The 288,358-nt window shown below is 29.7% G+C and overlaps 1 protein-coding gene and 1 long non-coding RNA gene across 3 annotated transcripts; both read left to right on the top strand.

Annotated features, from left to right (window-relative positions):
- The first annotated feature begins 17,672 nt into the window (after positions 1–17,672).
- Positions 17,673–19,342, top strand: LOC147064589 (uncharacterized). Its single transcript, XR_015071898.1, has 3 exons — positions 17,673–17,737; positions 18,130–18,321; positions 18,737–19,342. It is a non-coding gene; the product is annotated as an uncharacterized LOC147064589 (long non-coding RNA).
- A 33,447-nt stretch (positions 19,343–52,789) lies between these two features.
- LOC147064588 (uncharacterized) lies at positions 52,790–287,032 on the top strand. 2 transcript variants are annotated; one of them, XM_085958286.1, is made up of 9 exons: positions 52,790–53,011; positions 76,441–76,627; positions 231,412–231,857; positions 233,266–233,488; positions 241,063–241,199; positions 247,181–247,333; positions 270,903–271,083; positions 281,894–282,033; positions 285,816–287,032. In XM_085958286.1, the coding sequence occupies exons 3-9, from the start codon at positions 231,512–231,514 to the stop codon at positions 286,109–286,111; spliced, it is 1,476 nt and encodes a 491-aa protein (XP_085814412.1). In that variant the 5' UTR covers positions 52,790–53,011; positions 76,441–76,627; positions 231,412–231,511; the 3' UTR covers positions 286,112–287,032. The 2 variants fall into 2 exon arrangements, with proteins under 2 accessions (XP_085814412.1, XP_085814410.1); XM_085958284.1 differs by lacking the exons at positions 52,790–53,011; positions 76,441–76,627 and adding an exon at positions 175,598–175,714.
- The last annotated feature ends 1,326 nt before the right edge of the window (positions 287,033–288,358 follow it).

Raw genomic sequence — 288,358 nt, 5'->3', positions numbered from 1 at the left:
AATATCTCAGAAAGAAAATATCAAGTAAAGCGTCAATTACATTGAGCTTTTTTACGAGCTGCTTATTGGCGAATTTAAAAGCGGGCGGTTCAGCTACTGCGATTTCATGATTACACACAAAACTTTCCATTCGCTGATAAGCCACAAGCCAGCGAGCGATTTTGACGGAACGTAGTTCGTTTTTTTACCGGGAGGTCGCTACGCTCCATAACAATGTTTCCATTAAACGTCAAAAATGTAAATTTCAAAATGAGTAGTTCGTTTTTCCACCACCATCGCTCTACTGCGCAGACGCAGTAAGCCCACACGCCGGCGTGTAGTGTGAAAAGTTGACCGGCTTTCAACTTTTCTAGGTGGAGTGTTTACAACCTGCTTATTAGCTTATTCGATGATTACACTGGGCGAATTTACAGGCAGATTATAAATTTGCCAATAATCAGCTCATAAAAAAGCTCAATGTAATTGACGCTTAAACAATAGCAAATTTATCAGTAGACAAAATGTGTTCTTTCCGTTACTTTTCCATTATTTTTTTTATTTTCACTGATGAAGAGTTAGGTAGTTGTTCTTGTGAAATATGATTTGACCTTTGATTTGGACTTAGATCCAACTGCGCTGCCCTTATAAAATAATGTTGTCAGTATAGTGTCGTTGGGAGGTTATTATTAATTTGCTTTCGATAATAATTTTAAAATGCTGAAACTATTACTGCTTATTTAAAAATAAAATTGAACGTACCCTGTCCCGATCATTATAAAGTATACAAATAAAGTACTACGATTTTCAAGGTGTGGTTGTATGGATGTACCCTCAAAATTCCTTGGACTGACATTGAAGTTAAGTGCCCTCCACGGGGAAAACAAAACTCGCCCCGCACCACACTTGGTCTTAATCGAGCATATCGCGGGACCCTACAATTGGTGATGTGAAGCATCTGACACAATTGTCCCGGGAGAAAATGCCCAAGACTTAGGTTGCTATGCTCAAAGTGAGCTCTGACTGAGTTTAATGAGTTTACTTTGATGCAAAGTGCCAGGGTGAGAAAAGTACAAGGAAATTAGGAATAGAAAATGAAGTTACGTTGTGTATATAGCAAAGAAAATGAAGCTAATCATACGGACAGCAAACATTATGTGAATAGATCTTCACGCCCACAGTAAGCCGCCGCAATTTTTTTAAAAGCAAGATAATTGGCATTAGTAGCAACCAAGTCGGACGGGCCGATGGGCTCAACAGCTGGTTGGACCGATTTGAGCATTTCCTCCCGTTCGGAGCACATACTCAGACATTCCTAGTGGATGTGGTTGGAATCCTGTATTTCCCCTCCGCATGGACATGTCGGACGGCTTACAAGTCCAAGCTTAAAGAGCCTGCAAGCGAAACCACCGTATCCAGTCACAAATATTGGGGTTTATATTTATTATAAACTTTAGTTTAGTTATTATAACATTACAAAAGTACAGCATATCCCAACTCATTATTAAAGAATAAATCAAAGCAGCTGAGAAAAACGACGCATTTTGTGGTATAGCAAGCTCCGTGATTAGGAGGAAGGATCTGAACAGTTCTGAACTGCAATATAGCAATAATACCTTTCTGATGGTGACCGATAGGGGCAGGGGCGAGAAAAAAAGATTACATAGTATCTGTTCATTTGTTTTCTAGCTATTTATAATATCATTTTATTAACGTATATTATATTTGCGTAAATGTGACTTATTTTATATTAATATCTTTAGAGCTATTTATGTCCCGATCACCTTAACATGAGGGTTATATGAAAGTAACGACTGTAAAAAATATACGTTACAAGTAATATATTATATAGGTCGATAACTAGGATATTAATTAAGTGTATTTAATAATTCACAATTACAATATGTACTTAGAGCTATATTATTATGCTATAATATCTTAAATATTATATTATATGGTTGAGGTGATTTTTATTAAATAGGAAATTTACCGATATATCTTAGCACTGTGGTAATTACTAGTGGGTATACGCTTATCAAAATTAATTAACAGTATCGGGTGACAATGTTCTTCCTAGTTTATGACAAGTTAATAAAAGATCTGCTGCGATACTAATTTCCTTGATAATGCTTACGGTCAAAGTCACTATGGCCTCCGGATTATGTGGTCAAAGTGTTTCGCCCGAGAGCGACTCGCCCCGAATACGTAATAATATTATTATTTCATTTCAGGCTTCAACGGAGGTCTCTGATTAAATAAGCAGATTAGAGGATTATACAAAATAACAAACGATAAAAAGTAACCATAACACGAGAATTTCGATAAAACCACGTAAAAGTAAAATGAATCGTAAAAAATTAAAATAATAATTTTGAAGAATAATCAACAGCTAAAATCGTGTAAATAAATGATGAATAAATTAAGGTTTTCTGGGGAAAAGCTGAATAAAAATAAATTAAATAATGTTTTTAAAAAAATACTGTCATTGTATTTTACCTCGATGAACACAAAAAATACAAATATGAATATTTTGAATGCAGGTAGCTTTTTTATAATCATATCTTTCTAATTAATCCAGGATTTTTTTAAATCCCTACTATTCTTGTTTTATTATATTTTAACAGACACGTCGGAATCTTTTTTATAATGTAAAGCAATGGTGCAGAACCATACGGCACACCATGTCACATATTATTATGTTTCGCCTAAATATAGGAAAAAAATCTTAGCATACCTAGCACACCCATCCTAATAACTACCAAGCACTAGTTTTTCCTTGGAATATGGTTAAATGTTTTTTTTCATTCATTGTAACTCTTTGAGTATATTATTTTGTAATATAATATACCATTGACGTACACTATAGAGTTGAATTGTGCATGTAACGATAAATGTGCGCAAAAAATAAATAAAAACTATTTTTATTAATAATAATTTATGTACACCTACTCGTGAGAGTAAAATATATTTACGATGATAAGTCATAAGGCCATTTTGACGTAATTTAGTTATTTATGATATTAGACCGTTTAAAATATGATTTCCAACATCCCAAAAGTAGGAAAATATAAGTTAGTAAGTAACAAAGTTACAGATAATATTTATATATTATAAATGACGTTATAATTATTATATTTTGTTTGTTTAAATATTACTCTTTTGTAGAGTTGAAAAGTTTCACTAACGCCATTTTGACTTAGCAACACTTTACAGTTTACATACTCTGTTCTATCCTGATATAATTAAAAATGAATAAATAATTACCCTTACTGATAAAAAGGTTGAGCATAGCTGCTGTGAAGCATTCATTTGGAAGTGATTATGCAAAATGATATTTTCTACATGACGCTATGGATGTTTTTAGAACTGCTGGCTACTACACATATTTATTTAAAGTGGTATCCTTGAAGTAACATGAAGCATTCTAAACATAATTAGTAAAATAAAGAGATACAGATAATGTAGCACGATAAAACTACTAATATTGTAGTGTCGTGTATAAAGATTATTATAGACTATATTATAATATGCAGAAGAAACCACATCAAATGAAAAGTTTTTAATTAAGAAGGTACCAAAAAATATTAAAGTTTGAAAGGAGTTAACATTTTTCAAGTGAAATTTGTCTATGCAAACTTTGAGATGAATAATTTTAAAGATAATAAATTTAATCAAATACAAAATACTTTGCAATCTTTTAAAAACCGTCGTAGCATCTAAAGCTTCTCGAATACGAAAACGGTCTTGAATATTTTAAATAACCTGTGAAGTAATAAGAAAATTTGAATATTTTAACCAGGAGACACAATAACGCTCCAAAATTAATTAATTTCTTTTGAAAGCGATAAATCAAACTAATTAAATAAACAAACACAGTATGCTATCAAGCTATCATAAACGCTCAGTAGAATCCTTCAAGGAATAATATTTCACTTTTGTAAAATGTATTATTAATGATATTTTAATATTGGTGATTTAAGAATCATAAGCCATTGAAAATGAATTCTATGAAAATACCAGTGTTTTATTATAGTCGAAATTAGATTCAAGGCTTAACGGAGTTAGATTCAAAGAGTATTAAATAATGTTTTTTTTTATTTCAGAAATTTTAAATTTTTATTGTTAAAATCTGAGAGTTTGAGTCGTGCTCAGTGTTAGATTTGTGTCAACACAATATTGCTAAGTATATTTTCCATTACTAGATAAAATATATATAAAATTTCATTGGATTTTTTATTAATTATTAATTAAATTGTCAAAATCTTAGCCTAAGTAAATTTTAGACGGTATTGTAGTGAAAGGTTCAGTCGGTGATGGAATTAGATTCTGAGTCGGGTTGGTTTTAGAAACATTTTGTAAACGACCTCACAACCTTGGAAAATACATAAAAAATGTAAATGTAGATAAAAAGATCAATTTAAAAACGAGCAATATGAAAACATATTGTGTTAATATAGAATATAACATATTTTTTACGAATATGAATTACCTCATTTATTTGATTGCTTTAGTTCACAATTTTAAGAATGAATAGGTTTTTAAGGTGTTGCACTATTATCGTAACAATTATATTTTTAATTATGACAACAATTAAATTTATCTTCTTTTGTTTATTATTCTAATGTAGACTTGAATATAATATTGGGTACCTGCGTCATTAAATTTGGTCACTTACACAAAAAGTATGACGAGTTTAAATTAAATAATTACTAGTTAAAAAAAACTTTTTATATACAACGTTTTAAAATTTTCTGATGAATTATTATGCTCAATATGCTCAAACTTGTACTTGATATGAAGTAAATAAAAAACAAACAAATATAGAATACTGAAATGTCATTTTGACATTTCATTTTGATTTCCATAGTAACGCACGTATATATTAATAATTTAGTTGCTAAGACCACCCCCTTAGCAACCAATAATAGTCTTTTACTTTTTACGGATTTTTCTGAAATAACTTTCCATACAAAACAGAATTAACTGAAAATAAATTCAATTCTGCTTAAAGATGGCTAAAAGTATTAAAATAATGCATTGGCATAGTGTTCTGATATATTCTAAAAGTTTAAAATGTCTAGCTAGCCGGGAAGTTAGTTAAAAATTGATTGCAAGATTCATACTGGACAAACAATCAACGGACAAACAAGAATACGAGCTAATAAAAACGTTGTAAAATATAATCTCGTGGATTCTGTCCCAAGGGGTTCGTATTTTTCCTGCACTCCGTTTATGATACTATATCTTCCTTTGCCCAGTCCAGACGAAAATACATTAATTATTATGCTGTACACTATATCACGTGTAAGAGAATTTAGCATTTATTTTTCGTTGCATCTCGGATGAAAAATATGTGCATAAGTAGTGCGACCACTTTTGGGGGACATTTTTAAGTTTTTCAGAGAAAGTAACGATGTGTAATCTCATGTAATATTTTTTTGATTAAAATGAGTAAATTTGTATGATGCAGAAGTTCCAGACTAAATTTAAGTAGACATTGATGTTTGCAGTTGTAGATATAAGTTGATTTTTTTTAAAATTTTCAAACAAGATAATATTGTGCATGGACGTTTGCGTTGAGACAGATGTTTACAGACTTTTTATAATTTGTTCACGGACAAATGTATATGCATCTAGACTAAGAACTTGAACGGAAAATATTTTCTGTGGTCATATTATGATTTTTTTTTTTTATATTTATAAAATCTTAGCAAGCTAACAGCGTTTATTAAGAGCGTTAATTTAAAGCATTTAAGTGTGTATAGAATTAAAAGTGGGATAACTTGGTGTGACAAAGTATACCTAATAATTATGTAAGTTAATCGTACATTTAGCGCACAGCCTAAGGAGTAATGTTTGAAAACTTAAGCCCCCAAGGAATCTGCCAAGTGTTGAGAATAATTTTAACCAGATAACGTACAAGTATTAAAGTCCAGTGTTGGTACGAAAAATAAAAATTGTGACAAAGCCTATTTCTATATATGAATGTAAAGATAATGGAAAATAATATGTTATGAAGCGCTAAAGAAGTTTGTAAATTGTAAATTTTATATTTTATTATTATATTAAAATACGAGTATATTAACATAGTTTTCGATATATTTTTAGTTAAAGCATGTATATTTATTTAAATAATGAAAATATGCCGTAAGTTAATTTAAAAAAAGAAAAGAAATAAATCCAAAGACTAATTTAGTATGATTAGATTAGATTAGTAATCCTATAGATAATTTAATATTTTCCGTATTGGCAACTCATTACTATTTAAAAAACGTAGAAAACAATCTACATTAAAAATAATGAAAGAAACATCATACTCAATATTACACAGTAAAGCTTCATATCAAACGTATTCACATGTTTTTATTATTTAAAAAAAATCAGCAAAAGAGAAAACTAATTATAACGTACTTTGTATTGAGATATGCAAGACTTTATTTATTAATTTTTAATTTCACAAACTCGTTAATAAATGTCTGTAAGCCAATGTCGAATTTTAATGCACGCCTCCACGTAGTTAGACTTCCAGACGTGCTTTCTGTTTACTATCATGCGAAATGCTGGACTTGTACATACAAAGAAGCTCAGTCGAAACTTTATTCATAAAAGCTCCCTCTAGATGGATTTAAATGTACGAGAGTTGACCAGACACATATTTTAATACGACTTACTGTAGCAACAACTTAACTTATGTATCTTGTTAGCAATTCAAACTCTGTATTCAATTGAAGAGAGGCCTTAATTAGGTAACACTTTAATTGGCACTTTATATTTGACTTTAGAGATATTTTTTTATTTACTTGCTTTTCATTTTTAAGGTTGCTCACTGCGGGAATGAAAGAATTTAGGCAATCGTTATGATGTTCATATAGGTATTTACTATTGGTATATAATATCTTAACTAATCGTACGTTGTAATGATGATTTAATTTTTATGTGCAAGTATAGGGCTTTACAATAATGTTTTTGAAATTGATCGTGTTGAAATTTTGGCGGACTTAGACAAGGGGGAAAATTGCAGTGAAATTTCAATTTATAATGTCTCAGCGATTTCATTTTAGATGGATATAAAAATAAAAAGAATGTTAAAAAGTGTGATAACCGATTTAACTTCTTCAATATTTCAAAGCAAACTATTTATATTTCGTTTGACATAGTTTTTTAAAAACCTTTTAATATTTGGTAGGCAACTAAAAATATTCGACGTCTATGTACAGAAATATATATAATTATATTTCGTTACAACTGTACTGGCCAATTATCGTAACTCTCACTTTTTACCGAAGTGACATTTTGATAGCAATGGACTTTTTGCATTGCCGTTACACGAACTGGCCAAGTATCATAAATCCCAAAAAAAATATTTCAAATCAAAATAAGTCAAAACTATTTTTAAGCCATTTGTAAATTGACAACAAATATTTCAGCCAAATGCTGTAACCCTCTAAACAAGTGTTTCCCAACCTTATTTCTTCCAAACCCCATTTCAACGCTTCAAAAATCTCCATGCCCTATCAAAATTTTATAGTTACCTTACTAATTCAGAAAAGAAATGTATTGCTTCAAATAAAAATTGCACATAGGAACTATTTTTAATTTAACTTTCGTAAGTATGTATATTACGTTACATGTACAACTCGGAAGAAAATTAGTGCGATCCTTGTGCTATGCTTAATCTTCAAATGATTTTCAAGATTACCATTTTGCCCCCCAAAACATTCAAATAGCCACGTTGGGAATCACTGCTCTAAATGCAAGCCATCGGTGTGTCAATACAAGATAGTTCTCAATTTGTTATAAAATAATATAAATAAATAGTATATAAAATAATAAGTGAATCCAATGCCAACAGCTTTTTCCACTTCATGAACAATTATTTGATATTTGAGGGTTACGACAATTGGCTTGGGCAGTGACGATTTGTTTAATTCCTTACACGTGCCCTATGCAAAAGTATTCCAAAACTCTTTGAGTTTTGCGTTTCGCTTAAATCAGGCGGAAATATATGTAATAACTTTACAAAACACTTCAGACCACGAAGAAGCCGTAGTCTTTCATCTAACAATGAAATGTAGTATAATGGTTGTTTTGTGATCATTTTCACTAATGAAAATATCTTTAAAAAAATTAATTAGTATAGAAAATAGGTATAAGTATTTCTACACAGTTTTTTTCCCATAAAATTGGAAAAAATATTGTTCTAAATAAGGTCCACTGAATATGTAGCATATATATGATAACTTATATATATATATATTGGTATATTAGCCTTGGGAATACTGTACCTCTTTTTGCACAGTCCACTTACTACAGTCTAAGTATTTCGACCCTTCTTCTATCATATTGTATTTTTGAAAGTTGTTTTGTGTGTGGTAAGGTATCTTCCATTCTTTAGTCATGGCATTCCCATTTTCACGTGTTAAACACAGGGGAAAATTATACATCGCGCATCATATTTGTCGCATATTAGGATTAAAGTCCTTTCTGAATAATATTCCTTTCAATTGCTATATCCAGCATCATCTCAATTTTTTTAATGCTTAGTTTTCGAATTTATAGGTTAATATGGGTCTGATAAGTATTTTGTAGAGCTGTGTTTTGCGAGTCAGATTTGATTTATAGTATAATTCGTCTACTTTCTTCTTAGCTGATGTCGTTTTGAGGACTGAGGAATGAACATTCTCTTAATATACTAATTATGTGTGAAATGTAAAATTTTAACTTTATAATTTCACAGTGAATATTTTACTGAGTGTTTTGTTTACTCACGCGGTACGTGATTAAGTAACTAAAAAGTTACTCCAGTCTAATACATTCATTACAATCATACGATATTATATGCGTATCAGTACTAGTTTATTCTACTTTAGCTACTAGCATTTAAAATTTACTTTGTCGCGCCTGTTTCCACTGTTTGGTTTTCCGACCATTCCCTATCAAATAATTTAGTAACGCGAAACTTTGCATACATGGGATAGGCCTCTCATTATACTACTTCTAGAACTCTGGTGACAGTTTAAAATTAATTCTACCTAATTAATAACGATCAACTAAATATTATCGATTTAGAATTTATTTGTGATGATATTACAATGAACCAAATGTAAAGGACTGTAAATACATAAGTTGACAATATCATAAAATCAGCAAGTCGGCTGAATTGCTAATAAAATCTAAAAATGTAATGAAAACAAGTTGTTGATATTTCAACCAATACCTTAACAAAAACTAACCACAGGTGCGAGTGAGAAATCAATTAGCACTCTAGTCTCCACAATATGCATTAGACTATTAGAGTAGGATATAAGATGTCATATTATGAATTATTGACTAAGTTAAGGTATAAGTGAAGTCGGTAAATATCGGTTTGACTTATGTACTTAGGGAAAAACCGAAAGTACGCGTTACTGAAATATATGTATATAGTGTTTTTGTGTGAAATGTAATGTTAATGGTTTGTACGTAGGCGTAGTCAGTTTAGTAGAGAATATGGTTAACTGTGTTGTGTTAAATTTGGATAATTATGTTAAAAATATACATGTACAATAAATATAAGTGGTCCCCAAAGGGGTTTGAAATTTAATTTAGTCCCAGTGAAAGTAATGGTTTATTCATCACTGCTCTAGAGTCTAGACTGGATAATACTGATATTTCATGGCTGATTTTTTCCAAAATGATCATAGTTTAGGTATATATATATTTTTTTAAATGAATGCATTTTCTTTAAACTGTGGTAATATAGTATTAATTTTTTCAAGTATTGATTATATTATATTTATATAAGTATTAAAATATATTATAAACGAAATATTAAGTCGATTATACACGCTCATCTTATACTTGTGAAAAAAAATAAATAAAGAAGTACACGGCGTGTGTAGGTAGCATTATACATCAATTATGATACAATAAATACATTAAAAACAATAATACGAACTGTGTGTTTGCCAGAAAAGTGTAACCAAATAATGAAAATGACTGGATTGTTGTGGTCCTTTGAAAAGAGGGTTGGGAAAAAAGTTTTTGGAGCTACGCATAAAAGGGGAGCCTGAGAAATCAGATATAATGAAGACCTGTACAACATGTATAAATGCACCGAGACTCCACACAACCATACATATAAAACTTTTGAGGCTCAGGTGAGCAGGAGATGTATGTACATCATTTACCAAACACACAAGTTTCAAAAATAATCCTCAGCGAACACCCAGGTGGGAATAGCACGGTTTCATGGAAGTGAGGGGTGACGAATTGAACACTGGGAGGGTCGCACACAAAAAAATGGTTTAAGGAGTGGTCTGTTTCGAAAAAAAAATACGTATGTAATTTAATAATTTATTATTTTTATCTTAACGCATACGATGGTCGAGCGGGTGACGTATCGGCTTATAATATTGTGGGTCCCGAGTTCAATTCCCGGGCCTGACAAAAAAATCACAAGTTGTTTTTCAGTGTGTGTATGTGTGCTCATATTCGAGCTTGTGCGATTTGTCGCTATTAAAAAAACCGGAAAATGGTTAAAGGGGTGGTCATTAACCAGAAAATGATTTTAAATTGTTTGTTAATATACATTATATACTCTATTGTACGGTATAAAGTAGTGATGTCCAACCATTTCGGTATAAATAATATAAAAATTGTATCATTCAATTCAAATTCAATTCAATATCAATGAAGATTGAAAAAATTGCGCCGCAGATGACATTTTAGGTATGAGCAGTTAACTTTTCACGAGTCTTGATGAAGAAAAAGGGCTAGTATTGTCTTCAAGAAAATAATATTTAGTGATTTTTGAGGGGGGGGGTCCAGCCTAAGGATACCCTATACCCTTTGTGTGCGCGCCTGAGTGGCCGGATGGAAAGATTTCTTTCTATAGTTTCAAATTATTATTCTGTCCATATATCGTCCGCGCAGTTCATTCTGTCCTCAATTTTTCATGCATTTTAATATTTTTTAGACGTGAAATTTCATGTTTAATAAATTGTCTAACCAATAATTTTTGTTTGATTTCATCTATCAAATTTTCCACACGTATGTAGTTATCTGAAATCGTTAGTTTTTAGTCCGCGCTATTTTCCCATATAAAAAACATACGGTGGTTTTATCGAATATCAAGGAAATTATACTACACTCAAGCCGTCTTAAGACGGGCTTGAGCACTGAATTGTTAGTTACAATGGTAGTGTTAATTATTATTGAATATTTTCGAATGCAATGAAATAATCGGCGGCGCTCGTGGTGCAGTGTGTAAAGTGCTGCCCTTCCACCCGAGAGTTCTGGGTTCGATTTCCGGTGAGGACACAATATTAATGTGTTTTTCTCAAAGCCTGGGTGTTTGTTATTGTTCAAAATTACTAACAACAACCTTGTACGAAAAAGTAAGGACATGGTTATTAATAATAATTCTAAAAAAAATATGAAATAATCATTTTGTATCAACAATTTACCAAATTGCACTCGAAGTATGAGTAATAACTACTACCTATTACGATTATACTTTACAGATTCGTGTCACGGCCTGACTATAGTCGGCCGTGATCAAATATTAAACGGAGAAAAAGTTTGAAATGATAGTATCGCAGCGCTGGAAGGAAGGCGAGTGCTTTTGGAAACTTACTGGCATGATGGTGGGCGGGTTTCACCTGGTGCGCCGTGCGTGATAAATGATAAAGGTAAGTGAGGTCAGAGTCCGGTCACGAAGTGCACCCTGCAATACATCGTTGCAAATTCTTGCTTGACATGAAATATGCAGGAAAGCTGAAGTTACGGTTGACAATTACTTCAGCTTGCAAAGAATTCCTTGACAAGGTATGGATATACTTGTAATATTTCATATGTCCGTTGTCAAAAACAATTAATGTATGTTTAGTGCTTACCATAATTTTTGTGTTTAAATTTATACGTACAGAGTTAGTCTGAGACTCCTTTACTTGAGGTTGTATGGATACTATCCGTGGCTTTATCCAACTGACTTTCTCTTAGGCACGCTTACGTACTGCAGTCTGCGATTTAAAAGAAATCTTTATTTAGCTACGTATTTTTTTCGACTTATACGAGGTATAAATGAGAACTCTGCAATTCTGGGCGGTGTTGACCTGTGTGTCCCTGATAACTATCTTAGAAATAGAGACCATCAGTTGTTTATTCTCTCAAGGTGCAGAACCAACCTGCCACTGGTAATGCCAATTGGGAGGGCGATAACTATGTTCAACGAAATTGCTTCGGGTGTTGATATATTCCACCTACGTGAGAATGAGTTTAGGTGTACGTTGTTTTATAAATTCTTAAAATAGGGTCTGCTTAACTCATCCGGTGTACTTCCTTGTACCTGTCTAATTTATATACCCACCTATCTCTTTTTTTATGTAATACTGTTATATTTATATATTTTTGTTTCTAAATGTCGTGTTGTGAACGTCTTAAACTTATAATTTGTAATGTCCACATTATGTTAAAAAATAAATAAATTGAATTGAAATTGAATTGAATACCACAGTTCACCGGAAGATGTTGTATCGAACATAGATGACCGTATAGTATTGAGATGAAATTCATGTCTAAATAAAACACATAAATACGTAATAAAAATCACCAGAATACAAGGAAAAGATATAAGAAAATAGGCATGTTAGTAAATTGGAAATACAATCATACTGAATATTATATTTATATAAAATTCTGCTATGTGCTCGTAAGTATTATGCCAGCATTATTATCAGATATTTAATAGCAATTAAAATCAAATTAATGTTCTCATTGAGTCTAATAAAATTGGAATATTACTGCCTGCAATGCTCCACGAACAACGCGGAATTTTTTGATCTTAATAAATATACGATCATCTATTTTCGATAAAACGGTTCACGATGAACTGTTGTGCTATGGCGAAATGCAATACGTAAAATTTACATGTAACGATTTAACAATTATTGGAATACTGTAAAAATGCGTTAATATAAACAAAATTAGAGAATAATAGATTATTTTTATTGAAAATACATAACTATCAGATAAACTGTATCTTTCATTCAACGAATAATTCACAAGATTTTAAGAATGTACCATTCGAATTATTGAACATACATAATTTTGAAAACACTCTGAGAAAATATTTTATAACCAATAGAAAAAAAAAATTGAGATAAAATTAAGACACCCGGCAGGAATTGAACATGCGTCTCTTGGGTTTTGCGCCCTGTGCATTACCACTATGCTACGATTGTCATGCTTAATTGTGACAAATTTTAACTATTGGCCTTTTTAATACCTGCTCACAAGTGCTCTCCAATGTATGTTCATTAATTAGAATGGTACATTTTTAAAATCTTGTGAATTATTCGTTGAATAAAATAAATAGTTAAATAAAATTATTAGCACGTTCAACTAAGTTACAACAAAAAAAAAATATTGGAGTGATCTGTGACGACGGTTTGTAATTAAATTAATAAATACTTTAATTTAGAACACAAAAACTAATTTATACTATTAGAAATTTCTAGAAAAAATGTTCAAAATCAATTCAACTATAGATCCGTCTATGACACATATGAATTGTTGATAACAGCTGAGCTGTGTGACCTGTTCTGTCAAGGAAATGTAAAGGACTCTGTAATTTAAATCATGGCAATTGTTTTATTCAAAAAAATAATAAATACATACCTATGTACATTTAAGAGGTTATCAAAATAACGTATTGTCAATAAAAAGAATCTTAAAACATAATCCACAATAGTAATATTCAGAATATTAATAAACTAGTTTGAATCGTATTTTGTCCAACTGTTTTTTAATGATTTTTTCTGCGTTTTTTAAAGTTATGTATTTTATATAAAAATAGCTAGGTGTATCTTATTAAATTTTAAAAATGTTATTTTTAAAAATTCCACAGTAGCCTTATTCTGGAAGTAATTAATCTTCCGGCAGAAAAAATAACATTACCCTTATCAACGGAAAAAAACTCATAAAAATCATTTGAAAAAATCTTGTTTATAATATTTGAAAGCTTCAAAATTGCGGATTTTTTTTTTAATAATTCAAATTGCTTTATACCACAGGATCTAAGAATAATTAAGTTATACCTGTCTAATAGGTAGGTATCTAACGATTTGATAATAATTATGTCTCTATTGGCAAGTATTCATTTTCATTTTTTTTACTAACGTCACATCATAGTAATAATATAAAGAGAGTGGGTAATATTAAAAAAAATGAAGCCATGTTTCTTGGGTATAACGCATAGTAGAACCTTAATTTTATTATTATACGGTACTACACGTTACAATACATATTTTCTACTAAGTTAACTAAAATAATTACCACTAACTTTATATTTAACACAAAAACAATAAATTTCAGCAACACGTGCTCGCAGTTTTTAAATGAACGTAGTCATTCAAATCAATATTTACCGGCGACGCGTACAAAAAATAGTTAATTCAGCCGTAGAAATTCTATCTTACTCTAACGCATATTATACCTTTCTTACTCGCACTTATGGTTCGTTTTTGTTCAGACCTTGAATTATACCATTGAATTATTAAATAGCACCGAATGATGTAGTTTTCTTTGAAATTATTCGATTTTTCGAAAGTATTAAATATTTTAAGTTTGTGATTCATTGTAGTGTGTATTTTTTTTACTATATTGCTCATCAATCTGTATGTTATCTATTTTCGGTAATCTGCATAATAAATAAAGGCAAATATTTTTTGTGTTCATATTAAATTATGAAATATTTTTATGATTTATATTTTCGTTAATAAATGCTGTAAATATATGTTTTTTATTATAGTAATATAGCAAGTGACTCATTGGCTAAAAATGGTAATGCAACATAATTAAACCATTATTGTCTCAAAATATATACTTGTGTATAAATCCGTCGAAAATACCCAAAAAAACGGAAGGTTAAATACCAACAAACGTAAGCTAAAATTCACTGTTAGAAACTGTTTCATTTACAGGATTAACTGACATAGTACCGTGCTCTATATACAGATATTCAGATGATACTTATTAATAGATATATACCTAATATTAATCTATACTTCAAAGAAAAGGATTTAAAGAACAAAGTGTAAATAAAAATATCAATTAATCTAGGAAGAAAAATAAATGGCCAATAACGAAATGTTTAAATATGTTGGAGCGCAACTTACAATAAAATTACTTTCCGAGGACTAAAACAAGGAAGTTATACTATTCCGAATACATAGAAAGGGTAATCCCCCCTTGCGTGAAAACTACTATGGGATACTCTTAAATTAATATAGAAGAGCGCAGGAGAGAGTATAATTGAGAAGTCTGCTTGAGGCGACCAACGTCCGATTTCATTAAAAAAAGAGAACTCAATATAATATAAGATAATCAAATAATGTTAAGTAGGTACATCGAAAAAAAAATCACCCTGCACTATACCCAAATTAATCGAGCATAACAGTTGGATATAAAGTATATTTTTATGAATAAGAATGACTCAAGAGGAGTTACCTAAGACTGCACTCAAATATGATTTTTACATGAATTCAGGTTTCAGTACGTACAACATATAATATAACCTAGGAACCGCTGTCATTGACTTGGAAGATGTAGGTACGCTACAGAAAAAAGTATCCTGGGTTAAAACTCTCTGTCTAGTAATTTCACATGTTGTTTTTTCAATATGTATGTGGATAAGACCATGAACCTAATGTGAGAAGAAAATGACTAACAACAATTTACCATAAAAAAACACTTTGAGTGATCCACACCACAATATAGAGGCAATAAAAATAGGTATTATTGGACTCTAATCGACATATTATAATTCTTATAAATAAATTTATTACTATTGATTAGAAAAGATTTACCAAAACCCATAAAGAATAAATTGTAATATCTCATAAACTGCCGAACGGAAGACATAAAACTATTAATGTCGCATGGTGGTAGTAAAATTGTATTCGTGATTTATGAAAATTGCCAGCCCCTAATACTCGTATCAATTACTGACTAAAGGTCAACTGGGGGAATAAAATAATATTTTGCGATGTATTTAGATCATTTATTTTCATTTTGCATTATTTATTGCCTGATTACAATACACAAAGGAGTATTAAATTTAATATCCCTATCTAAAAATGTATGTATCGAGACTGTTAAGTCAAAAAGGCGTAAGTATGCCAATAATTTGCATTTTTACAGAAATTTTTGATATCAGAATTCTATTGATTTGTCATATTATAAATTTTTAACAAATTATAAATTGGCGTAAATTCATCAAGGAATTGTTGACGAGGACACCCTCAATAATCTAACCCAATAAAACTCATTTTAGCCGAATTGTTTTTAACAAATTTTGGCGTAGCAGCCTCGATATTTTTTTAAATCAATATGCCGTGAATCGTGGCGTATTTTTAATAATTATTGGAAATGAATTAAACGTAAATAATTTAAAAGTAACGTTTTCAATTCCAACAGTTTTATGAATTCTCTTGTCGCCATAAAGCCAATACATTTTATTTTCAGCAATTTTACTGTTTTTTTTATTCACGATTTTTTTTAAAATTTATTTCGGGAAATTTTCCAAAACTTTTTACCTCTATATTTATAAAAAGAAGTTCGGTTTTTATGACGTTGACGAATGTAATAAATTTAAAACGTTTTATATTGCAATGTAACTATAAATAGATATTTAAATATTATTTTAAACATTTTATAATGCTTGTTTCGCATTTTTTTATACTAGCAGTACCACCTGCCAACATTCTTGTCGATGTGCTCAATAATATAATTTATTTAACAATAATACTATTTGTATAATACAAGCAAATCAATAAAGCATAACAATATTCAACAAAGCACGCGTCGATTTGAATAATAATGCATGTAAGCGAAATGCAAAATATACGTGACTAAGCAATTAAGTGCAGCTGCGTATGAAAGAGATACAACTCTCGGTGTTCTATTTATGCAATCGCGCAACAAAGACGCAAATTCGTGAAAATTTACTTGTGTCAGATAGACGCAGCTTATGCATTACATACATAGGTAATGTTAGTGGAGTTTTGTAATATAGATAATAGAAACCATATTCGTTGTATTGAGTGGGGCATGAACCCACATCCATACAATTCCGGGCCATTTGGTTTAGGAATTATTTAGTACTAATTTTCTCAAAATTTCCCAACAACTAATTACCCGATAGCTTAAATCTCAAATACATTAAATAATATTTTGTGATTTTAAATCAAGGTATAGACTTTAATTTTCGTTTAAGGGCACACATGCTTACCTAGAGTTTCTGTTTTTTCATTTAAAGTTGAACTATGACATTGAATACTAGGTATGATTTTTAAAGTGAAAGTGATATTATGTTACATCTCTTTTACGCATGCTAATATGATTAAAAAGTTATTCTTTCTCTTTCTGTCACATTCGAATTTGATTACCGAAGTTTAAACATTTACTATGCGTATTAGCTGACGTGCTTCGTCGTTTACAAATTATAACATAAATTTAAAAAATATATGTATTTATAATATTAAATATATTTTATAATGTACACAGATTTTTTTAACAACTATATTATATATACTTTTATTTATTTGTCGCATATTTAAAATGTTCTTGCTATATTAAAATCTTTTTTTTAGCCGGCCAAATAAATCCGTATTTTTGGCCATAGACTAATATAAAAATCTCTGCTGTCAAATATTATGTTTGCAAATTGCAAGGTACCTAAAACAATTGTGTTTTATATCAGGAATAAGAAACACTATCTGTAAGTACAATATTATGTTATTTATTACTATCGTAGTATTCTGTGTGTTTTGCATATATTATTCAAGTGTTTATTTATTGTTTTCTTAGTCTATACATACTTTCAATGCTTCATAATTCCGACGTAATACAATCCTTTTTTTGAGGTTAGTTACATTCATTCCAGAATTATATAAAACCTGTGATTTCATATATATTTGTTTGATATAATCTAAGGCGTTCTAGTTGTTATTAAACATGTTACCTACCTGATTACTTTATTTTAGTTAATCAATCTTTTTTGATGCTTTGTATTATCACTAATCCGTTTTAATTACCACTCTTCAAACAGTCGCCAACTATAAAAGATTAAAAATCACACTATTAACAGTTCCTATGTTATGTTTTTTGCAGATGGAGAAAATGTCTACCGAGATCTTTGCTTGTCGACGGTTTCATATGAATAAGATGGAATGAAATAAATCTTTTAATTAATAATGAAATAAATCCAACTTTCGGCGTACGATTCGAACATGGCGTGATTTATGACGTCGACCATCAAGCATATACACCCATTTTATAGATTTAATAGTACAATTACACAAGGTAAATATAAAGTGACTAATGTTTAAAAAATAAAACAATTTTATAAAAACATTTTTGCACTAAATTTATTATCGATAATGATATAAAAGTTGCTATTTTGATTCGTAATATAAAATATAATATAATTATGCATATCAGTTACTTGTATCATATTAGGTATGTCATTTGGTAGAGCTTACTCTCCAAGTCTTGTCTTTTTCAGCCTCAATATCACTTTGATATTAGAAAAATTGTCTTTCCAACACCAATGAAAGGTGCATGTATCTATACACACACATTTCAAAGGCTTTAAGTTTTCTAGATGCTGTATATTACTTCTTCTCTTCGGCTATATCCGCATCTTAGTTGCAGCATATGGATACAATGCGGCGCCTCCAAGAATCTCTGTCACTTTAGTTTTTTTGCATCGTTCCAGGTCATACTAGCAGCCCGTAACTCTGCCAGATATGCTATATAGATAGTGTTTAGCGGCCATCCAGAACGCCGGAATCCGGTTGGCTTGAAGAACAGGCAAACCAGATTGGGATTCTCTTCAGGCACCCGCAGCACGTGGCCGGGCCAGGTACAAAGTTGCGTATTCACTCTCAGCGTGATGGGAGGCTATTTGGTGCGTTCTTTTATCTCCCGTTACTTCTAAAATTACCGCACACCCAGTATCCGTCGTAAACATCTGTTCTCGAAGCTCAGTATACGGTTGCTCGGAGCCTTTGTAAGGTGCCATGACATAAAAACTAGTAAGATATTCAAAATAACTGCTAGAATGAATACATTGTTGAAAGGAAATGAAAACTGATAATATGATATATCAATTAATTTGTCCATCTGAAGTTGTAGATAACAGTTAATAATTATGTGTTATACCAGTAATTAAATGCTGACTTCAAATGAAAATTGACAATTAAATATTGAAATAATATATTACCAGTTTTGATTTTTTTAAGTACTATACTATATCCATGGTTCATATTACAATGTCATAGTAAAACTTAGAAGAATAAAATATGTCGCAAGACGAAATCAATCTTGGGGTTTTAATATAAGTTAAATAAATAGTACACAGCTAATTTGTTATTACTTTGAATACATGCCATGTCTTTACATCAATAAAAAACAGAAAAACAATTTAATAATGTATAAATATTTATATAAGACTTAACAACGGCTGACATCTACTTAGACACGATAAGCTCCATTTAATTTCCTCTTATTTTAAAATTCACCAAGATATATCCTAATAAGTAGGTAAGTATATTACATTTGTACATATAATAAGTAAATCAAGTACTTAACATAAATAATTATACTGTAAAATTAAATTACAATTGAAGAAGTATATATGGACCCCACAGAGTAATTAACAATATAATAATTTATATAATTATATCGGGTATATACTATATTGACACATTTTAATGAAGTCTATTTTTCTTGGTACCTACGTTCAATGATAAATGTTGTTTTATATTGTAACATAAACAATGGTAATATGCATTGATCTTTCTGATTTTTAAACTGTGATATCTATTTTATATATCTATTGATTTCTATGTGTATAATTGATACATTATTTATTTCAAATACAATACAATACAATTTAAAAACTAACAGTAAATAATATAGAAAGCGTCATGTTGTTCAGTTGGAATTTCTACTAGGAAATTCTATCCAATCCAAATCCAATTTTTACTAGGTGGGTACTTGTAGGTCAGCTATTTTTGGAATAAAATGAATCCCTTAAAAAACATGAAATAAGAATAGAATGATATATATTTGTGAAAATTTACCAAATCAACATGTTTAACGTGAATATTTTCACACTAAAATGATAAATATTGTTAAGAAAATATACACAAACAGTTCATTCAGAAGTTATGACGTTTAAAAGATCCCGCGAGTTAACTCGTGCGTGGCACTGATCAGTTATGAGGTGATATCAGTTATAATCATTTATGAGGAATGGTTATAAGCCATTGGCACAACCAATTTGGTTTTTGACCTTGAGAACAAAATGTACTTTTTACACGGGACCAAACTCCACGGCTGCAGAGACGAATGCTTATACAAAATATGGCACAGTGGAATCGCCAGCAAGATCTGTAGGTATCATTATGTAGATGTAAGTATACATATTATTTTGAATTTCATAAAATTACACTTGTTCTGGGTGTCTCGCAACAGTAAACTATATTAGTAAATTAGATATATCTTGATGAACTATAAAATAGTGATGTAATAAAGACTTGTTGAAAATATATTAAGTATAATAAAATTTAGAAATTTAGCCTTTCTGGTTCTCTAATATTCATAGATCTACTGGTTCTGGGATCTACTATTTCTGGCAGTAGACAATTCATATAAAAGTGATATATCTTTTTTTCAATCTTTTCAATCCAAAATCTATTTTGCCACAATAATTTCTAATTAAATGGTTTTTACATTCAACTTTCTCGACAGTTACATTCGGATAAGGGTGACAATCAAGAATTTTTTTTTATGTGCTGGAATCTCCATCAGCAATCAATTTTGAATAAATCAATCCATGTGTATTAATAGATTCTTTAAAGCCTTCTAATATTGCTGTAGATTCCATTCCAGCTGACGGACCGGTGTAATTTAAGAAGCATTTATGTTGTTGAGCAGGGATATTTTTAGCTTTAGCGCACAAATCGCAATATTTATTTTTCACTTACATGTACAAAATCTTCCCGGTTCTTTGACCAATGATCGTGGCAGCACCAGATGCTGCGGAATAATTGCATCTGTATGAACGTTTTGACCAACAGCCGTCTGCAACAACTGATATCATGGGAATACCAGAAGAATCGACGTCACCATTTTCGATTGCAAGTTGTCGCTCTTCTTTCGCAGCGTTTTCCATACTCTTATTTTTGGTTTCTTCAAACCACTCGTACACCTTCTGTTGACTCTTTCTGTATGTTCTTGCTGTAATCGATGGTACATCAATTGCAGAACACATTTCTTCCAGATTTGAAAATCCACTGCCGATACTGATTATACTGGATACAAATGCGTCACAGAGATTCATTTTGTTTTCGTTCATTTCAGTGGTATATAATTTTAATTTTTTACCACAAAGTTTACATTGGATAAAAAATGTACTACTAAAGTTTTCCCGATTTTCCCCAAAAATTTCTAAATGTGATAAATTACAATTAAATGGAGAATCATGGTGGCTAATTAATTGAAGTTGTTGGAAAAAATATGAAAAGTCTATAATTCTACGGCCTTCTACACGGAATTTAGGGCTTGAATCTTCAATTTTATTTTCTATAATAAATTCTTCGTGTTCGTGTTCAAATGTGGGATGAAATTCTGGTTCAGGTAGTATGCTTTGAGGATTTCCATGCTCAGGCATAGTCTTCGGCAATATATCAATACTATAATACATTCAAAAATATTAGTTTAGTAGATAGTTAGATAGTTAACAGAAAACAAAATGTATAGCTGGTATTAATTATTGTACCAGATTATAATTTTTGTCACAGACACACTAATGTCGAATAAGACATGGCACAAACATAATATAAAAAAAATATAAGTACAAATGATCATTATACTTAATTGTGTGTATTAATAAGTAATACGCAAAACTTCCTTTTGCAAGATAAAAAAATATTGTGAACCAAAATTTTCTGTGAAATGTGGTTTTTTCAACTATGTATGATTATGTCAAATTATAAAATAATAATTTCAAACCTTTGTGATTTTAATGTATTAGTATTTCCATCTTTTCTCCTACGTCTTTTTTTGGAACTTCCAGCCATCGGATAGTGAGTTCGTGGCATTTTTTGTAAGTACAATCGATATAAATAATTGTGATAATACTGTTAGGTACCTATGTCAAAAACCGAGGATGAAAATTTCGCATTCCCGCTGAAATAAATGACGTTCATAGTATTGCCAGGCTAAAGTTTCGAAATTAAAGTTATTTTAAAAAAAAAAAATTACATTGGAAAATATTATGTAAGTACAGGCATCCATTATTATGTTATTTGATGAAAGTATTCTTTAAAATCATCTGTATTATTATAATCTCGCAAATTCATAATTTAGTAAAAGTTAAATTTTCTGTAATATAAATAAATATCAGTAGGTACCTAACCCAGGTTGATTCATAATTTTGGCTAAGTAAAAAATATAGATATTTTTACTTCGCGATGTGTTTGGGGTGTTCTAAATTATGTAAGTATGTTTAATAACAAATGTGAAATTCGTAAAACCTCATGTGTATTATTTATTAAATAAAAAATAGTAAAACTAATAGTACTGGTGAAAAACTTCATTCTCTTATTTACTAAAATATCAATCCAATAATATTTTAGTAGATATGGCAATACTGGACGATCCGCTATATTTCACTGAAATAAAATCTATCACATTTTAAAAAATACATACTTCATCATAATAATTATTTTGAATATAGAGGGAGATAGTTATAGAAAGGGACAGAAAACTAATTGCTATGTTGCAATATTAGGCACAAATGGTTGCAACAGTGTTAAAAATTACGATGTATGATTTAGTATGACATTACGTAGAATTTACGAAAGTACAAATTTCTTCAGATGTTTTTTTGTTTTGTCCTCAAATGTCAAAATATGTTTTCCTTTTGATTAATTTGTTCGAATTTATGTTTGTTTTACCTATTTTTGTGCTCAATTTGTAGCATTCACTTTTATAAACATATTTTTGTACAATACTCGTAGGTTGGCGTATTTTATTGGTCATATAAACTGAAAATAATACCAGCTACAAATTCCATACATCTTTCGCCAAATTGCTGGCGGATCTAACATACCTTCAAGTTGGTCAAATATTTCGTGAAATGGTTGTTTTTAAAAGGTATTTATTTAGTATTATAAATTTATAATTTACAAGATATTTCATCATTTCTTCAATGATTAATGATAACCCTTCTGATACGTAGCTTTAGATTATTTGGAATGTATATAATTATCGCATATTTTAATAACAAAATATCCAGTCGATTCCGTTAGATTTAGAGCCAACAGAAACTGCAAATATTATAATTACACTGAATATATTTTACTGCATTATGTTTGATAACATTAAAACTATCTATAATAAACGGTTTGACATAATATTTAGTGGAAAAAACGGTTATCAACACAGTCCATTAATGTCACAAAAATATGGCTTCGTTCTCCATTATTACATTTCAAGGTTCCAAAGAATATTATTTTACGTCATAAAAATACTTTATGCAGTTATCAAATGTTTAACATAAATATTTGCCGATGAATAAGCTTCATAATTATATAAATAGTTTTTCTATAAATCTTTCGTAAGATTCAGGCTTAACCTCCGAAAATACCATAAAATAGCTGACATGGAACACCTTCCCCCTTAAGAAATAAACCACGTTGTGAACACATATAATTTAGAATGTGCACTTCACGTAAAGTAAATAACTTGAAATTGAAATAAAACAATATATTTCAGAATGAGATTAATGAGAATGTGACGTAGATATATTTTGAAATACTCATGTAATACTCGACGAATTGCTGAGTTTCGAAAACAGATATTTGCGGTGCGTATCGGGTGTGGGTGGGTGGTTTGACTTTGTTACACACACTAAAACAGCTTTGTGTAGGATTTGGTCACATACGATGTCCTACAATAGCTAATGTAGCTAGATTTGGTTTACTAATTGCCTACCAGTTACTTACCCATCTATTTTAGCGTAATAACACTTTTTATGAATAGGTATATAATATTTATTTCATTATAGAATATCGCCATAGATTCATATGTAGTGTTTGGATATTGTATACCAACCTGTACACTATACATCGATTTTGTGTTTGGTTTTCTATCGGCGTTTTCTCTCACATAGCCTAAGATATCGCGTTTCGAGGTGCAGGAATTTAGCCATATTACTTTAAATTGAGTGTATATACTGTCCTAAGAAACGTAACACCGCCATTGCCTGGCGATCTTTCGCGAAAGTTAGAGATTTTTTTGGCTGTCTCTTGGATGACATTTCAATATTTTTAGAAGATTATCTATTCATATTGGTAAACGTTATTCAAACTATTATAACTGTTGCTTGTATTTTATTTAAATATACTCCTAATGTATATTACTTATACCTATACTACTATACATCTCGATTTTACTGTGATTGTTTTGGTTTGACGATGGTTCCCGAAGTATCGGCTGGTTTGTCATTTTGTTCTGGTTTATAATGTTATATTACCTATATTTCTTCTGATTCACATGCAAGAGATCAAAAACGAAAAAAAAAACATATAAAGTACACGCCTTTAGCCAAGATAATTTACCTTTTAAGATGTCGTCACTTTATTTTACATGAATTGTGTGTAATCTGGATATTGCTTGTCAACCAGGGTGCCAAAAATAAATTTATCAATTTCTGTTGTTTGTTCTGGATTTGAAATATTATTTATTTTTAGACAGGTACCTATCTAGTTTTCAATAATTAGACCCAAAAAATGGCAAAAATTGTAGATTTACTAACTCTTTAAAAATAACAAGCCGTTTTTAAAAATATTTAACGCAATAAATATAGTTAATATGGATAGTTAAAAACAAATGATTAGTGTCTGTTACCTATTTAATATTATAATAATTCTTATTTCGAAAAAAAAATATTAAGTAGGATTTATAGGCAAATAAATTAAAGTTGTTTTTTCTATAATTTATTCTACCAACATGCATGCGTACAAAGGATAATAATATTAAAGTATATCGACTGTATATCATAATATTATATTATATTAGATTATTAAAAATACTACTTCATGTTGTTTATTCACGAGTAGATATAACACAAAACTGTGTAACTTAGCATAAATACTAAAACAATTTCCTTACCTTGTTTACTAAGAAACATAGCTAATTTTCAGCTCCACTTCACAAAAGTCATTATTTTAAGTGACAATCTATTCTGATATGTAAATTTTTAATGTTGTACCATGTCACACGTTGTAATGTACGGTACAAAATTTATTCCCTGTTGTATATTTTTCATCGCTATTATCAAGAAACACGTTCTGTGAGAAAACACGACTACACGTTTGCCAACAATATCACATAGATGCAATGATAATATTATTATATTGTAAATACTACACTTGAGATATTCTCTGATATTAAGAAAACAATTAATTATAGTTATAATATAAATCATGAATTCGTAGCTTGTCATGCGGCCCTCGTTGTCGAGTGTGTAAGGCGCTGGTCTTTCATTGATGGTGCTCTGGGTTTGATTCCGGTGAGGTCATAATATATTCATATAATTTTCTTAAAGCATGTGTGATTGTGATTGTTTCACTTATTTTACTACACTAATGTTTCATTACACTGTGAGACCTTATGGCTAGTTGTAGTGGTTAAAAGAACAAATACATAGTATATACCTGTGACGTACATTTAATTAGAATTATACTGGAACTGGCTTCTGACAGTCTTAGAATTTAGAATTTAATACAGTTTAGATAAGATTATTAATATTATATATTTTTGTATATATAATATTGGCTTAACGAGTTGAAAAATGTAGGTGACTATATGAATGTAATATTCTACCAGTGAGCCGTTTCTTAGTAGAGCACATAGCACTTCCACCACAATGGATTTAGGTAAAGAAGAAAGTCATCGATGAGCGAGAAGGGATGATGAAAAGTTATCGTCACTTGCCGCTCATCGAAGATCATAAATGAGTAGGAGTCAAATCCAGCCTCTCAGGCTCAGGAGTAACGCTAACGCTTGCCTGCTTAAATATTCTACATGAATATTGTAACTATTTTATATTTTGTAGGTCATGGGTTCATAACTGGCATACTTATAATAATTTTATTAGCCCGGTGCAAGATTTGAACAGGCGATTCATAACAGATTTTACGGGCGGTCTGGCACTATGCTATCGCAGGTCAAATATACGGTTATTTTGATTTAATTAGTTTCATTTGAATTGTTATGATGTTTATATACCTAGAGATATTACATTATAAGGTTTTTAATAAAGACTAGACGAGATTATTTACCCTTGCCGCAGAGAATGGCGTAATGTAATAAGTGGCATTAATTTTCGAGACAATTTTGACTGTATATTATGAACGTCTAACTTCAAAGAAATCATATCGCTGAATATAAGGCGAGTGATAAAAGTCCATTAAAACCTCAAATTGGTTGAAATCTCGTAAAATATGAGCTGCAACTTCAAAGGATTTCCGTTACCAATTCATCACTGCGTAAAGAGACCTTAAGGAAATCACCACTCATTCGCTTTTCCTTCAATCCTTTTACAATTACTTAGCGCCTGATTAATTATACCTATGTAATATTGTACGCTAGAGGGTGTAAATAAACTAGGTAAGTATTGAATGAATTGTTATTAATATGTTTTTATATGTAAACAATTATATTGATTGCAAATTATTGGGTTTGGGTCGAAATCCCGAAGGCCGGAATCCCGAAGGCCGAAATCCCGAAAGCCGAAATCTCGAAGGCCGAAATCCCGAATACCAAAATCCCGAACGCTGAAATCCCGAATGGCCGAAATCCCGAATGGCCGGAATCCCGAAGGTTGAAATCCCGAAAAAAAAAATACAAACGGTAATAATTGCGCAATTTTAACACTTACCTTGAATTGCGCAAATTTCGGGATTTCGGCCTTTGGGATGTCGTCCGGGACCCCAAATTATTATACTAGACCTTATAAAGTTCCAATATCAGAACATAGAGCGACCATAAAGTCTGCAATTTCCCGATGTCGTGTAAAATCCTTGCAGTATGAAGACGGGTTCACTACATATATGACGATGGCAGCTGGAGTAATTATCCAAGCCACGTAAAATTTTTATGTGTCATGTCTTCTGTCAGTAACGTCTAATAAGGCTACAAACTCAAACCGTTTGTGACACGGTTGTTCCAATGTAATCTGAATATTTGGCGAAATCCATGTTTCACAACCATACAGAAGCACATATAGAACGGATACATTCACTCATTACGTACGTCTAACGCAACTATTGCGTTGCCCATTAGATATAATTAGCATGTTATTTAAATGTGGTAATTAATTAGTAATTAACAGGTTTGCAGTGAATGAGATAAACAATCGGTATTTGATCCTAATGCTGAGTTTCCAAATTCTGTTGAATGTTGAAAAATAGATTGATAGGAATGTTCCCACATATTAGTTTACATTGAATATTTATGGTCGTTATCAAGATAGCGTCAAGTAAATTTCTTAGTTTGTTTAGGTTCATCATTCTGTTCAATTTTTTTATTGAGTGAAGACGTCATTCTCAATTCAGTAACTATAACAAACTCAAACAAAGGTACCTCCTACTCTATGATTTACGGCAGTCAATTAATAATATTTAAATCAAAATAATTGGTTTCCGCGCGCCGATGTTGTTTTCCGAATTTAAATGTTGACATTTTGAACCGACTAAAAGTAGAAAAGAGTCATGTTTAATTTAATTGAACTCACAAGTTGATAAACTTTCTTTGAAATGTGGTCCCTACTTTTCAGATAGTTGAATGATACAAATCAAAAGAAAGCGATAACCTCCTTGCGAATCTGTTGCTTGAACGTAGACTCCACCCTGATCATACCAATAAAAAAATAATTTGAAGCCCTGAAATCGAATTATTTAAATTTGGTAGTTTAAGCTACTAATTAATCTAAAAAAATGAAGGGAGGCTGAGAGTGCCTAATTGGAGAGATATAATTCAGGTCAGAGATTCCTGGAGGACATTTGTGCAGTCAAGCTCAGACCTCAATGAGAAAGAAAAAAAATATTACACTATGAATACGGCACGGCTATGATTACTATGTACGTTTATACCGGGGTCGATTCACTGCTGTATAAAGGTTTCTTCTGGCTTCTTCCAATTGCCAGTTTGTCGATTCAGCGAATTTTATGGTGATTGTTTAGTGCCCTTTGAGTACTAGTATAAATGAATCTGTCCAGTAGTTGCCCACCTTTTTAAGACCACCGGCGACGCCCCAGCAAGTTACTTGCAATGCATATATCGAATATTACTGGTATAAGGGATTGACTGAAGAAAAAACATTTTTTTCGTCATTCGTTTATATTAAAGAATGGTTTATTTAAGAACTTTTAAATACTTTCATCAATCACATACTTTTCTATGTTCTGTCTAAGATTCCAGAATTTCCCATCTGTATGTATGCGGTCGATGACACGAAATGGATGTACTCTACTTTAACATGTTATTCAAATGACGGTGTGTTGTACATTGTTTCAATGCTTCAGGTATTTTCTTGACAGGTGTAGTATATATATTATGTATATATACAATTAAGATTTAAAGTTATGTATTTGTTGTAAACGTAATATTTGTAGTGTATCAATCCCCCCAAAAAATGGCGATTAATTCGTTTTTTCAAGATAATAAATAATGTATGTCTAAAAGAAGTATTTCAATTGCAGCCCGCCGTTCATTTTATATTCTTAATGTGGTCCTTTATCCAAAACATTTGCTCAGACCTAGTTTAACAACTTATGAATGCTTATGATTTTCGATAAGAATATCTGGGAAGAATATATCGGACTAAAGATAGTATAGTAATATTAGGAATTTTATAAAAACCAAAATATATACAACAATTAACAAAGTAAGTCAAATTGTTCAAATAATGATAGTCTGATTCGGTGCCATTGCACATTTTCAACAAGTGTAAAATAAACATACATGTTAGCGTGTTGTCCCATATTTTATGCGAACCCTGCTTGTTGCTTTAAGGTCCTGCTACTTGTGGAATTGCGAATTTTCCCGCGCTTGACGGCGCATGCGTACGCGGAGGCGTCGGAAAACACAAAGGAAATGCTGCGCGCCGGCGCCGACGCCACGCTTCGACGTCGGGGTGAGGGCCGAGTGGATAACTTGGCGAGGACGCCCGCAAAAAATGAATACTCCACTTCGATATGTAGGTGTGTTATATAAGTTCAAGGCAAAGGCTTTTTACTATAAAATTTTCAGCGTCGTAAGTGAGAGTTGTATTTTCATTGACAGCGGAAAGTTACACAAACTGATTTAATTGTAATTTATTTATAAGAATGATGTTATTATTTATACTTATACGAAAAATATTTACTTGAATGATTTAAATACTAAAAATATCTTAATATAACGATTTTATGTCGTTTTTATATTCATACAATAGAATTATTATTATTTATGTATATATTACTGTTAACTGTTACATAATTTAACTCAAACTAAACGTAACCAAACTGTTACATAATTTAATCGTAAAGATCTTTTATCGAACCGAGTAATAACACTTTATCATTTTATAATAAGTTTGTTGTTAATATAAATTTATAACAACGTATAAACGCTGGTATAAATAAATACTATTAAAAGCTACATTATTGAGATTTTTATACTAAAAGTGACAATTTACAACCTTACAGTGGGATTATGATAAAGATTTGCGTATATTTTTAAATAAGTAATTACTTTCCAATAAAATTGTTACGGAATATTGATAACGCATTTTTAGAATGCTGAATATAATAATCTAAGTAATTTAACCTCATAAATAATGACTTTGTCAATATGTCCATTTCAGCCTTAGATTTTGTACTCTCCTTATATAAAAATAAAACAATTTTACCTAATATTATGTCGTGAAAAAAAAACATATATTTTTATATATTATGTAATAAAATATGAAATAATTGGTTAATTTAGTTACGCTAGAATAAAACCTGATTTACGTTTTAACTAACAACTCACTACTAACATACAAAAACAAAAATAATTTCTTGAAACTCTATATACTGAATGTTGATAAATGGTACAATGTACTAGTATTTATAATACGAGGTGAAAACGAGAAGTATTTAAAAATGATATGTAACACAATCAAAATGTTTTATAAATTTATCTTTATTGTGTAATCATTAAGGTTACTTTAACGGTAAACTACATAAATGACTTTCTATATAATATGTAGTCATATCTAGATGTTAATAATCTATCTTTTGAAACTGTTATAATTTTGTTTATTAGCAACTCATTGCGTATTCATTTGCTTTACCAAATGTGCATAATAATAAAAATATTAAACTTAAAAATTTAAATACATGTTCCTATAAAGTTTGCAATTAGACGTCATTGTAGCGGTTCAGCTCACAATAAAAATGGTTGAAAGTCGGAAGTAAGGTGTGAACTCTGTCACATCCATTAGCCTACTGACATATTGTTCCAACTAAAGTATGGTATCGTTTTCTTATTAATAATATGTGTTTGACGTAATTATATTTTACCGTTAGGATAAAACAAAATAATATTATGTTATTTGCTACACGTTTTTGTGAATATTTATGAATAGTTTTTTGGGCGAGAAAAAGATAGTTTAACTAAAAATATATCTATTTAACATTTTTAAAGCCTGCCATTTCATAGTATAATTATTGAATCATTCGGTTTACCGATTATGAATTATTTGACCTTAATGTTGTTCATTTATTTTATTTATTTAGAGGTACAATAATTATCATTACCTAAAATTATTAGATTCATAATTATATTAAATTACCAACACCTAGTTACATTATTTACAAGATTTTAATGCGTTTTCTGAATATATTAATACGTATTTACGTAATGTATCTATTAAGGTTTTCACAACATTAGTTTTTATATTTGCTTCTTAACTTAGTAATAAAATTTTCATGGTCATTTTATTGTAGTAATTTGTTATATAAACAAAAATTAACTGTATTCTGTGTCAGTGTGCAATTACCATCGGTGAGTGCGCATAGGGGAGGATCGTAGTATTAAAAACAATTTATATACGTACCATGTAATAAACTCTCTTTTTTGATTGCATAATACACAATATTTGAAAATGTAATACTGTCGATTAAATAAAATATACTTTAAAAATTTTTAAAATACACCAGAAACATTTAAATTTGAACCCACAACCAGCGGTATAAATAAAGCGATGGTTATGAGTTGAAGCCCCATTCAGGAAATATATTTTTCTATTATTTGTTTATGAAATTATGTAATATATTTTGTAAAGAAAACAATATATTTTTTTCAATATAATGAAAATATAGTTATATGAAGAAAAAATAATATGTATATATTTATTTCACAAAATTTCATTTAGAATGTAAATACTTACATATATATGCGAGTAAAAATTTGTAAGCGCGATGGAAATAACAAAAAAATATTTTTACCGCTCGAAACATTTTCTACCGTATTTCTTTCATCGGAAAAACTTTTTTCATTATTGACCAACTACTTGTAGAAAAGTAGTACGCCTTTAGTCCAATTTCAAGTACAATGCGTGATTTATTATTCATTTGTAACATTTCAACGCTATTAAGACATTATTGTAATATTCACCTATACATGAGTTGCCTAGAGTCATAACTCACATATTTCAAAAATCGAGTTTTGAAATAATCGCAAAAAACCACAAGAGCACTGTTTTTTTGTAATTAGAAGAAAAGTATTGGACTCCCTTGAATATTAACGTGACAGTTAGTTGGTTTAAATTATTTAAAAAATATAATATATAATACTTCCAAGGCTGCAGAAACACAGCACAATATGAGAAATAGAGCTCCCTGATTGGTTAAAAAGGTCTTGATGATAGAGCTCACATTGAAAAATTTGACTTATGACACCAACAGTCAACTTTGTCAACGATTTTCACATGGTTTAAAGTGAATTTTGATACCCAACTATTTTTCTTTATAATATATATATTAATGCCTTTAGAATCACTTGCTATATTTAACTCAAAAATGACAAAATGACAAAATGCAAAATGTGAGTTATGACTCTAAGCGACTTACATATATTAGACTTATTTCGGTATTTGTATGTTATTATTACTGCGGTGACGTATAATGATAAAAATAAAGTTAGCATTGAACATAGCAAATAAGCTGCTATGTTCAATACTTTAGTATTTTATAAGTGAAAGGTCTAATAATATTACTTGTAAGATCTACAACTTACACTTAGACCTTTTTTAGGCTGTCCTTTTCATGAAAGGTAGTACAAACTTAACGATCATCATTTCGTGTAAACGGATTGATTAAATGCCTCAATTGCGGTTTCCAGTGTAAAAATGTTTTCCAATAAATGTACCGAAAATGTCGTAGACTATATATATATATATATATATTTATATAATTTTATTATTTTTTATATTGTCAAACTTTGAGAATATTTTTTTTAATTAAATTTTATTTTTCAGTATAATTTGATTATTTCAGAATTAGATCTATACCTACATAATAGTTAGTATGCTTTTGTTCGATTTTGCCGAAAATTAATTTAATGCAGATATTCAATTCATACTATAAGGATATCCATAACAAAAACCTAACATTCGTAAAAAATAAATCCATGGATACACTGATTCTCAGAAATAAAAATAATGATGAATTTAACAACAATTTTTTGTTGCGGTCCAGATTTAGCATTGCATATAATAATGTATTCCGATATTCGTATGACGAATTAAAATACAGTAAAGTTTAGTTAAGATAAACCTTAACTATATAAATTCGTAAAGAATTCTTTTATTCTCTTTTGCTTCATTAATGATGATGGTATTCACTAAAATTAGAGGCGTTCCAACAATCTCCTTCCATCTAGAACGATCCTGCGCTGATTGTATTGCTTCAGTCTTTTACTGGATGATGTCATTCTATCTGAAAAGTGCATGCTATCACAACCTTCTTTTTTTGAATGCCACCAGGGATTGCTTTACTGTCCAGGTTACTGTAATACTGACGAAAATAGTGATAATTAGAAAAGTTAGTTTCCCCATACAAGTTAAAAGCGGGGTAATATTGTTTGAAACTATGTTATCAAAATAACTAAATTATCAGCGACATATTCTTACATATTTTTCTCACAAGTAGTTTGATTGAATACCATGATGTAATAAACATTATATCAGGGAGTCTACTTAAACTATTCCAATCTCACATTGGCTTGTGTACACAAGACGCTATGTATTTGCGAAACTTGATAACCCAATTATGATCAAACCAAAAGACTACATAATTTAAAAACACTCTATTTCCTATAGGTTAAATCACAATTTTGGGTGCTGTGAGAATTATCAAATGTGTTTTTTTGTCTACCTATGATAAATTTTTATTTTTTCCCCTGAGCTTAGTTAAATATAAAAAAATATCACCTATCTAACAAAATTACATGTTGAATGAGTAAAGTATTAGTGATTCAGCAGAATAACTTGGACGCCCTCAGAATTTTTCAAATGTATTTTCTGTAACTTATAATACATTTTTATTCAGTTTTTTGGCTTCTTCATTTCAATTTTCATTTAATAACAATGCGAGGGAAATAGGCAAGCTAAACATTATTAACCTATTTATTAATTATTTTTCGACAGATTAACTCCACTTTTATGTAATATTAAGACCAAAATTGAAATTTTCATTGAGTATACCGATTTTATTTAGCTTTACACATTTGCTCTCGTAGGAAGTTGTTACTGGAAGCTAGTACAAATTTATTTAGATACGGTACATGTTAGCAAAGAACAAGTAACTGGGATGAATTGAAAGGACATAATAATATGAGGCCTTCATTCAGAAGTGGATCGACCCCCGCTGATGTTGATTATGATAAAAAGAATTTATGTGTATAATATTTATTAATATATAATATCGATGGTTTAGTGTAAAGATATTGTATTTCCAGTTTTTGTCGAAATTGAGTTAACATACACAAAATGTTCATCTGTATCATATCTTTATGCTGTAAAAATATTGTATTTCCAAATAGGATATTTTAGAAGATACTGTATCATTCAAATACCTACACAACTTATGTCCATTTCTCATGCATCTAAAATTTATAACTTCGATTTTCTCAAAGCATACTAAACTGGACATTCAATATCTGCGCACTAAACCATCGATATGTACCTTACAGCTAATATTATTTAAAATTATTTATGTCGCTTTAAATAAGTCGTCATATATTTTAATAATTAAGCAATCCAAAAAAATATAAGCCAACAGAATAAAATATTTATGTTATAATAGATTATACAAGTTATTACAAAAATAAAAATACCATAATTTTAAAGAGTCAATTTTCGCTGTCTCAGGTGTGTTCTCTGAAGGATGAAAAATAAGTGGTATTGATTTTACTGTCGGAGGTGAAAAGGGTGATGCGTTAGATGCTTGATTGAACAGGGTAGGTTAGAGACAATCAGCCCTAAAGCAATATCGGAGAAGGGGGTGATCTCGTAAGTATACCAAGCTGTTGTAGCAGATGCCTTTGCAGCGACAGCATCTTTTAAGTTATGTCAATAGAAACGTCAGAGTGTATTGTAGTCGCAGCGTCTGACGGAAAAGAAAAATTAAGATTCTGTCGTAAACACACGGAGAAAAAAAATGTGTTGAATGTGTTCACACAATAAACTGTTACCGTTTTACTGAAGAGTAAAACAAAATACACATGTTGTATTGCATTTTATTCCGATAACAGACCATGTACAGAGGGAAAGTATTGTTAGAGAAAAATGCTTATTTTAAATCTTAACTAACACCTTGGACATTATCAAAAGAATTTACTTCTACCTACGCATCTGCTAGACACTATCTTTTCCTAAATTTTGAACTGTAATATTCATATTCGCATTGGCGAATAATATGGTAAAAGTAGACAATAATGGACGTGTAGTAACGGCCTAAAATGTCATGTGCCCCGTGTTCGATTCCCGCGTCTGGCACAAAAAGTCACGTGGTGTTTTTCAATGTATGTGTGGACTCAAGGTATGGACTAATAACTAGGCTAACAACTTTTTCTTGTACAAAGAAAAATCCGTTAATACAACCTCCACTCTGTGGAGTTTCATATTATGATCTTCTTAAGAACGGTAAAAAAATAATATGCTTTATGCACTTGATGGTGTACGCTGATACAAATACATCAAAGCTTCCAGTTTTATGAAAGTCCATTCCTTATACGTACAGGCTTCGACTCCGTAGACCAACCAGTATGGATATAATTATTTGTTTTATTTAATTAATTCGTGATCTCATAGTGTCGGGTCCAGTCTTTTTGTAAACTTGAACTAAAGTATTTATCACTCATAGAAAAAGATAGAGGATAATGTCCATCTATATGAAGGTGTTTCTTTGCGTATCACTCGTATTAGATTAGTATTATTTGATAATTTTATTATTATTAATACTTTGGACGCGGAAGACGCACACGGCGCGTAATGATCAGGCGGCCGATCGATGTAATTAACGTGCATTTTAAAGGGGGCAATTAAAATCTCATTATATAGTCAGCAGCGAATGCGTTAACTTACCTATGATCTTGATTCTCTATAATATAGCTATCACATTTAAATATAATTAGCACTGATAACCATATTTTTTACTAAGATACTTAAAGTTATTTACCATCAGTGGTGCATTTAGTGACATACAGGCCTGATGCACTGACTAATTTTAAGGCCCCTTACGATAAATAAATTAACATTGTATGAGATACGTATATTAAAAAAATGTATACTTATAATTTAATAACTTTATGACTGGTTTTAATTCATCAGCCTTTCGAAGGTCCCCTATTAAATTTTATGATGAATAGTTTGCGTCAACAAAACGCGCCCATGTTTATCACCAACTTTATATTTTTCACAAAAACTATATAGATATTTCAACAATACGTTCTCGCTCAGCGTCAGCTCAGCTCAAACTAATATTTATCGATTTCATATTTTAAAACTTAATTAATTTATTCAAATATCTTCTAACTTACTCTAACGCATATTGCTGTGATTATACGCATGCTGAATGCTTTTTCACTAGTACTTATGGTTATTTTTTGTTCAGGCCTTTTTGGTTTCACACGATTATACAATTTCCAGCGTCGTATGGGGTGCGAGATAGTCCCGACTCCTCTGTAGACTCATCCATTTCAATTCGTGACACTCAGTATGCAGGTACACAGGGCGTTTAACGTCAGCGGACAGCAGAGCCAGTCCAAAAACAAAAGAAAATATTTCTTAACTTTCTTCTTTAAGCACTACGGTGCATGATTGCAGCATCAGTCACGCGCGGCTCCGTCTCGGGACAAAATGAGCACTTAAAATCACTTCTTTCAGACACGTTTAAAGCGTCATGGAAAGTGGTCGTGCATATCCACGGCTGTGCACATATGACGGGTGGTCGTGGGAACTTTAACGTACCATCAATGTACAGGCGGGCATGGAAATTTGTTTATCGACGATAATAATTGATATGAACATCATCCTATTCCCTAATTAAACTGATCATTTTTACGACCAACTTCCCTTTCATTGTCATATTTAGATTTAAGGCATAGAGTATATTTATTTTATTTAGTAAATAAATAATAATTTTGCTTCACTGATCTCAAATGACATATTTTTAATAGTGTATAATCATAATAATAATTATTCAATTTTGTATTTCAATCTTGATGTATAAGTATAGGCTAAAAAATAACCGGTAGAAGTTAATAAAATTTATATTATCATTATGTAAAACAGAATTGTAAATACTTAAACTTTAAGTGTACCTTTATTTGCTTTTTTATAAATTTAGGACACCAAAATAATAATAACAATTCAAACTAGTTATGTAGGTACTTACTTGAAGTAAGTAAGTTATCCTATGACCTGAAACTTGTCAAAAACTTAAATTTCAAAAAGTAAAAATTGTATTCGGGAAGAAATCAATCTTCATTGTTAAAAAGTTTTGACGATATTACGCATATTTAGATATTTTATATTTGAAAAGAAGAGAAAACATTTTGAGTGGAAACTTTTTTGTTGGAAACAAATCCGATTTGTTTTTCATTATCAACAGAATTCTACAGATGAAATACGCGTTGAAGAAAGTTCAAAAAAAGCACATAATATTAATATATACATAATATTATTACATCGACCAAAGATGCTAAACAAAAACCTTGTTCAATGCAGACTGAGCTTGTTGTGTAGCTAAAGAAAGGTTATACGGTTAATGATTAAATTAGCTAAAATAATTTTGCATTGCTGAATAAATTATTTGTAGCAAGCTTCATACGTATCCCCTCAGTGATTTATTTGGTAGGACTACACAGAAATAAAACATTTTGCATTTGTATTACAGAATGAAAGGATTTTTTTTTACACAATGGACCATCATTATTTATATAAACAATCGAATGAAAGTAGGTAAATAAGAATCACAAGGAAGACGTAAACAGCAGGGTGGCATTTTATTTTTCATTTATAAGTAATGGATTCAAACCTGTCAGCACAGACAAAAATATTTTTTCTTTGATTACATAACTATTAATTCAACCTTACTAATAAATTTCTGAAATTGGTATGAGGTGTTGCAAAAAACGTAACTATTAGTCTCATGAGTATAGTAGGTAGGTAACCTAACCTAACTAGTTAAATAACTTTAATTTGAATACCATTTACTACAGAGATGGCGAACCTATGACACGCGTGCCACCAGTGGCACGCGTGATGATTTTGCATGGCACGTGAATGTTTCATATTGAAGAGAAAATAAATATTACTACTTATAATATTAAACAATAATGACGACATAGCCATGCGTATTTTTTTTGGTTTTTCATAAAATGTTTAGGTACCACTCGTTGTGCAAACAGAAACGATGAAATTGTTGCTGATGTTGATGCATAAATAATGACAAATCGCATTGTATAAAAAATTACAGGCAAATCATTACATTTAATGTAGCCATATGATTGCAAAGTTTGGTTCTTAGGATCGGGAAATTAAACACAAAAATATACAATCAACAAACCTTATGAAATTTTTTATCGGCAGTCATTGAAATATAATAACTGCTTATTTTACCTCAAACATAATCTCTAAGAATGGAAAACCGCTCAGTGATGGAGAATATAATATAAAGAAGAGTGGTTTAAATGCTTCCAAGATCACTTTGAGTAATTTGTAGCAATAACTCAATTATAATATTATTAAACCTTATTAATAGAATTATTAACTATTTAAAAAAAAAAATTTCCATAAAAAACTGCTTGGCACGTCGGACAGTTGAAAAATATTATTTGGGAAATTTTGGCACGCGTACCTAAAAAGGTTCGGCATCCCTGATCTACTACATCTATTACTCACATTTCCCGCTATTTGCGGGTAGTTTATGCAGTATTGTTTCATTTTAGTATATTTAACTCCCGGTTTTACATTTTTATTTTCCGCAATATACCTCTAAAATATTCAAAATTCAATTAACGTTGTATATTCAAATTCAAAATTGAATTTGTTTTAACACATTTTTTTAAATACTTGATAATTATTGAAATCAATCTCAGACGCACGTGTGGGTTTTTATTAATAAACACATCTGCCATACCCAACACCAAGGCTACATAACGCAATTGGTGGGTGATCGTTTATTTTATCCAATTACTGGTGGTTATTGTTTGCCATGGTCGAATGCTACAATTATTATTTAGTTGCTGACATTTTTAGTTATTATTATTTACATATTTTGTATGCTTTATTTTTTAAAGTTGGAATTTTTTACATTATAGAAGAAGTGCTAGAAATTGTTATAAGTAGATACTTACATACTTTTACATTTTTCACATCGCCAACCATCGTTAACCGAAATTGCACAGAACACGTTATAATTTTTTGTAAATTAGGTCCACTTACCATGTCGCCAATGCCACAAAACTTCAAAAAAATGTTATAAATCACTATAAACCAAACTTTGTGTGTTTATTTATTATAATAGTACGAAATAGTATATACATAAGATTAAAACAACTTTTTTTACTGTCAGAAGTATCATCGTCGTGTACTGTAGTACCTACTGTACGACCAGGGAACTCAGAAATAATTATTTTCTGTGTGTATAACGATATAATATATCTGTTTCATTTGACACATTGAAAATATGTCTCTCTTTCATTTTCGGCAATGAACGAAATGAAGCCTAATGGTGCGGCAAAATATTATGAAGAAAAAAAGGCTTTTAGCTTTCTCTCCGTTTCACATATGAAAAAGAGAGAGAAAGAAATATTTTATATTTCCGTCAAATTCTAAATTAACCCAAGCGCATTGAGACGAGAAGTTGGACGTTGCGTGTGAAGCTTGTGTGTATTGTAACTGCAAACACGTACATAATATACATTAGCGTGCATCTAACGTTGACGCCTTAGCCGATAGGTAATAATAATTCCAGCTGATATTCGCCAGTCTGTCTCGCTAGTAATAATTATAATTGACATTTTATAGATATTTTTGGAGGGTCAATGACCATTTGACTTAAAGGGCCAGCTGCCATTGGTTAAAATAATGTTTCAGAGATATCTTCTAGTGGGCACAAATTAAACAGGTTAATACATATTATTACCGATACTATTTGCGACTATTCTTACGTGGAGCCTATTACGTAATTTTCTATCGCTCGGCTTCGCTTCAAATATGTCATATTGTTTGTCAAAACTATCGAGCTTTAGGCACGTGTGATATGTTTATAGTGTCGTCTTTTCGTTGTGTCGTTATTTCAGTAACTCTCCCTAACATCATTCAGTCAGTCGTATCAGATGTCCAATGCCGTGGATTGGAGATAGCGTAGCAAAATTAAATATCTTTCTACTTATGCTTCTGTTTTACTATTTCCCACATTATGAGTTGGGTTAAAAAATATAAAATAATGAGAAAAAATTTAAATTGAAAGACGTTTTATAGTAGCTAAAAGCTCTTTTATATTATTGGCTTATATTAAATCATTCGCAACGTGACCAGTACAAGAAATTCTAACCGTAATCCGTATATTGCTACCGTATCTCGAAAGAAATTATTTTTTTTATTAAACAAATTAATACTGCTACATTATAATATAATATAAATACCAAGTTTTACGCAGGTAATAGAGAATAGAAACAAATTGGCTCCCCTAATCAAATCCCGATTGTTATCGGAACAAAAGGCTAAATTGAAATCACTTTGGGTCGCCGCGTGAATTTTTAATATTTTACGTAAATATAATCTTCGAGCGGCCTCTCCGCTTTCTACCTGGTAAGTACGGATGAATTTTTATGAATAAATAAACCCCGCAAATGTACTCTAAGGGGTGATAGTAACGAAAGCTCTGCCTATATTATTAGTATAGCGGGCAGTGATATTATCTGAGAAAATTTTACAAAAGAAAAATGTTTTGGACTGCTTATTAAATATGTTTTCGTCCATTAAGGGCAAGATGACATATACATGACTCAAATTAAGAGTTAAGTGTAACTTGGGGACTGTAAAATTCGAAAGAAAATATATTCGTGTAATGTCATTATGATGTTCTGTCTTTTTTCATCATATGAATTAAATAAAACATTCTATCAATATCTACCATAACATACGACTATTATCAACATCGTGATGAGATTAATAAGAACACTAGCATATTAAGAAAAAAAATCCTAACGTAATACATAATAACAAAAGCATCATAAATTATAGTAAATACAAAATGCAAAATGTTTCAATTTATCCAAAATTACAAGGAAATTTCAAACTCCAATCATACTGATTTGACAATAAAATTTAACGTATAATGCACGTGTTGACAATATATTAGCTGCCATTACTACTACTATTATAGTATTTAAAAAATGATGAATTAAAAAAAAGGGTTTCCTTAAGCACATATAATATAATATATTTGACTGAGGTTATCTGTATCGTACGAGAGAAACGTATTAAACGTATATACACAAATTCAAAATTTGAAAAATCATAGTAATCGTTTATTTTAATCGAGTCATGAAAGAATACAAAATGATACTCTAATAATATTTTGATAGATGAAACAGTGCCATAATATCATATCGAGTGATTAGAGTATCGGAAAATTATTATTAAGGGTAATTATAATAGGCATATGGTGTCTTCTCTTCTTTTCTAACCTTAGTAAACATACAAAATAAATCAACAATGGAAACATTAGAGGCAAGAAAGAACCATCAGCTATGCGGTGCCACTTCACAAATGAACGATTTTATTGATGGCTTGCGAGGTAAAGTCAAGAGATTCTACAGACTCTGCAAGAATAAAATATGGTAAAAAATTGTATTGTATTAAATTATTGCTATATAAACAATAATTAACTGTATTCGTTGTCAGTGTGTATTTGCCATTGATGCCAAGTGGACATAGTGCCTGAAGATGCCGAAAGGCGAAGCCTGGGTCGCAAAAATGACTGAAATGGAATAGTACAAAACTCAAATAAATTAGAATCTAAATTCCATCAAGTAGCCTTTATATTATATTATTATTTGTTTATTTATTAAGTACCACAACAGATCGTGCAGCCAAATAATAGTGGTAAAGCTCCCAGGCTTGAGAAATTTACATATTAGATTATGTAAATATATTTTTACTTCACCGGGATCGAACCCAAAACTACGGGATGGCAGGCTAGCGCCTTACGCACAGCACCACTAGAGCCTTGGTCGATAGTATTGTTTTTTTTAATAATCATAATAGCAATCAAATGGTACTATTTTGTTAACACGCCTCTTTAAAAAAAAAGTTTTTCCAATCTACTTACTGTTTATAAAAACCAAATAACACATTGTAAATAATATCATTGTTGTTTTCTGTGTTCACCTGAATCACATAAATTATTAATTTTGGTTGCATGACGTTTCTACCTCAATTGGGTCGTCAGCGCTATTATATTATTTTGATCAAAATTGTCTATGGATGAGGTTGTTTCAGTTAATATACAGCGCCCAAAACACTGTATGACCGTCCAATAAATTTATGATGTAGATAGGTACCTATTTAGTTTGTATTTTCCCTCATTTTCCGTTACACGATGCGTGTTTCATCGTCCTTAAACTATGATCCTTGACCCGCTATGGTGGTTCTCGGATTTTAATGGCATATTTTATGATTTATCGTCACAATTCATTATTATCACCAAAATATTATTGTTAAAAATATAAATAAAAATATGAAGATCTATTATTAATTAAATTAAACACATAGATTAAAGAATGTGGCATATTTCGTAATTGAGTAAATATATAATTTCCTGTCTCGCTCAGTACCTATGCATCATCATCTTTTGTAATTCTCCTTCAATCCAAGATTCCAATGACTAGTGCATTCTGGGTTACGCCATACAACCAACACTAAACTTATCATCCAAAACCTTCCACAGTGATCGATCCGGGTATATTCGTTGATCATGACCAGTCCATTTTAGACGATAAATATAATATGGTGGTTTAGATTATGTTGGATTTTCTAAATTCATCGTAGATTTTGCGGTCTTGACGTGTGTGCCACACCCCACCTTTATTATTTGCTCTAAATATCGTTCTCAGAATCTTTCGTTCGAAAATCAGACCATTTTCAGACGCGTTATTTCAGACAGAATTCAGTATTGTTCCGAGATAGCACTTTCGTTTTAAGTGTTACTTGGTTACTGTTACGTGTTACTATGGCTATCAGTATACGTCTTTTGATTTCGGTAAAAATGGAACCCAGGTATTTGATTTCCGAATGGTTATACATATTTTCATATTTATGGTTTTGAAGGATATAACGTATTTAGTTTTTGAGGAGTGAATTTTAAGGCCAACATTTTATTTTATGTTTCACGCGCCAGCTTCTCAAAGAAGTTTTTAATTTCCGCTTTTGTTTGATATGTCATGTAAATAGTACTATTAGTAGGTATCTACTACAACGGTATGGTCCTCTTGGTACAGTGCGTAATGCACTGGGCTCTCATCCGGGGACTCCGGGTTCGGTTTTGTCACAATATATTATGAGGTTTTCTCAAAGCCTAGAAATAATCTCTCACGTCTACTACTGAACTACGTTTCACTACACTGGTGTCATCGGGCTTCTTGGCCTGTTATAGTGTTTAAAAGAATGTATACAAATATTATATATATATATATTTTGACCATAATGAATATTTTATAATGTTTATTTTTGAGGTACGTGTTCATAACAATGTAAAGGTGGATTCAATTTTTAATTCCGCGAAGTACTCACAATCTATAGTACTAATGTGATTGAGATAAACATATTTAGCTAGAGTAGTCGTTTTTCTCGTCAGTTATAAAAAAATCTAGTTATATAATATTATGGGTATTACGACATTGTATCTAATGGATTATATTAATGACTTCACTATAACTCCAATTAACAGAACGTTTGGCCCAATTAAGTGCTAAACTAATTAATTGATGACATAAGCAATTCAATAAAGGTAATATGGCCAAATTAATATTACATACATAAATGTAGATAGTTTTCACTATACATAGCAATAAATTCAGAAGTGTTATGACATGGAATAAAAAAAGGCTTGGATGTAAATGATATGTGAATAATAAAATGTAAACGAATATTATGTTATAAAGGTCTTTAATTAAAAACTATGATAATTTGTATTTTCTTCTTTAACGTTACCAGTTTTTCATTAAGTATTTATCAACACCGACCTAATTCCGATTAATAATACGATTGTTCGGGAAATTTCTGCATTTATTTATGAATCTGTATATGTCATTTTTGACTATAATTATTGTCGAACAAAATTTATTTTATTTTTATTTATTTATTATTTATATATATATTTATTATTTTCTTATCCACGTGTTAAAACTGTGAACTAATAAGAAGAAGGTGAAGGAGATACGCCCCCAAATTTATTATTTCATTTTATGCTCCCGTGGTGTACGAATCTATCAATTTATGTAATTTGAAGCTTTTAATAATAAAAATATATCTAAAACGATTAGGAGTGATGTTAGAATTATTATTAGTAAAATTTTGTATTGTATAAATCGAATAAAAAAAGGAGTCGCATCTAAAAAGAAAACCAATATAATATTTAGACACACCTCTAGAACGCGTTGCCGCCATGACAGGCATGTCACTGAGAAGTCTTCTACGTGCAACTAAATCGACTTCATGTTATCGCCGATTTCTTGTTGTCGGATATTATATTAAATTATTTATAAACATCACCTCTATATATTCCCTAAATTATTGGTAGTGCCCAATAGCAACAAATAAGAGTGTTTTACTTTTTACGATTTTTTTCCGAAATAACTTTCCATACAAAAGAGAATTAACTGAAAATGAATTTAATTCTGCTTAAAGATGGCTAAAAGTATTAAAATAATGCATTGCCATCGTGTTATGATGTATTTTAAAAGTTTCAAATATCTAGCTAGTCGGAAAGTTAGTTAAATAACAAGATTTATACTGGACACACAAGAAAAAAATTGTACTGGATAAACAAGAATGCAAGCTAATAAAAACGTGGTAAAAATAATATTAATATAAACAGTAATGTTATTTATATCTTATAATTTACCTACCAGAAATATTCATCTATTAACGCCAAGTAAACAATACTTGTTCTATAATATTTAGTCTTACTTGAAAATAAACATAGGTTGAAAAGCTTCTTTACGTATAAATTTAAATTACCTGTATACCTATGTAAGTTCAAACAACTATTAGAAACGATGATAGATTTGCTAAAATATAGTACTATAGACGTTAGTATTTTCTCACGTTTTAATTTAATTACTGATTTATCTACAGATAGAATAATAAATATTTTTTTTATTTCTCGAATATATATTATTTTTACGAGTCAAAGCATTCGTTAAGTATTGAGTCTTTGCCACTGCTATAAAATTTTCTACCGCGATGAATAATAATATATTCATCAAAATGGCACAGTTAAAAGGAAGTAACAAAGTTTACCGACACCCTTGCAATAATAAAAGCGCTATAGGATTCCACTTTGATTGATAACCTCTTGACTATGGCTGTCACTGAACTAACTTGTGAAGAGGTAGGCACTTCCCCCAGTGACGTATATTTCCTAAATGACAAGGCAAAGCTTTGATAGTAATGCTAATAAAAGATTTATTCTGATAAATTGATATTGATAATAATTAATTACATCGAATTGAAAAGCGACCGAGTTTATGACCCGTTAAAATCAGAAAATGTTATATCCGATAAATATAGCTCTTACAAATTATTTAAATATTTAAAGTTCATATTATTACAAAAGTGAAAATGTTGCTGAATTATTCATATATTTATGAATAGATAAATGTGTAATATAATCTGTATTATTTTTTTATACTGCACATACACGAAAATATTTTTTTTAGATACTTATCAATGAAAATACATTATTTAAACTTGTTTTTAGCCGAGTGGGATTCTAACTTATTCGGAGAGTGGTGTTATCTAATCTATTTTATCTGATAAAACTATTCCTGGGTGTTAGTTGTGACTAGGGTATAATGTCAATATAGCTGGTTGTGCGCCACGTATAGCGTGAAGGGGGAAGGGGGGGAGGGGGCGTCTGCGGGCATCTGGTGGTCGTACCTTGCCCAAAATTTATACCTTTGCCACAGAATTTGCTGACTCATATTACTAATATCGCAAAACTATGTGTTTACATAAATTACTTATATTATAATATTAATGTATAAATAGAAAATTATATCTACATAAAACGGTTTTAAAATCGTTGACTGTGAAAATAAAAGAGTTCAGAAAAATTAGTGTCTTTTAAACGGTGCTGTGTTCAATGTGTTGAATTCTTCTGGTTGATAAAATCCATGACAAACCGATCAAAACTATCGACAATAAGTTGAAGATGCATCCTGAAAGCTTTCGAAAAAAAGCTCGTCGTAGACTGAATTATATGGATAAGCTGGTGGAGTTGGGTGGCTTTCTGGGAAAACGAAGTAAAGGAAAAAAGATCGTCGCGGTAGACTGACAAGATAAAAAAAGTTTACTAAGTGTAGTTTTCACTCTACTTTGAGATAACTGTTGGACTATATAAGAAGTGGAAAGCCGCTCAAAGATAACTGAATATCACAATGATCTTGGTCCTCATCACGAAGAATAACTGAGAAGATAAAAGAGTTTGTAATAATATAAAGTAAGCTAAAATTATAAATATACTTACATAATTATAACAATGTTTTTTAAGGATTTCCAAAAAATGAACGACACTGAGTTATTTGAAATTCGCAGTTTAGTCAGGTTGTAAAATACTATAATAATAAATGTCAGGTTGCCTTAAAATGTCGTTCAATTATACCGAAGTAAAATTAATTTCATCTTGTAAATATTTTGCAAGTAAATTAATATGGATCGGATTAAAATAAGGATATTTCAGTAATAATTCTCAATGGCATTTAATTATTATACAGATTTATCCACTAACATTAATTTTATTTTAATAAATTAAATGTATATACATCAAATACAATCCAGATAACAATATAATAAAAATTATTTTTCTACTTAAAACGTAATTAAAAAATATAAAAAAGTAAACACCGTAGGGAGTATTATAAAATTTAAAAAATAGTAATTTTATTACTGTAATTAAAATTAGCACGCGAGATAATAAAAAAATACTCCTACGTAACAAAACTACCTCTCAAGGAATAAAAGTTATTGATTTTTTTGTGAAATACAAATTTAATATTGTAAGATTGTTTATCGAAGGTAAATTTAATGTAACATGTAATGTAGTATGGTGATTGTGTTGTGGATATTATAAAGTTCTACACCGAGTACCAAGCCCTTGTGTGTTATGAAAGCAAAACAAAACAATGCCAATGTATTATTATGTATGCTGTCTTATTGGATCATATCATCTAAAACTGTTATATACATTTACTGTTTATATATTTATTTAGATTACAAAATAATTATATTTTTCTCTTCTTCGATCATGTCCGCTCCTTAGTAGGATCATCCCCCAAGAAACCCTGTTGCTCATACGTCGTCTTCATTTTTCCAGGTCATACTGCATCCCATAGCTCCGCCGTATATATTTGATAGTATTTAACGGCCTTCCAGAATGCCGGAATTTTGTGACATTAAAAAATAGGCAAGCCATGTTGAAATTTTCTTAGGGCATCCGCAGTACGTGTCTGAGCCAAGGCCAACGTCGCCTCATTACTCTCAGCGTGAAGGGATGCTCTCATGCTCTATTATTTTAACCCTTCGCTTCTCTTAGCTGGCTCTCACATCAAATTTCGTATTGCCTGTAACGTGTTGAATAAGTCGATGTGACGTTATCATTATTCACAAAACACACGTTGCCAAATGGAGGTCCGCAGATTGGTCGAATGTAACTTTTTAGTTTGAAAAAAAACATCGACTGTTGCAATCGACGAGTTGTATGCTTTTCAGGCTGCGAATTGAAGACGCCAAGACGTATACGAACACCTATGATTTGGTCATTTTTATACCAGTTCGCCGATTGCTGCATACAAATATCTATACGTTTCGAAGATTACGTGTAACTGTCGCTAGGTAAATGTGTGCGGTCTTTATATACAACACCTGGTCGACGTTATTGGAAGGTTTGATTTATGTCTGTGCAGCAAATGAGGCGAGTTTAGATGTGAGAGTCGGGTTAGAGTTATATCACCGCATACCTAGCATCCACCGCAAGCTCTGAGCCTTCGTAAGGTGTCATGACTCGGTATCGTATAGCAGAAATTCAAGCCTTAAATTAACGGCATTTAGTTTTAACCGAGTACAGTTGTGAAGACCAGAGATTCCGCAACGAGTTTAATATTGCTCCAGTCATTCCAATTCGAAAGTGCCATCTTCCATAATGCGCACTCACAAATTTAATGCAGTAACTGTAATATTGTAGGCACACTAGGTATTTTTGATGAAAACCCGATCACAGTTATTGCATATTTATAACCTCAATCACCGAAGGCTGCTGTGTCTGCTCACGAACTCAGGTGTTTGTAACGCGGTCGTACCAATGTACCCCTAAAATTTGACAGAGACATCGATTCTCAAAGCTCAAAATCCGAGACCTTATCGAGCCGAGATTTCGCGGCGAGCCTGTTCACGGTTACCTCTAACCGTTTGATCGTCGAGTCAAAAACGACTGCGTTATCTGCATACTCCAAATCGCAGTCTTTCTTCGCATAGTTATTCGCATAGTCTTGACCTCCATGCGACTCCAAGTTGGTTGAATTCAGGCCCCGCCATACCCATGCGGATTCCAAGCTCACTAGAAATACCACTATCGTCGGAAACCGTGGCACCCAAGTATTTGAACCTGGATACCAGCTTGACGGGCAGAACGTATACACATGCAATAATTATTATAAAAGTGGATTAGTGTTACTTCAAAAATTGCATTCAATTTCATTTATATGTCTGTAAGTACCATATTCGATTGAATTAGGGTTTTACGATGGGAAGATTAAACTTTTTCAATAAATAATAAGTTATATTGGAAAAGTTGGATGACTTGTTAAAACAAGATAAATTGAGGGTGATTTTTTTTATTGTTTTTCGATTAATGGTGAGCGACCATAAATTTTATTCTCGCTCGGCAAATAAGTACGGCCAGAATAGTTTATCAGCAATCCAAACAGACATAAAAAAATGTTTATTACGACTCAATGAACACTATTTAATCGACGATATTAAATAATGTAATTGCGCGTAATACTGAAATATCGTTCGGATTTCGTAAATAATCGTATTTGCTGATTTTTTAAATATAAATTACAAAATATTCTTTACCCCGACTCTTAATAACATATATTAAATATATTATTTAATAAATTTATTAAATCAATGAGAATAATGGGTGGTAATTTGGTATAATAAGTATAATAAGTAATTTGGACTCTTAATGAGTCTTATAGAATTTTGTAAATAGTTGTTTTCGAATCGAAGGTTTGTACATGTGGTTGTATTGATAAAAAATCATTATCTTATTTCTTCTATTAGCAGCCCAGAAAACAAAATAGCGGATTGCGTTCTTGTTTGAAATATATTGCTTTGTTTATATAATATTTGTACGTGTTTTTCAGCGTTTTATTGATAACTCATTTAAACATATTAATAGTCGAAGTATTGGTTTTGGTTTCGTACATAAAATTAACAAGGGAGTGTCTTAGATATGGTTTATATTCAAATGTCTGTTTTTAAACGGCAATGTATGCAATGAAACTGAAGACGAATTTAAATATACCTACACTATCATCTAATCTTATGAATAAAATTGAAGTATTTTTTTTTCAATTACAAAATTCGTAATGTGTGATTTCATATTGAAAATATTGGAAATTTCATTCTATAATTTAATTATTGCTATGAATATTGATTTATAAAAGTTATTATTAATGTCCGAAGTTCTATTAGGTAACACAATGATTTAGGTTAAATATAAACCATTATCATATCTGACGATTATTTGTTTCGCTATTTCTTGAAATAATGCTAAGCTGGATTTATTGTTTGCAGACCTATTGTTTGGTAATGTAAATACAACTTGAAATTATGTAAACTGATGTTTCCAATCTCGTTTAAGGGGGGACATGCTCGTCGAAGGTCAAAATTGAGTTTTTATTGTATTTTCAAACCATGATCCTGGACACTCCTTAAACGTTGTAGATAATCTATTTATATAATTTTGAAGCCTTATTATCCTTTATAGTTATTTTAAACATTTGATGACTGCATGAAGTATTTTTGTTACATAAAATAGTATTCTTTTAAACCTCTCGCTCTAATGTTTTAGAATATAGTCATATTTCGGTACAAAACTGTGCAGTGGTGTTAAGATTTTTTACATTTATTAATTTTTAAACACATTTATAAAACCATTAGTATAATTTATTACGAGATAATTTTTGTAAAATATTCACGATAAAAAAATATTTTGATAATCTCTGTGATCCCAAATTTGACAAGAATTAGGCATTTTATTATTCAAAAAATCGGCAAGATTAACACATTTGAAGATGATTCTAAAGATATTTATTATAAGCTATGTTTTTGACCATTCAAGTGTGATAAAAATCTTATGAATAATGATTGCTTTATAAGAATTATTGACCTAAGAATAAGGTAGTGTTTTTTTGAAATACGCCATTTCTTTTGTCATTCCCTAGTAGTTAAGCTACAACATACGGCCGTAGCCATAAAACGACAAACTGTAATTAAAGTAAGGAGTAAAATTATGTTAACGCGCGTGTTTGAACATGTACCTAACCGATTTTTTTTTTATTTTTTTTTAAACGGTACATGTTCAAACACGCGCGTCAATATCATTTTACTCCCTACTTCAATTATAGTTTGTCAATTTATGGCTACGGCCGTATGTTGTAGCTTAACCACTAGGGAATGACAAAAGAAATGGCGTATTTCAAAAAAACACTACCTTATTCTTAGGTCAATAATTATTATAAAGCAATCATTATTCATAAGATGTTTATCACACTTGAATGGTCAAAGACATAGCTTATAATAAATATCTTTAGAATCATCTTGAAATGTGTTAATCTTGCCGATTTTTTGAATAATAAAATGCCTAATTCTTGTCAAATTTGGGATCACAGAGATTATCAATATAATTTTTTATCGTGAATGTTTTACAAAAATTATCTCGTAATAAATTATGCTAATGGTTTTATAAATGCGTTTAAAAATTAATAAATGTAAAAAACCTTAATACCACTGCACAGTTATGTACCGAAATATGACTATATTCTAAAACATTAGAGCGAGAGGTTTAAAAGAATACTATTTTATGTAACAAAAATACTTCATGCAGTCATCAAATGTTTAAAATAACTATAAAGGATAATAAGGCTTCAAAATTATATAAATAGATCATCTACAACGTTTAAGGAGTGTCCAGGATCATGGTTTGAATATACAATAAAAACTCAATTTTGACCTTCGACAAGCATGTCCCCCCAATTAATGCTAGCTGTGAATCTGAAACGTGACCGAAGATCAAATTTAAATATACAGAGATTGTTAAAATATTTCTATTAAGATCTATTATATCATTAATATGATTTAAAAAATGAATAATTACACTCTATTGCCAAATTCACACTCAATTGCCAAAGTAGCTTGATTTGGAAGAGCGCTGATGAGTGGGTATCAAAATTGGCCAATAGTTAAAATTTGTTGCAATTAGTATGTCACTGCGTAGCATAGAGGTAATGCGCAGATGGGGCGTAAACCCGGGAGATGCAGGATTCGATTGCCCGCCGGGGTGGGTTATTTTTTCAAAAAAAGATTTTTTATATTGGTTATAATAATATATTCTCTCAGAAAGTGTTTTTCAATATTATGTATGTTCAATTACACTGTAATTGACATACTAGGTAAATATAATTATTCAATATATATTTTTTATGAAAATATTAAATCGAAGTTATGTACTTATATTTTTTTTTGAAATTTGTAAATACAAAACAAATCTTATAAATATTATAAAGGAAGTATGAATATGCACAGCACGTTTCAATCAGTATGAATAAATAAATTTGCTGAAACATTTATAGATATTTTTCAAAAGCTCTTTTTAATTCATAACGTGCAATGGTTATTAATTAAGTATTTTTACAGATGCACGTAATGATGTTTTGACAAGATAAATTAATAAAAATCGAAATAAATTATTTATGGAAACGCAGTTACTATATTGTATTTTTTAAATAAATAATTATAACTTGATTCTAATGGATTAGGAAATTAATAACTCTTAAGGGGGGACATGCTCAGCGTAGGTCAAAATTGAGCTTTTATTCTATTTTCAAAGCACGATCCTGGACATTCCTTAAACGTTGTAGATAATCTATTTATATAATTTTGAAGCCTTATTATCCTTTATATTTATTTTAAACATTTGATGACTGCATAAAGTATTTTTATTACATACAATAGTATTCTTTTAAACCTCTTGCTCTAATGTTTTAGAATATAGTCATATTTTAGTACATAAATGTGCAGTGGTGTTAAGATTTTTTACATTTATTAATTTTTAAACGCATTTATAAAACTATCAGAAAGAATTATAAAATCGTAAAAAACATGATTATTATTAACATTTTGCTAAAATGTACCTATTGTAAAACTAAAAAAACAATTTAGCAATCCTAACTGTTTTTTGACAGAAATGTAAGTTAAGTCTCTTTAATTTATATGTGCAGGATAAATATATAGGTATATTTTAAATTAGGAACATCTTTGGTTAATGTAGATAATATGAATTATAGAAAAAAAGAAGACAAATAAGAATAGCTCAAGACAACGGAGAGATATCGATCTATAAGTACCTAATGTTTGGTCAAAAAAGTGACTATTTTGAGACTTCCTTTGAAAAAAAAGGGTATAAAAATAACCCTTAACGATAAATTGAATTCCGATGCAATCCTGATCCCATATGGCGGATCTTTCGGAATTTTTGGTATGTTCGTAGAGCTTGCGAAATCAGAAAGTCGACTACACGTTTCGTACGTAGTGGCTGTAGGGTGGTTGATCGGGGGTGCACGGAGCGCCCCCTGGCGTCGCGACGGCGAGTCGAGCGAGCGCCGCCGAGTAGGCCGCACGTTAGCAACCGGCGCCCGCGCGCCACACACTAAACGCGGATTTCCACTGCAACGGCTAACTGATTCGAGCCAAATACAGGATTGTGCTAATTTTTAAATTTCAAACAGACCGAACATAAAAAAATTTAGTGAATACGAATTTTGAATTCGGCAAGTTCTGGGTTTCGAGGATAAACGGCCGTGCAGTAAGGTATGGATATTATTTTCTCATATTGATACTAGTTGATATATCATAACTACCTTGTCATCAACTAAGTAGCACTCTACTATAAAATTAATAAAATGACACATACTTTTAATTATGTTAGTGATATTCAAATTAAGATATCTAATTATTTGATGCATGTTTAAAGAAAGTTGTCGATATACGCATATGTATTTTTTCATAAATAAATGAAAATAAACAAAATTTATAAAATAACTTTAATAGTAGGAACAAGTCTTAAATAAACGGTTTAAAACATTAATATTGACTTATATATGTTATATTATTAATAATTCAATGAGGAAAATAATTTTAGTCATTGTCAAATTTAAAGTATTAGATTAGTCATTTTACATTGAAGATATTATTATCTGAATACTTTACTGAAAACAAATATTAATGACTATATTTTCTAGTTTGTGATTTAAATGATTTTTATATGTATTTTTTATGTCATAAATAAAATATTTTTTATAGTTTATTATACACAATATATTAAATGATACAAATTTGATTATTTCGTGATTGAATTAAGCAAATATATAATCATAATAAATAAATAAATACATTTGGAAGCATAAAAAAGTAAAGAATTAAATTAAATCTGAAAAGAGTATTTTATTTTCTTCCGACGGGAACATCTTCGAAGGTTAGGCAATGATTTAAAATTTTTGCCTTAAAAGAGAGCACTGGAATTCATATTTTTATCTGGTTTCTTAACGATATGCTATTATTATTATTACTAAGGTTATTTTGGTATATTAAGGTTTTAAAAAAGTCGTTCATAATGCAATTTTGAGCTGTAAAGTATTTATAAAAACTTTTCTTTCTTTACAAGTATGAAAAACAGCATCCGGTAACTTATTTTATAACCAAATAACTACATATTTAATTAATGTAACCAAGTAGAATACTATTAAATTTCTTTAACGGTTTATCAAGAAATATAACTACGAATAATAAATATATTTTTTAGGTGCGTGTTTTTATTTTGTGTATATCAAAAATTAAAATGTATATATATAAATATATATAAAAATGAAAATTACTGTATACTGCATATAAAATTAATCACATATACCTTTACATGGTTCTTTAAGACATCTTTTGGTGTCCCTCAAGGCTTAAACTTGGAGCCACTGTTGTTTATATTTTTTATAAACGACTTCATCATTAAACAATAGTATATTTGGTATTCGAATGCCGTTTTGGTTCAAAGAGTTTTTTGTGAATCCATATAATTTGTATACTTCTATGTTATTTTAAAATTTTCGCATTTATTTTGAAATAAAACGAAACTTCATAACAATTTTTGAACATTCAGTATTGAATAAAATATTATTTAATTAATACAATATTTATATTGAGATATCTTAGATGGGCACAGATATAATGCAATTAGCTTAAATATTATCAGATATATTTTTTTACAGTTTGCTATAGCCACAAACGTATCGTTGTATTTCCAATATTTGATGGCTGATAGAGTTTTTTTTTCGATAGGCAAATATCTTCTGTATTGCAGTTTACCATTATTTTTGAATTTGCATTTTCAAATTTAGTATCTATAACATATTGTAGATTATTAAATCCTGTAATGTAAAATGTATAAGATATTATATGTATTACATTATATTTTAGACTTGTACTGTGTGCAGATCAATACTATCTCATTCTTGACTGTGTTGTGTGTGAAACCGGGAGCATCCGTGGATTATATTTTGGTCAAGGTATGGAATTAACCTGTCATGGATGATGTCAAATTAGAGAGACATAGTTATATTTAATCTAAGACTATATTATTCAGTCAACCTTTTCATCTATCATTATATTCTATTTGCATGAGGGTGAAATTATGTTAACGTAATTTATATTTAAAACAGGGTCTGTTTAACACACTCCGTAGTTTCGTATATGTTCTTATTTTTGTTAAGAAGAAATTTAAGTATTATATTATGAAAGTATTGAATGCATAAAAATATGTTATATTATTAAAGTATCTAAACTTTAGTTCAAACAGTAAAGAATTTTTTTATTGGCCATCACTTCTTCGTTGGAACCTTATGACTGAGGATCGATACACAGACAATTTGGTATCTGAAAACCTTTTCTCTGTTTTACTTCATCCCCCTCGGCATTCAATGACACATTAATATGCTATATTTATCTAAAAAAAGCTATCCATTGCCCTCTACGACCGTTAATCTAATACAATTATACGAGATTTTCTAAGTTGTAACATCTTTTCTGTTGACTATATGACTAAAAAAAAAAAACAACTTTTCGAATTTGCTGGTTATGGAGTCGTTCATTATAATTGATTGAAATTGTGTTTTATAAACACGAACACCTATAATGTATGAAAATTTCACGTATCGACTGCTTAATCTGCAAACCAGCATATGCATTTTTAAACAAAAATAGGATTTTGATAACATTTTGTTAGAAAGCATGTTTTCTATGCTCCCACAAAATTTCAAACTCCTAAACATTTATAGTTCTTCAAACAAAACAGCCAATTGCATTTGCCAAATTTCCAATATCGTAAATGGAACAACTTCGCGCTAAATATAATTTTTCTTTATAGGTATAAAAGGGAAGCTAAAATAGTCTATTAATTCATAGTGTAGCTTATTTGTAAAAAAAATAAATATCCAAGTGTATTTTTGGAACTGTTAAATTCTGCTCGATAGTTAAATTATTATGTTTTTTCTCCTTCCTGAACAATCTGCCCAAATGGAGTTAGCCGGTTTACGGATTAATTATGTGTGTTATGTTATTATAATGTATATTTTTGTAGTAACGTGTTCTTTCTGCCTCTTTTCTCGACATTTCGGGCTCGTTCCTGAGGCCATTCTCAAGAGATAATATTGAAGTGTATTATTAAAGTCTATGAATTCAAACCCTATGTCTGTTTAGCAATTATCAAACGTAACTTTGAGTAAAACAGTGAGTGATAGTGTAATGCGTCAGTTCTGCCAAAAATTGTTTTTTTTTTTATATAAAAACATTATCAATATTATTATATTAAACATAAATAATTTGAAAACACATCAAATATTATAAACCCAGTAGAAAAAAATGTTTTTGAGCGGAAGTCAAGCCCGCCCTGCGTTCACTGGATTCACGTTAATGCCATTTACCAATTGAACCATGCGAATTGACGAAGTCAACTAGTAGTTTTTACATCTTCAAGCATTTCACAAATTGGTTTAATATTTGGTTGTCGGCTTTTGTGTTTTTTAATCAAAGTATCAATTACCTTAATTACCAACCGGTATCAGAACTCTTAAAATGTTAGTTATAACGTAGATACTAGCACTTGTTAAAATATAATTTAATAAACTATTATATTTTATTGAATGAATAATAAATTCATATTCTCTAATCTTGTGAATTACTCGTTGAATAAAAAAATAGTTTGTTATATAATATTATTTTATAATGTTATTAGGTTTAGTTAGTTAGTTAAAGGTATTATATTATAATGTATTAATTATATACCTATCTGTGTGTACCTTCATTTTTCTTATAAAATCTATATTTTCTGTTTGAAATGTAATGGTAATATTATACTTAGTCAAAGTCAAGTGTAATTAATAATGTAGATAATTATTAGGTTGACTAAATTAACAAAACTTGCATCCCAACTGAATTAAAATGAATTATAACTATTTAACTTTCATGGTGCGACTAACTTTTTGAATTAATGCATTACATTAGTACACCGAATAGCAGCTTTAGAGAAAGTACATTATATTAATTTAGTTGCATACTGCAATTTCATATTTTGTCTCATAAATGCAATTAGCAAAATTAAGCGTTCCGAGTGTCACAGTGATCCTCAAGGGATATGCAATAATTATTCAAACTTTATCCAATTCCCAAGATAGCCGAGAGCCTTATGCGTTGGTGTATAATATTGTCGATCCCAGATTTTAATCCTGGATTTGTAAAATACGCATATAGTTTTTCAATTTTTATTTATATTCAGAATATGAACGTAATAGGTTGAGCAAGTGGCTGAAAATTTATCGTAAAACAAAAATATGTTAATACCAAACCTATGTACTGTGGAGACTCGTATGATCCTAATAAAATCAGACATGGTGAAAAAAAATATCTAATACACTTTAAATGCAGTCACATCATATTAACAGATACAACAGAAATATAAGTAAACTACTCGTAGTGTATATGTAAGCATGACGTAATTCTTATATAATGAATCACGCGTAATTTCAAAGAGTTATATAAAAATATATAAAAAGAATGTGAAAACCTTCTTTTATACAGATGGAGCTTAAATGTATGAAATTGAAGCAAAAAAATACTAGACAAGAAGTTAGTTATACTTAAAATAATATGACAGTTGTGAGGGGTTTGCAGAAAAATAATAAAAATATAAATTTATATGTTTTGAGTATGTATTTAATCGTGTTGACTAGGATAGTAAATGATCAGTAGATATTTAAGAACGTTTATATAATTCTAAACATTTGGCTACAAAGATATTGAGAAAATCGATAAATGTTTTAATTTGTCAGAATTTACGAAATAGTAGAACATATTGTACTGTGAGGGCAATAATTCTTAATTAAGAATTAAATTATAATTCACATTAAACGATATAGGATATCAATAGATATTAACATAAATACAACGCTTTACAGACCTACATACTTATCTGTAGAATGGCCAACAATGGTACTACGAACTACTATAGGACGCCATTTTGAAAATGTCATTCGAATGTCAGATTTTGTCCAGTTACGAGTCTTGATTGGGTAGTTTTCGACAGTGACTCCCTCATCTCATTCTTTAGATAAGTTTGTAGGTATGTACATCGATTCGATATTGAAGTAGTGAAAGTGCTGCAAGATTTAAAAAATTAGAACACGATTCTAATGAAAACAATGGACAATCGAAACCTAAATTATTTTCATGAATTGCATTATTTGGATTTTTTTTTGAATAATGACCACCAACGGTAGCCGCGCGGCTTAAAAGTTGGACTATCACGCCGTGGGTCCCAGGTTCGAGTCCTGGGTCTTGCAAGTACACATATTGTTTTTCAATTTGTGTGTGAGTGCAAAAATCTGTTAATACAAACCTCTACTCTGTGGAGGCCCATATGATCCTATTAGGATCGGACATGGTCGGATAGTGAATTAAATACAATTATTATTCATTTCTAACTAAATAATATATATTTTAAAATATATTATTATCAATGAGATGTTAATTCATAATAATATTTGTATTCATCGTAATCTTCTAAAATGTTCATGTTCGATTTAATCGTAATACAATTTATTGACTTTATTTTTCTTTCTCCTACTTAATATGGAGGTTTAAAATTTCATTCTAAGACTCTATAATTGTTAGGTATTTGAACATTGTAAGCAGTAATGTTTCAAAGATAATGATCAAAGCCATCCTAACCAATGGCACTTAAATCGAGCAGGTCAAAAACTACGTCAACCTCGGACAACAATGTCTATAAACCGCCCTATATAAAAATGATGATTGCTCGCAAAACCAAATTGGCGGGGAGCGTATCCGGGCGCCGGAATATTTTCAAAAGTAATCTCCTACTCTGCCTAAAGTGTAAATTGTTCAAACAAAGTGTGCCACCAGTATTATTGTATACATATTAAATGACGTGTATCCTTAAGAGCATACTTCAGTGAAACGCCAAATAATTTTCAACAATAGGTGGGACGTAATTTCGGAGAGCGATAGTCGACCTGTTAACTTCAGTTAGTCAATTTGTTTAGTGATGGCGTCGGAGGAATTAATTCTTAAATCGTATTAAGATGACTAAAAAATTTTACGCATTTACACAAAAAACAAAAATATCAATGAATATATTATTATTATTACTTAAATAACAATAAACATAACATTAAATGGACGCATGTTGAATTTTTATAACAAATTATGTTTTGTTCGTCACGTGTCGTTTGCATAGTCTGAGCGTCGCGTGGACACGATCGTTTTAGACCGTGCCTCAGCTGAAGTATAGCCTTAATATATAAGAATTCCAAAAATGAATAGTAGTGCAAGATAACATGGTAATTTTCATGTTAGACATAAAGCGCAAAAGTGATGGAAAGGGTGAAAAAAAGGGTGAAAAAAAGGGTGAAAAATAATATATGGGACTAGGGGATGACTTTATCCAATAACGGTTTGTCGGTCCGTATTGATAATGACGTTCTTTTAATACTAAAATAACCTATGACGTGTAATTATGTTAACAAAATACGTCACAAAAACACCCACATTTATTATGGCGTCACCGAAATCCCCGAAAAGAAAGGTTTACGCATTGGGCTGTCTAAAATGATCATACATTAAATTTTAAGTGGCATTTAAATCGCATTTCCTCTTATCTAGATTTTTATGGTTAACCAAATTTCCTTGTTTTAAAACGTTATACGCAAGGCACGTAAGCAGTTATATTACAGGAAAAATGTCATCTTGGGAATGCTTCTATGGTAGAACGTGACTTTTGACGCACGTACGTACTCATTTACTGCCAAGATTTTGTACACAGAGTATATGATAACTGAAATGGTGCTTTTATGCGGATAATAATATTTAAATATACATTGGGCACCTTCTTACGTGGTCGACTAACATGCTAAAACCAGGTTTAGAGGAATATCCATAATAGCATAATATTATGAAAATTTTACGAGCCACGTTCTATACAAAGCAGTTGTAGAATTTCACTTGCGGTGTCACTGAGAGAATTTAGAGTTATGATATAATTATTAGGAAACATTCCCATAAATATATCGTTGAGTCGCAAAATCTGCTCTAGACATTTTTAAAATATTCTTTTATATAAATAAATTACCCATCACCCTCACTGGCCGCGCGGTTTAAGCGTCGACATATAGCGTCGTGGGTCCCAGGCTCAAATTCTGGGTCTGGCAAGTAACATAATATATTGTTTTTTCAATTTGTGTATGAGTCAGAGTATGGACCTGATATGTTGAATAAGTGGCTGACATCCATTTCTCGTAAAAACAAAATCTGTAAATACAAATCTCTTCTCTGTGGAGGCCTATATAATATATGACCTTATTAGGTTCGGACATGATCGGGAATTTACTTGCTAATTTGAGTAATTGTCATCATCGTTATATATCAGTAAATATGAATATTTGAAAAACGAATGAAATTAAAACTATTTTGTGTTATTCTTTCTTAAGAGCTTGTCCAGATTGAGCGATTTGACTCGCGCGTATCAATTCCCGTATTTCCCAGGTGCATGTGACCTTATTGAACTGTTCACATGTACTCGTGCGCAATACGAGAGCGCTCGCCAGACGCTTTTGACGGTGACAAATTTTGCACATAGTGACTACGCGATTCGTCAACGTCTAAAAATGCGTAAGAAATACCGTAGGTATCTGGACGCAGCACACATTTGGTATTTGTGCGTAAAGCGTAGCAAGAGACGCGCCATTTGGATAAATTATAAGTAAAAAAGTCGCCAGAGCTGGTTTTGTGACTCGACGTCTGAAATATTATTATATATACGAATCAATATATTACCAATGTATGTATCTAACAGAGGCGTGCGGTGAGGTTCGTAATGCTGGTCATTTTAATATGTGTTATATATTAAATTTTGTATATTATATAATTAATTAAAGAATTAAATATGATTTAACAAATCAACATAAATAATAGAATAAAATGAATTATTTACGTGACATCACAATAATAAATATTGTAAGCGCATAATTTCTTCCATGTATGCTAGTCGCTCGCACAGCATGCTGCGCGTGCATTTTACAACGTTTTTCTTAGCTCGTATTCTTATTTGTCCGGTGGTTCTTTGTCCGGTACAAATCTTGCAATCGATTTTTAACTAACTTTCTGACTAGCTAGACATTTTAAACTTTTAGAATATATCAGAACACGATGCCAATGCATTTTTAAATACTTTTAGCCATCTTTACGTAGAATTGAATTCATTTTCAGTTAATTCTGTTTTGTATAAAAAGTTATTTCGACACCATTATTGGTTGCTAGGGGTCTGGGGTCCTTGCAACAAAATTATTTATATATACATACGTTACTGTGAAAATATATGACATGTCAAGTACAATTTTTTTTGATCGTTTAAGTTTAACGGAATTTAAAAACGTTGTATATAAAAAGTTCTTTTCATCTTGTATTTTTTTATGGAGTGATTATTGTTATATAAGCTTTAAATGCAACGTGTTTTGTGGCATTAACCTATAATATTAAAGTAAAAATAAAATATCACATTTATTATGTGCATGGATGATATTTAATTTTATTTAAAAAATATATTTTAAGAATCCATTAAGTTTAAAAATATTTCAAATTACGTACTGCTAAGAATTGGAGATGGAAAATTCAATAATTACAAATTGCGTACAAAACGGCTTATATGTTAAAGAACAAGGGAGACAGTGTACAATTTTCTATATAGGTACTATAATTTTTGTTTTATATTCAGTGGATGCGGGTTAGAGTGATGGGCGTCGTATTTTTTGCAAAAAGATTTTTCTAGTGGGTACCTATATCTGTTGTATTTAGAATTAATTATGTATTACCGTTTTATATTTTTTAAACATCCTGTTCTCACCTTGAGAATAAATTACGTTAGCCCAAAGGAACGAGCCACACACTTCTTGAATATTCTTTGTAGGTAGATATATTGATTATACCCACTCGTAAAAAGAAATAATTTATTACAATATAAAAAAAATCTTATATATTCAACATATAATTTGAAGGTACTGTAGTTGAGAATATTTTATCTGCTTCCTTTACGGATACCACAAAATAACTGAAATGTATGTCGCCTCGTAAAGATCCATAGATAATGTTTAATAACTGCTTTATAGAATGGGTCAGCTTTCCACATGTTGCTATAATAATAGCCGTACAAAACATTCTAATAACACATCCGACGTTTTTATATGTTATTAAAATACTACAAAGTATACGCAAGTACGTAAAATATTAAAATAGTTCCAGGAATCGCAACCCCAGAATATTTAAATGGATTTTATATCTGTAGCGCTTACATCAAATACGGCTTTCACGTGAACATACGTTATACTTTAAAAGCAAGAACAAAAATACACGGTAATTATTTATTTACGTAGGCTAAAAAACCTCTCAGTAGTTTTTCGTTGAGACAAAAAATAGTTTAGACATCTTGGTTCTTGGAAATTTTATTCAATGTGAGTTTTTTGGTGATAAAAGTCTGAGGTAGGTAGACACTGAGATAATCAGTCTTTCTTTACAATTAACTTATCAGTTGACGCAGTACAATGTGAAAAATAAAAGAAACCTCGTATAGACAAACCTGCTAAAGGAAACTTGTCTAATTATACAAATTTCATTATTTTAAAAACAAATGAATGTATTTTAAATAATATGGTTTCTACTTATAGTAAAAATTTGTGGTATGTATACTAGTATTGTCCTGTTTTACTAATAAGTATTTATTTGCTTATGTACCACACGAAATATAGATTGTTTATTTTTGTGGTTGAAAAATGAACGTAGAAAAAGCAAATGAAAGGCATCATATTATATGGGAATTGATGAAAATGAAAAAACGGATGATCTGGCAAAAAACTGGCCAATCAGGTAGGCCAAATTAATGGATCGCAGAATGCTTAGTCTGAACTGAGTCAGAGTGCTAAAACATATAATGTATCTTCAATAGTATGTTATGTTAGAAAATAATAAATACTAATACATTACAATCATAAAGTGTTAAAGTTATTGCACTGATCGAAATAAATTAAAATTGATCAATATACATAATATTATATTATAGTTTAGTATTGTGTGGTAGTTTCTTCTCATATTATAACGATTATTATTACCGCAACCTTAAAAATTAATTATAATGTTTTTAAATCTGGAGAACACAAATGCGGTATAATGTTCGGCAAGATGGATTTATGAAAAGCTTTTACAGACTAATGGATTTTTATAACAATCGCTTTCTATACTTTCTTCTTTCATTTATTCTTTTATTACATCAAAGTGGCGCATTTTTTTGGTAACACAAAAGGTGGTGGTTGTGTTTTTAACAGAAGGAAAAATGAATATTTCAGCAGTAGGGTATCTCCTTTGAATAATATTTATAGAATACTGTGTCAACTTTTATCTTATGGAATACTAAGTCGTTCTCCGTTGTCGCTGTTTTTGTATTCCAAATAAGTTTCGAATAAAATATATGAGTAGGGTTGAAGGCATTATGGAATTGAGGCTATATCTGAAAAGGTTTGATATGTTATCGAGACCGATATTGATCTTACCGAGTGGCATATGTGCCTATATATACATAAAATATTTCCAATATCACGTAAAACCAATTTGACTTAAGTATATTTGATTAAACAACTTTAAAATACGTCCGAAATATATTATAAAGTTCTCCAACCAAAAGATTCGGCTTCCGCACGTAATGCATTTTCCTTCTACAATTTTCTGCCCTACAGTCCAAATGAACTCTTTTCTAAAGTTTCTTTTTTGTGAGGATACCGTTAGTGTACATCAGATATTTTCGTTATTTGGCTCGGCATTCAATGGCACGCAGAATCTATGTCACTAAGAAAATATTGATAGTTTTTATTTTATGATATCTGAAGGTTTTGTTTTTGATGACGATGATCTCCTTCATTTTTTAACCGTACACGAGACTTTTAATATCCGTTGCAAGAACCGCAATTTTAAATATAGAGAATCTTTACTTTAATTTGCCTTTACTGCCTAAATATCGCATATTACACTTAAATTAATTAGAAAAACAAAAAAAGTTGTTATAAAAGATTTAGCATGACCTGCTGTCATATTGCCTCTTATTATATAAGTGAGCATCCGTTGTTCAGGCTCTCTTTCTAATTATGTTCCAGAATTTTATAATTATACCAAGCTATTCCACCTTTTCCGATGCTAGGCTAAATTTCAGTTCTATAACATTCTCAAAGACATAATATGTGTTGTTCAAATTTAAAACAATGTGTCGATATATGTATAATATCGTTTGGAACATTACAGTTATCGCAGAACTGCAAAATGTTTTACTCCATAAGAATATAATGTCTTTCATTCATAGTCTGTCATGATCATAGATTCAATATGAACTCATTTCTACTCAGAAACGACTTGAAAAACTATGATGCCAGGCATGGGGGCGGTATATGGGCTTACTCAATTTTTCCTTACCTAGAGATGCCCTGTGGCAAAAATTTATGGGAATTACTTTGGCAATTTTTTATGGACTCCCTTCAGTTAAAGCATTCTGGCGAATTGGTTTCAGTTTTAACATAGGGTTTTCTGGTTTTCTAGTTTCCTTTTAATATCAGCTTCGGATCCATCTTTACTCTAAGTGCTGAATCTGAGATAAGCATATTCTCAGGTCACATCCATGACGTTATAATACGCGTACTTAATGTAATTAGTTTGTTATTTATAAATAAAAATAACTTTTGTTATTTTTTTAAATATAAAAATTAACACCCACTAGACAATGTTTACGATATAACCAGGGGCTCGAACCGTATTGTTTTTTCGTCTCAGTTTTCATTTCGGTTCAAGTAAAAAAATATATATCGGTTCGGTTCCGGTTTTCGTTCCGAAAAAAAAAACAGTTTTTCCTGTTTTCGGTTAGCTCCGAGTGATTAATTTTTCAATGTTTTTATATTAAAAAAAATATTTTCTACCATAATTTAGAACATTTAATGGTACTTATATGATAGCCCGCAGCCACGCTCCAAAACCAATAGTTATGATGCACCATATGACAGTAACCATATATTTTTTAATACTACGACAACTGAACGATAACTGAAGTCGGGAATAAGATCAAATTAACGCGCGTGCTTGAACATGCACCGGACCGAAAAACCGATATTTTTTTTCGGTTCGGTTCCGATTTTCATTCCGACAATAATAACGGTTTTCCGGTATTCGGTTTAGTTTCGGTTGGAAACCCTGGACATAACATAGAAAACAATACGTATGTATATATTTTTAACTATTGATATTGATAAGAAAATAATAAATATAATTATTATATGAAACAATAACCATCTAAACTCATTATATGTATCAGTGATATCAGTGTATTTAATTAATATCGATATTTTTTTCTTTTGTGGTGCTACGGTGAAGGGTGAAACTAAGTAATTTCAATCAAACACCTCACTCAACTCGATCTTCCGACATCCTTTGTAAGTCACTTACCCCTATCACTTGCTGATAAATAATACAACTACGTTTGGTATTAGGTACTTCCTAAAAGTATTTGTGTATATTTGAATGTGAGTGGTTAAGTTCATTGAATCGGAGATAATGATGTTATCCCGTTAAAAATAACACAATCCGCAAACTTTCCCTCTTGATTATTCAAGCTGCAAAGGTCATTCAGTTGAGAGATATAAAGCAAGATAAATACATTTAAAAGATGTTGATCCGACGAATCGAGAAAACGGCATAGAAAATTCTTGACAAATAAAAAGTCAAATAGAATTTCCCAAAAACCCACAATCATTAAATTCACTCGTAACATAATTTAACGTGACATACTCGTATTTTGGAAACCTATTTAATTTTTAGTTTATATATGACTACTGGAAATTAGATTTTATCCGTTAATAATTACCACGATGGCCGAGCGGATAGCGTATTAGACTACAATGTCGTGATTACCGCGTTCGAACCCCGGGTCTGGCAAAAACACTTCAATATGTGTTTGGACCCAGAGTATGGACCTAATAGAATGAGTACGTGGCTAACGTCTATTTTTCGTAAAAACAAAATATCTGTTAATACAGCTTTCACACTGTTCGTCTGATATTTTTAGTATCAGAGATGGTTTAAAAATAAACAATATTAAAAGAAGAAAGATTAATATAATTTAATATTTAAAAAAAGCTAATTCAATTGTTGAAATGAATCAATTGTTCTCCCACTGTTTCATACTATATGTATTATCAGACATCGGCGATGATTTGCACTCAAACCAGTCTCTTTCAGCCAGGATATTATTTTTCCGTCAGAACGTCTTAGTTTAGGAATCCAGCCGAGTAACAGTGCATAATATGAAGATATAATATAGGTATCCGTTTTAGATTCCCAATAAAAGTCTTCATTGCTGTTGGTAGTGTTCTTAGGGGTGGATCAGTATACTAATTCCTATCCTTCTTGACCACACTGCAGTTCCAGCGCCAGAGTTGCATAGCCAATACATTTCCGACTCCATATCGGATTTTATTTAGTTTAGTTAACTCTTATAAAATGTTTGCCGTTTGAATTCTTCAATAATACCTACGTGTGATAATTTTTAATACACAGTTTGGATTGTGATTTGTAAAATGTATTAATGAATGATTATTTGATTTATTTTAGTATGTAATACAGTTAAATTGCTAAGAATAATTTCTCACACTGTGATAAAACCGTAAATCTTTTGAAAAATATGCGTACTTAATACTTTATTTTATTTAAGCATAAAACAATTATTGTAAGACAAATGGTTAATGACATATTACCCAAAAACCGTTTTCTGCTGTCATTTTTCCAAGATGGCGGTTTTGTGTAAGAATACCATAGAGGCAACCGGCACAATCAGTTTAAAAATCTTTGTCACCTGACATTTACAGGTCTGGTTAGACTATTAAGAGCAAATAAATTAATACACCTAAGAATATTTGGATTACACATATTATCCCTTACATTATTAGAAAACTGTTTTCAAAAAGAAAATGACCTCCGAGATTTAAGAAGTTAAAGAAAAACACACTTGAAGATATTTAATGAGAAATAAAATTTGTATTTGAAATAATGTCAAAAGAAAATATTATGGTTAAAAATATATGAAGAATACTAACACGGATATTATAATATATTATTATATTATATACTTATAAACCGTACATAATATTAGAAAAACTCTTAAAATCCTGCCTAAATGCCGGTTCGGATTAACAACTTCACTTTCAAAAATTCACAACAACTTCATTTATAATGGCTATATTAGAAGAATTGGAGGAAGAAATTCTACGACAATTAATGAACTTGACTGAAGATAACGGGTTGTTTAGTATTTAGTGAGCGGTGGTGGGGGTCACTACTTGACTGAAAAATCAGAACAAAATTGATTGACTCGACTAAATGATTTTACTAAATTACCTGACTAAATCTCGATCTTCAATGTGATTTATATTAGATAATATTTGTTGAAATCCGATGGAGGTAGATTCGGACATAAGAATGTTTATGAGGTGTTTTTGAATGACGAGTGTTCAATAAAAACGTTACAGTCTGGAATCTTGTGAATTATTTGTTGAATATAAAAAAATAATAATAAACATATTTGCACGCTGTAAGTTGTCATAAGTATCGTCATTTATTTTCGAAATAACTTTGAAAACGGTTAAGTTACACATAATTACAATTACAATGGGAGTTTTAAATGTGTTTTAAGCTATATAGGCAAATGTGTTGCCATTGTTTTAACCACACCTCACACAATTACTTAAAATACAAGCACCCCTTTTCCTTCTGAAACTACAATAAAGGAGTTACCTCACTAAATTTCCATTTAATTAATTAGGCACTGTGATTAAATTTATGAAATGCGGCATAATTAGTTACCAGAGATATAATTTATATTATTTATAGCTACTTTTATGTTATTTACGTTAGCACGAAATAAATTGAATTATGTAATAAAAAATAAATATATAATTCAAAAGATATTTTTTTATTGTATATTGGTAAATATTTTAAAACGCGCTCACTCTCTTCCATCCCCCCTATATATTTTAATCTTTTTAGAATAATCTCATGGCTAAAAATCGTGATAGAATGTTTTGGCGATCTGTGAAAATTATTGTGTATTTTTGTACTTCATTTTTCTTTGGAATACTATGGTTTTGTCAATTTATAGATAATTATTGGTCATACATAGATTTAAAACACTTGTTTGAGAAAATATATTATAACCAATAGAAAAAATCTTTTTTTGAAAGAGTAAGACACCCCACCCCGCAGGAGTCGAACTCTTAAAACTCTCTGAAGCGCTTTCCAAATTGAGCTACTGTTGGTAATCGGCTTTTGTATTTTACTGGGTGTATTTTTCTATTGGTTATAGTATATTTTCTCAGAAGTGTTTTTAAAATGATGTATATTCAATAATTATACTGTTACATTCTTTAATCTTGTGAATATTCATTGAACAAGTTAATTATAGATAATTATTATTCAGAGCAAATGAAACGTTGAGAGGATGCATCGAATGTTTTTAATAAATCATTTTTTTAATAAAAAATAAAAAAACTGACGATCTCAATTCGGATGGTATATATATATTTTGAAAATGAACTAAAAAAGCTCATGTGTTTGATGTATTTGATTTTAAACGATTTTTTGAAGAGTTAATCTGATTTCCGCTAATTATATCTCGTATTTTGTTTGAAAAAAAAATGCAATTTTCTGTGTTCGGAATTTTTATCTGCAGATTTTTTAGTGTTGAGTTTTTGTGTAGGAAATTTTCATGTGCGGAATAATTACCATAACATAGTGTACATACTGTGAGTGCGAATAAAATTTGAAAGGATACGCTGTTAATCATTTTTGTCTATAATATTTTATTTTATATATTGTATGACGCAAATAAAGCCAAAACGAGTACTCTGTAACAAATACGCTCGATAATAGTTGATCATCTGATTTTTTTACGAGCATCTGTCAGTCTAGATTTATTATAATCTTGGTCTGTATTATATGTAAAATAGTACGTAGTAGAAAAAGATTAGAGACACACTGAACGGATACGCGTGTGTAATCTATATTTTATAAAGAGATACTAGCATGTTAAAATTTTTGGAATCACTGCTCTAACTAAAGATACCATTAATGATGATTAAACAACAATAAAAATATTCACTATTATGAAATGAAGACTCACACTGTTTTATTTGATTGTAAAATGTCAAAATAATTAAATTAAATGCGAGCGTTGAAAGTCTATGTAAATTATTTTCAATAATAAATGAATAGAATATTTTTTTATGAAAATTATAAATATAAAAAACCTGTGGATGATGAAATAAATTAATAAAATATTCACTATTATGAAATAAGTCCCACACTGCTATCCTTTGCCTTATTCGTTTGAAAAATATTTTTTAATTAAATTTATTGTCAGCCTTGAAAGTTGATGGAAAATATTTTTATAAAAATAATTAACAGAAAATTGTAAATAAAATAAAATATTTACTATTGTGAAATGAACCCCACACTTAGGTATTCTGCTTTCTTTGTTTTGAATAGATGTATTAAAGGAAATATTATTTTATAATTAAATTTATCGTTAGCCTTGAAAGTCTATGGAAAACATTTAAATATTTTTTATTCCAATTCTAAATAAATAGAATCTTAAATAATAATATATTTGTGTAGATTTATGCGTACATATTGTTTTTGACTGGTATTTTTATATATTTCGATGACGTATATTTGAATTTGCTTATTATCATGGAAATATATGTGAGGGCATAAAACATGTTTAGATTGATTCGCATTTATAAGCCGAAATCTTACTTTTCTATCTGAATAAGTAAGCTTTGATCTTGGAAAAATGTTGATCATAAAAAACATACAAATTCAAAAAGTATTTTTTATCATGGAAATCTTAAAAAAGCAATATTTTTGGTGGATGAATAGAAAATATTCGTGAATTTTGTGAAGATCATTTAATAAATGGCATCTATATTTAATACTATATTATTATTTAAAAACTACCCCATAATATTTTGATACATATTGTAACAAATGAAAACAACCTCAAATTAATATGTCATTGTACAAAATACTATACCTAAAGTTATTCAGATATTTGAAATAACTTTTTTATTAATATTTTTTAATTGGTTACATAATCGCCATCATTTCATTCAATAATAATTACAAGATAAAAAGAACTTTTTATATACAACGTTTTTAAATTTTCTGTTGAATTATTATGCTCAATATGCTCAAACTTGTACTTGGTATGAAGTAAATAAAAAACCAACAAACAAACAAATATAGAATACTGAAATGCCATTTTGTTTTCCATAGTAACGCACGTATATATTAATAATTTAGTTGCTACGACCACCCACTTAGCAGCCAATAATAGTGGATTATATTACGGATTTCTTCCAAAATAACTTATCATACAAAACAGAATTAACTGAAAATGAATTCAATTCTACTTAAAGATGGCTAAAAGTATTAAAAGAAAGCATTGGCATCGTATTCTGATATATTCTAATAGTTTAAAATGTCTAGCTAGTCGGGAAGTTAGTTAAAATCGATTGAAAGATTTGTACTGGACAAACAACCACAGGACAAACAAGAATACGAGCTAATAAAAAGGTTGTAAAAATGTGCTAGTTGTAACGAAAAATGATTCCAGGTAAACTTGAACATTACTGACATTTCGAAATCTTTTATTTTTGAGGGAAGGTTCCATATCTATAAAAATAATATTTTGATGTCATAACTTTAAGTGAATAATGTGATGAATGCGGTAAAATTGCTCTTAGTAAAGCTATTTTATTTTTTCTGGTTACTTTTGCTGCATGGGGTTTTGTATTGTCATTCTGCAGTTTTCTTGTTAATTTGTCTATATACTCCGATTTCATGAAGGTATCTTTGTACTGTCCACCAAGTAGCAGAGTGTGTTAATGGTATCTTTTAAATTTAGACCACAAGAAATTCACTTTGTTTACTAATAAACCGATGAGTAATAATCATCACAAGAATTTTTTTAAGGCAACGTTGATACTCGAAAACATCACAATTTTATTGTAACTATGGTAGATGATATAACGATTGATATCGACATCATTTATATCATTCAATTGTCTAATAATTTATCTTTCACAATAAGGGTTATGTGATATAAAATATTAGTACTTACACATAATATGTACATTTTTGGTAAGAATTCATTTCAAATCTGCTTTTAGATGAATTAGATAAAAATACAACTTCTTCTGTGAATCTTTATGTGAGTATTATCATTATATGAGTAGGTGATCAGTGTGAAAGCCTGTAAAAGTAAGCATTTCTGCTAGTAAGTTTTACTATCGGGATACAACTGGTTCGTGATAAGAAGAGCCTTAGGTATTTCATATCAAGGCATTCGATAGTTTATTGACTGGTATGGCGTCACAAAATTACACAAGGCAGAAATTTTAATGATAATGCTATTATTTATTTGTTTATATATTATGTTTAAAGAAAACACGTGTACATGATTATTGAATTTAAAAAGGATTATAATCAAGCAAGTTAACAAATATATGTATTAAACACTACCCTCAGAAGAGAGAAGACAAAAATAACAGAAATAGTATTTAATAATAAAATGAAATTTTAAAAACAAAGTAGGCACACAGCACATCACTGAACATTTCTGTCTCTGGGGAATATATTGATAAGTCTCCTATAGTGATACAAATTTATCCATTACCACATACAATATAAGGGTTTATATATTAATTTAAAATATACCCAATGGAATGTATAACATTTTAGAATATGAATTTAATAAACAAGTATTCCCTTATTGATTAAAATTCCCATTTGAATAAAGCCTGATTTTATTGAACTGGAACATTCTGACGTCATTTTAAAAAGGAATCACGAGCAATAATTTCACGTCATTATAATTAGTTGGTTGAGCGCAACGTTGGTTTAGAATGGATGCGAATGGAAAAATAATATTTATTCAGCAGAATGATTATTCAAAAAAAATGTGAAGCCCCTATGTTGGTTTAAGGTATAAATGAACGATTTTTCTTTTCTTATCGCATATAATAGAACATGATAGGCGTTTGTTCAAATACGATTAAGTGCCTGGATTAAGTGCCAGATTATGTATTTAATTCACGAAAATGTATATTACATCTCTGTATAAAATCATTTAAATTTCAATAGATGAAACCGAGATATACGAAAAATAAAAACCTGAACATTTTTTTAAATTTAGCAGCATGTTGATATTATTATAATAATATACAGAAATCATATTATTCTTCTTCTGGTATTAGTTTAGCTCAAGTCGTGTCTTAGCCTTCTTCAATGATTTTCTGCAATCGATGTGATTATTTGTGACCTCTTTTCAGTCATTAAAACTGAAATTTCACTCGTTCCTTCCAGCAAATTTAGAGTTTCTGGACGTTTGTAGCAACAACCAAGTTTTACGATGCATACTTTTTACACCAGTCCCGTGCAGTTTCATTTAGAGACAAAGAAGTGAGACACCAAAATCAAATACTAAAATTGAAACACGAGTAGACAAAGTGAGTGAGTCAACCGGTATATATTTAATCGATTTGAGAAAATTCAAATCAAATCAATCTATTTGTTTATTTTGTATACATATTTGTAAACTTTTTATTTATGTATTTCACGCAAACGACGTTACAGGCCATCGTTCGGTTTTATTTATTTTTTAAAAATAGATTTAAATAGTTTAACACAATGTTAAAATTCTAAAATAACTGAGTTTCCCTGTATCTTATAATTATTGTCAGCATGTATTTTTAGCCTATAATTCAATAAATAATACGATAAGAATTTATTATTTATTTCAATAAGTTTTTTACATAATAGTATAATTTTGCAATTCAGTTAGGTATAATCAAAGAATCCCAAGACTTAAAACGCCATCTGAATTTAAAATCTTTCCCGAAATATCATATTTAATAAGTATGATAAAAGACTATAAATCAGTCGAAATCTACATTGTCAGAATATAATATATCTGAAATGAACGGAGAAGTCATAAACCCAAATCTGGGAGTAAATTACAAGAATTCAGTTAATGCTAGCCTTGGTCGAGCCTATTTCGTGTGTAAACCGAAGCACGTTGTGTAAATCTCCAAACTTAATTATCCTTTCTGAGTTTTAACCCACCGCCATAATTGAAGAAAAGGCACAAGAGAGATGTAGAGAAAACCAAGCAGAAGTAGTCTGGTGTGGGTTAACTGAATTACGCTAGTTGTCATTAAATTCAACGACATAGGCTACTAATATATGCCGAGGAGATCAAAGATTTTTCTTCACGTAAAAATCTAATTAGTTTATAATATTGCAAAAGTAATTTATTTAACTACTCGTATTACATTGTTGAATTATTTATAATAACCTTTTTTATATACTTGATTAGGACTAGAACTAGTCCTAAGGATGCTGCAGAATATTTCAATAATTTATTAATAATTTAAGCTATTGCATTAATTGAAGCTAGTTAAAATATTCATCAGTTAAACAAAACCAAAATAAAGAACAAAGAAAAAAATGTTGTTACTGAGATTTATAAGATTGTGAAAACTTTTATTAGCGTATAATGTAAAGAGCTTTACTAAATCATGGATAAATTACAAAATTTATATAACATTATTAATTTATTATAGGCAGATATGCTTACGTCTGATGTTATGTCATATAAATTAAAAATTCAGGAGGTATTAATAAAATAGTAGCACAAATATAATATATATATATATACATATTTTAAAGGACAATGGCATGGTATTGCATAATGTCTACCATCTCGTATGAAGAAATTATACAAGTTAAAGGATTAAACATTGAAGTTAATGGCCACACCAAACCAAGCCACTCCACCCCGAATTATACCCGGCCTTAATCAAGCGTATCACGGTACACTACAAAACATCATTTTTTAATGACTGGAAGTGGTCTCAAGTGCAGTTCCCCAAGGTTAAGTTCGCCACGCACTCAAGTTTACTTTGACTGATTTTACTGTGATTCATTATAAAAAGTGCTCATACGAGAAGGGAACACGTATAAGTAAAATTAAAAAAACTGTAATAAGTAACAAAACTGCCGATAAATATAAGTGGCAACCGAGTTTGACAGTCAGAGTTCGTACACATTTTAGGACATTAAGAGGATGTGGTTTGCATTGCAAAAGATTGGAAAGTATCAGAGTTGGATAATTGGATCATCTATAAGAATTTATCAGACTAGTAATATAATAATATATATCTTTCAATAAATGAATATAAAGACAAAACGAGTCAAATCTAGTTTAGTACGCTGATAAAAATTCTGATGTAATAAGAATGCTTTGAACTGAAAAAAATTGATAACCCCTTTACGAGATGTATTCTTAATTTTTATTATTTAATTTATTATTTTTGTGTATCAATTTAGTATTACCAATTTCAAAAAATCAGGTTATATCTATTATTTTAAGTACTAACTAACACATGATTTAGTTGGAATAATTCCGAAATCATATGTATTTCAAAAACTAATCGCAACAATAAAATCATTAGCAATATATAAAGTATAAGCATAGAAAAATATGTTAAAAACTTTAAAATCACTCAGTAAACTTTGCCGTCATATTTAATACTCAAAAGTTTTTTTTATGCGATGGTTGGTTTTTGAATTACACACTCCGCTTGATTTATTTCTATACCGCTTATATTTATTATTTAAAAAAAGTACCATTTATGTTCTTCGGACGAATGAAAGAGGCTATGCTTTTTTTATTTATCCGATGAAAGACTATCTCGAAAGACTCCGTGTAGTAGAATGTAGATCATAATCCTTAGCAATTAAGCCCCGTCTCCTTTTCAGATGGATTACTAAGTCGTCTTATACGTTGTTCGACAAGGCATGATTTTCTTTAGTAATTTGGACGTAGCAGAATTTTACGAGCTTTCACAATCTAATTAATTATTTACGATAATTATGTAGATATAAATGAAATACCTACATATGTTACTATTTTATTTATATTACTTAATTAAGTACGAAATAATAATTTTCAAAGCTTACACCGGTATAAAAATAGGTTCAACTGTATTAATTAATAAATATGTATCTGAAAACATTAAAAAGATTTTTTTTTATTCAAAGATAAACTTACAATTGTAAAAAAATATAATAAAACGTTGATATGTGATTGAAATACTGACTAACCATTATATTTTAAATATCTTTACAGTCAGACCTCATATTATCATAGTTTAGGTGGACGTTGTTTTATAAATTCTTAAAGTAGGGTCTGCTTAACTCATCCGGTGTACTTCCTTGTACCTATCTAATTTATCTACTCATCTATCTCTTTTTTTATGTAATACTGTTATATTTATATATCTTTGTTTCTAAATGTCATGTTGTGAACGTCTTAAACTTATAGTTTGTAATGTCCACAATATGTTAAAAAATAAATAAATTGAAAAAAAATTGAAAAATAGATTTTTGGGTTGTAATTGTTTGAGGCCCATTGTATGGGGTATTCTCAAGAAAGAAGTCATTTTCTGAGACTGGTGTCTATAACGAGTCCGATACGTCAAGCAAAGGTGAAGAAAGACGATGTGGTGACAAAAAGAGTGTTACAAATTAAATAAACGGTTTTCTTATTGATATAATAGCATTTTATTTTGTTATTTTGACAACATGTGATTTTATGTAGTAATGCGGTTGGCAACAGCATCTTTTATTTTATAATTTGTACAGTATTTCACATTACATCATTATCAATTAGAATGAAGAAAACTGCACCTTCATCACTTTAGAAGGGTTTTCATTATACTAACAATCTATAGTTGGTGTTATGTCGGGGATGCTAAGGGTTTCAGCATGAATAATTCGTGTACCTTGTAGGAAGTTTATTTGCTTATGTCATTATAATGCACTATATTTCTTAATCGTATACATAAACAATTAAAACGGTGCATGTGCCTACGATACAAAAAAATATACCATAAAATAGTATTTGGTATTTTAAGCGTCTTCATTTCAAAATTCAGTAATTTTCATCTTATAATATCCATGGTTATATACCTATTAAATGATCAATTATTATATAATTAATATTATTATTATTATATTAGTAGCATATAATATAGTCAGTATAATTTCTATTGGAGTTTGCAATTGAATTAGGAATAATTTTGCGATATATATTTGTCAAGATTCCTATATACTCATTTAAAGGGCCCAACGAATAAAAAAGGAGCCACAAATAATTGTGTTTAATGGTCAAATACCAAAATAATATACTTTTTACTATACCATGATCGTGCTTATTAAACAACAATTAAAATATTGTGTGTAATTGAGACATTGTATTAATTGAGTTAGCATTTACTTGGTAGAATTCCATTTCTTGTGAGACATTGTAGTTGATTTAAAATGTTAATAAATCGATCATACTTGTTAAGTTTATTATCTTAGTTTCCTAAAAAAGTCACATGATTGTCACAACTTCACAATGTCACAACAGCACCTAATTATGAGCGTAATCAATATTTAGTATGTAACGAGAAAACTGAACTCGAGCAATTTTGTTTCAGGAAAGCGGGCGAACGAAACATCATCCGGTGTCAGTTGACAGGGAGTCTTGTGGTGCGAGTTTAGAAAGCCGCGCTGTGTGCTAAAGTGTTCAAAGAATATTATACTTCGCAAAGTGCTGGCGCCAAACACTCCCTGCGGCATTGTTAAGAAGGCTTCTGAGGAAGGATGTACCTCTAAAAAACCAGGGTAAGTCGATTTGCATGTAACCCAAATTGCGTTTCACTACGACAATTTGTTACAGTCGTGTTGACATCTTTGTAATTTTTGCGATCGGCTAAATATATATTTATACATAATAACTTTATATACAGGGTGCGTGATCAGGCAAGTAAGATGTCATTGTTAAATTAAAATGTATTTATACATAATATAATATATCGTTTAATATTTTTAACATCGATGTAAATAATACGGATTTTCATGCGTGTAATAATAGCTAATGAAGTTTACTGACGTGTTTACGATTTTCATGCGTAATAATAATTAATGAAGTTTACTTACTGACGTGTTTACGTATACATCATTTTTACAATACGAAGTCTATTCACATCTAAATTATAAATAATAACACTTTGTTATAGTGTCTAATATATTATCAGTTTTATGTTGACTTACGTTGACTATATAGTGAAACACTTTAAGAAAGTGTAAATTTATAATATCGTCACTGTTCTGGCAGAAGACACTAATTCGAAAAAATGACATATTGAGTTAGTTATACCAAAATGTTCCTTATTTCAAACTTTACCGTCTGGAAACCATCTTAATAAATAAACAGTCTTTATTTTAAAGTCATCCTTTTTACGATTACTTAATAAACTCACATGAAAGATCATTTCAAACATTTTAACAACTTCAAGGTCAAATTACTCAAAACTAGTATTCTCCAGTTAGTGTGTTCTGCCAGAACAGAGACGATATGTTGTTGTGATTAGCTTACAAATAATAGAGCTATTACTTTTTTTTTAACATGTTATTCAGTTTCAAAATTAAAGTAAGATTGGCTATGATATATACCAATAATGCAATAAATTAATGTTATTGGTGCAAAATAAACATTACTACATCCATTAATTGAATCACCGTTTACGTGGTAGAACTCCACTATAATGGATTATACGATAATTGAGTCGTTTATAGGATAATTGATATTATGAACTTATTTTCGTGACGTTCTGAAGACAACTTCATAGCCCGAAACAACTGTCAAAATAAATATTTCAATTATTGTAGAGTTAATAAAAAAAAACTTTATTAGTATTACTGTATCTACCGGATTACCATTCAAGGAATATTTTTTTTTAAAAGTGTGATCATTTTTTTGACGAATAAATTGATGGCCCAGTATTGAACGGTAACAAGTCAAATATTCGATATTTCGCGATATTGGTATAAAATATTCGTAAAAATGAGCTCTTGACAGTTTTGTATAGAAACAATTCGAAAAAAATAATTTACATACCTTGAGAGTCAAAAAACCCATATTAAATATTACAAACTTTCAAACAAACCAGTTTTGTACAGATCCATTTCGAATTGTTTCCATTTACCATATGTTTCAATTTTGAATAGACATATTCTGACATATTTCTCTTTAAAATTTCTCAAATCTTGTGTGTTGTAAAATATTCAAATAATAAAACATGACTACATTTTTTGAGTTGTTACTGTTCAACACTAGGCGATCGAAATAGCCCATTGATATATATTAATATTTTATTAATTACCTATAACAAATAATGTAAAAAAATGTAATTAAATTTCTCTAACGTATTCAGTTGGTAGTGTATGTAATATATATTTTAGGTTTTCTATTGGTATACAGAATGAGTCATTTATTTCATAATTATCTCTCATTTGAGAATATAAAATATGTATGAATATTTTGAATGCAAACAAACAGGAACCTATATTGTGTTACGTAATAATACGGCATTATGTAAATATTCCATATCACGATAAAGGCGTATAGTGAAAGGATGCATACATTATATTATGCGTATACATAGTCATGTATAGATCAAGAGAAAAAAATACTTTTGTCAAATCACCCTTAGAGTTCACACGAGTATCGAATTTAGAACAATAGTATTTATACATGTCAGCATAAATATTATTCATTTTCAAATTGTTCGAATTTTGAATAATTTGATTGTACGTAAAAAGATCTAGACATAATTTAGACATTATGTCTAAACAGTCGCCACGCCAAAAGAAAAAATGTTTCATAGGATGTATGACATATCCAAGATACAAGAGCAAAAAAACTTTTTGTCTACCAAGTGCGATACTCCATTATACGAGGGTAGCCGTTTATATTTCAGGAATAACAAACAAAAACGAATTTTTTTACAATAAAAACAGTTTTATTGTTTTTCAAAATATTTTCCACGACAATTTAAACACTTTTCCATGCGTTTGAACCAATCTGGAAAGCATTTTTGCCACTTTGTAGAAGGTAGCTCCAAAACATGGTTTTTGAATGCATGGGGGTTGATCCTCTTCTGGTGTAGAAAATCGTTGACCACGCAATTTATCTTTGGCTGTCGGGAATAAAAAAAATCATTTGGTGCCAACTCGGGTCTGTACGGTGGATGACCCATCAATTTAATGTTTTGAATGCTCAAATAGGCGCTTGTTTGAGCCGATGTGTGAGAGCTCGCATTGTCTTGATAAAGGATGATTTGACGCCGACAGTTGCTTTTCTTCATTTCACCAAAAACTTCTGGAAAACAAATGGTTGTGTTTCGTTCAAAATTGACTGTTCTATGATTCTCTAAAGATACAGTTGCGACATGGCCCGTTTTTCTGAATTAACAAGCGACCATTTGCTTCGAAGTGCTTCGAGCGCGAGAAACTTTTGTTGGTTTAAACTCATTTTGGAAGACAGTCGCGCACGTCAGTTTACGCACAGCATCGATATTTCCTAGAGAAACAACTGATTTTGGACGACCTTTACGCAGCTCGTCTGTGAGTGAAGGACAGCCACGATAAAATTCGCTAAATCAGCGATATACCGTAGTTTTTAATGGTGTTTTATCTCCACATAAAGCATTAAGTTCAACGATGCACTGTGTCTGTGTTAATCTACGTTGAAAGTTGTTAAAAATAATCGCAAGATTTTTTTTTTTAAATAAATTTGATGAGATAAATTTTTCAAATGAATTTAAAAAAAACAAAAAGCGTCCGTTTGTTAAAACGTTCTGAGTACTTTTGCCGTTAAAAATGTCAAACTTTAAAATACAGAAGTAAAATTGCACCTAGCAACACCAGTGTTGCAAATTCCCGAAATATAAACGGCAACCTATGTATTATGTATACATATATTATTTAATGAAAAAAGTTTAAAAAGTCAATTGAAAAGTGACATTTTAACTGATTGTATATTAATAGATAAATTCAATTTATTGTGATTTGGTTGACAATCAAATGGAAAAATACACATATTTATATTACCTAGACAAAAAAAAAATATTAATATCAAAAGCAGCTATTTTATAGAATTAAAATTTAAATTAAAGTTGGTAATTGTTATATGTTTTATAACGTTTTATTTAAATTATTTTTCTACGTCTCGGGCTTCGCCTTTTGGGATCTTCAAATACTATTGACACTCAACAATGCCAAATGTAAAACTGACGCAAAATATACAATATAGTATCTTACTTTATAATATGACGTAGATATTTAATAAAAACATTACACTATTGTGAAAATACATTATTACTACCCAAGTAAAGAATTCCCATGCATTGAAAATTTTGTACGGGAAAATACTTACGATTATAAGTTTTATTAAACTTATAAGAATAAATAAGCATTCTTGTTATTACAGATAAATGCAGAATCTCCTTTATCATTTATCTACGTTATTTAATATTTCCCAAATTGATCAATGTTTTTGCACTCAAGCTGTCAATTAGATATTACTTAATTTCAACTTAAATTAAAACTACCTGTTAAAGTTTGAGGTCATTTGATACCACAACTGAAATAAAATAAACATATTTGTGGTACGAGTGTCTCATTCTTTTCATATAGTGTACACATAATATTATGAGAAAAATTTTCGATTACAGAACACTATTATTTAGATGTTGATTTATTTGAGGTATATACCTATTACTTAATTTTATGTATTATTTGGCTGTAATTTTATATGAAATTTACTATATTGAAACATCATGCTAAGTCACCGATTCTGTGATACTCGTGTATAAGAATTCGGCCACCGTGCGAACGGGTAGTTGTGATTCACGCCGCTCTCGTGTCAGATAAGCATTTCCCGCCATAAAGTACCGGAAACAGTCGACACAATCAAAAGACTTTACTAGTGACGTATTTTTATACATCTCGTAAAATGAAACTTAGGCTAATAATAACAGAAACGCGTATAGCCCCGTTGCGTAGAAGCTTTTGATCGAGGTCAGCGTAAAATCGATAAAGCTCGCTTCCAAACAAACACAAAAAAGCTTTTTTCGCGGCTCAAAAATGACAACTTGTTTAAAACTTTTGGAATAATATAAGGTTGGCCGTAGGCCTAAGTAAATATTGTACAAGTATAATATGAAATGATGAACGGATGTCAATTTCTATTACTTACGTGAAAAATTGTTTTGTTTTTATTTTTATTCTTCTTAAAAAACAGTAAGCACCTATTCAATGTATTAATTTATACAGAATGTTGTTTAAATAATAAAATATGCCTAAACATGCAAGAGTGGAACAGATTTTTTTCGATTTGTTCTTATTCATTTGATCAAATTAATTGTTGAATAAAAAAACCAATTTTTTCGGTTAAAATCAGAAGTATGTGTTTTTTATTGAACTGGAATTCAAACCTCACTCAAAACGTAAAATTCGGTTACTTATATTTAATTTCGGAACTAACTTTTTTGTAACAGTAGCATTGTCAATTGAAATTATTATTTTTAATGTGGTGTTTTAGGAGGGTGGCAAATATTTTTTACATATTTTATTAACACAATCATCATCATCAGGGGCGTGACAACCCGGTGTGGGTCCTGGCCTCCTCCAACAGCTTCCTCCACCTCTCCCTATCCAGTGTGGCCGCTTTCCAATTCGGTACCCCCAGAATACGGCAGTCACTGGTAGCTCCATCCAACCAGCGATTCTTTGGCCTCCCTCTTCTTCTACGTCCTATTGGATTGCTGGACATCACTTTCCTTACCGGTTTATTGTCATTCATACGGTGCACATGACCTAGCCATCGCAGTCTCCCAATCTTAATTGATATAACTGCGCTGCAATCTTCGTACAATTACACAATCAATGCAATAGATGTTAATTAATTTGATGGATTAATTAATAAAAACATTCTACTTATATAAATGATAAAGTCATCACTGGATTAGTGTAAGATATTGTATGTCCAGTTTATACTACAGTATATTATAATATAATACACTGTAGTATAAACTACTATATATTATAATATAGTACTTAAAAAATCTCTACTGCATCATAAATTTATGCTGTAAAAATATTGAACACCCAAATACGTATAATATGAGAAGAAAATAATTAATCATCTCGTTTAAATACACAATAATATTTCGTCCATATTTCTCTTTCGAATCTTATAAATACAAAACTGTATATATAGCAACTGTGCATTAACCCGTCGAGATATTATTATAGGAGAAGTTTCGTTAATATTCACTTAAGCAAAACTGTATACAGACGATTATGGTTCCGTATAAAATAATGGTGTATTAATTGTTAAGTTTGCTTAGCTAGTGACGGTGAGTGAAGAGTCGTAAAAGCATTGTCCCGAGCCTACTTTGAAATGCACAGAGGTTCAAGATGCACTTAAATAACTTTATATAACATGGATAGACGAGTTACTTTAAGTACCTACGTACAGAGCATGTGATCTGAGAATAATTGTTTGAAACATGGAATAAGAGATATTCTAGTAAAACGTCATAAGTCTAAAATGTTTTTTTATATTAAATATGTTTGTATAAGACGTGTCATAATATAAATAAATAATGAACTAGAAACAGTTTTCTCATCACAATAAGACGTAACAAGCATTTTATTCTTAACATCGGATTATATTTCATGGGCCCTTGTGTTGATTAAAAAACATAAAGAATATAAAATATTACATATTTGACTAAAGTGATAATAGGTCAATTGCGACAGAGTGTTAAACGAGTAAAAAACGATTAAAAATTTTAAGTTTTGAGTCAATTTACTTAATTTGGGTATTAATTAATGCATTTGTGTTTATTGAATTTTCACCATTTTAGTTATTAATATATCCTCAAGAATATCATATTTATGTATTGAGGTATTATAATGTTTACAATAAGTTAGTCGTCTAAACTGTCAAGACTGTCTATATCGCTCCGAAAGTTAACACAACCAAGAGAGGTGCTGTAAAAAACATAGCACTTTTCGACAGTTCAGACGGTTAACTTATTGTTACAATTAACCGCCTCAATACATAAATATGATAAACTACCTTCGATAGCAGTCGTATGTATAGAATACATGCGCATATTTCCATTATATTATAACGCTTGCCATTACAAATATAGAATATAAAATTTAATGTATGTAGATTAAATTGTATTAAGTAATTAGTTTCTATACCAATGTATCGAATTTTAAATAGTTATTAATTACAAATACATTTATCGAGTATATTATTCTTTTCTATTATTGAAATATTAAATTTATTGTACTTTCAAATAGTTGTCGAGTGTGTACATAGAAGAAAAAAAAGATTTAAAAAAAAAATAAGGCATTTGTTGCAGCAAAATTGGTTTTCATGTTTCTCATTATTTGAAAAAATACATTATCTTATGAGAATAAATGGCGTGTTATTTATAATGCCGTTCGTAATTAAAGTCGATCAGATAAAATTTAACTCAAGTAATTTTATTAATGAAGTTTTATCATTACAATCAAATTTACGGCCGAAAACCCTGAATTATCTAATGTAAAAACACGGAAAATGACTTATAGCTTAAATGATTACCATAAATTAGTATGATATAATATCTGAAATGAACATAAAATTAGCATGAGCAAGAGTTTATTTTTTTATCACCAAATTCTGGTATTGAAACTTTTTCAATCTTTTTGGTTTAGTTTTTATATTATGTTTAATGTAGAAAAAATATTAACCACGAAAAGTAGTCTGCTTATCAATTAAAAAAAATCAATATTTGAAAATTACAATTTAAGTCCATATAAATACATATTGTTTATGGTAAAAATGTCGAGTTGGTGATATTTAAAATTCATACGAGTCAGTTAATCTAATAAACTTTTTTCTTTTTATGTAAAATTTTGTAGACGTTACGACTTTTCATCATACTAAGAAGGATTGTAACCAAAAAAAAGTTATAAATCGAGCAAACGTATTTATATTCTCAAGATTACGGGATTAGCAACTTTTTTTTACATACCATAAAACTTATTCCCATAATAAAAAGTTGCTTTGGATGATATTTTTTTTTTGTTTAAATTTTTTTACTAAAATATTCACAAAAATACATACTTTTTGGTACAAATATTGTAAATAATATATTGTTTAGGCAGAACTCAATATGTTTTTTTCTAATCCAAATTTTGGCAAACTATTAATAAACATATATAATTTTGAAAACACTTTCTGAGAGAATATATTACAAGCAATAGAAAAAATCTTTTTTGAAAAAAAATAAGCCAACCCGACGGGGTTTTTTCAAAAAAGATTTTTTCTATTGGTTATAATATATTCTCTCAGAAAGTGTTTTTCAAAATTATATATGTTCAATAATCAGAATGATATACTCTTAAATCTTGTGAATTATTCGTTGAATAAAAGAAATAGTTAATTATAAACTATTAATAGTTAATTAATAATTAGAAAATGGTAATCTCGGGATTGAAATTAATGTTACAGGATTACAATATCTACCAAAATCCTCGCATTTCTTGTTTTATAATATAAATCATAGTAAATCGCGTTTAATACTTTATTAAAATTTATAGGACGTATGAAACTTATTCTACTATTTAGTTTACTTCTCATAAATTTATCTTGCTATAGCTCTATTCAAAGTCTACATGCTGCGCAAACATTGTACACATTTGTAAATATTTGATATGATTCCTAAAAATATAGAGCCAATTAGCTAACTTTTTTATACGATAAGTAGAGTAGGTAAATTTATAAACTACAAACGTATTAAAACAAGTATTTTTTGTGCATACGAAATAGAATCGGCATGAATTCAAACATACATTGAATAAAAATATATAATTTTAAATGTGTTTACATTACCTTTGTTTTTGGATTTACGCATTAACATCTTTTGATTCTATATGACACTTGGAAATATACCAGGAATAGAAGACCCGTTTTGAACATGGGACATAATATCGGTATCTAAAGCCGTAGACTACGGGTTTTTACTTCACATTTAACTAATTTGTCTATGTATTTGGATTGAAAGTACAAACAATAATATTATCTGAATGTCGTTAAACCAATTTTCAACATAAAAATCATCACTTAAGACATTTTAGAAAAGCGGCCAATTGTAGAGCCAATTAAACAAAAACTTATATATTACATTTTGTAAAGGTATGTAAAGCAGTTTTATGGTTTGAATAAAATACATTGGATTCCTACTACTTTTTTTGGGTAATGAAAAAGTTTTTGTAATATATGTTATATTACAAAAAACCTTGGGTACATTACGCTGAGCGTAGATAACACAGAATTTTTCAAATGTATTCACTTAAACGTAATGTGCTTAGTGTATACGACAGGCCGCAGTAAAGACTATGGAAAACTCAATAGTATCCATCAACATAATTGAATGAAATACTCACGTGAAATTCATGGTAGATAATACAACGAAGTATTTTGTATGAATAAAAGATTTCGTTTAAATAGCATTATAGATTAAAATAGTCCAAAGCTGAATATTTAAACGTTGGAAATATGCTTAATAGACTCAAAGAATCACAAATTATTTTTCTTTTATTACTTGGCCTAAAATGAAAATAGTATTTTTAAAACCATTTATGCACTATATTAAGCTACATAGTATACATTAACCTATTAAGATTGCTAAGTTTATGATGTAACTAAGTGGTACCTGGAAATTTATATTATTTTGAACTAATGTCATATATAAGTACTGCCTATTATATTTTTTATTCAAAACTGAATAATATTAAATGTAAGAATTTATAAAAGTGAGCGCCTACGACTTTCTCCGTATGAAATATGGGAAGAAAGCGTAGACGAATATTAATCAAGAAATATACTAGTTCAAATAATTAATTATTTGATTTCTATGCGCGCGATTCTCTGCCTTCGCCACATCTCACATTGCTTTAAGTGCATTTTCTTCAACGAGTTTATTTTAGGATGTATAGAATCATGGTACAAGTTAACTAAAATTATACTAAGTTGGGACATATAACAACGACGGATACTCCAGTTTTATTATTAGTGTTTGTATTAATTCCCATATCCATACTTACCTTCTTACCTTCACGGCGGTACAATAATTACTTCGCGTATGGAACACTACCAAGTTAAGTGGAGTAGCACGGTTAGTATTTATATTTATTGTCAATGAAACAGGCGTGTTTAAGGAAGTGTACACCTTTACGATCCACATGATAATATTGTCAACAGGGTAGTTATAAATCAACTGGCACACTGCATAAGAATTGTCAAATTCAATAACAAGGTTACCGTATGAGTTTTCACGTTTCCACTTTTACGTTCCGACATCCATACAGAACACTAACATTTTCAATCAATCAGTATCTGAAATAAAACTCTCAATATTATACGTATTATTAAAAAATACTCTATTACTATACATAGCAGTAGCAAAAGGGTGGAAGTAGGCTATTAAGATCCGCCATAAATAGTGCACATTAAACTTTGTTAATCATACGTATTTGTTTTTATTGATTTAAAACTACTATTTACAAATGGTGTTGGTTAGTTTATAAATCAATTAATACCTGCCTAAAATAAACCATAATGGTTTTGGTATACTTTGGGCGATACGACAAAATTATGCACACTTTTTTATTCATATTCATACATGTGATTGTTAATTTTTAAAAATTAATTAAGCCCTGCCCAACCAAACTACGAGTATAATGGATAAAAAATATTATTATATCTATAAAATATCTAAAATTATGTATGATTTAATTGCATAATTTTAGATATGTTATAGAGAGACGAGTATTTTTAACTATTATCTATTATGGTTTAGTTTTCGCAGGGTTTAATTGAATTTAAAAAAATACCAACACGATATCTAAATAATTGAAGTCTTATTTCAATAAAAACAAATACGTATGACTGACAAAGTTTCGTGTGCACTATTTATAGCGGATCTTAACAGCCTACCTCCACCCTTCGTCACGTATATATAACAAATATCTACAGTAAATAAAAAAATAGAAAAAGTATTATTCCCACATTCTTTTAAATGCACGTTCAATCCTGAAACGGATTTTTCTTGCCAATAATGCATTCAAACTCAAATAACTCCGATGCGCTTTTATTCGAATAAATTCCAGTGCGCTTTATTACAGCCCAATACGTGGCATGTTGAATGCGCACTACGACGAGTCTACGTACGTGATCTTAAGCTTAGTCTATTATTGTCGGTCAAATCTGATGTCTTGCTCGGCTTCTAAGGGAGCGGTGCGATAATAGATCTAATGCCGATAAATAGCGTAGCAGCGTAGACCCTGTCTATTGGCCTCATTGTAATATGAATATTGCCGTAGGCATCTTAACTCAAGAGAATAATAATATGGCGCTTCGAAATATTTACTAGCTGTACGAGACAATTTGTCTAATATATTATGTAACTCGCTAAATATATAGCGATGTATCTATTGTTATATTCTCCATTACTTCACGCTAAAATGAACGGCAAAAACTATACGTTATAATTTAGTTTCGAGGAAGTAGTGCGGTAATTAATACCAGATAAACATTAATTTATTCTCTTATAGTCATATTATACGGAGGAATTTATTTTTTATAAATATTTTTAAATTTGACACAGCACACTTATATTATGTTAGTTGAACACGATTATGAAATTGATTTTAAATTATTGAAAAGTGCTCTAGGTTACAGCACGCGTTGCCTTGCTCAAAAAATATGCCTGGTTAAATTTTATTTTGAATTATATACTTCCTAGTAAGGTAAAATAATCGTTGGACAATATACCGAAACGATCGCTTCGTTTGCTACGAGTATTTTACCGTTTTTGCCTCGTCCATTTCACTGAAGCACTAGGAGCCACAAAAGGTGCGAATTTAATAAAAAAAATCGAACTGTCTATGTGTCGAAGTGTCGATGACTAATATACCAATTATGTTGGTAATATGAGTCATCAACATCAATAACTCAATAACCCGGTAAATAACTTGGCTGTTTACTACAACTTTTTTTACTTATCCTTATCTAAAGTAGTCGCTTTCCAGTTCAATAACCAAAGTATACGTTGCTCATTAGTGGCTTCCATTAACGGACAAATTTTTGGCCTACCTCTTCTTTTGCAGCCTATTAAATTATCTATTCGACATTATTGTGTTAGTCGGTTCACTGTCATTCATAAGTTACGTCTACACTAATTGGTCACTTTCGTCTTCAAGTTCCATTCAACTTGCAATTTTAATTTTTCACACAGCAATTTTGCATATGACTTATATTGAATGTATTGGACGCACTATTTCAACTGTCTACATTTGTACGTCAAATAGTTTTCAATTTTTTAGTGATAAATATAATAACGCAGTTAAGAGCATACTTCAGTGAAACGGCAAATAATTTTCAACTATAAGTGCGACGAAATTTTGGACTCGCTGGCAATCGAAGAGCAAACGTCGAGCTGTGAACACGTCAATTTGTTTCGTGATGGCGACAGGGGTATTCTTAAATAGTGTAAAGATGACTAAAAAAGTTACCCATTTACTTGAAAAAGAAAACATGTCAATGAACATATTATTATTGTTACTAATAGAACAATAAACATAACATTAAATGGACGCATGTTGGATTTATATGACAAATTATATTTCGTTCGGCATGCATAATTTGCACAATCCGCGCATCGCCTAGCCACGACCTTTTTAGACCATGCCTCAACTGAGGTATAGCCTTAAGCTTAAAGATAAAACTCATTGTCTGTATCAAGATTCGGAGTACTAATGCTTAAATATTAACTACAATTTTTCTCGTGGAAAATTATCAATTCTTTACATATTACTTCACATGATTTAATTAATTAAAAATAGATTTACTGTATAAAACAAATTGTTATGAGGTTTTATGTTTAATTAAAAATGTACTACGATACTCAGCATATCAATTAAATTTGTGAAAATTACATGAATGGTGTGTTGGAATTCATATTATATGAATCAGATTTCATTAACTCTTAAAATGAGTGTCATGTTTTAATTGAGTGCTAATATCATTGAATTAATATAGTTTTTGTATTGTAGGTATTCACCAATTTAATTTTTTTAAAGTATTTATGATAATAACGATTTTTTATCAATTTTCTAATCTAATCACCATCAGACATTTCTATTATACTCGTTTACCTGAATGATAGCTTACATTCATTCTTCAGCTAATGTTCTTTTGTATTATATAGTGAAGGGATTCGTGCTTTAGATAATTTACATACCTTTATAATCTTGATTGCCAAGAGTGGATACCTATTTCGTTATTATTAAAAAGTAACTCAATATATTAAAAAAAAACCTTACAACAATATCTATTGTAATCTCTTTATTCTAATTTTGAACCAATGAAAAGAAAAATAAGTAATAGAAAGTTTTGGTTGTGGTAATAATAAATTTGAAATCTCGAGTGTAGAAAAATATGCGAAAACTTAAACATATTATTGTGTTAAAGAATATTATCTATATTATTTTCAATCGTTACATAATATGTGTGCAAAACAGAACATGATTAAACAAGTCGTGATGAAACAGAACATGAAGAAACATAACAGTGATAAAACAGGACAGCCAGTGGAAAAATAGGATAATAATTTTTGACGTATCTATTAATTAATTAAATACTTACAAAACTAAAATTTATAAAAGAAATATAATTATTATAATTATCTCTAAATGTTGGCCATTCGGAGTAAAAACCTCAATTTAATTGCTTGATTTTGATAATCATGCACAACTTCACAGAATTTTTAAACGCATTTTTTCGTTGTACCTAGTCACCCAAGCATTTTGAACATATTAGATTGATTAAGACGAGACATATCTAGTTTGCCGGCAACACCGAGTTGAGTCCCATATAATTGAAGCTTTCCAGCGATTAGGAATGCAGAAATTATATAATGTGATATTTTACGGCGTATTGAAAACCTGTGTTATAAAAAATCTATACAACATATATAGAGATACGACAATTTTAATATTAAATGTTATATTTTTCCTGAAAAGTCATTGTTCTATTAATTTCTATTCTATTACTGTTCTGTTTTGTCACTGTTCTGTTTCTTTATGTTCTGTTTAATCATGTTTTGTTTATTCATGTTCTGTTATATCATGTTTTGTTTATTCATGGAACCGTTAGCACTAAAGTTTCTATTCTAGACGCTTTATATTTCAAGCATTTTATGGCCTAACTATCATTAAGACATAAAAAAATATACGCCTTTTGGTCTAAGATGACTGACTTAGCATTTCTATTTTTAGAACATGGTTTCAATATTAAATTTAGTCACGGAGCCCTTCTATATTTTAGGAAACATGTGTAGCGTTGATAAAAAATATTAATATTTTTGTTTCAATGTAAAAATGTACCTATCTTTAAATAATTGATAGTTATATTTCTCTTTTATAACATTTTACATTGAACTTTTTTGTTTATAAAATAACTGATTGAACTATAAGAACTGATAAAATATCTACCAGGTTTGGGTTTGTGCATACAGCGCGTGTAACCAGGTTATGACAACAATATCTGTTTAATGACCTTACTATAACGTTTTCTTTGTGTAACCCTTGCATTGTAATGTTATGAGATTATATATATTCTAATTAGTTATCGGTTATACACCACCTACTATTATTAGATCTAAATTTATAAGCTCCGTTGATTAATTAATTAATATTGTTATGTAGATGTTGAGGTATTACGTAAAGCACTTAGTACAATTTTTCGGTTATTGATTAAATCTTTTAATTACCCAAACTTGTTTTTAGATACTGATCTGTTGTTTTAAAGAGCTCGAAGTTTTTTATGTCTTAAAAATCGTTTCAAATAAGTACCTACCTGTGAAACATAGTAATAAAAATAGGGTTAGGAAAGCATTTATCTGGATTGATTTATTAGCGTAGATTATAATAAAGATAAATATAATCTTTATTTATTATTCGTATATAAAAATGTATATTTAGACAGTATTAGCAGCTTACTTAAGTATCTATTCCCTTTCAAATGCCCGTATTAAATGTGATTTAACCTTTTGCGAGCGAAAAATCCAATAAAACTGTCTCAGTTCTCCTGGCGAAGCACTTAACGAGCTATAAAAACAGGAATGAAACTAAATTATGCAGGGTTAATCAGTGCCATAATATTGTAATGAAATGTTGTGGTGTTTTATTTATTTTTTTGTTTATATTATCAAAGGTTTGTTTTTAATTTGTATTAAAAAATTATATGTACATACTTTTACTCTTATAATAAAATTTACATAATATTTCCTTTTCTATAATCTAAAAAGTGACACACTAGTCTACCATTTATCGGTAATCCCGGTCTTTTAGATATACACACATGATCTCAATCTCTCGCTTCTATCCTCTACAGTCTACATTATTATATGAAACTACAAAATTGCAGCCGTAACATATTAATTGGTTCAAGAACAATCGACTTAATTATATAAATAGTGGCGGCTCGTCCATATGCACTGCAGAACTGCAGCACCCCCAAGAAAATTGAGAAAAATCGAATATTATAATATACATAAATTTATGTATATTATATGAAAATATCAATATTATTTAAGCGTGAATTAAGCTCGCCCGCGCACCGATATATCCAACAATTATCATACACCGCGGTACTGCAGTACCATTTTCAAACGAATATGCTCGAATTGTCAGAGAAGGGGTGTGGGGAGCAAGGTACGTAGCTGGGACCTTGATTGGTACTGCGGGCCCGACAGTATATATTGCTGTTTCTGCGTTTAGCTTTAATGATTTAATAACATTGTTAAAATTTATTTCTGCAAGCAATTTATGCAAAGTTCTTTATTTTAATTACTTATTAATATAATTAATAATTTATATTTAATTTTGATGTTAATAGTAAAATATAATAAAAAATAAACATTTTTTTATTATTTTTATCAACGAGCCGCCACTGCTTATAAACGACTCTGCTCATACAAAATGTTATTCTTTCGAAAACAGATGACTAAAAATCAACTGTATTGAAAATATCTACACAGTTTTTCAAAACTTAGGCCAAATGGTGGTCGAATTTAAAAATTTTCACTGTCTGGATAACTGATTTATCCACAGAGCTACAGTTGCTATAGCCTTGCAAGTAAAAAGATGCAAGGTTCGACTCGCATGTCTTGACCTAATTTTTTTAAATACGTATACTTACGATGAGAAGAATTAAAGAATCTTTCTTCAACTATAATGTGGATAAACAAATTAAGAACTTACTCCATTTACGTTGCAATAGGAGCAGATATTGAAAAACTTGCGTTCATATCATATGGGCTAATGGCACTGCCGATCATGACTAGTCTTATTAAAATTAAGCTCGTAAAAATCATATATTAAAACAGTAAGTGAAATTTGGAGATGAGCCACTTTTTATCATGATGGATATTCCAATTTACAAATAATAAATTGTTGTACATACATACTGAATACAGAAGACATAATTTGAAAACAAACAAATTTAATGTTGCTAGTGTAGTTACTAATTAAATTATACGTTGCTGGAATAAGCTTATGTGTAAGGTGAACGAGCTATATTTTATTAAATTATTGAAAAACAGTAATGAGTTCAATAATAATTTTTCACTTTTACATTATAATACTAAAATAAAAATTCAAATTTTCACAAACCAAATCCCATGCCACAACATATTTTTTTCTCATAGAAAGTAGAACTGTGAATCTATTCATATTATAATAATGATACCTTTGGTTTGTTTTACCTTAAAATCAAGAAATTATATTGATCTAGTAGCTGGGTTGAATAAATAAATCGATTGTTTATTCATTTTATTGGAATAATTCATTTTCTATGAATATTTAATATTATTTTATATAATGAAATGAGGTAAATTTCATTACTGATAATATTATTAGCGTGACCTTCTATGGAAATTATCGTTACCCTGGGAATTTGCATCGTGTTTAGCGTGGAGCAAGTTATCATGTAGCCCGTGCTTGTGTTTCGGTGCTTACAAGTTACAAGGCAAGAGATAACATTAAATATTCATTAGAGGATTTCATGGGGCCCATTCTAAGGAAAATATTTTACATAAGATGATCCCGTTTTTCTTTCTGCGCTGACTTGTTAGTACGCGTTCAGTAAAAAACGTGTTAATGTAGAAAATGTGACTATGTAAAGGGTAATAGAATTTGTAACATTTCTTAAAATTTAATGTAAAATTATTTAAAAAAAATTAGTTACATACCTGTAAGTAATAACAGTTGATATCATATGGAATAAAATTACATTGAACTTTTTCCACTGTTTGAAAGAGATACACTTAGGTGAGCAGGATATAATTAATATTTATTTGGTGATATTATTACATTACATATCTTATTTTCTTGATTTATCTTTAACGCGCGAGAGAACATATGTGGAAATATGAAGAGGAGAGCAAAACAGAGAGAAGGTAGTTTAGATCGGAAAAAAGTGAGAGAAAACATACATGCAAACGTAAATTCTAAATATGAAAAATAAACTGACATGAAAATAAACATATCACTTATTTTAATCTGGTCGTAAAAGAAAATAAAATATGATAGAATATTCTCATAAAATTTTTGCAACAACAAAAAATGCACAAATAAGATATCGAGTATTACATAAAAAAACTATTAAATGATATTAAAATTAGTCTGTGAAAGATTGACGGCATGGTAAGGCAATGACAAAGTATAAATGTGATTTTAATGAAAATAAATTATGTTGCAAAGTTAAAGCACATCCAAGAATGTGGACAGGCAGCACTGCCACCCAGTTATTTTTTCTTGTATAATATAACCACTTGGCTTTTAAAGTCAGAAAACATATTTAGTGCGGTTTAAAAAAAAGTAGATATACTTGGCTAGAATATTGCATTTATTCAAGTCATCACTATTAAAATAAGAGAACAGATTGATACAAAGAAATTTGAAACCAGTCACTATAGACCAAGAACCTGAAGCAAGATTTGATTTATTCATTTATATATATAATATAAAGCATCCAGAATGTGATCAAATATTACCAATATTGAATGCGCGTTTTGACTACGTGACAAAATTTAATGTATATTGTGTATAATGACTGACGTGACTATCGAAAATAATATACCATTTTTTTATATTATTTTAGTATTTAAGTTTTTCATATATTTCTCCACACTAGGTAAATAAATCCTATTTTACCCCACCCAGAAGGTAACCCTCTTATCATTATATTTATGTACCCTACTTTTTCTTCTTCTTTAGCCATATCTGCCCCTTAACTGTAGCATATGGACACTACGCGGCGCCTCCAAGAATCCCTGTCGCTCGCCAGTCTTCTTGCTTCATTCCAGGTCAAACCAGCATCCTGGAGCTCCGCCGTATACACTCTGTAGATTATATTTAGCGGCCTTCCATGACGCCAGAATCCGGTAGGCTTGAAGAACAGGCAAGCCAGGTTGAAGTTCTTTTCTGGCATAAGCAGCACGTGGCCGAGCCAGGTCCAACGTCGCCTCTTCACTTTCAGCGTGATGAGAGGCTGCTTGGTGCATTCTCTTATATCCTCGTTGCTCCTAAAGTCACACCCACCGCACACCCAGTATTCGTTGCAAACATCTGTTTTCGAAGCCCAGTATACGGTTGCTCTGAGCCTTCGTAAGGTGCCATAATTCGCTACCGTAAAGCAGCACCGTCAGAATGGCAGAAATTCGGCATTTGGTTTTGACCGAGTACAATCGTGAGTCCCAGATATTCCGCATCGAGTTGTATGTTGCTCCAGCCAGTCCTATTCGGATAGCGAGCTCTTTCTGCAAAATGCCATCTCCCGTAATGTGTACCCCCAGGTACTTGAAGCTGTTGGCGCTCTCGATGTTATTACATAAAATTGACTTCAACTACAAATCAAATTACTTTACAACCACATCCAACAATTTAATCTTTTGTAATGTCATTATAACTAATATATTATATCGCTTTTCTTCTCTCTTTGGTTCCAAGTAAAATACTGCCAGGCACTTTAGCATATATTTACGATTTCGTCATTCTAGCTGGACTTATCGTGATTCAGTTCCATTGAGCACCCAATATATAAGCCTGCAGTATTTTATCCAATGATTATTCAAAGATCAAGAAACATGTCCAGTTCATTACCAATTTGTCATATTTTTGACTTTTATTACATGTCTGCGTGACAATGGACGACATAATTTACTGTGAAATTTAACGTTTTATTAATGTGAAAAATATTTAAAAGATCAAATAGTAATAAAAAGTGTTAAATTTTGACGAAGAAGGTAAACATTATTTTTATATGAGAAAAGCCAGGCTTTGTATGCGGAAGGGGAGGGTGGTAACAAAAGTCTTTCCTCGCTAAAGCTGAAAAATCTTTGTACTATTTACAAATGTCGGAAGGCTGACTGTTGTTAATGAGGGGCTGAAGATGACTTGTGAAACATCTTATCGTTTTACTGAAAGGCGATACTCGATATTATATGAAAGTTTTCCGTTTGGTCATTATTTCTTTGAATGATAAATAATGCTAGTTGGAAGTTTAGTGAACGGGAGTGTTTTTACGGAATAATTTATACGATTAAGTATTTTCTTTTTAAAATTGTAATTGGATTTTTGTTATACCACATAATATATTATATAACAGAGTAAATGAAATTGAAATATGAAAAGAAGTAAAGACAATTTATAAAATTGACTATAGAGTAAAATAAAATATTGTTTTCAATGTTAGTCCCAGCGATACATTTTTCAGTTTTACAACTTTTGCTGATGAGATTTTTGGGATGCCAAAACTTATATTCAAAAAACTAAGACAGGGGTTCACAAACTTTTTTGTCAAAGGGACAATTATTTTGAAATCAAAAAAATTTGGCGAACCGCTGTTTTAATTGAAAATATTTTCTGTTTTTAAAAAACATAAGTCAAAAAAATAAAAAAATATTTAATTGAAAACTGATGCTTCATTTTGGTGAAATATTTTGTAAAAACAACATAACTCTAGCATCGGTGTGCCCGTTACTGCAACAGATTTTGAATGCAATTGGAACATTACTGGACTTACAGTGATGATTTGGGGTTATATTTTTTATCAGAAAAGGTAAAATTTGCTAGCTAACAACACAACAACTATGGCAGCGGCGCGCCCGTGACTTCGCCTACGCCAAACCCCTCTCACTTTGCACATCCGCATACGCAAATATCTAAGTGTTGGACCATACTTTATTGCCAGAGGCTTGCGATATGAAGAATAAAAAATAATATAGATTTAACATAAATCTCGCGGGACACATCAAAAAGTCACGCGGGACACACTTTGCAAACCTCTGATCTAAAGCATTTAACTTTATATGGGTCGTATTTATTCCAAAATGTCTTTTAAACCTGTTTGTATTAGCAGGCTAGATATTATTAAAAACATGTTTTTGATTTTTTAAAAACACCGTAATGATAAATGATTTTTTATAGAATTGTAAACTAAACATAACTATCCTTCCCATTGTTGATATATTAATATGAGGTGTAAATTATTATTAGAATACGTGTTGCAAAATCACAAATATTTTCTAGTTTACCATTAGTTTTATTGGTAAAATCATAATCTTTCATATTCATAATGGATTTTATACTTTGATTGAGGAATATTTATAATCAAATTGATTATAGATAAGTATTGATAATATAATATTTTTGAATAATATGAATGATTTTATGTAATTCTGAATTATTTAGGAAAAACTATTATATTGTTAACAGTGTGATGTACTCAGCTTGTTTATGAGGCTCCACTAATATAGGTACATGATAATTATTGTAATGAATTTTAACTTATGTACGACCTCGACAATAATAATTATTCTAAACTAAAACATTAAACTAAAACCAAAACTCCATTAGTCTCGAATAATTAGTAGGTACTATTATAATAATGTAACTTTGTTATTTTGTTAAAATATTATCATGAGATTATTAATGGTCATGCTTTTCTTCCTTATGTGCATTATGTGAAATAATAATAATATATCCTCTAATCTTCTAACTCCAGTCCAGTTTTGCGTGTTATTTTTAGGACGTTTGCCCTTTACTAGGTCCTTGGAATCCCTATAATTTTCTCTTTTGATGTTGTCTATTGGGAGTTTGATTATTACCTAGATAACCAACTTTCCAATAACCAAATTACCGATAAACTAAATTAGCAATAAATTAATTTCAAATCTAATTAAAAACCGTGTTCTATTACATCACTATCAAAATTAAATTTTTACTTTGATGATGGAAGACCATAGATATATATAATATATATATATATACATACACACATAAGTATAGAAATATATATATATATATAGATAAGAACACAAATGTTATGCAAAAAATAAAAAGAGTGTAAGAATCTATATCTAGACACAAATTAATGTAAATACTTATTATTGTCACCATGGTTCAAATTACAAAAGATGGTCGCCAATATTAATGAAACTTGATAAAAACTTTAGTTGCTTAGCTATTAGTTAATTATTTCGTCACAAGTAGATATAGTATAGACGGTTAAATTGGTAAAACACATTAGCCGGAATCAAATGAATACAAATTTGAGTTATACCCGGCGCATATATATATTTTTTTAAATTTTCTGTTATATTATTATGATTGCGTTTTAATGTGTTTTACCACGTTTTTCTTAGCTCGTATTCTTGTTTGTCCGATAGTTGTTTATCCAATACAAATCTTGAAATCGATTTTTAACTAACTTCCCGACTAGCTAGACATTTGAAACTTTTAGAATATATCAGAACACGATGCCAATACGTTTTTTTAATACTTATAGCCATCTTTAAGCAGAATTGAATTCATTTTCAGTTAATTCTGTTTTGTATTGAAAGTTACTTCGGAAGAAATCCGTAATCCAATCCACTATTATTGGTTGCTAAGGAGGTGGTCCTAGCAACTAAATTATTAAAATATACGTGCGTTACTATGGAAATCAATATGACATTTCAGTATTCTATATTTGTTTGTTTGTTTGTTTGTTGCAAAATAGCAAAAAAATGATTTGTTGACAATTGCCTTAATTGTCCTAAATTATCAATACATAGAATTGTCAAGTTTATATGATTTAACAGAAAATTTAAAAACGTGGTATACAAAAAGTTCTTTTTATCTTGTAATTATTACGTATACTTTTATATTAATACTCTGGATCTTGACTGTCAGAAATATGTCCAGAATCCAATCAAATCATTAATGATTACCAGTAAATATACAATTGTATCAAGTACTTAACTACTAAAAATGCACAGAAAACCTATGATACTTTTTATTTAACTAGATTACGTGTTTATTATCTTTTTATTTTTTGTTCGCTTCTAACGTGACTTATAAAAATGAAATAAAGCTGATTGCCACGATGACATTACGTATTTTCAAAGTCATTTTATAAATCAGTTGCGTGATAAATATTATTTACACGTGCTCAGAAAATAATAAATTGATACGAGAAAAAAAAGACATGTTGGCGAGTGTATACCTTATTAACAGGAAAAATGATGAAAATATTATTATTATTCCAAACCGTCGAAAATCAATTTCGCCTAGTACGGGGTAAAAGAAAGTTGAGAGTCTTTATGGCTCACTTGAATACATTTTTGTTTTATATTTTATGATGACAGTAAGTATTTTTGTTTATCCGGCGTATAATATATCTCAAAAGCATCTAATGCGTGAAATTTGATATGCTTGGTGGGTAATGGTCTGAAAAAGTATATAAAAACACATGGGTAAATAAATACGTCTTCACAAGTTTTCTCTCTAGCTGAGATGAAAAATAAATACAAAATATATATTTACATCAATGGAAAGCTCTTTAAATGGAAGTATATCAATATGGCTAATATGCCGTGGTATCGTGTTTACTTTTGCAACGATATAGCCAAACGCAACCCTTTCATATTTTTATGTTTGAAATGAATTGTATATTTCTAATTATACCTACTTCCTATTTGAAAACTGTAGGCATATAACTCATCAATACCATATTTTTTTATATTGGCTTATAATGTCCCAGGTTTGAATCATGGGTCTGGAAAATACACATATTGTTTTTCAATAATTTGTGTTTGAAGTCAGAGTATGGACCTTATAGATTGAGCAAGTGGCTAACATCTATTTTCAGTAAAAATGAGAATCTGTTAATAGTTAATACAAACCTCCCCTCTGTATAGGCCAACCTATATGATTTTAATAGAATCAGGCATTGTCCTTCACTTCTTAGAAAATGCCGCCAAAGATATGGATTACACTTCTTCAAAAATTTTATGACAACAGGCATTTTTACACAACTATGTCTGTATCAAACTGTCAAAAATTCCATATTTCATTTCATGGTGTTGGCTACTGGTCTCTATGGAAACAAATGTTATGTTATGTAGGCCATTTGGCACTGGATTGAATATTGCTAAAACATGAAATATTTTTTTTTATCATATAACAGTATTATGTAATATAACTATTTTATTAATTTAACTTGCATACTATACAGGCAAGTATTGATAGCAAAAATGCTACATTCAAAAAATATATTTTATAGAGTGTAGACAGTGGAGCTACGGGATGTTGGAATGACCTGAAACGATGGGAAAAGACTGACTAGCGACAAGGATTTTTCGAAGTGCCGTTTGGTGTCCATAATACTCCAACTAAAGGGTAATGGTATATTATACAGTTATACAATTCAAATAGTTGACACCTTCAATACTGATTATAGCTGTATATTGTTTCAAATTTAAGTAAGGACTTACTGAAGATGAAGATCTGGATTCAGAAGAAATATAAAAGTATAATATATTCAAAATATACATATAATAAACTCAAAATACGTGAAAAAACAATTGATTAAGAAAGTGTAAAAACATTTAGAAAAATGCAATTCACAGTTTGATAAGTAAAGTACTAATGTTGAAATTTGATTAAAAGAGTTGTCAAGATGTGGACATGTTGTAAAACAATATTAAAACAATGTCAAACGATGGACTATGTAGAGAATGCCAGCCCAAAACAATGAACATGTAGTGTCCACTAATAACTTTTCAGCTCTACCGGATAAAAGCTTTTTCAAGTAATTCCACGTAGGCCTAATGTACTTCCATTATCCAGTACTACGCCTAATTGTCATGGAGCTTAATTTATTTATTAAGAGAGAAAAACAATCACAATTAATTTATTAGGTAGGTATTAGACACAGTTTGTCCATTTTGCGGTAATAGATAATGTAAATGTTAGATAACGAACATAGAATATAATATTTAAATTATTATACATTAACCGATCATACTTAAAAAGATTTTTTGATATTTCAGTTGTTCTTCAGCAATTCACAAAAAAGTCAAAAGGTGGACTTTGGATTTGTACGTGGATTTTGAAATCTAGCGACCCTTGTGTTAGTAGGCGAAGGGTGACTTTTGCAAAGCGATAGGTTGTGGAGATTTTATCAGATGTACCTACGACAAATAAGAAGATATTACGATATTACTACTAATGAATATGTACACACTTATGACAACAACACACTAATTCAATAAAACTTCGAAAACTCACCGATGACATAAAATTGAGCGATAAAATTTAAATTACGTATTTTTACACATTTATAATATATAACATAACATTTATAACATTTATACACATCAAAATTCATTAGATAAATTATTATACATATAAATATTATAGATATTTTTAAAAACAATTTATATTTATTAATATGCGATTAAACGCCATAGAAATTATTTTTTAAATTACCTATCTAATTTTTAATTATTTTGGATAAAGTGCAGTGCAGTCATGACAACAATATTATACGCAAAGGTGTGCGATAGGAACCTACCATATTTCATACAATTCGGTAGACTGACCGAGGTTACGTGACGTAAAGTTCATAAGAAAAATATCAGCATTCTTAATACTACGACAAATAATCCGAAATTTATTTACGTCAAAACGGATGGCACGCTGTGGTATATTATTTTTAAACATTTGCAGATTGTTTTGTAATCTATATAATACATTCTTACATATACGACATCTGTCGTTGGTAAATTAAATTATTTTTATAGAATATAAAATAATCAAGTGATTATAAATATGTTAAGTAATTAAAAAATATTTTTCTTAAGAAGGTAGGCTTTAAATAATCGCCTAGTTGGAGTCTTTGCTACTGGTGCATAATACGAGTATATATGATATTTGTGAACTTATGAACTTGTGCATACTTATGAACAAAGAGAAATTATTATAAAAAGTATATATTGTTAAGCCACACTTTAGAAATTATTAACCCAGGAAGTATATTATACTCTTTTAATGAACATAAATCTTAAAAAATAATCCAAGTTTATGATTCTCGCTTCCTCTATTTATTCCACTTTTAAAAAAATGTTAGTTTTGTAAGTGGATTAAAAATGCCATAATATCATCGTTAAACTTTGCAAAACTTTAGTTTCATCCGTACTCAGAGAAAAAATAAGCAGAGAGAATCTTTTCAGAATATATAATTTTCGTAAATTTTAATATCCTTGAATAAAAACAAGGACGTAAGTAATAAATAACACATTTTTATCTGAGAGGAAAATAGAATAAAAGGTACGTTATATATCAACAAAAGGGATTTAATATATTACATATAATAATTGCACTTCAATAAAAATCTAATGATATACCAATTTAATCACTTGTATTAAAATTAATTTGACAATGTCAAGAGGTGTTGAAAAATCATTCTCACATGCTAAATGGAATCGTTTTTGGGTTACTTACAAAATCAGCTAAAGCAAGACTTGTTAACTAACAATAAAAATTTTAGTTATAGTTATCAGTGATATTTTTCTATATAAGCTCAACCAAGTGGTTATCTATTTATTCACCTATTTTTTTTTTTAAATGTTTTTGGTGCAGCTTGATAATAGGTATTAGGGATAATTTTATTTTTTATGTTAATAACTCAGGTAATGATGTCAGAATATATTATCTTAACACAATCACTGCTGACATGTTAATTATTTTTAAATTACCACCATTTAAATATCATGTTAATTATATCTAATGGCCAACTATGCAAACGCGCCAGTCGCGTTGTCAGCACTAAATGAGTTAAAACTTCCTGGACGATCCAGCACTGGACCTCCAGTTGCTTTGACCGAGTATTCTTAAATATCCTGTGGCACAGTTCAACCATTTCAGTTTTGGCCCTCCTTATATTACATCGAGGGTTTCTTACATAGCCTGCCTTGCTGGTATGTCCTTCGGCATTTTATGCACGTAGTCTCTGCATTTTTATATGCGACGTGATCTTTTCACACCCATAAAGTGTGTACGGCTCCCCCAATACACCTTGATCTCCAAATGTCAGTTTATTAAAATAGCCTCCACTCATGCATATTTTCCTCAATCTGTTTGCTGAATGTTATGATCATCATTAATTATTATACTTTAATACTAGGTGCAGAAGAGTTTTGTATAGTTATTGTTTTATGTTTGAAAGTGCATAAGAAAGAATATCTAGACTCTTCTGTAAATAAAATATATCACCATCAAATTAACTAACAATATTTCATAAAGAATTTATTTAATCGATATCAACGATAAGTATACAACCTCCTAATTAATAAATAATATATCTATGTAAATACACCTGAAATAAACCAGTGTGAATAAAGTCATCAATTCAAAACTTATTATTACAGGTGCGAATGGTTGATGATATGTAGGTAGGTACTATTCGTGTGTAAAATAAAATTTACCTTTAGTCTGCTAGTACGGAGGCGGCTACCATAATGGGAATATTTATCTTCATTCATCCTCCCGGAATGGCGCTTGTTAATTCATCTCACTTTCTTTTGTGAGTTTAATTATGTTTCATTTCATTAAAGCGAATGATTGTACAGAATTTTCTTATAAAAGAGTGTACATCATGAAAAAAATGCAATTTACACATAGATGTCAGAAATATTAATCATACATCCGATATTTAATGAAAATGCTTTTTGTATGATCATAACTTCAAATCGATATATTAGTACATTTGCTAATTATTCAGTATACATGCTAACTTAATAACATTAATACGCGTAATATTTTTTTTATGAAAGTAAAATAATTCTCATTTGTGTGCATTCTTATTTTATTCCTTAAAACAGCATATATTTTTATATTCCAAGCCTTATCGCAAATTGAATATTTAATTTTATTATACAAAAGAGGTGGTTTTTATACATTGTTAAATAGTATCTAACACAAGATACAACAATAATAACGTAAAGAGCTAATAGAAATTGATAGTTTAATAATTTTCTCATTTGATTAAATGTAGCAACGGCTCAAAACGTTTAATATTGTATGAATATAATTGTAATAATATACGAACAAAATATCGAAGAGTTAATAGATTTCTTTTTTCAATAAATTAATTCAGTAGTAATACATTCTAAAGAAACACGCTACAGTAGTTTATCGACACATACAACCTTACAATAATAAAAAATAGTATTTTTATTGAAAACTTTAGGGTAGATAAACCGATCAAGCCGAAAGCTTTTTTAACATCCAATATTTATTTTGGTAACGGTTTCAAAAGACTTTTTGTATAACTAATTTATATCCTTCGATAGTGATCATATTATTGCAGCTTTTACGTGATTTTTTTTACAGAGTACATATATTAGTCTTTACATAGGGTACTGTAATAAATTCGGCATAATAAATAGGCGCTACTTACCCTAGTAAACCTCTCGTTAGGCAGCAACATATAATCAAACTCATATTAGGAAATGGTTAAATTTGATTTAAAGTTTAGAAAGAAAATGTCGACGTTTACATTTAGTGAATATTTACTGTTTTCTAATTGAGCCTTTAACTTTACTTCGAGATATTTCATAAATCTAAAACCACATTTTATTTTATTACATGGATTTAAATTTAAAACAGAGAACGATTGAAATATTCTCATAATCACATCAATATTTCTTTATAAACGAAAGATTCTGTGTTTTTCTTTCATTTATATTGTTATGTATCTAACCTTTTTTATTTTCGTCGACTCATTTTCATCTTATTTTGAGATATGCTTTGAATGAGTCGTGATTTAAGTTCGATTCAAAATATATCTGAGATCGATAGATGTATGACTTGAAAATCTGGTACATTTCGAATCTGTTTTTAATTTGTGGAGAAATTTGACAGTACTTACTGAAAAAAATTACGGCGCATTAAAACTATGATTAAACCAATACCGGTCTTCAATATGAAATAAAACTGGTATTGCACTCTTGAAATACATGTGAAAATTATAATAATATGGAATATATTTTTGAAATTGAGACTAATTCGTATTTGTGATTCGATATGTAGTCCATATTGCTTTCCAAAAAGAGATTGGACAGTATCTTACGAGATATCTTCTATATTTTTCCAAGAGAGATCCTGCTATTCACCTAACTGATCAAAATACTATGAATATATGAACTATATAATATAAGAGATATAGATAAGATTGAATAAAATATTTTTTTCTACAATTTTATTCTTATTGAGTATATTATTAACTTACAAAATTATTATGTATTTTTTTATTTTATGAATAACATGGATATTAAATTTGGGCATCGATGAGGAGGGTTTGGGTGGAAATCCTAAAAGCCGAAATCCCGAATGCTGAAATCCCGAAAAAATAGTGCCCGCCATTCCATCTTTGTCCATAAAATAAATGAGCTCATGATGCAAATAAGTTAGAAACTCTTGGATTAAAAAGTAACTATTACATAGAAATTCTGTTATTTATTTTGGATTTTCCTCTAACATCGTTTGGTATTAAATGCAAATGTTGTTTATAAGTAACTTTTTAAAAATTTGATTCCCCACTAAGTAATAGTAAAGTAGAATTTTTACTTTGGGGTAGGTACCTAGTTGTTGAGAATTATAATTGTTTATATATTTTTTATTTTTCGGGATTTCAGCTTTCGGGATTTCGGGAATTAGGCTTTCGGAATTTCGGCCATTCGGGAGCATTCGGTATTTTGCTCTTCGGGATTTCGGACTTTTGGTTTTCGTCCGGCACCCCGATGAGAGGTAGGCAGGTGAGAGAGTCGATTGAGTCAGCAACGGTGTAGATGTATGTTGATGTTTATTAACTTTATTTAGGATTCAGATAGTGACAACGGTAGGAGTACAGATTAGTGTAGATTAGTTAGAGTGTAGAGTAATTGCGGTGAGCTCATGCTCAGCTAATCTGTATTCCGGTAGTGATGACTATCTACTGATGATCTACTGTTAACGATAATATTGAAAGCCGGTGGTCGAGTGAGAACCAATTAGTGACTGAGTCGAGTCAATGGCTTTGAGTGGAGTGACGAGTTACGGATCGTCCTCGCTGTTTATACACACGAAATTAATACATTACAGGAGTCATTGTTGCAATTAAATTAATAATAATAGATACTGTTGATCTAGGTTATGATTGAGAAAACTGTCGACAATCGTTTCCGTTACAACGATTTGTTTTGAAAACAAAACAAGAATATCGAAGTGTTTCAAACTTGTAATGCTGAGTGATATTATTACTACAGATATACATAATTCCAAACAAATCTAAATTAAATTACAATAAAAATAATATATAGAAAGAAGGTGTCATTTTTAAATTGATATTTATTTTAAAATTTATAAAAAGAAAACGGTGTTTTGTCAACATTTTTACCAACTTTATTACTTTATACTATACTATAATTATGTAATATTAATTTTACTTGGGCATCTTTTTGATAAATTCAGAATCAAATATACATATAATAAATACTAATACAACTATATGTGTATGATGTTACGTCAGCATTAAACTGACCTGATGTATTGAGAGATAAAAAAATAGATTATATTTGACGATGATGTATTTATGATAGGTTGAACGTTACACATTTGGAATGTATCGTAATAATTTCGATGAATCTTTCTTTTGAGATCATTATTATATTTATTGATTGAAGGAGTAAAGACTTTTCTTAGCTTAGAAACTTTTAACATTATAATATATTGCTATGAAATGTGAAAGTAATGTTAAAATTTATTCGAATAAATTAATATTACCAACACATAAAACGTTTTGTGACTAGCTACTTAGTTTTTAATTCGGAAGAATTAATTTTTATTGTGCAATTTGTAATTATTTATTAGAAAATATTCTTATACTTTAATAATCGAGTTATATAGTTGTAAATAAAATCTAAATCTAAAAATAAAAAAAAAATTACCATACCAACCTGCTTCATCATACTTTCATATAACCTGCGCCCCCTAGCTCCAGATGCTGATAATGGTACCTCTGTCACCGATGATAAATAAAAATAATAACGAAGTTTTTTTTACTATTTTGGAGCAATGATTTAGATCCACGACGATTTATTATTTATCTTTTGGATATTATAATTTAAAATTATATTGTCTTACTTATTCAATAACATGAAAACTAAAAATATAAAATTAAGTTTAAAAAACATTAAAATTACTTTTTATTGATTTATAAATAAATAAAAAATGGAGATAAATCTCTTTTGATGCAAGGTATTAAATTTTGAGAAAAAATAATAATTTTTCGCGTCATTTTACTTTTGTTAGTTTTCGTTTAAAAATAAGTAAGTATTAAGGCAGTAAGTAGGTAATATACTTAGTAGTTTCTGAAGTGCACAATGGTTTTTCTTATGGCTACACCTTCAAAGAAAATAATTTTTGATCTAGAAAAAAAACCTTAATAAATCTCTTGAATACTTTCTACTTCATATTACATGCTATTAATCATCTTTCATAGCCACGAATAGACTGACTTGGGTTTGATATTTCAAATGTTACGATGGAAAGTAATACAATGCCTACTATGCGTGCCAACTACTATTAATAAACTTGGAAGCTCAACAGTCAAAGGTTAAAAGAATATTGAGTAACGAAAGTAAGCATTGCGTAACTACTTCACTAAAATGAATATTTACGCTAGAAAATTGCCAGAATGTCATCAATACGACGGGAAAATACAAAAAAAGCTTATTACGTAATACTCGTAATATTATAAAAGCAACAATCAGTAGGTATAAATTAAATAAAGTATCATCACCATTAACTCAGGGTAGATCATGGTCTTCTTATTTAGCAGATTCCATGCTTAATGGTCCTAAATACTGATGCATATAGGATCCGTACTGACATCATCAACCCAATGCCGACTGTGTTTATTCCGCGACGCTGAATTGTAAATTACGTAACTACCACACAATTCTTCGGGTCTAGGATGATTTGGCGCCGGGACAACTGGACGCCACGCAATTCAAAAATAAATATACGTTAGGTATTTATACGTACTTTAAAAAAAATATTTAATATTATTATTAGTATTTAAATTATTATATTATGATTTATTAGTTCGTGAGAATTTAAATATGCACATGTAAATAAAGATTTAATCGTGCATATGTTTAAGTTCCAACGATAAAAGAGTTTTTTATTTTTATATAAAGCTTAAGGCATGATAATTTTTAATCCGCAATAAAAAATACCATTATGTTAAGAGTTAAATAAATTAAAACTACTAAGTAATAGATAGAATCTGATTAAAATTCATCGTCTGCGTTCTGTTTACGTGTCTACAACAGGGCGGCGTCCAATTGTCCTGGCGTCCAGTTATCCCATTCCCCAATTCTTCGGCTATGTCCGCCAATTAGCTGGAGTATATGGACACCAAGATGCCTCTAAGAATCCTTTTAGCTCGCCAGTCTTCTTTCATCATTCTAGGTCATACCAACATGCCGTAGCTTTGCTGTATATACTCTAAATATAGTATATGGTAGAACGGCCTTCCAAGACGCAGGATTCTGGTTGACTTTAAAAATAGGCAAACCAGGTTGAAGTTCCTATCTGGCATCCGAAGCACGTGGCCGAGCCAGGTCCAACGTCTTCTCACAACGTGATGAGAAACTGCATGGTTTGTTGTTTTATATCCTCGTTACCTTTAAAGTTATACCACCGAATACCCAGTATCTGTCGCAAATGTGATAGTACTCATTAGCAATGATTATCTTCCAATGCAATGCGGTAACCTGTTAATATATAACGATTTTAGATTGCATTTTTCGTTCAAATTATGATATTTTTTTCAATATGTAACAATTTCTACAAACAGTTTACCTATGTTGTATTTGAAGTATGGGTAATAACTAGCACTACAATAAAAAATTACAGTTTTAAGCCTAGTATATAATAGACCAACTACATTTGTATATATCTGTACAATAATTATTTAAATCCGCGAGGCAAAACAATATATATATATATATAGTTATTTTTATCAGAATATAAAATGTTCATTGTATCATCAAGTATGTAACATATTTGATACAACTTTCCAAGAGTTTGTATACCGATGAATTTAAGTTTAGACCACGTATACTCGTAAATAAAACACCCACTTATAGCCAACGCCCACGGTGCTTGCTGCGGGTACTTGTTGACATGTGCGGTGGCCCTTAATATATCGCTTACAGTCAGCAATGTGATGTGCTTGCAATGTCTACCAAAATCATCTAATCGAGATACGGTTTGTGATGCTGTCACCAGTCTCATTCTTTGTATGCAATTTAATTCGCTATGATGGCACCTAAGCGCAAGTGTTGATTAGTTAACGTTTTATGTTACCTACTCTACCTTAAGAGTATATGCGTACCTGCTCTGTGTCCACAATACGATGAAGTTAGAGTGATAAAACATTATTTAATTCAAGCAGTTTTATTTAATATAACAGTTAACATTGAATGTTTGGTACAATATTAAACCAAAAATATGCTGTAAAGTAATTAAAGTATAATTATATCGAGTACATTCAATTATATTATTTATCTGACAATATAAAAATTCCTTGGTACCAACTTACCCATGTTATTTTTTGATCGTTTTTTACTTAAATTTATTACATTTTTCTTCTTCTTAAGCTGACGTTACAAACCATTTAAATTTATAGCTGACTGCCCAAACATTTTAAGCCTTCTCTCTCCTATTGGCAGAACTCATGAACGTAACCGGCTACTATCCGTTTTCTCGTCCTCGAGGCATTGACTTTACCAAGGTTAAATTGTTGGCAGATCTTAGCAATCGGATACAGATATCACGTTTGGTTTAGCTAAATCGGTCCAAGTATACTTTGGAGAATTTTGTTTAAGATTACTTAGAGAGCTTTAAGGCTATTGTTTGTCCGTTAGGCTCCAGGCTTACATAGATATTTCTAGGTAGAACAATAAAAAAAAACACATATTATTCTTTGTGAGCTTTATACAAAATACAATCTGAAAATGCGAGAAAGTGTAACATGGGTTATTCAAAAGATTTTTTATAGAAGTATACAAAATAAATCTTTTGAATTGGTTCATAAACTGTAGTATTAATTTCATTAATAAAATCTGTATATTTCACTGAGTTAAATGAGAAAACTGTGTAGTTGGTAATAAATTTAATATCCGTATATTTTAAAATTAATCTGTATTAAATATTAACAATAAATAAAAGTTTATGCATTGATGAACTTATATTTTAAATGAATTGAATTTTCGGAATTCATTTCCATAAATTGATTTTTGAATTTACTAATTACCTACCACTCCATTGCATCGTAATTTAGTTGTTAAATAAAATGGCCCACAAGGTACGCTGCTTGCCAGTGGCGAAGGGTGGAGGTAGGCTGTTAAGATCCGCCATAAACAGTGCACATTAAACTTTTTCAGACATACATATTTGTTTTCATTGAAATAAGACTACAATTTACAGATAGTGTTGGTTAGTTTTCAAAATTCAATTAAATCCTGAGAAACCAAGCCATAATAGATAATAGTCAAAAAATACATGTCTATCTATAAAATATCTAAAATTATGCAATTAAATGATACATAACTTTGAATATTTTATAAATAGAATAATATTTTTTATTTATTATAGTTTGGTTTAGTCAGGGCTAATTAAAAATAATAACCAACAATATGTGTAATATGTATTTTTAATCCAACGAAAACGAATAACTATGAATGAATAAGTGTGCACGATTTTATCGTATTGCCCAAATTAGATCAAAACTATTATGGTTTCGTTTAGGCATATTGATTTTTAAAAACTAACTAACACCATCTGTAAATTGTAGTCTTAGTTCAATAAAAACAAATACATATGATTAAAAAAGTTTCGTGTGCACTATTTATAGTGAATTTTAACAGCCTACCTCCACCCTTCGCCACTGCTGCTTGCCATATCAGGCTTTGTCTATTTTAAAACCTTTTTGTGGGGAAGAGAGAAAATCGCAAGAACAACTTTTACGGTAGATAGATACCGTGCCCCGAAGCTTTTGAAAAAGTTACCACCAACACGAGGCAAAACTGATGGGAGGCATTGATTCGAAATTTTCCTTTGCCTCTTCGAGTGCCGAGACGTTCTGTTAAATCAAATCAAGAGTAAAAGTTCGGCTAACATTTAAATAATTTTGTAGAGTATCGGCAACATGAGAATAGTCTTGTCATTAAATATCCGTTGAGTCTAAGCTATTCAAAATTATTTCTATGTGAATAAGAAATTTGACCTGAAGTCTTTATATCATCAAAGGTTTTATGCGATAACAACTTTACCGGAATTTCATCTTGGCTTACATTCGTTAAATGTACGAACTTGAGTATGAATGTAGCTTATATTATAATAGTAATACTTCATGCTAACATCTAATATTTTCAAACACAAAATTAATACAATTAATACAGTTTCAGACTTTCCTCGCTGTATCATTATGTATAAAAGGAAATGCAGAATCATTCTCAATAGTTATCTTAAAAACAGTGAAAATCAAGTTATCTAGTTGTAGTATTGAGGTGATGATATATAATTTGGAAACACCTTAGTAATATGCCATTTAAAAAAAATATTAAGGTGCCAGGCGGAACTCACACATCCATCAAATTTCGACCAATGTGGTATACCAATTTAACAACCTACACTGTACCTTATTATGATGAAATTAACTATTGATCGTGTAACTGAATCGTTTCTGAAATTTGGTTAATATTGGTGACCGGTTTTCCTGGTTTGAATCAAAATACTAATAATAGATAGTTACCTTTCATAGACAGCGTCTAGAAGTTTAAGTACGCGCTCTTAGAAATAATTGCCGGAATCCGATGGATGCGGATTCGCGACCCTTCTCTAATAAAGAATGTTACATTTTTTAATATTTTGAATATTCGTACATAAGATTCTGATTATTCAATACATTTTAAATTTTTAAATTAGAACTAAAACTCTGTAATGTTCACCTTTCAGTTTGTTTTTTTAGGTTTTTTGCTGCTCTTGATCTTCGTGAATAATGTTTATATAACTCATAACTATTCAAGAGGTCTTGAGTTGTTGCATACAAACAGAAACTTTTGGAAAACTTTTAGACAAAGTCCATCGTGAGCTTTTGCGTGCATGCGGCAACTGTCGTGGTATTAGCTCTAACCCAAAAAAGTTTATTCTTGCGCACACTTTTCCACCAATTCTAAATTAGGTTAATAGTATATTTGTATTTCAATGTATAATATGTATTCATTAAAAATAATTAAGACGTGAATTTGTTTTGAATATTTTTGATGATTAACGATCATAAGTTTCGTATAAAATTATGTTTCATTTAAAAAAATAGTATTGTATTATTCTATTAAATAGAAGAAAAATGGAATACCATTTGGAAAAAATACGTTAATTTATGTATAGAGAATGTGAAAAAAAGAATTTTGTTATACGATATTGGTTTAAACAATTGCTAAAATATGATACTTACCCATTTTTCAAGTTATTTGGTATATATATTCAAGCTATCAATACTAGTCGCAAAAATATTTGTAATGCACAACCGATAAACATATATGAATGTGAGAATTTATATGATTGTAATGATGTTTCAAATAGGAATAAATATAAAATAAACGTGTTATTTAGGTATATGTTACTTATTGTCACTAAAGTGACGAATTTTATATAGATTGCAATAATATTGTTTTGAAATGTTTTATTATTAAAGTTTTTAGTAAAATTAATTAAAAAAATAATAGTACAGACATACGTGTTGCCACTATGGTAGTATTGATTCGACTGCGTAATTACGCAATCATCTACTGAAAGAAAAATATTGCTGTCATGTTTAAATTACATAATAGTATGCAAATGAATAAAAAAACATAAATGAATAGTTATAATAAATTGAGTATAAAAAAAATGATGACTATTTTTATTTCATCAATTTTTGATATTTTGTTTCACATGGTTTAAAAAAAACATGTATTTTTGATAACCGAATGAAAAATTGAGGAAATTATATTTAATTTCTATTTACAAATATATATTATATATTCTCTAATGTATATATTATGTATATCAGGGAACACAGAATTAATAGAAACTGAAATACCTAACGGGTGTAGAGTAACAGGCAACCGATCTCGAGTGTAAAAGAATATGTGATAAACTTAAACACGTGTCAAGGATACGTCATTCTTAGCTTATCCTTCGTTTTGACAACTGCTCTTGGTTTTTGCACTGACGCTCATTTAATATTGGTGTATTTGATGGTTGAAAAAAATACTATTGCATAACAAAACATGACAACAAAGCATGACAAAACAGAACATGACAAACAGAACAACGATACATATAACTATGACCTTTCAGGAAAAATATAAATTTAATATTGAAATTGTCCTATCCCTATTATGTTGATAGATTTTTAATAGCACAGATTTTCAATACGCCATAATAAATCAAATTATATACCTAATTTCTGCATTCCTAATCGCTAGAAAGCCTCAAATAAACGGGACTTTGCCGGCAAGCTTAGGATATCTCATCTTAATCAATATAATATGTTCAACATGATTGGGTGACCAGGTACAACGAAATATTGACCTAACCTACCCTGACCTAAGCTAACCTAACCTAAGCTAACCTAACCTAACCCAACATTACCTAAGCTAACTTCACCTAACCTAAATAGATTCCACAAAAATTAATGTTTCATTTTTCCCCTGGCTGTTCTGTTTTGGCACTATTCTGTTTTGTCATGTTCTGTTTTGACACTGTTCTGTTTTGTCCGGTTACCGTCTATGCTATGCTGAAGTGTCTCGAAAACCTGAAACTTTTTCCGATTCACTGAAGTTTTACATATTTTCTTATTAAAGTCTGTAAAAATAATCGAAAAAATTTAACCACCTGATGATCGTATGTTTGGTAAAATACGAGTAGATACTGTATTATAATATCATGTTTCATTTGAATAAAGTGGAAATTCATATACACTACCAAGAAACAGTATAAAAGGAAACTCAGGAAAACGTAAATGAAATAATAACATTCTCTTTATTTATATTAAATAAGACGGATATATTGGTTTCATTTTTTACGATACGAAACCATTTTATTTTTGACAGGTTATTTAAACATCACTTTACCGTTGACAACCAAAAATGTTTTTATTTTATCTTCACAGTTTTTGATTGTTCTATAGAAATAAAAATATTTGTAAATACTCTTCAAGCCGCACCGTAATAGAAAAGATAATAAATTGAAGTCTTAAAAATATGTTGAAAATAAATAAAAATGTTACACCAAATATTATATTCTGCTATATATATATTTTTATACTTCTTTAAGCGCGTTTGAAAAATCAGATCAGAGTGTATTTTTGGCGTGTGATATGTAACACATAATTTATTTTTTCACACAAAAATAAACGCACTCGATTGGATTGGAACCACCGATTGTTCAGTTACTAGCCAAACGCACTACCATTACGCTACAGTATGATACTTCAATCGTGACGATTACACAGTATAATATTATAGTATAGAATTGTTACGTTGCCTAGGCAGCGAATTTATTATTGTCAGCCATTTGCAATTCCTTACGTAAACAAACTATTAAACGTCATAGTGGCAGTTGTCACTTTAAAAATAAAAACAACGATACATAATTATATAATTAAGTAATATAAGTTAAAGTGTAAATAAATAAAACAAAGGCATTCCAATAAGCGGTCCTTTTTCTTGAGTGTTTAATTTTATAAGATAATTAAGAGCTAGTCGAAGAATCTAAGTTATATCAAGTTTTGTTTTTGTTTTGTTACTCCAAATAAGTATAACTTCTAACGCACGCACATAAGTACACACACCAATTTTTTAAATAATAATTGGATTCTATTTAACATAATTTTATTAATAACAAAGACGTTTTAAACAGACATTGTACGGTTTTGTTAGAAATGATAATACAATAGTTTCTTTACGAGTCCAGTTGAGAATTTTTCAAGTTGGAAAGAGTTCTGAGAGTAACAGGAAAGAATAGCGGAACCTTTGTTGATTTCGATCTAAAACTCGGTCTTTGTGAAAATTTTAAAACTGTTATTCAATGCGAGATGAAGTTATTTTAACTGTCATGGCGTTGAAATGCCTTTTACAAACAATACTATCAGATAATAGTATTTTATTAAACAAGCTACGATTATGTAAACTATATAAAATATTGGCTTAACATTAAAACTATTTTTAGAAGAAAGTTTTTAGAAGAAGAACATTTGGATCTAAAGAAAAGGGCAGTAAAAGTCACGTAAAACAATTATAATATTAAAATATTGAAAATAAATAACTTTATAGCAGCACTTTATACTTAGTAAAGTTAAGTAAGTGAGTATTTTCTGAGGTCATTAAAAATAACTGTAATTTACAGCATAAACAATGTTTTTTTTAACATACACGAATCAATCAAGGTAAACCAAGTATTTAATCATTTATATTCTTTTTATTATATTATTTGCATATATATATATTATAATATAAAAAAATATTCAGTATGAAATATTTTTCTATTTAAAAAATATTGCAACGTTTTTGTCTTGTTTGAAGAGATCGTTTAAAATATTTAAATATTTTTGAATTGAAAATGGTTGAATCATCGTGCTAATTCAAAGCAGACAAATTAATCCTACAAGCTCGGAGTAACCCAAAAGAGTTTTATGAATAAGCTTTGGATAATTCCATCCGTAATTAATGTTTTATAATATATCCACATTTAACGGTAAAAAACTCAAATATTTTAACGGCCCTGCTTGAAATCAGATCCAAAAAGGAAAGGCCTTTGTGCAATTAAATTGAGGTGAAGGTACTTTAGTTTAATATGTATGTAATGGCAATCATTTTATTCCTCATTCACAAACTGATTATATTAAATCGTTTTTTAAAATTTTATAATTTTATTCCATCACTAGATGTAGCCTAAGTATTAGATCCCATCCTTCATTGAACGTGTTCAAAACAGCGCAGCTATGTCAAGTTGTAGAAATTTCATTGACTCAAGAGATACTTTTTACCTGAGCGGGTCCTATTACAAGAGAAGCTTTGTTAGACTTTGCTCCACATCTGTGCTAAAGTTACAACTTTCAGGAAGCTTTTTGTTACACAAAGCAAAGGAAAACTCGCTTCAAATGCCGTTGTTCATTTCACAAATAATTTGTATGGAGAGTTTTATCGCAACTGGTTTGGGAAGTGGCAAACTGCAACGCACGGAAGCTTCTGAATGCAGGTTTCCTATGAAGAGCTTTTTTATGTTTTACTTTCAGTTTTTAAGCGATCTCAAATATTTATATGAATTCAAATAGCCATATTATATCTGAGACGTAGAATAAACTTTTATGCATCTATTCAAGATATTCAGCATTTTTATAGCAATTCATCAAAATAATTTTACAAGTTTTGCGACTAAAATAGTGTTTTTAAAAATACTATAGATTTAATTTTAAGATAGTAATATTATTTTTCTCCTAAAAAGTTAATCAATACTGATCAATATTACCAAGGAATGAAAATTTATGTATCGATATGACCTTGACAATGTAGTCTTTCAATTATAATTAATTAAACTGCCCTGCGATCTTTGTTGATGTCAGGATTCAAATATAATATATTTCTTCAATTGATTCATGGAGAGCTTTTCTAGTAATACATTTTTGACTTGTCATCGTGTCTTACTCAACATTTGGGGTTAGTTACAAATGCTACTCTCAAAAAATAATGTATTGAAGGTGTGTGAATGCGCTCTAAGTGCTCGGCCGTAGTCATTTGGCGGGCGCGGCGTGGCGGCGTCTTGCGAAACTCAAACGTATAACCGTGTGTATTATGCCCCAAAAAGACACTGTCTACGCACATTTTACACACGGTTATACGTTTGAGTTTCGCAAGACGCCGCCGCGCCGTCCCCGCGCGACCACTACGTTCTTGCACTAAATGTTTCGAAATGGGATATGATTAGTTGAGTCCAAACGTTGCTCAGAGTATGCGAGTAAGACTAGTTTTGCAATAAACCCGAAACGTCGTCAAGGAGATAAAGAATACACGCCGACAACTGAAAAATCTATTACAATAACAAACAACCAGGAAAGTCTCAAACAGAGTTTTTCTTTATTTTTGTTATTTAACTTTTTACTAGATTTCGTATATTTTACAACGTTTTTCTTAGGTCGTATCCTTATTTGTCCGGTACGAATCTTGCAATCAATTTTTAACTAATTTCCCGACTAGCTAGACATTTGAAACTTTTAGAATATATGAGAACACGATTTCAATGCATTCTTTTTATATTTTTAGCCATTTTAAGTAGAATTGAATTCATTTTTAGTTAATTATGTTTTGTATGAAAAGTTATTTCGATACCATTATTGGTTGTTAGGGGGTCCTAAAAACTGAAATATTAAATAATATATACGTGCATTACTATGGAAATCAATAAAAAATGACATTCCATTATTCAGTATTTCTATCAAGTACAAATTTTTTTGATCGTTTAAGCTAGTCAAGTCAAGTTTATATGATTCAACAGAAAATTTAAAAATGTTGTATATAAAAAGTTCTTTTTATCTTGTAATTATTTGTAACTGTTTATTATAAGATTGAATTTTGAACAGTATTTAACAAAAAATTATAACAATGCAAATATAATCACGGAGAGAACGACAGAAAAAATAAACACTCACACCCTCTTTATTAAATACTTAATGTATATTAAACATCAAAATATTATGTGACATACACGTTTGAGTCCCAGTGGGACCATACCCTTGTCACGCGACGAAGACAACGCAATACTGTCTAATAAATTTAGGCAAATACAACATGAACGTATTATACAGAGTAAATTGACAAATATTTTTATGGGATTCCGCCACACACATTTTCGTAACAGCTTTACATATTTTCGGCGTGTACATAATTAAACGTTTAAAGCATTAATTTACATTTCACATGTCACCATTTTTTTCACAAACCTTTAAGCCTAGATATTTCCAAGAAAATTATTCAAAATTCAACTATAATAAATCCGCTCACTGTCACAATTTGACGGTAACGTACTATTCATTTCCCTCTGATTCTTATAATTACGATTTTTTTTATAATGTTACGTGAATTTAAGAATTTGATAAACTCTGTTTTTTCTATGTTATCTGATCGCCTATCCTGTAATTTTGAATTTATATAATCAATGCTGCAGTAATCACAATAACATACTATTATACTTATTTATCCACAATATTTACTGATCGCATACCAGTTATATATATTTGATTGTCTATATTTTCACATGAACGTCATATTATATACACAGCTAAGAAATACTCTGTTATTCATAATTGTTCATTTTATAGGCGTGCGCTATTCTACTTGATCTCATATTGTCGCAAATTATTGAAGCAGAATTTGTTAAATTTTTAGGCGCGCAATTCTAATACAAACAATCCACCTACCAGAGGTACCTAGAAGAAAAATACGAATCTTGCATATTGTGACATTTTCTTTTGATACCTTATATTTTAAAGTATTTTAATTAATAAATACGCATCTAAAAACATTAAAAAGTAAAATATTTTTAATTTAAAGTAAAACATATAAGATTCATATTATATTTCTGATAGGCGCCTCTGGTATGTGAAGTATTCGCCTCAACCCGCGCGTCCCTTTATATATTTGGAAGTGTGCTATGTTAGGGAAGTTTCTTTTGAGATATCGGGAATCAAGATAAAAGTTAGTACCATCAATATTGGAGTTGTTACCTAAAAATCAGACTGGCACACCTATTTTATTATTAGTATAGATAGGTGCCTAGATGTGTACGATGGCAGAGCAGATACGTGTCGACTTATAAAATCATGGGTATCGGATTTAAATACGTGGTCTCGTAAATTCTCAAATGTTGATTTTACAATGTTTATTTGAACCCAGAGCATCGTTATGAAACCTTTTTGTGAAGTGGCCCAGATCCATAATCCTGGATTGTAAAGGCAATTAAAAAAATGTATCTGGTCATCATTATATTTTTGAATGAAATTTGATTGCGCACTTAGGTACTTACTTTTAAAGTCTTAAAAAGAAATTGTTTTCGTTGTTAAGTACCTACAAAATTTTGTGGAAAAGTCTTACGAAAATTGACTACCTACCTACTAAAGTTAGTATCTACATTAATTATGCAAATTATTACAGTTGGTTCTGAAAGTGACAGGAAAATACTAAATACAATGTTAATTTACACTGGTTTTATTGTTGAAGTAGTAAATTAAATCTTAGTTAACTAAACAACATTATAATAATGATAATAGTAATTACAGTTATTTATTTTACTATAACGGTGTAGCAATCATACCACTTAGCATTAATAAATGAGTGACATACTTTAATATATATGCTTTGTTGTCAATACAAAACAATAGGGCGATAAAATTCGTCAGCATTTCCTCAATCACAACTAGATCAGTAGAGTCTGTTATCCTCCCCTTTACGGTGCTAATAATTTCCGTCGTTCCGATGACGTCACTTTGGATTACCATATAAGATTGACAATAATATTATGGTAGATAAAAGGGAAATACCGATTTTGACAATATAAATAAATCTAATAAGGTTTTATCGTCATTATTTGTTATTATTTATACTTTAAAATGATCAAAAAGGCATTACATAATCATAAAAGTGTTTCTATACATTTTTCCAACCTACAAGTCATAATACTAACTTGATCTCACCCATTAATTTTGTATCTCTTTTACACAATTGAGTACACACCTTTATTTATCTTTGTCCCATATACTTTTAGATCTATCTTTTTTGTTTATAATGGACTGCGATGCTCTGTTTGCAATGGGCATTTATATTTTATTTGTCACAGATAAATAAAATCTGAAGGATGTCTACCAGTATATATATTTAATGGACAATGTTATCGATTTTGAAAATAATAACAATGTAATTATATGTAATATTGATAATTCTAAGAATACCCGAAATATACAGATGAAGGAGCAAATATTACATGAAATTTATGCAGTTTATTGGGATGCGTAATCTAAGGTGACATTATAGTAATTCACCATGTTTGATCCTTAGAGAATCCTCCACAGAATGGAGGTTGTATTAACAGATTGTATTTACAAGAAATGGATGTTAGGAACTTTCTCAACGTATTAGGTCCATACTCCAACTCTAGATACAAATTCAAAAATAGTATGTGTATTTGCCAGACCCAGACGCCTAACCCGCACGGACACAGTGAGCGTTAACATTATTGTAACTGGGGTGTTAAAATGGTGATAATTTGAACAAAGTAATATGCACTCAAAAATCTTCATTTATCGCAAACACGGCCTAAATAATATAGTCAGCATTAATATATATATACATAAGTACCTATAAATGATTCGAATTAATTCAAATAACCACGCTTTTTGCAGTTTTCAAACGTCAATTGAATAAATTATTTATAACCAAATTCAACCAGTAAGGTAGGATTTTAAAAATCAAATATTGCATAATTTTGTCATGTATAGGTTAAAGATCATTGCGGTGTTATAATAATACCTATATAGAACGGCGGTTAACCTCAAAACCAATCCGAGCGGTTTAAAAGTAACCCAATTATTTTAATAGGACGATGCCAGTCGAAGCATGCAATAATATCGTGCAGAATTTCTAGATAATTCGCTATTGATTTTTATTTACCGCAAAATATTTATATGTAAGCAAGAGTACATAATGGTATACTTCTACATTAAGGCAATTAAAAACATTTTGAAAATTTAATTACTCCTACAAAATAAGCTTGTACTTTCTCGCTGTCATAAAAGAGCAATAAAAATTATTTTGAATGTTTAAAGTTGGTTATTAATTAGAAACGTCCCTGATGTCATAATGAGAAAAGAACGTGAATTAAATACCCGGAAATTTTTATGAATATTTTTGCACTCTAAATTTCTTTTAAAATTGTATAATATAATATACCTAGCTAACAGTGGCGAGGGGGTAGGGGTAGGCTGTTAAGATCCGACATAAATAGTGCGCACTAAACTTTTTCAGTCATCATTATTTGTTTTTATTGAACTAAAAATACAAATTGCAGATTGTATTGGTTTTTTTTTTTTTAAATAAATTAAACCCTGCCTAAACCAAACCATAATAGTTTAGGTATGTTATGGGCGATCCGACTAAAATAGTTCACAGTTTTTCAGTCATACATATTAATTGTTTATATTGAATTAAGAATACATGTTATAAACGTTGTTCGTGCTCGTCGTAGGTCAAAATTGAGTTTTTATTGTATTTTCAAACCATGATTCTGGACACTTCTTAAACGTTGTAGATAATCTATTTATATAATTTTAAAGCCTTATTATCCTTTATAGTTATTTTAAACATTTGATGACTGCATAAAGTTTTTTTGTTACATAAAATAGTATTCTTTTAAACCTCTCGCTCTAATGTTTTAGAATATAGTCATATTTCGGTACATAACTGTGCAGTGGTGTTAAGATTTTTTACGTTTATTAATTTTTAAACGCATTTATGAAACCATTAGTATAATTTATTACGAGATAATTTTTGTAAAATATTCACGATAAAAAATTATATTGATAATCTCTGTGATCCCAAATTTGACAAGAATTAGGCATTTTATTATTCAAAAAATCGGCAAGATTAATACATTTGAAGATGATTCTAAAGATACTTATTATAAGCTATGTTTTTGACCATTCAAGTGTGATAAAGATCTTTGACCTAAGAATAAGGTAGTGTTTTTTTGAAATACGCCATTTCTTTTGTCATTCCCCAGTGGTTAAGCTACAACATACGGCCGTAGCCATAAATTAACAAACTACAATTAAAGTAGGGAGTAAAATGATATTGACGCGCGTGTTTGAACATGAACATGAACGTTTAAGGAGTGTCCAGGATCATGGTTTGAAAATACAATAAAAACTCAATTTTGACCTTCGACGAGCATGTCCCCCCTTAAGCCCTGCCGAAATCAACCCATAATAGATAAAAAATATTCTTCTATCTATATGACATCTAAAATGATGTATGATTTAATGGCATAATTTTAGATATTTTTTGATTAGTGTGGCTTAGAGTTCCCATGGTTTAATTGAATTTTAAAAACTAACCAACACTATCTGCAAATAATTCTGTTCAATGAAAACAACCACGTAGAATTGAGATTTTTTTTTTTTTTAGTAGAATTGACTTTTTCTCTTTTCATTTTGTTAGAAAAAGATTTTTTCTAGTGAGTAATACATGAGTTGTTTTCAAATTATGTATGTTCAGTATATATAATATTACATTCGCAAATCTTGTGAATTATTCGTTGAATAAAAGAAAAAATAGTATATTAATAATAGGTATTATGTTTTAAAAATCTTACACCAAGAAAATTTATTTCAAAATTGGAATTTGGCATCATATAATAATATGTTATAGCGACCTATAGATACATCTGGCAATACCTATTTCTAATATATTATTATATGATACTCGGAAATATTTTCATTATAGTGTGACCGTTTTATTATTATTGCGACATACTACAGTACCGAGTCAAAGAGAAAAATGTCTATGGTCTTCTTTATTTCTAGTTTTCACAAAAGCACGCTTATTTAATGACACCGACAAAGCAGGTCAAACGGGTTGTTTTTACAAAAGAGATATCCACCACTGTGAAAAATTGTTTTCCATGATGAAACTTTGTTTAAAATCTCAATTGAGCGTAAAAAGGATTTTCGGGTAAAAATATATTATAAGTGGAAGTATTTTATTATTATTACGTATCTTTTCATCTTTTAGGAGGTCTTCCATGCTAGTGAAATACTATATGAGGAATCCTAGTTTCTTCCATGCCTTTTAAGTGTACATTTAAGAATTCATTACAAAAGTTTTATAAAAATTTACGGATATGTTTTTTTTTCGTGTAATTTCTGAAGGGTTTGATTATAATACATGTAAGTGTCATTTTTAGGCTCCGTACCATGTTATATTTTGTTTTGGCTATGTTTGTCCTTGCCTCGATCCCATAATATGTCATACTTGGTTTTATGTACGTTTTCTAAATTTCAATTTTACATCCAATTTTTATGTTTTTGTTTTTGAAAACAATATCTTGTAGTCATTCTGAAATGATTGTAGCAATATTTATTTTCCATTTAATTAAGATCTTTATAACCAAAAAGATCTACACCGGTACAGTTCGGCTATGAACATATTTTGAAAATACCCGATATACTGGATTATTTGTTAGTTTGGGTTAGTTTAGGTTAGGGTTGGTTAGGTTAGCCTAACATACAATCCAGCACATTGGCTATTTTTAAAATGAGTTTTCCGCTGTATTCCTCATAACCGAACTGTACCATTGTGATTGTATGGTGTCATATGTAATAACAGTAAATTGCCATTTTTGCTTCCACAATCACTGCGTACTTTTTAATTACCACATTTAAATAACATGCTAATTGCATCTAATGGCCATTTTAACGGAGACACGGCAGCCGTGTCATTCGCGTCGAACTAGCTCGGAGTTAACGGAGTATTCGGGCATTTATAGAATGGAAATAATATAAATAAACATTTTTTTTAAGATAAGTAGTACTTTCCAAAACCGGGATTCAAACCAGCACTTATAGCTTAATAGATGAACAGTATTGCACTAGTTCATCATAAAGTAACGTAAGGTACCTATCTTTTTGTATACACAACATCGAGTTTTTTATATACCGAGTGGAGGAGAAAACAGATTATCAGTTTAATTGAAATATATACAGGTAGATTCTCATCATTTCACCTTCAAAACCAGTTATGTTTATTTTGTTGCAAAACTATACAGCTGGCTTTGAAAGCGTAATGATGACATTGTATATTAAATCATAGATTAACTGCCAAAAGTTGATAAGACAGATTCTTTGTTTACTTTTTAATAATATGATGCGTTTATAGCTGATATATCGTGTTACTGTCAAAAGTTGGTAAGTCTCAAAATCATGTTATGGAGTAATTGTGATTTGAAGTTTGACATGCCCTATAAAATCAGGCATAATGCTAATTTCTTTGTGATTTATGTGGTATATACTATAATTATATCAGAAGATCATGATTTTATTTCTAGCATACATATTTGTATATAATATACACATAAATTATGTGACATAATCCGTTGTTAACTCTAAATACCAAAATTATCGACTTAATAACTTTTGGCAGCGACCCTACTATACATAACCCAGAAGATTTGGTATTATAAAGTCAGTTATAAAGATAAAATAGTTTTAGGTATCGCGTAAGTAATTATATTATAATACAAATATTACATTTATTGTAAATTCTGAAAAGATTTCAATGAAAAAAAGTTTAATAATCCTTAGTAGAAATTTAAGCGACGAGTTGGTATGCAGTCAAAACCAATCAAATTTCCTATGATACCATCGACATTGAAAATAAAATCAATATGGCGCAAGACAAAGTTAGCTCAGCGTGTATTTAGAAATGCGCAGCAACTAACTGAATGATAATTAATATTGGAGCCGAAAGTTCAGCGAAGCGGTTCAAACTCAGGGCAAGACACGTCGCCATGGATACGAGAGGTAAAACTTACCAAGTATATTATCTATGAGTTTTTGTATGGCTGTGGTACGATCCAATGTAGGTACCTACGTAACAAACGAGACTTCGTGCATACTTTTGTGATTGTCTCCCGTGATGTTACAAGCAAACTTTATTATGGTAATGTTATTAATATGCATTATAGTTTTGAAAGTAAAGTTTATATAGTCATCATTTAATTACATAGTTACATTGTTGCATCAGTGGTATAAGTTAAATGCGTTTGAGAAAAAAAATATGAAAGTCAGAGTTAATTGTAATAGATTAATCTTTTTTGCAACGTTACTATTAGTTTAATGGAAAATATTGTGTTATAAATAATAAAAAAATACTTTATTTGGTCCATTATTTCTATATGTGTGTGTGAAAAGGCAGTTTTCATTTGTCATTTTGACCAGTTATACACATTTATATTTTTATAAAAAATCAATGTTTTTTAAAATAAATATAAAAAATATTAAAACTATGAATTATTAGTCAAAAATCTCTTAAGTACAGCATAGAAAACTTAAACTAAATTTTATAAATAAATATGACCATACAATATATGTAATAATAAGTTGGGGTCCTTTGACAAATTCACATTTTAGAACATTTTTTACAATTGTAAGTTTTTTTTTACTTAAAATAAAAAAAATATTTTTCTTTTTAATGTTTTCAGATACTTCAATATTATTTATTAATTAATAGATTTTAAATTGTTAATTATCAAAAAGATGTCTCAAATTGCAAGCTTCGTATTTTTCCGCTAGGTGCCTCTGGTAGGTAAAGACATCGCCTTAATGGTCATTCATCGTGGTCGCAGTTTAGTTTTGTTCATACGATACTTAATATTTGGAAATAAAAAAATGTCCGTGCATCTGTTTACGTCAAGACATCGTAATTTTCTACGTCAAACTTCATATCGTGCTATTGCGTAGGCAATTATGCTATAGTTTTTTTAGCTGTCACGTAATTTTGACTAACTTAATTACTGTAGCAATTAGGCCAGCCCATTGGCTACTGAATGCCTTTTATTCTATGTATTAGGTAGGCTAATAATGAGTTTATACACCAGGGTAAAAAGCAATTCAGTATTAATTTAGAAATATTTTTTTAATATAAAAGAAACCCCCCCTATAGAGTCTAATTAACACCGTCTTAGAATATGATTGATGAAGATTGAACTGAAATTTTCTTTGTTAAAAAAAATTTGAATATATTCAGTAATTATATCGTATGGCTGATTCAATTGTGTCGCAAATCAAAAAATCGCATAATTTTTATAAATTAGTAAGGTAGTTATTCTGATTTATAAAATGATATAGTAAAATTATTATTGTAATAAAGTGATTTCAAAATTAGTAAGTATATAATTTCTAATTGATGTTTCATAGAATTAGGTTAATTGAGCCGAGTTTTATCTTTCGCTATGTTTAACAAATTCCTAGTTTACTTTATGATGATATTATGATGTGTATAAAACTAATATATCGTGGGTTACTGCCAAAAGTTGGTAAGTCTCGAAATCATGTTATGGAGTAATTGCAATTTAGTTTGTCATGCCTTCTAAAATCAGGCATAATGCTAATTTCTCTGTGATTAATGTACATGTTCGATATATTAGATGACCTTGATTTTTTAACATACATATTTATAAATAGTTGTTGACTCTAAACATATAAATTTATAGACTTACTATGCGAGACGAAGATGCCAAAGACTAAGCTTGTATTCTTTTCTCATCAACTAAAATTAATCTCTATTAAGTACCGTCGTTGGATAGTATTACCTAATTTATTAAATATATTATGCATGTATTATCTAACTACCAATTTATTCCTCTTCAATGAAAACTAGACATAATATATAACAAAACTCTTACTGATAATTTAACAGCTTTGACATATCACTCTATTTAGAAGTATATAATCGTAAGTACATATCACTCTATTTAGAAGAAGATACATACTTAATATAGAATAATTAGTGCAATAGGTTAATTGATACAACGCTCGCATTGTATGGGATTTTGACTAGAATAATATATAATGTGTGGCTTGCCATCAAAGTGAACGTTATGTCTAACGAACTGTTTTCGTTTTTCGATCCATAAAATATTGCGAGAATTTAATATTGAAATATTTTATCAATAATAAAATCGAGAAACAAAGTTATTTCAACATACTGCCAATTACTCAAATAAGTACAAAGATAATTACAATATAAAAAGAACTTTTTATATACAACGTTTTTAAATTCTGTTGAACCACATAAACTTGACTTGACTAGCTTAAACGATCAAAAAAAATTGTACTTGACATGTCATATTGATTTTCATAGTAACGCACGTATATATTAATAATTTAGTTACTAGGACCCTAGACCCATAGCAACCAATAGTGGTGTCGAAATAACTTTTCATACAAAACAGAATTAACTGAAAATGAATTCAATTCTACTTAAAGATGACTAAAAGTATTAAAAAATGCATTGGCATCGTGTTCTGATATATTCTAAAAGTTTCAAATATCTAGCTAGTCGGAAAGTTAGTTAAAAATTGATTGCAAGATTTGTACCGGACAAAGAACCACCGGACAAATAAGAATACGAGCTAAGAAAAACTTTGTAAAAAAAAACTATATCGATAATTTAGTGCATTATATCTTTATACTGTACGTTGGAAGATCAGCGCATCTATTATATACACAAGACTGCTATCAACCGCTATTGGCGGTTATCGAGGGTAGTAAATCAAATTTTTCTATTGAGGTTTTATAATTGTTACAATAAGCTAGCCGTCTAAACAGTCGAAAATCTCGCTCTAAGCGATAGCGCAATCAAAAGAGGTGGTGTTAACGATGTGTGCAGGTGTGAAATTGTTGTAACAATTACAACTAACTTATTGTAAAAATTATAATACTTCAATACAAAAATATGAAAAACTTCCCTCAATAGCCACCGATAGCAGTATTGTTTATATATTTAATAGATACGCACTAGCTACAAGTATTTTTCAATAGAAAATTGGCCAATGAATTCACAAGCATTAGGTAATACTTATGTTCCTGTTTTATATTTTTTCATATCAAATATTAGAATTCACCGGTGATTCTCTGATTACAATCTTATTTAAGTTATGGTTTCTTTAAAATTTTCTTTAACCTTTTATTACAAGCTATCTAACTTTTTCCAATAATAAATACAGGTCTGCTCTCAACATGAAGAGATTGAGTGTACATAGTTATTCTTACAGTATTATGACTATTCAGTTTTTTTTAATATGTGTAAGTAAATAATAGTTCTACGCATAGTCATATTTATGTAATGTGTTATATAGCCGATTTTGGGTGCATAATATATATATATTATTATATATATAATATAACGCACAGCGAGTTAAATGAGTGGCTCCGATGTTGAAATAAAACTGACATATGTCAAATAAATACGCTTTGTAAACAAAAATCAAGCTAACGTAAATTATTTTTGTATTGAAAATCATTCAATGGTTTTGGACACATCAAAATTGTTACGACTAACAAGTATATACGCAAAATGAAACTAAAAAGAGAATTGGAATCAAAATTTAAATACATTTACTATTACTATGTAAATTCACACATGGTTACGATGGCCGAATGGCTTAAGCGTCGGCTTGTAATGTCGTGGGTCCTAGGTTTGAATCCTGGGTCTAGAAAATATACATATTGATTTTAAATTTGTGTTTGGAGTCAGAGTATAGATCTAATAGGTTGAGCAAAAGTGGCTCACATCCTTTTTTCGTAAAAACAAAATCTGTTAAGACAACTTCCGCTCTGTGAAGGCTCTTATTATGATCCTCTGAGGATCGAACATGGTGAAGTAGACACACAAAAATTGTGAACAATGAACAAGTTTGATCCTATTTTTATACAAATAATGTTACCAACACACTATGTGCAGTACTTGCGTTTATTCAAATAAACCATTTACGACGCCAAATATTTTAAGTTTATATAAACTATTAATTATTTTTGTTTTGTACTTTTCATTATCTATCAATAATTAAAAAATATATTGAACATTGGAATTTAAAAAATGGCAATATTTTTGATCGCCAACCACGACGTATTGTCCGGCAACTTCATCTTGGCTACGTGGCAAAACTGTGAACTACAATCAGCTAATCGAACTTCCGGTTTCAAAAAAAGAACGCCCCCAAATTATTCATTACATTTTTGACAGTCGTATTGGATGCATCTATCAATTACGTAATTTGAAGCTTTTTATATTCAAAAGATGTCTAAAACAATACGAAGTCATGTTCGAAAAATTATTAGTAAACTTTTGATTTATTGTGAAGAAGAAAAAGAGTCGCATTTAAAAGGCGAGCCTATATAATACCATATCACAGGTTGCTCTCATTGTCAGGTATGTCAAAATTCAGTGTTGTAATACTAGAAATATTTCCCCAAAAACTGGGAATTATGTTTGCATATTATATAGTTGTGTGTATTGTAATCTATTTTATTATTATTTTTGACGTATAATAAATAAGTATAAATGATCATTTAAGTACACTGGCTGTGTAATAATAAATTGGCAAGAAGAATAATTTCAAGAATAAACATTATTGGCATTAAATCAATTATTACGGAGATGTCAAATTTACAAAAATGCTTAAAATTATCTAGATACTTATACGTAGTGTATCATTAATTTACAAGAATATCCCAAGGACAGTTTCTAGAATCATTACAGAAATGACTACAGCGAGTGCCTCCTCTTCAAAAATCGTAACGCCTGGAAAAAATAAGATTGCATTGGACAGTATAGACTTATGTACCATACGTCAAAAAGTGCAGGAGTTTTATACAGTCCACAAACAAGTTCCGACGCTGCAAAACTTACTGGTTTCCTTAGGAGAGTGCATGGATTTTCAAGGAAGTAAAGAATTTTTACGGCAACGGTTACATAAGTTAGGGGTTTAATTTAAAAAAAAGCCTTTCTAAAAGAAATAATTGATAGAAATAAACCACCACCAAAGTATTTATTCGACAAGCTGATTAAAGAAAAAGGCTCAACAGTAGTTCGTCTACCACCATACCCCTGTGATCTTTACCCAATAGAATTTATCTGGTCACTTGTGAAAAGAAGAATTGCAAGTAATAATGTTGATTGCCGAACAGCTGACACGCAGAGGCTAACAGAAGATGCTTTTGGAACGATAACACCGGACGATTGGAAAAAACAATGTGAACACACAATACATTTGGAAGAGGATTATATGGTAAAAGATAGATGTTGTGAGACTATGAGTTTAGTTTTTAGTGTCGATTTTGACAGCAGTAGTGAAAGTAAATTAGTATCGAGTGATGATGAAACCAATATGTCTGGTGTAGAATACCTCACATGATGATTGATTTAATCAATTTTTAATGTCGTGTCCTTGGAAATGTACTTTTAAAAGTTGTGTTGATGACCTTATGACGTTATCAATTATTTTAATCTTATTTGTATTTACGGTTAGTTAATTAATTGTCCTTGTATTTTTACCGATAAGTAGGTACATATTGTTTTAAAATTTATAATGTTAGGTGGATATAATTTAATTTATACTTAGAAAATTATTTTCACAGTAGGTATGTGTTTCGACAACAATTTTACTAAAAATACGTTATAAAAGACATCATTTGTAAATTATAAAAAAATGTGATTGGGTCATCAAAATCATATTGAATATGTTATATCTTTCACTTCTACTTATTTAGTCATAATTTGTGTTCTCCTAATTATTTAATTAATAAATACCTGCAGCAATATTATCAGCTAATGTGGGTTCAATGATATATTTCCTTCCAAATTCAATAATTACGCTGTATTAATTATCCTAATATAATAGTAATAATTAAGAGGTGAAATTATTTAAAATAATTTTTCTATTGATACTTATCGAACAATAATTGGACTCCTAAATTAATTACTTACTGAGAACTTACTGATTGATATAAATTAAAAACCTAATTTCGCGGGATTTGTTTTCTCAAAAAATGACAACACTGAGAAATATTCTATCCGCGACAAGTGCGACTTCCTGTTGTTGCCTAAATAATGTTGTCGTACAGTAGCTATGTTATAGTTATATTGTTTTTTTTAAGTGTTACGCATATGGTTAATGATTATGTGTTTCATTCTGCATAACGTTGCATTCTTTGCATTTAGTCTTTAGATGATAATATATGCTTTGAAGATTAATATTTATCTAAGGGTGCGTAATATTTTTATACTAAAATATATTATATTGTGTAGCTACTAGCTACTACTTTTTTTACACACAAGACTTTTTGATGATTTTGTAATTTAAAATAAATATAACAATCTTTTACGATAATAATGTTACCCAAACTTTGTTATTTGTCTGTAAAATTATATGGGTAGGTATGATTACCGATATTGAAATATATAAAATAATTCTGTTTTTTGATAAGGCTTAGATGGATATTTTACGATTTGTGAAAATAAAGATTTTACAGCATCCATATATTATATTTTATTACATCATCATAAAGCGTAAAGAATGCATTATACATACGCGCATTGAAAGAAATGAAATTATTTATACTTAATAAAAAATGTTGACAGTATAAATTTTTATCCAAATAAATAGAAACTTATTTGATAGCATTTGATTATTAAAAGTATTTTATTTACTTTATTGGAATCAAATTTACACAAATTATCATCGAAGAAATATAATGCATTTACAATGATAACGTACTACATAATGAATTTATTATGAGAAAGTAATTGAAGTTATATATAAATATTTTTTAGTGATATAATAGTTTTCAAGGTGCCTTTATATTTATCTGTGTTATATTATGTATATATATAAATATAAGAGGTTTCTTGTAACGGTTTATCAGAAAATAACAAATTCCATACAGAAACCGAAATTGAGAAAACATTTTTTCCGTATCGATGAAAACCGGGATTGCAATCCCTATGTGGATCCAAAAACATATTGAAAAATAACATGTGAATTTTCCAGAGCCGGGATTTGAATCGGAGACCCAAAACTTTATAAACGGATACGTTACCAATCGTCGATCGCAAGCGATAAGACAATATAAGTCATATTTGGAGTTTCTTTACGCAGAGCTTAACACACCTCAGTTCGCGCGATTGAATGATGTGCTTTAATCGAATTCGTACCTCTGTAGTGTTTCTCTTTTGTTCTATGTGTGTTTAAATCCATTCTATAGATTCTGTATATTCAGCAATTGACTACTAGCTTATGGTGGGTTGGAGAGAGCTTAGTGTGGTAGGGAGGGTAATTGTTCCTGAAGTCTGAGTTATGGTTTATTTGAACTGCACACTCCGCCCATAAAATGTATTTAAAGTTGATTTATTATGTTAAATAAATAAATGATAAAATAGAAGTAAAAAAATATTTCAACAATTAGTATGTATACCTACTATTAACAATTTGTGCGTTTTTACAACTTTCAATTCTATTTGAGGCTAGTTTTAAGGTTACCTCTATATTCTGCTATTTTAACATTATCGTTAAAAAAATATCATGCATATTAGGGCTTTAAAGAAAATATATACTTTTTATAAATGTTCATTAAAAATCATTGAGGCCTTAGTTTTAAGGTTACCTCTATATTCTGCTATTTTAACATTATCGTAAAAAAAATATCATGCATATTAGGGCTTTAAAGAAAATATTTCCTTTTTATAAATGTTCATTAAAAATCATGTTTTAAGTTGATCAAACAAAACATATAGGTAAAAACCATTTTTATGACCAGACTTATGAATACAACTGACTATGAAATCAATCTTCGATTAAATACTAAGTAATATTTTACTGATAAATTGAGCTGGATTTGAAAAGTATTAACAGCATCAAAATCATGAATAATATTAAAAACATAAAAATGGAGGTAGCCGACTATAAAAAATAATTATTATTATCATATTATTGAGATCTTTATCCACCGGTGAAAATCTTTTCAAATTATATTCTTTATTCGTCTCGATTCATTGCTCTTTGCTGTCACGTAATTCTGCGGATGACACGTTATGACAACCATTTGATCGTTTTATATCTCTAATGTACTTGTATATGACAACTAAAAGGTAGGCTCATTTCATTATAATTAGTAATTATACAGAACTTTAACACTATTAGTGTATCTGTCTCCGTTACTATAATTTATCTTATCTTTTTATTATTTATTATTAAGATATCTCCACGTACATAATAATATATATAGTCCATTTGTTCTATTTTAAAGCATAAATTGTGATTTACGTTTCACATTTTCGGGGTATTTGGGATCTGGCGTATACACTGCTTAAAGTCTTTGGCAAATGTGTGTGTTAACTGCGGTGAATTTATATGGAGATTTAAATAAGGTTAAGCAAACCTTTATTCTAGAAAATTATGCATAATAATTTCTCAAAATAATATTTTATGCATCGTTATGATGATTAAAATAAATTTGATATTAAGTTATGTGAATACATTTTATAATCAAGGAGTGAAAAATGAATATTTTAATTTATAATAATTTTATTCTATACATCAATTTAAATAAACATTTTGGAAAATTATGTGAGAATAATATTAATAACAAAATTAAATACCTAAAATTATTTTAATTTGAAGAAAGTTTACGTGGGATGATTGTCTGTGAAAGTATTAGTTTCAATTATAATTATCATAATATAACGAACATTAAAATATATTTGTTAGGTGCTTACTTAGAATATATCCTGGATTTAGTCTAATCAGCGCTTGGATTAATAACAATTATTATTATTTGCTGCTCGTGGCATGTGTGATGATAATTCAACATTGTTTATAGGATAGGATAGTGTTTACATAATATATATAATATACCTACCCACTGAAATAATCTATCATTAAGTATTATTGCGATTGTCAATATAGACAGAGATTATACCACATTTAGCATGAATATGAGGTGATGCAAATAATCATAATTGTTATGATGATTTAATTTAATTTAATTTTAATTTACATTAAAAAATATGTTAAGTGGTGATTTAACTTATGCAATGATCGCATATGTTGATCGCATTGTGAATCATGCAATCAAATCAAATCAATAAAATGAAACATAATGCAATGATCGCATCGCGGTGTGTATTTTCACTTATGCAATCATCACACTTGATTTGAAGGTTTTGAAAAGAAAAAAAATTACATAATTTATATTCTTGTAAAATCTTGGCAAGTCAATGAAAGTGTATAATTTATTTATTATAGTTATATTTTCTAAACAAAGTATTACAAATTATTAAATTTGTTCAATGCAATTGCTTGAATTAAAATAATTGTATACTTACAAATAAAAACATTTTTTACAAAAAACAATGATTCGATGGATACTTGCATTACATTATAATGTACCTGAAGTTAAACCACTTTTATTTAAATGTACACATCGTTTATTTCGTGAAATTAATAATTATGTGAACATTGTGTTGACAATTTTTTGCCAAAATCCATACTAAATCCATAACATATATAACCGAGTAAGATGATCTAATACACAAATAAAATGTCTGCCATTTGAATGCACGTATTAAATTCCATAACGATCATCTCAAAAGTAAAATCATCACTCTATAAAAGGATTTGCCATCTTTATACGATAATTTAGTTATTAAATTTACATGTTTTTTGAGAATATTGTTGTATTTTTCCTGTAATGTTTGGTAGATTAACATATTATGAAAAATTTTCTGTACTTATATAACGCTAAAAGGCTTAAAAAATATCTATGCTATAAGACGGAATATATTTCATTAAAAGACAAACGATATCCATTTTGGATATGTAATGAATTACATGTCAAGTTTCGTGTCTAACTTATTTAATGCCATGTTCACAAAAAAGAAAGTTTTTAGCCATGCCATGTGAGGAAAAGGAAGTTGGCGTGTCAAACAGGAAAAAATGACATTGTAATGCTTAGTGAAAAACTTTAGGGTATCTTTCATATATTATTTTCTAGCCAACATGGGTCTATTATGTTATTAAAAGAGGCAATGTGTTATACTTTCTGAAATAGGTATATGGCTAGTTAGATTTGGAAAATGCTATCGTTTATTAATTTAATACTAGCGATCGCCCATGACTTTGCCCGTGTAAAATAAGAAATGAAATAATAGTCAGCTAAACAAAATGATGAAATAAATTATTGATTTGATCTTTAAAATGCTTGATTTTTGGAGCACGTTTCTCAACCCGCGTTTACTAAAACTCCACTTAATTGGTACCAAAGTCTATAAGCTGTGCAAGTTTCCTCAATATTGGTCAATTGGTTTTTGAGTTATTCTCGTATGTACGCGAACAAACGAAATAATTTAATATTAACTTAGATTTACGAGAACTTTATTATTACCTGACTTTAAATAAGAGGCGGGGAATTATGTATCATCAAATTATTATATAAATTGAAAAGTATTTAAGTATATATATTATTATTAACCTAGTCTAAAAGGCGGGTATTATTTATTTTCAAAACATAAAACGTATGATAGTACCTATATTATAATCAATATATTTTATCATCTATATAATTGTCATAGTTTGTACAAAAAATGTTTAATTTTATAATTGTGTGAAAAAACGTAAAAAAATATAAAATAGTGATTATTGACTAATGTTTCATGTAATTAAATTTAAATTCTTAAAAATATATTGACAATTTTCAGATATTTGTCGAAATTTTGTCAATCTACGATAAAATTTAATTGGCTAGAAAAAATATTTTTAGAAAATAATAAGAAATACTATATATTTTATTGTTGTATTCCCAATGTTTTGTACTTGTAATAGTAAAGTTTTACACCTCCTCTACTGTTTTTGAAAAACGTAGTAATTCATAAATTTCAGTTAGTTTTAATAATACTTGGAAGATATTTTTATTGTGATGGCGAATATATTATGATATCCATTCCCATGAATATTATTTTGCCACTCTTAATAACCATACAATAAGTATGAAATTTCAAAGATTTTTCTTTTATTTTACACGTCGTGTATACGTACGTTTTACTTATTATTGCTATAAACTGTAACTTTTTTATATATAGATTCATAAAGCAGAAATTTATATAAGAATAACATCTAAGGACCTGAGGATGAAAAGAACTAACATGAAAATAATGTAAGTAAGTTCTAAATAGTTTTTTCAACATTATATAACATAGTTGTATTTTTAAATGCTCCATTATTCCAAGAAAAATATTTATATTATGAGCTTTGCTTTATTAGGACTTGATGTTGGAAAAAATACATATTCACGTTATTATGAAATTAATAATATCATATTATAGTAGCACAAGAGTTCATAGAGTACATCCAACGTTGTATATTAAAATGATCAAAACTTTTCAAAAAAGCAGTAGTTACAAATTCAAATTCTATTTCATGTATCCATAAATAGGCAGATATTATGTTTTCATTTGAAAACTGCTCCCAACTCATGTTTTACTTATTTATGTCACCTGTACTTATTTAATTATTCTTTCGTCAATATTGACTCAATATAACGTACCTACCTATTTGTTTAATCATTTAATAGTAGTCTGCGTTAGAAAAAAAAAACTTCTGTTTAAAAATAAACAAAGGCTAAACGTCGTGCAATCCAAAAGCTGTAATGCTAGTGGGAATGTGTGGATTTTTCAATTACAGAGAAATAATAGGTGGCTTCTATGAAAGCACTCGCCTAGTGGGAGGTGAAGCGGATTGGTGCAGGTTTGCCCAGGCATGATGGGTGAATCGGTTGGATAGTTTTCACCACAATGCGAAATTGCCAACGTGTAGAGTAGAAAAAAGATTCCAGTCATCTATAAACTGCAGTAGCATAGTTTCATATGGTGGTATAATACATACAAAATAGTTAACATTAGGAACATGTTTAAATGTAATTTTAATACTTAAATTAAGCATAATATTCAGTTGACCAAAACTTAACTATCATAATATTTTGTAACGAACCACATTGTATGGGGTCCTGGCTTGGTTTAGTTGCTGTTTTTAATGCGATTTATCTTCCACTATCATTTTTACCAACACCACACGACCCGACATTTAATACCAGACAGTTTCCCATCAGAAACTAAGTTTATTCATTGAAAATAAGTAATCCATCTTAGTTTAGGAAATCGTGATGCTTTATTCAATGTTGTATTAAATTTACCGAATTCCTTATAGACTTCATAGTTACGTCGTATGTGTCACATTCAATCTTCATTTTTGCCTCCAAATATCGCCTTTAGAATAAATTTCTTCCAAATATCAGCACACCATTTTCCGTTTCATTGATGACTTGAAATTATGTTTCATGTAATATTATAATAACTGGACTATAGTAATATATTGCATAATACATTATTAAGACTAGATTTTTACGTGTAATGGTATGATAAAATTATACTATTTTTTTTATTGTGTTAACTGTCAATTCATGTTGGAAATGCATTGTATTTTTTTTTAATAAAAATCAAATTTTCTAATTTACGTTTTCACTTTTATTTAATATTTGGACCGTTTTTGTCCGTCTCAGAGGGAAATTATCAACTAAAGAATATTCAACACAATAGATATTTATAATTACAACTTCAAAAAGTGACAAAAACAATCGACCATAACATTGAAGTATCCTATATATTGTCGTCATTAACACTTGGTATTATTTCAAAATACCTCATTAAAAAACACTAAAACCAAACATTCTTAATTATTGACATAAAACAAAAATATAAAACAATATACACTTACAATACTTAAAATATTCACATACATCAATGTTTAAAGATATGATTGTTATGTTGAATATTATTTCGTTGAAAATGTCCCTCTGAGGAAGACGAAACCGCTCCAGATATTAAATAAGAGTGGAATAAGTACGATGAAAAATGCATTTTATTGAATTAAATTAATTATACTATACGTCATATATCCCGAATTGAAAAAGTGGTTTTCAACATTTCTTTATAAAATAATAAATAATAATTATTGCTAACCAATCAGCTCCTGAACTAATTATTACAAGTTATATTCTTAGTATAATATTATATTAACAAAATTTTGAAAATATAAATGATATACATTGACATTAAGATATAAAATCTTCACAAAACGTAGAATCTGAATAGAAAATACGTAATTGCCCAAAAAGCTTTTGAGTGTTAAAATATTCTACGGCTTTCCAAGCAATAAAAACTTGTGAGCCTAAAATAAAAATTTTGAAATGTTTTTGTCATTTCCTAAGAAGTTACATTATTTTACCATGTAATAATGTTAAAAAAAGATAAAAAATATGCTTAATCTCAAATTATAATAATATAATATAATTTAGTTTTAATAAATAAAGAGAAGTATTATTGTAAAGTTTTCAAACGTGTACTCTTATATTATAATATTTTTATATTTTACTTGCTTTTCAAATCATTTTACCTACAATCATCCTCCAAGAGGCTCTACCCTGAGTTCTCACTCCAGTAGATCACACTTAACCTCTCTATATTGTTCTCGATATTATCCGCTCATTTTCTCCGGAGGCGGCCCAGGGGCTGAGTGCTCATAGATGTTCCTTCATAAACTCTATAGAGAGCTCTAGATTCATCGTATCTAGCACCGTGACCGTTATTATTTGTACCCTTGAGACTATATTGGGCATATTGATATATTTATCTATTGGAGGTGATTAATTACTAAACATTAAATAAATAAAAAACAAAATTTTAAACAAAAAAATGATTTTTAAACAATATCTTATATAAAATAACTAACCGATACTTGATATTTAGAAAGTACAGCAGGTATAGATCCACTAGTATAAGTTGTCCGCTGAGTGAGGACGTATCATGCTAACATTTGACATTATCATTGAATACTTTTGTACTGTGATGAGCTTAGTTCTAAATTCAAAAACCTGACGATTTATGAGGGTGTATCTATAGTGATTCAATAGTTGTTTAGTTACATTGAATTCGTGATTTATACCAACGGGTATATATCTGAGAAGAGGCACGTAAATTGGGAGTTAGGTGTGTTTCAAATAGTGTAGATCGTAGGGGGGTGAATGGTGGGTAAGATATATTTTTAGACTACAGCGAGCGTCAATTGACCTGACTGCAAGAGTGAAGGTAAAAGGTTAAATTTTTAAAATATAACTATCACTAATGTATAACTGCATAGATACTTCAACTGTGTTGTGTTTACTTACAGTTTAAGGTGACACGTAAAATAAAGTAAATGGGAATAATAAATTCCTTAAATGCACGATTTCTTACTATGTAATAAAAATATAATATATTCATATACTATGAATAGGTGTGATTACGGGAAAAATAATATTTCATAAATATTCATGGTTTTTTCTTTATACTTTCATCAAAAAACACTTAGTATTATAAAAATGCTGTATTCAATATTTTGTTATGTTGATTTTTTTAACAATTATATTATGATAAAAAAAATCAATCAATCTATCTTATAGAATCCAGTAATATTTTTTTTCTATCAAAATCTAATATTTTTGTGGTTAAAACTGAATTTGAATATAACCGTTAAAAATGAGACTACCAAAATCTGGCTCATACATAAAATAATAAATATCACATCCGGCTTGCGTCGTTGGATTACAAATTCGCTACAGCTTCAACAGCTACAACTAACAATGCCGTCATATTATATCGGCAAAATTGAAATAACGATTCCTTCTTTACCATTGGATATAAAATGTATGGTAAAATCGATTTCTATTTTGCACGGAAACCAAAACTAAAGTTTGTACTATACATAGTACCGTATGCAATTAAGGGTTAAATAAAATGTGGATGTGTTTGATGTCAGGATAGTAGTTATTATAATACATAATGATGTCTATATTTATTGAAAAAGATCATAATTTATTAGACCTGTGGGTCTATTCTATGCTTATCGACCGCTAAAGTGATAAAGTGAAAAATATTATCAAACTTAGGGTAGGTTTGTATCAAAATATTAGCACTTATTGTAACAATTACACGAAGCCGGTTTTTATTGTTGCAATAAGTGCTATATTTTAACAGCACCTATCTTGCTGCTGTTAAAATATCGCACTTATTGCAACAATAAAAACCGGCTTCGTGTAATTGTTACAATAAGTGCTAATATTTTGATACAAACCTACCCTAAGTTTTATACTATTTATCAATTTAGTGTTCGATAAGTATAGAATAGACCCACTGATACTCGAAATAATATCCCAAATTATTTTTTTATTTTGATTCATAGTATATTTATTGATCGTCAAATAAATAAATAGTTAACTTTTAGATTAGATTTAATTTAAAAAAAATAGTGTGATGACATGTGAAAGCTCGCCGCCAAGGGCCAAGAGCTTGAAGCTGGATTTGGTTTATTGCTTTATGACTGTCATGTCACAAAACGCTAGAAATACAAAGCGCGCACTCAAGTTTATAACATCATAAAAACGGCGTCCCCACTCGACTCCTTCATTAAATATCGGAAAAAATAATACTATTAACATTATCTGTTAGAGCGATCACTTACTTATACACATTGTATTAAAACAACACAAACAATAGTAAATATGTTATGATGAAGTTGACAACAGTATTTTTTTTGCGTTTATAAGGATTAAGTCGATTATTTTGAATGGAATGCGGAGACCGGTTGAATATTTCGCTCAAATTAATAAACGTATTACCATATATTTCAATATGAAACAATTAATCAATCAAACAGTTAATCACATTATTTCACTCGAAGTATGAGCAATATACTAGAATTACGATCGAAATTTATTGTTTTGTGTCACAGTTTGACTATTATAGTCATAATAATGGTTGGAATTGAGATTAATAGTATACAAAACATACATAATTCGGATGCTATTTAGGTGAGTGAGTACTGGAGTCCGATGTGTGCGAGTACCAGTCTCATCCTGCACTTTAAGATTTTTTTTATACTATATTTATGTGGTGTTATATCTATGTATTGACGATATTATTTTCATTTCAATACAAAGTCGCTACATAATATATTTTATCGATAGTTTTACATTAATTTTAAAATAAAAATTGGAAAAAAAGACTGTTCCTGAAATAAAATACGCCTGGCTGTATTTTTATAGTATGCTTGTTTGCGAAATCCCCTGCATCTCCATCTTCGTTACAAAACATAAATGACACCCTAGTGACATTGATAAAACAAAAAAAGCAATTTTAGCGAAAAGTTTTTCAGGCAGTTCAGTTTTAACGGTGTTTGCTTTGGACCCCTTTAATGAAATTATTACAAGCTATGGAGTGCTTCTGACTTTTCACCAGGGATAAATGAAAAAGTTTATCTTAAAACGGATTAAAATTCTATAGATTATAAATATGGCATTAACGATTAATTACTGCACTAGTTTACCAATACAGTTAAAAACAAAATACAATATTTAATTCAAAAAAATATTCAGGTGACTGTTTGTTCGATTCAGGTGTTAAATTTTTCGTATTTTCTGGGAACTAATGGAATTGCTCCTCAACCGGAGTTATTTCGGTATAATGTCTTATATATATTTATTTTATGGTGTTAAATATTAAAATATATATATATAGGATATAAAAATAATAAATTGGATCGATTTCATCAACTTCAGAAGAACTAATTGAAAATGTCCTTCTGAGATGGACGAAACTGGTCCAACTATTAATTGCGTTGTATATACATTTTTAATAATTGTATGTGTTTTGAATACCTACGACATACATTCATCGCTGTGCATATATTTTTCCTTTAATTACAGTTTCGAGGTTTTAATACTTTAGATTGCACACAAAGTGTCCAAAATAGGCGATAAAAATAAATATATTTTGACAAGAAATGTATCAGTATCTATTTGGTATAGAATAGCTTTATTTATCACTCATTTAGTCCATGATATCTTTAAATTTGTTCGCAATAAAAACAAATATTATCCACCAATAATAATGCCACGATGATCGAGTGGCTCACGCATCGGCTTATAATGCTGTGGGTCCCTGGTTTGAATCCTGGGTATGGAAAATTCGCATATTGTTTTTTAATTTAACTATGGAGTATGGACTTAATAGATTGAACAAGTGGCTAACATAAATTTTTCGTAAAACAAAAACCTGTTAATACAAACTTACATACTGTGGAGGCCCAAGGGTTAAGATCAAGCCAAGTTGAATATTGTTATGTATTGTGAAGAGAACATACTAGTACATACCGATTTACCATACCTTAGACTTTTGTATCAATTACCCTGCTCACTTTCATTTATAGTATGACGTAAGTTACACTCCTCGCGTAAGATATATTATATAAATATAGAATTAATATAATATGTTATTATGATGAATTAAATTTTACCTTCGCTTACAATATTATATTAGGTATTACATTAGTAAATGTTGTAAAAATAAAATATTTAAAAAATTCCTTCAAAGAATTTTGTAGCTTTAAATAATTATGTAGCTGGCAAAATAATATTTTAGCTCCGAAACGTTGGTATACAATTCGTTTAAGAGAATTTATTAACTTTCCCGGAAATGTTGTGAATTGGTGTTCTGCAAAAGGAAATTGAAATATTTGAAAATATATTATTTCTATTTTGGCGGGAAGTTTTGTTGACTCTCCGAAATGTGTAGATTATTTTATTCATAGAATTCAAGTTAATCCTCTGCCGCAGAGAAATGGTAATAACAACATTTATAATATACGTATACATTTAATATACTCACTCACTGTTTATTAAAGATTATTTATTAACTAACGTTAAATAAATTTGACATGAGCTCTAAATTATGCATAATAATAATAATAATAATATGTATGTAAACGGCCTTTTCACACTTCATGTATCCTTCTTCTTCCTCGATGGCGCTACAGCTCAAGTCGAGCCCTGGCCTCCTCCACCGCCGTCTTCCAGCCGGAACGGTCCTCCGCACGTCTTTTCCAGTTTCTGATTTTTAGCAGCTGGTTGGTATCTTTTGTAAAGTTATCACCCCATCGTGTGCGTGGCTTTTCCACTGGCCTTTCCCCCTTGGGTATTCTTCGAGGATCTTCTTGGGTATCCGTGACTCACGCATGCGCTGGACATGCTCTGCCCAGTTTAGCCTCTAGAGTTTTATGAAGGTGGAGAGTTTTGAATCTTGGTACAAGCGGTATAGTTCCGTGTTGTACCTAATTCTCTACTCCCTACCATCATTCATGGGTCCGTATATCCGCCTCAGGATCTTTCTCTAATAATCTCTCAAATAACTTAATGTATCCAGAGTTTTTAAATTTAGTTAAGTCTTATGCTAATGTGGTAAAAATATATTATATTGAAAAACTCTTCACATAGCCTTTTAATAAAACTTTCTTTCAAAATAACTAACATATTTATTATTGATGCTATCGATTTATAAGCACCAATAGATTCCGCATAATGGTTTTGCAGATAAAAATATACGGAACAATAAGGTTGTAAATCTACTTTACGAGATGGACTTTTCCCTTGTGCACTGCATCAGTATGCATGCAACAATATAAGTTTAGAATTTTTTGAGTCAAATAATAATGCCACAACCTCATACTGAAGCAATAAGCAAATAAACATAGCTGCATAGTGTGTAATGATGACGTGCTTACAAAGAGTTTATTCAAAATATTTTATGACCATTCATTCATTAAAAATTATTTAGTTTAACATCGTTCTGTTTTATTTCTACTTAGTGTTTACTTAATACTACATGTGAAAATAATGCAATCATAAATATAACGAAATTATTGCTTCTTGAACTACCCATTAACGAGAGATTAATAATTCCTGAATTAAGAACATTTTCAAGATCCTTGAAGTGCTCTATAGTACAGGCTTTAGTCTTGACTAGGGAATCCAATCCCGAGCCAAAATTCTGATCCCGGGATTTCGGGATTACAATTTGACAATCCCGGGATCCCGGGACTGGTCCCGGGATTGGCATTTTTTCCATTGTTAATATACAATTTATATATTAAATTTACACAAAACATTAATAACATCGGTCAAAAATAAATCTAGTATAATTTATAATATTTAAGACATTTATTGTTAATATTGTATATCTACGTTCAATCTTGGAAATACATAAGTTTAATGGAGTAAATAATATTAAATATAATATATATATATATATATATATATAAATAATAATATGAATTTAATACGAGATTGCTGTTTCTGATAGTAAAGACTTAACGAATGGATTAGTGAGATTTAAAATAGTAAATCAAATAATCATGGCGTACTTATGGCCTTTCCGCTTCATAAATCTAATTAGTCAGCCAAATATGAAATTTCCGTAAAACGTATGAGATCATGGTGGAATTACTTTATTAAAAGTGCGAAGCATTGTTTTTTTCCAAACTTTCTCATTTTTAATAATTTATGTGAAAAAATAAAATGAATCGACAACTTACACATGGGTATAAATCAAACTTCATTCAAACTCAGTTTATTTCTAATGTAGTTATTTTTTTAATAAAAGTATTTTTTCTGTTATATTTTCGCTATTATTTTATGTTCCATAAAAATTGATGAAAAAATCAATCCCGAAATCCCGGGATTATGTTTATCAATCCCGGGATTCATAGGTATTGAAAATAGCTCGGGATCCCGGGATCCCGGGATTCGGGATCCCGGGATTGGAATCCCTAGTCTTGACCGATCGACGAGGATTAAATAATACAAGTTCGAAATGAAAAAGTGTTAAGGCAAATTGAAGAGAATTATATATGTATACGAAATATTTAGATTTGTGCTGAGATGTAGAAAGTATAAAATTATACAAGGTTGTCTTACAGAGAAAACTTCGTGGAAATAAAAGCCATGAAAATAGTCATACCTACGTAATACTTGGAAAATTTATGTGGGTGGTATATAATATGACCTATGAATTCTTTAGGATAGCCTTAGATAAATGAAGTTATCTATCATAGTAGGGAAACTACTGTAGGGAATGAAACAATATTTTTTTATTTTAAACAAAGTGAACTATTGTAACGCATAAAATATTTTAACATTAAATTTATAAAATATGATAAAAAAAAAATACACCTTTTCATCACGTTTGCAGTTTGATCAATAACACAAAAGTAGTAAGCAATAAATAGCATGTAGCACTCTGTTTTAGCTCTAAAATCTTAGTTGCTCCCTGGAGAGGTTTCTTAATTGAGATTTTGTGAAGGATCGTTATTAAAACATACGCTCTACTCATTCATGGTGTGTAATAAACACACACTGAAAAATATAACGTATAAATTTGATCTAGTTGTGGAGCTTGAAACCTGCGATTTAAATATTAAGAGACAAGTATTTTATTCACTAGACTTCTGTAGCTTTATTGTAATATTACGATAATAATAAACACACAATATTATGTGTTATTAAAATATTAAATACTACCTAACGTTCTAAAACCATCACCCATTAAAACGCTAACATAAATGCCAATTAAATAATATATTAACACATAATAACATAGGAATAAAGTTTGTTACATAATAATTATAGTCTGTTAGGTAGAATATTATATGATGTAATTATATGAAACCAATGGTATGACAATATTGTTATATTATTAGATTTCATTGTAGGTATTACGAGCCTATAATTTTTTTAATGTAAAGTTGTGTAATTACTCTATTCTACTTGGGATTCTTAAACTTTTCTATTGCTGGCACATCAAATGTATACATGCATACATTTTAATGCAAATTTACAAATTTAAAAGAGTTATTAAGTATTAATAAATATTTTTTATGGTGTTCACTGTCAATTCTTGATGGGAATGAAGTATATTAATTAACATTAAACACAATGTATGTAGTACTAGTTCCAATTATTTTTATACTAGTCAGAAACGATTTCATCTGGTTATTTAATAAATACGTTGGTAGGTATATATTAAATATTATTATTAATTTCAACAATAGCACTTTAAAAATTTCATAAAATGAAAATCCGTCAAAAATATTCATTTTACGATTATATATTTTTTATTAATTTATATATCTTATTATTATTATGTATTTTTTATTTCATTCTAAAAACCTAATTTTTTTGAATTTTTTGATAATATTTTTTTTGATATCATTTTATTTATAGGTATCTATCTATACAAGCTTTGATAATATCAGATGACACAAATTAATTTACACGTTTTGTAGCTCCATTGCTATAATATGTCAGACACTATTAGTACTAAACTATCATTTTACCACGTCTCAGATTTCTATAGTAAAATTAATGAGATCCAAGTGTCTATTTTTTTCGTAGCACACCTAAAACCTACCTACGACACACCAGCGCTTCGTGACACACAGGTTGAGAACCAAAAAATTAGATGACAGTGCTTTGAGTAAAATCATAAACAAAAACGTTGACAGCGGTATCGCTAATTCAGTATACTAAGTCAACCCATTTCGTAATCTCACTTTGAAATATTGCCTTATTTCTCGGTAAACTTTGGCGATATAACGCATACTATAGTATGCAGCACAATGTGTTGAAAAAAGCTCATTTTAATAGTGAAGTTATACCATCTAGATAAGCTATAATTATTTGCGCAGACTATTACTTCGCCTTCGGGCAATCGAATTCTCTATTTCTACTCCACCAGAGTAATATTACCAGTGTTATGAATATTAGATACGTTATGGAATTGAAAAATATTGTATACTGACGTAAAGTGAAAAAAATATTAGATACATACCTACATTATATTATTATACAATGAATTGTAAAATTTTGACGTATATTAAATAAAATTTGAATATAATTTATAACTATAATCCATTAAATACAGCTTTAAAATTATAAATAAATACAGATATTGATTTAAATTAAATAATAAAAACCTCATCAACTTTAATAAATTTACATGAAAATACTGATTTATTTATTAAAATTTTTCACATACCTAGTTTGAATTGAATAATTTTGCTAAAAAAATGATTTTTTTAAATATTAATTAAGAAGTATAGTAAAAATTACGTATCGGTTCATTTTGATTATATTATTTGGAAGGTATAGGATGTTTTTAACATATCGTAAATGCGAGCGAACCGACTTTTAAAAAAAGTGATTGGTAGTAATTAATACTTATAAAAATTGATTTTTCTGTTTATTCATTGTATTTATTATTTAATGATCATGATATAATTATTATATTTTCCAGCACTGTAATAATTTATGGGGTTGTTGCCAAAAAATGATAAATTGATATTTAGGTATTTAGAATTAACATCGGATTATGTGTCTATATACATTTGTATGCTAGAAAAAAATCAAGATCGTCCGATATATATAACATGCACATAAATCACAAAGAAATTAGCATAATGCCTAATTTTAGAGAGCATGTCAAACTTCAAATTGCAATTATTAGTCCATAACATGATTTCGAGATCAACTTATAATATTATATTATAAGTAGGTAGATAATTTTATTATAGTATTGCTTGAATGTCACTTCAAATAAAAAATCACCTCGTTCGTTAATGAACCATTATTGATTTTACTTCCCAATATAGCCTGAAAACACTCTTTGTTGAATGTGGTTAAATTAGTAACATACGAAATTTTTGTTGAAGCCAATTATTTTTCTTGTTCACATAGTATGCTTAATTGAAATCGTAAATAAAATTTAATGTTAACATCGCTCCGAATTCTACAATTTTGCGAATGCTATTATGATATTTGGGCAAAATACTAATTGGCATTTCAAAATTTATTTAACGACACACCATTCTATATTCAATTAAAATTATATTTAACAGTGAATATGATATATACCTATATCGTTTATCGTAATAGTTTATGGTACCTATTATTGAAATTCAATTTACATATTACTATTTAATAATTTAAATAAATATTATAGGAAACGTAGTGATAGATAAAGCAAAATAAAAAAAACGTTAAACGTATTGCAATATTGTAAATAAAATGAAACTAAGCATGTAGGTATGTAATGAATGTATTTTCTTATTAAATAAATAACTATTGCGATAATCATCCCACAATAATTTAAATCAAAATAAACTTTAATACTACTTTGGTGATTTCATTGTAGAGGGGCGAGACTGCTGTAGTAGTTTGACCAGGAGTTAAGAGGAGAAGTCGAGATTTGGTGGTTGCTCCGATGGATGGAGGAGCGAGTTTTATTTGCAGCGTAAACAGTCACTACAAGGGTGTGTTACAATAGGCTCGATAAGTGAGACGCTGTGCGGAGCGATATAGAGAAAGACCGGGTTGTTATGCTAGAGTGCCATTCCCAATCAATTGTAATTCGCTATTTATCGACGTACTCATAATCAAAATAATATATTGATAATAATATTTAGGAAGTAACTATTATAATAAATTGAGTCAGCTATTATGTATCGAGTTTGCGCTAATTGGATATGGCTGACTATAATGGGAAACGGATATTACCGAAATTATATTTACAGTTAGCTATTTACTGAGTTTGAAATAATTGAACACTACGGGAAATAGTTATTAAGGAATTCATAATTGCGGTCAGCTATTTATTATCACCGATCAAAATGCTGACACGGCTTGAGTTGTTTACCTCCATACTACCAATTAACACACATATATTTAAATGTAAAAAAAAAACGTACCGATATAGTAATAGACTGAATATTTTTAACAATATTATATTAATAATTTCTAATAATGTAGTTCAATAGGTTTACAACTAAAATGGTTGTATAACTGGAATAATATATAAAGGTTGTTTTAAATATTATTCTGTATTTGAATTTTCAAAATATTCCTCTTTATACAATGTGCGGTTTCTACAATACCATGGATTATTTCAGTTACTTTCCCCATGATGACCTTAATTAGAAGTCTAGAGCTCGATTCATTTTCGATGCTACTACGGTCAACTAACTTAAACAATACCCAAAAAAAATTAACGCTGGTGCAGAGAACCTACTGCAGTTATGATTTTATTCACTGTTAACACTTTTTTTCCATTAAGTGTACGATTCAGATGGCTATCAGATTTAGTATATTTACATATTATAGAGCTCAAGTGAAGTCAATTTACAGTAAATATAAAGTATTATTATAATAGTCACAAACAGTGCTCTAGAAGCTTTTTAAAGCTTCGAGATGTCAAGCATTAAACTTTATTTTAAACAGAGTGGTTTTTACCGTAATATTTAAAATGATTTTCTGACAAAATTTAACAAAAATTGGAACTTTCACCCGGCTAACTTAAATAGATTTCAAGTTGAAGTAAATTGCATTCACGCGTAATTTTCATAAAATATCGCCCAGAATGGTTTTTGTATCATATTCGATGATTCATATACAAACTTAATAAAAATAAATATTCAGCCGACTCGTGTAAAAATTCAACAATAAGTAATAATTACCAAGTGAAACAGTGACAGAATACGTACACAGCACTAACATGCTAGTTGTCATTGTGGTTAGCATTACATATAATTTATTTTTGAATAAAAAATATAATTGTAATCCAACTGCCCTGTATATGTAATTAGATTTTTCAAAATACGTCACGTTTTGCATGAAAACAAAATACCGAAATAAATATCCATTAGCAAATTAAAAACGTATACTTTTAGTAGCAACATGAAGTATTTAGTGTTTTAGTTATCAGCACATGGTAGGTAGGTAGGTGGGGAATATTATTATGAATAATGGGAGTTCTGAAAATTAACATTCCTAATTATATAGTGGTTACAAGGTACTAATATTGTTGTATTTCGTTTTAAATAGTAAATATCAATGTGTAGTTAATAGTTTAGAAACATGATATTCATTAAGCCCATACTTATATATATATATATATTGAAAATACTGAGAAGATTGATCTTTGAGAAAACACTTCTGAGAAAACTTTGTGGGTATGAAATAATATAACCGTTCGAAGTGGAGAGGAATATACTAATGCAAAATTTACACTGAATCGGCCATGTACCTAACTATACTATTTTTTGTAAGCTGGGAAGTTATTGCCTACTGTTTTTTGGGATTAATCAAGGATAATTATTATTTATTATTTGAAAAAAGCAAAAACAGTAATATGTGTTGCAAGACGAGTTGAAGATTGGACCAGGATGCGCCGATTATATCGCTTTAATGGCAAAATGCATGAATGGGAATCGAATTTGCTGGGTTTTCATTCACCATTTTCCCCAGATTCAGACCTCGTTCATTCTAATCACCATAGACATTGACTATCTTGTAGAATTTGACAACTGTTTTTCACTTTACATGAAAAAAAATGTTTGGCTGTAGGCCTAAAAAGAGGTTATGGAAAAAATAAAATGGTTTTGTTCCAAAATAATGTATTTTACATGTTTATGGCGAAAGTTATCAACAAAGTGGACTATGTACGCACATACACGCATACAGATGGGGGGGGGGGGGGGTTTCGGAAAATTGCAATATTCCGCGATTGAAGAGACTATAATCAAGATTTTTGTAGAACTAGGCATGATGATAAATTATACTTCTACACAGTTTAAAATGTTGACATATAGTAATATAATTAAATTAAATATAAAGAAACACAAATAGTTACCAACATTAAAAATATTTATTTTTTGTGTTAAAAATGTTTTCTCAGACTATTTTCGTTTTATTAAAATCTTAAATATTTTATGCCATATTCAAATGAATTATTTCTTAAATTGAATTTGATATTCCCTGTAAAAAAATTCTCGAGTCAATTTTATATTTTATCTACTTAGATGACGCTGTTACTTGTGTATCTGTAAAATGATAAAAAAAATGTATTTTTTTTTCAAAAGACACGTTGTTATGATACATGGTAGACTTAAAACGTATCGAAAGAATTTATTTTTGTGACAAAAACTTTTTTCATGTCACGCAGGCAATTTTCATTGTTGAAAACAATCAACATGGAAAAATTTGCCCTCACAAAGAAAGCATATTTCAATAAAAAAGAGATCAATTATGGTTTATCGTCTGGAATTGATCTAGAATATTTTATTAACATATAAAAGACTTAAATGAGGTTTTGAATACCTACTTGAATCAAGCAATAAGAGGAAAAGTGGAAGTTTTATTGGCTGATTTGAATTTGAATTAATATGCAACAACATAAAAGATAACTTCTTTTTAATGGAAATAATCAATTAAAATGCCATAGAGCAAATGTCAGAAAATGTCGGCTCGTGAGACATACGTCGCTATATGGAACGTGCATGCGGGATTTCAAAAAAACGACATAAGAAAATTAATACTATCAACCGATAGAAGTTTTGTACTGTTCCATTTGGGTCGTTTTTTGCAACCCGGGTTTCACCTTTTGGCATTTTCAGGCACTATGCGCATTCAATTATAGTAAATGCATACTGTCAATAACTACATTGGATTCTCATTTATACAATAAATTAATATAATTAAAGAATGTGTTTAATAAATTTAATAAAATCAACTAATGAGAAATCTTTTAATATATATGTATCTACCTATTGAATACCGTGGCACCAAAATATCAGGCTTTATGAAGGTATATTTATATTGGTTAAGCATACATAATTACGCCTGAAGATGTCAAAAGGCAAAACTCGGGTCACATAAAAATACTCAAATGAAATCTTTTTCTTCTTTGTCCATGTCTGCCCCTTAGCTGGAGCATATGGGGACACCACACAGCACTTCTTATTCAGTATTCTTGCGTCGATTCAAGTCATACCAGCATCCCGCTCTATACAGTCTATAAATAGTATTTTACGGCCTTCCAGGATACAGGAATCCATTTGACTTCAAAAATAGGCGAGCCAGGTTGTGGTTAGGTCCAACATCGCCTCTTCACTCTCAGCATGCTGAGATAATGAAAGAATACACAACTGAAATCAATTAGAACGAAATAAGAAATTGAAACTACCATCTCATATATAACGTTAAAAAGTCGCCGAGAAAAATATGACTCTATTAACGCTTATTATCATTTAATAACAGTTATTTGAAACCCGAAAATTCTTTTCTTGCAAGCTTAATAAAATTCATTAATAATATTAGTTGGCACACCTAGGCCTTTGTTATCCTCTCAACTCTGTCAATCAGAATTTTTCTATTTTTGATATTGAGACAAACGCTATAAAAATGCAACTGATTTACTTAAAGAGGGCAGAATTATAGAGTTTCGAATTAATACGGGTTGGTATTGAATATGAAAATCTGGAGAAAGATGCAATCTGAGTTTGCAACCCAAGTGAGTGCTACATTTAATATTTGATAACAATGTTTTTTTTTGAACAGATATTCAATGAAAATTACTTGTATAATTGATTTATGCACAATTTTCTGGACTAGGTAATATAAAAAATATATAGTGAGTGTCTAAACGGATAGTGAAATGAAAAATATTAATATATATATATATTAGCGAATGCAATGACGTCGCAACTGAAAATTTCGACGCCATAACGAAGTACCTAGATAAATAGATTTTATGAAGCATGGTATATAAAAAAATTCTATTGTTATAACGCTAAGCATAAAAGAATATAGGAAATTCATTTCAGTTGTGATAAATAACTTTATTGGTACACGGTAACTGATGGTTTATTATATCTTCTACATTTCTACACACAACGTTTTAACAACACTCATTGTTATTGACTCATAAAAAAAGAGCGACATAAATGCCGTATTTATTGAATTTTTGTTGCTGCCTGCTACTAAACTTGGACTGGTAATATTATAGCAACACTCTTAGTAAAATGTCGTCTAGGAATTAATAGCACTTTGAATTAGTCAAAATTTACGATAATAAAAATCGTTTCAACTTTTGGAACAAAGTTTTCACATACTTATAAATAATTTCGCAAATTAATATCACCTAAAATAGTGCCAATAATATAACAAAACCCAAACAATAATTCAATTTTTTAAAACACTTGCCTAAGTCTTGACAAGTTATCACACTAGAAATGTATGGTTTTCACAAATCAACGACAACTATTAATTACAAACATCTTTAATTATTGAACAATTAAAAGAACAGTCATTATTTGGCAATAGATTATTATTATAACCTTATGAATAAAAACTACTAACTATTTCAATACAATCGGAAGACATTAAGGAATATTTTATTATCAGAATAGTCGCATGGTAATCGTCTGCCGTTCCGTAGTAAAAAAATGATTTTGACAATCGATGACCTGTATTGATATGAATAATAATTAATAATCATATTGTATTACGTTGTAGACAATCTAATAAATCAGTCAAAACTCATTATTATTAATAATTATATGTATAATACCTAAATAGAGGAAAAAAGTCACGATAAGTAATAAATTTCTAAATACTATTATTTGCCTGTCAAAATATTCTTTGAATTAATTAAACCGTTTGTAAATTTGTTGTGAGTAATTAGTTATAATAATCTATTAATAAAAAACTATTCCTTTTCATGTAAAAAATGCTCATTAATTGATAGCTGCTGTTCTTGATTTGTGAAAACCATCCATTTCAAACGTGATCACTGAATTTTTAATATTGTTAGCGCTTAAGTGCGGACGTGCTCAGCGTGGGTCAAAATGAAGCTTTTATTCTATTTTCAAAGCATGATCCTGGACATTTCTTAAACGTTGTAGATAATCTATTTATATAATTTTGAAGCCTTATTATCCTTTATATTTAGTTTAAGCATTTGATGACTGCATTAAGTATTTTTATTACATAAAATAGTATTCTTGTAAACCTCTCGCTCTAATGTTTTAGAATATAGTCATATTTCAGTACATAAATGTGCAGTGGTGTTAAGATTTTTTATTTATGATATTTACGATAAAAAATTATATTGATAATCTCTGTGATCCCAAATTTGACAAGAATTAGGCATTTTATTATTCAAAAAAATGGGCAAAATTAACACATTTGAAGATAATTCTAAAGATACTAATTATATTCTATGTCTTTGATCATTCAAGTGTGATAAACATTCTACGAATAATGATTGCTTTATAATAATTATTGACCTAAGAATAAGGTAGTGTTTTTTTGAAATACGCCATTTTTTTGGCATTCCCCAGTAGTTAAGCTACAACATACGGCCGTAGCCATAAATTGACAAATTAAAACTGAAATAGGGAGTAATAACATGTTAACGCGCGTGTTTGAACATGTACCGTTTAAAAAAAAAGATTTTTTTTCGGTTAGGTACCTAATTCTTGTCAAATTTGGGATCACAAAGATTATCAATATAATTTTTTATCGTAAATATTTCACTATAATAATTTTGACATAAATTATTCTAATAGTTTTATAAATGCGTTTAAAAATTAATAAATGTAAAAAATCTTAACACCACTGCACATTTATGTACTGAAATATGACTATATTCTAAAATATTAGAGCAAGAGGTTTAAAAGAATACTATTTTATATAATAAAAATACTTAATACAGTCATTAAATGTTTAAAATAAATATAATGGATAATAAGGCTTCAAAGTTATATAAAAAGATTATCTACAACATTTAAGGAATGTCCAGGATCATGCTTTGAAAATAGAATAAAAGCTTCATTTTGACCTACGCTGACCATGTCCCCCCTTAAGAAAATAGTCTATTGAATTGTGTAAATATAATAATATATTCCCCTAAAATAACTATAAAGTGTCGTTGCTAAGTTTACTTTCCCTGTTTTAAATATGCCAGGCAGAGTAAGAAAATTGGAAAGACGGCAGGAAAAAATATTTCCAAAAGATACTTAATAAAATAAATAAGTCATATTAAAAATAAAAGGGCCGGATTGTTGATTTTAAATTAAATCTGATATAATTTATTATACATTTTTTATCAGAAATTGTAAGCTGCTTGCGATGATGAAAAACATCATATATTATTTCACACATTAAAATTTATTTATATTATATTTTTGTTTATATACCCCAGTTCTAAAGAGTATCAACTCAAAATTTCAAAGTTTTGAGTTAATAATGCCATTCGATCTAAAAAGGTATTTTCGTTATAATTGAACAAAAAAATAATTAAAAACATCACACATGTGTTATAAAATCGAATGACCCTTTCGGGGATTATTCATTGATTCAATTACAAACAGAAATCTTTGGGTTGTTTATAATATGTTAAACTGTAAAATTTCATTGTGCATTACTAAGTTCATTTGAACTTAATAAAAAATAAACACACTTACTTCAAACATCAATGCATTAACATTGAAATGAGAATTTGTGCAAAATTATTCTCAAACGCCATTATCTTAGAACAAGGTATTTTGAGTTGTTCCACTATAAAACTAAGGTATTGAAATGAGTATTTTGCAAGCTAGATATATGCCTATTAAAATATACTAAGATCTATTGAGAAAAACGTTGTTGGAAACGATGCAGCGTGAGGCATTAAACCAATCATCGCTGCTGTCACATAATGTGTGTGCCAATAGTAAAGTTTATTCTCTTATGCTGCTATTGGAGGTGTACGTGCCAATTCATTTAGTCTATATACAAACTTCAAAATTTGAACCTTTTTAGAATAAAATAGTATATTTTTTCATGTATTATATTTATTGTATTACATGTATATTATTTATAATATTATATTATTATTATGTATTCATATTTAAACCTGTTTGGCTTGAGGAGTTATACCTAAATACATAATATTTATATTAAACAAATCATGTTTTTACTGTTGTTTTTGATCATTGATGTGCTTATAGGCATTCGAAAAATTTGCTGCATCATATTATGAAGAACGGAATAATTCCGATCCCTCCTTAGATTCATCACTTTCAACTCCTGACTCCTCTGTTTCGGCAAAATTGTAGTACACGGGTACAGAGGATACTTCATGTCATTAAAGATAAATGACGGCAGAGTAAATCAAGATTCTTTTTATTTTCTAAAACACTTTTTTTAAGCACTAAGGTGCATGGTTGCTACATCAGTGCCGTGCTACATCGCTTCGGGACACGGAAGTGTGGCACTGAAATCTTTTCATTCTGACACGTTTATAGCGTGATGGAAGTCGGCCGTGCACAAACCGCGGCTGCATATACACGGCGGGTGGAGATGGAAAACTCAAATTGTTGTTGAAAGTACTTTGAGATAAATTCACAATTATTATATCAGTTCACAAGTTCATATGTGTACGGGTGTCTGTAATGGTTTGTCTTCCTACTATGTGCATCTATGACTAAAACAATTTCCGGCAAAAAGTTCTCATAAAAACCGTGTAATGGCTCAATGGCACAAAAGGAACAGACAACATTTTTAAGTGAATATTAAAAAAAAGTGACGTACAATCAACAAACAGTGTACTCGTACGTAACGTTAATTTTTTCATTATATTTTTTTTAAATTCATAACAGTATGATTTATTAATAATAAAATCAGTAAAATACCATATAGGTAGGTATATATATAATTATTTTCAATGGTATTAATGACATAATGTATAGTACCATTTCCAACCCCATTGTGGCATCTATTATACCCAAAACAGCGGTTGTATTTTCTCATTGTATTTCAATATTAATCCGCTACCCCAGATACTCGCCGAATAGATATCTTCTTATTTTCTGTTTCAGTATTTTACATACATATTTAAAAAGGATACAAGATCTTATTTATTCACTAAATTTACTTATTATGTATTTCAGAAATGATAGAAAAGGGAAGATATTTTGGAAATAATTTTAACGTAATAAAATAATTAAAATGAATTATTTTATAATTGAGAGTTAGAATTGATTTTTAATTCCTTCAAATATTTAAAAACGATACATGTACCTATGTAGTATTAAAATTATAAGTTTAATAACTATCATATATTATAAGATTTTGATTTAAGATGGTATTTTTTTGAATACATAATTATTTAAGTATTAATTTAAAGATATTCTAATATCTCTATATATATAAAAATCTCGTGTCACGATGTTTGTGGTTGAACTCCTCCGAAATGGTTCGACCGATTTTTATGATTTTTTTTTATCTATATTTGTTAGGTATGAGAATAGGTCAACAAGTATATTTCATACCGCTAGGTGATTAGGGTATCTCTATCCAGAAAATTTTTCTTTGATTTTTTTGACAATTTTTTTTTGTATTTTTTTTATTATTTGGCATAAAAAATACCTATAACCCCAAATTTTCACCCTCCTACCCCCACCCTCCCATTTTTAAATCGCGATTTTATTATTTTTGTATGAACAAATTTAACCGTCGTTCGTATTTCAAACAGAACGAAATTATTTATGTTGTTGAATGACAGATGGCGCTACGTCCGAGAAGAATTCAAGAGAAACGTCGCGTCATTTTGACATTTCATTCGGCATATCACAACGCAGTGCGTGCAAAATTTTGTACGATTTATTTTAATTTATCTATTTTTATGTGCGTGTATTACAGTGCACAATGCCAGCAAGACGCAAGGGGGGCCATTTGGGCCGTCGAACAAATAAAGCAACAAACATGCAAAATAGTAGAGCAGAAAGAACAGACGAACAAATCCAACAAGATAACAAAAACGTGCGTGTAAGCATGTCGCAATTGCGTGCATCTCAATCACAAGAGGCATGAGCTGAACGAAATCAACAACGACAATTGGAACGGAGCCAAGCGCGCCGGTTCGTAGTTAACACACGCAGAGCAAATGACCGACAACGCCAACAAGTACATCGAACATTTACATCCGCTTCGTTCCTTCGTCTCGCATTCGAGTACGAGCCAGATATTGAATATTCCGCTCATCCGAAAGTGCTGATTGGTGCTATGGACAAAGAATGTCCCCATTGTCATGCGCTCAAATTCAAACATGAGTCAGCCGGGATGTGTTGCGCATCAGGAAAAGTGCAACTACCAGAAATTGAGATACCACCAGAACCATTGAACGGCTTGCTCATCGGCACGGTTCCAGATTCAAACCTGTTCCTGAAGTCCATTCGCACATTCAATTCATGCTTCCAAATGACTTCGTCCGGAGCAACAGAAATAGTTCACAATACTGCGGCAAATGGTCAACAATTCCATTCTACGTTCAAAATCAAAGGCCAAGTATACCACAAAGTAGGCTCATTGCTGCCAATGCCAAACGAACCACATACATTTTTACAAATCTACTTCATGGGCGCAGCGGCGGTGAGGACATCAATCATGTGGATGCACGTTGCGGCTACAATAGCCTCAATTCGCCTAATGCCAGGCGCATCGTCGGCAAACTGGACGCCCTATTGAATGAGCACAATGATTTATTGAAATTCTTCAAAGCACACATGCATGAATTGCCAAGTGACAATCACGCTATTGTCCTCAATCCTGATAAAACACCAGCTGGAGAGCACGTGCGTCGTTTCAATGCGCCTGTTATTGACGACATTGCTGGAATCATGGTTGGCGACCGCACATCGACGCGAGAAATCGTGATTCGAAGAAGAAAAAATAATCTGGAGTTCATTGCTGACACACACCGTTCATACGACGCTCTCCAATATCCGCTAATTTTCTGGAAGGGACAAGACGGATATTGCATAAACATTAAACAACGAGATCCTGTCACAGGTAATTCATTCATTATGAACATCATTACTCATTTTGAATTGAGAAAATGAAAAGTTGGTGTTTTTTTTTGTTTTTATCGGCGATCATCGTCTACAGCGCTCCATTCCTCTTTCTGTCATAGATCCCATCCTCACACACTTACGATACATTCGTTATTTTTTATTTAACAACCAAAATATTCACTAGAAATAATTTATATGGCAGAACAACGTTTGCCGGGTCAGCTAGTATTATATATATTCCAAGTACGTAAGTACTAAAAACGAATATTTTTATTCACTTGGTTAAAACAATAAGACAGAAAATATCGCTGAAACGTAGATAATTACCTATCTACGTATTACTATAAATACATTGAATAAACTAATAAGTAACATTTATAATTGTTAATAATAGATTAGCGGAACTAATATCATAGTATCATAACAAGCATTGTCAATAATATGATACTCGTACCTAAATTTTAATTAATATAATTATTGTAAACGTCTATTTTGAATACTGAAATTTCTTTTGAACTAAAATCATGCAGATAACGAGACAAAACCAATGTAATTCTATAATATCTACCACATTAAATTAAAGTTAAATAAAATTTATGATACGAAACTTAAAAAAATTAGAATCAGTTTTTCTATATTTTTTAAATTTCTATTAAAATTGTATCTAATGGTTTGATAATAACATATTTTGTTCATAATGCAATGTTGCATAATGTAGCAGACCAATTAAAAACGGGTTGTTTTTATTGGGTACGTTGTGTATGTAAATTATAGACTGTAGCCAGCAAAAATGTGTAAGTTTTCATGTGCGTTGCACGCCATAATCAAGAGGTAAATGGTTCGCCAATGTTATTTTTCAGTGGGTATTTTTCTGTTTTTTTACAGCGCTTTCCTTTTAGTGGTGTTTGTCCAAGCTTGCTCACCCTATTTAGAGCGCTATGTTGCCATACTAGGGTTTTCCTCTCACTTTAAATTGGTTTGCTAAGCGCTGTTTTGAATAAAAGCACGAACATTTAATTTAGTCTTTGACGCAATATATTTTCAAGCTGCTAAGGTTTCTCACCAGCTTTGCGTCACGAATACTGACAGTACAAATTAATATTTAGACTAAATTAATTACTAAGCTTATGTATGACACTTCAAAGGCAACAAATTGATATGAAAACTTCCCTTAATATAATCAATTACAATCTGAAATAGTCGGAGAGTTTCCAGCAAGTTTTTGATGGAATTATGGTTTAATGATTTATATCAAAACCTTCTATAGTCAGACCGTAGGACTAAATAACGTGTTGAGATAGTAGTACTTAGTGGCAAAGGGTGGAGGTAAGCTGTAAGATTTGACATAAATAGAGCATACTATACTTTGTTAGTCATACTTATTTATTTTTATTGAATTAATAATACAAATTGAAGATGAAATTGGTTAGTTTTTAGTGCTAGTTATTATTGATTGTCTTCAAATGCAATGCGTTAACCTGTTTGTAGTAAATGAAGATTTCCGATCGCATATTTCGTTTAGAATGAATAATATTTTATGGCCAAGATGGCCGAGCGGGTAACGTTTTGGCTTATATCGTCGTGTGTTCCAGGTTCAATTCATGGTGTCTGGCAAAATACACATATTTTTCATAATTTCAATGTGTGCTTGGAGTCAGAGTATGGACCAAGTCGGTTAATATCAATTTTTCGTAAAAAAATGTTAATACAAACCTACGCTCCGTGGACGGTCATATGGTCTTTGTAAGATCGAACAGTGTATTTCAATATGAAATAATCTTATTTTTCTATAAATAATTTACTATATATGCATTTGTAGTATAAACAATAACTAGTACCACGATCAAAATTTACTATTATTTTGCGCTTTGTTCTGACTTTAGTGGGGCATTGGTTTATAGCATAATTGTCTGTACCATGAAATATTGACAGTAATGTTTTAGTATTGTTCTTATAATACAATGATGGAATAAACTGACGAATATTTGAATATTTTGATATTTGACCACCAGTGTTGGCAGTGCCATAAATAATATGACATAATAGATATTATATTAAATTGAGTATATTTTTTAAATTTATTTTTAGGTTTTCCATCCATTTTCAATGATTAAATAATGGCTTAATAAAAACTTTTAAAATGCTAAAATTACAACCAAAATGCTTTTGCACGATTATTGATTTCGATCAATGATGAATGACAGCATATCATAAGATGATACAACTGCGAAGGTAAATGTATTGAAATAATTTAGATATAATATGATAGAATAACATAGATCTTGATCAATCGAGGTCCAGTGGAGCGACTTAGACGGTGGAACGTCCAAGGGGGCAGACTGCAATTAACTGTGTGGAGGAAGAAGGAAACATAATGTCTAAAAGCTGGAGAATCATGATAACAAACATTTGCCAGTAGAGAACAGGTCTTGTTGTGAAACCAAATCCCCACCTGGGCAGCGACAATTTAATTTGTCTCAGATGACGTAATCATTTCATTAGAAAAAATTAGCCATCGAAATAAATTAAACCAATCACACAATTTATTATTAAATTACAAATTGAGTATGATATATTACTGAAAGTACAACAAAATCCCTCCAGCTAACATCAAAAGGGCCTATAACATATTATAGTACTAAGCAACAAAAGAAACCCACTAATATTATTATGTATCATCATTGTCATTTTCAGTACTAATTGGGAATATATACATTGATATTTTTATTAGTAACGTTGGTAGTTGGAATTTATGGTTTTTATTTTATTTTTTTATCGTGGAGAATGTAGTATAAATAATATGATTTTCTGTTATATTTATATCGAGAATAGGTTTACAGCCAGTATGATTATATACCTACTTCAACATAGTGTTCATAAGTTTACATAATTATTATAGCTATGTAATTATTTTAATAGATCATTGAAATGGTTAATATGATGTATATATAATTAAATATATAATATAACTGATATTACCTATTTATGAAAATTTATATAACTATGAAAATACGCATCTTTTAAATTTAAATGATACCAATTTGTGTTAATGTGAAAGAGAAAAAAATATATAATATTGTTACCGTTTAAATTGTGTAAAACTGAAGTTTGCTTTAGCGTTTTAAATTAGTTATTTTGGTCATTATCCAGCAAAGCGAATTTAATAATATTATCATTGAAAACTTAATTACGTTATGCAAATAGTATTTTCAAAATACGTTAATTTTATTCGCCGTATTGCTTTTTGTATAATTAAGTGGTTATTATATTCAAATTTTGAATTAATATTCATGTGTTAAAATACTTGTGAACGTAACGAATTAATCAAAATAGCATGATTTTATATTAGCTATTAATAATCTGTACGTCAAAAGCAAATGATCGGGTGTCATAATATACATATTATAATAAATTGTATAGTATACAGGAAAATTAAAAAAACAAACTCATTAGGCACATACTCTGTCTGTAATTTTCTATTTTTCTTATTATTAACATAGTATTATTGTTCTGTTAAAATTTGATATTTTTAATCAGTAATTTTAATAAAACGCATTTTTTTTTCTTAATCCACTTCTAGAAGTTTATATTTAGTGTTCTATTAATAAAATTATGTCTACTGAAAAATTATTAACATTTAATTTATTCATTTCACTCGTATTTACTAAATGTGAGTGACTAATATTGTGTATAGACTACTTTTCTTGAATTCGGTTGTTATAAATGTTAGTTTTATTTTATATCAGTTGAAAATGTCCTTCTGAGGCGTACGAAATCGGTATAATTATTTAATAAAAAAGTTGATTCAGTACAAAAAATTGTGTTTTATTAAAATTATTAAAATAATGCATTTCCATCATGAGTTAACACAATTCAAGTTCCAGTTAACACAATCAAAGATAAAATATTTTTTAAATTTTCATGTATTCGAACTAAATAATTTTGACTTTATGAATTCGACTTTACACTTTGAAATAACTTTGTAATTAGTAATTTTCCATTGTATAGCATCCATTTTTATACTAATGTTATGTAGACAACAAAAAGAAGATTCATTACGTACATAACTTTTTTTTTATAAGATACGGACTCCCAACCATTTAATTCTGATGTACTTACAGAATTATATAAACATAACAATCATAACATTAATAATATACTATCGTTAGTATGAAATATATGTAATTAGAATGTATGCTACTGTATATATGTCGATGTTATTACTATTAGATACCATCTCAATGATATATTGCAAATATTAGTGTGTCTCATAACTTACACTAAATTTGTTAGTGCCTACGTAATAGACTCTTAACTACTGCTATAGTTTCCAAGGCGTTAGACCAGAAGTTGATAACCTTATTTTCACAAAGGGCAGATATATAATATAATATTCTCGGGGCTTCCACGGTTGTTTTTTATCGTAGTAGATTTTTGGGTTTCCACCGTGTGTCCTTCTTCCTTATTTACTCGACGTTTCAGGCTCGTTGCAGAGGCCATTATCAAGAGATGATATATCATCTCTTGATAATGGCCTTTGCAACGAGCCCAAAACGTCGAGTAAAGATGGAAGAAGGACACACGGTGGAAACTCAAAAATCTACTACGATAATATTCTTGGCTTTACAATCAGATGTTTAATATCTTGCACACCGCACTTGCTCAATTCATTAAATTTATGCTCTGTAGAAAAACACAAAACACTAAGAACAATGTGTGAATTTTCCAGACTTGTGATTTGGACCCGCTTCTGACAAATTCATAAACGGATGCTTCACTACTAGACTTGTCCATCATGGATGTATGCTGTATATTCATAAAAAATAATCAGTGAAAACTGAAAATACTATACATTTTCTTTATATGTATAAATACATAAAAAATATGTAACATACCATATATCAAAATATATAATTTTACAGGAACAAATTTATGAGAGCGTGTAGGAAAATATTTATTACTTTTAATCAAAATTTACAAGATTTATAAGGAAGGTCTTCGTTGCCAACCTCTGCTTTAGACAATATATTATGATATTGCTATAGGTATATCCCATATTATTATCGTAAGATATATTGTTTACAACTTTTGAATAATATTAATATGAAAACCATGGTGCCTAATTAGTTATAATGATTATATACAATTCATTGATACTTTTTTTTTTAAATTTATATGAAAAACGTAGGTTTTTTATTTATATAATTATATTGCTGTAGAGTTTACCGATTATTTATGTTAATATTTTGAAAGGCTTCAAATTATTTATAATTATTTATATTGCATATTTTCTTTAGCCCTCACTACTCGCTATATTGATCGATGACATAATGATGTTGATATTATAAATATTTTACGAGAAAAAAACTAATCTCAGTTTTCTATTTTTTTTTTTAATGGCATAATAAACGTGTGAATTTTTCAGTTGAAACAACACGTGGCTTTTAGTAAGGCCAAAGTGGAAATGAAACAGACTTTATGTACTTATTATAAGTAAGAAGTACCCAGGAGACACTCGGAATAGCGAACTAATGGACGCTAATGGTCGGAATATAGGCATTTGGGACCATAGGGGGAAGTTAGAGAGAGCAGGTGGCAAGAATGTTTCACCTTAATCGCTTGATATTAGTCAATTAGTGCCCTAAATTACAATGTATTTGTATAATGGAAGTGTGTACTCGAGTACAATATTGTTTTTGTGAAGAATTATTATACAAATGGCTTAAAATGGAAAGCAATTTTGTGAGGCATAATATTATGAAATATGTATATTAATGAATGTTCTTCTGTAGGGACGGATAAATGTATTTACTTTCTATTCGGAGGTATTTGATGCTAGTCATTTACGTGGGGGGGAAAATATTTATGGGTTTTTTTTAATGATATGGTTTAGCACCATTATGTCCATGGTTGTTATTTTAATATACGGAACTCATTCTAAAATTGCTAATGCCAAAATGCAACTTATTTTTTAGATGGAATATTACACTTAATAATGTACGCTTTTAGTGCCACCCTGACAAAGCCTCCCAAATATTTTCATCCAAACATTGCCACCAAACCAAATCCACCCGTACCTGTGCTCGTCAATACCGCCCGGACAAATCCACATAGAGTATAGACAAAACCGCCCGCGAAAAATACAAAAATGCATAAAAAAATTGCTTTTTCGGTATTTCGAATTGCGTATCGATAGAAATTGACATATTTACGATAATCAGTGTAATTTTAGATTAAATCCGTTGCAGTTATTATATTCAGTAAATTGTAAAATTAAATATTGTTTTTTAAGTTACTAATGTACCTTCTTTTAATAGGCACTCTTTGCCACAGCTTTCTACACATGTAAAAAAGTCGTTGTACGACAGAGAATTTATGGTTAAGTGCCATTAAAATTTTAGTCAATACGATCATAATGAGTACAAAAAAAGGAAAAAAATATCATCATATCTACCATATTATAAAAACCATATATCAGAATGTTGATTTCGTTCAAATCATGTTGACCTACGTAAATTTTAAGCGATTGTCATAATGTTATATTTCAAGTATATCTATTTTTTTGATCTAAGTAATAGTAATTATATAATAAAGGATTATTTCGGCTTTCTTCGGCGGCTTTTGAGCTTTGAGAATCGATGTCTCCGCCAAATCTTAGAGGTACATTGGTACGACCGCATTGCAAACATCTGAGTTCATGAGCAGACACAGCAACCTTCGGTGATTGAAAGTTATCATGAAGAGACGCTTTACGTGGCTGGGGCACGTATTCCGGATGCCGCTAAAGAGTGCGACACTTCGTACCCTTGTGGCACAGCCTCAAGGGTTCCGTCTCCGTGGCCGGCCCTTCCTCATCCTGCAGCGGGGCTACAGGAGCGACCTACGTGCTGCAGGTCTGACATGGCGGGAAGCGCAAGAGTTGGCGATGGACCGAGGGAAGTGTCGCAAACTTGTGCTTGCCCTATGCCCCAACATTGGGTCGTGACAGGGTGAAAGAAGAAGAAGATGAATATAGAAATAACTTCTAAAAACATAATTTTATTTTAAATTAGGAGAATATGGTACATACAGTATAATATTATGTAGATGGATGTTTAAACCAAAGTGAACATCATATTGAAATACTAATCTATAATCTCTAATATTTAGAACAGTAAATAAACTGAAAACATGTTAAAAAAACTCATTACCACTATCGTTGACAAATATGACGTCGTTTCATAAACGTATACTTACGATATATAAATGTTAGATAATGATAGCCTGCGTAGCACATTTTGTGAGTAGGGTTTTTTGGTTTTCGTACAATTTACTAAACAGGAATATCAAGGTGAAAAAAAAATCACGTGTCAATAGTTGTGCGAATGTCTGTCTCTAGAAAGATAACCAACTTTCTAAAATGTCGACCCATACGCATTTACATAATTGAAAGTTTGGGAAGATTTTCTGTGCTTGAGACGTAATGTCAAATTATGTGTTAATTGTCACAAGAATTCATTTCTGTTAACTTATTAATTTGGTGAAAACTATAATAAATTATGTATGAACGGAATTTTACATTTTAAACGTAAAAATTATAAAAATATATTTTTATAATTCGACCAAAATGATTCCTTAGAGTTGATCGTAACGTCTCCGCGAATAAATTTGAAAACTTTACTTTAATAATTTAATAACATATTTAATTGATAATTTTTATTTGTACGTGGTATGTAAAAACATTAAATATATTTTTTATTTTTTAATTACACAATAAATTGACAATTTAGAAAAAGAAATATTAAAAATGTGCAATTTCTGGAATGCAGATTTTTATTAATAAAATGTAATTTGATAAGGACGCATCTAAAATTATAAATATCATCGTTAAGACTCAAAAACCAGTCATACCCATCCAAGAATATGTTATTATTATTTTTGTTCTCTGGTTATACTATTAGTTTTTAAATATGTTACCCATTTTGTTTTGTTATATGCGTTCAGTCAAATTATAAAGCGGGGAAAATAACATAACCGTTTAATTTAAAACGAATCACTTGATAAATTCACTTGGTGTACACAATGTATCCGATTTTAAAGAACGGTGTGTTGACTTATGTAATTTTTTTGTTAAAATAATATTATTTTATGAAAAGTGCGCACATAACCGGTTTAAAAGTGCAATGACAATAATATATTGTTATTAACATGGTTTAGTGATAAATATTAACAATAGAGTAAGAGACAATAATAAAATTATTTATATTATTACAGAATAATATACTGATGTTGTAAGTGTTACCATTCTTCAATTAGTTATTCCATATTATTTTCAAGAATTTAATAATTGACATTGTTAGGAATAGTATTATTCAAAGTGAATAAAAGTAATATAACTACTTATTTATCATATGACGACAGCTCCTTTTATCAAATACTTATACAAATTTATTCACCGAATGTTAATCTCATTACATTAAATTTCAATTAAGATCGAATAATAATAATAATAATTGTTGACGAACTCTGTTACTTCAAATTAGCCGATAGCTTGTCGAAATTTACCTCAGAGATCAGTAACTCGTAACTATCAAAGCCATACCCCGTGGACATTAATTCCATGACTAAATTTCAAGAACATATTTTCTTATATACTTATAAATACCTATTTATATGAAAAAGTTTTTGTAAACAAATAACAAAACTAAAACCATTGTAATAAATTTCTACAGCGTTATCTGTAGTTAAATTATTTATGAATGTGTTCTTTTAAGTTTCAAACACCCTTCATATTCTTATGTGTTGTATTTTTTTTTTTGTTTAGGTAGGTACTATTAATCTCTATATAAAAAAATTTAAATTGACGTTTTTGCTGAGTACATGGGCCTACGTTGAGTAGAGGTTATCTTTACCGACTTTTAACGATGATTGGTTTATTGTTAGTATCCAATATACAAGTCCTAAAAAATCAAATGTGAATATAATAGTGCTGCAATATGATTTGAACTGTGAACTTTATAATATTATGTATTATTCCACTTAAGACATAACCGTTATGAGGACGAACTAATGTGTGACATTAAAAATATATATTCATTGTAAATTGTAGTATATTCAGCTGTTTTATGAATAACTTAGGTATGCCCGCGTGAAATAGGTAGTAAATGAAAAAAAATAGGCAGATTTTTTTTTTTTTAATATTTTAGATATTATAATGCTTAGGTTAAGGCATGCTCCTTGTAATCAAAATAAAATTTGTAAGTTTTTATCAATATTGGTTAAAAATTTTAGTTACAACGGAACAAACAGTCAGACAAAATAAAAAAATAGGTTCTATTTTGGGTGTTAGTGTCATGAAAATAGTCAAAACGCAAATATTTTTAAATCGCAGAAAGATACTTCAAATTTATTAGATTCAATGGAAATTTGATAGATAATTGAAAAACTGTACCTATAATTTAGAATTTTAGTATTGTTGATTTGCACGCGTCAGTGCGTCATCTATACATTATTTATTTGACTTGCATTAAAGTTAAAAGTAAGAATATAAATTATCGTACATCATTTAAATATGTACCTCAAAAAAAATGCTTATTAGAAAAAAATAATATTATGTTACAAAGTGGGATACGAATTTACATTCATCAGATTCAGGCCAATGTTATTATCTCAATAATTTGCACGCTGCACACTATATATAAATTATTATTATAAAATGGATCTATAGGTCATACATTTTTACTGTGTTTAATTTTAAACAGATCATAATTTATGGACCTCCATAGAATGAAGGTTGTATTATCAAATTTTTATTTTTATCATAAATAAAATATGCTTAACATATTATTAAGTCCACATTCATGGTCCAAGTAAATTTTTATGTTTCTTTATGACTGGATTAAATATTATGCATTTTTATATTGTATATTTTTAACTGGTTGCCGAGCACGTATATTAATGATAATTACGAAACCAGTTAGCTGTTAAAATTAATTAGAGAATACCACAGCTAATCGAAAAGATTTCAAACAATATTTGCTATTATAGTATCTGGTGTTATAATGAAATCACTTTAATATTGCCTTGCTTTAATATCACACATCGTTTCATATTTACGTGCAATGTTTGACAGCATAATATTTAAATACTATTTAAACTACTCATATAAAAAATAATTAAAATGCAGGTGAGTGAATAAGTCAATATTAAATTTAATTAACTATACAATATATAAAATATAATATATAATAGTGTATCACATTTAGAAACACATATATTAGTCATGATGTATCTAATAAATCAACTGTAATACCAAAATACTAATGCATAGGTACGTTTATTATAAATTATTTTGTTGAAAAAAATTATATACTTAATATTATATTTATAATTAATTATTTTTCTTCCGTATAATAGATCTAAATATTTCTTTTTTCATACAACTACGCGTAAAAATCACCTACCTACAATCTAATTATTTTTTGTAATTACAAAATTTTAGCCAGGATACCGGTCAAAATTTTACTTCATTCTTTGATTACGTAATAAAAGCTCATAACCTGTAGCCATTTAAAAATAATACAATAAATATCATAATTGAACCTGTTTTATTTATTTTAAATTTTATAATTGGATATACGTTCTTCTCTAATTTAAGATATATAAAACAGTTAGTATAGTCCTACTGAAATAAATAACTAATTTTTGTGCAACGTATTTAACAGTGGATAAAAAATATGAATTCTAAACAATATGTTACAGAAAAAAATAGTTATAGCATTATAAAAATATGTATACAAATAACAGATAATAGCAAATGTGCTATAATCAGTGTGATAAACCTCTGAAGTTTTAACATACCTATATGTAGATGCTCGCGATGGTCGACCAGTTACGTGTCATGCTCATATTGTCGTGGACCCTGGGTTTGAATCCCGAGTCTAGAAAATTTACATATTGTTTAGAGTGTTTAGACCAGGGAACTGAAATACACAACGGGTAAGGCGATAGCAGGTAACCGACTCGAGTAAGGAAGAATCAGGGTTAAACTTACACACGTGTTAAGAATACGTTTTACGTCGAATACTAAAATCTGCTCTCGGTTTATGCATTTACGCTCATTTAATGTTGGTGTATTACACACACTATTGCATGTGCATAATGCGTGCTTCATTTTTGTACGACACTCACACATTCAAAAGCCTGCTTCACCATGCGGCGTATTGAATATTGCCTATCAGTATTCTATTTATTATCTGTTTTGTAGTTTAGACCATAGTATGGACTTAATAGATTGAATAAGTGGTCAAAATTCCTTTCTCGTAAAACCATTTTATTATAATTAAACCTCTACTCCGTGGACCGTGGAGGCCCATATGATCTTCTTAAGATCGGACATGGTTAAAAATAGGTAGTTATTATATATAATGTAACCTACATAATATATAGCATATTACCTAAAATTATTTTAAGAGGAACGATTTCACGACATAAAAAGATGAAGAGGTACTGCTGTAACGGACGGATTGTTGTTAGGAAATTTAAGGACGATTAGTATGCTGAATATTACTATAGTAAAGTAAATTGACAGGAAATCGATAAATACAGGTTCATGTCATGTTAAGTATACATATTTTTTGTTGTAATTAGTATTTCATATTATTACGTTTCATCAATTATGAATGCTACACTCTTAAGTCATTTATATTGTTCATTGAATAAAAATAGTTTAATTGAAAAGATAATTAAACTGTAAAAATATAGCATAGGTCGGTATGTTATATATATATATATATATATATATATATATATATATATTGAATTGTTTTTATTTTCCTGTAAATGTATCTATAATATTAGTGAAGACAAATTACCCGAAATCGATGTTTCCATTAAAAAACTCTTTTTTTTTAATTTAAATTTTGACAGCTGATGATAAGATGTCATTGTTTTTGATAATTTTAACTATTTATATTATTATTATAATGTAATTCAATATCGTTTAATGTGGTCAATTGTCTTCTCAAATTAATTTATTTCAAGATAACATTATTATTTAATTTTATATACGAATACCTACATTATAATACATTAAATGATGTGGATTTGGAAATTCTTAGCTTAAAATTTACGGTGTTGTAAAGAGTAAATTTTCTAATTAAAAAGTACAATAAAAAGTTGATGTTATTAATTGTGTTATTTTCATCATTTCAGTTAATCTCACTCACCGTAATTGTGCTTTTATTCACAATTTTGATTGTTGAAATCAAAGCCAGACCGGCATTTACTGACGACGATGGTTTTGTGGAAATAATCGAAGAAGATTTCAATGGAGACATAGAAGATGGCACTAGTGATAACTGCAAATATAAAAAGTGCAACCATATTATAAAAGAGAAGAGCGATACTTTAAAAAAAGTATCACAATTCAAAAGATCTTCCCGCGTAAACGACGATTACGATTTTGTTTTACCTGATAGTTCATTACTTGTTCGATTGGGATTAAAGGAAAAATACAACCAAGAAGAAAGAGACAGAGGAATTCCACACGTCAAACAAAACAACCACAGAGAAAATGTTCAAAATCCTAATAGAAATGAATATGTATCTCATTCTAGTCATAATATATTACCGGATGATATATCACTAACCGATACACTTGGCGTGTTAGTGAATTTCGATCAAACTTCTGGTTTTCAAAATAAACCTTTGGACTTAGATATTCGTAGCGGTAAGGACTGACATTCATATAGTATTTGAATATGTACCAAGGGACCCGGAGATGTGGAATCGTTACTTTCTGGGACCCTTTTTGGGGGAGTTCGGTTGATAGTTTAGTTTTGGGAATAGGCCTGTAACTTTGTTGGGATCCAAGTGGGATCTGTGTGAAAGTTTACTATGTAGTGGTGACCGTAAAAGGTTGGTATAATTTTCTAAAACAATATAATACAATTCCCACACCCAAAAGTTGACTTGTATAATTATAATACTTAAATATTGTAATATCTACTTGAATTTTATTTTTGACTGATGTTGTGATGCAGTTTTAAAATTATTAATGAAATAAACAAAATGTCATCATCTATCTCTATTTTGGTTTTATTAAATTAATCTAATAATATATCAATACTTGTTGTAAGCACCTATTATAACGAAATCAAATAGTGCATAGATTAAAAACAAAAAAACTTTTATAAAATATGCCATTCAAAGGAATATTTTAAACGATTTTCCCGTTGCATAGAATACATTTATTATTAAACGTAAAATAAATCACATAATTAAATATGAAATAAATAATTTATTTAATATTATTGAATAATGTCAATTATCTTCTGTATTGTTTCATGAAATTAAATATTATAACATAATATTATAATATAACACCGGTATTTCAAAACCGGTATCCCACTATTTTTTAATACCGAAAGACGGTTTTAATAATCAGATAATACCGATAAGTATATTCTTTATTGAAAGTGGAAACAAAATATATTAATTAACATAAAAGGTTTAAGGGGGGGCATGCTCAGCGTACGTCAAAATGGAGCGTTTATGCTATTTTCAAAGCATGATCCTGGACATTCCTTAAATGTTGTAGATAATCTATTCATATAATTTTGATACTTCTTACTAATACTAATACTTCGGTTTTTTCGATAAAATATTTCACGTACGATATGTTGGTTCTCACATTTTTTTTATTATTATTGATAAAGGTACAATAGTATCATAATACACTAAAGAATAGTTATTGTATTGAGCAATAAAATTGGGTATAGTGCCTACGTATTATGATATAGTATAACATAATGGTAAAGTATGTTATGCAAAAAATGTCATTAAATCTTCTGATGAAAAATAAAAGAAAAATCAATAGTAAACGATTTCGTTTTAAAATACATATTTATCTAATATCACTGATGATATAAAATTTATTTTATTTATCTCATATGTAGTAAGATTTTGATTTTTTCATTGACATTCTTAAGAAAAAACAAACGAAACAAAATAATAACATCACAAGGATTGGCAGCATTGCAAATAAAATCAAAAGATTTCCGTATACTCATGCATTGGAGTATAACAATATAAGGCAAAAGAAATCCTACGATTGTTGTTTGTATCAAGACCGGATAACTATCTCATGGAAAACTGGCGATAGCTCATATACAAGGGAAAATGAAAAGAAAATAACACAACAAATGGAGTTAAGTCGAACTATACTAGATACGTAGGTACGAAGAATATTATTTTTAACGAAAAATACGGTTTCTTTTGAAACACGTGCGTAACTGACAATTTACACTACATTGCACAAAATATTAAATAATAGTACAAACAACCAGTTACATATTATATATATATATTATGTTGGTAATTATGTAAAGAATTACTAAATTATATAGATAAATAATACCTAATATTAATAATAATAAAAGAGTAAAACAACGTGACAAAAGCTTTAAATTAAACGATGTAAGTATCTACATAATATTATACTATATAAAGCAATAAAATAATAATTAAAAAACTATTGATATACTAGGTTTCTCCAAGTATTATAAAATAACTTCTCCAGTCCCCTGGATTCCTCAAGAATACATTAAACAGCGACTACATTACTGCTTTGGATTTCTTTGCTTATTCGCTTTCTCAATAATACCTTTTATGTATGTATATCAAAATTAAATTGATTTCTATAATTAATCGTCTTTTATACATAAATATTTAATTATTTATTATCTATTCTCATATACAGCGGCTGCTTCATTTTTGAGGATTGTGGTCTTCTAATTTGTTCACGATTCTTCATTAGTTACAGGTAGATTTCTTTGATGATAATCAAATACATTAAATTTATAATGGTACAAATTTTTACAGAAATTATATAATATTATGTAAAAACAAGAATATTGTCGAAAGTTTATTCAATTTTAATGTATTTGAGAAAATGTAGATATCTAGTTTGGCTGTAGGTGTGATAGTGAGGAGAGTGATGTATGGCTTGTTAAGACTTGTAGTTGCTGATGGAGATGGCGAGTTTATTTGACAAGTTGACAGGTACAGTTTGCATAGGTACATAAGAATAGAATTATCGAGAAATTTTTCCCGTTTCCATCCTGAATCTCGAGAATTGAATTTTTTAACATTTAGGGAAATCCCGGGTGTCAAGAATCTTTTCTCGGGATTCGGGAATTCTTTATTATCAAATATTAATTGGAAAACGATTATCTATATGAAAAAAGTGGACAGAAAACACAAAATGTTCAAGGACTGATCGGGGCATTTAACACAATGAAGTCAACTTGGCTCAAAACGAGCGCAATTTTTCAGGGACATCAGGGAATTTTGTGTGTCAAAAGCGCAAAGCGTGTTTTTTGGAATTCTAGTTTAATAAGTAATGTTTTGAATTATTTTTGTTTTCCTTCTTCTATTCTGTTTGTCTTCTTACATAAATAAAAAAAATCATATTTTTTTTGGAATTTGTCTGTTTTTACATTGATTTTATGATTTTTACAGTTTTTTTTAAATTTCCCAATTTCTCGAGAATTCTCGAGTATTCTTTTCAGGAAATCCCAAATCTCGAGATTGAGATTTTCTCGGGAAATACCCAAATCTAGGTACATACATACAGAAAATGTTACACGTTATAAGATAGCGCGAGGCAGAGTAACAGTTACATGATTAAGATACAATAAGGATTATTTTATTAAACCCATCACGATGGAAAATGCTTACACTGAGTATCTCTAGCTTCGGTGAGAAAATATATATTTTAATATAAGTAACGTTAATAAATGTTGCTGAGGTGAAAATGTAATTACTACGTAGTAATTCGATTGAGTGAAAATTGTATTCAAAGAAAATGCACGTAATAAACAATATTTAAAAAATAATATTAATTTGAGAATGAGTTGTATGTAAAGGATTGTGCTGACACTGCTTGGTTCTCACGGGACTATTGATCGCCACAATAGTATATTACACGCCTCTATTTGCAAGTGTATTGTAGTAGTAATGAACACCCCGTTAAATACTATGTGGAATTAATTAATGATTTAAAATTGAATACATTGAATTAGACATGATTTAAAAGGGTCGCATTTTTGTATGTGTAAGGAAAAACGTGTATTCAATTTTATTTCCAGTCGGTCGTACAAATTTTTTAATAGTATGTTTTTAACGATTTTTACTGTTATGTTTTAAAATTAATTATAGTTGAAATATTTTAAAATCCCCTAATAGACAAGTATTTTCAAAATTTCAAGTGTCTTAGTGCAAAGGTACCTTATGAATTAAAATATTTAAAAAAAATCTATATTTTTAGTTTTATATTTAACATTATTAATTATTTCAGCATTTATTATTTACACTAGCATAAAACAACGAGGTGGTAGTGCCACATGTCAATGCGCTCAATAAGATTAAATATTATCTTAAAATGATACTATTTTTTTATATCATACGCAAAGCAATATATGGAAACAATATTCATAATTAAAGAACGTGTCGATTTAAATATCAATGCATGTAAGTGAAATGCATATACGTGATTAAGCGATTAAGTGCAGTGCGCATCAGAGGGATGCAATGTAGGCGTAATATTTATGCGATCGCGCGAAAAAGTCGCAAACATTTTTGCTTGCAAATTGACGTGCATCAGAGAGAGATAGTTATTGCGTTACAGACAGATAAATAAAATAAAAATCGGTGTGTGTACTTATGTACGAGCGTTAAAAGTTATATTTCTTTGGCATAACAAAACAAAAGCAAAACTTGGGATAAACTAGATTCTTTGACTAGCTTTTAATTATCTTGTTAAATTACACACTCAAGAAAAAGGACCGCTTATTGAAACACCGTTGGCTTATTTATATACAATTTAACTTATATTACTAAATTATATAATGGTTTCTCGTTGTTTTCATTTTCAAAGTACCAACTGTCACTTTGACGTTTAATCGTTTGTTTACGTAATGAATTGCAAATGGCCGACAAAAATAAATTCGATGCCAAGGTAACGGAACAATTCTAAACTATAATATTATACTGTATAATTGTCACGATTGCAGTATCATACTGTGGCGTAATGGTAGTGCGTTCGGCTGATAACCGAACAATCGGTGGTTCGAATCCAATCGAGTGCGTATTTTTTCGTGTGAAAAAATAAATTATGTGTTACATGTAACACGCCAAAAATACACTCTGATCAGATTTCCCAAGCGCGCTAAAAGAAATATTACTTAAAAAATACCTATATTATGATGTTATTATTATTAAATATCCACATAACTGGTAAGAGGTTTCTTTCCAAAAGAGTTGGGTACTAACTCTATGTAATATGTAAACTCATTTGCTTGAAATATTGTTTTTTTTCTGTAGTAACCCTGTATGTTTCAAAGAATAATATATCTTACGCATCTTCAGTTTGGTCTCTTTATTTGATATATTTAAATTGCATCGAATATCCGCGCAATCTCTGTCATAGGGAGTTATCCAGGAATCCCATTGGAGGAGAGACGCCTCATTAAATATTCATCTCGCGACAAAAAAAACGCTAGTTTGCCTTTGTGATTTGACTGACTAACGTGTATACGTTGTTTGGCTCCTGTGAGACCGGAACAGTGCACTGTGAATTGGCAATTTATTTAGTTAGCAGTCCAACGTATTTCAGAGGGTAATGATAAAAGTACATCATCTAAATTGGACAACACTATTTAGTTGTATATTATAAATAAAAATAAATACATACCAGAACGGAAGTTTTTAAACAATAATATTTTGAGTATTTAATGATTATAACAATTATTTATTGTTAAAATACTATAAACATTAGGAAAAATAAAATAAAAGGCACGAAAATTTATACGACTAAATGTGTACCTTTCTATTGTTAATTTGTGATAAAGAAATAAAAAAGCAATCACAATATAGTTAATCGTGAATTAGTTTTGTTAACGTGATTTTAGTGAACTTGTGTTAGTGTCGTTGATTAATTTAATATAATTAACTATTAATATGAGATATACAGTGTTAAAAATGACTTTGTTGGACAGTATAAACAATAATATATCTCTGAAGTTAAGGTAAAAACTGATTCAAAGGATTTACACCACGCTGCATCATTTGAATGGATTTAAAAAAGTAGGTTTGCTTTGTAATATTTTACAAATTCGTATGAAAACGCGGTAAATAAAAAAAAAACATCGAAGTACTTAAGTAATGTTTTGATGTAAACTTTTGTATTTTCATATTTAATATGGATTATAAATCGTTTTCTATATGTTTAATTTGGTAATTATGGGTAAAATATTATTTATTTGGTTGACTGCATTATTTGTAAATAAAATGAAAATTACAATTTATTGTTAATAACCATCGTTTGATTATTAACTTATTTACGTATGTGTTATTTGTAATTTTACGTACTTTGTAAGAATATTGCATGTTTGTATTATATCAGTGCAGTTTTAGAAATTATGTCTGAGATGTTGGAAGTTTATCACAAATAAATCTAAAATGAAAAAAGATAATTTAAGCATTTTCAATAGTAAACAACGTTCTTTCAACATCATTTATCTGCAATAGTATAAAGGTTCCGTCTACATAGAAGAAAGTTTTTTATATTTTGCCTAGCTTAAATTTTATAAACACGTTTTTTGCAATAATATTATATTAAAATAAAATGTTATTTACAATGCATTCCGGTACGTAAGCTAGATAAATACAATACAATACGCATTCCAAATATAGCAATATAATGAGATTTAACAATCACAGTAGTTACCCATCAGTCAGTTGAGACTCTTCCGTTGCTTGAATGGCAAGTAGGGCCGTCGCAAGATTTGGGCACCATTTAAACAATATCGGTATAAAATTATATATAATAAAAGATATTTTAAGAAATTAAAATTAAAGAAAGAGTATGTTCAAGGTTGAACTAGGATAATGCAGGCGCACTTCATAATAATAAAAATAAACAATTTTTTTATTCAATGAATAATTCATAGGATTTCAGAATGTAACATTATTTTTCATGAATATACATAATTGGAAAATATTTTATTTTTTAAAATCCTTGATGGGTGTCGTATTTTTTCAAAAAAGATTTTTTTTATTAGTTATAATATTTTCTCAGTGTTTTCAAATTATGTTTATTCAATATATTGGAAAGACTTTTCAAAAATGTTTTAATAAGTACTTAATTATTATACACAAAACTAAATGTGAATTATATATCAAAATCAATAAGAGATTGTAAGTAAATGGTATAAAATTGCATTTCAAATTTTGTTATATTTACGTTTACTAATTGACGGACATGTGATTGAAAGCAATAATTAAATTAGTGATAAGTCATTTTGCATTGTAGATAACTTATAGCAAATTTCATGTTGCTGGGTACCTACTTGTATCTGACAAAAATGTAAGCACTATCTATTAATAGTAATAAATGTAAGTCAATAAATCATTATTGGATGTGAAGGTATAGCCAAGATTAACACTAAAATTTTAATCTTACAATAAGTAAATTGTGTCGTTTTATAAATTTTGTATTGATTATTTAAATTTTAGAACGGTTTGTAGGTACCAGAACCATAGCATTTATGGAATTGGAATCAACTAAAACTGTTGTAAGGCAAAATAATTATACATGTAATTTTTTTTTAATTTTTCAATATATTATAATCAATGAATTCTCCATGTAATTTGAATGTGAAATTATGTGATGTATTGATTAAGATCTGAAAAACATTATAAAAGGAAAAGTGATGGCTTGACAGACCACTACCAGCAAAAAAATAATAAAGTTTGGTAAATAAAACAAAAAAATGCACTGATAGATATTTGCGAAATACTACATATTTAGTAATAAGTTTTAAAGTCAGTAACTATATCCATATTCTGTCACATTGAGGTAATCAAAAAAACCGTCACACACATTAATTAGGACTGTAAAAAGAATAATTTTATATTGCAAAATATATTAGGTACTGAACAATTAGAAAAACTGAATAGATAAATAAAATGACCGTAAGATTAATAAACTATTTAAAAATGGCAGCTGATATAAACGATTTTGCCATCAACCTCTGGTTTGATTCTATTTAACTAACAAACTGAGCTGTATTTGATATTTTATGAATGACGTCAAAGTATTTACAGAAACAAATAGCTGTTTTAAATATATAACTCTGTCTTTTAAAGACTTTTATTAATAGTATCTTTGTATTTCTTGAATTTTCTTTAAAATGGTTTATTCTGTAGATAAATTTTATCATTCACAATAGATGCTACATAAAGGATTGTATTTTTTTATATTTGTATTGTAATTTATCTCTTTCTATTCCTTCATCAATGTCAGTCAGTTCAGAATCCTTGAGACGGGCCTGGATGTGACAGCGTGACCGCAACTTACAATTGGGAGGAAACGTTCACCGCACAATCGGTCCACTTGTATCCCATTGTTCCACTTGTGTCCTATTGTAATTGGGAGTATCGCGAGATTGGCCCAACTAACTCGCCGCAAGACGGAGAGATTGGGACCGAAGATTGAACAGGGATTTCATTTGATTAGTCGTTTATTCAACCCTGGCCTTTGCTATCTAACCCGCCTCATCGCGGCGACGAACATAACATTATCCACATGTGACATTGGAGTGCCTATTCACGCTATGAAATTTACAGTACCTTGTAAGGTTAACGTCATACGTTTGCGTAGTCCTTTGTCAAAGGCGTATTTCAGAGGCACCGTTACAATATAATCATATACTACAAGCACTCTAACAAAATTAATATAACGCATTAATGAACAAATTTTCCCCGCTAAGCTCGACAACTCCAACCTTCCACAAATACGATAGTTGTAGATCCGGATAACAAAAGAGCCTAAGTACGAAACCATAGTAATTTTTAGAGAAACATATTCTAACATTTTGTGACTGATTGTTATATCACTATTCTAGTTCTCAAACTATTTTTTAGTATAATTTATTTAAAAGATGATTGACAATTTAAAAAATTTACAAATAAGTAGGTATAGTATCTTATTTTTATGTAGAAACTCTATTTTTATTATTTGTGTATTTATATTTAGTTTTGAGTGACGGTTGTAGACCCAAAAATTAAAAAATATTTAAAGATATCACTAGTTTTTCAAAATATAATTTAATTACCCATTTCCGCAAAAATAAATCTGTACCTTAAAGTCAGTATGTCTTACTTAAATCTGATTTTAATGAATAATTTGTTAAGTACAAAAGTTGTATATAAATAAATTACAATATCTTATATTATATTATAACATAATACGTTTGAGCCTGTTCATAACCTAAAATTAATACATATAATCGCAAATCTAATAATATTATTGTGAACCTGAAAAACCTTGAATTGCGTTTTTCCCAAGTATTCTTACGATAAGTCCTTGTAGATACTATATTAACCAAATTTGAGTATTATTTTAAGCTTCAATAAACGTTTAATAGATAATCGATGTCTTTGTCACTGCCAAATAACAATAATAAAATATTATATATTTTTGAAAAACAATAACGTTTACAATGTGAAAGAAAATAATTTTACTATGATCGATCATTTCTTTGTCATTTACATTCAGTTAGCATCATGGTTCTACAGTCAATCGATAGAGACCACTTACAATAATTATTATTTTATTAGTTTTCAAACGTCAGCCTGCTTTTATGTTAATCCACGAATCTTACCATCTTGGGATAAAACGTATTAGTGTCTCAATCCAAATGTACGCTAGTCACATTTCTCTATATTATTATCAAATTGAGATGAAACTCGATAATATTTCTTTTATATTATATTAAATGTATGACACCCACAGTCATGGCAATTTACCATACTAACGGAGTAATGTTCTTTGTTTACAATACAACTCAACATCGTTAGTTTACGTTTGTTGTACTATTACGAAGGTACACAAAGCTGCGCAAACAATGTCACCAGAAGTACATGTAAATTATATGAATAATAAAAGCTACGTAGGTATGTGCTGTTTTTGAAATAGTTTTTTTTTTTTTTTTTTTAACTATTTTGAAGAAACCCTGTAATTTCATAATAAAAATAAAGGGGGGGGGGTTAAAACAGGATTCCAGACACTGACCTTTTATGTACTTGGGTTTTGGGATAAATGATATTGGCAAGTTCAGAATGGATGAAAGACATGACGTTCGCTCAAACCATACCAGATTTAGCGCAACGAAATTTTATAGAATCTAAATTATTATTTCATAAGATAAGAAACAATATTCTTTTCTCTTTTAATTTTATGTTGAATATTGTGTGAGAAAAAAACCTGTCTAACTAATATAATAGACAGGTATGGTCTAGAGATGATATTGGGTTGCTAAATACACTTAAAACTTTTTAAAAGCCGTCAGTAATAGATATCTATACATATAATTGTAGTGTTAAGATCTATTATCATTTAACAAATTATATTCACTACTAAACTCGAATGGGTTATATGCTACATTCAATTCTCATGTGACCTTCATTAAAAGCTTGTACATACGATCTAAAACGCACATATTATTAGAAGGAGCAGTATTCTGAAAGCTTCAAATCACGTTGACTTTCCATGTTGAAAATGGAACAGTAATATAAACTGGATGAAGTTTAGTTGATTAAACTATTGAGTGTCATTTGGGTGAGTATATGGGGTAGCCAATCGGTATATACGAGGGTGGGTCAATAAGTCCTTAGAAAAGCCGACAGGTGGCGCGACTAGTACTGTAAGCGGTTTGTTTTCATGCAGCGGCACTACCGATTCAGTATGCTGCGAAGTTTCAATCAGATTGGTCGGGTTGTTGTTTTTTATTTTCGTACATTTAAAAAAAAAAATTGCTTGTTTACAAAAATGGAGAAAATTGAGTTTAGAGCTGTTATTAAACATTTTAATATAAAAGGGTTAACAGCAAAGGAAATAAAAAATGAGTTGGATTTAGTTCACGGCATATCTGCTCCTTCACTTGCAACTATTTATAACTGGTTAAATGAATTTAAACGTGGTCGTACATCAACAAAGGATGAACCACGCTCAGGACGTCCTGTAGAGGTGACTACACCAGAAATGATCAATAAAATCCACGATATGGTGTTAAGTGACCGAAGATTAAAGTTGAGTGAGATAATTGAGGTTACAGGGATCTCAAAAGGTAGCGTCATTTCTATTTTACATGACAAATTGGGCATGAAAAAAGTTTCTGCAAGATGGGTGCCGCGTTTGCTCACAGTCGACAATAAACGCAATAGGGTGGTGGCCTCTAAAGCCCTGTTGTCGCTCATGCAACGCAATCCGGATGAATTTTTTCGTCGCTTTGTGACTGTAGATGAAACATGGATACACCACTATACTCCCGAGACAAAAGAACAGTCAAAGCAGTGGATTGCGAAAGGCGAACAATGTCCAAAGAAGGCGAAAACCGTAAAATCAGATGGTAAGGTTATGGCTACTGTATTTTGGGATGCACGTGGAATTATTTTCGTTGACTATTTGGAAAAAGGAAAAACAATAACAGGGGATTATTATGCATCTTTATTGGACCAGCTAAAAAACGAAATTGAAGAAAAACGGCCTCATTTAAACAGGAAAAAAATCCTCTTTCATCAGGACAATGCCCGTGTTCACACATGTTTACGATCAATGGCTAAAATTGAAGAATTGAAGTTCGAATTGGTCGACCACCCACCGTATTCGCCAGATTTAGCCCCCAGTGACTTTTTCCTTTTCCCAAACTTAAAAAAATGGCTAAGTGGACAACGTTTTTTTTCAAATGAAGAAGTCATCGATCGGACAAATGCTTATTTTGAGGACCTTCCGAAAACTTATTTTTCTGACGGTTTAAAAAAAATTGAGAAACGTCTAACCAAGTGTATTGAGCTCCAAGGAGATTATGTTGAGAAATAAAAAAAAAATACAAAAATAAAAACTGTTTTAATGCTTTTTTCTAAGGAATTATTGACCCACCCTCGTATATTATGAAATCCAAAAATATGATACAACCACTATTATATGTCTTTATTGTAATTGTGAATGTTATTGTTTCTTATAATTTATTATGTAATGATATGGAGGGGTTATGTCGGGGGTGTGTCTTGACTTAAAAAAAACCATGAATAATTCAGGGCAATTGAATATTAACTATATTTCAATTTTTACATAATATAATATAGGACATAGAGGTAACAAAAATACGTTTGAAAGTTTATTTAATATTTGTCAGCATGTCAAGGCCTTTTGTTCATAGGAACGAAACACAATTTATTTACGTTATGTACTGACTTAAATCAGATTTAATTATTATTTTTAAAATATAATATTTTCAGGTAGGTTTGCGCACTTTGGCGCAAAAAAAGTGGCATATAAGATTCGGATGCGTCTCAGAAGTCAAGGGCTAGTTGCCGACTAACTTATATATGTTTCATCCAGCCACGCGAGGGTAGATGTAACTGTACATTTTTCAAAAATCATGAAATGTTTTGTCTTGTTGTCGTGTACAAATACTAGTATAGTATTCTTTGATCGTTTCGTTTAAAAGTTTCAAATATTATTACGGGTTAAATATTTATTCATATAATTCTGGAAAAAAATCTGGGGATTCTAAAGTACAGGATTTTTGATGGAAAATTAAGATATTTATTACGTTAATTAATTGGTATCAGTACATAATATAAATTTAAAAGGCAAATTAATTTTATACTTATTAATTGGACCATCACCATTGAATGTATTAAAATATACTTTAATGCTAATTTAAATACTAACAGCTTTTATTTATTTTTTCGTTTCGTAACACTTGGAATGATTTTTCAATATTACTTATTTACTGTATGAAAAATTTCTAATATAAAACATAAATGAAGGCCAATACGGTTCTAATTACTTACTATTTTCTATATATGGGTAGACCATTTAATTTTCTCTAATTGCAAAAATGATGATACCGGAAACTAGACATGACACGATCATTAATGAAATCGAAAGCATTCGATACGTGTTCTATATGACGCTTCTAATTTTGACACACAGTCCACATATTAATACTCAGTGCTTCAACTGGTAATATTGTAATATTAGTTAAAATAATAAAAGATACATTCAAAATAGGATAAATTTAAAAAATATTTAGATTGTATTTAGGAGAAGCTTATGTTGTTAATTAATAATACTCTTTTATTGACATTGGTTGTCAATAGCGTAGGTGTTCACGATTTTTAGTTTATCTACTACTAAATAAATAACTCTAGATATGAACCATACTTCTATCTCTTGTATGTGATAACAAATTTACTAAATGCTACGTAATTAATCATTGTGGAAACCACGATGTCGTAATGGTCAATCAACCCAATTGAAGGTCATGCAGAATTCAGTGGCTCTTTCTATTCAAGGTTTTGGACCGACAAAATAATTTAGTTCAAATAGAGCAATACTTTAGAAAGTAATATGGTAGGATATAGAAGGTATATTTATCCAGTAGTAAATCCATCGCGGATGATGATAACTGTAAATTAATTTTAGAATTAACCACGTAGATTAAATTTGGGGCACAATATAAGAAAATTTATCATGAATTATATGAACCTATTTGAATAAGAATTTCATTTAGTAAATATTTTGAATTCTGTGATTATACATTAATTCTATTTAGTTGTTAAAAATATTTAGTAAAATTACTTTGACAATGCATAATATTTATTTTATTGCAAATTAGAAAGAATATTTTAGACTTTAATGTAAAATGCATTAGATAATTACATATATATGTAAATTAACAATGTATATATTATAAGAAATTATATTAAACTCACTTGCTTTTAATGACTATTGATTTTTTTTAAATCTAGATAGTAAAATATTTCAATAAACTGTTGTAAGTTGGGGTGCGGTTATTCCTTATTTGAGTTGCAATACCAAACCAATATTCATATTGTCTATTGAAAGCAACTGGCCTCACTTCCTTTGTAGTCTTTGACATGGGCAGTCAGATATTATATTGTTCCACTATCTTTTATCTGAAATCAAACTGGATTGGTTGATTATTGATACATTTCAAAATGGTATTCAAAAGGGTTGTTAAAATAAAAAACTTTGAGTTATCACACAGAATATAATACTATATTTATTTTTAAAGCAGGCATTAGAAGTTTTAATTAACGTTGCCATAGTATAAAACTTTAATACGAAACCTAATCAAACCCCACAAAAATTTGTAATCTGGTAAAATACCCTGCTTCGTGACAGGCTCAAGCACTGGTTTTACGCTACACTCACAGATCGATAGGACACAAAAAAGAAAATTAGCGGCAATCAATCATTTAGTCCGCCATGTCGGGAAACTAATCGTGTAATTTGAACAGGAAAAAATAGATAAGTACCCGCTTTAACGCATTAACACAGGTGTCATGTTAGAAATATATATATCACTCGACATTGACACATCGTCATCAGTTTTAAATGTCAAATTAAAGTATATTTCTTTGAATTCACGTACATATTATATACAATTTACAAAATACTAATTAACTAAAAACGAATACCGTTGATTGTGTGAAAGAATAATTAATACTTGTGATATCATAATCATGTTTTTTACTCTCAATATACTGCTAAATGAAAACATTTTCTTGCCATCTCCACTTTTTTGTCCTTAGTCTTCCATTGCCACGTACCTATATTTATTAAATCAGTGGGCTTTAGATCACCGTTTATATTTTTTCAATATCTGTCGGGTGATTCACGTACTTTTCACTATAGTCGCTTCACCGCTCCTAATTTATCACGAAAACAATTCACCGTGACAACAATTCATCAAAATATTATATTATAAAAATATTTTTAACTTTTATAATACGACAATCAAAACTTATAAACACGCATTACGTATATGCAAAAATTAATATTTAAAAACAGTTGAATACTTTTCAACCATTCTTAATAAATAAGTCAGAAAATGATTATATAGATAGATACATGTCATTTGATATTTAAAAAGTTAAACATATTAATTATTTTAATGAGTTATCTATACGGTGATTTGGGTATTGAAAATCGACTATTATTTAAAATTGCATGTTTACGATGGCTTATAAAATTGTGGGTTCCGGATTCAAATCCTTTTTTAAATGTATTTTTCGACCAGAGTATGGACAAGTTTGACAAGTAGCTAACATATATAATAAACATAACATATAACAATACAAACCCCAGTCTGTAGAGGCCCATTTATAGTCTTCTTTTAGTGGACATGGTTAAAAAAAATGGCCAAGGAGAATGGTCCGTACACGTTCTTGGGTACAGCTATTTATATATCGATGATCTGTTCTTTATGCAGTGCGTCTTACCATCTCTACTTCAAAGTATTAACAGTTTTAAGTAGTAAGTTTTTGATTTCTGAGAACTATTTATATACAACATGCATCTTATAATTCTATATTATATTACTTACTGCTAAGTTTTGAAACTCTTTTGAAATCAATGTCGATGTTTCAAATCGATACGTCGTTATTTTAATATTGTAAACAGACACCCGAATACATTCTATCTCAGCTTTGATTTCCGGAAAATTTCGTTAGAAATTATTTCATCAATATATTATATTTGCTGTTCGAGGTCTTAAGATTGTGATATGACTGGGAAACGTACATATATATTATTTTTACTACATAAACATATTCTGAATTCACTTCGGCTACATAGTATCTATAGGCAGGTATGTAGATACAAGAATTTATTCACATGCGTACCATTTAACAAACATGAGGTAGCAGCAATATGGTAAACTTACGTTGTTTTATGCATACTTGGAATTCAACTGAATTTTATAAAAAAAAATATGAATGAGTAAAAAGATAGCGAACTGAAAAAATGTTCAAACATTTTGGTGCCTTAGATTTGGGCGTAAAATCCTGATGAAGATTAATTCATCTTTAGTGATATCGAAAAAAATTAACAAAGACTAGATAGATAAGTGTTATTATATGATTTTGTTAAAGTTTATTAGATAAAATTAAACCTTTCTCAATTAAGCTTTTAGGTTTATTATATTAAATTCCATTCAAATCTCAAGTATAAATAAATGTAAGTAATGATGTTATGTTAACATGCCTACGATTAGTATTTTTGAACAGTACCATTGCTAAATTAGTTCAATCCTCAATCATATGCAAAATTATTAAGGTATCTTCACGGACCTCGTCACTGATATGAACGATAGCAAAATATGTCGACAAGAAAACGATTATGAAGATCTAAATAATAACAATATTACTAATGTAACTTTACTGATAACACTAAACATATAAACCTAAAGGTAATTTTATAATAAGATTTTCTAAACTTTGTACGTACATATTATAATAAATTATAACAGTCAATATTTAATAATATATACTTTCACAAATTGATAATGGTGCTACCTATCTGGAAATAGTAATTTTTGACAGTCCAAACTAGCGTACCACTTAATAATTTTTAGAACAAAACCTTGGATATATTTTACGATTATGTTTTCGTTAATTTGCTAACGGATATTTATAACTATTCATATACATGTTGAACACATTCTCTGGGATTGCCCGCTTATGGAATTCGAACAAGCGGAGCTGTTTGCCAGGGTCCATCCTCACACGGGCCCAATTGGTCATGGAGATCTGGTAGCAACTGAGGCCAACTTTGCGGCATTTGAGAAATTTGCAGCGTCGTATGGGGAGCGGGATAGTCCCGACTCTTCTGTAGACTCATCCATTTCAATTCGTGACACTCAGAAAGCGGCCGTGCATATCCACGGTTGTGCATATATGACGGGTGGTGGTGGGCACTTAAACGTATTCATATACATAGAATTTACAGTATAAAAGTGTTAATTTAATGACAATTTGTATTACATTTTGGTATAGCCAGTTGCGCATAAAAGTGTTCTTTAAACAAAGTTAGTTTTTTAAAATTGTACTATCGATCTGAAACCACTCGAACAAACTCGTTGTAAGTTTCCTATTTTTTTTATTCTAATCAAAATTGATAGAACATTAATTTATATTAATATGTTGCAAGTGGATAATAATACAATGCGCAATAAATAGAAATGTTATATAAAGATGACGTTATTAAATTTGTTAGTTAATCATTAGTTTAAATTACCCACAATCATCTGAATTAATGCAATGAGTTGTGGTTATTTTTATATCAATATTTTCCTTTTTTAAAAGATTTGGTCTCACTTTATTCAGAAAATACATTTTTATTGTTTTAGTTAACAGTATAAAATACAAAAGCATTGAAATATTATACCTGGTAGACAAATAATGTATATACTTAACAAAAGAATGCCAAAAATCCAATATTTATAATTTAGTGACAATGTAAGTACCAGAAGAATTCTGAATTATCACCTACCGTTATTATTATAAAACATTTGTTATAAATGATGTAAATATAACATGTATTTTAATTCAATTGGAAAGTCACTCACTTTCAAGAAAATAAACTTTGCATAAAACAAAATAAACGTGCGCACAAAACTACCATTCGGTCAAATTTTTCACGAAGTATGCGTTATTTGGTCTCAATATTATACTGCCAAATATTATCGGTACAAAATCTTACGGTGAAAATGTATTCGGTGAACTGTATACGTACAATTTACTTTTCATCGTTTATAATAATATATGCTCTTTTTAAAGATAAATATGTTAATAGGAATAGTTACAGACAATTATTTTAAATAATTAATATATAATGATAAGACAATACTACATTGTGGTGTTCACAATCTCCGCCTAGAAGAGATAAATAGATAAACAAAAAAAAAAATTTTTTCTGACTACACAACATTTCTTATTTTATTCTGGTTCTTAATTTGCAACGGTATTTCGGTTAGAATTTCATTATCTTTCTCCGTTTTGTTTCCTTCTGCAACCTTTGTTTTCTTTTCTCTAATTAATAACGTATTATCATATTAATGATTTTCTTTATTTAGTATTCAGTGTGTTTATTCTTCTCTGTTCAGAATAGGAATTCGTCTTATGTGTAGATTGTAATATCGATGACATAGTATTAATTTCAATTTATATATTGTTTTACAATATGTTATTTTGTATAAGGTACATCACAACTGGACTACAACTAGTAGATGCTTATAATGATGGAATAAAAACAAAAGTTGTATAAATGATTAATAAACTAAGTAGCAGTAATCATTGACTTATACTGGAGGACCTCTATAATATTTTTTTAATATCTAGAGTCTAGACGAGTCTCGTGCCATGTGTAGAAATTTCCTTTCAACGAACGTCTCGAAGAATTTTAAATTTTGAAGACCTGATAACCACCGAGACAACACAGTGCATACTTGCCCTTTTCTTATTATATGAGGTATATTTTTGAAGTGATTCAAATTACAAACATTATATTCTATAACGAATACTAAATTCTTAAATCTATTGACTTATTCATTGAATAAAAAATAGTTAAATTATAAATACATACGTTTTCATAATTTTCTTCCTGGCACTACAACCTTATATGGGTTTTGATCTCCTCCAGCATCTACCACCATCTAGATTAGTTCTTCAGTTTAGAATGCACAAGATTTTTAAGCCCAAATTGACACTATCCTTCCATTTTGTACGAGTTCGATAAGGTGGTCGCTTGGTGTACTACTTTTTGCCAGCTATCTAAGGCGAGGAGCAGAACTAACCTTCCATTGGTAATGCCAATTGGGAGGGCAATAACTCTGTTCAACCAAATCGCTTCGGATGTTGATATATTCGAACTATGTGAGGATGAGTATAGGTGGACGTTGTTTTATAAATCTTAATCTATAACCCTTAAAATAGGGTCCACGTAGCTCATTCAGTGTGCTTCCATGTTTTATAATTTATATTTTTTATAATTTTTGTATCTTTTACTTTACTTTTCATATTTTTTTTGTGATACTGTGTATATTTATTTCTTCTTTACACTATTTCTTTGTTTTTAAATGTTATGTTGTAAACACCTTAAATTTATAATTTGCAATGTTCACGGTATGTGAAAATAAATAAATTTAAACAAAAATGAAATTTGACCACATGTGATGGACTATGTGATCGATGATGTGGGGACCCTCATAAATAGCGTACATAAGTACATACTACAGCTTGTAATAGTATGAGTTTCTTCGTCTCCACCCCGACCGTCTGTCATTTATGAAAGAAAACACCGCGCAGTACACTCCGCTCAAACGAGTCCAACACTCTTTCTATATTTTTGGTTATGCACTAAGGCTTAGAGCCACTATTGAATCCTTTATACTTCCATTTTGAGTTTGAGACAACTATACGTTATCATTAGACAATTGAAACTCCGTACCATTTAACAATTATAAATAGAAACAAATATAAAATATTAAATAGTTTATGTTGTAATTTTCCTTTTTTTCTGTTAAAAGTATTACCATAGCGTCTTATGGTAGATGTACAACCCCAGTAGTTTACATAGTTTTTATCCGAACATGTTGACAGGAAGCGATGTAAAAAAAATGCTAAAATATTGTTTTCATTTTTTTTGTAGATTTAATCTAACTATACCACTATAATTTTGTGGAACAAAACACACAGCCCCAGATTTTACGCAATATGTATAGAAGTATATTGTATTGTTTTATTTTTACATTATGTAGCCGTTCATACTATTTTCTATATTATTAGCGTGAAGTTATACTTCTAAAACATATTTGTGGCCAAAGAATGTGTGGCAAATAGTAATTAATCAATGTTTACATTTCAACACCACAACCTAATCAAACAACACAGGTAAATAATAAATATGTAATAAGTTGTATTGATTTTACTTAGTCAACAGCCGTCGGCTTAGAAATTAAGGTTTTCATTTTATAATACAACATTTTATGCGACATATTAGTAGGTGGGAGCTAACGACAATTAATATTATGACTGGATTTTTGTGAAACTGATTTTGATTTGTATGAATTCATAATGCGTATTTTAATTGTAGGTCAACTACTAAGAAGAAAACTTATTATTCTATTTATATATTTTAAAATTTAGAAACAGCGGACGAAATGGAAAATTTTACGAACCGGAGCGCTCAATAATTTTCCAAAAATATTACCATATTTGTCTTATAATTTTATGTATATTTTTTATTATGTTATAATTATTGTTACAGGGTCTATCTAACTTAGATGGTCAAAATATATTTTCCACGTGACAGCAATAATTTTGGGGATTTCATGAACCGGAATGGCACTCCGGTATGGTCCTGTCAATTTCAAGCCTTGTTTAGAAACTATTATATAACTCTAAAAAATACCTGCGTTGCGTTCAGTAATACTATTTAGTTAACAGTAACATTATTTTTTATATCATTAATAAGGTAATAATATTCAAAGCTAAAGAACGCGTCCATTTGAATACCAATATAGATAGTTTGATATTGATTTCGATACAGCCGGTATATTTTATGTAAGTTAATTAGTATTGTCAAAAATATATTTTTTATTTATAAAAATAATGAAACTTTAAAATAATACATTGGATGGGTTACAAGAAATAGCGTGTAAGCAAAATAAAACAGATACGTGACTAAGCAATTAAGTGCAGCACGCATGAGAGGGTTGCAACGTGTGTGGTCTATTTATGCGATTGCGCAGCAAAGACGAAAATTATTTCGCATGCTTATCATTTTATATTTTAATGCTACAATAATAAACGAAGCTCAATGACAGTCGTATAGTAGTAGCAGTGAAGCAATCACAGAAATACCCAGGCTTTGAGACAATCCCATGTATATTGTGGCTTAACCGGAAATCGAAAGCGAAACCTCTGGATGAGAAGCCGGTACCTTACATTATAGGCTATAAGTTTCATCGATAATAGAAACGTATTTTTTGGATGAATCTAAAGGTTACAGAATGTATAGTTAGATGAAGTAGTATTAGGCATTTTTCGTAATGTACTATTTATTTATGCTAATAGATTCAACGTCCAAAAACAATACATTGTTAACATTCCTATATTAATTAATTATCATTGTTTATGGTACTCAGCGGAGATCATATCGATTTTATAATTATTATAACAGATACAATTTGAATGATTATTAACACTCCCGTTACTGTAATGTCACCTTAGGTTACACAACTCATTAAATTGAAAATATTTTAGTTAATATGGCACTTCGTCATATTCATATTTCAGCTATTTCTAGAATCATCAATATTACATATAATTAAAATGTTATTATTTTAAAAATCGATAGGATTATCCAGAAAAAACATATAATTAATAGTTATCCTTCAGGTTTTATTTATCTGTCATTAATACTCGTAATTATTATAAACGAACATTGAAAACAGCGCGTGGCATTCCATTACAAAACATAGATAGATTTATAAATATATACGACGAAGAGAGACATAATCAATTGTGAGAAAGAGATATGAAAGAAAGAGGTAAGATTAAGATAGTATTATGGCTTGTAGGCTGTAAAAATATATATAGAAATGCTCGTATGGTTATAATTAAGTTTTGATGCCTATTTGAAAATTTTATTGTTAAAACATATTGCAAATAATGACTATGAAACCTTATTTGACTAAGGATTTCTATTTTACTTACTGTAATATTCTAAATCTCGCATGGTAACCTAAGGTGACTTTACAGAAACGGACGGAATTTATTAGCATCGTAAAGGGAAAGTTAACTATTTGCCATACCCATTAGGTCCTCGTTCTGGATCAAACATAAATTGAAAAATAAGTTGTGACTTTTCTCCAGATGCAGGATATAAACCTGTGATCTAGAGTTTTAAAGTGAACACAATATTACCACGACTCCATCATTCACGCTACCTCAATGCATAATAAAACGTTTGATTCTCAACATTTAACAATCTAAAAAAATATAATGCGAAGTTTACATAGCGCTTAGAGTAATTTAATTTTAACAGTTGGATTGATAAATTGCTTACAATAATTTGAAACCTATTTTTAGAAGAATTTAGGTGGTTACCATAAAAATACACCTCATTTATGTTAACAAGATTGGCTGAAAACAGTTTATTTCCTTAATCAATCACGATAGAGTGATGTTTTTTTTATTTACGAAAACACATGTTTATTATGTGCGTGTACATGTTAAATTACAGCTAAGTTAACATTGTATTTTACTTACAAGTTGTTTCGTTTACTTTAATTCTTTTACGGAATATTGTTTTATAACGTTTTAAATAATAAATGGTTACTAATCAATGTTTAAAATTGAAAAAAAAAATAGCTAAGCATTAATTCAACGTACAACACTGCTGTAAGTGAATAATTATTGTGTTAACCAAAAAGCTTTGACAATATCTAAAATAAACCTCATAGTTTTAAATTTGATAAAGTTTCTAGAACCAGAGTAATTCGATTTAATTGGTAGCTACCTACATACATATATGTTTTATAATAGTACGCATAGACTATAGTTATGTTTGGCAGTTGACGTTTCTATAATATACGTATGATACAGAAATAATTTTGGTTGTTCATCTAAATATTCTAAATAATTAGTGAATTTGCTTGCCTTTGAATTTACAATGATTGATGTTTCACAGGCTATTTATAAAGCCACTACTATGTAGTATATAATATATAACACAGTGGCGAGGGGTGGATATAGATTGTTAAAACCAGACGTAAATAGTGGCCACTAAACTTTGTCAGTCTTACTTATTTGTTTTCACTGAACTAATAATGCAAATTGCAGATGGAACTGGTTATTTTAAAAAAAAAAACCTTACCTAATACAAATGATTATAATAGCGATCTGGATAAAATAGTGCACGCCTTTTCAGTAATACTTATTTGTTTTTGTTGAATTAAGAATGTAGATAACAGATGGTGTTTGTTAGTTTTTTTTAAATTCATTAAGGTCTGCCTATACCAAATCATAATTGATAAAAAATATACTTCTACCTGTAAAATATCTAAAATTATGCATGGTTTAATGGTATAATTTTAGATATTTTATAGATTTGTGACTTCTATCATTAATCTATAATTTAAAAAATGAACTGACAATCTGCAATAATTGCATAATTTATTTATACTCTCAGTTCAATGAAAACAAATATTGGTGACTAACAAAGTTTAGTGTGCACTATTTATATCGAATCTTAACGGCCTTCTTGCACCGTTTGCCACTAATATAGCATAGATATATTTGCACTATAATGTGAAAAATTTGGTAATTCATAGTAATAAGTAGTAATAATTAATAAAACACTGACGGAAAATGCATGTTTCAAGCTTAATTTTATTCTTCTCTACTATTTATCTATTCTATTCTAATCTACTGCATATTCAACAATTTCTGAAAACGAATGGTTGAGTAAATCTAAAATAAATTGTGTGATAATTAATATTTTTTTTGACAGATACGATGATGGTAGTCTGGAGATTGCGTGAAACATAAATAATTCTGCAGTGTTAAATAACTCACAGCTTATACGTCATATTTTTTCAGGTTTAATTTAATGTCTCCATCTAGTAGAGATGGTTTAACGGCCCACATGCTCGTCGTAGGTCAAAATTGAGTTTTTATTGTATTTTCAAACCATGATCCTGGATACTCCTTAAACGTTGTAGATAATCTATTTATATAATTTTGAAGCCTTATTATCCTTCATAAATTATACTAATGGTTTTATAAATGCGATTAAAAATTAATAAACGTAAAAAATCTTAACACCACTGCACATTCATGTACCGAAATATGACTATATTCTAAAACATTAGAGCGAGAGGTTTAAAAGAATACTATTTTATGTAACAAAAATACTTTATGCAGTCATCAAATGTTTAAAATAAATATAAAGGATAATAAGGCTTCAAAATTATATTTATACATTATCTTCAACGTTTAAGGAGTGTCCAGGATCATGGTTTGAAAATACAATAAAAACTCAATTTTGACCTACGACGAGCATGTCCCCCCAAAAAAATATTACTCATTAAATTTGCAATATGCTTCTAGACAATAAGAGTTCAAACTTCTTAATGTTATAGTTTTTTTCGGTTATTTAAAACAATGTAGTAAAATTTATAATATTTTTTTTTGAAAATCTTCTGATTACGAGGTACCTGTATAAGAGTAATATAGGTGTTCATAGATAGTAACATACTAATAATGTAGATTTATTTTGTTTAATCCCGCAAAGCCAAAAAGCCACATAAATGTTTTTGTTAGTGAATCCTATTCAAAATCCAATATAATACATATGCAATCCAAAAATCTCAGGTTCATAAAATACCCCAGAGATTTCAATCCCTCAACTGAGAGGTATCATGTCTAAGAAGAAGAAAAACAAAAACCTTTTAATACAATATAAACATAAAATATGTCTGATCTTATCTGTAAGTACATGAGGTACCTATGTTTGTTTTTAAACATAAAGTATCCGTTTTAGAAAGACACATAAAATATTATGTTAGGTATATCATCAATTATTTATGTATTTACAATATTTCATTAGCCTTTAATAATAATCGTTAAAATCCTATTCTTTTCTTGAAACAATACCTCGAGTTGTAGGTATATACTGTACATTGATTGATCCGACGAAGTAATTTTATATTTTATAACGTACTATCACAATCCTGGATCGGAGTGTAGGTGAAGCAAGAGGTAAGACAATTTTCCTCAGACCAATATAACATTTATATGATCAGTAGCATGTAGATCGTAATTGTAGTATAAATACTCTAGCACTCTTGGGAGGTATTACCAATATATTATATTCCAGCAACACCAAGTGCTTAAAATAATAAATCGTAAAATCCGGTACCTAGTATCACCAAATGAAAACATGAAGCGACAGTACGATTGAAGTTTTAGCGAGTAAAATGATAAAGTTTTGTAACGTGCTTCAACGTTTCTACTGTAGCTTTCTGTTTATCAAATAGCGCATACAGTGATGTGCATTTTACATTCATCACTAATCAAGTGATTGGTAGTCTTTTAATATATATTCTGTTTTATTATAATTAATAATGTAAAAGTTCCGTGGTTTGATTCCAACTACAAAATACGCTGCGGAGATTAATATATTTGTCATAATCTATATTGTTTAATAACCTTTGTATATTTTAGATGACAAGTGCATAAATTCAAAAAGATGGTGCTTGCTTTCTTTCACTTTATAATAATCCATACATTTGAAACGTTTACCAACTGAATTAGCAAAGAGCCATTGCTCTCCTTCCTCACCCGTTCTCTTTCAACGTGGCCAATTTAGAAGGCATCACAAGTTAAATATCATAATGCACGTAAAGATTTTTTTACAAATATAACCAATATAAATAAAATTGTTTTCTCTTCAAAGTTGAAACTAAGCTCCCTATAGTATACAAATATGTTTTAAGGGTATAAGTAGGTATGTACTTAGCATATATCAGTGGACAATTTATACTGGTAAAAATAGGTACAATGAAATTTAGATGTATGTTAGTTTATGACCAACAAAAATAATATAGTTCACCTAAATATAGAATTAGTATTTTAATGAAAGTAGAGTAAGTATACTTTATTTCTATTGGCATTATCAAAAATAAAATCATATAAATATTAACGTATATTGGTTTTTAAAATGTAGAACATCGATAAATAGCAATTATTATCATTTGTCAAAATATTATTTTAGAATAAAATATATCGCTAATAAGATTTAAATAAAATCTTTGCCAGTCGCAAACAATATAATATTATGTGACATCAAATTGGATTGACGTAAACTGAATAAATCATGGTATTTTGGAAATTTTCCCACGCGAGAGCATGTGAAAAAGGAAAGTCTTGTGATTCATATTCTTTTTGTGAAATACCCCGCCCAGGGAATTTTCGCTTTTCGAGAAGGAACAATACTTCATGAAAAAACAGACACTTTAATCTCAACGCATTGTTTGAAAAGGATTACGGCATTTTCCGAAAGCACATATTAAATTCAAACAGAAGAAAAACAAAAAATCAAGTTAGATTTTGTTGAAATGTAAAATATATGAGATTTTTTATAACAAATAAAAGCAAGCAACACGTCCCAAATAATGATTTACGCATTTGATATAACTATGTGGTAACTTATTTTATTATTTGTTGTGTCTGGAGAAAACTGGTCCAGAATATTACATCCTTACCGTCTTTAGTCATGAGGATTATGATAAGGAAGCAAAGAGTATTTTATTTCACTTTAATAAAAATTAATCACATTATTATAAAACGTAAATTAACTGTTATCGCTCCAACGTAGAACGTATTCATAATGAAATTATAATAACATGTTCAAGTAAAACTGTGAAATAATGGGTACTTCTATCTATATATATTTAACAGTATTATATTTATAAGGAAACTAACTACATAAACAAAGATGTATACAATGATATGTGAAAGTGTACCGAGCCCGCAAAATAATACGAGAATTTAAATAATTTATAAAAAATAATTCACCTAAATTCGCCGTTATGCAAGTAGAATATAATGATACCTAACAGTAATAAATAGTCGTAAAGTAGTAAATAATAAGTGATATTAACAATAATAGGTTAGTTTTGCACCTTAAAAGAGCAAACAATATTTATTGATGTTGCCCAAATCTTAGACATGTAGATACAAAAATAAACACTCGCATTATAATGGGTGAGGGAATTTTTAAACGGATTTCTACAAGGTTATTATTATTTCTTTGATCTAAGTTTTTGATATTATACATAAAAATAACATTATTTGTGAATTTGGTTTAACCGCAATATTCAATCCCGATATATAAATGTGTTCTGCTAAATACCTTATTGCAGTTTCGTAGAATAGAATTATTTATTATAAATTATTGTACATACATAATACATACATAATACATACATAATATTATTCGTCTAACCTGTAAACAATAAAAATACCTGCTTGAAATCATGTGGACTTTGGTTCGATATCACAGAAATACAAGAAATAATTACAAGATAAAAAGAACTTTTTATATACAACGTTTTTAAATTTTCAGTTGAATCATGTAAACTTGACTTGACTAGCTTAAACGATCAAATAAAATTGTACTTGATAGAAATACTGAATAATGAAATGTCATTTCATATTGATTTCTATAGTGATGCACGTATATATTATTTATTATAATTATTTAGTTGCTAGGATCCCTAGCAACCAATAATGGTATCGAAATAACTTTTTATACAAAACAGAATTAACTAAAAATGAATTCAATTCTACCTAAAGTTGGCTATAAGTATTAAAAAAATACATTGGCAATGCGTTCTGATAAAGTTTCAACTGTCTAGCTAACCAAGAAGTAGTTAAAAATCGATTGCAAGATTTGTACCGGACAAACAACTACCGGACAAAAAAGAATAGAAATAAGAAGAATAAAAATTCGACCTAAGAAAAACGTTGTAAAAATAGAGAGCGTTATGTGAATAACGCGGTTTTTCAGTCGCGAAATTGATGCATGAATCGATAAGTGCAATTAGAATGTTTTCGTATAACAGTGTTTTTAAATATATTGATATCATCTTTGGCTTGTCATAAAAACCATTCACATTTTACGACTACATAATATAGTTTACCACTAAAATTCAAATTGTAAATATATTTATGACATTATACTATTACGTAGGCACTTATTTTACTCAGCTCCTAAATTTTATCGAGCAATTGTTATAGTTTCTTGCTTTACTAATAAGAATATGAAAATAACAAAAAATACTTAACTACATAGTTTAATTTGATCCTTTAATTTAATTTTAGTATTTTATTATACTAGAACCGCAAAAACATTAAAAATGAACATTAGTATCTCTTTTGGGTAACCAAATACCAAGGACGAAAAATCTAGAAAAATATTTTTATAATCCAAATAAGTGTTTAGAAGCCTGAAAAATTTGCATGATAATTTTGATTGTTTAGTCAAAATATGTGCGTCCTAATGACTCGAAGCAGTCTACGTCCACAAAAATTTAAATTATAACGTGGCTTTGGCCATTGCAAAATGTAACAAAGGCTTTTAATGTTTTGTAAAGCCTCCACGCAAATGAGATGGAGAAAGGGTTTTAAGCTTAGCGAGTGTTTCCATGCTTGGGTATGAGAGGGTTGAGGCGCTCCTGTTTCACAAAAGCTTTATGAAATGCAAACAAGTCTCAATTAACATGTACCCCTCCATGTCAGGCTATCAATTTTACGATTATTATTTAATATTTATTAATATTTTGCTTTGTTGTTCATCGCGCAGAATCGCTTTTATTATATTGTGCTATATATACTATACAATGTAAATAGATGTTTACAGAACAATGGTTTTAAATTAAACAAAAAAAATATAAATACGATACGATATTATAAATATGACACAATAGATATTTTATTTCTATGTATTTAGATACGAAAATGAAAACTAAATGAGAATGCGATATTATGTTTACTATAAAAATAATAAATTTAATTTTATAGGTAGTTCCTGTTTATAAAAATTTTCAATTGTTTTCGACACTGTGAATCAAATTATGATGTCTAATGTATTAAATAATATTAAGTATTTCTAAATAAATAGGTACAACAGTACTATATTGTCATTTTTTGTTAATTCTACTTTAATTCAGTCATTTACGTTGAAAGTTCTGTTTCGGTCCGAAAAGGAAAGTTCAAGTTTCAGTCCGGAAAGTACAGTCCACTAAGTTATCAATATACAAAACAGTATACAGTATACAAATATACAAAATTTTTCAAAACTATTTTAAGGGAGTTCTACCACGTAAACGATAGTTCAATTATTTAATATACTTATATAATATATATGGTATTATTATCATCAGATTTTTCAGAAAAATTCTCCATGTTCAATAATAGAGGTAAATAATCATTTTTAGTCATGAGTTGAGCGCGTACTTTATTAACATGCTTTTTAAAATAAATCGTTTTAAGTTATATTATGTTAAACCATTGAATGATTATTAATACTTTTGACGCTGAAGACGCACCCAGCGCGTAATGACCAGGCGGCCGATCGATGTAATTAACGTGCATTTTAAATGTGGTAATTAAAAAATCATTATCTAGTCAGCAGCGAATAAGATGAATTAACCTGTTTAATACATCAATTTTATTTGGATCAAACAACATTTATTCAAATTCAAATTTTACCAAACGCCTAATTTTAACCCGTATGGCTTGGATAATGGCTATGACTTTTAAATCGGATACTTTAACACTACTTGGTACTTCTAGGATTGTTAGACTTACAATCACATTATAAATAATCAATTTATATATTTATAAAACAGATACATTATTTTCAACGGTATGATACAAGTATTTTAATATATGATCTCTAATATATTACACAAAGACAATTTATGTGGAGCAATCAACATTAGACAATGCAATCGATAATAAAGTGTGAGTTTCGTAGCGAGCTTCAACCTTATCCGATCGCCAAAGCGAAGAGCTTTGTAAAGCTTTGTAGCACATTATCGCACCCTGCTGGCGTAGTTTCATACGTTATATAACATTCTTAGTCCTCATAAGACACAAACCTGATAAATTATTATCCCATCATGCTTTGTTTACCTTTCAAAATTTGATACACACTGCTAGTGGCGTAAATTGAAATCCACACACAAAGCCATTACGGTTTAATCCACCCATCATATTTCATTGAGTAAATCATTTTTCATGTGATGTGATTGATTTGATTTGTCATGGGAATACGATTATTTTGTCAAAATAAACTGGATATGTCGACGGCCCCAGGAAAAACCATGATAAGTCTAAAATCATAAATGTTCAGGAGAGCGAAAAAACTAAAATATTTACGCTATTAAATTCATCATATAAAATGAGTAAGTTTTTTCTTTTCTTATTTAAGTAAATCAGATAGACCATTTTATGGTCTATATTCCTATCAAAATTTAATGGTGATTCATTAATTAACAGCTGAGATAATGTCCAAAAATCGTTTTTATTTGGAATAATATTACGCACTTTATATTTTGACTCGATTCAACATGCTTTTGCGCGGACGAAATAGATTACTGACTCCGCATAACACATTCATATTCTGAGATAGAAACCTTATTTTACGTCGCATTTTTCTTACTCCATACGATTTTATTAATTACAACTATAGTTATAACGCTCTTTTACGGAAAAATTGATATTGCGCAATATTTAACTCGAAATAGTACAGCGTGTCTATAAAATCTTAACAAGGGAAATAGGGACATATTGATATATATATATTTTTATACGGAGTTTTTATAATTTAAATGTATTTAAGTATGACTTTTTATGTTTTTTTGCAAATTATAATTGATATTTTTATAAATAATCAGAATATGTACATTAAGAAATAGTAAACATTCAGGAAAAATGTTTATAATGGAATAATAAAGAAGTTATGAGGAAATTAGTACATAACACTACTTACTACACCATCAATAAAATATCTATTTTTTATACCTGCTTCGTAACAAATTTTTCATTAAAAATATAGAATAGATAGAAAAAAACAATGTAATGTTAATGGTCATGTATATCGCTAGAACAATTTTAATTTAATTAATATTCAGTACAATGTTCGTTAATGGTTTACATAAAGGATATACTGAGTGAATTAAATTAGTAATTATCACTTTAGAACACACATAATTAATATTGTTCAATACAAAAATACAAAAATATTAAATAACTAGTGGAATATAATATTATACATAACAATTTGGCACAAATGTACCTACCAAAGCATCGAAATGTTGGAAAAAATATATTTAAGTAGGTTTATTAGTTTCAAAAATTTTAATACTAATAAACCTAAGGAAAGTGTTATTTATAACCTAATAATTATTATTTAAAGACAGCTGAATTCACTTTCGTTATCAAATGAGATTGCATTATTAAAATGTTCATCAGCAGAAGTTAAACTCATATAAAATTTATACTAGGCTTGTATTACATACACATTCTATAATCACGATAAGGTAATTACCTATCTAAAATAACATTGATACAACATTATGTAGTTCTGCTGTAGCAAGAGTGATAACCTTTTCAGTACCTACCTTCTATTGACTTTTTTCAATTCAATTTTTGCAACATAATATCTTTCTGTAATTGATCTTGTAAAATTGTAATTAAAAGCTTATAAATACTGATACAGTGATCATATTAACTTTCGTTTTGTTTTTCTAATGTTTATTGTTGATATGAGTTTAATTATCGATTAGTAAACATAGTTGAATTATATTTAATTGTCAACATAAATCATGAAACATCAGTATAAGTACGTCTTAATTAAACTCAGTTATGTTAATTAATACGAGGTGTCATGATTGCAATAATTTATTTGGAAAGATAAAATAAATATGTACCTCCCCAACATTGTAATATTTAGTTTAAAATTTAAATGATCGTGGTACGAATCTGCATTTTTCTAAACGGTTGGCTTTTAACTAGTATTTTCTTTAAATGATACATTATATTGTTATCTAATCTAATCAATTACGTAGAGTTTTATTAAATACTTTCTCAAAAAAACATAGTTTAATATCAATTATCATTCATAGCACTTTATTTAACTTACTATTTTGATCGATCTATATAACTCCGACCGATTTAACTTAGATAAAAAATAGTAATTACTATTTATGCTAGTTTTCATATTTTAAAACAATCATATTCAATGAATTAATACGAGGTAAGTATATATGAGAGTAGGTACTAGATTTTTCAAAACCAATTGATATTTTGTTTGATATTATACCTACCGGGGATACCACAATATGTTAATCCCATCTCATACATATTATTTACCTAGATTCTAGACAACAATAAATGATTCATAAACTGACTATTATACACGTTTTTCGGTAAAATTCTATTGAAAATAATAGATAAAAAAAGTTTTCAAAAAACCCGGCTAATCTTTTCTTTTAGGTGACCGACATGTAATAATAATTTATAATCCACAGAGCTCGTTTTCGAGAAACATTCAATGTACAAAGTAATAATAATATATACCCTTTTATATTATTGCAAACATAAAATTAACACGTCGGACGTATTTAAGTTACAATGAGCTTAAGTTGGTCCCAATGTGTACAAATTAATTAGTAAGCCTTTCGGAAATTCTCACCATTTGAAAGAGTAATAAAAATGATTTTTTTCACTTTCTTAAGTCATAAATATTATTCCGTAATTAGTAAGAATTTTACTAAGAGAATAATAAAATAAACTCTCTTGTATTTGCTAGCTAGATAAGTTCTTCCTTTTAAATAATAAAATATTTTGTATTTTAAACATGAAAATACTGCATAGTTGTTATTATCGATGTACAAGACTAATTTAATCAAAATGTGTCATACTGTACCGAAAATAAAATAATTTTTTGAAGTTAAAACATAATATTATAGGTATAAGCATCGGCCTATAACATCGTGGGTTCCGAGTTTGAATCATGGGTCTGAAAAATAGATACAAATTGTTTTTCAATTTGTGGTCGGAGTCAGAGTACGTACCTAATAGGTTGAGCAAGTGGCTGACATCCATTTCTCGTAAAAACAAAACCTGTTCTCCAATCTGTGGGGGGCCTCATTATGATCGGACATGATCGGATATTTTAGGTGGGTACATTTTTAATTGCAAAACAATTTGTTTTCTAGTGATAGGTAAAAATATTTAATTAAAATATGTCGTTTTCTGCTGGGTATTTATTTAAATTAAGTTTATTTATTATTACATACTTTTTTTACACATCTAAATAATTGAAACAGTGAATTATTATAATGATATATCCATATCGTTTTCTATTGGATATTTGTTTAATATCAAATAATATAACAATTTCAAACTTAAACATTACCTACAACATTTTTTTTGGTTATCTAAGTAGAAGAGTAATTAACCGAAAATAGTCGAAGAAAGCTTGTGGAGGTCTTTATTTTGCGGTGGATTGAAATTGGCTGATGAATCAATATAATGAATAATCAATATTTAAACATTATTACTGTGTCCTAGTATAGTAAAAGTACCTACTTATATTAGTACAAAATAATTCTTTTCTATTTTGTTTGTTTTATATTCAATAATATAATATTTTGATAATAAAACACTAGTACTAGTGACTAGTGAGTAGCTTTTTAACTAAAACTGCATTTACCTACTGCAAATTCCAATATTTTCCGAAGATAAACCAATATATTTTTCAAAACTAATGTGATACGTCAATATAAACCATGCCGTATATTAGGATCTCCGTTAAAGACTGTTATTGCAAGTATAACAACCTTCTTACTCGTAAAATAAAACGCAGTACACTTTTTTTATTGATATATGACTATACTCCTCGGATATTTATGTGAACACAAATTTGGTCGATGCGATATGTAGATATAGAGCACCATTGTCGAAAACCTAACTTTGTCAATTTTTATGCTAGAGACCTGAAATTTTTACAGGACATGCACAAAAAATATGATATTATAAAAAGCTAATAAAACTTAAAACGCTATTTTCAGACTTATCATGGTTTTTCTAGGGCACGTCGATGTAAACCTTAATGAAACAATGCTGTTAAGTGTAATATGAATAATATGTATTCATAATACCAATAAAGGTTTAATGTGTTCATAAAATTATTATTTTAATTTATAAAGTTAAAATTGTTTCTTTACGACACAATAAATAATTACCTATGTAACTATTAAGACTCACTCATTTACCTACAATTTTATAATGTAATGGTAAAGTACAGAGAATAAAAATAAATAGAAATACATAACAAATAAATACTGAGTTATAATATTAATACTTTCGACCGAAGGTACTTGGTCGCAAAAAACGACTTAAATGGAATAGTACAGAGCTTGAATCCATTAGAATTTAAATACTGAGTTGTATTATAAATTGATCTAGTTCAAGGCGCGTGTTCAACCCACGCTTTAACACATATTGTTTTAAGGGTATTATTTTGAGAAGTTTCTGTGTGATGTGTGAGATATATCTCCTCATTTTACGTAATATTTTTTGACAAAATATTCGTAATACAATTAAATGGAATATTATAAGGTGTCGACTACCTCGTATAATTAAATTTCATAAAAGGTAATACATATTTTTTACCAATACCTGTATAGCTACCGTAGTAGTAAGATCATCACCATTGGTTTTACAATTTGTCTTGAACATGTCCTGAAGAGGTTCCTTTACATTTTTTTTACGGGAAATGATTTTGACTATTTATTAGAATGGGTAATGTTTATCAATTTATTAAGGGTGGACGTGCTCAGCGTGGGTCAAAATAGAGTTTATTTTCTATTTTCAAAACATGATCCTGGACATACCTTGAAATATGACTTTATTATAAAACATTAGAGCGAGAGGTTTAAAAGAATACTATTTTATGTAATAAAAATACTTTATGCAGTCATCAAATGTTTAAAATAAATATAAAGGATAATAAGGCTTCAAAATTATATAAATAGATTATCTACAACGTTTAAGGTATGTCCAGGATCATGCTTTGAAAATAGAACAAAAGCTCCATTTTGACAAGCAATGTATAAGTATAATTAATGAAATTAGTAAATTACCTACTTGGAACATAATATATAAAAATTAAGTCCGCGTGACGTTAACTAATACAAAATATATTATTATTATAGCTTGTAGATACCTACTTGAATTGGATTTCTTTTCCATCCACCTTTTTACCTTTTTATCTGACTCAGACTTTATGTATTTTTTTTTTGTTTCTGGACTAATTTTTCATTCTAAGAGTATTTAAATAAGAAAAAGTACGCATACAGTAGGGAAACATTATTAATTTATTTATGGTAAACATTAAAAACTTTATGATAATTTTATATCACAATAAATAATATATAATTGAAATTGTAATAGATATTTGGTCATTGTTAGCAGTAGTGATTTTGTAAAATGAAAGCACTGAGCTTTAATACTTCGACTAAAGTCATCCTATTTTCACGCTTTCCATGGTACATTAAATTTATACAAACCGGCGAAATCGGTTGAAATTTGATAATAATTCAGTTACATACCTGTTAAAAGGTATAACATAGATAGCTTAATTAGTAAAGCATCATGATTGAATGCGGGTAGAGTTGCTGCTTCATAACTTTGCACTCCGGCTCTAGGATGAAAGTGATGTAATATATTCTAAAAATGTTTTTTTTTTTGTACATATTATCTCTTTATTTTCTTATTACTACACATATTAATACAAGTGAATCTCATTTGATCTAATTTTATGCGAGTTAATCAGGTAAAGAGACGTATCAGTGTAGTAAAAAGTACAAAAAGTACAAATTTATAAAACGTATACTCTACTATTAGATTCACACGTTCCATGAATCTCAATATTTTTCAAAACGGTTTGTTTCAGAGGTATTCATTCATACATGTTGATATTATCCTAAAATAAGTTATTATTTTTAATGTTAATAGTATATAAATGAAAATTGGTATTGGTAAGAAAGTAGAGTAGGTAATAATAAAATTTCAATAAAAATATAAAAAATGTCTTCTTTTAAATTTAACTACATTTTATTAATTTTAATTACCTATCTAAGTAATATTTTTATAAATTTCCAGTCAAAACCTTTAGATACGTACTTCAGTATCACATTCGACATAGAGCTCAATAAAGCTCATGTGATCGACGACGGTTGGATTTAGGCACGCAATCTTTTATCGGTATCTTACCTCACAGTTCTACTAACGCTATCTGACTACTTTACTTACTCGTATCAAGATGAGGTCAGAAGTTTATTTACGTTATTTGAGGAAAAAAATATTTAACTTTGAAAACTTTTCAGATATCGAGATGGAACCAATTTTGGTACCAATGTGCATTTTTTGTCAAAGTTGATCCGATAGTTTTTAATTTAATAATTAAAATAATATGTAGTACTAAACTTAATATTACACATAATTAAATTATCATTAAAACCGATTTTGTCCGCTTTAATCGGACATTATAAATAATAAAAATAGCATATATTGTAACTGTTGATATTATTACATTGAAATTGACGAAACCGGTCGTCGATTATTATTAAATTATCTTTAGATAATAATTACAACATGTTTTGTTTTTATTTTAACTATTACAATGTCTTTCCACCAGAGTTATTGATTTAAAATAAGAAAAAAAAAACAGAACGACAGACAAAATTTAACAATACCTCCTACACCTCGACACCTCGTATTAGAAAATTGGCCTTTTCCACAAGTAATCAATTTAAATAAAAATAAAAATATTATTTTTATACTGGTCGTATTTTTATTTATTTTTTCTGGGGTTTTTACAACATTTTATCTCAACTCTGTCAAAAATATTGAAATACATTTATGAGGTATCAATCATAGACCATCGTAAAACTATATTAGGTATCATGTAAATATTCAAAACTATGATTAAAAGGATTTGAAATCATCAGATACTTCAATTTTATGTATTAGCAATTTATAGATTCACATAATTTAGTCCACAAGAAGTAAAGATAGTATCTACTGCCAACTTTAAATGAATTTAAATACATATTATTATTTTATGAACGTGTAATTCAAAGCGTTGCGTAGTAGGTAGTATATTTCTAGAAATTACGTTTTACGTATCGATAAATTGGAGCGCTTTGAACCTTTTGCGTCGCCTAAGGTTAGGTACTCAGATAACATACAAACTTCCACCATACGTTGTACGTCAAAAGGGTATCGTCGCTTCGACGCCAAACTCTCACTGCAAATTGATACGATGTCAATCAGTTGGCAAACAATGTTGATATACACGGATGGTAGGCGAGGTTAAAGGTAACGTTATCATATCACAACCAATATAATAATGTCATTACATATTGTTGCCTATTATACCATTATGAAAAGTAATCAAGCTTAACACATAGTTTGAAGGTTATCAGTATTAATAATTATTTTGACACAAGAAAATTGTGATATATATTTAGTTTAAAATTAATTTATTTATATTAAATGAAAATTCTAAAAAAATAAGAAAAACCACAATCCTATAATATATTCAATTTGTAAAAGGTATTTTCCAATATCTATATATTATGTTGAATATAATAATTGAAGTGTAACCATTCCAAATTCAAAACGCTTTATTAACTCATTCTATTCAAAATTAAAGAAAGAAGACAAAAGCAGGTCGCAAATCAGTTAAAGTATGTCACCTTGCATACCATCCACTTATATTAAAGACGATTAAAAAAGAATACCTATTCCATATTCTGCATTTACGCATATTATTAACTATATTGGTATGACTATTTATTAACTTTATTGACAACTACAAATTTTAAAACCTATCGAAACAATTTGGGTGCTTCGAAAATTTAAAAAATAATAATTTTGAAGTTATACTTCTTTTGGGGCGAGAGTGAAATTGAGGCGCGCGCACACCGATACGACAATATAAAAAAAAAGCTCCGAATCAGTCAGCTGTGTATAAACGTAAGTTTGATAGTATAATTGTTCCGAAATTATTATTGTCGGCCATTTGCAATGTCTTACGTAAATAAACAATTAAACGTCAGAGTGACAGTTGTTTCTTTAAAAATAAAAACAACGGAAAATAACAAGATGATTAAGAGCTAGTCGAAGAATCTAGGTTATCACAAGTTTTGTTTTTGTTTTGTTACGTCAAAAAAGTATAACTTCTAACGCGCGTACATAAGCCTCTGTCTACTTAATGATACATTTTCATTAAATTTTTTCCGAGGTTGGTTAGATCTAAAAAATATTATTGTTTATCACGTTTGTGCTTAAATTTTTAAGCACATACGAGTCGTTTATCCATAAATAATAGAAGTTTAATCACAATATACCTATTGATAATTTTAAAATACAGTATTATAATATTAATTTAATATGGAATACCCTTTCAGAACGGTTTATAAAAACATTACTTTTATTATTGTTTTGATTTTTTATAATTATCATTATTATATGAATCAAGATAATTGAAAGTCCCGCCGATAATTTAGATTATAATATTGTAGTTATTTAAAATAAATCAAATATTTTAGACTATACTTAGAAAGAATGATTTAAGTATTGTTAAATTGGTAAACAAAGAAAAAAATAATATTTACTGCATTAGAGGCATAATTAAAAAATATATGTAAAATGACGATTCTTTCTAACGCTTTTTATGGCTACTCGTTTTCTATTTTATAATGATAAAGATAATAATCGTTCGACGTATAATTTTATTAAGGTTGTAAAACATAAGCATGGTGTTTATAATGTCATCGTCGTAAATAAATCTCAGACTGAAGTGTGATAATTATATCTTTGCTATAATTAAATCTGAAATGCAAACAGACTCACGGCTTATTTTATCATTTAATGTTAATGTTTTATTCAACATCTTTCCAATATGTATATTATTCTTATTCTTCATCATGCAATGATAATATATAATTATTATCATGTTATGTTTTGCAAAAAAATGTAGATTAAATATTGGTATTTGATAAAGTCAAAATATATTATTATGAAGAATTTACAAAGTACTTAGGTAGACCAGACAATTACATTAAATATATAAAAACACTTAATATAGCAATGCCATGGGGTTTTCCCTGTCACAACTCCTGCACACCAAGAGAAGGTTGCTGAACTGCCAAATTGTTAGAGTCACCCTATAAAGAAGAAAAAAAATATTTTGCATAATTTTTATTATCTTATTCTATATTCATGAAAGGTTCAACTTCTATTTTAAAGCACTGAGACACAAGTTTTAAGTTTTGTAAATAGTAATAAACCAACACGTAGGATTCATTTGAACACAAGTGTATAGCAATTTAAACTTATTGAATTTACCGTAGACATTTTTATTAAATTAAAATAAAGCCCATATAAAAAATAAATGAGATAGAGAGGATTTTTTTTGAATATTTTAAATAAATTATACCGGACGCCCAAAATGTTTCATACCGCATTACTTATTGAAACATTAATAAGCCACTTATTTTACATGCACAGGTGCTTTTTCGAACAAAGCTACGATTTTTTAACATTTGTATCTCTAACGTAATGAAAATGGACGAAGATCGTCTTATGAATAATGGATCTATATTACAAATTGTGGGCTGAAATACTGAAGGCTTTTACTGCCACAGTTTCTTCGTTCGTTTAAAATCAATACTTACAATACCCATAAGAATGTATATTATTATGGATTCGTTAGAATGAATGGCTTTTTTATGAGCCATCAAGATAATGTATACATGACAGTATAAATTATAATTATATATATATACAAGCTGAAGTACTCGGCTTCGCATAGGGTCGCTTCGTGGATACATTTATTTTAGATATTTAAAAAATAATAATAAGTAATTATGTATCTTTTTAATTTTAAAATATCTGTGTAATACAATATGGCAATATGAAAGTAATTATAATAGGAGTAAAGGTCAAACAAAAGAACACTAAATTAAAATCGAATCCAAAATATGCAAATGTTATTAATAGTATTAATATGTAGTAAAAAAAATCAATATTGGATGGAACAAACAAACAACAAACTTTGTATTTAACTTAATACTGAATGGTATATGAACCATGCGAATAAAAGAAAATAAAATGAAGAAAAAGAAGAAGAAGAAGATGGTTGTACTGATTTAGAAACCTTTTCAGGTGTGCGCACAACAACTGACAAAAGTTTCATCGCAATCGGATGAATGGTATAGGAACGCATACGAATAGGAGAAGATAGAATAGAAGAAGAAAAAGATAGTTGTACTAATTCAGAAACCATTGCGGGTGTTGGCACAACTACTGATGAAAGTTTTATTGCAATCTGATGAATGGAATAGGAACGCATACGAATAGAAGAATTTAGAATAGAAGAAAAAGAAAAAGAATATGGTTGTACTAATTTAGAAACCTTTGGGGGTGTGGGCATAACAATTGACGAAAGTTTCATTGCAATCTGATAAATGGTATAGGAACTATATGAATAAATGAAGATAGAATGAAGAAGAAGAAGAAAACGATGGTTGTACCAATTCAGAAACCTTTGCGGGCATAAGCACAACACTTGATCAAACATTGCAATCGGACGAATGGTATAGGAATGCATACGAATAGAAGAAGAAGAAGAAGAAGAAAAAAATGGTTGTACTAATTCAAAAACCTTTGCGGGTGTTACCACAACAACTGACGAAGGTTTCATTGCAATCGGATAAATGGTATAGGAACCATATGAATAACAGAAGATATAATAAAGAAGAAGAAGATGGTTTTTCTAATTCAAAAACCTTTGTGAGTGTGCGCACAACAACTGACCAAATTTTCATCGCAATCGGATGAATGGTATAGGAACGCATACAGGACAGACAGACGAACAGACAGACAGGCATTCATTTTTATATATAAAATAAAGCCTATAATCTTTGCGCAAGTGCAAGCAATATGTTGACAAAGTTTTATCGCAGTCGGATGAACGGTATGGCAGCTCATAAAATACGAACAAACAAAAAAATATTGATTTTTATATATTAGAAGATATATGAATATATTACATATTTATTGAAAATTATCTAAGAATATAAATTACTATAAAAATATATTAATCTGTCTTTTAGTTACAAGTAGGTAGAATGATATTATTTTTTTAATTAATACTTATTATTAGGTCGTATTCTTATTTGTCCGGTGGTTGTTTATCCAGTACAAATCTTGCAATCGATTTTTAACTAACTTTCCGACTAGCTTGACATTTGAAACTTAATATATCAGAACACGATGCCAATGCATTATTCAAATACTTTTAGCCATCTTTAAGTAGAATTGAATTCATTTTAAGTTAATTCTGTTTTGTATGAAAAGTTATTTTGGAAGAAATCCGTAATCCAATCCACTATTATTGGTTGCTAGGGGTTTGGGGTCTTAGCAACTAAATTATTAATATATACGTGCGTTACTATGGAAATCAATATGAAATGTCAAAATGACATTTCAGTATTATTTCTATCAAGTACTTACAAATTTTTTTGATCGTTTAAGATAGTCTAGTTAAGTTTATATGATTCAACAGAAAAATTAAAAACGTCGTATATAAAAAGTTCTTTTTGTCTTGTTATTATTTATTTTGATATCACATCATTGCACGCATTATTAGTCTAATATGTAAAAGCTTTATAGGTAAGATAGATATATTTTACTCTTAAGGGGGGACATGCTCGTCGAAGGTCAAAATTGAGTTTTTATTGTATTTTCAAACCATGATCCTGGACACTCCTTAAACGTTGTAGATAATATATTTATATAATTTTGAAGCCTTATTATCCTTTATAATTATTTTTAACATTTGATGACTGCATTAAGTATTTTTGTTACATTAAATAGTATTCTTTTAAACCTCTCGCTCTAATGTTTTAGAATATAGTCATATTTCGGTACATAACTGTGCAGTGGTGTTAAGATTTTTTACATTTATTAATTTTTAAACGCATTTATAAAACCGTTAGCATAATTTATTATGAGATAATTTTTGTAAAATATTCACGATAAAAAATTATATTGATAATCTCTGTGATCCCAAATTTGACAAGAATTAGGCATTTTATTATTCAAAAAATCGGCAAGATTAACACATTTGAAGATGATTCTAAAGATATTTATTATAAGCTATGTCTTTGACCATTCAAGTGTGATAAACATCTTATGAATAATAATTGATTTATAATAATTATTGACCTAAGAATAAGGTAGTGTTTTTTTGAAATACGCCATTTCTTTTGTCATTCCCCAGTAGTTAAGCTACAACATACTGCCGTAGCCATAAATTGACAAACTATAATTAAATTAGGGAGTAAAATTATGTTAACGCGCGTGTTTGAACATGTACCTAACTAATTTATTTTTTATTTTTTTTTAAACGGTACATGTTCAAACACGCGCGTTAATATCATTTTACTCCCTACTTTAATTATAGTTTGTCAATTTATGGCTACGGCCGTATGTTGTAGCTTAATTACTGGGGAATGACAAAAGAAATGGCGTATTTCAAAAAAACACTACCTTATTCTTAGGTCAATAATTATTATAAATCGATTATTATTCATAAGATGTTTACCACACTTGAATGGTCAAAGACATAGCTTATAATAAATATCTTTAGAATCATCTTCAAATGTGTTAATCTTGCCGATTTTTTGAATAATAAAATGCCTAATTCTTGTCAAATTTGCGATCACAGAGATTATCAATATAATTTTTTATCGTGAATATTTTACAAAAATTATCTCATAATAAATTATGCTAATGGTATTATAAATGCGTTTAAAAATTAATAAATGTAAAAAATCTTAACACCACTGCACAGTTATGTACCGAAATATGACTATATTCTAAAACATTAGAGCGAGAGGTTTAAAAGAATACTATTTTATGTAACAAAAATACTTAATGCAGTCATCAAATGTTAAAAATAATTATAAAAGATAATAAGGCTTCAAAATTATATAAATAGATTATCTACAACGTTTAAGGAGTGTCTAGGATCATGGTTTGAAAATACAATAAAAACTCAATTTTGACCTTCGACGAGCATGTCCCCCCTTAATACACACATGTTCATCTTCTTAATTAGAATCATAAATTACTGTCTAGTATAAATATTCTCCATCAGACAATCACAATAAGGGATGATAATAATGTGAAGCCTCGTTTCACAATATAATAGGATTTAATTATACGGAAGCTGTATCATTTTGAAAACAGAACAATGGAAACACTACACGTGCCGTTCTGTTATAAGCTCAACTTAGTGTTATTCTAAATAACTAAAATCCATTTGCAAACAAAGATATAGTACCCTACATATCATAATCTTCATTAGTGATAGCTAACCATTAGCTCACGGTTGTTTAGCTGTCATATTTTATCCTATAGTAGTAAATGTATGGTAGATGGTAGATCTAGAGGGAAGTGATATGTAAAAATATTAATTTAAAGGCGAAATACGGATTTGTAATTTTTATTTCAACGTCGCTGCGTGGTAATACTCAATATATGAATATGTCAACAATTTTATTATTGATATTTGACGGTTATTAAAAGTGGGTTATAAAATAGTATTGTCTTTGAATATATAAAATAAGTTACCTGCGCATTTATTCCAATTTATTTGTCAATTTAAAAAATGCTTTAGGAAAACTGAAATTTTTAATATGGTATAATTTTCTGTAAAATAACGAACGAAGAAGACAAATAATATGGTTTAACCATAAACTATTCACGTTTAACTAATTTGAGATTAACTAATGAGTCTGCATCGCGCTCTTACTAACGGTATTGGTGGTAAATATCATACTAAAAAGTGCGTTTGGTTGTTGTAAGTGGATAAAAGATAATTTAGATAAATATTTGATAATACCCTGGTTCAAATACATTTTTGTGGTTAATCACAGGATACCATAAAACTATGAATTTATTATTATGTTGGTTGAAAGAGAACATGTATGTATGTCATTTTGACGTTTATTTGGGAAGATCGGTTATATTAAGTTTCAACTAAGGATTTTTTTAACTTCAATAAATGTACGGTGAGAGAGAAGGTATCTTTTTATCCATGTATAATTGAAGTAATTATAAATATTTTATACGTAAGTCCATTTCCAACCACAAATTTATAAATTTCTTTCTGGGGCGTTTCCAGCACAAATATAACTAGCATTTATCTTTTTTTTATGACACGGAATACGCCTTAATGTCAAGATATGGCGGCTAGTAGAAAAAAAGTACGTGGTTCTGAATAAAATAAAATAAATACATAAAAAACAACTTTGTATGAAATTTAATTATTGACTCTACCGAAATGTGAACATAGTAACTTTTAGAAAATGATAAATATCGTATATTATATTTTTTTCAAGACTGAAAAGATCGATTTAATATTTTAAGTCAGTTAATTCTCATGAGGTTCACGTAAATCTGTTTCCCCGGAATTAAACTCTGTTGTGCAATATTCTATATAATGCTGTATTATAGGTATAATAGAAATGAAGCTAGGGGGATGTATGAAGCCGTAAATCTTGCACAGGAAGCCACCTCTCAGCATGCAGTACGGGAAACCAATTCCATCTAGCAAAATGCCGGAGAGAGTAAGTAATTCTTGACAACTGAGTGACATTGCAATATTCGCCAACGATTTAATTATTATTTATAACAATAATTTATGCGCACACAATAGCATCATTTCGTATGTCATATATATATGTTTTAAATACAGATACATGATAAATAAATCATGACGTTAATAAACTTGGTAGAATTTTAATTTAAATTATAATTGATTTAAGTTTTATACTGAACATACATAATTTGAAAACACTTCTGAGAAATATATAACCAAGAGAAAAAATCTTTTTTGAAAAAAAATACGACACAGCAAAATTCGAACACGTGTCTCTCAGGAATCACGTCCACGTGCACTGACTACTATGCTATTGGTATCTTATCTATTTGCGTCGAATTTTAATTGATGGTACTTACAATAATTTCTGAAGCGCTTTCTAAATTGCATTACTATTGGCAATCGGCTTTTGTATTTTAAATCAAAGTACTTCTTTCACAACAGATTTTTGCTATTGGTTATATCAGAAGTCAGAAGTGTTTTCAAATTATGTATGTTCAATAAAAAGAATGCTACATTCTTAAATCTTGTGAATTATTCGTTGAATAAAAAAACAGTTAATCTTATTCTCGTTTATATAATAAATTATTACAATAAAATAATGTTAAAACCGTATTCTAAATAAAGGAGCGAGTATAAAAATTTTTTTTTGAAATAAAATTAGATTCTCACTATCAATACGCTCAGTAAGCGCATTAAAATGTCATTACACATTAACAATGGAATTAGGTTAAATGTTATAGTACAAAACAGTTTACAGTTACAGTATAAGCATTAGTAAGGCAACTGCTGTACAGTAGTTTAATGTATAAAGCACCGGATTGTCATTTGAAGGCTTTGATTTCGATTGTGCTTGTGATTTTCGACGTGTGCGTACGTTAAAATTACTTGCGATATTACCTGCATCCAACGATATTCTTATAGAAAATACATATTGCCAACCGCTAAAAACAAAAAAACATGCGATTTTGACATGAGTCGAAAATGTGAGTGATCTAGAGAATGATAAAAAAAGTTCATTGAGTCATGCGGGTATCGATGCAAAGCGGTATGCGTGAGATGACCCCATTTTTGTTCTGGTGATTTCGGCAGATTTTGCTAACTGACAATATTCGTTTAAAAACTTTAAATGTTCAAAATGTGCTACAAAATGGAACCATCAGTCTGATAACATTTTAAATACCAAAAAAAACGTCATTACACGTGACGTCTTGCGATAGTACGCTACGTGCATCATTATATGTTTGGCGCTTTGCTGTACTTTTAAACCACCTAGACTCCTGCAAAAGTGTTATAGTATTAAATAGATAATTCAAAAACATTCTTATTTTTATATATTTTTTTAATTTTATTTTGTCAATAACTCATTCTTCGTCCGTTTAATGAATCTAACTGAGGTCGAAGGCATTCGTGGAGACCACTTGTGACTATGTTGTAGAGCTCGTGTTCCGACTTCCGTGGCCTCTCTCATTAATGCTAATTTCAGGCGGGTAGATGGTTCCGTCTGCCAGTGCGCACACAAAGAGCCGCTTAAGTCATCTTGAGACTACCCGACCCCTTAAACGGAGCTGCAACACGTTCTCGCGATATGCATCACAAAATGCGAGAGAACCAATACTTGACTTGTTTGTTACAACGATTTACACAATATGTTAGATAATATATAATATCTTTATCTGCATATAAGACTAAATTTAACTATATCTTCAGGTTTCTGTTTATATGTACATTTGAAAGCGGCGTTTCCAGGTTTTAAATGTATCGTTAAACGATTGCTTATTTTTTTAATATGTAGTCACGTAACAGAATTTGTATGCAAGCGAATGCTTAGTTGAAGTTTTGCAATATACATGGCAAACTTTAATTATTGTTGTTAAAACAATATTTGTTTACATTATTATTAGGTATAATCTTTGAAATAAAATAGTCAGTTTATTTAAAATAATCTAGTTTTTTTAACTAAATAAATTACAAGATTAGAAAACATAATATACGATATTTAATAAAAAAAATAATTTGGAAGAGCAGACGCAAAAATTATGAATCGGAGCACTCGATAATTTTAATATAAAGTAATATAAAAATAAGTGTGTTAGATTATTTTTATATAAACCTACCTAATTAGCTCAGATGGTTAAATTGAATCAGTTCTTACATTTGTGGCAAGCAAGCAAACATAAATATATTTTTTTTTATCACGATTCGAAGGATTGGCCCCACGAAAGAAAAAAAAATTCTTTCATGGACTTTTACCCTATTTTAAAAATTTCGTCAATCCATCGGGTCTTAGGACGACCTTTGGTTAATGAGTACCTGTTTTTATATATATATAGAAATAGATTTTATACTAAAATACTATTCAATAGAAATGAAAAGCAAAACATTGATGTATTGAATGAACGTCACACCGCTTTCCCGGTTTGCTACGTCAAATATGTATATATATAGTATCTATTATTAGACAGGCAAGAGAGTTTTCTGTAGAAAGCGAGCACGTACGCACAAATCATATAAGTTAGAAATGTGCGATGGAAACCATAATATGAGGGGGTTTATTTACAGAATATCCACATGACTGGGAAACTTTCATACTGTGAAATATAATGTCTATAATGATAGATGACCATAGATACTTTAAATTATAATTATAATGGAAGAAAAACACGATAGGTATTTAATAATATTTTTTTATTACTTTGTTCAGCTTTTATTTTATAACTAATATAATATGTTTTCTTTTTTTTCTTCATTCGACCATGTTATATCCAAAATAGGATCATATGGGCCTCCACAAAGTTGAATTTTGTATTAACAGATTTTGTTTTTACGAGAAATGGATGTCAGCCACTCGCTCAACCTATTAGGTCTATACGACTCATGCACAATAATTGAAAAACAATATGTGTAGTTGCCAGACCCGGAATTCAAATCTGAAATCCACAACGCTATCGGCCGACGCTTAAGCCGTGCGGTCATCTACCACGTAATACCACATAATAGAAAAGCTATCAACAAAAGAGATTTGACAACATTCATTGGACCTATTTATTGAAAAAATAATGTGTGTGGATTTCCTACGGATTCATATGAAATTGTTTAAGAAAATATTGCTTTTTTGACGGTATGTGCATTTATTGGAGCTAGGTATATAAATATATTGTTTCTTTTTATGTATAATATTATAATACCTTCGAAGGATTATCAATGTAAGTCAATTGATAGTTTTTCTCATGCGTACGTTAGTTTAGTGGCGTAAGATGGCTGTTTTTCTCTTTCAAAATTTCTTTCAAATTCTGTCTCAGTTATCGGTTAAAAATGAATAATAACATCACATTATTTACATTCTTTATAAATGATGCTAAAGTACGAATTTAAGTAAAATTAGGTTTTAATATTTAGATAATACCAAAAACTCTAAAAACTTAATTTTGAAAATAATTGTGTAGAAGAAATTATGAAAGTTATTAATTTAACGACACTGACAATTTATTGTTTATAGGTCTATTAAATGTCACTAAATTTCGCCTAGGATGGCCGAGCGGCTTAAGCGTCGGCCTATAACGTTGTGGGTCCCAGGTTCAGATCCTGGGTCTGGAAAATATACATATTATTTTCAATTTGTGTTTGATTATGGACCTAATAGGTTGGACAAGTGGATAACATACATTTCTCGTAAAAACAAAAATCTGTTTATAACGAACCTCCATAATAATTATTATGATCTTATTTGGATCGGACATGATCAAAAAACTTTCAAGATTACCGAGATTTTTTCATATTATACAAGCTGAAGTACCCGGCTTCGCACAGGGTCACTTCGTGGATACATTTATCTTAGTTATTTAAAAAATAATAATAAGTAATTATTTTTTTAATATTAAAATATCTGTGTAGTACAATTATATGGCAATATGAAAATAATTCTAATATGAGTAAAGGTCAAACAAAAGAACACTAAATTAAAATCGAATCCAAAATATGCAAACGTTATTATTATGTAGTAAAAAAAAAATCAAAATTGGATGGAACAAACAAACAAACAAACAAACTTTCTATTTTATATAATACTAATTTAAAAACCTTTGCGGGTATGCGCACAACAACTTTACTGACAAAGGTTTCATCGCAATTGGATGAATGGTATAGGAATGTATACGAATAAAAGAAAAAGAAGATGGTTCTTCTAATTCAAAAACCTTCGCGGGCGTGCGCACAACAATTCACCAAAGTTTGATTGGTATCGAATGAATGATATAGGAACGCATACAAATAGAAGAAGAAGATGGTTGTACTAATTCAGAAACATTTGCGGGTATTGGCACAACAATTTCCAAAAGTCTCATCGCAATCGGATGAATGGTATAGGAACCATACGAATAAAAGAAGATATAATGCAGAAGAAGAAGATGTTTTTTTTTAATTCAGAAACCTTCGCGAGTGTGCACACAACAACTCACCAAAGTTACATCGCAATCGGATTAATAGTTTAAGAACGCATACGGGACAGACAGACAGACAGACATTCATTTTAATATATAAGACCTACTGTAAGTTACAATACATATAACCTTCGCGAAAGTGCAGGCAATAAGTTATCAAAGGTTTATCGCAATCGGATGAACGGTATGGCAGCGCATAAAATACGAACAAACAAACAAATATTGATTTTTATATATTAGATTACGCTGTAACATTATTATGGACAATATTTCATTTTTTTACAACTGAAAAATTAAGTTGTGTTAAAAAATATTTAAATGACCCAGGGTTTTATTCTTACAATACCTACCATCGATGAGCGCATCAGTACAAAGATCATTTTCTGCAATGCTACTAGAAATTGCCCAACAAGTGTCAGGTATAATATATCCCAGCATCAACGAAATCTCTTCACACAGAAATCACCGCACGCCACTATCACTAATAAAAAATAATTGTAGAAGACATAATACTTATAGAATTTTTTTTAATTATGGAGGTACCTTTGTCTTGCGTTTAATTACTTTGCCGTGTATTGTCTCGGTAAGTGTTTGGGGCAGTGGATTAGCACGGGAATCCAAACAGGTAATCTGGCCACTGTTTTATGTACGTTCATGACGCCGCAAGGTGATTGGAAGAGGTATTTTACCTGTTGGGAGATACCAGAGGTGTCGTTGAGTTTCAGAAGTTATGCAATTTACTGTCGTTCTTAGAAATGTTTTTGTTACTAACTTTTAAATTCTGGTATCAGTTAATGTTTTCTGTTTTAACATCATAATCATATTATTATTTCAAATACTTACTTTAAAAAAAAATATATTTTTATCGAATTGAATGAACAGACAAAGTTAAAAATTTACTCACCTGACAAATTACACACGAATTATATTATATTAACAAAATATCAAAAACGCAATTTAGCTTAAAAGGCTAAGGTTTCTAGTAGCTATATATTTACATATTTGTATGTTAACTGTATAATATCATACAAAAAACTCTTAATATAACCTCAACCCTGTAGAAGTCCATAAATAAATTTAAGAGTAAAAAATGATAATTTACTTTTACATATCTGTATATTAAATTCTCGAATATGTTTTAATGTACGCATATGGTTCAGTAATAATTATAATCAGATATCGAAGTCGGTCAAATTGAAAATTCACCAATATCGTATAGCTTCATGTGTGGTCAACGCGTAAGCCTCATTAAAATAGAATCAATGTTTAATTAACGAAAATAAATTTTACCAGTATTAATCATACATAGTTTTACCACTTTCACAAAGATAGCTGTGATTTGTACATTTCCACGTATAATCTATGTATATAAAAATAGATTAATTTAATTAGAGAAGAATTAAAGTATGATTGTAAGCGAAAATAGGTAGCTTCTATGATTCGAAATACATATATTATATTCTATGAAAAAACAATAAAAAACTGTATTAAAAAGAATTAGATTCAGTATAGAGTAGTATAAAATAATTGAGTACACCATGAAAGTAGTACGCCGAATGAGATAAGTAGGTACTATTTTAACAAATTATAAAACAACGTTCATCTAAACTCATTCTGATATAGTTAGAATAGATCAGTATCAAAAGGTATGTGGACACATTTACCGGCCCAATTGGCATTATCAATGATAAGTTATTTCTGCTTCTTGGGAGAAAAAAAGTAACAACTGATCTTCTCAAAGTCTAAAACCTAGTACCCACGTACGTTTTTGCTCGATCGAGCATGTTGACTTGGAAGCATGCCCGTCGTTGCGTCCACACAGTCGAGCAACTCAACACAAGGCGCTGTGAGGCCACCGTCGCACTGCCATAACTTCGACCACGAGTGAGAGCGAGGCCACACTAGCCTTACCGGTGAATCCTCACTCCCTCACTCAAATTACATCGCGCAAGAATTACGGACCATCAATCTTTTTTGGATAGCGCAATTTGTTCGATGTCGAACAAAAAACAATCGAGCCAGATGGTACACACGTTGAGACATATTGAAATCAGTGTAAAACCATCGAGCAAGAACGTTCGTGTGTACTTACTATAAGATTAAGTTATCTAAAACAGACAAGTCAAGTTGAAAATGTCTCTCTGAAGCGGACGAAACTGGTACAAATTTATTTATTAAAATGGAATAAGTACTACAAAAAAAATGCGTTTTATTAAATCAAACAACAATACAAGTCAACACTGTCAAGAATAAAAGAGGCACCTTCTTCTGAGATGGCATCTGGCGATATCATTACAATCATTAGATCTGCGATTTTTTATTCAGCCTACCGGCATCAGATTTCTCAAAACTCGATGGTCCGGCTTATAATAATAATATGTAAGAATAAACAAACATCATGTCTTATAGTACAGTAGGAAAAAGAACATGATTACGGTAATTTGATGACATATATAGAGATTTGTGAGTGATAATAGTGATCACTCTGCCCGATCTTCGACACTCGTAGTACTCGCTCTCTTTTTGTAAACTTTCAAGCCACTGACGTAATGTACTTGCACTTTGTCCGAAAGCGTATAGACCGATTACGCTCCTTCCCGTCTTCGGGAAGATATTGGAAAGATTGATAAACAGCAGGATTGAGTCCCACCTGTCGGAAAACTGTCCAATCTCGCAAAGACAATTTGGGTTTAGACCCGGAAAGTCCACCGAGGATGCGATTCGCTTTGTGATCGATTCTGTGGAGAGCTCTGGCAAGGACCTCGTTGCCGGGATTTTTCTCGACATAGCGGGCGCGTTTGATACTGCGTGGTGGCCCTTGGTTCTGGCAAAGCTTAGGCTGAAACAGATCCCCGGGGACCTCTTTGCCTTAGTTCAAAGCTACTTCAGCAATAGGGAGATAACCTACGACTCCGGCCCCAGCCTGATTCACAGGAGGACCACCATGGGGTGTCCCCAGGGCTCCGTCCTGGGACCCCTTCTGTGGAACATTCTGTTTGACGACGTTCTGTCCCTGCCACTGCCTCCGGGCTGCACGCTCGTTGCGTACGCCGACGACTTGCTCCTGCTTGTTGGGGCGACCAGCCGACCGGCACTTGAGCGTGCAGCCACGGACGCCTTGGGCAGAATCCTTAATTGGGGGTTGCTGAACAAGCTGACCTTTGCCCCGAGCAAAACGGAAGCTGTCCTCCTCAGGGGTAGTTCTCGGGTCAACATAACTCGACGGCCGCCCACGGTTCGTTTTGGCCAGACCTCAGTGCGTTTCTCCGAAAGGGTTACGTATCTGGGAGTAATTCTTGATGACAAGCTGTCTTTCGTTCACCACGCCAAGACGGCCGTCTCTAAGGCCAATTCGGCCTATCAGAGAATGGCCCGAATGGCGGGCAGCAATTGGGGACTTAAGCCTAGAGCCCTTAAGGTTGCATACGGCGCAATTTTCATGGGAATTGCCGGTTACGCCTCCAGCATTTGGCATTCTCGAGTAAACTCCTTAACTCTCGTGAGACGCGCACTATTAAGCGGGCAGCGACTTGCGCTGATCTCGCTTACCAAAGCCTACCGCACAACTTCTACTGACGCGCTTGCCGTACTCGCGGGGGTGCTACCCCTCGATCTGCACGTCCAAGTCAGAGGATCGATCACCCTCCTCTTGAGGGGGATCAGCACAATACTCGCCGGTGTCCATCTGACACCACCGCAGAGATCCGAGGACGTTCCTTACAGGAAGACTGTAAGTGACATTGTGTACAAGACCGCATTTGCGGCATGGCAGGCGAGGTGGACCGCCTCCCCCAAGGGGCGGCACACTTACCGTTTTTTTCCAGACGTATTCTGCAGGCACCAAACTAGAAGACTCCAACCTTCGCACTGGATTAGCCAGTTCCTCACCGGCCATGGCAACTTCGCCGCCAGACTCCACGAGTTTGGCTTGATAGTAGATGGGCCGGGTTGTACCTGCGGGCATGACCACCAAGATGTTGAACACATCCTCTGGGATTGCCCGCTTATGGAATTCGAACGAGCGGAGCTGTTTGCCAGGGTCCGTCCTCACACGGGCCCAATTGGTCATGGAGATCTGGTAGCAACCGAGGCCAACTTTGCGGCATTTGAGAAATTTGCAGCGTCGTATGGGGAGCGGGATAGTCCCGACTCTTCTGTAGACTCATCCATTTCAATTCGTGACACTCAGTATGCGGGTACACAAAGCGCTTAACGTCAGCGGACAGCAGAGCCAGTCCAAAAACAAACATTTTCTTTCTTAACTTTCTTCTTTCAGCACTACGGTGCATGGTTGCAGCATCAGTCCCGTGCGGCTCCGTCTCGGGATGGAATGAGCACTTAAAATCACTTCTTTCAGACACGTTTAAAGCGTCATAGAAAGCGGCCGTGCATATCCACGGTTGTGCATATATGACGGGTGGTGGTGGGCACTTTAACGTATGTTCCATTAAACGTAACATTCTTTATCTGAAGTTTTTCATCTATATGTGTTGACCAGTCCGTCACTGATGTTGAGTTTCGAACACGTAGTACTTATATAAATAACATATTTTCTTCGACTGATCGAGTAAGTTTGACAATCAAAACAATTGTGACCCAATTCTATTCTTTTCATTTGCTTAAATGAATTTTTTATATATTACAATTTGATGGCTTTAATGGCAGTTATTACCTGCCAAAAATTATTTATGGAATTAACATTATGAAAATTAAGAGATAACAATATAAATGGTATTTATAGACACAATTGAAAAATGATAAAGATTATTATCATTCGCTGATAACAACATTGACAACTAAAAATATTTTAAATTATTAAAAACTTATTTGATATTAGATCTATAAGATATGATATTAAATTTGTTAGAATATAATGGTTTTTGATATATTTTATGTGATATTCATGAAATATTGATTTTTATAATACGAAAAAAGATGGCATCAGAATGACATAATTTAATATGGCACCAGCGTATCTATTCTATACATAAGACTGCTATCAGTGGCTATCAAGAGTAGTTTATCATATTTATGTATTGAGATATTATAATTATTACAATAAGTTTGCTTTTTAAACTGTGAAAATTGTCTATCTCGCTCTTAAAATTAAGACAGTCAAGAGAGGTGCTGTTAAAACAGACGTAGCACTTTTTGACAGTTCAGACGGTTAACTTATTGTAACAACTAACTGCCTCAATGCATAAATTACCCTCGATAGCCACCGAAAATAGCCTTGTGTATTGAATAGGTACGCTGGGCCCTAAAATATGTACAATAGTATGCTATAACTGTTATATTGTGTTCAAAAAAATTCAACATTACTTTAAATATAGAATATTCTTAGCTTGCAATAGTATTTGAATATGTGTTTTTAATATATTATATCTACATAAAGTCAATAAAACTATTAATAATTTTGAAAATAAACTACTGGTCTAAAAAGAACATCGACTTTCCAAAGATCGTAACATGAAATACGCAGTCGGTGGTCAAGATAGAATTTCCTGCGTCGTTTCTGTAATTATATAAATCATAACAGTAAGCAATAAAATTGACGTGCTTCCTAAATCTATTTTGTACTCATTCGAGAGGTTTTATATAAAATGTAACGTACTGTGTATTTCATACTGCAGAAACGTACTCAACTACTGATCGAATGTATGAAATATAAAGTACCTTCAGAACTTATCTGAACGGTTTCGAGATCTGAAGAGTATAACCTAGTATTATTATTGATTTATTGATAGTTTCATTAATATGTACATTAAAAACCATTTTACTGTCTAAATATTTAACTCGCAGAAACAGACAGGGTCAAATCTCTATATTCTGGAATAATAATACAACGCTATATATTTTGAAAAGCGTATAATATAATAATTATATAATATGGTTTACATAAAATGACGGGTTTTTAATCCCTCAGATATAAATATGAGTAAATTATTCAATTAAAGCCATATTAGGTTGCAGCGAATTCTTAAATTGGACCCACTTCACCTTCATCATCATCAGCCTAAATCAATCCACTGCTGGACGTAGGCCTCTACAAGCTGATTCCAATTCCCTCGTTCCTGTGCGTTGCCACATATTTCCGCATAACTTTATCATTTCATCCATCCAGCGAGCTCTAGGTCTACCTTGCGGATGTTTTGTACCTCTAGGGTACCACTGGATGACTAGGTTTTTCCAACGATTGTCCCTTCTTCGAGCTATGTGTCCAGACCATTTCTATTTGAGGTTTTTAGCGAACTCTGTTATATCGCAAACCTTTGTCTGTATCCTTATCCAGTCATTCCTCGTTTTGTCATTTATAATTATGCCCAGCATGCACCTACCCATACTACGTTGTGCTGCTATAAGTTTCCGGATCTCTCTTTCACTTAGGGTCCATGTTTCACACGCATATGTGATTACGGCAAGCACACACTGCTTGAACACTTTGCGCTTTAGTACCACTTCTCCTTGAGTATTATTATTTAATTGAATGTAGTGTTGTGATATAACACATTATTTTTAAATAAAATATCCACACAGTTTCAACTCCCATATGAAATAACTATAATAATCACATATTTTAAGAGTATGAAGAAATTGCTAAAAATAAATTCTAGTAGGTAATTCCGTGTAATGTGTTGCCCATTTGTGATCTATATAGAAACTAACATTTATAGTAGAAATAAAATAAAAACCCACTTACCTTTGATAAATTGTAGGAAAGAAAATTTATTATGTAATACGCTGTAGCAAAAGTATGATGCAATCCGATCAATTTCCCCAGAGGTCAGTTTAACCAAGGAATCAGTTTGATAGTTTTCCGATATCTAATTTAGTTAGGCTTCGTTGATTAATTACCAGAAATGTGGGTTTCATTTGTAAAGAAAGTAATATTCGACAAAGATGAATTTCTTCAAAAACAAAATTCCATGAAAAATCTGAAAAAAATGTTATCTAATATAATATACTGGGAATAGAATATAAAAGTATTTTGTAAAAAAATATTATTGTTTCGAGTATAATAAGTAGACATACCTACATAATATATAAAAAAAAGTTGTCTGCTTCTCTAATTTAGAAATAAATCCATATCATATACTGTAAAAAAGCTGCCAAACGTTTGTATGATACTAAATTATGTTTCACAGTACAATTTATATTAGATTTTTCCAAAATGCTGAAGAATTTAATTAAAGTTTGTGAAAATATCTGCGGACCAATATTTTTTTCGATTTCAGCAACCTTTAAAGGTCGCCCAATATTCATATTATCATCATCGTTATATAGAAGCATTTAAATCCCTTGGTGGAGTAGTTTCATCTACGAAAACGGTGATTGCAGGATTTAATTTTGTATCTGTAAAAAATGCTGTTTTTAATGTTTGATCTTGAGTAGTAATCGGGAAACTTGATCAGGTATTTATTACCTACCACAAATGTATTAATTTGTGTTCAATAATATTATTTAGCCTAGACTTTAAGTGAACAAAAGTAAATTAAAATAATATATAATAAGCTTATCTTAATAGCGCCTGTATATGTGCATGGATAATATACTTGCACCAATAGTGTATATTATTTGAAACTATCACGATAATAACTATTTACACGTACAAGTGCTGACTGTCTTGCCAATCTCATTCTTCAAGAGTAAGCGAGACGTGATGTTGTCATTTTATGGTACTATTTGACAGGTTGTGAAAATCAGTTGACCTCAAATAAGCCTCTGCGCGGTGTAGTTAGTTTTTTTTTACTGGTAGGTTGGCCGTTCTACTGCGCAGGCGTAGATATCGCATAGTCAAATTGTCGCGTGAAAATTCAGACGCTTCTGAACTTTTTTGATCCATGCATGCAATCTTGCAATTTGCATGATAATACGTGTTGACAGCTGGTATAATATAATTTTGTTACGACTGCGATACTACGTACTGCCAGCGGTAAATCCATGGACACGCAGGGTATAAGATCAAGATAAAAAAAAATGTGATTGAACATCTGAAACATTCCATTTCAACATCTGGTTAGGGTTTAAGTAAAATGGTGTAATTTTATTATTCATAAAACAGTGTTAATATCACAGCAACTTAGATGCTATTTTCGGAATTTAATTGATTTTTATACGCCATTTTCATGCTAATATAATGTAAAAATCCTTATTCACAAAACTGAGGTATTGTAAAAAGTAACAGCATTTCTATCATTTACCGCTGTAAAATTTTAAAAGCGTTTGCACTTTTTACGTAAAATAAGTTGAATCATCTATCATACATAATATCCTTAAATTCCATGCGTGATTTTGGAACGGATTTCAAAAAGTGTCTCTGCATTATTACATTTTCTTCCAGCATAAATCATCTAGCTAGACAGTTGACGATTATATTTTATTCGAAGCATTATTTAAACAATAACTTCTCTTAAACATTCATATTTTCTAAATTTGGTGTAATTTAATTTTGTTTCCACGATCCTGGTCTAGAGAAAGAACCCACTAATTTGGATAATTGGCTAACAAAAATTTCTCGTAAAAAAGTCTTTTATCAACCACTTGTATGAGGATATTTTTTTATTCTTAATATATTTTATCTATCAATAATTCTCTGAATATAATAATATTATTATTTTTCTTAGTTAAATATTAAATGTAAAACTGCAAGAAGTTTTTACAATTCATTTTCAATAATGCAACGTCGTCATATAAAATAAAACTGAGTACCTATATAAAACAAAAAAGAATATTCATTAGCATAGTCTTTTAATATCATTTTTAGGATATGTTGGTTGTTAAATATTGCCATGAGAAATAAACATAAATGTAAAAATTTTCTCAAGAAATAAAATTCAAAATCATATAGCAAAGTACTAAATACTTTAAAAGCTACTAAATACTATTTAATGATGATTTGACTTATAATACAGAATTTCCTTAAACGAAAGAACCGGAAGCCGGATGTGTTTCAACACGTTTTACGCATCGTTTTTTATAGGTTAGGTAAAAAAGCTCCCCGTCCATTAAGCCCCGTAAGAAAAAAATTCTCACTCACTCCCAAAAGCGCAAAACGACTTTCACCGGGAAAGCCTTTTTGCAGTATCAATTTTTAAGCTGGCTCATCAAGGCTCTAACTTTTTAAGGTACTTTTGAATAAATAATTAACTTACATTAATAAATATCTTACAATTAAATACGACCCTGAAAATAAAACTTTTCCGGAAAATTTAAGCTCGTTTTTATGGCATTGCATTTATTATTGGAATTTTTATAAAGCATTTTGAAATGTCAATACCAAATCCTATAATATCTAGTTAGTTAATAACAAATTAACTTAGTAATAACGATAATCGAAATAGATATTGAATAAAAAATAATTTGTGGACTTAAATGTACACAGTTTGTCAAATGTTATTCCACTAATTTATTCTAACTCGATTAATAAGGGTGAAATTGATTTTTATTATTTTAAACAATGATGTTTAAGTTAGACTTCGTAAGTTTTACCCTTGTTTAAAAAGCTAATAGTATTAGATGCTATAGTTACAAGATTGAATAATAATTTTGTTAAGCCTCGTCGATTAGAAAGTTGAAATTGTCTTACAAAATTAAAATACGGTAAAAGGGAAAATTCTCAAACCAAAGGCCGAATGAAATTTTCATCAGGTAAGCAGTTTAAAAACCCGTTTAAACTAATGCTTCGTTATAGATGTTTGAACTTCCGGTAGTGGACGATTTCGATAAGGCACTTAACTTTTTTGATTAACAAAAAACGAATATGACTTATCATTGAAAAACTTTCAGGTATTTTTTTTTAAATTGTAATTCGTTCACGTTTCAAGTTTTAAAAAAATATATAAAACTTAACTACGTACTTATCTTATACTGTTAATTTTTACATTTATGTAACCGATCAAGAGCTCTGAACCACGTTTGCTCTTAGCTAATCGGATTCCTTTTGACATTCTTAGAGCAACGTTTATATTCATATACCTACACTACATTTTTATCATAGAACATATCATCTCTTGATAATGGCCTCTGCAACGAGCCCGAAACGTCAAATAAAGAAGGAAGAAGGACACACGGTGGAAACCCAAAAATCTACAACGATGAAAAACAACCGTGAAAGCCTCAAACATTATATAAGGGATATATTTATTTGTCAATAATATTTTTATATAAGTCTTTTGGAATTACTCCGCGCTTCATTTGTATACTAACCTGGTCGTTAAAGTCGTAGTTTCAGATCTATAAATCATTTCCGGAAAGACACATTGATCTATGACTTTAGTTTTGAAGCATTGCGGTAGTTCGGAATATAATATGTCATCTTTAGTAAGAAACGTATTATCATACTACTAAAAGTATGTCGAACCAACCGATATTTCTTCTTATTCTTATAATTCCTTTGGATAATATAACTTGCCTGATTGGTGTAAGAGAATAATATAATTATTATTATCTTAATTTTTTTTAGATTAAATTTAAAGCACAGAAATAAAAGAAAAATTAGACAACTGTTCAATTGTTTTAAACTAATTTAAAACCCTACACATATAATGACAGTTGACCAAAACTTGGACGATCTAAAATTTTACTATTATTATTTACGATTTTCCATAAACTATATTTTTTTGTACTTATATAATTGTAAATACTTTTATTAAAACTGCTATATATAAATTGAATAATTCCAAATTAATTGCTAAAATTAAACTTTACAAAAAACTTTGAGTAATTAATTGGTTACTTAATTAACTTATTGGATACAATAAGCGCTAATTTGACTCCTCTGTCATGTAATCCATATATTTTTAAAAAAATCAATAATTTTAAATATTTCAATTACTACACGATTCATAAACAAATATTGAAATTAAACATAATTAATAAAACACTGCAACAGTTTTTCTGTATTATAAAAATTATTACAATATTTAATCTGGCGGTTAGTTCATTTTTTTTTGATATTCGAAACAAAACATAATTGATTTCGCTTTGTAACAGGTAATGACTCCAGTTGTCACTTATGTTTTAATTTAGCCGCTATAGGACCTATTCGTTTCATTCATTAAGCGTATTTGTTATGAATTCAAATATGGGCTGACTAACGCATAAGCCTATGTAGGTATCTACAAAAAAGTACATAAATATTACTCTACAATACGCATAGAGTTTTAATAAAATGTAAATAATATATTGTATAATAAAGTAAATATGTTGTTTAAATAATATACGGATTAATAATTTCATTAATTTTTATGTTTTGATATTATTTGCAAGCACAGATAAATTAAAATTAATAATAATAGAAACGAGAAAAAATAAAATGCACTTATTAAATAGACGTGGATATTCGAAATATTCAAATAACATTTTTTTTGTTTTATTTACTTCATGCTAAAAATCGCTGGTCACTGATGATTTCCGTTTAATTAAAGTACTTACTGAATTGGAAAAAGTTATTTTGGATATGAAAAGGGGGAAAAAGCTGAGGGGAAAATCAAAACTTTATTATTATGCTATTGGTAATGATATTGATAATTTGTGTAAGGCAACGGACAATGCGAATGTAGTATATTTACAAAAAAAGCTTATAACTTCTAACGCTTGTCTTGTAAACCACTAATCTATACTATTTTCGGTTACAGATTTTTTAAATAAAAACGCTAGTATGTAGCATGAGCTTTATACTATACATAGACCACTACATTTGTGATAAATTACGTTGAATAGCACTAATCTAGATAAGAATGTTACTGATTTTCAGATAAAAGTTTCACCTTGTGAAGTACGCATAGAACAGGAACACACTTTGCTACGGTTAAAAACGCCATAATGCTAACACGATTATAAAAGCTTCGTGAATTTATAGAAACTATTCATATAAAATGTATAATTCGTAATTATTTTAATCATACTGTTAAATCTTTAAATATTATGTACATTTGTTTTATTAAATATAAAATTTAAAAAAACAGAAGAATTCAGAGTAATAACAATGTACACAGTTCCATACCTACTTACTTAAACTGGCACTACAGAGCAATCAAGTCTATAGCACGTTGCACAACTGTGCTTCAGGAGTTTATGTCCCGAGTTCTCTCTCTCCAATATGGCCCACTCAGCCTCTCTGCGTCTCTCTTGACATTATCCACCCATCTCCTACAAAGGTGACCCAGGGTTCGAGTGTCTACAGGGGTTCCTTCATACAATTTTATTTTATAACGATTTACAAACAAAATATAATAATAATTACTAATGGATATAATATTATCTTATATATTGTCTACTGTATGGTTACTTAACAGTAATATAATATTACACCCACGATGGCCGCGTGGATTAAGCGCCGGTCTATAGTGTCGAGGGTACCAAGTTCGAATCCTGGGTCTGGCAAGTTCACATAGTGTTTTTCAATTTGTGCATGAGTCAGAGTATGGTCCTAATAGGTTGAGCAAGTGGCTGACATCCATTTCTCGTAAAAATAAAATCTGTTAATACAAACCTCCACTATGTGGAAGCCCATATGATCCTATTAGGATTGGACATGGTCAAAAGAAAGAAAAAATATAATATTAAGAATATCACTAGCCAACAGTAGTTGAAAGAAATAACTTAGTACACAATTACTATTTTTCATCAATGATTAATTATTTCCAAAATTTATGAATACTGGATCACATGTATAGTGCAGGTAGCATAATAATTGGTAAAGCACATTAGCCGAAATATTAGTTGTCCAATAAGTATGTTTTTGATGTGTTTTGAAATATTGTGCCGAATTGTATAATTATTCCAATAATTATTATGTTTGTTAAATATTTTTTTTACATTAATATCAAGACAGAATTAAACTATTTGATGAAAATAAAATTAAAAAGAATAATTATGTATGCGAAAGGAAAAGGGAGATAATTCTGAAATGACAAAAAGAATAAATTATTGTAAATTAATCATAATACATACGGGAGGAAAAATGCGAGTTGAATCAACTCCACTAAATTAGTAAGTTTCATACTGAAATGTAAAAGTCTCATACAAAACTATCCAAAACTTTTTTCAAAAAGAAATATTGCCGGCTTAGTTTAAATTGTGTGTTGCTAGCTACAAATATATTCACGCATTTTCCTAATTGTTTTTATTTCCTTTTTTTGCAGTGTGAGCAGCGTCCGGCGTGCAAGGGCATGTCTTGGTGGTAGTGTCCTCAGACGCGCGCTCGCGTCACTTCCGGGGGTGGGCGCAGGCGCCGGCCCTGCCATGGCGGGGCGGTGGCTCGCTCTCGCTGCGCTGGCGGCCCTGTGCGTCCCGCAAGCAGCGCCGCAGTCCGCTCAACAGTGCCCCCCGCACGCAGAAATATCCCCATGCTCGTGCAGTGTGAAGAAAAATGGCCTGGACATACTCTGCGAGTTCACTGACCCTTCGCATATCACCAAGGCCATGGCCGTCTTGAAAGGAAGGTCGGCCATCATCTTCTATCTGAAACTAAGGCACAACAACTTGCCTAAGTTACAAGGGTTCGTGTTCTTGGGATTGGATATACGTCACCTCACAATTCATAATAGTAGTTTGGCAGTGGTGGAGGAATCTTCTTTGAGCTCAGTGGGTAAGAAATAGAGTTATATTACATAATATATATTTTTAATTTATACTTCTTTAGGCGCACTTGGGAAAATAGATCAGAGTATATTTTTGGCGTGTGACATGTAACACATAATTTATTTTTTCACACGAAAAAAAACGCACTCGATTGGATTCGAACCACAGATTGTTCGGTTATAAGCCGAACGCACCACCTTTACGCCACAGTATGATACTGCAATCGTGACGATTATACAGTATAATATTATAGTTTAGAATTATTCCGTTGCCTAGGCAGCGAATTTATTATTGTTTTTTTTCAATTTGCAATTCCTTACGTAAACAAACGATTAAACGTCCGAGTGACAGTTGGTACTTTAAAAATAAAAACAACGAGAAACCATTATATAATTTAGTAATATAAGTTTAAGTGTATAGAAATAAACCAACGGCGTTCCAATAAGCGGTCTTTTTTCTTGAGTGTGTAATTTAACAAGATAATTCAGAGCTTGTCAAAGAAGCTCACAATTTTTGTTTTTGTTTTGTTACGTCAAAGAAATATAACTTCTAACGCGCGTACATAAGTACACACACTGATTTTTTTATATTAAACTTAAATAAACCAAAGAAAAAATGTCTCATAAATATATTATACTACACACGTGTAGGTATTAACTGCCAGTAATAGTGTCTAAATTAAACTTTCGCGGAAATAACTGTTTACACACAAAAATCCTGATTGTCTCAGCGATCTTATTTTTCAAGTGTAAGCGAGACCGTTTTTTGTAATTGTATACTATCCTCTATGCTGCATGGTTTTTCATGTATTTTTTTGTTTTTATCGTCACTATATTATCTAAGAGTAAGCTCTAACCGTGCGTGCGCACATATTGCACGAGTTGCTACTATCGCGTGAAAATTAAGAAGCTTAACAAACTTTTTTCATTCATGCGTGCAGTGTTGCATTTTGCACGATAATAAGTATTTACATTTTATTTTATTATTGCGACAATACATACTGCCTGATTGACTTGAACAGAGTTCAACTTTTTAGTTAGGTATATTCAACTTGTACATTATATACTATCTAATACATAGACGATAGCTTTAAAAACAACTTTAATCTTAGAAAGATTAAAGGAGTATATTGTCACTATCATCCTTTAGATAGCGATGGAATTTTATAAAAAAAGTTTTTGATAATTATTCAATTATTTAGGAATAATTAATGTTGATAGGTTCATCTTATTCACGAGATCGTTATACATATATGCCAGAATGATGTTTAATGCGTCAATTATTCCGTGTCTGGATATATAAAAGTATCTTAAAAGAAAATCAGTTGACTTGCTTAGACGTCGTTTGGCTTTATGTGTGTATCGGTGTTGGAGTCGTTAAATAGATAATTGACTAATATATATGTCTACCAATAGGTAAAGGTCTCACTCAACTGGATGTGTCTCAAAACTCGCTCGCCGTAGTCCCTTCTGCAGCACTTCGAAGTCTTCATCATCTGCTCATCCTCAACATGAACCACAATAAGGTGTCGGTGCTTCATGGGCGTGCCTTCGAGGGACTGGATACTTTGGAAATCCTTACGCTTTATGAGAATAAAATCACGAACATAGAGTCGGACGCATTCAAAGGATTGGAGAAGTAAGTATTTACGACATATTTCAACAAGTTCTATTAAAATAGTATTACGTTTAAATTAGTAATACAAATCTGAAAACTTGTACGGCTTTGTGAACATAGAAATAATGTCTCTATAGCTAGCAGTGCACGCGTCTCCAGACCGTGAGTGAAGGCTCTATTCTGTGATATATAGTAAAAATTAGGCGTTGTTTTATTACTTGTAGTTATATTAATTTTATACAGAGCTAGAACCAATTTAGTTAAGAAAATGGTTAACATCTATTAAAAAATCAAAACACACCTCTAAATTTCTCCAGATTTGATGATCAACAGGAAAATAAATTAGGTGTCTAATTGCAAAAACTGATTTCAAACTTCAATATTTTGTTAAATTACGTTGTTGTACGCCAAGCATACATAACTGTTTGGTTTAAAATTTGTATTTTTTCAATCGTGTTTTATTTTATAATTAGAACAATTTGCTAATTTACTGATAAACCCATGTTTGCAATAAATGTACAAAAACAAAATTGAGCATTATTGATATCACATTAAATCATCTGTTTTGTTGTATTTTTAAATATTTTTTTATGTAACTTTGGCACTTTTTAGATATTTATAACATATATATATATAATTGCACACATAATCTGAAGATACTCAAATATTTTTTTATTAAATTTTAACTGTATGTGTTGACATGTGTGACGCCTCAAATGTTCAATAAATGTTCAATGAAACTTGGACAATATGATGTCAACAGCCATTTTTGTAAGTAGTCATACAATAAAAGTTTCTTTAAAATTGGTTCTTTTTGCATAAAAAAATCTTTTACTAAAATTTGTAGATACCACATTTATTTTACATCATTTTATAACAAAATTGTAAGTTGTAAAATTCTACGAAAAGAATATTACCAGAAATATACAAAACACAATATATAAAGCAGATATTTACGTTTTTTTAACACATTATTTAAAAAAAAGAGTTTTTAGAGTAGTGTTTTCTCAAGAATTAGATACTTACATATTTATCACGTGTTTTTTATGATGTAATTCCTTTATGAAAACATATTTGCATATTTTTTATCTTTGAATAATCGCATTTCAAAATCGCTGTACAACCATTTATTTATTTAAAAATTAATAACGAAGGAGAGTGTGTGAGAAGGGCCGCTAAGAGTTTTTGAAGGTGAAAGATTACATACAGAGAAAACTAATATCTGTGTATGTCAGACCCGTATCAAGTCTCAAAATGGCTTCTAGAACTTACCCAGACTTGTGCTTTATTATGCATAAACCTGTAACTATTTGTAAGAAGTCTGCATTGAAACTTTCCAAAACGTCACAGTCGGTATTTAAATTTAAGCACTTGCTACTTTGCTCTCAGAATAGACAAATGCTAGACTAAAAATGCATGCAGAATAATGTATCGAAAAGGGTTATTTGAGATGTAGTTAACAGCCAGATAAGTAACATGAAAATGTTAATATAATAATATAATATTACACATACGAGGGGCATTTATTATGTTATCTACCAGATTATTAAAACAATATCAGCTCAAAACAGTTTTTATTCCTTTTTTAATAATATAATCTTGATACTTAGTTATAGTCAATTTTATTGAGTAAAGCAAACAGTCACATACCTGTTTCTACGGATAATAAATAATATAATTTATCCTAACATCATAGCATAAACGATAGCAAAAAACAGAAAGAATATATTTATTTTACGATCTTAGTCGATCATACAATATATTAAAAATTGCGCATTTAAATGAAGTAGGTCAGTTTTTTTGTGGAGTTGAATGCGGTTTATCTACGACCTACTTGTAATGACGGAAATCATATTATTAAAAAAAATCGATTGTTTTAAAAATCAGTCTCGCATCGCCTTACTAACTTTTTTATAACTTGAAAAGTGCTGTCATCATAAATAATTGTTGTTTTAAAAATAGGAACAGAAAATAATCCAAGATGTTCAAGACAAACTCGTTTCCATGACATTAATAATGCAAATTCTTCTTCGATCATGTCGCTATAGTTGTTATAGTTGCCATAGTTTTATGAGTAGGTTCTTCTAACTTGAACTTTTTGGAGGAGTGGAAGTCTTGTGCCCACAGTGCATATACTCTATGTTTAACTAAAGACGTTGCAACCGTGTCTCATTTCCAGTCATCAGACGATGAAAAAAAAGACTGTGTTCTCACCCAGATCCAAGTTCTCGTGGCAGCATTGGTATTCAGAATTCACGGGATACCTCTCGCAGTAACCGATATTTTTGAACTATTTTTCAAACTGTACCTGCCGACATTCAAATGTATTCAGTTTTTCGAAAAGCTTTCAATCGTTTGTTTACTAAAATCAAACCTTCAATTTTTTTGCAAGTGTTTTTGGGTGATTCTCTCACAAGTCATCTAGTATCGTGTTTTTGTAACCCCTAACCCTAATGCAAGCTTCAAAATTTGGCCTTATAGTTTATAAGAACAGACTCGAAAAAATCTATTTATAAATACATTATGATAGTTATATTGAATGATACAATCCCATTAAACTCAAACGATGAACGTTTCAATGCCCTTGTATTTTAGTAGATACCTAATATAATAAATGACCTTCGTACAATAATTAAGAAAACTAAGCACGTAGTTCTTTCTTACTTACGTCACACCGAATAAAATTAATATTATTAATTGATCATTTGAATGCTATATTATGCAACAATGCTATTTCATCAATAATATTACCGAGGCACATTTAATTTACCTATTACTAATAATTAAGTCATCGACGCGCAAAATGCGCTCTGGAAATTTTAAAATCCCCCGTTATTATAAATTACCTGACATTTCATTGCAAATTAAGGTACTTGTAATCATCGGTTTATGTCAATAAACATGGAAATAGTAGGTTTGAAATAAAAACCGTTTATCTGTTTTTTTCTTTGGTAGAAAAAGTATCTAGAGAGCATTTTGCGACTCAACGACTGAATATAATATAATAATTGTTATACTACATACTTCATTAAATACAACATCCCACTCTCCTTTCCATTTCTGATTGGAAGTACTTAGATCGATTTTATAGTATCGTTTCAAGATGAAGACTGGTCAGTCACTACTTCTGAAAGATGTCTTATACTGAGTTCCTATATTATAAAAGTGCGCAATACAATATTATGTAGAATCTTTGTTTTTAACGTAATATTTTTTAGTGATACCTTTGTGTAGATAATCTATAATATTATGTACTTACTGATTTTCTCTCAAGTTTATTTTTTATTTTTTAATTATAACTGTATAAAAGTAATATTGATATTGTTAAAAGATTTGTATACATTTCAAGATTTCTGATACTAAAGCGCGTCTGGGACGTATGACAAAAATTACTTATTTATGGGGTCAGATTATTCAGCGCCTCAAACCCAGCATTAATATATTACTTTCTGCGAAAAATTGTACCCAATCTAATATGTCGCAGAACGCTACTGTAGTATATTATCTAGGTTGCTAAGTAAGAGTGTAAGAGACATTTTGGCGAAAAATAATCATTTTGCTAGAGTAGATTGTTAAGTATCATATTCAGCATAGTGTAAGGCCGTAGCAGTGCGAGAGATGAAAATTTGATATACGAGTATTTTGGATTACAAATACTTATCCGGAACGAATAATGCTCACAATCCAAGGTTTTACTGTAGATACTAAAATCTGTTGATCTCTTGATCTAAAATCTTACTTACTTATTTTATCCTGTTAAGCTTCAGCATTTAAGCACAGGGCAAACACAAGGTCGCGCCACTTTCCTAAGTCTAATAACTATTTCCACGTCTCGCGAGAAATGCATCTCGTGGATCGTTTTTGAGACGCAACACTTCATATGGCTCGGACATGACTTGTTCCGAATGCTGATAGAACGTGCGACACTACGCACCCTCGTGGCATAGCTTTAAGATTCTACCGACATGGCCGACGCTTCCTTATCCCGCAGCGAATGCAAAACTATTTAACTTTAGTATAACATTACATAATTATATAAATATCGGTTACAAGTAAATTATACTTCGCCGTAACATGCAGTTCACCGTGAGATGTCTTACCGGGAAGAGATGGTCGTATAGCATTGAGATAATAACATAATGCATTGTCCGATGAACATAACATAATTACAGTAATGTTCTAATTTTATTAGATGCAATAAGAACATTAATTTGAAATTGATTGATATCAAATATTTGATAATAACGTTGTTATTATTATCAGATATTTAATAGATATAATTGATACTTACGATCACCTACCAGAATGTTATTTATATTATGCAATATGATTGTATTTATAATTTACTTACCTATCTATTTTCTTCTGTCTATCTGGATTCCGGTAGTTATTATAACGTACTTTTAAGTGTTTTTTAGATATGAATTTGATCTTAATACTATACGGTCACTTATTTCCGATACAATAACTCACCGTAAACTGTGATATGGCCAAGTGCATACTTAACAATGTCAAGACACTATAAATATCATTCTAATTCTAAATAAGAATATACTCGTACTATGCAAATGTTATAAGGAAAATTATTATATGTATATTATATTAGCTACTACATACAAAATTCTTTCAAATTATTTTATATAACATGGCGCTGCATGAAATGCAAATTTATTGATGAATTTTCTGGGATATCCGCTAGATGCCGTGTATCTAAACGACGTTAGACGATGCCGGTTTTGTATTTTCCACTTCATATACTTCGAAGCATATTGCATGCAGAATAAGATGCACTATAAACAGTCTCGCGAGAGTACTTACAGCATCCAGGATAGCATTTTATCACAACTATGGCGAAAGTAACTTACCCGTAAAATAGAATTATTACAAAAACATTTCATAATAATATTCTTTAACATCGCAAAGAGAACATTCAACTTTAAAAATAAACTGAAAATATGATTGTCGTTAAATTTCTGTTTGTTTTTGTACATACAATACTATGAAAACAGAGAATAGAATGAAGAAAAATGAACATTTATATCATTCCATACAAAATATTTTTCATTTTTTTTTCTCTTATTTTCTGTAAGTTTAAATCTATTCCACATATTTTATCTTCCACTGATTGTAGTCTTGGGCATGTCCTACCAACTTTTTATTCTTACCTGGAGGAAGATATAAATATTTCTCCAGGAACTCGTCCCAGCGTTTTTTGTGATTCCCTTGCTCGTATTCTGTGGTGTCATGTTTGTTAGTATTTTGAGTGATATAAAGAAGTTATTTATGTTTCATTCTGAACCAGATATTCTAAATCGAGATTCACTCAGTAAGGGCGGACGTGCTCAGCGTGGGTATACTAACCTAACCGATTTTTTTTTTAAAACGGTACATGTTCAAACACGCGCGTTAACATCATTTTACTCCCTACTTCAATTATAGTTTGTCAATTTATGGCTACGGCCTTATGTTGTAGCTTAACCACTGGGGAATGCCAAAAGAAATGGCGTATTTAAAAAAAACACTACCTTATTCTTAGGCCAATAATTATTATAAAGCAATCATTATTCGTAAGATGCTTATCACACTTGAATAATCAAAGACATAGCTTATAATGAGTATCTTTAGAATTATCTTCAAATGTGTTAATCTTGTCCATTTTTTGAATAATAAAATGCCTAATTCTTGTCAAATTTGGGATCACAGAGATTATCAATATATTTTTTTATCGTAAATATTTCATTATAATAATGTCGATATAAATTATACTGATGGTTTTATAAATGCGTTTAAAAATTAATAAATGTAAAAAATTTTAACACCACTGCACAGTATTATGTACTGAAATATGACTATATTCTAAAACATTAGAGCGAGAGGTTTAAAAGAATACTATTTTATGTAATAAAAATACTTTATGCAGTCATCAAATGTTTAAAATAAATATAAAAGATAATTAGGCTTCAAAATTATATAAATATATTATCTACAACGTTTAAGGTATGTCCAGGATCATGCTTTGAAAATAGAACAAAAGCTCCATTTTGACCTACGCTGAGCATGTCCCCCCTTAAAACGAATAGCAATACTACTTTTAAGATATACTGTACATTTAAATATTTAATTAATATATCGCTGTACAATAATGTGTGTCTCTAGATTTTATATGTACTGTTACCATAGTAACAACGCTTTGGCAATACCAAGTATTGTGTGAAATGATATATCACTGCAAACGTGATTAATTGACCAAAACAGATTGATTTTCGCTTCAAAATTCATATACATGAGAAGATCAGCTGCCCTTCCACCGTATTACTGTTAGTAAGTTGCCTTGGTAGTAGTTAGTAACTCTGCCATTCTTGGTAGTATTAACTTGTGTGTCCCTGATAACTATCTTAGAAATCGGGAGCATCAGTTGTTTGTTCTCCCGAGGAGCAGAACTAGCCTGCCATTGGTGATGCCGATTGGATTCCATCTACGTGAGGATGAGTATAGGTGGACGTTATTTTATAAATTATTAAAATAGGGTCTGCTTAACTCATCCGGTGTACTTCCTTGTACCTATATATTTTTTTGTATTTACACATTTATACTGTAGAATAACTTAATACTGATCTATCTCTTTTGTTATGTACCTAATATTGTTTTAATATTTCGTTGTTTCTAAATGTCATGTTGCGAACGTCTTAAACTTATAATTTGTAATGTCCACAAGATGTAAAATAAATGAATTGAATTGAATTGAATTGAATTGAATACAATATTGTAGAAAATTTAAAAAAGGTCTTTATCATATTGATTGTATATTATTATTACACATTAAAATAACCATTAAAACATAGTAGGTGCATTTTATAAGGTAACATACGTACATATATATATATAATTAATTTGGCGGCGCTTTTAGTGGACTGTAGGTAGGAGATGATTTAGATGCCGGTGGGAGGGGGGCGGTTACACATACATAGGGATTTAATCCAAATACTAACATTTGATGATGAGATGGCTGGTGCGCTGAAGCTGGTTCCATGTCACGCACTTACACAACTGGTAAACCACTCTCACGATTACACCGCGTGTGCTATCGCGGTCAGACTAACTAACTTTTTCAAACACAGTTCTATAGTCATTCGTTGTTTGATTAAAATGCCTGGATGGCAACAATGAGTACAGTAGGTAGGGTGGAAATATAAGCTGGGAATTACGTTACGATAATTGGCGCCAACATAGTTCGATAATAAATTAATCATTATTCTATGGACGTTATATTTTATTATACGTGAGAGTTAATATACTAATAAATTTATCAGTATTAGATTATTAGCTTAACATAGTATTACAAGGTTATAGAATTATATATTATATATTACAATGATAGAAAACGATATTAATATTTTAGGTAATTGGTACCAAATAATAAATTTATTAATAATCATGTCACAATGAAAAATGTATACGTTTACAAAATTTATATTTATAAGAACTCATTTATTCACATTCAATATCGACGTGTCCTGTTGTAATTGTGTTAGACTGATGAATAATCAGTTCTTTTATTTTAGGACGAAGTTGAATTTTCATTTTTTTTTTTACAGAAAACTCAAGCGATTGAACCTTGGCGGAAATGATCTCAACCACATCCCTCAAAAAGCCCTTGCCATCCTCGACAACTTGAAGAAGTTGGAAATGCAAGAAAATAAGATCTCTACAATTTCTGAAGGGGACTTTGCAGGTAAAAGTTTATTTTTGTCAATTATGTTATATTCCACTGTAATATTTTTCTTTATTTCAATTTTAATTTAGGTAACATTTCACAATTAACTTGTCTTTTAACATTAAATAACATATTTCACGATTTTATGATTGTTAGTAATTACGTTAAAACTTAATTTATTTAATATGATGGACATATTTCTAATATTATGTTTCACTCATTTTGTAGAGAGATTATTTTAAGAGTAAAATGTAATATTATTGGGTCCCGATTGGGCAGTCAAATTATCAAAAAGTTTAAGCCCCCTTATTAACATTTCAAAACTGTCACTCAGCTTCGGTTAGTATAGTTAATATTTAGAATTGATAAGGGTGGCTAAGAGATAACTTTGACAACTTTTTGGACTGATTGATATCCCTAATATCCCTAGATAAGTCTTGCGTCAGATATTGTGGGTATTGGTGACATTTTATAGAGGCAGCCAAACTCCACAGTGATGATGATGAGCTTATATAAGGTTAGCTTAGGATATGTTAGATAAGGTTAGGTTAGGTTTGGTTGCAGTTGCTACTAACCATCTTTCCTAAGCAAAAAAATTGTCATACAATATAATATGTAATAATGTGGTGATCATTCGGACGCCTCCAAACCTTCGTTAGAATAATGTCATCTTAGGATTTCGATTGTCGGAGTTTTACAAGATTAATACTCTATATTGTTTAAGAATATTCATAAAATCTTAAATAATTACAACTTTGAGTGTTGGGTATGATATTAATTCCTAAATGGCGTAAATAATTAATACATCTAGATTTATACCCTGTATTTGATATTATAGTATAATAAACTTTCGTATAATAAATCATTTTGATTACGGCGATTAAAAGATACATTTGAGAAATAGTCAGAACAGTGGCATTGCTTTCCACATGATTTATAAAGTCTTATCAAATCTGCAATAGCTTTACATGAAAAAAAAAATGTACATTTTTAGTTATTTCTCATTTCCGTCACCATATATATCATGCTCCAGAATCTGCGCATAAGAATAGCTCATGGTCACGCCTTTTCCGTCGGTCTAACACTATGTCTCACTCTTATTGCCACATTAAATATCAACTATGAGACCTGAAGGTCATAATTTAATTTAGATTAATTCTCAATTTAATATATAATTATAATTAACCGATCACTAAATTAAATTCATCTAAGTATTTGTATACATTATTTTTTATACATTAAAGTATAGGCTTTGACGTTGTTCTAAATTATTTATGAACTAATTCGTTATTCAATCAATGATTTGTACGTTCATTCAAACTACAAAAACTATTCGACAATGCTAATGAAACCTGTCAATTATAGTTGTATAACTAGTTACTAGGTATGTCGTATATGGCGTAAAGGCGAAATCAGAGTTCTGTCCGGAGTCATATGTATAAATATATATATATATATATATGTATATTATAATATGTATGTTTCTAAGGTGCTTTCAGATGATAATTCAGGTGTAAATTATGTATGTTAAATAAAGATTGTTACATTCTTCAAGTCGGTTGAACGAGCTGTCAGGCCTATTGAGTTGTCACAAAGACAAATTTTATTACATTTAAATACATGTGGCATCTTTCAGAATTTTATTAAGTTTTGAATTAGCTTTTTTGTGTTACTTTTTATATTATTTATTTTCATTAGTTCTCCGTGAATCTGTCTTCCATATGCACATTTTATTAAATAATAGGTACTTTTAAAACCCAGTCAAAGTACACTAGAGTGTATGGTAACTTCAGTCTTGGATAACTGCTCCTGAAATATTTTCAGGCGTAAAAAAAATGTTGATGATTCACACGAAGCAAAAGGCCTTGTGATACGTTTGATTAAGACCGAATGTGGTGCGGAGCCGATTAGTTAAGTTGGGTACGTTCTTAAATCTTGCGAACTCACTATTTAATAAAAAATAATTAAATTACTTATTTCTTTATTACTTTGTTTTAGAAATAAAGAAGTTGAATCAACATAATAACAATAGGAATTGAATTATTTTAAATATAATTAAAGGTACCTAGCTTATTTATTTTTAATGTCCAAAACTAATTCCAAAAATTCATTATTGTATATTATTATGATATTGAAAATAATATCCAAAACGTGTAACGTGTGTATAAAAATAAGTTTTACTCTATTAGATTCAATGCAATATCAAAAATATATTAAGAATATAACAGCTTTGATGCTATTTACAGCGTAGTTCATGTAAAAATAGAATGACTGCGGAAGTACCGTATGTGACATTTACAAAAAGAATTTATTTGCTTCGGAAAAACTGTTCGGACCTGTTTGACAATCAGCCTAATTGTGAACCCTTTTCTCTCTTTGTTTACTCATATGTATGTAATATAATCACATTACTGGTGCTAACTTGCAAATTCCTGCTAGAAATACATGCTATATAATAAAAATAAAACACAATAATAATATAAGTAATACTTTAATATTATGCGGTGCAAGTAAATTCAATTATTTTATTTTTTAAACACAGAATAATTTTGAATTAATGTGTATACTTAGGATATATTGATAGATTAATTATTTAAATAAAATTGTAAAAGTTGTAGGTAAAAAAACTGGATAATAATGTTTATAAAGATATGGTATAGTAAAATAAATACACGAAATAAAATAGGAAAAATGCCAATGATTATAAAAAAAGTTATTCAACACAAACGCTGTAAACTTGTAAAATTCAATAAATCATTGTTGTAATAAATTCGATTACGTACCGTTAACATGAATATTTTATAAAATTAAAAAAAAAATGATTATAGCAATTTGAGAGAAGTGTTGTCATTTATACTGTTACCTAAAACATGGGGTATGTCCCATCGATATATTATTCTCCTATGAAAGGACTATGACTCTATTATTGTATGTAATCTCAATAATTTGTATACAATAAATTGATGTCCATTTTAACAAAACGCATAGCACATAATATTTCTAACGCCATATTTGAGATTGTATAGAAGTTTGAAAATATTGAATGCACATAGAAAATGTCTAAATTACACAATTTTGTAAAGTACATTACTTATAAAATACATGTAAAGATTGTGGAAGTTAATTTATGAAACAATGTGCGCCAATCGTATACAGATTGGTATAGTTACCTACGAATATTTTAACTTTTGTAGCATGTGCTTTAATAAATGCTTGAGTTAGGAAAATACATTCACAAGAAGTAATGTCTAAAAACTGAAAGTTTATCTTGATTGACATAACATCAAAAGTTCACTGACGAGACAATAAATTATTCACTCTTCAAAGTTATGTTTACGGTAAAGAATAATTAATTTCATTTGAAAAGAAACTTTTGTTTGAGAAATACGCCGGATTTTCAATTATATTCGAAATAATACAGAAAACTTTATTGACTTCTATTCAATGGTTTCAACTGAAAATCTTACTAATTAAAAAATAACCACTTTAGATTATTATTTCACTCTGCCAAAAGAGGTGAAAAATAAAATTAAGTTGAATAATATATGAATAGAGAATTTTGGGTTTTGTAAGTAAATAAAAGGTAGGTAATTGTTTAAAAATAAATAAAATATAATAATTTATTTTACTTATGCATTAGTCTTCAAAAGAACATCTGCCAAGGGGGTAGGTAGTACAAGTACAATATTTACTTTGGCAAATAAATCGTACTACGGTTTACTTATGGAGGTTCTGCAGACTAAGACTATATTATGGATCGGAATGCCAGGCTCTATAAAATAAATAGGCAAGTCGAGATCCACTTAGTATATCGTTTCTTTAAAAATACTTATAATAATATTATTATTCTACAGATTCAATATTTTTAATTTAATGAAAAGATTTTATTAAATAAAAATAAAAAAGATTTATTATACTTGTATTATAGTATATTTTTTTAATACTTCTACAGGCTATTATAGTAATCTAGTGAAACGGTAATTTATTTAGTAATAGAACAGAAATAATCATAAACACCCAGGTTTTGATAAAATCACATACATATATTGTGACCTCACCGAGAATCAAACTCAGAGCCCCTGGAAGAGTGGCTAGTGCTTTACGCACTGAATATAATAATAAATTAGAGTACTTATATGTTTTATAGCTTTGCACCTTTTTCGCATTTTTCACTAAACTGATACGCCTATTTGCCTGATTACCTCGCATAAAATTAGATCAAATGATATTCACTTGCATCAATAAAATATAGTAATAAATAAATAAATAGATAATATATGTAAAATAAATATTTTTAGAATATTATATTACATCATTTTCATCCTAGAATCGGAATGTAAGTTATGAAGCATATACTTTACTTCCACGTACTTTTAATACTAGTAGTGGGTAATGCTTGAAAGTCAGTGTCATTTTTTTGCAAAATAAATATATTTCTAAATCAATATAAGTATTGTTTTAAAAACGCGTTTATACCGAACAATAAACCGCAGAATTGATGATGCGTGTAAATTCATTTGATATTAAAGAAAAATATCCCCGAATACAGGAAAAATCAACAAAATAAATTTCGTAACAGCGAGCAGTTTGCTATCAAAAAAGTGTAATAAATTTTACTCTCATACGTGTCGTTAAATATTTCATGTAGGTAGGTACATACAAAAAAGGTTGAAAACAAAACAAAGCAAACTAAAATTATTAGTCGAAATAAACCGATATATTGTTCGATTCGGCTTTTAACCGCCCATAGTTTTGATCACTGTAATTCTGACTAGAATATATTATTATTAATACCAACAGTATATTGTTAAGTAATTATATATTGTATCGTTTAAATGAAAAAGTTAAATAGTAATTTTATAATTTGAGAAAGAATTTTCGTCTATTTTTTTCAGTTCGTAGAAGGAAACGTATGTTTTTATTTATATTATTACTCAGGAATATTAATTATTTCAAATAGGTTAGCATTTTTACTTTTTTCTACGTTACATTGCCACGTAATTTTAGTAGGTACCTACGTATTTTATTACGTCGTTGTTATTAATGAATATCGAACATTATTTACTGTTTTAAAAAGTGTACTATTTATACGTTATTTACCTTTATGATATTATACATTAGCAAATAGGTAGCCACAGATGTACAGACAAAAGCAGATTTTACCACGTTTTTATTAGCTCGTATTCTTGTTTGTCCGGTACAGATTTTTTCTTGTGCAGTAAATTTTTTTTCTTGTTTGTCCAAGATTTTTAACTAACTTCCCGACTAGCTAGACATTTGAAACTTTTAGAATATATCAGAACACGACGATAATGCATTTTTTTACCATCTTTAAGGAGAATTAAATTCATTTTCAGTTAATTCTGTTTTGTATGTTACGGAAAAAATCAAGTAATATTTACTACTCACTATTATTGGTTTCTAAGTGGGTCCTGGCAACTAAATTATTAATATATATGTGCGTTACTATGGAAATCAATATGAAATGTCAAAATGACATTTCTGTATTCTATAATATGTATTCAGTATTTCTATCAAGTACAATAAAAAGTTTTTATTAACGCAATGCTTACGGGCCCTTTTAATTAATTTTGTAATTAACGTGTTATTTGCATTTGAAAAGTAATTAGCAAAAACACAATTTTGTGCGGCCCGTAAGCTATGGGTTAACCCATATAGAATTGTCAAGTTTATATGATTCAACATAAAATTTAAAAACGTGGTATATACAAAGTTCTTTTTATCTTGTAAATATTTAAATATTATATCTTTCGTTATTTTCTAATGGATTTGATATTTTACGAGGGGGTGAAATTAAGCAAAGAAAAAATATTAATACAATATAATATTAATGCACGAAATTATTAAACAGCGTAAAATTATAAAGATGTTACAATGATGACACGGTTTGGTATGACATGACAGTGTGACAAAAATATTATGACATTTAGATGACAAAAACAATATAAATAATTTCTTAATTAATTTTTAATTTTCAGGCCTGCGAAACTTGGACTCTCTCGGACTCGCCCACAATCACCTAAAGGAAATAGACGGAAAAGTATTTTCGCATCTGAATCTTCTCAACTCGCTTGAACTCGATGGCAACGGCATCTCACACATTCACGAAGGGGCGTTTAATGGATTGGAAGGTAAATAATCTATTTAATTTATTACGTCATTACGGCACAAATTATTGCAATACTTTATTTATAAGTATAGAAATAAAACAAATACATTTCTGTATTTTTTATCTTTGTATATCAATTAACTATTTTGCTGTAATTCAAGAATATATTCGATACGTAATCGAGTAATTTAGTTAATTATGGTAGCTTTTTTGGGTTTTACACTAATAGGATAAATAATAAAATTTAATGGATCTGATAATGTATTATGTTGAATGTATAATAAAGTAATTATTTAATATGAATTTCAAACAACCAAATTCTAGTAAGCTTAATTAAATTTTGAAATGTGTGCTTATATAAGAACTTTTGTGTAGAAATACAATAATTCCACTGAAAAATTAATTAAATAAACAGTTTTTTTATATGATTTTTATTGGACAATTATTTAAACTGGTTAATTTGTCAATAAATTGAAAACAGCGTTCAAAAAAATACTCATTCTATACGAATCCGTTTTAATAAATGTACACATAAAATGTATATTATGATAATTTGGGCGCGCAGGCAAGGACGGGGTTTTCGATTTGAATAGAATATTACTTTGTCTTCGTCTTCATTTCCGCCAGGATTTCATGACCAAGGATCGTGACCCTGATTATTAGACTATAAAACAGCCTTAGAAACGGAACGTTCCCACTCCATTCCATACGACGACACGCAAGGATTATAGCCACTGTAAGGCCTATGGTATTCATGAAATTGGTACAATCATATTATGGGACATCTAATATTTTGATGCGGCATGTCTAAAAAATAAAACAACGCGGACGACACAAACGGACACTAATTATTTTTACAAAATATTGCAATGGAGATTGCTTTGTCATTCATCTTTAACGAATACTTTTCTTTGCGAAGGAGCGAGGAAAGACCAACATTATGATTAGCGTTTTGTAACTCACCGCACTCAGATAAATAAATATCCTCATCGGCTAAGATGCCTTGCCTCTTCAGTTATCGAGTATATCGAGATACCGATATACCTTCCAGACAGCGAAAGACCGTTTATGTCTCTGTGAAAGTTCCTCTGCTGGCTCTGTCTAAATATTGATGATTCTTTCTTCACCCTTTTGGGCTAGTAAAGAGAACCATTACCATTCAACATGACTCGGGGTTTAAAATACCGTGGGTTTCGTGGGTCTCGGATTCAAATTTCAGGTTTGGAAAATTCACATATTGGTTTATCAATGTGTATTTAAGCTCAGAGCATAGACCAAAATAATAGTTTACGCAAGTAGCTAACACTCTTTTCTCGTAAGAACAAAAATCACAAGATACACAAATGATAAGATCGTAGAGCTAATTACAAAAGAAAAGTTTCAATGTAACATTATTATTATCTTAAAATTTTTACGTATAAATGAAATTGTCAGTATGGAGCTAAATAATAAAAAAAATCATTAGGTTTAATGTTATTTTGTCATTTGTTAATAGAAATGATAGTTTTTGTAAAATTTTCTTCAATAAAATGTTATCGTACACCATATTCTTACCTATAGCATATTAAAATTAATTAAATTTTTGAATTTTATGATAGTATATGTATTTTTAATATGAAATATTCTTATATACAATTTATTATTTTTGTTCAGGAATGGATTTAAAAATAGCCAAAGAAAAAAAATTAATAAAAATATTGTACATTAATAAAAAATATGTCTCTCGTTATTTTAACGGTGAAATATTTTTTTAACGCAGCAATAGAAAATACAAACATGTACAGTAGAAATGTTCGTCGTTTCTCGATTAAATAAAGCGGTTTCGTGACAGCGTTCACAATTGCTCAAACAAAAAAGAAAAATAAACTGAATGTTTTAGATACGCAAGCTTTCGAGACTTACGGACGGAGATTGCAAAGACTCTGCTCCCAGATTTATTGCCCACTGTATTATCTCATGAACTTTGCACTCCGTTATTGCAGTGTTTTGTACAGCGGTTTCCACCGGATCCCTTTATTACTTTCCGTATGTGTGTTTAACGTAATATCTACCCCTTTTGAACACATTTGTAACGGGACTTAGTTTATTGCTGAACATTACCCTCAGTGATATTGAATAAAACAAAATGTGTTTTTGGTGAGGATCACAAAGCATAAAATTAACCACACACGTATTTATTACACTATAGCAGGGATGGCAAACTTTTTTATATACGCGTGCCAAAATTTCTCAAATAATATTTTTCAACTGTCCGACGTGCCAAGCAGTTTTTTTATGGCGAAAATTTTTTTTAAGTTTTATAAAAAATGGTTAATAATTCTATTAAAAAGGTTTAAAAATTACAATTCAGTTATTGATATTATCTCTTCCACCATATTTCTAGCCGAAGGCATATCTTTTATTCATTGAGTATTTTTTCCTTGTTTTCAAAATACTCAAAGTGATCGTGGAAGCATTTAAACCACTCTTCTTTAATATTATATTCTCCATCGCGGAGCAGTTTTCCATTTTTTAGAGATTATGTTTGAGGTAAAATAACAAGCAGTTATTATATTTGAATGACTGCCGATAATTAGTTTCATAAAGTTTGTTGATTGTTTATTTTATTTGCAATCGTAAGATTGCATTAAACGGAATGATTTGCCTGCAGTTTTTTATACAATGCGATTTGTCATTATTTATGCATGAATTTCATCGTGTGCGTTTGCGCATCGATTGGTACCTAAAGATATTATGAAAAAACAAAGAAAATATGCATGGCTATGGCTAATATTATATTATATTATAAGACTTCAGTATAAATTTATTTGTAAAACGTTTTTATAAAAAAAAATATTTTTTAAATATATGTATATAAAAAATAATATTTCTTTTCTCTTCAAAATGAAACATTCGCGTGCCATACAAAATCATATCGCGTGCCACTGGTAGCACGCGTACCATATGTTTGCCATCCCTGCCTTATAGCATGGGTTTATTATACGATTTAAATTACAACTACACACGCAATAACCATATTTTGATTGATACAATCAATTATTATCGTTGTTAAGTTATTACCATTATCCACGTCTCAACATCCATTCTACGTCATTCATAGTTTTACTGAGAGTATATCAAGAGCCTGCACTGTACCAACACTTCGGTTGAAATGACCGAACGAATCGGGAATTGAGGAGCTTGGCTAGTATACTGACTCTTACAGAAAAGATGCAACTTGCATCCTGTAATTTATAACACGAAAACTTTAACAATATAAGGCTAAGTTGGCAGACCTTGGAGCCAAAATTACCGTAGATATCTACCTAAAAACTAATATGTACTGAAGGCAATCTGGTTATCTATATGCTACACATTGTACATAAGTATATAAAAAGTTTTTTCAATTGATATTAGAAGATTATTTTCATTTCGCAATGAGGTGTTATACGTCGGAGCTTAGCGTAAATAAGACTTTTTTCAATAATAATGTTAACAGTAAATTCCATGTGAAAATTCATTGTATTAATTATTAAATAAAACTGACAAAACTATTTTTCATTGGTAATCGTGTTTATATAAAATAATATTAGCAAGTTAATACACAATAAGTGATATTGTACGTCTCCAACTTACACTCACTAACAGTATGGAGAGGCTCGTAGTGGCTTTTACTTGGTCGGCCTACAGAGCATGCTGACCCTCTTTGTTTCACTGACGATGAGTTGTCTCCAAATTTTTGTCGTTGCTTCTGCCTATATGGAAATAAATCTGTAGAAATATCTCTGGAGATATTTTGGAAAATCAGTTATATAACATTAGTTCTTATACGATTATCATCGTGTCTCTTTTGTACAAGGAAACCTCAATATGCGTCATACAAAACTATATAAATACGCAATATTTAAAATAACCTGACATGCTAGAAAATAATATGATACTTTGTATTTTTTTCAATTAAATTATACTGGCAACGAATGTTTTTTCATATTTTATTCTAACTTTTCCGTCTCTATCTACCAATATTAATAAAGTATCAGAAAAAACAATAACCATATATTCAGGTCTCTAATAAGCTTGGTGTGAGAGGGTAAGGTTAAAAAGGTTTATTATTTATTACGAAGGTGACGTGAAATATAACTTTTTTTTTTATTGAAGTAGGTAAATAATAAAAGTTGAGAAATGAATACCAGTAGCTTTTCAGTTCACATCAAAGCTTAAAAGAATTATGATTTTTAACTTACATTTTTAGATATATACGTTTTTGATACACTTTGTTTATAAATGTAAACACTTGAATGTAAATTGTGTATTGGAACGAAAGCTTAATAATCAATAAGGGTTTTTTGTATGTTTTCATAAAAGTTTACCATAATATTCAATACACAAAAAAAGATTACAATACATTGGCTATCGTAATATACTGTACTTAGACGTAGTAATGTTGATTCGTGATCCGTATGATACGTATGATATAACAAAAAGTAATGGCATTTATGGAAACATATCGAAACAGTTTTCTGAACTAAATTTTTTTATTGAAAACAAACACATTCTTCGTCTGCTCTTTATCAAACTCATAATGGGAGCATAAAATTTTATGACTTTCAATGCGCTGATGAATAAATTCATTGAAGCATGGTTTACGGTTGAAAATAATTTTTGTCAATATGGGCGCATTAAAATCGGTATATTATTACCACATGCAAAACCCACGTTCGGAAAATTTACCTTTTATTTTACGAGGGTATAATATTCAAATGAGAACCCCTCATAGAAAATACTTGTATAAGGAAACATTCTATATAATATTTTAATGCACTGAGATGTTAAACTAACCGCCAAAATACATAGGTATATATTTTTTTGTTATATACATAATATATTAGCCATTTTAATTAACAATAATTTTTGATAGGCTACTTCACTGAAACAAAAATATAGTTTATTTAAAAAGCGGTTTTATAATAGGTGTTTTAAATTATGTATATTCAATGTTAATTATGGTTAATATCAATAATAATATTTAAAGAAACAAAATAAAATTAACCTAATTGAGTATTTAATAATTACAATACAATTGTAAATGTTCACCTATATTGGTAATTTTACTTTTGATTTTCCACACAATGATTTTCAGGTAACGATATGTTAATACAGCGCTTGGCATTAAGTTCTATGTTATCATAAAATTAATAGAATAATACTTATTATCATTCTGAAGACTCTGCTTAAAGAATTTCAGGTAAGAGTCCTTCAAACAAAATTACTAAGTGTATTCACATTTATGTTTTCTATAAGAAAATGCTATAATCATTATGTTCTTTTTGGCTATACCTCAGGGGATTATGAGACTTCACAAAACGACGCCATTTCATTCGAATTGACGTCGAAAAAATGTGGCTTTATTTTCGTTAGCTCGGACATAATATAAGACACTTTTATATGACAGAGTGCTGTGATATACTTACATTAAAAACGTATATTATGTTTCATGATTTTATAATACTATTATAAAGAATAATATAGGTACAATATTAAATTCCACAATTTATTTTATCCGTATTCAATATACATATTTTAAAAATACTTCTATTTTTTTTATTCAATACGAGTACGCACACGATTTAAAAATTATAGAAAATACATCATTTTGAAAAACCTCACAAATTTAACTCGAATTCACATCTTTCCCTTTCCGAGTGAGTACTCTAGTTTTCGCGCTATGATTCTATTGTTCATAAGAAATATATTTATTTTTATTTATAGAATGTGTAGGTGGTTTTTTTTACAATTTGATTAGATTATAATGGATAATATTTTCAGTGGTGATGTGAAAAGGGATTTTAATTAAACTACAGACACTAGTTTTCATTCATTGCTTAATGTGTCTTCTACTTGGCATTCCTTTGTCTTCTATTCAAGAGATGTAGTTGAAGAATCCAAGTTTTTATTTATTCATAAAAAATAAGATTACTGTAGTTTTTTCTTAGATTCACCAAGAGTGAATTTAATAAATATTATCTCTTCTAAATTGAAAATATTGTTGTATTTATGTAGGTACTTAAAAAACCGTAGTTTGTACGTTGTAATAATTTTTTGCGATCAATAATTCCTAGTTGGATATAAAATGGGTAAATACAAAGTAAAAAATACAATTTGACATTTAAACTAGATACAAACATAAATGTTATTTAATTATTTATTCATGACACTATATGCGATGACACGCACAATTATGTCACAAACTTTTTGCATGCTTTGCAATAGCAATGGTTTTAGTTCCAGAAACGGCCGCTGTGACGTGTACGTCTCGATATAGAAGCCGGAGTCTACATACATTTTTTTAGTTGATCACACGCAATATAATATATCTCTCAGTATTTAATGTTTAATTATAGGTACGTATTAAGAATCTAATTATAAACAAAGTAAATCATCATTCCCGCTCCTAATTCATGATACATCGCCGTATCCAAGACAATACCTCGTTTCATATTTTTTGATGGTATCGAATTTTATATTTAACTATAACCATGTGAAAAACTATTATAAATGTAAAGAATTTCATTTTATATTATTATACAGTCGGGTTTTTATGGTAAAACATATTGTAGGACTGAAAAAATCGTATATTTTAAACTCTTCTCCTCCATACAGCAAAAAATCTGTTTATACGTATTTACGTATCTACACAGAGTTGAGGTTATGTTACTATATTTTTAGGTGTCTAATTTGTTAGTCGTTTACTTAACGTAACGTAACATTGAATGCAATGTTGAAAAATTAAAAAAAGAGTGTTAAAACGGTTAATCAAAAATTAATTCATTTACTCTTAATATAATGGAGTGAGAACGTACTGGCACGTGAATAACAGTGAAACATTTACCTATAGATATGTGAATATATAGCAGAAGAAATATAAAAGTTATTAAATTTAATATGGTAATTCTATATATGGACATAATAAAATAATATAGATGTTAAAAAACACTGTAATTTAGGTAGTTAACAAACATTTATTACACCATAAAAAATATATAGACAAAATCATTAAAAATATAAAAATACTTCGTATTTTAAACAATTGAGACTTACGATTTTTGGTTTGCAGATACACTGAATTAATACAAATAATAAAAATACGTAGTTACTACTTATCTGAACCTCATTGATTTGTCCTTTTATATGAATTGATTCTATTCAAAATTTCAAAACCTTGATGGTTGCTGTCATACGATAGCAACTATCAAGGTAAAAATGATTAGCAAAAAGATACATCCATGAGTGAAGTCAAGGTTTTTAAAGTGGTCAAGTAGAGGAATCGAATGCCTTTCTTCTGCAGCGAGCGTCGCATTTTGTGCGAAAGAGAAAATCAATCTCCAATATTTATCGTTTTGTTAGATCATACTTATACCTAGTGTAGATTGGGTATATTTGCAACGTGACAAACCGATGGTCAAACTTGACATTTCGTATCTGACAATCAATATTTTTGACAGGGGGTAGTTAAAATGTTATACAAAAACTATTAAATGATATTAAATAAAAACAACTACCCCCTATCAAAAACATTAAATTTCAGATAGGAGGTGTCAATGTTAGAACATCGATACTTTGAATTAAATATCATATTGAACATTGATTTTGTGTCAGATGTTAATAAACATTGATTTTGTATCAAATGTTATTGTATTGATTTAGAAACTGACTATCTACTCTTGCTCTACTGTGGTATAAGTAACGGAAATAATAATTAATACACATTACGTCATTACGTAATAATAAACTACATCAAGCTTTGGCCATAATATTATAAAGGTTAACGCGTGGAAAGGTTAACACTTAGTTTTGTATCCGTTTTAGAAATAATTTTGTTTAAAATAGACTACCTACTAGTACCTATTTGAATAATTAATTATGAAAGCAATTTCCCTTCAAACTATATAAAATAAAAGTTTATTTTAAGCAATCAGTTTTTGTTACAGGTTGTTTAATTATCCATTATTTATTACGCTCAAAAGTAATTATTATTTTGTAGACTATTTATTTAGTGTATAGCGGTTAATATAATATTAAGTAAATAATAATATTATTATAACAACTATCGGTAATTATTATTGACGTATATATACTATACAGCAGCGGTGCCTAACCCGTAGCTCGCGAGCAACGTGTTGCTCGCGTACTGTTCTAAGGTGGCTCGCGGCTCGCGTATTCAGATTATGTATTAAGCGCGCACTGTATGTCAAATATCGGCAAAATTGCTACTCACTGTGGTAACACCTCGTCGGTAATCACTACTGGCAAAAAGGCGAGAGTAATAGTAGTTTCAGATATCAGTTTGGCAATTATATTTATCATATAGTTACCTTAATAATTATGTCTGAATATGAGACAGAGAAAAAGAAAAAATGGACATTCACTTTTCAAGAAGATTGGGAAGAAAAATATTTTTTTAAATTATTTTAAGAACAAATGTATTTGTTTGATTTGCAGTTCAACAGTTGCTATTGGAAAAAAGTGTAATGTAGAACGACATTTTACAACGGGTCATAAAAGATATGGCACTGAATATCCTACTAACAGCAGGTTAAGAAAATTTAAGTGTAGGAATTGAAAAAATATTGTATTGTTTTGAATATGTAGTAGATTATATAAGTAGTAATAAACAGTAGTCGTGTAATATTATTTTGTTTTCTTTGAGCAATTGTGTTGATTTTTTCAAAAAAAAAGTCATCGCCCTATGTGTGGCTTGCCTAAATTTTTAAAATTCTTAATTTGCCCAAGTTAGACTTAAGGTTGGGCACCAATGCATACCGTATAATTTGAATGTCTTTAAATAATAATTTTTCATAACAGTTTCCTTTGTCAAATTCTATTTTATCATAAAAAGGAAAATAAGTTTAAACTAATTGTATGTTTTAAAATGACGTAATAAAAACCAAGTGTAATCCAGTTATTATTTACAATTTTGATAGAATAACGTAATATAAATGATTTTTTTTAAATAATATTATCCACGGATTTGTATTGTTATTTGATACAATTTTTTAAATAAAATACTATAATTTATAAGAACAATATATTTTTGTCTTTATTACTAATTATTGGTCATAATATCATTTTGTTACTTCAATATTTTTTATATTAATAATAATGCCAGATAACCATCGATAAACAGTTTAATTTTTGTAATTTCTATACATCCCCTATAATAAATAAAGCATAAAAATAGTGCTGAAATAAAATTAGGAACACGACAAAAGATATTTATATGCCATATCAATACTACAATAAGTGTGTCGCTAGATTTCAATATCAGCCAAATCCATAATTGATGAATAGGAGAAAAACAGCTTTTTGTTTTCTCAAATACACAATCACAAGGGTGAAAGTTTATATTATTTCGAGTATAAAATATTTAAAATTAATAATATATTAATATATGATAATTCAGAAATTTTAGAAAGCAGTAGTTCTTCAGCAAGTCACAAAAAAGTCAAAAATACCTAAAAGTGGACTTGGCCGATTTAGAAATGTAGCGACACAAGTAGTTTATATTATTGCTAAATTAAATTGTACGTTTAATACAAAGCACACAACTTACTGGAAAACATTACTTTTTCTATTATTTTATCATTAACTTATATTATAAGTCAGTAGTTAACAATCAAAACAGGACATGTCCCATGTATACAATACCTAAAATTATTTATTCTCGGAATATAATTCTATAATAGTTACACGCACACAAAAATAGCCAAAAAAACATCAATTTCATATTTTATGTCAAGAGACTTTAAAAAATGGAATAACTTTCAAATATGTCCAACGTTATTGATACTCACAATGAGACACGACCTTTTACATTTATTTAGTACACCATTGTAGGCAAATCGAATTATAGAAAAGTTAATTTATCCCTGAACGGTAAATAGTGGACATGTCCAATTTTGATTGTTACCCACTGAAATATCAAAATGTTAACAACGTGTCATTTTTTGATCTTAACGCAATACGACCATTTCTTCCCAGTACAGCAGCTTACGGTGAATTGTGATACAGTGAAATGTAACACGTACAATTTACGTGTAACCGAGTTATATGCTGATTGCATTATGTTCACACAGAAATAATATATCAAACCGATAGTCAAAAATAACGCGATTTGATAAGCATTTCATGTAGAGCCTGATAGTTAAAATTATCGCAATTTAGTAGTAGACAAGTAGCTTGATTGGTTAAAGCATATTGGCGTGATACCAGTGGATATACGAGCTTAAATCTCGTCGGGCGTCGTATTTTTTTCAAATGTGATTTTTTCTAGTAGGTATATATCTAAGGTATTTTCAAGTTGTATGTTCAATATAATATTATCATTATAACGAATTAAACGTTTTGAAATGTCTGATAATTTCTCGTGTAGTTAACTGTTAAGTTTTATGTCATATTAAAAAAGTAATTAATATTATTTCAAATTTAATTTAATCGATATTGTAATTATGATATTTCTATTATGTAGAGTTCAGTTGCTAAAATTCGTTATGTTACCTTAACTGTGGCCCTTTCAGCACCTTTTTATGCCACGTCACCCGTATTTTTTCCTCATGGGTCATCTCATCAGGGTCCTAACGGTTTCAAGTGCAAGCTATCCAATTCCCATTTAGACCTTTTTTAGGTTTTCAATTATTTCAAGTATTGCCCCATTTATTTTTCTAGAGCCGGACCCCCAAAATCACTAGGATATAACGCAACAATATCAGAATTTTATATATTATGCTTGTTATTCTTGTATACAATATTTACGTATAAATAAGCATGTATTTGCCTTTCTTAATTAACTAAAAAATATCATTTTATTTAAATTTAAGTGAAAGCTCCGCCTATCAGACGTAAAAAATGATACTTCCATATTTGAGTTTTTTTTTTGATAATTTACATTTTAAAGTGTTTTAATTAAGAAATGAAAAATTTTTATCATAAGTCAAAGATATACTTTCAATTTAATAAAACGACATAAAATGTGTTTTTTTTTAAAGAATCCCATTTACTTAATACTCCATAACATGGTTTCCCAAACTATGGGTCGCGACCCACCAGTGGGTCATGAGTGAATATTGAGTGGGCCCTCTCGCCACTGTATACATGAATTAAAAAAATAGTAAGTGACACATTTGATATTTCATTCCGCTATTTATAGAAAAATTGAAATAAACTTAAGTTACGAAATTCTGGCTCTCATTTGCTGATAATTACCCTTTCCTGTTCGATGACGCTATGGAAGTCTTCCTCCTCTTTACTGCTTCATATCTATGTGAGGTCAGATTTTCGGCTATGGTTAACATTAAAACTTAACTTAACATTAATACCGAAATAAATTGGATATATCAAACTCACTGCGATTAAAAGTAACTAAAGTCGAAGTTGATGCTAAAACTTTAATGAAGAAAAATAAGAAACAAATACATCTTTCCCATTAAAATAACTGTGTAAAAAAACCTTGCAGGTATTTAAGTAATATTTTTTTTTATTTAAGTTGTATTTCTTATTTCAACAGTCTTTCATTCATATTGGTAAAACTTATAAAAAATATTTTTTTTATTTCAATTAGAACAAATAAGACAGCAGTAAGTAGTTCCACGACTCGCCACTAAGGAATCTGAGCATTACCAATATGTATGCCCTCTTTTCTCTAAGACAGCTAAGAGGTGGGTCCCAAGATTGGAAATTTTTGTTAGATGGGTCGAAGTCCAGTCAACTTTGGGAACCACTGCTCCATAATATTATTTTACGGACATGTTTATTATTTACATTTATTCACAAGATTATTTACTATTTCAGAGTTTTAATGCTTTTTTATATTGTCAATACCTTGATGTAAAATCATAAACGTAACGGAAAAAAGTTGAAGTAGTATGAAATAAAACCTCAAATGCATATTTTTCATGTATAGAAAACTGTATCGGTAGTACACTAAAGTTCACCCGTAGATGGATGTGTGTTCAAGTTGATTTTTTCCAATAAAGCTGAGCTGTGTGTTGGGGTTGCTTATAATTCAGCATACGCGAATAGTAATAAAGATATTGAGAACTGTTTATTACATATTATATATGATCATAGTTGTTGGGGTTTCTATATCAAAGTACAGCAATTTTAAAATTTTGACCGATTTAAAAGTTACTCGATATTGATAACAACCGATTGCCTGAAATGTATTAAGTTAATATTTATGGTAATAATAAATATACATAAATAAAACATCTATCTTATGTCATTTAAAAAAACATTAATCATCTACATACGAGTAGATAAAACATGATAAAAGTAAAGCTCGTTTCCTCGAAGCTAAAGCCGTAGACTTGCCAAACATGTCAAAGTTAAACAACGTTTATTTTTCAATGTCAGACTCACGGCAAACAAGTTGTAGGGTAAATAGCCTTTACTTGGATGAAGTATTTCTTCACAGAAAAGACTCTGTAAGAAAAAAATATGCCAATTCATTTGGGGTTTGCCCTCTTTAATTTTCAAACAAGTGTTGTACTTGAGATCTAATTATTACATTCGTTTGCACTAGGTATTGAAAAACAAAATGTATTGACTGAATATCTTACTAGATAAATCGTATAATTTTGTAGCATTGATTAAAAAATGTTTAAAACTGAGAATAAAGACATTAATTTACAACTATCATATACATAGCGTACATATATTTTTTTTATTGACGATTAACAAAATAAATATTTTTTTATTTAATTAATTGAATGAGATTTTTCTTACAATGTTCTCAATTACGTTAAGCCTAGTCTATACTCTAGACCACAAACATAAACCCCTCCAAACTAATCGGTCTCACATCACATACCTCGGAATATCTCAGGAGCAGGCACCCAAGTGTGCTTTGACAGAGTTTACCAAGACTTATTCAAACAAAAAATGTTAGTGGGGGAGTGGAACATGGAGAATTAAAAAAACAAAATTTTTAAATAATAACACAAAATAAAACTAATTAAGACATTATATGAGAAAATCTTCACATCTGCAGTAAGACGCTTCATTTTTTTTACTACAATAAAATTGGCTTTTGTGGCGACCAGTTCGGATGGGTCGATGGACCCAATAGCTGATAGGATCGATTTGAGAAACTTATACCCTCTCGTTAAAGGTTCTGGGACAATCACAAAGGATGTAATTTACATCATACAGTTCTCAATTGGGTATCAAATCCTGGAGCTTGGCACAAAATCCACCTTTTTCAGTCAAAAAATGACTGGACTGTTGTGGTCAGAAGTCAAAGCGGTTATCTCTAATCACCATTGCATATTATTAGAAATTGGGAGTAGGTACATTCATTTGACGTATTGTTCACTTTCTCAGTGATACTTATTTAGCGTCAAGGTTTTTGAAGCGGGGCAAGATGAAAGTCACCAGTAACGGCCTTCTTACCTTTGAGGAGTAAGAGGGACGATCCCGGCGAGGATAAGGAGAGCGCCAGTGAAAATTGAACGGTAGGCCATAGTAAATGTCAGCAGTGCACTTCACTGCCCACTTGGTCTAGTCAGTCCAAATCGACATATATATCATTGTATCTATGAATAAATAAACATTATAAAATAATGGTTGAAAAGTTGTATATTATACTAAGAAGTCTTTTTTTATTCCGCTGCGGATTGATTCAATGAAATTAATGAATTCGATGTCATTTTTCCATTCATATTAATGCTCACATTATAGGTTGTGAAAGAAATTTAAGTTATTTCAAATATTATAAGTTGATATCTTTTTGCCGTGACGTAGGTATTTAGTAGCTTCCTTTGGCGCGCTTTTGATAAACGATTTTCGAATCAATAACATGCCCCGACAAAGAGGCTTAGACTTGCTTCCGTGATAGGATTACAAGCGCTCAAATGCCAGTAAGCCCGTCCATTATAGACGCGATCGTGTTCGAGATAACTAACATATACCTACGCCTAATGAGCCTACGCTGTGTTATTATGCTTTACGATTTTCGCTGTGTGAAAAGATTACCTACATGTAATTTGTACGAAAACACTTGTATGAAAGAAAATTGGTCGAAACCGTCAATACGATTCGCAAATGCTAGAATAGCATTCATGGATCAGCTCTTTGCCAAATATGTAAATAATTGTATGAATTAATAATATTACTAGGTAATACTAGTATTTATTTGTGGTATTTTTATGGAAAAAATAATATTCCATTTATAAATCGAATAAATATTTTATATCAATTAGAAAGCCTATCAACTAAATTATTATTTTTTATTCATTATGAATACTTCCAAAACTCTTATCGTTGATGATTTAAAGCTCCGGATTTTGAAATCAATCAAAATGAAAATAATATAAATAAGTATCAAACGTAATTACAATTATAAAATATTTATTTATAATTATGAATTTGCTATCTTCTAATATGATTTAAGCAACATATCATGGCTTTTAAACGGATGTCATAATAACCACTGGCAGCTCCCTGCTTAGGTCATTCGGTCATTGACCTGCCAAAATAAATACCTTACAATCGACATAATAATATTAATAATATGTGCAATGTCATATATAATAATATTAATAATAATCGGTGGATTTGAAATTATAGGGCGCGCGATATTGTGTCGACCCAGTCTATTGGGCTTTTATTTGTTTGGGCGATAATTCCCCGAACAAAAATATTGTGTTCGCCGGCAGTCTGAAAATTGACCCAAATTGAATATTTTTATAACTTTTTTTATCTCGTTTCTCATACATAAGACAGAGATCGATATAACACAAAATACGAGATCAAAGCTTGTAACGGTGCGTGAATTACTGTAATATCGGCAATGCCCGAGTGTGAGACAGAAGATTTTTTCACCTAATTAAATGAAACAGAATGATAACACTGACTAGATAATTGGTCTCAAGACGCAACTGTGTATGCGGTTCGGATTCGTTGACAGGTTTTGACGAATGCCTTTGGTTATTTTAATCATATGTAAGGAGTTTTTCGTGCAGTTATTGCATATACACACAACGTTTGGTTTTTAGTGATTTATAACATTTTTGTGAAGCAGTTAGTACGAACGCAGTAGCAATTGAAGTCTGTGATACAATTATAATGGAAATGGAAGCACAATTCGCATCCAACGATCATTTCATTATATCCGATTTGTTCAATAAAGAAAATTACACTGATTTTAAAAATAATTTTCCCACACGTCAAGTAAATTTGGTAAAACTGTTAGAAGAAATAAACATAATCAAGTTAAAAAATGAATTATTGGTGTTTTATCAACGAGATGATTTGCATGGCGCTAATAGTGCAGTTTCTCTTCTACATTTTTTACTCAGCAATAATTTCAACGAAACATTTTCCGAGTCGATCAAAGTTCTCCAATTTATTTGCGTCATACCAATGACAACAGTTGAAAGTGAAAGATGTTTTTCCACTCTCAAAAGAATAAAAACCTTTCTACGCAATAGGGCCAGGATAGACTGACCGCTCTTGCAATGCTCAGTATTGAAAAAAAATATGTGGGAAAAATAGACAATTTTTATAATCGTGTGATTGATGATTTTTCAAAAAGCAAAGAAAGAAAAGTGGACCTAATTTACAAAAAATTATAACGCGTTGTGTGCAATTTCGGTTAACGATGGGTTGGCGTTATGAAAAACGGACATTTTTTGAAGGGTAAGTAGGTACCTACCTATAACAATTTCTAGCACTTATTCTAAACTGTATAAAAAGTCAATTTGCAATACGTCTTTTCAGTATACAACGAAAAGGCAAATTAAAATAATATATTCAAAATTGACCTGCTAGTTTTTTCCGGATTAAGCCGCCAATGATAATAACTCATTTAGTCCTAACACCGCGACTGGCGCGTTTGGAGTAGTTGGCCATTAGATATAGTCAACGTGTTATTTAAACGTGGTAATTAAAAGGTCAGTAGTGATAGTATTTTATCTCAAAAAATATTACATACTTATTTTTTTTAAATTTGTAAAAAATATAAATTACCGCTTTGGTATTTATTACCTAGTGCACATTGATTGTGATGTTTAGACCAATTTTCGGTCATACAATTGTTTCCGTACTAATATAATCTATACAATATCGATTATTAGTAAAGATATGTAGGTAAAGGTTATTATCATTGGGTAGGTACTAAAATCCAATATAGATTATGGCTACCTTCAGGTAACGTCTCTATTCCCCTCCGTATACCGGAAGCTTCCTCCACTGCCTTTTTCGTTTTCTACAGGGTGTCAGTAAAGGTACCTTAACCACCCTTTTCCTTACCAGTTTATTCTTCCCTCTTTGAGATATGGCTTACTTAACGGACTCGTCTCACTTTCATTTGTCATCCTTGTGCAAGGAATGTCATCCGTCTTTTCCATGCAACTGTACTCAATATGTTTATTTCATAAATATCCAGCTTTAAAAATACTAATTCAAAATTTTTGTAATAATAACATTACCTACCTACACTCTTCCTTTACAAAGCAATAAATCCTTCAAAATTTAAACATACCTACTATTATGGTCAGACGTATACGGAAAATACAAAACGCAATCGAAAAAACATCACGTGGTCCGCATTTGAAATTTAAATTTAATCGTTTAACGATGGGGCCTCCCAAAAGCCTGAATGGTGCCCCCCTCAGGCGCTTGGTTAATAATTTACGCCGGTCCCCGGCCCTTAAATCCGGGCTCTCCCATACTGAATGTAGAACATTTGCATAAATAAGTTCTCCGCATCCGGTTTGGTCCATTTGCATAGTGTGCGATCATCGCCGTACTTACCCTGCGACCCTTTATGCCTAAAGCTACAGACTTTTTACAATCCGTAAATAAATTTTGCATTTTTCTTACGCAACGACTTTTTTGAAGCAGGCTTTAAAATAGTCTTTCTTTTTTTGGATTGGAAATATCGCAGAATGGATATCTATCTCTATTTGACTTGGAACGGAGACAAGTTGACTTTAGAATGTAGTTCATTTGGTTTGAACTGTCTTATTTTTTTACATTCTAAGTCCAAATATAGCATTTTCGAAAATAGAGATAATGTATTTTAAAGTAGTAAATACTTAATAAATACAATTTACGTACATACAATATAATGCTATAACAAGTCTTGAGATACTTCAAAACAGGCAAGCACATAATAAAATGGTATGAGGAGATCCAATTCGAAAAACTATCCATAAAAAAATATTATTGACTTTTTAAAGAGGTGGGATGGAACAGGATCAATAAAGAGGGTATCACTGATGTCCGCATTTATCCCAATGACCCTCTCATTTCTGAGCACTTACCCCATACCCAGACACTGCATTTTGAGTCTAGCGATGAACCCCTGCTCTACGGCTATAACTACGGGTGCCCAACTACGAAGATATAGTCGACCGCTGACAACGTAAATGACTCAATTAAAGTAGAATTAACAAAAATAACTTCGTTTTAAGATCAGTATAATAAACTATTACTTAATCAACAATTTCTTTTATTCAACGAATAATTCACAAGATTTGAGAAAATTCTGATAAATATTTTATTTATGAACTACCAGTTAAAATATTCGTAATTAAGTAAGATGCCGATAGCTTAATTGGATAAAGCACATTAGCACGATATTAGTGGTTATACAGGTTAAAATCCTGTCGGGTGTCGTATTTTTTCAAATGAGATTTTTTTTGGTTGGTCATAAATATCTGGGGTGTTTTTAAGTTATGTAACTACCTACATTACTTAATCTTTTCGATGATCATCAATTATTATGATAATTTATGCATTAACTTTAAAAGAATTTAATTTTAATTAATTTCAGGCAAATTTAATTACCCATCGCAGTATTGACTGATACGTTTGGGCATATTTACATGCTAAGTATAGTGTACGGATTATATAGTTTTAAATGTTATAAATTCAATACTATATTATTTATCTGATAACTATATACATAATACTAATAAATAAAAAATAGCTATCAAAATTTTATATTTTCTTTAAACCTTTCTTTCACGATTATAATTAATTCCGTTCGTTCCGTTGATGTCACCTTGAGTTACAACTGTACTAGGATGACAATATTATTACAGTAGGTAAAAGGTTTTTTTTATTTTGGCAACATAAATAAGTCTCATAAGGTTTTATCATTATTATTTATTATTTGTTGTATATATAAAATTATCAAAAGGTCATCAAAATTTAATTATAATCACACTGTGATTAGATAATATACTTTATTACAGGTTACAATATACTATTTTGAACTCAACTATTACTTTCACGTCTCTTTTTCACAACAAAGAACGTAGTTATGCAGAATTTAGCCAGTCCATAATAATGTCGAGCTGAGATAATGGCACTTTAGCAACAACATGATGGCTAAAAATGTATGTAAAATGCAAAATGTAAAATTGTAAATAGTATTTTATTTAAAAAATCTTTTTTTTTGCGGCTTGGCTATTTTCAGCAGAATGTAGAGAAAACCTTCTCGCATCTGATCTATATCATATCTCATTTTTTATTTTTTGTGGACTGGCTACTTTCTGCATATATGTATGATATATGAGTATATGTCTCTTTGTCGATAATACTTTTAGGTATATCTCTTTTGTTCGTAATGGAATGCGACGCTCTGTTTGGAATATGAATTTATAATTTATGACAGGTAAATAAAATCTGACAGGTATATATCAATTATTTATGTATGTACTGGATAATGATATCAATTTTGAAAATAATAACATTTTAATTAGATGTCATGTAAATGATTCTATATTAACTGAAATATTTGCAGTTGAATGGGTTGGGTAGCAGAAGGTAACATTGTAGTAAGGGACATGTTAAGTTATGGTATATACAGCAATTTTATTTACTACAGATCTAATTATACACTATGACAGTATTTTATAGATAAATGCCAGTGTCATCTAAAATACCATTTGCGTCATAATAATAGATGTTTATATTTTTTGTCCCGGCGAAACATGCAGTCCAGCGGAATAATGATGGTAATAATGTGACTAAAGTGAGCGATGGAAGTCCATTCACATCCCCGTGGATTTGGAAGTGCCAGAGGGCGGATAAGGGTAAAAGGTTTCGTCCGATGGGCGGGTAGGCTGACGTCGTTTGCCTTCCATCACTTCCTAGGCTTTATTCTAGCCTAGTGAAAAATATAGACATTTGCACCATGCCGTAAATCTAAAATACGATAGATATATTATCGCAAGAAAAAATACATTGAGAAATATACGTACGTCGAAATTATCGACGAAAATAAGATAATAAGATAGATACTTTTTACTTTTCGTAATTTACAACATTTTCGCTTTGTATATACAGCCTACTGCTACGTATTCAGTTACATAGGATACAATATAATAAAACCATTCCCATACGTACACTCTACATCTCGTTAGTGCGTAGCATTTTTGAATATGGGTTGATTATCTGGTGTCCTTATGAGGTGTTCTATAAGCTTAATTTAGAATGCGTCTAGAAGACATTTAAATGATGTCTTTTTTTTAAATCATCTAACTACTTTCCTTTCGATAATTCGTCAAATGATTATTTTCCGACTGCCTTTCTACAAAGCATGCTTATTTTTCTCTCTTTTGAATCTCGTAGATCTCTTCTGCTCTTGAAAATTTTTTGCCTGTTAACGCGAGGGATGGTTTCCAATCCTGGTGTCTTAAAGAATATGAATTTACATGAGCCTGTCAATCACCTACGTTGTCGCAGCCATGATTTATTCCAGATCGGAACCATTTCCTCGTGTCAAGCCTATCAGGTACCATTAAGGAGGAGTGCAAAACTAGTCTAGTCAAGACTAGTCAATGCGATTCCCAAAGACATAGACATTTTTGTGACACGGTGACGTTCTATGTATTTTGTATTCGAAATTTAATTTTTCTGTATAATTGTACTTATATTTTTATTATTATTTATATATATATATATATATATCTATATATACATACATATAGATATATATTCTCTTCTGTATTGTGAGGGAAATATGTTTTATTATGTAAATCTCATGTTATGAACGTCTTGAATTTAGATTTGCTATATTATCTACAATGCTTTGTTTTATTAAATAAATAAATAATAATAAACACACTATTGGAACAATTGAGATATATACATAAAAGATTTGGGTGTATTGTATGATGCAAAGTTCACTTTCAATCAGCATATTCTTGACATCAGTACTAGATCTAGCAAAATGCTTGGTTTTGTATGAGGGTTTCAAAATCATTCGAAAACGTCCGAGTGCTACGTACATTATACGTGTCATTTGTGTTGAGTATTCTTGAATATGTCAGCATTATTTGGAGTCCTAATAGGTCCATCCACACAATTAAGTTGGATCGAGTCCACAATAGATTTCTTAGCTTTCTCTACTTAAGAACATACGGGTTCTTTCCTTATGATAATGACAATAAAATGAATTTCCCGACTCGTTTTCTTCTGGGTATGCTATCAATGCAATCCCTGTCTACCCGTAGAGTGAATGTTCTTTTAAAGCATTTCTTTTTACTTCTTCGTGGGTTCATTTACAATCCGTATAGGTATACTGGCAAATATTAATTTTCATGCTCCCACAAATATCACTCGTAGCTCCACGGTCTTCAAAATACCTCGTCGCAGGACAGATGTTATGTTTCATGATGCTGTGTATCGTGCAATTAGCTTATTTGATGACACCATAAAGGTTGATTTGTTTTTTATTAACTATATAATGTTTGTGGACGTATTAAATAGGCTAAATTTATAATAGTATAAATTATCATATTTCATTAATATTTACACATGCTGTCTTTTTATTGTTATTTGTAATTAAGATATTTTTATACATTTGTATTTATTATGTATTATGGCGCATTGGCCAATAGCTGTAATGGCGTAATACTCTTTTTATAAATAAATAATTAAAGACGTCCCTATAAAAGGGGTAGGTATATAAACAAAATCCAAAATTTTACAGTAAAGATGACAAAATATATATACATAAATAACAATAAGCCCTGTGTTATCTGGTAAACAAATCAAACGACAAAACAATAAAATTCTCTTTATTTATTTGGTCAAGTGTTTTCCTATTCTACTATAAATTAAGTTTTTGTATATTTAGCCCTTTTATAGGGATGCCTTCAATTGATCTGTTTTAACTGTATATTTTTTTATAAATATGACACATGGATGAATGTACATGATAACAACGTATATTTTTTTTATATTCAACGAGAATTGTGAAAACACTAAAACAATTTATTATTAATCAAAAAAAAAAACTAACCCAATTTTGTTAGTAGGCACTCGTAGTAAACAAGTACCTATCGAAAAAGCATTTTCATCGAGCATCTGTTTTTTCACGAGAGCTGCGGAATAAAAACAAAAAGGAAACAGAGATAAGGGAAACATATATGTAGATTGAATTTGCCCCGAAGAGCGTTTGTAATATCAAAATGAAAAAATGTGCAAAATAGAACACTGAAAAATCTACGCGTTATTATTATTTCTAAAATATGTGACAATTTTTTGATGTCAATGCTCTCATGATAAAATAAGTCATTTTTAAGTATTCATTACAAAAACACATTGTGTGTAGAACATTTAAGCGTAGCTTTTGTATACTTTTATATGTATTTTTCTATAATCAATTTAAAAATACAAATGGAATATTTCATAAAAATGATCTTAAAATATAATGAATCAAAATATTGGAAACGATACAATATTTTCAGAAATTTATTTTAAAAATCTAGATTTTTTTAAATTTATTATTTTACATACGTCAACTTGAGTCGATAGCTTAATCTATAAAACAATCACTTGGGAAGCATTAATTTGATATGCTAACTTATTTGATAAAACACTTGTTCGGCATGCAGCAGTAGTGGGTACGAAAAAAATAATTATCCCTTACAGCGCTTTTTATACTAAGTGTGTTGTCAATTTAAAATATTTATTTTGAAGATCGCCCTAAATTTACGATTAAATTGCACATTTTTTGATTATCTGGCTATCTTTAAATTGAATTTATTAATATCTAAGAGAGTTTTACCTTAATTAACACACTAAAAGAAATTAATACAATCAAATATAATATCACATGTCAAAAATGATTTTCTATGTAAATTACTTTTCCGGAGCTTTCAATCCATCTATCAAAAAATCATTTTGTAGTCGATTAAGCGATGGTCGCGCGTCAATAGCGTCGTGGGTCTCAAGTTCGAATTCTGGGTCTGGCAAGTACACAATATAATTGTTTTTCAATTTCTGTATGAGTCAGAGTATGGACCTAATATGTTGAGCAAGTGCTGAAATCTATTTCTCGTAAAATCAAAATCTGTTAATACAAACCTCCACTCTTTGGATGCCCATATGATCTTATTAGGATCGGACATGGTCGGAAAAAAAATATTTTCCGGAACATATTTACAAAAAAAAATATTTTAAAAATAAACCTGTGAGGATACTATTTTCATACCATAAAAAACAGTTTCATTTCTCTTGGAAAAATACGGACTTTTTTGAAGTCGTAATGCTTCTTTTTGTTTGAACTCTTACGTTTTCTCCCATTTTTTTAAATCTCGGTAGATTTCGTCAGTTATTTTTGAATATATTAAGTGATTTAAGGACTACCTACACAACGACTGTTATTAATTAAGGCGATGTCTTTACCTATCAGAGGCACCTAGCGGAAAGATACGAAAATAATAATAAATACTATGACGATAAAATGATATATTATGTAATAATAAAATGGGGTCCGATTCAACAAGTTCACATTTTATTACATTTTTTACAGTTGTAAGTTTATCTTTGACTTCAAACAAAAAATATTTTTTAATGTTTTCAGATATATATTTATTAATTAACACAGTTGAAATTGTAAATTATCAAAAAAAAAATGTCTCAAATTACAAGCTTCGTATTTTTCCGCTAGGTGCCTCTGGTAGGTAAAGATATCACCCTAAGATAATATTTTGTATTTAATACATTACACTTACAATTGCTTTATAAAATAACGTGTGCCAGATACCTTAATTTAACGCGATTGTTCCATGATGGTATATAGAAATTGCAATATTGAATAAAAAAATCAATAGGTACCGGTATTTCGGTATTTCATATTAAAGAATACCGGTATAAAAATATTTTGTTCTCAGTTTTATTAACCTTTTGTTAATCAAAAGAGACCTATTTTTAGCTTATGCAAAATTCCGTCGACGTATGTAAGTCAACAGGTTTTTTAAAAAGCTCTTCTCTTGTAATAAGTTTTTTTGTTATTATTCCAACGTTTTTCGGTTGATCCATTTATTTTACATGTACTCTTTCTGCAATTTATATGCTTTATTAATACCAAAAATACTGGTATTATATTTTAAATCGGTATTTCGGTATCGATTAATACCGGTTTACCAGTTTTCATAATACCGGTATTGCTATCACTAATGATATTATACGCTCGATTAATATATACCGAGACGTGGTCGATATAGGGGAAGAAAACAATATTGGTATAATCCATCAAAATTAAATACTTATTATTTGACTTTATTTTGATTGTAATTCTTTTGATATACTTACAGAAAATCTTCAATATCTGCGTCTTGGTGACAACCGCCTTCACACAATCCCATCGGACGCTCTGAGACCACTCCACCGGCTGCGTCATCTTGACCTTCGATCCAATAACATTACCCTCATATCAGAAGATGCTTTCACTGCTTACGGAGATTCAATCACTTTCCTCAATCTACAAAAGAACAGGTAAATAAATTTAACGAAAAATGACCAAACAATAATATTATGTATGTCTAGACTAGACTATCAACGCCATATTAATCGACTTTTTTATAATCAAATAGTTTAATATTTTCAGATAAATTATCGAAATATTTGATTATTTGGGTAAAGATAATTTAAAAAAATACTATATTGGTCTTAAATAATTTGGAAAAACATATAAGAAAACATTTTGAAAAAAATATGGTATCGGACGAGACCCGAACCCGAATGCATTAGATTCCGGACAATGTGCTTTACCAATTTAGACACCACAGGCACACTTACCAAAAAGATAGCATGCTTCTGAGGTGTTTCTAAATTATCTATGTTCAATAAAAAATCATACATTCTTAATAATATAATCACACTTTTTACAAACATATTTGATTAGTGCATGATATCATCTTTCGCCATCGACACCGAGATGCAAAGTTAAATCGAAAGATGAATAACATTAAAATAATTATTTCCACAAAATAAAGATTATCATTATAAATTAATTTTAATTAAGTAGCACAATTATTATTATGTAAATATGATGGGCGGCCTTTAGAATTTAAAGATTCCTTTATTTAATGCGGAAATAACTCAGCGAAGCTTATTCAAAGGAAGCGTTTGCAATTTTTCCACATGCTCCATAATAGAGTACTTACTTTCAAAGTAATTCATTAGTAATAATTGCTAGTACCTATAAGTGATACTTATAACAAACATTATCAATCGGTTAAAAATAGTCGATTTTTTTAGATAATCTTTAAAATATATATTTACAATATTATTATTTATATTTGTGACGACAACGAAATAAATAATCATGCAGCTAGTTGGACTTAAAGCTGTGACTAGGTACTTAGTCAGTGAAAGTAGGCTGTTAAGATCCGAAATAAATAGTGCACACTAAAAAATACGTATGTTTTCATGAAATTAAGACAACAATTTGCAGATAGTGTCGGTTAGTTTTTAAAAATCAATTAAATCTTGCCTAAACTAAACCATAATAGTCTAGGCAGGCTTTGGGCGATCCAATAAAAATAATGCACACTTTTTCATTATTATTTATTTGTTTTCGTTGAATTAAGAATACATATTGAAGATGGTGTTGATTTGTTTTTTTTTTAATTCATTAGGCCCTGAATAAATCAAACGATAAGAGATTAAAAATATCTTCTATCTATAAAGTATCTAAAACTATGTGTAATTAATTGGCATAATTTTAGATATTTTACAGACAACTATTTTTTGACAATTATCTAATTATTGCTTGGCTTACGCAGGGTTTAATTAATTTAAAAACTAACCAATACCTACAACCAGCATAGTGTTATCTTAGTTTAATGACAACTAATATGTATGGCTGACAAAGGTCAATATGTACTATTTATGTCATATCTTAACAGCCTACCTCCACCCTTTCACAGTGGTAGCTAACAATAGTGATACATTTATTCACATAGACATATATATATTAAAACTGAATTATTGTTGGACGTTTCTTATGAGTTTTATTCACAAAAAAAAAATCGTAGATCATAATAATAATATACCACCTCGGTAGATAGAGCAAGACAAGTGAAAATATTAGCTTCATGAAACTATTTCATTCCATTTTATATTCGATAAAATATCATTCTCGTATGATACAATATCCTTGTTGCGCAAGACATCGTTACAAAAGAGAAACGTCTCATGTCTAGTTAGTAAACTCTAAGGAATTGACTCATCAGATAGTAAGGTGAGATACGACCGTGTTGCTTTGAAAACAGAGCTTCTTCATAACTACTCTTTACATACATAATATTATGTACATAACACAGTAACAGCGCGGATCAATGAACATTGTTCTATTTAAATACATTTTAATGTATAATTTAAATTTGAATGGAATAATTAGTATGGCTATAAAGAATTTACACGATGACCGAGCGGTTTATAATGTGATGGGTCCCAGGTTCTAATATTGAGTCTGATAAATACACATATTATATTGTTTTTCAATGTATGTTTGGAGTCAGAGTATGAACCTAATAAGTTGAGCAAGTGGCCAATATCCATTTCTTGTAAAAACAAAACTTCCACTCTGCGGAGGCCCATATTATTATGATCTTTGTAGGATCAAACATGGTCAAAAAATAATAATATAAAGTAATATAAAATTTAGTAATATATGGTTATATTAAATTTATTATTGTAATAGTGATTATAGATTTATTTGTATATTAAAGTGAGTAAGAAACAATTATTAATAAACTTCTGAATCTGGTTGTAAAATTTTCATATAAAGCTCTAGTATTAGAGCATTGGGCAAGCACAAGACCGCCCCATTTGCCTCGGTCTATTGGGTCGCTTCGTACCTCTTTCCTCCACATTTTAAAGCTGCAGTGCATAGCTTACTTTTGTAGCATCTCTGTAGAGTGAGGAAGTGTCAGCTACGGCGACGAAATCCGGAAACCAATAACTGGTGTCTTAGCCAATGAATTTTGAAACGCGGTTGTATCGGTGTAGCCCTGAAATCGATTTTCAAAATTAAAAGTCGAGACCTTTGAACCTTAGTTAGATGCCACGTCACATACCATAATATCGTAGTTAGCACGCACGCGTTGAACAAACGGCATTATTTGGTACTCACAGAATACAGGGTTGACCTCTACGAGACTTTAAATCAGTTGAATACGGACCACAGATAGCAAGCATAATATGTGATAGTATTTAAACCTGGTTACCAGATGTACGGTCAGACTGGACTCCTGTAGAGGAGTGTGAGCTTCAATACGTCATGCAGCTTTAGAAATGAGATGGAATAAGGAACAGGCAAGGTAGATTGGCTTGACACACAAATGAATAACTCAGAATTTGGTTTGGTTTTATTATCTCCTTCCAAATAAATATTAATTTAATTATTACAGATAAGTTAACAGATTATAATTTAGTGGGGTGAAATCACGAGTACGCGTTCTGATGGATTTACTAAATCGATCGGGCGAAGCAAACGATAACCTTACGGTTCAACCTTTGATGACTGAAAGACCATGTTGCTTTCTTCTACTGACTGTTTTATATTGATTCGATACAATAGAAAATGCTGTTATCCGCTACTTGAAAATTTTTGCTAATCATGCTTATGAGTTTTATTATGCAATGCATGATTGTTTCGTAAATTATAAATAATTGATTTTAATTTGAACAATTATGCAGTTTTTAATAATTGAGCAAGATTGATTTCCATACAAACATTTTTTTGTGCATATCACATAGCATTATTTATTAATATACGATATTATTGATTGATTGAATTATTATATTATTTTGCTAAATTAGTTTTCTGTTGAAATTTGATTGACTCACATAAATCGCTTGTTTTGGAATTTTAACAAAATTATGTTGCAAGTTATATTGTAGTTATAAATTAATGGTTTCCTGTCAATTCATGCTGGATGGTAGGGTATTGACCCTACACAGCACTGCATAATATGAATTTGATAAGCATTCAGATAAAGACCTACATGGTTCGAGTTCACGGCAAAACAAATAACGAATGTCTATATTATAATTTGAAGCATTTTTCATATTTTATTATTTTATGAAAAAGAAGTTTATATAGGCAGATATGATTGCCGTTGGGAGGCGGCTGTATTTTTATTAAACAATATGTTGTTTCGGCGCAAGATTATGGATAATAAAATGAGCTCATTCTCGCGTGACCCTTTTCTAATATAAACAACATTCTTTATCTCGATTTTCCGCTACCCCTGGCTAAGCTCTGGGGGGTGCTCTGACGGTATAAGAGGCCAGATGAGACAAGACCGCGTCACTGTATAAGGGATGACGAATAACGCACCACCCACTTCTTAAAACAGTGGTGATCAAATTAGGATCCACGAGTCTCCAAGGACCACGTATCCTTATACCAAATAATTTCATGAACATAAACAAGCAAGTAGAAAATAATTCGTATTTTTTTTATTCGTCCCTGTTGTTTTATATCCAATGGCAATATCAATTAAGTACACATATGATTATTTTATTTAAAAAAAAAGTTGTGTGGTTACAAAGAAAACGTTGAAAACCTCAACAAATAGTTTTTATAATAATCATAATTTATTTGACCATACATTTATTTGATGAGGCTGTTACGCTAACGATTTTATTTTTGTTATTTTTTCTATGTTTAAATAATCAAGTTGAACAGAGTTTCCGTTTCTATTCCTTTAAACTATCCGTCTTTGATTCTAGTGAATTATTTATAATAACCACGTTCATTAATTGGACTACTTTAAACTCCACCAGTCGAATGGCAAACAAAATTTATGAGCTGTTATTTTAAGTGACTGTATTGGCGTGGAAACCACTCTATAATTTGTTTATTTACAAGTATGTACTTACTATACTATTTGATTTTTTAACTGCAGTAACTCTGCCAAATTTGTATGAAATTTAAAAATTATTGACTGTTTACTTTGTTTTTGTATAGTTTGTGCTATTAGCTAATATTGAATACATGGTTATATTGATATAGGTACAAAGGGTTTGTTGAAATTTGGTGCTTGCAAAATGCTTAATTATGAATAAATGGCGTTACCGTAAATGAAACCCTAGTTAAACTACACTAACATAATTAACTATTTTTTTTATTCAACGAATAATTCACAAGATTTAAGAATATATCATTCTGATTATTGAACATACCCGGGAGATACAGGGTTCGATTTCCCGTCGGGGTGGCTTACTTTTTTTCAAAAAAGATTTTTCTATTGGTTATAATATATTCTCTTTATTCTATTTATAATATATTTTCAAAATTATATATGTAGTATACTAACATAGTATGAAACTATTTGATGCTCAATGGACAACATAATCGATGATCAACTCACGTTGGTATCAAAGTCATTATTTTTAAAGGAAATGTCATGTAAGAAAAAATGTGAAAGCGTTTATTTATCAGAAAATATATCATTTTTTACATAAATTTTAATAATAGTAAGTTCTAATAGTGATATGAATAAAAACCTAAATTTAACATTCCAAGCTAGATATGACTTTTGCAAGTTCTAGTTTCTGATCTATCAATAGTCAAAAATGCTAGACCTGCTAGGAAAATTCTAAGTTAAAACGCAAAGTTCTAGTCAGTTTTTTTTTAAAAACTGTGTAAAATATGTTAAAGTATTATACAATACGTTGGTAATTCGAATTTTATCTATATATTTTACATATAATTCAATTTATTGAAATATTACGAAGACTTGCTGAATTTATAAAGCTTTTGCATCACTGCTGAGGGGCTATTTTTATGCTTAAAACTTCTAGCGTCTCGAAAAAAACTTCGCCGTTTTCGTTCTTTAAGTACGTCTTTATTTTAAAATGCGTCGATGAAAAATAACACACCAACAAAAGACTCGCCGTGCTGCATAACGAGTTTTTTTTGTTAATAAATTTCAATTATGCTCCTTTTTATTTCGCCGGTTAAGTGAATTTTCCTTCAATCTTAAAAGAATGGGAGGAATTAAATTTTATAAAATTACCGCTTCATTTTTCATTATGCAATTTTATAATATCGTGGCGTGGCTTAAGCGCCGGTCTATAGTGTCGTGGGTCCCAGGTTCGAATCCTGGGTCTGGCAAGTACACAAATTGTTTTTCAATTTGTGTATGAGTCAGAGTATGGACCTAATAGGTTGAGCAAGTGGCTGACATCCATTTCTCGTAAAAATAAAATCTGTTAATACAAACCTCAACTACTTGGAGGCCCATATGATCCTATTAGGATCGGACATGGTCGAAAGAAGAAAAGAAATCATTTATGTAGCATCCGCGGTGAAGTAGTAGTATAACTTTTACTTCATAGTATAGAATATTCACATATGGTCTTTAGAGCATGGACCTAATAGGTTGAGGTAATAAAATCTTTCTCATTCTCAAAATATTTAAAATAAAGTCGCAAAAACTTACAAACGAAATGATTATAAATACTGCTATGTATATTTTTATAGTTATATATTACCGTATCATTGTAGAAATTATTTGAATAAACAAATTTGAAGACTGATTATCAGATACTATTTTAAATTGGTATTCCAATATAAATGTCTCAGATTTACACGGAGCCACTATGAACTCCAATGTGATCAATATAATATGTGTATATAAACATTTAAATGAAAGACATGCATATTGATTTACATAATATGTGAAAGCAACAATGAGATATAGTGAAAATAGACGATTTTTAGATAAGTGTGCCAATCGATTGCTGAAATCTATACCTACACAACGAATCACTGAGATATTTTTTAAGTCGCAATATCCTATTTAAAAGAAAAAAATGCCGCTGTTGCATTAATTAGAATTGTCATGTAACCACAAGGCAACAGTGGAATAATTGAGATATCCAACTGTTAATAATGTTATCCAAATAATCCTACCTCTAATCTATTATAAACCCCAGAAAAAACAAAATAAACATAATATTTTTAACTATTTCATTTGTATGACACAAACATTGAAGTTAAATTATCTCGAAACTAGTATTTTTTACTTATCCCACTGTTGTTTCAAGTAACGATACATATGTATTCAAAAGTAGTTTTAGTTCATTTATTCATCTAGTAATATTATATATACACATATATCCCTTCTTAATTTATTGTTGTTTATACTTGTCTTCAAATTATGAGTTTATCTTTGACTATAAAAGTTTTTTGGTAGGTACTCATTAATTAAAACACTTTAAACTGTGAATTATCAAAGAAGTGTCTTTAATTACCAACTTATTTTTTCCGCTATGTGCTTCTAATAATTGCATTAATTTTGGGCTTACCAAAACGTCAAAAACATGAAAATGTTGGAATGATATGAAATGTTTCTAACTAAATTAATAGGAATGTAAAATAAATATAAGTCATGCATTTAAAATGTAAAACAAAACATCATAAATATATCATCGCCAAATATGACAACTTTTTACGTATTCAATCAGTGTTGACTTATACCTAGACAAGTTTGTGGTATTTCAATTCCGAATTTATCAAGTACAAGTTTTTGGGTAACTATGCGGAAAATTGACAAAATGCCGTTGGGAGTTTAAAGGAGAGACCTTACATATAGAGTCCAATTGAAGTTAATATAAGGTTAATAAAAGGAGTTGCGACCCGCATGTATTCACGAAGTTTCGAAATAAAAACATTTTTCTACGAAGGAAATTTACAGTCCATTCAAAGTTCACGATGCAAATGGCTGACGCGAGTAAGGTTAGGAAGTTCGGATGGGTAAGCTAGAAAACTTTGTGAATTAAGCTATATCAGAAAAGTTTTAAAAAGCTGCACAGCCACGACGATAGCGCTGATTTGCGAGAGAACCGGTCTCCCAAATGACTTTATAATTTGACACAGACCATGTAAAATGGAAAAAAGTTTACATTTTCCAAAGAATTCTTGTAAATTGGTTATCCAGCAAAGTTGGCGTGAAATTCTAATAATGCGACTGTAATGAAACTTTTATTTATTCAGATTTTTTATGTATCTGGAGATTTTCATGAAACAGAATGTCAAGGTAAATATTACTCAGTAAAAATAATTTAAATATTTCACAAAAATTTTGTTGGAAATTTATACATAATATTTACTTACAAGGACAAAATTAATGATTATGTTTTATATTCGTACATTATAAAAATAATTATAAATCTACAGAAAAGTGGTTGCTTTATACCTTGTAAAATGTGTAAAAAAATGCAGATGTCAAATAAGAAAGCGCGATAAAACGGCTAAGGGAAGATTAATATCAGGTCATGGAAGACATACTCACCATAGACATAATATGATAAATGGGTTAAAATAAAAATCACTTTTAGAATATGCAGCAAGTATTGTAAGCCGAGAAAAAGTATGTAAGTAAATAAGAAAAGCTATTATATTATAAAAAGGTGCTCCTATGGTAATGAAAAGAATAAATTGACTATCCGTATAAGGCCGTGGAATCAAATGTAGATTTGACTGACACTGAAAAATTTAAAATAATGAATAGCAGTAGAAATATAAAAGTTATTTATTATGTTTGTAAGTATATGAATAATTTGGACGCCAAGTGTTGTCTTCTAAATGTGTACACGATGTAATAAAGCAGATATTAAAGAAAACATTGCAATTTATTTAGGTACCTAGTTGACAATTATTACAAGATAATATATATATTACATTAATCTAAATAAATACAATGAAAATAAAAGATATGGTATTTTAAAAAGTTATTGAGATTTATGATCTTTGATTCGCAGAAACAATAAATTTATATAAACGTTAAAGATACATAGTTATTTATCAGAATCTCCTTCGTCTTTATTTATTAACTAACTTAATAATAAAATAAAATAAAAAAGCCTTTTTATTTCTTACAAACAAAAGTAAAGGACACTTAATTGACTATATCTAATGAATATACATATATAACCAATGAATATATCTATTATGTATATATATCTAGGTATATATGATTGTATTAACTATTTATTTTCTAGTTTATATAATATTAATTATTATTATTATTTATGTTTTTGTATAATAAATATATTTATTCAGATTTTTTTATTTTGTACATAATACTAATAGATAATGTTTATAAATTAAACAGTGATATGTAATTAGTTTGTTTGGTTTGTAAGAACCCCTCTTCGGATGAAAGCCTCATCCAAAGAGTCCCACTGGGCTCTGTTTTTGGCTATTTGTAGCCAATTTGGGCCCGCTATCTTTTTGATGTCGTCTTGCCATCTCGCATGGGGTCTTCCTCTATAGCGTTTCCCTTTTGGGCCATTCCATGAAGTAATTATTTTTGACCATCTCTCATCTTGTAGTCGCGCTACATGACCCTCCTATTTCTATTTAAGTCTTTGAGCATGGATTAGAGCGTCTGTGGCTTTTGAAATATTTCTTATTTTTGTGTGTCTTCTTTTTGTCTTTTGTTGATATTTAGCATACTACGTTCCATACCGCGTCATACAATTGACTCTATTAAAGAATTGCAAATAAGCTACATATTCCACTGAATCTAAAAAAAAGTTGTCCAAAAGCAAACGTCAAATTAAACAAATAATCAAAGAGATCCGTCAATGTGTGAAGTCAAAGTTAAAGTGAGCGAATCTTAGAAATCGAATGCCCTCTCTGCTGCCGTAATCGTTGCATTTTGCCGTAAAAGAAAAAAATCAATATTTTTTCATGACCTAAATCATCGCTTTACCTATTTTTGGTTTAGGTACATTTGTGTCGCTGCATTTCAAAATCAGCCTAGTCCACCTTTAGGTATTTTTGACTTTTTTGTGAATTGCTGAAGAACTACTGCTTTCTAACATTTCTGAATTATCAAAATGTGGAATTTATTAATTTTAAATATTCTATACTCGAAATAATATAAACTTTCACCCTTGTGAGTGTGCATTTGATAAAACAAAAGACTGTTTTTCTCCTATTCATCTATTATGGACTTGGCTGATTTTGAAATCTTCTTCTTCTTCTTTGGCTATATCCGCCCCTTAACTGTAGCATATGGACATCACGCGGCGCCTCCAAGAATCCTTGTCGCTCGCCAGTCTTCTTGCTTCGTTCCAGGTCAAACCAGCATCCCGTAGCTCCGCCGTATACACTCTGTAGATTGTATTTAGCGGCCTTCCAGGTCGCCGGAATCCGGTCGGCTCGAAGAACAGGCAGGCCAGGTTAAAGTTCTCTTCTGGCATCCGCAGCACGTGGCCGAGCCAGATCCAACGTCGCCTCTTCACTTTCAGCGTGATGAGAGGCTGCTTGGTGCATTCTCTTATTTCCTCGTTGCTCCTAAAGTCATACGCACACCCAGTATTCGTCGCAAACATCTGTTTTAGAAGCTCAGTATACGGTTGCTCTGAGCCTTCGTAAGGTGCCATGATTCGCTACCGTAAAGCAGCACCGTCAGAATGCAAGCGTCGAATAGGCGGCATTTGGTTTTGACCGAGTACAATCACGAGTCCCAGACATTTTGCATCGAGTTGAATGTTGCTCCAGCCATTCCCATTCGGATAGCGAGCTCCATAACATGACAACCTTAAAGTATAATAATTGTAGAAAAATAATGAAAACTGCTAATTTAGCTGGAGTTGTTAAATAGTAACAATAATTTGTGAAATAAAGGCATGAAGAAACACAATTATATACAATTACCTAAGGAAATTAAAATATATGTTTGCAGTTTAATTAGTACGTATAAAATATACTGAATTTTTTTAATGAAAGATAAAATAATACAATAATAAAAATTTAACTATTGTAAAATTAGCATTCGTTTATGAGTATTTAACCTTTTAAATTATTTGTGTCATTAAAATATAGCTTGATCTTAAAGACATAATACAATATGGAAGGCCGCATTGATCTATCTGTAATTCAATAAGGCAGCACCCAAATAACTTCAATTAAATATAGGTTCATAAAAATATTATGTAGAATAATATTTAAATGTATGAAAATAATGGAATAACAGATATTCGTTGATTTTAACTCTAGTGATGCTGGCGTAAATTATATTGTAACTTTATATGCAAGAAAAAACGCATTCAAATGATATTTTATCTGTAAAATTTGGATTCAGTCAAATGACCGTACCAAGTTGCAGTTACCCACTCACTGGACTGTAAACAATTTTTTGAATAATTTGTTTTGTTTTATTTTATGTATTACATACTTAAAATAAAATGGCAAATTGATGTGATACATAATATATTGTAATATTATATAGATTTAATGATTATTTAAATATAATATGTTTTTGTATTTTTACAGCATCAAGGTCCTTCCGGCTTTTGGATTTGAAAATCTGAACTCCTTGGAAACTCTTAATCTTCAGAACAATAAATTGACTCACATCCCAGAAGAAATCATGGAACCCATTGTGGACACCCTTAGAGTGGTCGATATTATGGGTAAGTAATTAAATTAGTAATTTTATCCAGCCATATTATAATATATACCATATTTTGAAATTTTTAATTAAGTATTCAGTAAATTACTAACATATTATAATAGTTAACTTCCTGACCATATTCAGTGCTACGTGAAAGTCATATTACATTTTCAATGTTATTAACTTTACTGTCAATTTATTCGTGGAAAGTTTAATTAAAACACAACATTATTCTGTTCCAATATAATATCGTCTATTCTATATCGTTATCTGATCTCTGTTGACAATGTTTGTCTAAGCGAGCGAATTTAGAATACAGAATTTAAAATTTACAACACTACTACCTCCTTCACCTTGACACTTTCCAGCATCGGAGCATAAGGCGAACCCAAGTTCACTCCATTTCTCTCGGTCTAGTCATTCACCTATTACAATATAAATATATGTAAAATTCACAGTATCTCACTATTTTATTTTTTATTACCGTTGAATTAGGGATTGCAGTACTGGTATTTCAAAATAGGTATCCTAGTATTTTTCGATACCGAAATACCATTGTAAATAGCCAATACCGATGTATTCAAAATTAAAAGTGGAAACAAAATGTTAATTAATGCCATAATATATTTAACATGACTGTATTCTTTGTCGGGTTACGCAATGTGTGGTTTACTTCAGTTACCCTTCAATGTCCTTGGCGACCAGCAATGGCGCGTGGTATAAAATATTAATATTTTAAACAGATATATATATGTTGGGTCACTACTGTCGGTGTTGTCACTGTGGATTACGGTGTTGAGGATGATGATGATGAAGAAGTCGAAGTTGATGTACGCAGGAGCGGGTTTTATTAGCAGCGTAACGATTGGTATAATAGTATAAATACAATGACAGTACATATAATCTACTGAGATAGTTACGAGCCAGGTACTTGGATTCGAGTGACATTTTGATAAATCATTATTCGTTATTTATACAATCAAAAGTAATACATAAACATTATATTCTAGTACATAATTATCTTGAATTAGTCAGCGGTTTAAATCGAGTAGCTTGTGAAATTTTATTTATTATTACAGTCATAAGATAATATGATACTATGGGAAATGATTATTCGACTCATTTTCCATTGCGATACCGTATTTAATATCGCCAATCAATCTGTTGATCCAGCTAAAAGTTGTTTACTGGAATATGATTCGCTGGGAATATATTATTGCAGTCGAATAATTTGATACATTAAAATGGTATTATTGGTAGATACTTCTGTTTTTTCATATATTTATTGAATACCGGTTTTAGTATTTTCATTCGGTATTGCAATCCCTACGTTAAATATTTTACTATATTTTTATAATCGCATTATTACTTATTTATTTCCATCAAAGAATATCGCATATCTTTAGAATGTGGTAAAATTTGTATTATTGTTCAATATATTATGTCATTATGATAATTAACTAATTTGTTTCAGTATTATACATTATTGATATATACATAAAACAAACAAGCATACTACCTATAATAAACTCCCTTCCGGTTTTCATTTTCCCTATTCCAATCATTAATTAATTACTTCCCTATTTGGTAGTGTTACAGACATTCTAGTAACAATATATGTAATAACATCCCTTCGTGTACGAATATACATCATACGAGAGCTGTTGCGCGGCCGTTACGCGTATGCTTAATACCATTTTCATGACATACTTTATCACTTCATAAACGCGAAACTTGTCATATAACAACACAATATTATGTTACATGGACCTTTTAGATATATTGTCAATATCAAATTTACTGCGCCCCCTTGTGTTAGACATAAAAAGTTTAGCGCGGAAAGCACTTAGCTCAAATTTTATTGATGTAATTTAACTTCATAATAACGAAGCGTATGTGTTTTCTTGTAAAACTTTTCGAAAGGATTTAACTTATTATTGCCTTTATGTCCAAAATAAAACGTTTTTGATATTTTATGCTGGAACTTACTTGAAGTATGTGGAAATACTATTGAATTTCTTTTCCATACAAATACGACGTAAGTAATTGTATTTAGTGACGCAAAGGCCGCACTCACACGGTTATCAGTTATGCTTGTGATATGCTGCAATAACTGGTTAGTGCGCATCCTACCAGTAGTTAAAAAATGTATGCGTCTGAAATTTCGGAGGTTATTTAAGTTAAGACACCACCAAACCATACCCGATATTAATCGGGCGTATCACAGGATGCCTACGTTTGGTGTGAAGGATCATTTTTTTTTATGACTGGGAATATCTCAGGAGCAGTTATCCACGACTAAGGTTGCCATTTAGGTACTCAAAATGCGCTTTGACTGAATTTACATTACTTATGGGAGAGAGGAGTATATAGAGGCAATATTTAAAATTATAGTAAGCAACGAAAAGTTGAAGATATCTTCACGTTGGTAATATGACGCCGTATTTTTTTTAATTGCAACAAAATTAGCCTTTGTGGCGATCAGGTCGGATGGTTCGATGGGCGCAACAGCTGATTGAACCGGCTCGAGCAGCTGTTCATAGGTCAGTGGTTGAAGTAGCAAGGTACGTAGAAGGTATATAGTAACTGAAATATGAGCGGGTCTCAGTCGCATCGGATCATAAAAATATAATGAGAAATGGCACTGGCGTCTGTCGAATATGTCGAAGTCTGAAGCAAGTTCATTTAGTTGTTCATATCTATTTCCCTTTCAATTGACATCGTCAATGGCAGGTTTGTTCTGCACCACGCGAAAACGAACAACCGATGCATGCAATATTTTAAATTCTAGCCCAGACCAAGAACATCGGCTAACGACTGTATATAAACAATATAAGATATTTGAAAATATACGTAAATATTCGGAAAGTGATGCTTGATAGGTAATGCTTCGAATAGTCTTGTATACAATGTTCTTTGTGCACCGCACCGATGCAATTGTAGGAATTAATAAGTATTAGTCTGACGACTATCAGAAATGATCGACACTAACAAGAAAACTATATTATTATGTTCTTATTAAAACTACGTGTTATTTGGAAGAAAATCATAACAATGTAAAGATACACCAATAGATAAAGTTGTGTCAACCTCTGTAATTCAAATATCATTCTGTCACTATCAAGCTCAAAAATAGCTAGGTACTAAATCGTTAATTAAAAAAACTCAAATGAATTGGAATTTAAATTGTTTATTTTGACAGTGTCATTCATAAACTTATTTAGATACTATTTCATTATATTATCATGATGTTTGAGACTTTTATGGTTGTTTGTTATCGTAAAAGATTTTTAGGTTTTGACTGCGTGTTCTTCTTCCTTTTTTCCTCAACGTTTCGGGCTCGTTGCAGAGGCCATTCTCAAGAGATAATGTAGCGAGCAAACGTTTTCTCTCAGCTGATCGGATCTCGTTTGACATACTTAAAGCGGCGTTCTCATCCACACACCTACAGTACATTTCATTAAAATATTATTTGCCCTGCACTATAATATGTTTCCGTAGATATTCCGATTTAAATATTTTTTAATTGATTGGCCAAAACATTTCAAGTCTTAATTTTATCAATTATCTATTTCTTGCAGTGTAAAATTCTTATAATATACAATGTTAGCTTCCAATTATTAATCCTTAAAATCCCATAAACAGTTGCAATTAAATACTAACACAACACATTGAAGAGTATCCGTAAAATCCTAAGCCAGCACTTCCTCAAAGTTGCGGTATTATTAACAATGAATATATTTCTTAATTTACTTTTTATAATGTTAAAAAAATGTAATTCATGTTCCGTATGATTTTCAGATAATCCTTTAGTGTGCGACTGTGAGTTGCGTTGGTACGGAGACTGGCTGCGCGGGCTCCGAGACCGCGACGACGAGATGATGCAAAAGAAACGGACGCTGTGCACGATGGCCAACGAGCACCGCGAGTTTACCGTGCAGAACATGCCGATAGAGCGCATGGCGTGTGTCGGCAAGCGAATCGCTGGCCGCGCCACGTCCAGCGCTGCCCAACTCGTCGCCCCGCTCGCCTCGTCTCTGGCGTCGCCTCTAGCCGCACCTTTAGCAGCTCTTTGCTTGGCCGCCATCCTGGCGTAAATCAAACACAAAATGTCCTACTGTGCATCATTATTTTTACATCATAACTATAATATAACAGATTTACGTATCGTAAAAATGAAACTAGGTTTTTGGAGTAAAACGGATAATATTTGCTGAAGGCATCGATACTATTCATTAGAAAAGAGAATATTCTATATAAGATATATCTTTATTAATTGGTTGATTGTCATATTATGTGTCGTGATGTAAAAATCATGTGTTCTAACGGATAGATAAATCCACGTAAATACGTAAACTTTTCAAAATATGACATTCATGTGAATAATAATATGAACGGGAAAATATAATTTTTTTAATATTGTTAATATACCCAAGTATGAAATGCAGTAAAGTAATTTATACACTGGAATTTGAAAGGTAGTTATTATTTTATGATTTTTAAAGCATTGTTTTTTGCATATAATAAGGCCTAATATTATAATATTTTATCATACTTATATAACGATTTTTTTATCAATACGGTGAGACTTTAACCGTTATTATTATATTTATTTTAATGATTTTTTTTCTTATGGGGTTGTTTAATTTTTGTGGCTAAAATAAAGCAATTTAATAGTAATACATTTTCGTTCAAGTGTCAGGAGCGAAAATAATTACATTAAAAAGCAAAAAAACAAATAATATATATACCTAGCCATTGAAATATGTATTTGAAAATAATGAATGAAGATTGAACTAATTAATATACCCGAAATTAGTAAAATAATCAGGGAGTATGTGAATGTATTTTTACTTTATTAACAATTATGTTTTATTCTATTTATGAAAGCATATATTTTTACATATTTTTCACTTAGCATTTCATACTGAAAATATTTGAATACACTTTTAAAGCGTGTCGCAATCAAAATGATTATCAATATAGAGAAGATACTTCATGATTATTTTTTGATTAATAACTACAAAAAACAGTGATTTTTAATAGTATTTAAAAAAAATCATAATATAATAGTAGTACATTTTTGTACGAAACATTCAATCAATATAACATCTAACATTATAAGAAAATTCTATTTGGACGTTAAAAAATATTATCAAGTTAACAATCAAATATACACAAAAACAGGGTGTTTTGAAAATATAAAATATACCTTGAATAAGGACAACATACTACAGGGGGAGTCGATACATATCATTCATATGTCTGATATTAAGTAAAATATATGATATATAGCTTGTAATACTTATTATAATATACTAACATATTTTGTATAATCAATGTCATTTTTTGAAAAACCTACATCTATTTTAATTAGTATGTACTTGTTGAATTGTATACTGAACCCTATTTTATAAAATGTGTATAAATTTATAACCATTTTAAAATTCATATCGCAGACATATCATAGCGGGATTTGAAAAAAAATGTACTCAAATAATATTTAATACACGTCTAGTAAATATTTAAAAAAAAAACATTTTAAACTATATTAATCACGTCACAAAAATATATCAAAGTTAGATTGTAATTTTATTATTACAATTTCAGAATTCACAATGTTTAATTACTTACTTATTGAATTGTAGAAAATTGCACTTATATGTTTAAAAATACTATACCACAATATTGTAATAATACATCTGATGAAAAGAATTACAAACATCGTAAAGTATGATAAAATTTGGGTTAAATATTTTTTTTAATTAACTGATAAGTAATTTAAAAAATGTACGCAACGAAACAAAGCGTACATACTCGTACGAATCTAAAAGACAATTTATTGTTCTCAAAATAGGGATAAAATAAAAAAAATATGACAACATCACAATTTTATCATAATTTACTGTTGACAGCAAGTTTTTTTTTCATAGTTAATAAACGAATAATTTAGTGCATGCAAATATTATATTCAATAATTTTTATTGATTAATAGTCTAAGTATATGTCAGTGTAATAATTCCCATGTCGTGCATAATTTAAAAACGTGTCTACAGTAAATGTGTATGCTTTGATAACTATTGCATGTAATCAATGGAAAATTCACATGGTGGTTCTGTAAACCGATATAAGAATTTTATTTGTCATAATTTGTGAAAATATATATGACGATACATCCCTTACGAAACTATTATACCTCGTTAATTAATTGTTGAAGGGGGCAATGTAATATTTTCCAATTAATGATAAATGTTCTTATTATATTATGTTTACTATTATTAAATAATTAATATTAATAATATAATATTAAAACATGACATAAGAATAATCTCAATAAGTTCATG

The sequence above is a fragment of the Rhyacophila brunnea genome, unplaced genomic scaffold (assembly GCF_057557595.1).
Source record: "Rhyacophila brunnea isolate RB1 unplaced genomic scaffold, BYU_Rbru_1.0 scaffold_7, whole genome shotgun sequence".
Classification (NCBI taxonomy): Eukaryota; Metazoa; Arthropoda; class Insecta; order Trichoptera; family Rhyacophilidae; genus Rhyacophila; species Rhyacophila brunnea.
Note: the sequence above shows the minus strand (reverse complement) of the source record. Positions and strands in the feature narration are given on the sequence as shown.

What these genes read in the sequence shown, in the direction of transcription:
- LOC147064588 (XM_085958284.1), top strand. An exon ending in ATCTTCTTTGAGCTCAGTGG is followed by an intron (nt 231,858 to 233,265) that starts GTAAGAAATAGA and finishes GTCTACCAATAG; the next exon opens with GTAAAGGTCTCACTCAACTG. An exon ending in CTCAATCTACAAAAGAACAG is followed by an intron (nt 271,084 to 281,893) that starts GTAAATAAATTT and finishes GTATTTTTACAG; the next exon opens with CATCAAGGTCCTTCCGGCTT.